This window comes from Mobula hypostoma, chromosome 3, assembly GCF_963921235.1.
Source record: "Mobula hypostoma chromosome 3, sMobHyp1.1, whole genome shotgun sequence".
In the NCBI taxonomy this organism is placed as follows: domain Eukaryota; kingdom Metazoa; phylum Chordata; class Chondrichthyes; order Myliobatiformes; family Myliobatidae; genus Mobula; species Mobula hypostoma.
The window spans coordinates 155,196,678-155,485,035 of NC_086099.1; the positions used below are offsets into that span (position 1 = coordinate 155,196,678).

Genomic DNA, 288,358 nt, shown 5'->3' on the forward strand with positions numbered 1-288,358 from the left:
ACACTATTCCAGTGATTTATATCAGTCTGTTCTTTGCAATGAGAGGCCATCAATGTAAAAAAGGGTCCCTGTGTGGATTTGCTTGCTTATCCTCCTTTACACTCTTTGTCTGGGGTACTGATCCCAGTGCTGGTCTTCTGCTCATTAGTCCTTTGTCCGTACTGCTGGGTGTGGTCTTGTATTGATTCTTGGATTTACTGTGTTTACTGTGTTTCTTGGATTTACCGTGAATGTTTGCAGAATAACACATCTAAGGGCTGTATATGGTGGCAGATATGTACCTTGACAATAAATTTACTTTGAACTCTGCTTGAACAAAATTGATTTTAGCAGTGGAATTAGATTAGAATTTAGACCTAATGTTTTACATCTGTGCATTAAAGATGTGTGTATTTAGGAGCTCAATGACTGCATTCTGCTGTGGCCTTGTTTGTGGAGTTGTGAGGCTTCAACTATAATGACGAATGATGTTAATGTGAAGGCAATGTAAATAGAAATGCATGGGGAGTGGTAAAAGCTTTTCTAAATTCCCCATTTACACACATTTTGTCTGTGGTCTACATATGGTTGGTTTTATTGACTTTTCAATATTTTTATTGTAGATTTGACAGCAGGTGACACAATATTTAGCAGCAGACAGAACTATTAACACAGCTAGCATTCCACATAACATGATCTTGCACAGAATCTTCAAGTGGTGTTGCATAAATCTTCAAGAAATATTAGATCGTTCCCTTTGGTGAAATGGCAAAATAGCTTTGTTGATTTGGTCCTACCTTGAAAGATATAAAGTATTCACTATAACTTAATTGTTCTCCTTCTTAGCTTTAGAGATCTTTTCAAGACCCATGAAACAGCCTACAGACTTGAGGTGGATCATCTGACGGAGTAGTGTAGGGACAACGACCTGGTCCTTAACACTTCTAAAACGAAAGAGATGATCATTGACTTCAGGAGATCAAAGGACAGAGTCCATATACATGGAGAGGTAGTGGAAAGTGTGGAAAACCTGAAGTTCCTTAGAGTTATGTTGTCAAAACTGCTGACGTGGACCACCAACACCTTGCTGCTTATAAAAAAGGCACAACAAAGACTCTTCTTCCTCAGAAAGCTGAAACAGGCCAAACTCCCACAAAAGCTGTTGCTTAACTTCTACAGAAGCACAATTGAAACCACCCTGACCAAGAGCGCCGCAGTGTGGTATGTCATCTGCACAGTCGCTGAGCGACAAGACCTGCATCGCGTGGTGAAGGCGGCCCAGTGAATTGTCAGGATGGAGCTCCCGGGACTGGACACCATCTATTCCAGCAGACACAGGAGGAAAGCAATCAGCATAACCAGAGACACCACACACCCCGGCCACTCCCTGTTTGACCCGCTGTCGTCCAGCAAAAGGTTCAGGACAGTAAAAGCCAGAACAAATAGACTGAGGAACAGCTTCTATCCCAGAGCTGTGGCCTCCATCACACCACTCCCACAGAACAATGACTGAAACGGTGAGCACACACAAGGACTCAAATACTTGCACTAATGGCACTTTGTGCATCACTGTGATATTCTGGTGCTGCTGAAACTTATATTCTGCTACTTATCTATTTAATACTGTTTTTCTATTACTATCTTGTTTTTATCTACCGCTTTATTTAATTGCCTGAGAAGAAGCCAAACAGAGTTTCATTGTACCTATGTATAATGACAATAAAGATCATTCAATTCAATTCAATTCAATCATTCTGGGGAGTTCTCTGAGCATTTAGTTTCCATGGTTTATGTAAGCTTGTCACCAGAAACAAGAAAGTGTTATTCCCTAATTCTATTGGATAGGTTAGTAGACGCTAGTTTTCATTGGTACAGTATACACGAGTTGTCACAGCTGATAAATAACCTTTCTATATGAATAACATATATACCATAGACAATTTGAAAGACTGTTTGATGACTGCGGAGTAAGAGATGGAACAAAAGAATTCTGCAGCAATCTGCTTCCCAAGGATCTTTCACAGTGAGCACACATCCAGTCATATTCTATTCTGGTTATCCTGGAAAAGCAGAGATGTAAGTTCAGTAAGAAGTACTGGTAACACAGCAAATCTTTAAATTAGAATTGTGACTTTCAATAATTAGTTTTCCAGAGCCATACATCTACTTTAGGGTGCAAAGACATGACCGAATAACCAGAGTGGATTGGTATACCTGTTGAGTTTGTCAGGTTCTAGGTCTTTATTACATTCTTTATTTATCCAGCAAATCAAAGAGCGAGCTCTTGAAATAAAAACTTAAACACCTGAAGTCATGACTGAAACAAACTTCTTTCAATGAGAATCAACCATTCTTTTCCCCTGAAAAGTCAGATGCTCAGATCTAGCAGATTGTGACGAGAGGTCGTACAGGAGTGAGATATGCCAGCTAGATGAGTGCTATTGCAATAAAAACCTTGAACTCAACATCAGTAAGACCAAAGAACTGAGTCCGGTCTTCAGAAATAGTAAGATGATGGAACACAAACCAATCCTCACACTGGGATCAGAAGTGGAGTAGGTGAGTATTTTCAGGTTCCTGGGTGTAAATGTATCTGAGGATCTAACCTGGGTCCAGCTATAAAGAAGGCAAGACAGCAGCTATATTTCATCAGTAGTTTAAGGAAATTTGGTTTGTCACCTAAAACACTGGAGCATTCTGAGTTGTAAAATTGGTCAGCTCCATCATGGATGCTATCCTCCATGGTATCCAGGACATCTTTAAGGAGCAGTGCCTCAGAAAAGTAGCTTCCATCATCAAGGGCCCACACCACCCGTAAAAACCCTTTTATCATTGTTACCATCAGGAAGGAGGTACAGGAGCCTGAAGAGACGCACTCAGCGATTCAGAAACGGCTTCTTCCCATCTGACATCCGATTCCTAAATGAACATTCAACACTACCGCACCACTTTTTTTAAAGTTTCAGTTTTTGTACTATTTTTAATGTAACTATTTAATATACATATATATTTACTGTAATTCAGTCTTTTTCGATATCACCATGTATTGCATTGTACTGCTGTCACAAAGTTAACTATTTTCATGACATATGCCGGTGATATTAAACCTGATTCTGATTCTGCTTTATTTGATTCTCACTATGGAAGCCATTATTTTTTGGATGTTCTCAGTGCACCAGCATCACTAAACTGCATGATGTATTAAAGTTCTGACCAATTTAGACTGATAAAAATATCAGAGCAGGAGCACTAAAGAAACAATAGAAAGCAGAATGTACATTCAACAAAATGAAAATTTAAAACAAAAACTACAGATGCTGTAAATCTAAGCTATAAGGAGAGAAAATGGTGGAAAATCTCACCAGTCAAAGAATTCAATCAGGCTCATGAAACATGACATGTCCCTCACAGAAAGCCATCCTGACTCTCCATAATCAGACGTGTTTCTCCAAATGCTCATAAATACTCTAAGATCTTCTCCATAACTTTCCCACGCTGAAGTAAGTCTCACTGATCTATAATTCCCAGAATTTCATCTACATCTACTCCCTTTCTTGAACAAAAGGATAACATTTGACAATCTCCAATCATGGTACTGCTCTCATGGACACAAAAATCATCACCAAAGGCACAGCAATTTCCTCCCCTGCTTCTTGCCATAACCTTGGGTATATACTGTCTGGCCCTGGGAATTCATCTATCCCAATGCCTTTTGAAAGTTCCAGCACATCCTCTTTCTTAGTGGTGACATGTTCCAGCATATCAGTCTGCTTTATGCTGTCCTCACAAATGTCAAGATCCCTCTCACTAGAAAAGTATTCATTTTGGATATCCCCTATCTCCTCCGATTCCAGGCACATGTTTCCACGTATTCCTCTTCAATCCTAACCTCACTCTAGTCATCCTCATGTTCTTCACATATGTGTAGAATGTATTATGGTTTTCCTTGATCCTACTCTCATGCTCCCTTCTAGCTCTCCTAAGTCCATTCTAAGCTCCTTCCTGGCTGTCTCGTAACTCTCTAGAACCCTGTCTGATCCTTGCTTCTTAAATTTTAAGTAAGCTTCTGTCTTCCTCATCCCACCATCCTTCCCCTGCCTCAATGGGACAAATCTGTCCCAAAAATCCATGCAAATGCTCCTTAAATGACCTCCACATTTCCATTATGGATTTCCCTGAGTATGTCTGTTCCCAAATTATGCTCCCATGTTTCTCTCAAATAGCATCATAATTTCCCCTCCCCCTGTTAAATACTTACCCATACAGTCTGCTGTTATTCCTATCCAAAGCTATTGTAAATAAAAGTCAAGGAGTTGTGGCCGTTGTATGCGAAATGCTCATCCACTGAGAGGTATGTCACCTGACCTGGTTCATCATTATGGAAATATATGTGTAACCCTGAAGCCTTTATGAATTTGTAACTTTTGTAAAATGTCATGTGACAAATTAGAACTTATGAAATCCCAGGGTGCTTTGCTGATTTGGATGGGAGGCTTGCAAGTCTGTGTGTGTTATTTTTATGACAGAGGTAAAAAAGACATAGCTTCTAAAGAACAAATGTCAGAACAAGATAACAGAGAAATTTTATGGAATGGAGCATCCTAATTACTATTCTCTGTACAAAGTATAACAGTGCTTTGTTTGAGACAGAAGATCAAAGCTATCCTCCAGACACTCATCTGGACATAGAACTTCCCTTGCAAATAAAATAATAAATGCTCTATAATGTGATCAACTCTAAATTTGTTATAGCTTGTTTCTGAATATTAGAAGATCTGACTGAATGATACATGACATTACTTGGAGGTTCCACAGAGATTCACTTGTCTAGGTCTGACAGCGACACAGAAAATTCTGAGATAGAGCTGTCTAGGGGTAGCGATCACCGAAGGAAAAGTAAGTTTCTTTTGCTGCTGTGGATTTTTTTACCCTTGGCAGTTAGACTTTGATTTTGTTTCACTTTTGCCCTATACACTGCCATCAATGCTATGGTCTTGAGTGGATTATTTTCTCTCGTCATGATTCTGATGCATTCGGCATGACAACAGAAACTTTGAGTAAGAAAAGTGGTGAACACTTTAGGTTGACCTAGTGTCTAGGACATGTGAAAGAGATGTTCACAAATGTATAGGATGGTTTTAGTGTTAGGAACAATTATTTCAGTCCCTAGTATGTGGGACATGTGAAATTTTTCTGAGGTAATATGAGAAAGGAAATTAGTAAACCATCCAATAATGAAGGGGTGTCAGGAACACTGGGCATCGGAACCAAATACTAAAATTTATTAAACCCTACAGGACACTGTAGTGAAAACTGGTGAGCTGATAGAATATTGGTAAATGTAGATAGAACAAAATAACGATAAAGTAAAGGATGGGGCAGAGTGCACCTTGATCCAGAAAGTAAAATCAGCACATGAAAAGAAAAAGTAACACTGGAGATCAAAACAAGTGTTTAAAGCAGATACAAAAGCTGCAGAGCCAACTTGTAGCCCAGAGAGGAATAATATGTGCTTTTAGATATGAAAGAGCGGAAGAGGATGAATATGGAAATATAGATTGGTATGATCTAGCAGATAAGGTGACCAGATATGGCTATGATGAGGAGCCTTCTTCTGAGGATCTCCCTGCCAATGTGCAACCAAAGGGAGCCTGTGTAACAGGCTGCACCATTGTCCCCCCCAGTTACTATCAGAGAGGGAGGAGCTGGGGCAGGAAATCAAAACCAAAATATAATATATGGGGTACAGCAACTGAGAGACATTGCTAGGGATATTGGGACATATCAGTGATGATTCTAGAGAGCTGTTCCAAGTAATTAGTTACCAAAGAGCAATGCACACTCCAGGTGATAAACGAGGAAAAGAGATTGATTATAATGTGCTGGCATTTGAACATACACTCAGTTTTTTTCAGAAGCACAGCAAATTGCTAGGGGAGTAAAGGAATTAAAGAATGTGATACTGATTGCTATGGGTAATAACAATGTGGACTCAATGGATGAGTTACATAAGTGTTACCAGAGGAAAGGAGCACACTCCGCTGCATTGCATCCTGTTTGTATTTGGGGTTCCAAAGGGTGTATGGATCAACATTACATTGAGATAATTTAGAGCCAGAACCCACAAATAGATGGCTAAGAGCATTTATGTCTTATAGTACTGATGAATCTAGAAAGATATTGGAATTGTTCAATCTCACTGACCTTACACATACCGAGTGAGGCATGGGTACTAAGGAAAATGATTAGAGCATGGGAGAAAGAGCTGCAGGAGTTAGATTTTAATTTTAGGAATACTCCAGAGGAAGCTAAAGTGTTTTCCCTTTGAGAAAATTCACAGGTCATCGTGTGGGGATATGCAGGTCAGGGGAGAAGCCAGCAAGAGATTGTAGAAGGGAAGTAACACAGTGTTGGTGTGCACCTTCACCCAGTCAGGGAAGCTGTTGTCGGGAGCAGAGCAAAGCTCAAATCTGCTGCTTCAGCTGTGGTGATGTTCAGAACTGAACAGCAAACAGTTCATATCATTTAAATCCAAACAAATATCAGAGATTGGGGTTCAGAACATGTTGGAATTTTGCTTAATGTGGGGACTTCATGATTTAAACTTGTTGAATGTTGTTTACTTGTGGATAAGAATAACTTCTAACATTTCTTTGTTTTAGAGGCTTAGAGTAACACGTTTCATCAATGTTATCGAATTGCAAGTGAATATTGTGGTAACAGTTTAACCCTTAGGAACAAAAGGTTTTCTCAAAATGATTTACAGTGTGAGTGGTTTGCATGTTTCAAGTGTGGCTACATTGTGAGTTCATTTGGGGGAGTGTGTGTGAGCGTTTGTGAGAGAGAGAGTGCAAAGGCTGTTTTTAAGCAGCTGTGCCTGTAAGAGGTTGCATCAATGTGTTAATAGGTCATTGCCCCCCCGCCCCGCCCCGCCACCGTCCAGCAGCCTTTTCCCTCTCCTTTGGTTTTTTGAAAAATGTGTGAATGCTTTCATGGTGGGAAATAACTGTCTATTTTAAGTTTTCAAATTACTTGCAAGAAAGAACAGTACAAACATGTTTTTTTTTGTCTTGGATACACGGTGTATCGGAAGGATAGGAAGATAGGCAGAGGGGGAGGCGTGGCTTTATTGGTAAGAAATGATATTAAATCATTAGAAAGAGGTGATATAGGATCGGAAGGTGCAGAATCTTTATGGGTTGAGCTAAAGAATAGCAGGGGTAAAAGGACCCTGATGGCAGTTATTTATAGGCCTCCAAACAGCTGCAGGGATGTGGACTACAAATTACAACTGGAAATAGAAAAGGCTTGTCAGAAGGGCAGTGTTATGATAATTGTGGGGGATTTTAACATGCAAGTGGATTGGGAAAATCAGGTCGGGACTGGATCTCAAGAGAGAGAATTTGTAGAATGTCTGCGAGATGGCTTTTTAGAACAGCTTGTTGTTGAGCCCACTAGGGGATCGGCTGTACTGGATTGGGTATTGTGTAATGAACCGGAGGTGATTGGAGAGATTGAGGTGAAGGAACCCTTAGGAGGCAGTGATCATAACATGATTGAGTTCACTGTGAAATTAGAAAAAGAGAAGCCGAAATCTGATGTGTCGGTGTTTCAGTGGAGTAAAGGAAACTACAGTGGCATGAGAGAGGAACTGGCCAAAGTTGACTGGAAAGAGACACTGGCGGGAAAGACGGCAGAGCAGCAGTGGCTGGAGTTTATGCGAGAAATGAGGAATGTGCAAGACAGGTATATTCCAAAAAAGAAGAAATTTTCCAGTGGAAAAAGGATGCAACCGTGATTGACAAGAGAAGTCAAAGCCAAAGTTAAAGCTAAGGAGAGGGCATACAAGGAAGCAAAAATTAGTGGGAAGACAGAGGATTGGGAAGTTATTAAAACCTTACAAATGGAAACCAAGAAGGTCATTAAGAGAGAAAAGATTAACTATGAAAGGAAACTAGCAAATAATATCAAAGAGGATACTAAAAGCTTTTTCAAGTATATAAAGAGTAAAAGACAGGTGAGAGTAGATATAGGACCGATAGAAAATGATACTGGAGAAATTGTAATAGAAGATGAGGAGATGGCAGAGGAACTGAACAATTATTTTGCATCAGTCTTCACTGAGGAAGACAGCAGGATACCGGACACTCAAGGGTGGCAGGGAAGAGAAGTGTGCGCAGTCACAATTACGACAGAGAAAGTACTCAGGAAGCTGAATAGGCTAAAGGTCGATAAATCTCCTGGACCAGATGGAATGCACCCTCGTGTTCTGAAGGAAGTAGCTGTGGAGATTGCAGAGACATTAGCGATGATCTTTCAAAAGTCGATAGATTCTGGCATGGTTCTGGAAGACTGGAAGGTTGCAAATGTCACTCCGCTATTTAAGAAGGGGGCAAGGAAGCAAAAAGGAAATTATAGACCTGTTAGCTTGACGTCGGTGGTTGGGAAGTTGTTGGAGTCGATTGTCAAGGATGAGGTTACAGAGTACCTGGAGGCATATGACAAGATAGGCAGAACTCAGCATGGATTCCTTAAAGGAAAATCCTGCCTGACAAACCTATTACAATTTTTTGAGGAAATTACCAGTAGGCTAGACAAGGGAGATGCAGTGGATGTTGTATATTTGGATTTTTAGAAGGCCTTTGACAAGATGCCACACATGAGGCTGCTTAACAAGATAAGAGCCCATGGAATTACAGGAAAGTTACATACGTGGATAGAGCGTTGGCTGATTGGCAGGAAACAGAGAGTGGGAATAAAGGAATCCTATTCTAGTTGGCTGCCGGTTACCAGTGGTGTTCCACAGGGATCAGTGTTGGGGCCGCTTCTTTTTACATTGTACATCAACGATTTGGATTATGGAATAGATGGCTTTGTGGCTAAGTTTGCTGATTGGAAGAATGGGCAGAGAAGTGGCAAATGAAGTACAATGTTGGAAAGTGTATGGTTATGCACTTAGGCAGAAAAAATAAACGGGCAGACTATTATTTAAATGGGGAAAGAATTCAAAGTTCTGAGATGCAACGGGACTTGGGAGTCCTCGTACAGGATTCTCTTAAAGTTAACCTCCAGGTTGAGTCGGTAGTGAAGAAGGCGAATGCAATGTTGGCATTCATTTCTAGAGGAATAGAGTATAGCAGCAGGGATGTGATGTTGAGGCTCTATAAGGCACTGGTGAGACCTCACTTGGAGTACTGTGGGCAGTTTTAGTCTCCTTATTTAAGAAAGGATGTGCTGACGTTGGAGAGGGTACAGAGAAGATTCACTAGAATGATTCCGGGAATGAGAGGGTTAACATATGAGGAACGTTTGTCCGCTCTTGGACTGTATTCCTTGGAGTTTAGAAGAATGAGGGGAGACCTCATAGAAACATTTCGAATGTTAAAAGGCATGGAAAGAGTGGATGTGGCAAAGTTGTTTCCCATGATGGGGGAGTCTAGCACGAGAGGGCATGACTTCAGGATTGAAGGGCGCCCTTTCAGAACAGAAATGCGAAAAAATTTTTTTAGTCAGAGGGTGGTGAATCTATGGAATTTGTTGCCACGGGCAGCAGTGGAGGCCAAGTCATTGGGTGTATTTAAAGCAGAGATTGATAAGTATCTGAGTAGCCAGTGCATCAAAGGTTACGGTGAGAAGGCGGGGCAGTGGGACTAAATAGGATAAAATGGATCAGCTCATGATAAAATGGTGGAGCAGACTTGATGGGCCGAATGGCCTACTTCTGCTCCTTTGTCTTATGGTCTGTGATTTTTGGTTTGTGTTTCTTTTTCCCATGGAATAGATTTTACAGAAACTCAGATTCCATACAGGTCAGGTGTAATCTGGGTTCGCTGGAAATTTGTGCATCTGTAGTCTGGATATGAGATGCCCTCATTTCTGAGGGAAATGGGCATTTGGGGGAAATTGCTCATTGGTGGATAATTAAATTTGGAATTTGAAATTAACAATTTTTTTAAAGATTCAAATATTTTGGGAGCAACTCTAAAAGCTGTTTTACTAATAAGACTGCTTTATTTCGTATAACATAAAAGATATTGTCCATGACCTTTGAGGAATTTTAGATTATGCACCTATTGTTTGACCCAATGCTGTGCATCTATTTAAGGCAGAAGTTGATCGTATCCTGATCGGTCAGGGGATCAAAGGATATGGTGAGAAGGCAGTTGTATGGTGTTGAGTGGGATCCGGGATCAACCATGATGGAATGGCGGAACAGACTCAATGGGCTGAATGGTCTAATTCTGCTCCTATGTCTTATGGTCTAAAGTATCTCTTCCCAGTCAACCAGATCCATTATACCCCAGATGCATTTGAATGTATAACAGAGACAATGATACTCACCTCAGCTTTGGGCCTCCCAGACTGTAATAAGGAGTTTCACTATTTTTTTTTCAGGTGCCTGCAACAACAACAAATCTGGTAAAACACTACTTCCAGGATCTGCGGGGTGCACCATCTCCCCATTGGCCTTTACTATGGCAATGGAGCTCATTATCAGAGCCTCAAAATAGGTTGCGGAAGGAAAAGGGCTACCGTTTGGTCAATGGTTACCACCGATACGAGCCTATATGGACGATATAACGATACTGACGACAACTGTCCCCTGCACCAAGTGACTTCTGGAAAAGCTTCATCAAAGCATCACATGGGTGAGGATGAAGATCAAGCCCAGCAAGTGCAGAAGCATCTCCATTGTCAAAGGTCAAGTCACGGATAAAAGATTTCAGACTGACGGAACACCTATCCCAGCTGTTTCAGAAATGCCAGTGAAGAGTTCGGGCTGATGGTATGATGCTAAGCTCAAGGACACTGAGCAATTTAAACAACTAAAAAAGGATACCATCATGTACATAACTCGCTTTAACAAGACCTTGCTGCCAGGAAAACTCAAGCTGTGGTGCTTCCAGTTTGGCATACTCCCAAGACTCATGTGGCCTTTAACAGTGTATGAAATGCCCACTGGCAAGGCTGAAAAGCTCGAAAGAATGATCAGCAGACATGTAAAACACTGGCTTGGACTTCCACAATGCTTAAGTCCTGTTGGACTGTACGGGAACGGCAAATTGGAATTATCAATTGCAAGTCTTGTGGAAGAATCCAAATGCACCCTCACTAAATCCGAAGATACTGCTATTCGAACAGTGCCCCCCCCCCGCCGTGTGGCAACGGGGAGGAAGTGGACCCCATATGAAGCCGTTCAGAGTGCTAAGTCTGCTCTTCACTTCGGGGATGTGGTTGGCCAACATGGGAGAGCTAGGCTTGGGCTCATCCCAAAAGCTCCTCAGTGGCACAAGGCAACATCAGTGCAGAAGAGACGGCTCATGGTGGAGGAGTTGAGAAGACAGGAGGAGGCAGAGCGAAAAGCCAGGGCCATCTCAATGGCCAAGCAGGGCCAATGGACTAATTGGGAGAGCCTGGAAAAGAGGAAACTTAGCTGGCGTGACATCTGGGAGATGGAGGGATCTCGGCTAAGTTTTGTCATCAGAGCCACTTATGACCTCCTACCCACACCCCAGAACCTGAACCAGTGGTGGGGAGAAGACCCCGCTTGCTCTCTTTATCAAGCACCTGGATCACTAAGGCACATTTTAACAGGATGCACCACGAGCCTCACCCAGGGGCGGTACACTTGGCGGCATAACCAAGTTCTCAGACAGCTGGCATCGATCTTGGAACAGGGGTGAATCACCACAAATGCTCTCCCACAAACATTGGCAGCAAAAATCCACATCACACGATTTGTACCAGCAGGCCAACCTCCAGAGCACCATATAACATCAAAAGATGTAAGCATTCTGCAGGTTGCTTGGGATTGGAAAATGGACGTGGACTTGGAAAAAAAACTTTTGTTTCCCCCAGACATTGCGGCTACAACACTCCAGCCAGACACGGTCCTGTGGTCAACAACAGCCAAGCTGGCATATGTTGTGGAATTGACAGTACCATGGGAAGATGGTGTCGAAGAAGCTTATGAGAGGAAAAAGACTAAGTACTCTGAACTGGCAACTGAAGCTGCCCAGAATGGCTGGAAGACCAAGATTTTCCCTGTAGAAGTGGGATGCAGGGGATTTGTTGCTACATCTATGACCAGTCTATTGAAGAAGATGGGGGTGAGGGGTCACTCCATCCAACAAGCAATCAAGTCCTTGTCAAATGCAGCAGAAGAAAGCAGCAATTGGATTTGGATTAAAAGGAAAGACAACAACTGGGCTGCAAGATGAAGACAGGAGGGTATGGAACTGAGGGGGGTGTATCTGGGATACCAGGTAGCACCGTTGAGCCCTCTGGAGACATCGTGGGCTTATCAACGAAATGTCAAAGAAGGAGGGTGCCCACCTGATGACCCCGACGACATACCTACCTTCCCTGTCACCACTCCAAGCCCACTGCCAACCTCAAGACTTACCATAGGGATTGAAACATCAAGTCCTAGTAGTTCTACTTATTCACCATGGATAGTTTGTTCAGATCATTTTGACTCAGAACCATGAGGTAAAACAAAGGCCGATTGTTTGTATCAGTGCTGTCTCCAAAGCCTCCCCATTCTTCCTATAATTAGGCTAACCAGAACAGAATGCAATACTCCAGATGCGGCCTAACAAGAGTTTTATAAAGCTGCAACATAACTTCCAGACTCGTGAATGCAATTCCTTAACTAGTAGGCGTTCTTGTCTAATAAAGATAAGCATGCAATATTCCTTCTTTACCACCCAATTAAATTACGTTGCCACTTCCAGGGAGCTATGGGCTTCGGGCCCAAGATCCCTCTGCATATTAGCACTGTTCAAGGCCTTTCCATTAACATTGCATTGTCTCTTTACATTTAACCATGCTTCCCACCTTCTGCCCCATTAAGTGCAACACTTATCATTAGGGCAAGTTAAATTCCATCTGCCATTTCTCTACTCTTACCTGCAAATTTTAGACATATATACACAGCGTTGAAGTGTTGTAGCCAAAAAAAACAGCAGAGGTCCCTGTACCTATCCCTGTGGAACACCACTAATCACAGACTCCTAGCTAGAATAAGTGCTTTCAATCACTAACCACTGTAACCACTGTCTTCTATGGGCAAGCCAACTCTGAATCCAGACAGTAGATTTATCATGGATTCCATGCTTCTTAATCTCCTGGATGAGTCTCCCATGAAGGACATTGTCAAACACTACGGAAATCCATACAGACAACTCCCGGCTCTACCTTCATCAACTATCTTTGTCACCTTCTTGAAAAGTTCAGTCAAGTTAGTAAGACATGGCTTGCCCTGCACAAAGTAATCAGGCTGTCCCTAATTAGGCCACAGTTTTCCAAATGCTTATAACTTCTATCCCTAAGAATATCTTCACTAACTTCACTACCATGAATCTATAATTTCCAGGATTATTCCTATTTCTCTTCTTGCAAATTGGAGCAATTGTTGCCACATGCTGATCCTCCAATAATTTACCTGTGGCGAGAGAGAATATAAGAATACTAATCAAGGCTCTAGCAACCTCATCTGCGACCTCTCTCAATATAATGACATGTGACTCATGAGGCCCTATCCAGCTTCATGTTCCTTAAGAGATCCAGTACTATCTCCTTTATCTCAAAATGTCCTATCATATTCCACATTGATCACTCCACACTGATCTCCTTAACCTCCACATCCTTCTCCTTAGTAAATATTGATGCAAAGTACTTATTTAGGTGTTCACCCACATCACCTGTTTCGAAACACATGTTCCCTCCTTTATCTCTGAGTAGTTCTACCCACCCTTTAGTTATCCTCTTGCTCTTGATATATACATATGTAAACAACGAATTATGTTCTTTAATCATAATTACAAAGAACTTTTCATAGCCCCTCCTGGCTTTCCTAATTCCTTGCTTGACTTCTTTATAATCTTTGTAGTCTTTTTAATCTGCAAGTGCTTTGTTAGATTTTAGCTTCCTAAACAGACTAGATTCACCACGCCTCTTAATATTCAAGGTATCTTTACCTTGACATCCCTATCCTTCCTACTTACTGGAAACACAGCTGTCATGTACTCTGTATAGTTGGTCTTCAGACATGCCAGATGTGTATTTTTGCAAATACAGCTGTTCCAAATGAACTCTCCTTAGTTTCTGCTTAATACTCTCATAATTTTGTCCGGCTCTAATTTAACATTCTCCAGCAAGGTTCATACTTATCTTCATCTAAAACTATTTTACAACTTAAGAAGTTCTGATCACTGTTCCCTAACTGTTCTCCCATTGATAGGTCAATCACTTGGCCAGGCTCATTACCCAGCATCAGATCCAATATGGTCCCTCCTCTTGTTGGATTATCTACATATTGATTTAAGAAACACTGAAAGCACCTAGGAAATCCTGCCCTATCTAAACATTTTGCACTAAGTATGTCCCAGCCTACTTTAGGGAAGTTGAAGTAATTCACTACAACAACCCCATTGTTTTGATACTTTTTTCTAATCTGCCTGCATATCTGTTCAGTGTCTCAGTGGTTAGTGGATGCCCTGTAATATAACACCATCTTTCTTAATTTTGAATTCTACCCATGCTCAGTGGATGAGCTCTCTACACATCCCCTCTGAGTGCAACTTTGATATGATTAATAGCACAATTTGCCCCACCACCCAACTTTACCTTCTCTCTATCATCTATTCCTGTCCCTCTCCCAACCAAGTCTCTCTTATGGCCACAACATCATAGCCCCATGTGCTGATCTATGCTCTTTGTTCATCACCCTTGCGCATACTACATATACCATCAAAATTCAGACATTTCACCCTGGTATGATCACTTGAATTGTGATCCACGACTGTTTACATAATACTCTGCCTTACGGACCCCACTGAAGTGAGTATCTGAACTAGTGCAGGACTGCAGTGAGCCTTATGATTTTGCAACCCCTTAAACACTCAGCTTCTCAGAAATCTTTTCATATACCATTTGCACCATCTCCTGCTGCAGGCTTGATGGCATAAGGAAGAAGCAGTAAAATTTAATCCTGGCATGATGAGAATGATCCAAATCCTAATTATGAAAATGGTAAAGACAAGGCAATATGAGTATCACCTAATTTCCCCTTCCTTTTCCCAATCCTCAAACACTGTTGAACCACATCTCCACAGGCTGTAGGAGCTCGGAATTCAAACTAAAGAAAATAAAATCAGTACACGATGAGAAAGGTCATCCAGTTCTTCTTAATTCATCCACTCAGTTTCTGCATAATAAATTGACAGCATGTTTCTAAGCAAGTATGGAGATTAACATGAATTAATATTTAGATCTCTGCTCTCCATTTTGGAAAACATCATTAAGTGGGTATAACACTTCTTTTTGATATTTAACGCTATTATCATCACAAAGTCCTTATCAACATCCTGGAAGACACTGTTAACCTGAGACAAAACTGTGTTGACCACATAAATAATAGTCTCTTTGTTAAGCAGAAGAATGCAGGCTTAGAAAAAAAGGGGGAATATCTGTAATGACAATAAAAGCAGATTGGGGAAATTAAATAGTTTTGAAATAAAGCATATACATTAGATAATTTCTTAAAATGTAGTTAGTGATTAACAATGTGCAAAGTAGCCCATTTTAATGAGTAATGATCACATTCATTTTATAAAAGTAAATTTCAACCCATTCATCCTGTAACTATGTATTCCATACATGGAATTCAACCACTGTGCAATTCATTTTAATTATTTTTATTGCATCAAATGTTCTTTTTTCTGGATCAAAGGTTTACAAGTCACTGTTTGTAAAGTTACATATACGAACCAAAGATGGATGATAGGCAATCAGAAATGGCTTAGTTACAGTGGAAACAGTAACAGCATTCCACGCAAGCATTATACCCAGTGCAGCCTCTACAACAGTGTCTTGCAACACAGATTGGGGACCTCTTTGATGAGCACCTTTGATCTCACCACCAAAAAAGGCAGGGTCACCCGATGCCTACCCATTTCAATTTGACTTCTCATTCCCATTGTGACATATCTGTCCGTGGCCTCCACAATTGCCATGATGAGGCTAAACTCACCTGCAAGAGTAATGTCTGGGTAGCCTTCAACCTGATGGCATGAACACTGACTTCTCTAACTTCTTATAATTTTTCCCCTCCCTCCTTCTCTCTTTTACTTCATTCTGGTTATCCCTTCTCTTCTCCTCACCTGTCTATCACCTCCCTTTGGTTCCCCTTCTCCTTCCCCTTCTTCCATGGTCTAATCGCATCTTCTACTAGATTTCTTCTTCAGCCCTTTACCTCTTCCACCTATCATCTTCCAACTTCTTATTTCAACCTCTACTCTCCCGGACCCACTTTTCCCCTTACCTGATCTAACCTATCACGTCAACTTGTACACCTTCCCTTCCCTCATCTTCTTACTCTGGCTTCTGCGTGCTTCTTTTCAAGTCCTGATGAAGGGCCTCAGCCTGAAACATCGACTGTCTATTCACCACCATAGATGCTGCCTGACTTGCTGAGTACCCCCCGGCATTTTGTGTGTGCTGCTGTTGTGAGAATATGACAAGCCTTGGGAATGTGATTTATATTTTTCCTTCTCAGATGTACAGTAAATGTGAAATGGATGGGCAACATCTCAGGCAGACTTCCACAGAAAACAAAAACTGACACAAGTGATATTTTTCAAGCTCTTTAAGTTTTATTTTCACATTTTAATTCATTTTCCTTCCTGCAACTGAATTTTTGACTATAGCTGCCTTCAGTTAACTAGGTCAAGTAGTGATTCCTCATGTAGGAGTTTATTAAGATGTTGTGAATTCCACCTGGAGGCTTCAAAGCCACTTCCAATTTATGTCCACAGATTTCCCGGCTGAGATTACAATTGAGCAACCTGGAGTGGGAATCTTTGATGATTTTTCACTCTTGACAATCATTTTATGGGTCTCCACAGTTAACTCTTTATATTCTCTACACTTTCCTTTCACATCCAATCTTACTTATTTCAATTAATCATATAATGTTTCTGGATTTTTTCCCACTAGGTTTATATTTCCTATTTTTATAATGTGCAGTAGGACTGCGAAAAAGTGCAGATTGATCAAAACCTTCAGACTCTTGGTGATTTTCATTAGGAAGATTACACAACTATCGCAAAGCATTCAGAAACACCTGATGAGATAATTTTATTGTATATCTGTGCTGATCAGCAGTAATAACACCAAAAACAAACCATTACAAGTTAATTGCAGTCACAGCTGAAACAATATGCCGTGTTTACAGGGAATTTGTGGCACCAGAAAAAACAAGCAAGACAAGTTTGCAAAAACAGCAGATAGCATTGTGAAAGGGAATGCTTTGAGAAGGGTTTTCAAGAATGAAGGGAGGCAGAATATTGGAAGTCTGAAATCCCAGTCGCTATAAAGTTGAGATGAGAGAGAATAATTGATCAAGCCAAAAATGTGATGGTGCATGCCAGGACTGGAAAATAATTATTGACAAAGGAAGTTAAGCACATGCAGAGACATGAAAAAAATGTTAAAGAATTAATGTTAATGGGTTAGGTAACGAGGATCTAAAGTCCTGGTTAATAGCCCAATCGCCAACAAATCCTCTCTCCAGCCCCCACCCATCGAATACCATCGAACCACTGAGTTCCTCCAGCAGTTTGTTTGTTACTAGGGATCCAAAGTAGGTAGCTGATCAATAAGCAGTTTTGTCTCATAATGGGGACAAGTTCAAATTCTTCTCATGCAGCAGACAGAGGACTTTTCATTTCATTAGTACAGCTGAGTTCAGGTACCAAATATGAGAAGAAAGCTTACTCACTTTATTGCTATGCAGTGCTCATATACAACAATACTTTTAGTTTGCTTGCAGTCTTATGGCTGCCAATGAATAATTAAACAATGTTTCATTCAAAGCTTTGAATAATTAAAGTGGGCTCTTACATAATTAACCAAATCTTCTCACCGTAAATATGGAAATCTTCAATTTATCTTTTATATATAAGACTGTCCATTTTTCATGGGAATTTTCATCAAAATTGATTGCCCAAGGAAGACAAGTCTTATTCATTTTCTTTGTACTGTATGTTAAGAACCTTTCTCATTCGGAGCACACATTGGGGAAGTGGCCATACAGTACACAGAATTGCTAAACTCAGAAGTACATGTTACCAGACTTCCTGCATTTTACCATATTTAACAAAATTCCTGAGAATGCAAAGACATTTTAGCAACAACTCTACTAATTATTTTGAGAAATTAATTTTGAATAATTCTCCCTATTAAATAAAATGGATGCAAATATTACAGCTTTAGATAGGACATGGCACAGCACAGAAACAGGCCCTTCAGCTCACCATGTCTGCGCCAACCATGAGGCTAATCTAAACCACACCCATCAGCTTGCATGTGATCCATATCCTTTATTCCCTGCCTGTTCATGTGGCTGTTTAAATGCCTCTTATATGTTGCCATTGTACCTGCTTCCAGTCTCCACTTGCAATGCACTCCAAGCACCTGCCATTCTCTACCAAGGTAAAACACTTACCTTACAAATCTTTAAAATTTCACCCTGCCACCATAAAGCAATGACATGAATTATTTGACATTTTCACCCCTGGGAATATAGGAATTTACAAAACCCAATATCTTTCTGAGTAATCAATACTTAATTATAACATATCTTCTTTGAAGCTTACTTTTTGCCATGAGACAAATTGTTTCCTTCATTTATCTATCACTGGCTTTTAACTGGTGTAACGGGTCCTGACTTACCCCTATGAAGTGTGCTTTTGAAAAGAGAAAGAGAGATATTTAACACTGACATCTTGTTTTTAAGAGAGAGGTAGGCGAAGACTGCTCACAGTGTGTTTACGTTTCTACAAGGTCGCTGCCTGCTTGCAAGTTCTTACAGACAGAGAAGGGAGGAGCTGGTTGAGTGATAGTTGGTATTCAGCATGGGGAGATAAATAGAAGGTTAGATGATAGACCTCAGACACATGGTTTTGGACACTGAATGAGCTTTGTAGCACCCACAGAAAAAGTAGGTTTTGGAGGATCGATCAGGCGGATCAATCAGTGGCTCTCACAGTGTGAAAAGTGCGTGACCGGTGGGGAGTTATTTTTGTATCCAACCCTCACCTGGGTTGATAGCTCCACCACAGAAGGACAGTCCCCTTTTGTTGTGGTCACAGTCGGTGGCTTCTAAAGGATTTTGGAGGACAATGGGAAGATCGACTGCATCAGCTCACCTGAAGACTCAAATCTCTCCCTCTCTCTCTCTCCATCACTACTCAACTCAATACTACGAACTGAACTGAACTTTACTCATCATTGTAAGACTGTATCTATTTATCCCTAGACTTGAAGAAGCTTGGTTTTCATATATTTCCACACTTACTTATATATAATCATAGCTAACCTGTTTGATTTATCTGCATTTATATTACTGTATTCCATAGTTACTAATAAATACCACTAGTTAATAGCAGTACTGGACTCCAAAGTGTTTTCCATTTCTGCTGGTGCTTTAACTCGTCAAGGGGTACATGACACTGGAGCCAGCCCTTTCTGATTACCCACTGCATTCATGTCCATGGCTTCAGTCTTACAACTTCAGTCCTTCCAATTCTGCACAGCAAATCCTTTAAATCAGATGTTTCTCCCACATAACTCCTCTCCTGCATCTTTACTACTCTTTCATTCTCACTTTTGCTTTCCTGAAAAATTAAAATGTTTGGTTTTCTGTTCCCAAATAGTTCTGTCTTCAAAAACAATGCACTTCAAACAAACATTCCTGTGGTTTATCTTTTCTGAATTCAATGTTATTATAATTAAGATCATCACTTTGTACAACAGCCCATCTCTCTACTCCAAGAATAAATCAGTACAAAAATGTTATGTTAAAACATTGTCAATTTGAGGGTAGTATGAAAGGTAGCATTTTTGAGAGGCCTTTCACTTCTGCTAGTTACTGAAGAGAAGGCTTTATATTATGTATTCCATCTTAAGACATTAGGCAGTCTAGACCATTAAGTACTTTGGAGATTTGCATGATTTTGTTATCTATAGTTATTAGCCTATTATTTAAATGAAGTCATAGAAGGCCACTACCATATGCACAATCCATAATTCACAATTATTGAGTGATTTAAGCAAAAACAACAAGCGATCACATCAGAACAAAGATATGTAAATTTATTTTTCAAATTACATTGAATTTTTCCACATCTTAATTACAGATTTGTAAATCAAATTATATTGTCCTGCCTTTTTTAGTTATTGGGGATTGATATGAGCACTCAACAAATGTAATTATTTTGAATATATACTTCAGTAAATATTGTAATTACATTAGTGTAAGAAAAGCTTAATCAAAGCTCCTTAATCTTTGATGACAAGAGAGCATTTATTAATATGAGTTGTTCAAATTTATTAACTCTGATGAACTCATGAGTAATTTATGATCTATATGATCAGAAAGTTTTTGTTTACAAATGCAAAAGTAAGCAGTCGTCTGAGAATGTTTTGAATATAAGATGGTGCATGGAATAAAATTTGTTGAGGCCGAAATATTTTGTGAAGGTACGGAAGAAGGAATGAGAGGTTAGACTGCCCCTAGAAATGAATGCTAAGACAGCAATATATGTATATCTGTGCCAAATAATTGCATTCCAGACAACATGCAACTGGTCAAAAAGGGAGGTGCACTGAGATTGAGCAGCTCCTGCCTTGCTTCCTATAGTATCCTGGGCTAGATCTCATCCAGCCTTGGAGACTTACCAAATATTGTACTCTTCATGATATCTAACATCATCTCCTAAATACAGACATGCTTCAGACTACAACATACACGTACTGAACTCATTAATTTCCGCGACATTCTCCTTGGTGAATTGAGATGAGAACTGCTTACTTCGGACCATTCCCATGTCCCTGGCTCCACACATTGAGGTTGGGGCAGAGGTACTGGGTGGGTGGATGCTGCAAGTGTGGGGCTGGGTAGTTTGATGCTCGAGGAGAGATACTGGGACAGCGTGACAGTGGCACGCTCCATAATTTGGGAACCTGTAACAAAACTGAGCATCCAGATAAACGATCTAGACCCAAAATATAAAATGTCATTTCAGATAAAGGATCTCAACCTGAAACATAAACTGTCCATTTCCCACTATAAACAATGCCTGACCTGCTAAGTTGCTCCAGTGTTTTATATGTTGCTAAGTTCTCTCTCTTTATTATTCTGTGACAAGACAGAATGAAATGTTGTTAACTTTCTTTGAACAGAGGACTGCAGCAGCCAAGAGTGATCAGCAGAATGAGAGATTTGTCAGATACCTTGAAGCTCTAGTCTGTAATGAGCTTGGATGGCTAGAATCTTCGTTGCCATGGTAACCTTGCTAAAACAATTCTTGTGTTTATTAAAAGCTGCAGTTGTTACTGCGGCAGGGAGCAAATTTTAGTGAGGACTTCTTTCCGAGAGGAAATTACAGGACCTTTAAAGGTCTTTGTATCCTCTTTAGCTACAGATGAGGTCCCAAAGGACTAGAGAACAGCCAGTGTTGTTCCTCTGTTTAAGAAGGGAAATAGAGGTAAACCAGGAAATTATAGGCTAAATCAGCCTTTCATCAGTAATAGGGAACTTATTGGAGAGGATTGTTACGGATAGGATCCACATGTATCAGGGAAATTGTAGACTTAGTCAGCATGATTTTGTGCAGGGAAGTTCATGATTTACAACATTTGAGAAAGCACACAGATGATTTGTGAGATTAGGGCAAAGGCTGTTGTTTGCATGGATATCTGTCATGGTAGGGTAGTCCAGAAGATTAAGGCACATGGGATAAATGCAAATTTGGTTGATTGAATTCAAAATTGGCTTTATAAGGTCATCACCATCACAAACCTAAACAGCAAATGTGTAGAGGACTATGTACTGAAGACATAGTAATATGTATAATCCAGTTTAGTGATTAGTTTTGAGAGGATGATAGAATTGAATGCAGAGCTTTAGTCAATGAAAAGCATCATCATGTATATATCTTCACTGTCCAGATCTTTCAGATGCTACTGTTCTGATTCCTGAGAAAAATAAATTAACATGCCTTAATGACTGTCATCTAGTGGCTCTGACATTCACCATCATGAAGAGCTTTGAGAGGCTGGTAATGGCACTCACCAACACCAGCCTTCCAGGTAATCTTGACCCACAGCAATCTGCCTACAGCCAAATCAGTTCCTCAGTGGATGTTATCTCCTTGAACATCTCGATAACAAAGACACCTACATCAGACTGCTATTTATGACTACATCTTCGCCCTCAGTATCATTAATCTGAGCAAACATATCTCCAAACTCCTTGTGACTCAAAGACTCCCTTGTCAATTGCATCCTTGACTTCCTGACCAACAGACTGCAATCAGTAAGAATAAGCAGCAACAAATCTGTTGTAATTATTCTCAAACTGATGCTCCACAAGACTATGTTGTCAGCATCTATTCTACTCCTAAGCACTCAGAACTGCATGGCCATTGTTCTTTTCAGGTTCAGCCCATTATAGTGCTGCCAGTTTTCAATTGATACCACTTTAATGGGCTGAACCTCAAGATAACAATGAGTCAGAGTACAGAATGGAGGTAGAGATCTTAGTGGCATAGTGTAGTGACAACAACCATTCCCTCAATTCCATCTAAACAGAAGAAATGATCACTAGCTTCAGGAAGCAGGGTGGTGCACACACTGCAGTATACATCTATGGTGCCGAGGAGGAGATGGTCAAGAACTTCAAGCTCCTCGGTGCAAATGTCACCGCTGGTAATAAAATAACTAAAATAACCAGGTCTAGAACATATGCACTCTTACAACTTACTTGTACACAAGGAGAACAGCATGGCCCCCGTCACTAACTGTTCTGAAGCCAGGACAGAAAACTGCTATTCTTATACAGAATTAGCTTATCAGTTACAGATATTGACCATATTGCAAATTGTATATATTGTATGTTTGAGCTCCTTACTTGCAAGATCAATCACCATACACAATAGAAGTGTTAAAAGTCAATCAAAACTTTAAGCTGACAACCGATGATATTTTGATGTTAGTAAAGCAATTGTCCCTTATTTGTTGGGTTTGTTTCACGTCCCTTTTTTAAAAGTACTCACCTCAGTACATATGACAATTAAAAAATCAATTAACAATTAACAAGACAGAGGGTAGTGGTAGAGAATAATAACCATTGGTACTCAGAAGGATCAGTGTTGGGACCTCTGGCGTTTTTGATATTTATAAATTATGTATATGGAAATATAGCTGAACTGATTAGTATGTTTGAAAATTGCAACAAGTGGTGAGTAGGGGAGATGGCTGTCAAAGGAAATATGGGCAGAAAAAAATTCAGAGATTGAGTTAAATCCAGACAAGTGTAAGATTTGGAGGTCAGTTTTAAAGCAAAAATAAATGGCAGGACCCTTGGGAGCATTGATGTACAGAAGAAGATTGGAGTGCAAGATCCATAGCACAAGTAGATAGGGTGGTAAGGAAGGCAAATGCTTACTTGCTTTTATCAGGGCTTTGTTGTAGTTGTCTAAAATTTTGATCAGGCCATATTTGGAGAATTGTATGCAACTCTGGTCAATGCATTACTAGAAGCATGTGGAGGCTTTGGAGAGGGTGCAGAAAAGGTGCACCAGGATATTTCCTGGATAGGAGAGAGTCGGCTGTAAGGAGAGATTGGACAATCCTTGCTGCATCTGGAGAATCAGAGGTTGAGGAGTGACTTGCCGGTAGCTTAGAAGATCATGAGAAGCATTGACAGGGTGTACAAGAAGGCATATGCTTAAGCTGAGAGGGGGAAAGTTTAAAGGAGATTTATGTAGCAAGTTCTTTTACACACAGAGAGTGATATAGGTCTGGAACACATTGCCAGTGGAGGTGGTGGGAACAGTTACAAAGTATTGCATGTTGACTGACTCTGTAATCTTCTTCTGCATACTGCTGAGGAATGTCTACCTTGGGTCCATGTTTCATGACGTCTTCTAGCTAATTGAAAACTTTTTATGTGCAACTGTTGTTAAAGCATTCAAAGTTGTCAAGGGAGTATTGTAGATGGAAAAGACCTTTGACGTATGGATGAGCTTTTAGACTCTATTGAACCAGCTCCAAAATATTTTTAAATTTCTAACATGCTAGTGTGCACATTGCATTTACTTAGTAAAGAGAAGCACTATACTGGTGACAGAGTTGTACCTTGGAAAGAATGAACGACCAATGTGTTAGTGTTCCCTATATTATACACAGTATGTATATCAGAAGATTTAAATGCTAAGCAAAATCATTAACTTTACATTCTCCAACTAATAACCAAGCTTCCAGGCTTGTAAAATTCAACAGATTATTGTTAACACTTGACAATTCCTTACAAGAATGGATTCAATTACTGATAATTCAGCACATCTTCATTTTGTAATTTATGGTTTATAAACACAAGAGATTCTGACTTCTGGTAATTTCTCCCCTCCCCCTCCCTTTTTGTAAAGGTTCCACATTCTTGCTTCTCTTTTACCCCTTTTCTTCTCCTCAACAGCCCATTACCTCTCTCTGGTACCTCTCCATAAGACCATAAAACATAGGAACAGAATTAGGCCTCTCGGCCAATTGAGTCTCCTGCCTTCTCCCATAACTGGTAATACTCTGATTAAAAAGGAACCTATCAACCTCCATCTTAACTGGAACCAATCTGAGTGAGATTTGCAAATAAAACAAGAATTCTGTGTAAGACCACATGACATTGTGGCAGAATTAAGGCATTCGGCCCATCAAGTCTGCTCAGCCTGTTCATCGTGGCTGATCCATTTCCTTCCCAACCTGATTTTCTTGCCTTCTCTCCATGACCTTTCCTGCCCTGAATTATCAAAATTCTATCAACCTCCACCTTAAATATACGCAATGACCTGGCCTCCACAGTCACCTGTGGCAAAGAATTCCCCAGATTCACCACCCTCTGGCAAAAGAAATCCTCTTTCATCTCCATTCTAAATGGACGTCCCTCTATTCTGAGGTTCTGCCCTCTGGTCCTAGTTGCCACCCCACCCCCCCCCACTATAGGAAGCATCCTCTCCACATTCACTCTATCTAGGTCTTTCAACATTCAATAGGTTTCAATGTGATCCCCCCTTATTCATCTAAATTCCAGTGAATACAGGCCAAGAACCATCAAAAACTCCTCATATGATAAGCCTTTCAATCCCGGAGTCATTTTTGTGAACCTCCTTTGAATCCTCTCAAATGTCAGCACATCCTTCCTTAGATAAGTGGCCAAAATCTACTCTCAGTACTCCAATTGAGGCCTCACCAGTGCCTTATAAAGCCTCAGCTTTACACCCTGGCTTTTACATTTTAGTCCTCTCTAAATGAATGTCAACATTGCATTTGCCTCCTCACCACCAAATCAACTTGTAAGTTAACCTTTACAGGGAATCCTGCATGAGAACTCCCAAGTCCCTTTGCACCTCAGATTTTTGAGTTTTCTCCCCATCCAAAAAAATATTCTGTGTTTTTATTTCTTCTATCAAAGTGCATGACGCCATATTCCAACTGCCACTTCTTCGGCCATTCTCCCTATTGGTCTAAGTCCTTCTGCAGCCTACCAGCTGCCTCATCACTACCTCCCCCTCCAACTATCTTCATATCATCTGTAAACTTAGCCACAAAGCCATCAACTCTGTCATCCAAATCATTGACATACAACATAAAAAGAAGCGGTCTCAATACTGACCCCTGCTAAACACCACTAGTCACTGGCAGCCAATCAGATAAGGCCCCTTTTATTACCATTCATTCCCACCTGACAATCAGCCAATGTTCATCTATGCTAATATCTTTTCTGTAGTACCATTCGCTCTTATCTTGCTAAACAGCCTTATGTGTGGCACCTTGTTAATGGCTTTCTGGAAATCCAAGTACACAACATCCACAGATTCTCTTTTGTCTATCCTGCTTATTATTTCCTCAAAGAATTCTAACAGATTTGTCAGGCAAGATTTCCCCTTAAGGAAACTGTGTTGACTTTGGCCTATTTTACCCTGTGCCTCCAAGTATGCTGAAATACCTCATCCTTAACAATCAACTCCAACTATAATTTACTTCCTACTGCCTGCCTCCCTCCCTTCTTGAAGAGTGGAGTGACATTTGCAATTTCCCTCTTCTCCTGAACCATTCCAGAATATATTGACTCTTGATAACACCTCCGTAATCTTTTCAGCTACCTCTTTCAAAATTCTTAGGTGACTTAACAACCTTCAGAACTTTCAGCTTCCCAAGCACCTTCCCTCTATTAATAGCAACTGCACTCAGTTCTGCCCCCTGACACTCTTAAGTATCTGGCATACTGCTAATGTCTTCCACAGTGAAGACTCATGCAAAATATTTATTCAGTTTGTCTGCTATTTCCTTGTCCCATATTACTACCACTCCCGCAGTTCAATATCTACTCTTGCCTCTCTCTTACTCTTTATATATCTGAAAAATCTTTTAGTATCCTTTTTGATATTATTGGCTAGCTTACCTTCATATTTCATCTTTTCACTCCTTATGACTTTTTAGTTGCCTTCAGTTGGTTTTTAAAAGGATTCCAATCCCTGAACTTCCAACTATTTTTTGCCCTTTTACATGCCCTCTTTCGCCTTTATGTTAGCTTTGACTTCCCTTATGAGCCACAGTTGTGTCATCCTGCCTTTAGAATATTTCATCTTTGGGTTGTATCTGTCCTGTGCTTTCGGAATTGCTCCCAGAAACTCCAGCTATTGCTGTTCTGCCCTCTTTCCTGCTTTGTGTCCCCTTCCAACCAACTTTGGCCAGCCCCTATCTCCTGCCTCTGGAATTCCTTTTACACCTCTGTAATACTGATATATAAGATTTTAGCTTTTCCTTCTATTATAATCACTGCCTCCTAAGGGTTCATTTACCTTAACCTCATTTCTCAAATCTGGATCATGTAACACCCAATCCAGGATTGCCATTCCCATAGTGGGCTGAACAACAAATTGCTCAAAAAAGTTATCTCATAAGCATTTGACAAATTCTCTCTCTTAGGATCCAATATCAGTATCAACCTAATTTTCCCAATCTACCTGTATATAGAAGTCCCCCATGACTATCATAACATTTCCCTTTTGACATGCATTTTCCATCACCCATTGTAATTTGCAGCCCATATCCTGGCTACTGGTCGGAGGCCTGTGTACAACTCCAATCAGGACCTTTTTACCCTTGCATGTTCTTAACTCTACCCACAATGATTTTACATCTTCTGGTCCCATGTCACCTCTTTCTAACAATTTGATTTCATTTTATACCAAAAGGGCCACACCACTCCCTCTGCCTACCTGCCTGACCTTTCTACACAATATGTAGCTTTGGATATTAAGCTCCCAACAAAGATCATTTATCAGCCACCACTCAGTGACACCCACAACATCATACATGCCAATCTCTAACTGCACTACAAGATCATCTACCTTATTTCATATATTGCATGCACTCAAATACAGTATAACACTTCCAGTACTTCATTTGTCACCTTTCTTGATTTTGTCCCTGTTACACTGCAACTGATTCCACTCACTGCAATTTTGTCCTTCCTCACAGCCTCACTACACACTGCATCTAGTTGACTAACAACTGCCTTGCTCCCATCTCCCTGCCAAATTAGTTTAAACCCTCCACAACAGTTCTAGCAAACCTGCCTGCAAGAATATTAACCCCCCTTGCGTTCAGGTGTAAACTGTACCTTTTGTGCAGGTCATACCTCCCCCTGAAGAGATCCCAATGATCCAAAAATCTGAAACCCTGCCACCTGCACCAGTTCCTCAGCCACACATTCACCCGCCAAATCAACCTTCACTGGCACGTAGCACAGGCAGTAGTCCAGAGATTGCTACCCTGACAGTCACCCAGGTACCTGCCTCCTGCAACTTAGGGGTGACCGCCTCCCGCTAGCTCCTATATATCATCTCGTCAGTTTTCCATATCAACAGAAGGTCATCGAGCTGCAGCTCCAGTTCCTTAACATGTTCTCTGAGGAGCTGCAGCTCAGTGCAACTAATGCAGGTGTGGTTATCTGGGAGGCTGCAGATCTCCCAGAATTCCCACATCTCACACAAAAAACACAACACAGCCCCTGGAGCCATCTTCACTGCATTAACTTTTCTCCCATAGCCCACTCCCCTAACAGATTCCTTCTTCTTCAGCCCTTTACCTCTTCCACCCATCACTTCCCAGCTTCTTACTTCATTCCTCTCTGACCTTCCCCTTCACCTGGTTTCACCTATCACCTGCCAGTTTGTTCTCCTGCCACTTCTCCCACATCCTTGTTCAAGCTTCTTCCCCTTTCCTTTCCAATCCCGATGAAAGATCGCAGCCCGAAATGTCAACTGTTTATTCCTCTGCGTAGAAGCTGTTGAATTCCTCCAGCATTGTATGTTGTGGTTTGTTGTCTATGCAAATGTTACTCCGCTATCTAAGGAGGGTGGGAGGCTGCAGAAAGGAACTATAGACCTGTTAGCCTGACATCAGTGGTTAGGAAGTTGTTGGAATCGATTGTTAGGGATGAAATTACGGAGTACCTGGAGGGACATGACAAGAAAGGACAAAGCCAGCATGGTTTCCTGAAAGGAAAATCCTACCTGAATAATCTACTGCAATTTTCTGAGGATATTAAAAGCAAGATAGACAAAGGGGATGCAGTAGATGTGCTGTACTTGGATTTTCAGAAGGCCTTTAACAAGGTGCCACACATGAGGGTGCTTAGCAAGATAAAAGCCCACGGAATTATAGGGAAGTTACTAGCATGGGTGGAGCATTGGCTGATCGGCAGAAAGCCAAGAGTGGGAATAAAGGGATCCTCTTCTGGCTAGCTAGCTGGAGTTCCACAGGGGTTGGTGTTGGAACTGCTGCTTTTTATGATATACATCAATGATTTGGACTATGATATTAATGGACTTGTGGTTAAATTTGCTGATGATACAAAGATAGGTGGAGGAGCAGATAGTTTTGAGGAAACAGAGAGCCTGCAGAAAGACTTACATAGTTCAGAAGAATGGACAAATAAGTGGCAAATGAAATACAATGTTGGAAAGTGTATGGTCATGCACTTTGATGGAAGAAATAAACAGGCAGGCTATTATTTAGATGGGGAGAGAATTCAAAATGTAGAGATACAAAGGGACTTGGGAGTCCTTGTGCAAAATACCCTAAAGGTTAACCTCCAGGTTGAGTCGGTGGTGAAGAAGGTGAATGCAATGTTGGCATTTATTTCCAGAGGTATAGAATAAAAGAGCAGGGATGTGATGTTGAGGCTCTATAAGGCGCTCGTGAGACCACACTTGGAGCATTGTGTGCAATTTTGGGCTCCTTATTTTGAAGGGATATACTGACATAGGAGAGGGTTCAGAGAAGATTAAGGTATGAAAGGGTTACTGTATGAGGAACATCTGGCAGCTCTTGGGCTGTATTCTCTGCACTTCAGGAGAATGAGGGAGGATCTCATAGAAACATTCTGAATGTTAAAAGGGCTTAACAGATTGAATATGGCAAAGTTATTTCCCATGGTAGGGGACTTTAGGACAAGAGGGCACAACTTCAGGATTGAAGGACATCCATTTAGAACAGAGATGAAGAGAAATTGTCTTAGTCTGAGGGTGATAAATCTATGAAATTTGTTGACACGAGCGGCTGGGAAGGCCAAGTCATTGGGTGCATTTAAGGCAGAGATAGATAGGTTCTTGATTAGCCAGAGCATCAAAGGGTATGGGGTGAAAGCAGGGGATTGGGGATGACTGGAGGAATTAAATCAGCCCATGATTGAATGGCAGGTCAGACTCAATGGGCTGAATAGCCTATTTCTGCTCCTATATCTTATGGTCTTATGGTCTTTTTTTTATAAAATGTAATTGGCACTTTAATAATTTTGGCCATACTTAGAAATGAATCAATCCTTATTAACTGCAGTATTTTAAGTATCATAAAGGATACAAAAAGTATAAAGATAATAGTATTGTAAATGACAAAATTTTAAAATTTAGAATAAAATACAATTTATCGTGAATTATATAAATCCTACTCGACTGCAATCTTTTTCAATATTGATGAGTTAAGCAAACTTTGAACATGAAAGGTAAAGTAAATATATGAATTGGAAGATAGCTAAAAATTAACAGTACAGTATTGTGAAGAAGATTTGCAATTAGTCATGCCTGGCTTGTTAACTGCGCAGGTAGATTAGCACATCAGTAATGCAACATATTGCTAAAAAAGACAGGATAAGATACTCTAGATAAGAGAAATACCTACATCACTTACTTAAAACTGCTATTGAGAAGTTGAGAATTGGGATAAGTCTAGTCTTCCAAGATGGTGTTCACAGACTGGACAGATAGACTTATGGGTGCTTCACCATTCTACCATTGTTACAATGGGGCGTAGGGAGCAGGACATGGGCACGGAGAGCGGGTTAGGATTCTTGAGCGGACTTGAACGTTGACTTGGACTTGGAGCCAGGACTTGTACTTGACTAGGACTCGGAGCCTGGACTTGGACTTGACTGGAACACGCAGCCTGGACTTGGACTTGACTGGAACACGAAGCCTGGACTGGACTTGGACTCGAGCCTGGACTTGGACACAGAGCAACAAAACCAAACAACAACAGACAATTATTCGTATCGCGGCTCAGAGCAGCGGCAAATAGCCTGCAATACTCAGCCGGACACAAGACGACAAAAACGAACAACGACAGATAATTCATATCTTGACTCCGGTTAGCACATGAAGTGGCAAACGACTAGCAAAACTCAGCTGGACAGCAGGCTCTCAACTCGACCCAGGAACTGCGGATGGCAGGCTCTCGACTCAATCCAGGAACAATGGATGACAGGCTCTCGACTCGACCCAGGAACTGCTGAGGTGATGAACCAGCAGAGAGTAGACGTAAGCCGGGTTTTTATGCTGCCGGTTCGAATGAGGATAGGGTGCCCTAATCAAGGAGCCCAGTGGAGCACGGGGAAAAGGAAATTAACTGAAATGAGGAGTCAACGGACCGGACCGTGACAACCATATTGGTGAGAGTTGATATCTATCATGTCAGACAAGATATGTAAATATAAGGAAACTCCAGCTACTACTCAGGCTGGAGATTTATCACTGTTCCTTTATCATCAGGGAAAATAATCTTCCGCAATGATCAATCTAACAACATTATGGAAATATTACAATGACTGCAATGGTTCAAGAAAGCACTTCATCAGCACCATAAGGACCATTAAGAATGACAATAAGTGCAAGTGATGGTGTTTAAGTTTCTAAAGAAGCTTCATGATTAAGTTTTGTTTTATTCAGCTTCCATGGATTTGTTGCCTTTTTTAGAATAGTAGATCAATACTTAGCATGTTTGCTGTATGTTGGTTGCTTAATCTGCTGTCTATTCTGTAATATAGACCAGAAAATCCTAATTTCATTGTCCATTCATGGAAAAAGTATGGGGTGAATGATTTAGGAAGAATCAGCTGGTGATCCTCACAAAGAGAAGCACAGTGTTACCTATTTATGTTGCTTTTATAAGGGAATAATTTATGAAATGGAATTTGATTCCTTTGAAGCAGAGTGAGAGTGAAAATGCTTGGGTGGTTGATTTTCAGGTCTTTGTAGGCAATCCATTATTACTATATTATTATTATTGGTCCCAAAGCTTTGATATCATTCTCATAATCATGTTTTCTTCTGAATTATTTTCTCAATGCACCAAGCAATGATTTCTAGTAGAAAAATTTCAGGACGGGAGGTGACAATAATTTTCTCATGGGTTTGGAGTGAAATAAGAATGATTTACCATAAAATAAATGACACAAAGAGACTCCTAAAGCTATTCTTTTAACACTCTCATATCACTGACATGTTTGCTATTAAATATTCCTTTCCCAAATAATAATAATAATTGTTTAAATATATACAGCATTAAATTTGGTAGGGTTGTTAGTGCCCCCAAATAAACAAAAATTCTCAGCAGATGTGTATTTATAATTTGATATATTAAATCAATTGTAATACTTAATACTTTATTTGAAAAAGAAAAAGTTCTGTTGAATATTAGATGATCTTCTCTGACAATTTCATTATGGTACCCTTCAGATTCTTCAGCAGTAGTATCCAATGCTTGGTGGTCTACGTAGACTGATGAGTTTACCTTCCCTCTTGCATGGGGAGTTATTTAGTTAACGCACAGATGTGCTCTGCAGTTTTATGGATACAAGTTAGCGATTTTTGTAAATATCTTTATGAAAATGCGTAAACTAAAATAGAGTGTTCATGAGAAAGATGTTAAGATGTTGAATACCATGACATTTGCAAAACTTCTTTCAAAGCAACATACACACAGAAGCAAATACTTATTGTAGACTGATTTATTTCAAATCTGATATGTTATGGCAATTTCCACTACTTTAGAATGAAGTGGTAAAGAGACAAAGCAGGGAATGAGTCTGTTGCAGAGGATCTACAATGAATTAAATTGTGAAGCAATGCAAAGGACTCAATGGTCATCTCTTGCTCCAGTTATATTTTATTAACCCTGTCAGTAGTCAGAAACAAGCAGTTGTCACTTCTGTCTCTGTTTCAGAATCAGATTTATTATCACCGGCATGTGTTGTGAAATTCTACTCTCAATGAAGATATTTGTCAATCAAAAACAGAAAAAGCAGAAAATACGGGACAAAATCATAAGACGATAAGACATAGGAGCAGAATGAGGTCATTTGGCCCAATAAGACTGCTCAGCCATTCTACCTTGGTTGATTTATTATCTCCCTCAGTCCCATGCTCCTACCTTCTCCCCATAATCTTTGACACCCTTGCTAATCAAGAACCTATCAACCTTGCTTTAAATATACCCAATGACTTTGCATCTACAGCTGTTTATGGCAAAGAATTCTACAGATTCATCACTCTCCGGCTAAAGAAATTCCTCCTCTGTTCTGTTCTAAAGGGACACCCTTCTATTCTGAGTCTGTGCCCCCTGGACCAAGACTCCCCTATTATAGGAAACATCTGCTCCTCGTCCACTCTTGGACTTTCAATATTCAATAGGTTTAAATGAGATTTCCCTCCTCATTCTTCTGAACTCCAGCAAGTACAATTCCAGAGCCACCAAACACTCATTATATGTTAACCCTTTCATCCTCGGGATCACTCTCATGAACTTCCTCTGGACCCTTTCAAATGCCAGTGGCAAGTCTAAAACTACTCATCCAAGTGCAGTCTGAAGCTTCAGCATTTTTTTCATTTTTGCTCTTCTATTCTAATCCTCTCAAGATGAATGCTGACGTCGCATTCTGACTGCAGACTCACCCTGCAAGTTAATCTTCAGGGAAGCCTGCACTATGGCCTCCAAGTCCCTTTGCACCTCTGATTTCTGAATTTGCACCACATTTAGAAAATTGTCCATGCCTTTATTTAAGCTGTATCAGTGGATGAGCAAAGAACAGGTCGATGAGCCTTCATCAGAATTTTTGTCTTATTGAGAATTATTGTCATTACTTTGAGAACAAATATTTGAACCATCTTCAATAAATATTTGACCGGGACAGTAAAAATTACATTACAGTACTCTTCTACACTACCTTCTCACAGGTTCCGAGGGAAAACGTTTCAATTTGCACTCACTAATACCACTGTGGTATCTGAAGCCGGCATTGAGCTTCTGGATTGGGGTGAAGGGAACAGGGAAGTTCACAGCTACCTTAAAATAAACGCCAAATCCTTTGCGATCGCCCACTGACCCCAGTTCCTGAACATTACATCAAATTCTTAATTACAGGCTTTGTGCAAGAACCGAAACAAGACTGCTTTGCTTTTATAGCGAAGATTGTTTCCCGTCGTTTCATTTTATATTTCTTTTCATGAATTTCTAAATAAATACAAGTCCCATGAAATGAAGCTGTAATACTGTACTATGTTTATAATCTGTAAACTGAAACCTCACTCTACCGTTGCTGCAAAAATAGCGCTGATTTTTACGGCATACATTACACTGTGTACGTATGCCTCTGACAACGATGAACAGTAGTTGAAATTTCGTTAAGACCCAGTTCGTTACCACTGACCGCTGGTACTTTACATTCAGGCGTAATCTAATAAACTCCGTGGGAAATTGAGTGGATTTGGACGATTTCAATCTGAGGTTCGGTTTCCCGCGCGGTGGGGGATTCCCTACCACGTGTTGAAATGGTTTTCCGAGGAGCTCACCTTTCGCTGCCGTCCACTGGTTGCCTGTTATTTCTGAGTAGCCAAACGAGGTAGCAAAACAAATACATATTTATGGCTGGGACGACTCGGTACTGCTGCCGCTTCCGATCAGTGTCCGGGATGGTGCGGCCTCAGTAACCGAAGTTCGGCTACAGACCGGGCATGTAAAACAACCAATTACAACCCTCGCTTTCTCACTGTCCAGCCTCGCTCTTCCGCCTGTTTTGCTTCCTTCGCGTTCCGATCATTTTCGTTCGTTGCCCTTTCACTGGTGCTGTAATGTATTTACAGTGGCCTGAATGTTTTTAATAGAGTTTATGTACCTGCGCCTTCTCCGGGGCAGTTCCGGGTACCTCAGTGGCAAGCGACCCCGATGGTCATTCAGCCCACACCTCCCCGTGCTGAACACCGCACCGTGATTTCCTGTCATCGGCGCCTGTCCATCCTCTGGGGTTAATCATTTGTTTTGAAGTTGTTCGGAAACATAGCGGGAGGGAAGTTGCCGGGTGTATGGGGAGGAGGAGGTCGCTGCTGTTGGCCGATAGGAACAGCCCAGTTGCGTTTCCCCGTCAGGGCTGGAGTGTGGCGGCGGTGACGGGGATCGCAGTGTGGCGAGTCTCCAGGTCCCGCACCGGTCATGGAGTAAGCGGAGGTACCGGATCCCCTCCGCGCTTGCTTCGCTCCCCGGGACCGTGCCTCCCTGCGCGGCTTGGACTTCCATTATTTCAGGTCAGTGGTGTTTTTGCTCTTAATGCGAGCCTCCCCGCTGCCACGTCCCGAGCGGAATCGGCCGGGCAGCGCGGTTTCATGGTGCTGATTCGGAGCGGTGACCATCAGACTCACTTCAAATAGCGACAGCTCCAGGTACCGGGAGCAAAGTAGGGTCGCCTTCAGTTGCAGGGACACGTCCGCCAAACAGGACGGATAATGACCACAATTAAACGGGTAACTCAGTCTGACTTTAATCTTGTTGCCCAAGGGGCCTTCAAAGCATTATTGATGCGTTATTGTGGGCGACTGTTTTAAAGTTTGCGCTTGCTGTGTAATTTGTCTCTGCGCGTGTGTATGAAAAATCCATTTTGTCTTCGTAGTGGCGATTTTATATTTCGCAGTCCAGGCCATGTCAAATAAAAACAATAATTAAACGTCAGGATGCGGTGGCCAGTGTTGCTATTGGTAAGTTGTCCGGTTGGTTGACAGCTGCCGCCGCTGGCGTCTGAGGCTGGCGGGCGTCGAGCGCTCTCCACGCCTGCCTTTGGGCACTGTGTTTTCCCGCTGGAATACCTTATCTGACCAGCTCACACAGATCCCCAGCACTGCGTTAGGCAGACTTAGAGGACCTTGTTGTTATTAGGGCATGGCATATCGCCTGATATCGCCTGATATTTTCTGCTTAGCTTGATGCTGAACGTGCATGGTAGCCTAAAATATTTTAGCTGCGTCGCACGTCTTGCTTTGGTTTTGAAAAGCATTAGTCACAGCCGGTGAACAGGTTGGATTTTTCATTTATCGGTAATACAGTGAGGCACTGACCTGCCGCTGCCATCTTGTTAAGTTTAAGGTGTAATGTGAGTGTTTTTTGAGGGGGCAAGTTGACACTTTATCATAGAAAATGCAAAAAAAAGAAAACGCAATTTCCTTTTTCCTTGAGGAGCTAAGATGCATTCAGAATTTATTTTTCCCAAGTTCAACTTTACGTTGAAATAACATCTACAAAAGTTTTCTTCAAAAATATCACAAATGCTCCAATTGTGAAAGAAGCACTGTTACTTTATGGGTAATCTTTCTTGGAATCAGGAGAATCGGATTCTTGCCTGTCCTGCTATTTCAAGTTGTTTAAAGTCAGAGGCAATTTTAGTTTTGTTATGGCAGAAACAGCATTTATTTACTTGGCTAGCTTAATTTTATTGATTTAGTAACATCAAAATAAATGGGCAAAATGAGATTTATGATGCCTTTGTGAGCAAAATTATTTTTCAAAGCTGTTTTCAGTCTGAGTTGACAGGTCTGTGACTGTGCTCTTCTTGTTCCAGTTGAAGATGCTGCAGCTGTGAGGAATGTCCTTAACAGATCCCTGTCATGGCCCCTGGGATCATCTCCTCGCCACTCACCACCTGCTGCCTACTTTTTATCACCCTTTGCTGCCTCTGTTCTGTGTCTCAGTCCCAGGAAGATGTTACAGGTGGACCTGAGTCATTGCCTATGGTCACTGGCATCTCTGCCACCTCTGAATATTCATACCCAGATTACCGGGGCAAAGGCTGTGTGGATGAAAATGGATTTGTGTATGAAATTGGAGAGGAGTTCACTCCCGGACCAGCTGCATGCCCATGTTTGTGTACTGATGATGGGCCACTGTGTGTCAAACCTGAGTGTCCTAGCCTACATCCTCGTTGTATCCGTGTGGACACCTCCCGCTGTTGCCCTGAATGCAAGGAAATAAAGAATTACTGTGAATTTCGGGAAAAGAAATATAAACAACTGGAGGAATTCAAGGTAAGAAAACTCTTGTTTTCATCTGCCATCTTTTTAAACTTCAGTCTTCATACTTTCTTTTCCCTTGCTCTTTCATCTGAAATATGTTTATAATTTAACTAAGTACCTCTTTGGAAACCCACCTGGCAGAAGGCAATGGCAAACGACCGCTGTAACTTGCCTCGTACGCGGTTCCCCACTACGTCAGAGAGGCGTGGAGGGAAATCGTCCGCCAACCGGAGAAACTCCGGATATGACGTACCTTTCCTATTTCAACAGCTGTTTTCTCTATTTCTTTCCAGTGGGTGCTGTCTCAAGGGCAGCACGGTAGAATAGTGGTTAGCACAACGCATCACAGCACTAGCGACCTGGGTTCAATTCCCACTGCTGCCTGTAAGGAGCTTGTATGTTTTCCCTGTTACCACATAGGTTTTCTCTAGGAGCACCAGTTTCCTGCCACATCCCAAAGATCTACTACCGGTTGGTCGGTTAAATTGTCCCCTGACTAGGCCAGGATTAAATCGGGGGATTGCTGGACGGCGCGGCTCATAAGGCTGGAAGGGCCTACACTGTGCTTTATGCCAAAAAATAAATAAACTAAAATTTAGCCGGGGCCAGTCTGCGGTAAAATGTATTTGCATCCATTATTCATATGACCATAACTTGGTAGCCTAGTGGATTGTAGCTGAGCACAATCTCTCTTCAGTCAGCATCTCACCGAGTTGTTTCTAGGGAAAGTCATGTGATATAGTGAACTGTGTGAAGCACCAACAGAAGCAGGAGTGTCAATTGCAATATCTTTTTCATTGCTAAAGTGTTTTTCTACAGCAATTAGTGCAAAGTAATGCTATGGAAACAAGTTAATCAATACTAAACCCACAAAATTAACTGGGATCAAATAAAATCACCAGGATTAATTGGCAATGTGAACTGATCACCTGCTTGCTAAATCCACTCTTCTTACCTTGGCAGAACATTCAATGAAAAGGTCTTCAATTTAACGATCACTGACCTAACTGGTGAATATGCATGTCGTTCTGGGTCTAAAACCCACAGAAATGTTTTGGTGTTTGGTTAGACCAGGCCCCTGGTTTTACCAGACGTCAAAACTGTCAGTGAGGCAACAGATTCTGCAGATGCTGCTAATCTTAAGCAACACACACAAGATGCTGGATGAACTCAGCAGGTCGGTTCAAGACACTGAACTTGAAGAATTGTGTTTCCCTGAATTGAAAATCTGGACCATTGTGTAGAATGAACAAAGGCTTTAAGTCATTGTGAGTGCAGTCAAATTCTGTGCTTTTTGAATTAATTGGGACAGAGGTTGTAGCACTAATTGGGCCTATGATCACCTGTTGTCTCACAGTTCTGTTGAGCTCAGTAGCCTAGTCATTGCTGAAGCAATAATGTGCAGGCGTTGAAGCTCCCACCAACACCAAACCACCTCAGTTTCTGGTGCATTTTGTTATCATTCAGCGGAACAATGTTGACCCAACAGGCTTGTTAGACAGTAACTTGAATTAAAGGATCCTCTGATAACATTACAAGAAGTTTAAAAAAAAAGCATCTGAAATGTTAACTCAGTTTTACTTTCTACTGATGATGCCTGACTGACTGAGTGATTGTATTTCAATTTTCCATAGTCTGCAGCATTTTGACTTGTACATTTTTAAAATGTTGTACATATAATAAATAAAAACTGGAGTGTGTGCATTTGATTAAGGTGGATATAATACAATGTTAACATTTTTTAATTTAAAATTTCTTAATTTGTAATATTTATTGGAAGCATTATATGAACCAGAGTGATTGGTAAATACTTATTCTAGCTTAGTGTTAGACAATGTAGTTAGATATGACTAACGGTGTATTTTTTTTCGTTAGACAGATTCCCAAAGAGTTTAAATTCATATCAGTTCAATTGTTTTTATCTTGATTACAGAGGAGAAAGCTGAAAACAGCAAAGCCTTAACTGATAGGTAAACTGAAAGGTTAGTTAGGAAGGTTCAATCGTTAGGTATTAATATTGAGGTAGTAAAACGGATTCAGCAGTGGCTGGATGGGAGAGTAGTGGTGGATAACTGTTTGTCAGATTGGAGGCCGGTGACTAGTGTTGTGCCTCAGGGATCTGTACTGGGTCCACTGTTATTTGTCATATACATTAATGATCTGGATGATGGGGTGTTAAATTGGATTAGTAAGTATATAGATGCTACTAAGATAGGTGGAGCTGTGGATAATGAAGTAGGTTTTCAAAGCTTGCAGAGAGATTTAGGCCAGTTAGAAGTGTGGGCTGAAAGATGGCAGATGGAGTTTAATGCTGATAAATGTGAGGTGCTACATTTTGGAGGAATAATCAAAATTGGACATACATGGTAAATGTTAGGGTATTGAAGAATGCAGTAGAACAGAGGGACCTAAGAATAATGGTGCATAGTTCCCTGAAGGTGGAATCTCATGTGGATATGATGGTGAAGAAAGCTTTAGGTATGCTGGCCTTTATAAATCAGAGCATTGAGTATAGGAGTTGGGATGTAATGTTGAAATTGTACAAGGCATTGGTGAGGCCAAATTTGGAGTATTGTGTACAGTTCTGGTCACCGAATTATAGGAAAGATGTCAACAAAATAGAGAGAGTACAGAGAAGATTTACTAGAATGTTACCTGGGTTTTATCACCTAAGTTACAGAGAAAGGTTGAACAAGTTGGATCTTTAATCTTTGGAGTGTAGAAGGTTGAGGGGGGACTTGATAGAGGTATTTTAAATTATGAGGGGGATAGATAGAGTTGACGTGGACAGGCTTTTTCCATTGAGAGTAGGGGAGATTCAAACAAGAGGACATGAGTTGAGAGTTAAAGAGCAAAAGTTTAGGGGTAACATGAGGGGGAACTTCATTACTCAGAGAGTGGTAGCTGTGTGGACCGAGCTTCCAGCAGAAATGGTTGAGGCAGGTTCAATGTTGTAATTTAAAGTTAAATCGGATAGCTATATGGACCGGAAAGGAATGGAGGGTTATGGGCTGAGTGCAGGTCGGTGGGACTAGGTGAGAGTAAGCGTTCGGCACGGACTAGAAGGGCCGAGATGGCCTGTTTCTGTGCTATAATTGTTATACGGTTATATGATTATATGATTCATTGACAGTAAAATTCAGTACTTCTGCATTAAGCTGGACATGGGAAGAAACCTTGATGTTGCTAGCAACACACATAATATGCTGGTGAAACGCAGCAGGCCAGGCAGCATCTATAGGAAGAGGTACAGTCGACGTTTTGGGCCAAGCCCCTTGTCAGGACTAACTGAAAGAAGAGGTAGTAACAGATTTGAAAGTGGGAGGGGGAGGGGTAATCTGAAATGATTGTGGAAGATAGGAGGGGAGGGATGGAGCTAAGAGCTGGAAAGTTGATTGGCAAAAGGAATACAAGGCTGGAAAAGGGAGAGGATCATGGGACGGGAGGCCTAGGGAGAGAGAAAGGGGGAGGGGAGCACCAGAGGAAAATATAGTGAGAGGGACAGAGGGAGAAAAAAGAGAGAGAAAGAAAGGGGAAAAATAAATAAATAAATAAGGGATGGGGTAAGAAGGGGAGGAGGGTCATTAACGGGGGTTAGAGAGGTCAATGTTCATGCCATCAGGTTGGAGGCGACCCGGATGGAATATAAGGTGTTGTTCCTCCAACCTGAGTGTGGCTTCATCTTAATTCATCCTGATTTTGTTGATAGTTTCAAAGGGTAGCTATATAAGATTGTAAAGATCTCTAGGATGACCAACAATATTTTGTTCATTTAGTGTGAGGCATGAACATCTACTCAACAAAACTTGTTTCATTAATGCACCTTAAACCTTGTTGAAATCATTATTTATTTTTAATAGCAATAATTTTATATAGTTATCTAAATGTTAACAGAAACATTGTTATCAGTTCCCTCTTTATGTTAAAATTAATGCTGCAAGTAAGATTTCCAGTTTAAGACAGAAACAGCTAATATCACATTAAAATCACAACAGGATTTGAAAGAAAGAACAAGGTTGAATTTTCAGGTGCCTTTTGCACAATATCTCCTAACTAATCTGCAGTGAACCATCATGGCTAAGCTGGGGTATGAGGCTTGGTATTTTTCTTTGTCCTTTCTGGGATAGTGCACTCATTTTTTGAATGCTACCTTCACATAGAATTTCTACCTGCAGAGAGACTCAAAAATAGGATATACGGTCAGAATACACTATCATTTTTCCTGTTGCATTGTTCGTCAAAACATAATCTTATACCACTGGCTGTTTACTTCCTTCATCAAGAGAGTGAATGTTAGTTGTTCTGACTGAGATTTTGGTCTTTGATGGGATGAGAAATATGAATATTCCTACATGATAGCATAAGACCATAAGATAAGGGAGCAGAAGTAGGCCATTCAGCCCATCGAGTCTGCTTTGCCATTCAGTCATGGGCTGATTCAATTCTTCCAGTCATCCCCACTCCCCTGCCTGCTCCCCATACCCTTTGATGCTCTGGCTAATCAAGAACCTATCTATCTCTGTCTTAAGTGCACCCAATGACTTGGGCTCCACAGCCACTCACGGCAACAAATTCCACTGATTTACCACCCTCTGACTAAAGTAATTTCTTCGCATCTCTGCTCTGAATGGACATCCTTCAATACTAAAGTTGTGTCGTCTTGTCCTAGACTCCCCTACCATGGAAAATAACTTTGCCGTATGTAATCTGTTCAGGCCTTTTAACATACAGAATATTTCTACGAGATCTCCTCTTACTCTCCTGAACTCCAGGGAATACAGCCCAAGAGCTGCCAGACGTTCCTCATATGGTAACCCAATGCTCCACCGGCATGTAAGAATAGTTTTTGCAACTGCTAGAAATCTTGAGCAACACACACAAATGCTGGTGGAACTCAGCAAGTCACGCAGCATCTATGGAGGGAATAAACCAGTTTGAACCGAGACCCTTCATTGTGATTGAAAAGGAGGGGAGCAGAGGCCAGTTCCAGTCAAACCAACCTCGAATGGTTGATGGATTTTGTTCTATGAGTAATCATGCCAAGATGCCCACTGATCTCAAGAAGCATGCAACCCATAACAATCTATATGTAGGATTGACAGGAATTAAATTGTCAATGCTTTCTTTTAACCACTGTGACCAAAACAAGAAACAAATTTAAGCTGGAGTTAGTAAATGCTTATCCATCAATGAAAATCTTGACAAGTTATCTGCCATTCTTTCAAAAGCCAGTTTAAAATCTATCTTTTTAATGTTGCTGCAACCATCATCTCTAATCCATCTACCTCAATTTAAGTGCAATTTGTTGTTGAAAAGGGATCAGTGGTAAATCTGTGAAGATACTGTTGAGATTTAGAGAGAGAGAGAGAGATATTGGTTGCTGTAGCAGGGATCAATCCAAATTCAAGTTGAAAAGTGAAGCTCTCTATGCATTTATAGACTACTGAAACAGTTTGTTACGAGGAAGTTGATTTCTTTGTTTATTTAGCTAGTGGGATGGTGAGAGCGTGATTTATATTTATTTTAGTAACCACCATAATACACAATTGCCTGGTATTAAAACTTTGCCCCTTTTTGATGCACCAAACTCAAACTGCGCATAGCGTAAAAAATTGCGAAATCAGCAAAAGATACATGAGAAAAAGTGCAATGGTGGTTCAGCTGAATTTGCATGGTATCTGATGGAATAGTGCCCTACTTCAAATACTTTGCAGCAACACATTGAGAAAGGTGTAAGGCTTTAGAGGCACGTAATCAATGTTCTCCCTTTTGGGTCTACTGACAGATGTTATTGATGCTGTGGTGTTGGGGTCTCCTTCGTAACTCCCATTGTTCCTCATCCCACTCCTCCAGGTCTTCCTCTGGCACTGGTGACTGTTCTCGAAATGCAGTACAGTCTGCGGGCATGTTTGGACTACAGATTGATGCCAGAAGCCAGGGAAGTGATGAAAGCCACAAAAACTTGGAACTTGCAAAAGCATTTTAGAGGTCCACGTAGGACTCTGTGGGTGTGGGCTCTTCACAGATGGGCATGCCTTTGCTACCAGACTCAAGGTCACTAACCTTCCCACATGGCTAGGCATTGAGTGAGTTCCTGAACAACAAAATGCCAGAGAAAACTTCCCAGTTAGTTTAAGTATACTCTGCAACTTTGAATTTAAGCAGTCTGCAGCCCATTCAAGTCTTTCAGTGCCAGTAATGTTTTCCTTTAAGTAGACACAGATGCCACAAAGTAGTATGATGTGCTCCAACTAATATCGCAAGTGATCATCAAAGTTCAAAAGTGGCTCTAAAAGTTGCAAGTTAACCTTGACTAGTGATGCTATTAGGACCAGGTCTAATACAAGAACAAAGAACCATATAACATGGAAACAGGCTCGCAACCCAACTATTCAATGTCTATCTAATCTCGTCCCACTTTCCTGCATTTAGCCAATATTCTTCAGCCACAGCTATCCAAAGTGAGTTTTACACGAAGTGTTGAATATGGGTGTGATTTCATCTGGATATGGTCACTAGCATGATTCAACCTAAATAAAACTGTTCTTGTGTGATTTTTGGCTAAGAGACTGGTGCTAATGAATTGCATCCTCACCATTTGTGCCTGATCAGTTTCCATCAAAGTTTGGAGTTCTTAGTCAAAGTCCAAGCTTATTGTAAAAAGGGAACATTAGCACCAGATAAATATTGTTGTCTGCATCAGAGAAGAACTTGCCTAGTGGTCCATTACCCAAAAAGTGAACTCAGCACTGTTGATGAGTACATTGGCAACAACTGTGAAATTGTTGTTGTGTATTCAAGAACCGTTGCCTAATTGTATTATATTTTCCAGAGGCAAGTAATTGTTATTGAAGTACTGTACCTCTAGCTTGTGGGATCCGTGGTTTCTGCCTGCAACTTATTATTCCGTAATCAATATAGTGGTGAGAATATAGTCAGATACTAACTAGGGAATTGGCTTCCCACCTCAAGTAGTCTTGACATCAAATATTTAATTAGCATGATTCGAGAGAAGGGTTTCACAGTTGCCTCCTGATTAATTATGACAATGAGTTTAAGTGCAGCTCCAGTGCTATATTTAAGTTTGCTCATGACACCACTGTTGTTGGCTGAATCAAAGGTGGTGACGAATCAGCATATAGGAGGGAGATTGAAAATCTGGTTGAGTGGTGCCACAACAACAACCTCTCACTCAATGTCAGCGAGTCCAAAGACTTGATTATGGACTATAAGAGGAGGAAACCAGAGGTCTGTGAGCCAGTTCTCATCAGGAATTCAGAATCAGAATCAGAATAAGGTTTAATATCACTGGCATATATGATGAAATAATGATTTGTGGCAGCAGTACATTGCAGTACATAATTTAAAAAACTATAATTTTCAATTAGAAATATACAGTGGTTTCTGGTTAATTGGGCCATCGGTTAATTGGATCAGCCATTTATTTTGAACAACTCTTAAAGAACAAAAACTATTGGAGAAAAGAGATGAGGTTCTATTTGTTTACTTGGGACACTGTGCTGCTTTGTTAGGGCAGGAAACTGTTGCTGAACAGTTTCTAACTAGCATCAGCCACGTGTACTTGCGTAGACACTACACCGTGCTTAGAGCAAACATTATTAATATAGCATCAGTTGCGTGTACTTTCAGAAAGCAGTGAACTTGTCACTGAGAGTAAGCAAGAAATATGCCAACAACAGGAATTCTGCAGATGCTGGAAATTCAAGCAACATACATCAAAGTTGCTGGTGAACGCAGCAGGCCAAGCAGCATCTATAGGAAGAGGCGCAGTCGACGTTTCAGGCCGAGACCCTTCGTCAGGACGAAGGGTCTCGGCCTGAAACGTCGACTGCGCCTCTTCCTATAGATGCTGCTTGGCCTGCTGTGTTCACCAGCAACTTTGATGTATGTTGCAAGAAATATGCCAGAAGACAATTCAGAACTGTTTTCAAGCATTCAGACTTGGAGATGCCAGAAACGGCCGGAGGTGAAAATGAAATGATTTCTCTACTTCAACAAGTTAGGATCTAGGAAGAATTTGAAGTTATCAGCAATCATCCTGAATGTTACATGAAACTAAAGACTTGGAGGATGCAATCATCATAAGCACTACATGAAAGCAGTGCACTATCTGCTCCAGGCTGAGTGAGAGCCAGTAAAGTTCAACACCACCAGGTTCTGGAATAGTTACTACCATTAGGCTCCTGAACCAGTGTGGATAACTGCATTCACCCAAACACTGATCTGATTCCACAACCTATGAACTCACTTCAAGGACTCACAACTCATGTTCTCAGTATTATTCATTCATTTATTTGTTGTTGTTGTTATTATTTTGTTTATTTTTTATATTTGTAGAATTTGTTGTCTTTTGCACATTGGTTGTTTGTCTTTGTGTGCAGTTTTTCATTGATTCTATCATGTTTCTTTATAGTTACTGTGAATGCTCACAACAAAATGAATCTCAGGTTAATATATGGTGACATATATGTACTCTGGTAATAAAGTTACTTTACACTTTGCACTTAATTTTGTGAATATCTTCCTCTGTGGTTCCAATCTTGCTAGTGTTGTAGTGAGCCCTTTTGATGGAATACCTCTTCAAATCTGTGCTCGTATGAGGGGTAGTCATGACAAAAAAGCAGCAGTAGCCTTATCATTGACTTACACTGGTGAATAGTAGTCCTAGTTATTGTTTGTATTTGACCATGGCATTTTATTAATCACATTATGACCATTGTCTCTGTACATCTTCACATCTTCTAACTTTTTATGACTTGAAGTACACTGTCTGATCATCTCAAGACCCAAAGTGGTTGAATTACTCTTGCCTCTCTTAGATATTTTTGTTCAATTTATTGATATCTCTTTGTAATGTAATGGCTTCATTTCATGTACTTAAAATGCAAGACTTCAAGATTCTACCAATTTGCTGACAATATATGTTAGGTGGAATTTTTTAAAACATTTTTGCCATTTATTTATTTTCATTAGTAATTTCACTATTGTCAATTTTAAAGAATACATATCACTCCTAACCAACTTTTTACCTTGTGTCAGAGCAAAAACGTTTCAATTAATTTCATGATCTTTTCTATTATTTTATTTATATTTCCCATTCTGTTGCTCATCGAATCACTGCTATCCACCAGGACTTTTGCAATTTTCTCTTATTTTTCTCCATTTTTTTTTATTTCTTAATTATGCAGCATGTTTTATTTTGACAAGCAGATCTCTTTCCTTAGGACCCTAAGCTGCTTCTGCAGCAGGTAACACTCCTAATGTGTGACTTTAGTTGGGAATCAATTTCCCATCCCAGTCACACAGGACAGTGACTTGGAAATGTATGTCACTAGTAGTTCATTATGCTGCTTTGAATTCCTGGAACTTCCAACCTACCAACATTGTGGAAGCATCTTCACCAGAGATGGGCAATAAAAACTGGACTTGCATGACATGAACTTTAAAAAATCTAGACTGACGATCTCATTCTACTGAAGTAGCCTTACCTGTCCGAAATTTTACTTGCTGTTTCGCGTTTAAACATTCACATTAAATGAACTCTACCTCATTATCCAAAATGCTGAAAACACTCAGCAAGTCAGGCATTATGATAAGGGGCTGGAGGAATGTCTGAGGTTTGGCCAAATAAGCCGAAGTATAGGAGCCCTACTGGTCTCAGTCTGGTGCAACCACTGTATGTTATGGTGACTAATGAGCCAAAAGTAAAATTTTGAACGATCTAGTTTGAATGAAATGGCACAAAGTTTCTCCCTCTTCCCCCCACAGAGATAAACACAGAAAGGAGTGGAGTTTGGGAGCAGAGAAGAGGAAAAACGAGATAGGTAGATTTAGCTCAGTGATTAAGACAGTGTGATTAATTAAGCATATGATGTGGCAAGATTCATATAAAGTTATACAGCTCAGAAACAGTCCATTCAATCCAGCTTTCCAGGCTGACCAAGGTGTCCATCTACTCTAATCCTATTTGCCTGCTTTTGACCAATATCTCACTAAACCTTTCCTATCCATGTACCCATTCAAGTGTCTTTTAGGAGTTGTTATTGTATTTGCTTCTACCACCTCCTCTGGCGGCTCCTTCTACATATCCACTACCTACTGTGTGAAAAGCTTGCCTCTTAGATTCTTTGCAATCAGTTCCACTTTCACTGTAAACCTATCTCTTCTAATTTTAGACTCCCCTATCTTCAAAGGTTGAAAGGTTCATTTTATTATCAAAGTATGTATGCAGAATACAACTCTGAGATTTGTCTTCTCCAGATAGCCATAAAATACAGATGGGGTATCCAGGGAGGGGTAGCACTTCTGGTTGTGGGCCTGTCATGCTCCACCCAGGGGCAGCTCATCCACCTCCCCCCCGCCCCCACCACCTGCAGGTCAGTTTAACTGTTTGCATGTGACAGAGGCCACACCCTGGAACACCGCTTCCACAGGCGGGCTAAAACCAGGTCAGGGTAGCCAGGAGCCTCTAACCCTGGTGAGACAGGGATATGCCTACCCCAGCATGTGAAGCCGGTTCTGGTGGACTGGATGGATGAGGTCAACTACAACAGGGGTCCCCAACATTTTTTGCAGCGTGGACCGGTTTAATATTGACAATATTCTTGCGGACTGGCCAACCCAGCGGGGGGAGGGGGGGGGACGGGGCGGGGTGGGTGGGTGTTAATCACTACTGGAATATAGGTGATGTCACTTATAAGTGGCTAATACACTCAATTTCGTTTCTAAGGGGCTTATCTAATGAATTTAGTATTAAACACACAGCGCATATTTTCCTCACATGAGTATAGTGATAAGTCAACTAGAACAGTGGTCCCCAAACTCCAAGCTGTGAAGAATGCAGTGGTATAGTGGTGGCCAGAATGCACAACACATCTTTAAGAAAAAAGCCGAAATAAACAAGCTAATTGATTAGGTGCCGCTCGGCATGTAAATGTCGGCCCAGATCAGAGGCGATGATTATTTTGGCTTTTTTCTTAGGATGTGCTGGGTACGTTCCGGCCACCGCTGTACCACTGCATGCTTTGCAGCCCGGAGGTTGGGACCACAGAATTATAAGTCACTTATAAGTCAATAGCATCATAACATTTTAAGTAACGTTTGGATATTAAACACACAGCGCATATTTTCCCGGTATGGACATATAAAATCATTGCAACACACCAATATCGCTGAATCAGTGGGAGCCCTGGGCTTGTTTTCCTGCAACAAGACGGTGCCATCGAGGGGTGATGGGAGACAGTGTTACTCGAAGGGGGTTCCTTATGTCCAGTCTATTCCGCGATTTAGTTTTCGTTGCATTCATTGCAGAAAACTCCGCTTCGCAGCAATATGATGTTGGAAATGGAAGCAACGTTTTCAGTGCTTTCATGGCTATCTCAGGATATTCAGCCTTGACTTTGATCCAGAATGCCAGCAGAGATGTTATGTCAAACATACTTTTCAGCCCACTGCCATTTGCAAACTCGGGGAGTTGATCTTTTTCCTGCGTTTGCATGGAAGATTCACCGGAAACATTCACAAATGGGTCACGGACCCATTCCTTTGCATGTCTTGGGTCACTTGCGTCTTAGGTCACTGATGACCTCACATGTGTTAAAGTTCAACAGTGGGCATGACAGGGAATGAGGAAAGGTGCAGCTGACTCATATCGTTTCATATTGCTAAATCATATCCTTTCCTCGCGGCCTAGTAGCACATGCTTTGTGGCCCGGTACCGGTCCACAGCCTGGTGGTTGGGGACCGCTGAGCTACAAGTCCAGCGGTCAAGAGGGAATGCCGCAACACTTTATGGAGAGCGAAGGGCAAGGCACAGAAGGCGTCATGGCCAAGGAAGTCTCCAATCCTGACAATTTTTCATACCATTGGACCAAGATTTTTGAGGCTGAGAGTGGAACTGTCCTAGTGCAACAGCTTTTTCACTTTAACATTCTTCCCGCACAGGTTTTCAGTCATTGTTCGAAATGATGAACAACCATCACACAGAAAAGCGTAGTAGTAGTAGAAAGAAGGACATCATCCCTGGCCCCCCCATGCATGAAAAGAAAAAGAAACAAAAACTCTCAAACCCCCAACACCCCACCCCCTCCCTCACACAAAAACTAACAATCACCCACATGGAGAAACAGCAACAAGAACATCGAACCCCAAGCCCCCAGCTCCAGCCTGCCAGTCAGGGCGAGAACACAAAATAAACATAGAACTGAAAAAGGACAATATGAACTAGTTTGAACTACAGTCCATCCATAAATCTCAGAATTTGGGGAACAAGACTGTGACGATCTACCCTATCTACCTTTCTCATAATTTTATAAACCCCCATAAAAGGTCATCCTATAGCCTTCATCCTTTGTTTCAAGGAAAACAATCCCAGCCTGTCCAATTTCTCTTTGTAATTCAAGCCCTTGACTCCAGACTACATTCCTGTAAGTCCTTTCAGCATCCTGCCAGTTGTTTGGCAACCAGAGTTACACACAACATTCAAAGCAACATTAAGAAGCAGGGAGTTTTGTAAATATGGCTCATGGGTGGGGGGCTTTACCTGTGATGGACAGTCTAAGGAAAGCCTTCCCCACCACTGAGCACATCTACGTGGAGTGCTGTCGCAGGAAAGCATCATCCAGCATCAAGGACACCATCATCCAGCAATGCTTTCTTCTTGCTGCTGCTTTTGGAAGGAGGTACAGGAACCTCAAGTACCACACCGCCAAGTTCAGGCAGAACTATTACACCTCAACTATAAGGCACTTGAACTGGAGAGGATATCTTTACTCACTTCAACAGTGGACTGATTCCACAATCTATGGGCTCATTCTTAAGAATTCTACAACTTGTGTTCTTGATATTTATAGCTTATTTATTATTTTTATTGTTTCTCTGCTCAAGCTGGTAAAACCTGAGGCACGGGCATAGCCAAACATACTCATTTCTTAATTACTTGGAACTTTAGGACTATTCAAGTCAATTCAATTCAAGTTTAATGTCATTTAACTATATACATGTATACCATCAAACAAGACAATGTTTCTCCAGACCAGGGTGTAAAGCACAGTAGCACACATAACACTTAATAACTTGGGAAAGTAAGAATAAAATCTACAAATTAATTACACATAAATAAACAAAGTAAAGTGCATCTTGTGGTGTTTAGTATTGTGGCTTTCTGGAAATTTGCATAAATATTGCTGTGAAGGATTAATTGTTTACTGCTATTGTGTAGTGACTTTGGGATGACACAAGCTGTAGGCATTATCATTGGGATAATGTATACCATTTTTATGTTCCAATGTCTTTCAATTTCCTCTTAATTCAGCATATTTCTAGTGTTTTCATTTATTGATTTCTGTCTGTTATGTGTCTAGAATAGCTATATCTAACAATTAAGTCGTTGTTGCTTGTTTATCCTGTAATATTATATCCAGATGTTTATTGTGAATTGTTTTACCTGTAATAATGGATCAGATATAATATAATTTGTAGGACTCTGACTCTAAAGCTGGATCAGGCTTGTATTTATAGTAAGGTTTAGTGTCTTTCATGGGTTTGTATTTTAAAGCAAGATATTGGTGAATGATGTTTGCCGCTTGATTGTGCCTGTGTAAGTAATCAGATTGAGTTAAACTGCTGCAGGATCCTGAAATGTGTTGGATTGTTTCTGGTTTCTCAGCTTTTCTGCATTTATTGTTCTGAATTTGTTGATCTTTTATTAAGCATTTTTGATTTTTTTTCTGTTAACCACCTGATCCTGTATTGCCACAAGGAGCTCTTCTGTTTCTAGGAAGAGGTCTCCAACTCCTGAGCCAGGCGTTCAGTGCAACTTGTGGCCTTCCACTAGTTAACTTTTTCTTCTTTAGCAGTATCATTTCTTCATTTTTGTCGGTTGTGCATTCATTTAAGTTTAGTGGTGTATACTTCTTACAGAATTGTATATGCTCACATGGAGCACTGAATCCTGTTTTTGTTGATGAAAGTATATTCCTAGAAGTTTTATCTGACTGGCGTAATTTTTATGACTGCTATTCCTCTTCCTCCTTCTGGCCCAGGTAATGTTAACTTAAATGCCTTTGAGTGTACATAGTGTTTTCTAAAATTTTTCATTTTATTCTTCTTTGTAAATTTTCCAGATCAGTTTCAGAGCAAGATTCATATTATTATTTTAGGATTTTTATTTTTTTCTCAGCTCAGTCTGGTAAAACCCGAGCTACAGGCGTAGACAAGCACACTCATTTCTCAATTGCTAGGAACTTTAGGACTATCCCAGTGGTGTTTAGTATTGTGGCTTTCTGGAGGTTTACATAAATAATGCGTGGTGTGCCTAATTGTTTAATGCTATCGTATAGTGACTTAGGGACAATACCATATTATTATTATTCTTTTCTTTTTGTATTTGTACAGTTTATGTTTTTCAGACTGGTTGTTTGCCACGTGCTGTTTTTCATTGTGTTCCTTTGTATCTAATGTGAAGTAAATGGGTCTCAAGGTAGAATATGCTAATGTACACAGAATGTACTTTGATAATGAATATGCTTTCAACTTCAAGTAGTTACTATTAAGAGGGCATGAGAAGATAGCAAAAACAGAGGGCAGAGAGCACAATGAGGTATTGAGGTATTGTTGGAAACCTCTAGGATGAGCAATTGAACAATGAGCTAGAAAAGGAAGGACGTTGTCTGGTTAAATACCTATTCACTACCAGGTTGAGAGCTAAAGACTAGATCCTTTAAATGACAGATCTGAGATTTTGAAAACCATATGTGTAATTCAGATTACTCTCACAGTACCATGAGCTTGCCACCAGGGGGCCTATATAACTCTTCCAAAAGTCCTAAGTAAAGATAGTAACTGTTGGAAATTCTCTGTAGTTCAGCCAGCACCTTTACAGAGAGAAAAAAAACATCAGATAAATGATTTTTGATCTGACCTGAGAATTGTTGGAGGTAAAACGAGTGTTAGAAAGCAGAGAAAATGAAGGGGAGGAGATACCAGTTTTCCAGCATCTGCAATACTTTACTTTTATATGACAGTTTGAATGTCTTTTTGTTTTTCTTAATTCTATCGTCATGTCTGTACTGTCAGCTTACCTCACATTATATCAATGCTGGTTAGAAAACTAATTGCATTCTCAATCACTAATGTTACTCTATTCACATCAAATAGATTTCCTACTCTTTTCAGTTTGATATTTACAGCTCTAATCGCAATCGCTTTGCAACATTAACCTAGTTGCATGGTTGAATTTGATCTCGCAGTTCAGTGGTTTTTGCCTTAATCAATTCATATGCTCTAATTTTTATTTTCACATTTCTTACCTATGTCAGAGATTGCAAAGACTATTAGGGGACTTTGGATGTCTCTGTAGTGATCTGATCAACTCAGCCCAAACAGTGCGGTGTCCAGGAAATGTGGTAATAACCATACAAGCCAAACAAAGTAACTTAAGTCTTAATTTGTTATCACAAAACGGAAAGCACAAATAAACCACACTAAATACAATGTTGCAAGTTACAAAGATTTCAGGGCTCATAATTCTTGGTCTCCACTTGATTGTCACTTGTCAGGGGAACTCCAAATTCCGACTCGTGAAACCATCCTAGGCACCTGTCGATCGATGGATTCTTCAGTCTAGGAGAAGTTCGGAGGGAAGGGTGCCTCATTAAGTAGGGGTTCCATCCACAAGCATTGAGACACAGAGACAGACAGACTCTTTGGTCTTTTGTTTCCATGTTATTAAATAACCATGGTTTCTTTCATTCAAACAACTCGTGCTCATCGACAGGCATCCTCATGTCACATGTACTTTGAGGCCAGGGAAGTCACTAGGCGCTATCATTAAATATTAGACACTACCGTGATACCTTTCATGCTGTGAGTTCACAAAGAGTTACAGTCTCAGTTAAAAGAGAATGAGTAAGATTTGCGAACACCATATAGTGATCAGGAATGCAAGAGTCAGATTACAATCAATTTGGCACTTTATTTGTTTCATAGGGTAAAAGTTGTATAAAGCCCGTCACTCTAGGTTTACAACATTCTCTCACGTCCATAGGTCCCCAATCAGCACAATTAGCACATACCACATAATGTACATTTTTTCACGAAACAATATCATTTTGACAAATCACAGGGTAATCAGCGGGGCTTGTCGGGTCTCAGCAGAAGCCTGACATCCAACGAAACACAAGACTAACATTTAAACAGAACAAAGCAACATTCCAGCAGGAACCTCTAAAAACAAAAACAGAGAGATTGTTAGAAGTGTTTTCATTCTTTCTAGGTTAATTTACGCTTATCCACACACACACACAGGATGGGTCTGTTCTCGTACCATCACGCAGTATGTACTCCCAATGCCCATCGGCAGTAATCTCACACTCACTGTGCGTTGGAAGGCAGGTATGTTTACAAACAACTTACTCCCCCTTCCCTTGCAGAACTGCATTGGCGCTCTATCAGCCTGTTTAGTTGTGCCATCAGGAGCAAAAGGAATAGATTTTTCTGTCATTAGCAAAAAGGGAGAGCCTCCTTTCAGAGGGCAGTTGTTCAAATAACACAAAGCATTTGGAATGACAGGTAACCATCCAGCTAAGGTGTGGGCAGGAGAGAGTAAACAAATTTGTTGTTTTAATAGGCCACTCATTCATTCAGACCACTGGCCTGTGGAAGGCCCACTGTACACTATTAAAGACAGCCCACTCTTGTACCCTGGAACCTGTAAAGTGTGAACCATTATCGGATTGAATTTCAAAGGGATCGCCATATGCAGGAGCAAGATGTTCCAATCCCCAAAGGGTATCATTCTGATCAGTTTGAACAGTAGGGATTGCCATTGAAAGACTGGCTACTGTAGTGAGGAGGGGCTGGGATCATTTCTGTAAAGGAAAGGGACAGACATAATCTATTTGCCAAACCTGAGCAGGGTCATGCCCATGGTGAATAGTAGCTAAGGGTTGCTTTGCAAGCTGTCTGTCCTTATTTCTAAATGTAACCTACTGCTGTGCGAGCTGAAATACTTCAGTTGGAGGGAATAATCCCTGCTGCCGAGACCACTCCACTGTACCCTGTACCCCAAATGACCAGAAGATTCATGGGCTGACCGTGCTGCTGCTGACCAGGAGTCCAAAGATCAAAGGAACACCCCACACAACAGGTGAAACTTCAGGTGGGGGTGACATAGCCTGAGAGGACTCAGCAACCAGTTCATGTATTTCACTAATTTTATCCTATCGCCTTGATGCTCGATAAGAAATATACCACTTCCAGTTGACAATTGTACTCTGTTGTGCACACCGTACCTTATGGGTAAGTGTGCCAAAGAATACCCATCCCATTATAGGAAGGTCGGGGGTGGAGAGGTTAGACCATATCCCTGTGTACAGATGTGGATTTCCATGTAATAAGACCAAATCCCTGAATACACACCAGTTCCCCTGTACAGGTATCCCCTGCTTTTCGAACGTTCACTTTATGAAACCTCGCTGTTACGAAAGACCTACATGAGTTACCTGTTTTCGCTAACAGAAGGTGTTTTCACTGTTACGACAAAAGGCAGTGTGCGCCCTGAGCAGCCAAGCTCCTCCCCCGGAACTCCATTCTAGCCGGCATTGCTTAAACACGTGCCTGTGAGCAGCCACTAGCAAGATGAGTTCTAAGGTATCGGAAAAACCTAGAAGAGCTCATAAGGGTGTTACACTTGGCGTAAAACTAAACATAGTTACGTGTTTTGATAGTGGTGAACTAAGTAAGGACAAAGTGAGTTTGGCTTGTGAAAGTTGATGAAGATGATGTTGAAGAGGTTTTGGCATCCTATGACCAAGAACCAAGAACTGATAGATGAAGAGCTGATGCAATTGGAAGAGGAAAGGATAACAATTGAAACCAAATGCAGTCGCGAACGAACCAAAAGTGAAGTCGTCCAGCAACTGAACGTGAAACAACTGCGTGAGATAGAAAAATGCATGAGGATAGCAGTCAAGCATACTGTCATTTTTCAAGCCTTCCACATCAGCCGATGAAAACCTTCAACATCGAGACAGGCAGACATAGAAGATGACTTGTCTGCCCTGATGGAAACAGACAACGATGAGATGACACCCCAGTGTCCCACCACCCCAACCCCCGGGCTGCAGACCGATACATTGCCGCGGAGAATGCAGTGGTAGCCGGGACGCACCCAACACATTTTTAAGAAAAAAGCCGAAATAAACAAGCTAATTAATTAGGTGCCGCCCGGCACATAAATGTCGGCCCATTTCAGAGGTGATTGCCGATTGCGTCGCCTCTGATCTGAGCCGACATTTATATTCCGGGTGGCACCTAATTAATTAGCTTGTTTATTTCGGCTTTTTTCTTAAAGGCGTGCTGGGTGCGTTCTGGCTACCACTGGACTGCTGCATGCTTCGCGGATCGGTATCAGTTCACTGCCCGGAGGGTGGGGACCACTGCTCCACCCGAACCTCCGACGGCTCAGCCTAACACACCATCATCAGTGTGCTCAGCGCTGTCTTCCCAATTCCGGTAAGTGATACTACACTGTACATATATTATTTCTACTTTATATAGGCTGTATTTTTATGCGTTATTTGGTATGATTTGGCAGCTTCATAGCTTAAAGGTTACAGGAGAGAGTGTTTCTGCCGAAAGTGCTTGCGTGAGATTTTCACTACGGAGAACAGTACGGCAATGATTGTAGAGAAGTATTTCTACTTTATATAGGCTGTGTATTTATCATATTATTCCTGCTTTTACTATATGTTACTGTTATTTTAGGTTTTATGTGTTATTTGGTATGATTTGGTAGGTTATTTTTTGGGTCTGTGAACGCTCACAAATTTTTCCCATATAAATATATGGTAATTGCTTCTTCAGTTTACGACATTCTGGCTTACGAACCGTTTCATAGGAACGCTCTACCTTCGGATTGCGGGGGAAACCTGTACACGGATGTGGATTCCCATGTAATAAGACCAAATCCCTGAATACACACCAGTTCCCCTCTGTACGGATGTGGATTCCCATGTAATAAGTGCAACTCACGCTGCAGTCATGAAATTGCCTCAGACAGCTCAGCTTTCTTGGTATTTAACTGTCACAATGCAGTCATAGAAATCCACCCTACTTAAGGCAGAGAATCCCTCTTAAGAGGAAAAAGTATATGCTTAAGACATTGTGATATTGCACATGGAAGCTTAATATTAGACAATTCACTAAATGTCTTCTCCTAACGTTGGGGAGGACCCCATTTATACAGAGCATTAGCCAGCGATCCAAAACCCTCCGAGTTTTCCATCCATCCGGGGACCTTGTGTCTTGGCTATGGTATCACTCATCTTGCTTAAAGAGAGTGAACACTCACAAGGCAGGAGGTCCTGATAGAGTACCTGGTAAGGCCCTGAAAACCTGTGCCAACCAACTAGTGGGAGTATTCAAGGACATTTTTAATCTCTCACTGCTACAGGTGGAAGTTCCCACTTGCTTCAAAAAGGCAACAATTATACCAGTGCCTAAGAAGAATAATGTGAGCTTGTCATAATGAGGGCGCTGGGAGCAGGACCCAAATGCAAGACACAGTCACTGAAGCACTAGGAACAGGACTAGGCGTGACAAGGAAGCAAGGAAAGAGAGGAAGAAATGACGCTGGACATTGACACAGACCCTGGGCGAGACAAGGATTCAGGGCCTGGGCTAGGACTTGACTAGGATAGCAGAACCGGGACATGGAACTGGGAATGAGGAGCCTGGGCTTGGACTCCGAGCCAGAGACTGGACAAGGACCCGAAACCTGGGTCTTGATTCGGGCTCGGACCCTGGATCCAGGTGAAGGCATGACGAGGCTTGGGTTCTTCGAGGCTTGGGATATGGACTCCGAGCCAGAGACTGGGCAAGGACCCAGAACCTGGGACTTGACTCGGGCTCGGATTCCAGAACTAGGATGAGGAGAGGCAACAGGACTGGACGTGAGACTCCTTGACAGGGCAAAGGAACCCCAGCACAGGACGAGAGAACCCCAGCACCGGGCTGGGCAAAGTACTCCTGGGCTGGGCAAGACACATGGACAAGATGGGAACACAAAGCCGTGGCTTGAACAGGGCAAGGTTCTTGGACATGGCTAGGTCTGGACGAGACCCTGAAGTCTTGAATAGGTCGAGGGAGAGACAGGAACACAGAGCCTTGGTCAAGGGAGAGACAGGAACATGGAACACAGAGCCGGGACCCCTCCTTGGAGACAGGACATAGGGCCAGGACTCATACACAGAACACAGAGCCAGGACTCCTCCTTGGGTACAGGACGTAGGGCCAGGACTCATTACACAGAATGCAGAATACAACAAGACATTTCCCAACACAGGGCAGCAGCAGACGGCTGGACCTACCTAGAGAAGGCATGGACACAGACGGTTCCCAATACTAGGTAGCAGCAAACAGCCAGACCTCCCCAGCAAAGGCATGGATACAGACGGTTCCCAACACTAAGTAGCGGCAAACGGCTGGACCCACCTAGCAAAGGCATGGACACAGAGACAGTTCAAAACAACGATGACAATTCCTTATCTTACTCCAGCAATTGAATTTGACAGTGGTGCAGGTCAGGGTTATAGGCGAGGCAAGACTTCAGGCGAGGCGAGACGAGGCTTCAGACACTGGATGCAGGCCAAGGCTAGCAAAGGCATGGACACAGAGACAGTTCAAAACAAGGATAGACAGTTCCTTATCTTGCTCTGGCAATTGAACTTGACAGCAGTGCAGGCGAGGGTTACAGGCAAGGCAAGGCTTCAGACAAGGGAACAGAAGGGATTCAGACAGGGGGTATGGACAGGAACAATCCGGCAGCCAGAGGCTGAATTCTGAAGCTATTTATGAAGCCAGCCCAAACGACAATCAGCTGCCTCAACAGAAACTGGGGAAAACCGGAAAACCTGGAATAAGGAACTGGACCGGACTGTGAACCGGAATGCGGATATCACAGACCAGACCATGACAGAACTGCCTTAATGACTATCACCTGGTAGCACTCATATCGACAGTGATGAAATGCTTTGAGAGGCTGGTCATGACTATACTGAACTCCTGCCTCAGTGAGGACCTGGACCCGTAGTAATTTGCCTATCGCCACAATAGGTCAACGGCAGATGCAATCTAATGGCTCTCCACACGACTTTAGACCACCTGGACACCACAAACACCTACATCAGGATGCTGTTCATCAACTATAGCTCCAGCATTTAATACTATCATTCTCACAATCCTGATTGAGAAGTTGCAGAACCTGGGCCTTGGTACCTCCCTCTGCAATTGGATCCTCAACTTCCTAACCAGAAGACCATAGTCTGTGAGGATTGGTGATAACATATCCTCCTCGTTGAGGACTAACACTGGTGCACCTCAGGTGTGTGTGCTTAGCCCACTGCTCTACTCTCTATAGGAGCATGACTGTGTGGCTAGGCATAGCTCAAATACCATCTATAAATTTGCTGATGATACAACCATTGTTAGTAGAATCTCAGATGGTGACGAGAGGGCATACAGGAGTGAGATATTCCAACTAGTGGAATGGTGCTGCAGCAACAACCTGGTACTCAGTGTTAGTAAGACGAAGAGCTGATTGTGGATTCCGGGAAGGGTAAGACGAAGGAACACATACCAATCCTCATAGAGAGATCAGAAGTGGAGAGAGTGAGCAGTCTCAAGTTCCTGGGTGCCAAGATCTCTGAGGACCTAACTTGGTCCCAATGTCAACAAATACACTCAAAAACTTCTATAGTTGTACTATGGAGAGCATCCTGACAGGCTGCATCACTGTCTGGTATGGAGGGGCTACTGCACAGGACTGAAAGAAGCTGCAGAAGGTGGTAAACCTAGTTAGCTCCATCTTGGATACTAGCCTACAAAACACCCAGGACATCTTCAGCGAGTTGTGTCTCAGAAAGGCAGTGTCCATTATTAAGGACCTCCAGCACCCAGGGCATGCCCTTTTCTCACTGTTACCATCAGGTAGGAGGTACTGAAGCCTGAAGGCACACAGTCAGTGCTTCAGGAACAGCTTCTTCCCCTCTGCCATCTGATTCCTAAATGGATAATGAATCTTTGGACACTACCTCACTTTTTTTTAATATACAGTATTTCTGTTTCGCACATTTTTAAAAATTTATTCAATATATGTAATTGATTTACTTGTTTTTTATTTTTTTTTCTCTGTTAGATTATGTGTTGCATTGAACTGCTGCTGCTAAGTTAACAAATTTCACTTCACATGCCGGTGATAATAAACCTGATTCTAATTGCTTGTCCACCACCACATTTTCCTGGACCCTGCTTGCAGCACTAAATTGTTATGGGCTGGGTTGATCAGACCCAAAAGACCCAAGCAATTCGAGTGTCCAGAAAATGTGGTAATAAGTGTACAAACACAACAAGATAACGTAAGCTTAATTTATTATCATTAAGCTGAAAGCACAAATAAATCATACTAAATGCTATGCTGTAAATTACAAAGATTTCAGGACTCACAGTTCGTAGTCTCCCACTTGATTGTTGCTGTCATTGGGGAAACTCTGAATTCCCAGTTGTGAGACCCTGTGTGTGCCGTAGGAACCTATCGATCATGATTCTTCAGTCTAGGTGAAGTCCCAAGAACCGAGTCAATAAATAGGGTTCAATCCACAAGCATTGAGGGAGACACAGAGACTGATAAACTCTTTGATCTTTTGTTCTCATGCACTAACTCAACATGGCTTATTTCATTGAAAGAAGTCATGTTCATCAACAGACATCCTCACACTACTTGTGCCTTGAGGCCAGGAAAGACACCAGCTGCTATCAGCAAACATTAGACATTAACAATCCTACCATGGTAGCTTACATGCTGAGAGCTCACAAAGTGTATCACTGGGAACTGTTCGGATTTTCATCTCATATTTTACATATTTTTAATACACCACAGCACAGTCCCCCAATAGACTTCAGCAATCTCAGAGACAGCATTGTTTACCTTCAGAACTCACTGAAGTTCCTCTTCCTTAGACCTGTTGTATTGCAAGTCCCTCTAACCTTATTTTGTAGGTGCGGACAAAACTGTGCAGATATTTTCCAGTTCCTTTCTGTGACAGTTCATTGACTTTGATCTGTGGAGATGTCAAGCAGAGGCTTCACTATGGAATTGTTTGTTCAGTACATTTTGTTTGTCCAGAAACACCTGCCACACAACCAAGTACATGCTTTGCCTTATCTCAGTGTACACTGATAGAAATTATTTGCTTTAGATTATTTTTAGCTTTTATGGTTGACTAGCAACCCAGATGTCAACCACAAAAAAATCAAACCTAGAAAACACTAATAAACACCGGAGAGCTTTCTTATAAAATAAAGGAGATCTTCACCTATCGCAGACCTCTCTCCCGTGGCACCTCCTTTTGAACTGTCCTTTCGACTGCTGGCCCCAACCGCTGAAAGGGACCAGCTCACTTGTATTCACTCTCCGTTCAGGATGAGGACTGCCCCCAGATGCCATGTGCGATCTTTCTCAGTCTGCCATGCCATTGATGTTTTGGAACTTGCTGTTTCTGCTTTAACTTAAATCCCTTCTCATTTATTTTCCTCAATATCCTTTCTATTCTATGCAATTCAACTTGTCATCTACCTTCAGCATCCAGCCTTCATTACAGAGTACTATTACCATCACACTTTAGCATGCTATTCATGGGTTTCTGTCACACTCTCGGTGTCTTCTGCCTTCGTGTTGTTGTGGGTGTGTTTCCATCAACTGTGGTCAGGTCTGGTGTGGCCGGCTGGTGTTCATCTCTTAAGTTCTCTGTAAATACACTGTTACTGGCTACACTTGATCCCCCATTCTGTCTGGGAGCAACAAGAAGGTGAGTCTTATGGTTTAACCTGAGTCCAGTGTTTCCACTGGCTGCCTCGCCAAGTCTGGGCACAGACACATATCACCTGTTAAAAGTATCATGTGTGCTCCTATTCATCTGGGAGCAAACCCTGCCCTTCCAGGCAGCACCCTCACCATGTCTTGCTCACCCAGCTGTGGGAGGACTATCTCCTTTCCCTCCAGCTCTCTCTGATCAGCAATGTGCTGCTGTTGTTTTGCTTGGGTCTTCAACACTTTTAAGTTGGTTACAAGGGTCTTAAAGCTGCTGCGGAGGTTGACTTTATGGTTAAGAAGCATACGGTGCATTGGCCTTCATCAATCATGGGACTGAGTTTAGGAGCCGAGAGGTAATGTTGCAGTTATATGGGACCCTGGTCAGACCCCACTCAGAGTACTGTGCTGAATTCTGGTCGCCTCACTACAGGAAGGATGTAGAAACCGTAGAAAGGGTGCAGAGGAGATTTACAAGGATGTTGCCTGGATTGGGGAGCATGCCTTATGAGAATAGGTTCAGTGAACTTGCCTTTTTTCCTTGGAGCGACCGAGGGTGAGAGGTGACCTGATAGAGGTGTATAAGATGATGAGAGGCAGTGATTGTGTGGATAGTCAGAGGCTTTTTCCCAGGGCTGAAATGGCTAACATGAGAGGGCACAGTTTTAGGGTGCTTGAAAGTAGGTACAGAGGAGATGTCAGGGGTAAGTTTTTTACGCAGAGGCTGGTGAGCGCATGGAATGGGCTGCTGGTGGTGGAGGCGGATACGATAGGGTCTTTTAAGCGACCCCTGGACAGGTACATGGAGCTCAGAAGAATAGAGGGCTATGGGTAACCCTAGGTAATTTCTCAGGTAAGGATATGTTCGGCAGAGTTTTGTGGGCCGAAGGGCCTGTATTGTGCTGTATGTTTTCTGTGTTTCTATGTCTTTTATATACTGTGTCATTCTGTCCCCGTAATTACCCCATAAGGGAGTCGTGTTGCTTGCCCCATTAATAATTTGTAGCGGGCTGAGACCCAGCATGCAGTTTAGGGCTGCTCACAATCTCATCAGGATTCTTGGTAATACATCAACCCTTGTCTTTCCTGATCCAGCTATAGCTTTGGCTAAGACAATCTTGATTGTTTGGTTTATCCTTTCTACCAGAATCAGAATCAGAATCAGGTTTATTATCATCAGCATGTGTTGTGAAATTTGTTAACTTAGTAGCAGCAGTTTAATGCAATACATAATATAGAAGAAGAAGAAAAAAAAAATAAGTAAATCAATTACTGTTTACGTATATTGAATAGATTAAAATGGTGCATAAAACAGAAATAATATACAAACGTTTGTATATTAAAAAGTGAGGTAGTGTTTACGGGTTCAATGTCCATATAGGAATCGGATGGCAGAGGGGTAGAAGCTGTTCCTGAATCACTGAGTGTGTGCCTTCAAGCTTCTGTACCACCTACCTGATGGTAACAGTGAGAAAAGGGCATGCCCTGGGTGCTGGAGGTCCTTAATAATGGAAGCTGCCTTTCTGAGACACTGCTTCTTGAAGATATTCTGGGTACTTTGTAGGCTAGTTCCCAAAATAGAGCTCTGAGTGTGGTAGGGTATGTGGGACCTTACCTGAACTCTGAGGGTGGTAGAGTATGTGGAACCGTTGTCAGATCCCTAGTGGCACATTTTCTTCACCACTTTCCCTGTGAAATGTGCTCTCTGATTCAAGTCCACCTGGACTGGGATTCCCCACTTTGGGAGGATTTCCTGAACTAGAATCCATGCAATGGTGCTGGTGGAGCAGTCCCTTGTTGGGAAAGCCTCTACTCACTGTGTGAAATGACCCATAGCTACTGGACGGTAGTTTTCCCCTGCGTTTTGGCAGGTGTGACGGGGTCCAGAATTACCCCTATGTACTGTGCTTTTGAAAAGAGAGAGAGTTATTTAACCCCGACATCTTGTTTTTAAGAGAGAGAGAGAGAGAGAGGGGTGAAGACTGCTCACAGCATGTTTATACTTTCTCCAAGGACGCTGTCTGCTTGGAAATTCTTAGAGAGAGAGATAGGAGGAGCTGTTTGAGTGACAGTTGGTATTCAGCACGGTCAGATGCTAGACCTCAGACACATGGTTTTGGGCACTGAATGAGCTTTGTTGTGCCCACAGAAGAAGTGGGTTTTGGAGGATTGATTAGGCGGATCGATCAGTGGCTCTTGCAGTGTGAGAAGGGTGTGACCGGTGGGGAGTTGTTTGTGTGGTCAACCCTCGCCTGGGTTGATAGCTCCATCACAGAAGAACAGTCCCCTTTGCTGTGGTCACAGTCGGTGAACTTTTAAAGGATTTCGGAGGACAACGGGAAGATCGACGGCGTCAGCTCACCTGAAAACTCAAATCTCTCCCTCTCTTTCCATCACTACTCAACTCAATACCACGAACTGAACTGAACTTTATTCATCATCGTAAGACTGTCTATTTACCCCTAGACTTGAAGAAGCTTGGTTTTCATATATTTCCACACTTACTTACATATAATCATAGCTAACCTGTTTGATTTATCTGCATTTATATTACTGTTTTGCATAGTTACTAATAAATAACATTAGCTAATAGCAATACTGGACTCCAAAGTGTTTTCCATTTCTGCTGGTTCTTTAACCCATCACAGGGTACGTGACACAGGAGCCTTGTGAAGTTTATTTGGATGATTTCCCAGGGTCCTCTCAGTCTGCCGGCAGTAGCTTCATGCCCTGACCAGGGTTATGCTGGGCACGAATGATACAACAGCGGCAGAATTTCTCAACATTCTCGTCCATCCCTGGCCACCGCCAGTCCTGCTGGATGGTCACCTGATGCATCACCTCATGTTATAACTTCAGTAGTATCTGCCTAATACATGGTGGGGCCACCGCGACTCCTTCCTCCCCATGGGTCCAGCTCCAGTATGATCCCTCCTTTGCTCCATTTCTCCTTCTCTTCTGCCTCCACCTCTTCATCTAGTTTTACTAAACTGGCTTCGGTCGTTTCTTCCTGTACACTTGCAATTTCAATTGCCTCTTGTTCCTCTGCTGCCTTCTTCGCAGTGATGTCTGCCCACTCATTTCTTTTCAGCTCCTTACTGTCCCCTTTCTGGTGAGCTCTTACTTTGATTATTGCCACGTGTGTTGGCAGACTCGCTGCTTCCTGCAGTTGTTGTATTAGGTGCCCAGGCTGAATATCTGCACTTGTTGAGGGTACTGATCCTCATTGCGCCCATGTCATCAGATAACCAAAGGCATACCGGCTGTCTGTATATATATTTACTTGTCTGCCTTTACTGTTGTGCAGTGCTTCTATCAGGGCTACCAGTTCCTCCATCTGAGCTGAACAATCCCCTGGCAGTGCTCTCGAAGTCAATTCTTTACCTGTTTCCTTTACCATGGCCCACCCAGTCCTGGGCTTCCCCTTTATGTACCTCTGAGACCCATCTATAAAAACTTCCTGCTTCCCCTTCCAGAGGTGTTTACTTCACTTCGATATCTTCTTCCTGCTCTATTTCCATTTGGCACTCGTGTGCCTTCCCCTCTGTTAGGATGGTGTATGTGGAATTCATCCCAGTGTCCCTAACTATTGTTACTGACTTGTCTTGGGGATGAGAAGTGCCTCGCAAGCTGACCTCCTGCTGTCAGTGACTGCTGTTAGCCTCCCCGTCTTTATGAGCTCTGCACTGTATGGAGTGTGTGTAGCATGAGTTGTCCCATCATTACAACTAGTTCGCTTATCGCAATGCCCGTGTGGCGCAGTCTAAAGCTGCTACACAGCGGGGAAGTCCTACTGCAATGGGTGTCGGTTTCATTGAATAGTATGCCACTGGCCTTCTTGTGTCCCCATGCTCTTGCACCACCACTATGTTGTAATCCCCTCCTTTAATCAAGGCATGTATTGGGGCTGTTAGTGTTGGGAACCCTGGTATGAAATTACTGCAGTAATTGAATAGACCCATTACCTTCCTCACTCCCCTCATGTTTACTGGGCAGGGCATGAAGCTGACTGCCAAACGCTGCCATCTGACATCTCCTTCCTCTGCTGGATACTGTGCGGTTTGCTTTCTTATCTGAGCCTTGTGTGGACTGATTTTAAACCCCTTGTTTCACCGTATCTCTAAAACGCTGGCAATCGCCGCTAAATGACCTGCTTCATCTTCCAAAGCAATGAGTAGAACATCTTTATATTGGAAGATGGTCGACTAGTAGGGTGCTAGATTGAGCTTTTCCAAAGTCAGTGCCATGACCTTATGAAAAGTGGCCAGGCTAGTGTGGAATATCCTGGGGAAGTCTGATCTATGTATACTGCTGCCCACCAAGGGTGACGGCAAATCTATCATGGGGCTCAGGTGCTAAGGAGAGCCCCAAAATCCATAAGCGATATCCAGCACTGAAAAATTTGTTGTGGAGACAAGCCGTTCAGGACTGTTGCAGGGCCCATCACAATGGGATGCAATCTCGGTGTGGTCTTGTTATGGGCAGTATAGTCTATTGTTAACCGATATGATTCATGGGACTTCTTTACTGGCCATATAGATGATTTAGTAGTTGACATAGGAGCAGAATTAGGCCATTCAGTCCATCAAGTCTGCTCTGCCATTCTATCATGGCTGACCCTGGATCCCACTCAACCCCATACACCTGCCTTCTCTCCATATCCTTTGCCCTGACCAATCAGGAAATGATCAACTTCCACCTTAAATATACCCACAATCTTGGCCTCCACTGCAGTTTGTGACAGAGCAGTAGTTGACACAGTCTCTTTGGTACCCCCTGGCATCTTAGTTTCTTCACCTTACCCTGAACAGCTGTCAGTGTGACTACACTGGCTATGTTGTGTTCTGTGTTGGTTTTACATTTTCGCTGCCCCTGGCTTGTCCATATTATTTCTCACTTTCCTGAATCTATAACGGCCTCTATTTCCCTTGGGAGGTGTAGTCCAAAAATGGTGCTCCCATTATTTGGACAGAGCCAGAAACACACTGGACCCCGTCGATTTCGAGTATCTGCAACTCACTACTTTCTGCTTTTAATCTTTGTCCTCCTATGATTAACTTGTCCGGTTGTTGGCTCAGGCCTTCCTTCAACATTTTCAGGAAGACTGGATCGTCCCTCCCAGGATTATCCAATCCTGAATACTCCTCATATGCTCGATATTTACGTTCTGCATAATCCATGGCTATCTCATCAGCTCTTTGAATCACTGCCATTATCATTCCCCAGTTACTCTCACCTCTCACTAGTCACAGCCTCACTTCCCCTTTAAAAGAGCGATATCTTTCTTCATTGCTGGCACTCCTAGAAGTTACCCATGTACCATCCCACACCCCTGGGCCATCCTGTCCCAAATATTCCTCAGGTACCTCGCCTTTACTAAAACGTGAATATCTTTGGGGTGCATCTGGGGAAGTTCAACCATTTCCTCAAGCTTGCGACAGAATTCTGAATTCCCTCATGTGACTTTAGGTGAGGGCAACTCGGACAGAGTGCTCTGTTTCTCCCTAGGCATGAAGGGCTTATGAATGGCTGTAATCAGAGGCAAGCGCTGGCTCAATATCAGGGATCTTGACCTAATGTTGCCTGACCTCAGTAGGTACCATCCTAACAGAGATATCTGGGTAAAACCTCTCCCTGAAATATCTCCACACTAATTCCCACACTACGCAAAATATAAATGACTGGTACGAGTTAAGCAACATATACTTAAAACTGTAGAGTATGTACTCCACAATCTGCCATTTTTGAGTGCCTGAACTTATGATGCCTGCTGTATTCCGTTGAATCTATGTAACTGTTACACCAAGGTGCGCGCGCGCACACACACACACACACACACACACACACACACACACTCCGGAACGAGTACACACACCCCCACTGGTGTCTCAAACCTTTAACAGTGCTTCACAACTGATGGCTCTGTCTCACTAAATTAATGCACAAAGTTCCGTCTCTTACATAAACACACATGCACGCACACACTCTACTTTTAAATCTACTGTGTGGGCTGTCCGTGTTCATTATGCCTTGTGTTTCCATGTACCACTGACCCTGAACAGATCCAAGTGTCAGTGCTAACTTTAAAGTACTCACCCACTTGGACTGCTAAGATTGCTGGTCACACGATGGGTTACATGAAGCTATCCCACTCCTGACACCAAATGTTGCATGAATGATGTCACTGGAGAACAGTATTGGAGAAAAATATGAAGGAGTCCCTTTATTCGACAAAACAAAATACAGCAGGCACCATAGGGAGACACTTTCAGTGGAAAGGTCTGCCTACGTTCAGCACTACACACATTTTATGTGCTGAAGATCAAAGAATATTCAGGAGAATTCAAACAAATCCATATTTACAATCTTCCCACCATCACATCCAAAACAAGTGTTAGTCATTGTCATATCCATGCAATGGAATGTTGATTGGACTTGTGCATAATCAGTGAAGTGCCTGTTTTCTGGTTGGCCTCACCTGAGAACCTATTGTTCAGAGCTGCATTAAAATCAAATCTACAATCCATATTCAGATTTGAAGACTGGTGGACGAGGTTAATCTGCTTAATGTGCTAAACCCAAAAATTACTCTAACATCAACCACAAACAAAAAAAATCAAACACAAGAAACTCAAGTAAACACTGCAGAGCATTCTTATAAAATAATGGAAAACTTCACCTATGATTCCTTGTGCAAAATGAGACAAAGACTGCTAAATGCAATGATAAGTTTTTGCATGGGTAATCCAATATAGGTACTAAACTGTGAAAATATATGCTGTCCATGTCATAAGGAGCTGGCTGGGAACGGACCAAAGTGCAAGACACAGACACTGAAGTACTAGGGACAGGACTAGGATACAGGGCGATGGCAAGGACATGGACAGGAAAGCCAGGAACCTGGAACAGGACTGAACAAGAGAGCTAGGAGCCCGGGCTTGGACTCCGAGCCAGAGACTGGACAAGGACCCAGTACCTGGGTCTTGCCTCTGGCTTGGACCCCAGAACGAGGCAAGGATGAGGCTTGGCAGGCAGGCAGGACGAGGCTGGAGTCTTCAGGCTTGGGCTAGAGATTAGAGGCAAGGATTGGCAGGAGGCAGGAGGCTGGAGTCTTCAGGCTTGAGGCTAGGCAGGAGGCTGGAGTCTTCAGGCTTGAGGCTAAAGATTAGAGGCAAGGATAGGCAGGAAACTGGGAGTCTTCAGGCTTGAAGCTAGAGGCTAGAAACTTGGCTTGGCTTGGCTAGAGGCTGGAGTCTTCAGGCTTGAAGCTAGAGGCTAGAGACTTGGCTTGGCTTAGCTAGAGGCTAGAGGCTGGAGTCTTCAGGCTTGAAGCTAGAGGCTAGAGACTTAGCTTGGCTTGGCAAGAGGCTAGAGGCTGGAGTCTTCAGGCTTGAAGCTAGAGGCTAGAGACTTGGCTTGGCTTGGCTAGAGGCTAGAGGCTGGAGTCTTCAGGCTTGAAGCCAGAGGCTAGAGACTTGGCTTGGCTTGGCAAGAGGCTAGAGGCTGGAGTCTTCAGGCTCGAGGCTAGGCAAGAGACGAGGTGAGGCTTGGCAGGAGGCTGGAGACTTGAGACTTGAGGCGAGGCTGGAGGCCGGTGGCTGGAGACTTGAGGCGAGGCTGGAGGCCAGAGGCAGGAGACTTGAGGCTTGAGGCTTGAGGCTAGGCAGGCTCCTCCGGGGCAGGGTGCGGTCATCTGGGCAGGGCGCGGTACTCCTGGGCAGGGCGCGGTTCACCACTCGACGGAGGCATGGGACAGGAAGGGACAGAACCAACCGCAGGTAACGGCGAGATGGCCTGGCTTACCCGACAGAGGCAAGGGACAGGAAGGGAGCTAGGTACAGGGTGGCTCCAGGACAAGACTGCAGGCGAGACGAAACGAGAGTTACCAGCAAGACAAGGCAAGGTTTCAGGCAAGGCAAAGCGAGACGAGAGCTTCAGAAGAGGCGAGAGATACCAGCAAAATAAGGCAGAGCTTCAGGTGAGGAAACAGAAGGCAGAGGAAGGCAAACAAGGAGTAAGGACAAGAACAAACCAGCAGCCACGCCTGGGTCTCTGAAGGTATTTATGCAGCCAGCCCCAACGAGCACCAGCTGCATCAATTAGCTCAACAAGAACAGAAACAGGGTAGGTAGGAAAACCTGGAGCAAGGGTCATGGACCGGACTGTGAACTGGAATACGGACTTCACGGACCAGACTATGACACTCCATCCCAAAGCAATGTTTTTGATCCATGTTAGAAGAGCTGTAGATGCCTGGTCTGAACATAATATATCCATAAAAAACTTCCTATTGTTTCCTGTGGAAACCACAGTCGGTGTAGATTGGAAATAACATCTTCACCTCACTGAGAAGCAACAGTAGCACATCACAAGGATGGCTCTTAGCCCACTGCCCTACTCGCTCTACTCATGACTTTGTGACTAGGCATATTTCAAACACCATCGATAAATCTGTCAAAAACACAATTATTGTTAGAATTTCAGATTGTAACAAGGAGACGTATGGGAGTGAGATAGATCAGCTGGCTGAGTAGTGTCACAACAACAACCTTGTAGTCAATATTTGTTATACCAAGGACTTCAGGAAGGGGAAGTTGAACATATACTAGTCCTCATCAAGGCATTACTAGTGGAAAGGGTGAGCAGTTTCAAGTTCTTGGGTGTCAGCATCTCGAAGATCTGTCCTGGGCCCAACATATTGATGCAATTACAAAGAAGGCATGACAGTGGCTATATTTCATTAGGAGTTTGAGGGGACTTGGTGTGTCACCAAAACTTGTTACAGCTTTCTGCAGCTGTACTGTGGAGAGCATTCTAACTGGTTGCATCACCATCTGGTGTGGAGGGGCCACTGCACAGGACCGGAAAAAGCTGCAGAAATTTGTAAACTCAGCCAGCTCCATCATCGGCACTAGCCTCCACAGCATCGAGGACACCTTCAAAGGGTGATGGCTCAAAAAAGGCGACATTCATCATTAAGGACCCCTATCACCCAGGACATGTCTTCTTCTCATTGATACCATCGAGGAGAAGGTACAGGATCCGGAAGACACACATTCAACATTTCAGGAGCAGCTTCTTCCCATCGGTCATCAAACACCCATGAACACTGCCTCAGTCTGTTTTTCCCTCTGTTTTTGCACTACTTATTTAATTTTCTTTCTTAATGCAGTATGTACCTGTTACTGTAATTTATAGTTTATTATTATTGCTGTGTAATGCAATGGAGTACTGCTGTACAACAGCTTACTCCACGACATATGCAGGTGATAGTAGACTAATTCTGATTCAAGGTGAGTCTACGGTTTACAGTTGTTGCATTAGGTTTACTGCCATTATTTGGAACATAACCTTTGATTTATTTAAAATGGTAAGAATCTGGAAATAACCAATCTGGAAAGCGAAGAGCACATCAGGTCTACATTCATTCAACACAACGTCCAGTTTGGACTTAGGGATGCATAATAAAATTGGATGTGCCTTCTAGATGCTGCTTCAAACATGACCTAAATGAAAATGATGCATCGTTCATGCAATTCTCAAGTATTTTCAAGAATTTCAAGCTATTAACAGTTGTTTTAAAAATTCATTGAGAGGTGTATCTGCCTTGTTGTTTACTGACATGGCAATGATATTTCAAATATAATTCATAGCTTGTGCAGTATTTTATGATTTTCAGCTGCAGGTATTTTTCATTGGTTATTTTATAATAATAATTTCAGAAATGCTTTTAAGATAGCACCCACAAGATTTTGCAGCTACTATTCAAAAATTATTGAGCAATTTTCTTAACTTGTTTTTGTGTGATTATTTTGATCAATGTATAAGAATAAAATTAATTAAGTAGAGAACAGGGACATCAGAGAGCACGAAATATAGAGGATGGATCAGACAGTCCATCAATTACATTCATTGATAGACAAAGTACAAATATTATTTAAGCAACAGATATCATTTACTTAAAACCCAGGGGTTTCTTTAATGTGAATATACTAAGGGTTCCAAGTGTACAGTAAATAAAGAAGAAATACAGAATATTCATCCATTTCTGAAATATTTGAATGTTAAAAGTCTTTTTTAACACAAAAAGCTGTGGTGAGTTGTTACAGCAGATCTTGTGAAAAATACACAATTCATCTGACACCCTCAGTATTCATCTCCTCAATTATTGATACAGTATTTGGTGGTCACATTATAATGAGACTGATTCCTGAAATGTTTCTACAACCCCTATGCTAAAGTCGAGCAAATGTAATGAAATCTCAATTTACTTCACTCGTCGTGCTGATTATTTTGATAAGTGTACAGCATTTAAAAGATAAAGTCAATTCAACAGAATATGGACATAACAGAACCTGGAACAATCAGCCCATCAATCATGTTTCTTTGCATTGTAGCAAGCATCTGTCAAAACTATGATCTCTACCACATGGGAGGACGAGGGTGGTTGTGTCCAATTAAACTAATTATAATTAACAATTCCCAATTTAATGTCTACTGTATATGCCCTTGAAAGGAGTGTTGAAATCATCCCACATATTGCTTTCAAGGATTTATCGCAGTAAATGAATAATCCTACTCATGCCATTCTTACTTGGATCACAGGAAATGGTGGCACTTGACAGCAGATGAACGAGGCCATTGCCTTGCATTCTTACTGTGGCACTGTTATACTTGTTCATGAGGTCAGCATTAGGAGGTACTGAGTACCTGCAGCCAGAGCACATCCTTGGGCAAGGGGTGGGATGTGTTCGGAGTTGTTTCTGATTCCCTATTTGAATAAAATGTAGTTTTCCTCTTGTTGAGCCAGGGTTGTGTAAAATGTAATGTTAAAAAAAACACCTGAAAGAAAGATTAATAAATGATTTCTAAGTAATTTAAGTTGTATCTTATTTTGTGCTATTAAATAATTGTGGAAATTTTAGCTAAGCTTCTGCTGCATCATGTCTACCTTGGATCTTTTCAATATTTTCAGCAAAGTACTTCAGTTTAATCAAATTATTAGAACATGACAACTCATTAAAAAGAAAATCTTTATTCACAAGGCATTTGTGTGTGACCTTAGGATTTGAAGTGACAGTGATTTATAATGGCTGTAATTTAGATCATTGGTTTTCTTGCTTATCTCTGGTCAGGAGTGACATCAGCAATAACACTGAATTATTTTCATCTTATCGTTTCTTTACTTTTCAAAGTTTTGAATATGTTCAGATAATAATCAAAACAGAACTAGATCCGGCTCTGGAGCAGAAATTGGGTTTTTAGCATTTAGCAAAGCAGCAAACTTGGACCATCTCAGCAGTGTAAGGCCAAACCAATTACTTGGAGAGTAATTTTAATTACTCCTCCTGAGGGGGAAATAGGGAGTGTTAACTGTTTTAAGATATATGGTTTTACCTTTCATTAAAGTAACTCACTGCATAGTTTTTCAAATGGAGGGACTAAGGCCAATCAATGGGCAGAGATGGAATGTGGGTGGATAGCAAGTCATAGGATGGAGTTTTCCAGAAGGTATTCTTGGATAGAGTGTGTTGTAATGTGAGCATTATTAAAAGTAAGTTTATACTAATTAGGATAATGGGGGGGTTCTACTTCCGGTGGCCTTTGTATATAGTGTTCCTGCCATGCCGTATGGGTTGTGAAAGCCTCTGTATATACCTATTGGTTTTGAAGTTTGAGATAAAGTTGTTTCTTTGGCATGAAGTTGTCAAGCGTGCCTTTTTCAAAGTAGAAGTTGCTACATATTTTTGGCAACAAGGTGAACTGGTTTTGTGGACGTGTCGGCACATTTTTCGAACAGGAGTTTCGCGTTTCAGATGGCTATGTTTGGAACTATCGGGGAATTTCTGGAAGGAAACGAGGACTGGCCAGAGTATGAGGAAAGGTTGGGACACTGATTGAAACGTATAAGATCCTAAAGGGATTGGACAGGCTAGATGCAGGAAGATTGTTCCCGATGTTGGGGAAGTCCAGAACGAGGGGTCACAGTTTGAGGATAGAGGGGAAGCCTTTTAGGACCGAGATTAGGAAAAACTTCTTCACACAGAGAGTGGTGAATCTGTGAAATTCTCTGCCACAGCAAACAGTTGAGGCCAGTTCATTGGCTATGTTTAAGAGGGAGTTAGATATGGCCCTTGTGGCTACAGGGGTCAAGGGGTATGGAGGGAAGGCTGGGGCGGGGTTCTGAGTTGGATGATCAGCCATGATCATAATAAATGGCGGTGCAGGCTCGAAGGGCCGAATGGCCTACTCCTGCACCTATTTTCTACGTTTCTATGTTTCTATGTTTCTTCTGTGCTAATGGAATTGCTGAGGAGGCTAAGAAGCGTTCTATTCTCCTGAGTGTGTGTGGGGCAAAGACTTACAAGCTAATAAGGAATTTAGCCACACCGCGGAAACCGGGGGACATTCCATATGATGAACTGGTCGAGCTCGTGGGGAACCACTACAATCTGAAACCTTCTGTGATAGTCCAACGGTGTAAGTTTCACAGCCGTTTCAGGAAGCCAGGTCAGTCTGTGGCAAACTTCGTGGCCGAGCTTCGGCAGCTGTCGGAGCATTGTGATTTTGGAGTGGTGTTGGATGGCATGCTCCATGATCGATTGGTATGCGGCATTAATAATGACGGCATACAGCGCCGCCTGTTAGGGGAAACCCCACCATTGACTTTCAAGAAAGCCTTAGAGATTGCCCAAGGCATGGAGATGGCTGCTATGATGTCAAGGATATCCAGAAAGGACGGGGGGTGGGGGGGTGGGGTTCGCAGTCAGCAGCAGTGCACCAAGTCAGGAGGGAGACTGGTAAATAGGCAAAGCGGGTGGAATGTTACCGGTGTGGAGGGACGCACCATGCAAATGATTGCAAATTCAAAGACACTGTCTGCCTTGCTTGTAGCAAAAAGGGACATTTAGCTAAAAAGTGCAGAAGTTCAAAGTGTTAAGATTAAGCCTGGGCAGGGGAAAGCTCAACAGGCTGGGCATTATCGAGCCTGTCCAGTTTTCAAGGTGGGCAGCTCCCATTGTTCCAGCTTTGAAGGCAGACAAAACGGTGAGGATATGTGGGGATTATAAGCTTGTGGTGCATTAGGTCTCTAGGCTGGAGGAGTACCCATTGCCACAGGTGGATGACCTGTTTGCGACCTTGTCAGGGGGTAAGCTGTTCACAAAGCTGGACACGAGCCACACCTACCATCAGCTGCTGCTCGACAAGGAATCAAAGGAGTATGTCACAATTAATACGCCCAAGGGATTATTCAAGTACAGTCGCCTGGTGTTTGGAGTGGCGTCCAGCCCTGCCATTTTCCAAAGGACAATGGACACTTTGCTGCAGGTGATTCCGCACATAGCAGTGTACCTGGATGATATTTTGATCACGGAGGCTACGGAGGTGGTGCATCTGGCTAACTTAGAATGGGAGCTGAAGAGGCTCTCAGACGCAGGGCTGCGGTTAAAACGTGGAAAATGTGTGTCCCTGACATCAAGTGTGACTTACCTGGAACAGAAGATCACAGCTGAGGGGCTTTTTCCTATGGAGGACAAAGTGAGAGCTATTAAGGAGGTCCCAAGCCCTAAGTCCGTCACGGAACTCAGATCATTTTTGGGCATGGTGAATTATTATGGCAAGTTTCTTTCTGACCTCTCGAGGGTTTTGACCCCACTGTATAAGCTGCTTCACAATAACGCTAAGTGGCAGTGGGGTGAAGAGCAGAAGAAAGCTTTCAAGGAAGTGAAAGAACTCCTCCACTCTGCGAAACTGCTTGTTCACTATGACCCAGGCAAGGAGATCACCCTTGCATCTGATGTCTCACCCTATGGAGTCGGGGCAGTTCTCTCCCATGTAATGGAGGACCGTTCAGAGAGGCCTATTGGTTTTGCTTCATGTACCTTGACAGCTGCTGAGAAGTGTTATTCACAGCTAGACAAAGAAGGTCTGGCCATTGTTTTGCAGTCAAACACTTTCATCAGTACCTTTATGGGCGCGTATTTACAATTTACGGAGCATAAACCACTGGTGAGCCTGTTCAGTGAGACCAGATGCATCCCACCGCTAGCTTCAGCCAGGGTACAGCATTGGGCTCTTACATTGTCAGCCTACCAGTATGCTATAGTGTACAGAGCGGGTGGGAATAATGCAAAAGCTGATGTACTGAGTCGACTACCTTTACCTGAGACACCTGTTACTATATATGTGCCTCTAGAGACTGTGTTTTCATTGGAGAGGTTGTCAGAGACACCTGTAAAGGTGACCCAGATCAGGCAGTGGACAGAGAGGGACCCAGTTCTGTCCCAAGTCAAGACTTTTCTTTTACAAGATTGGCCCAGAGTCGTGGAAGGAGAGGAACTGAGGCCTTATGCCAAACGCAAGGCAGAACTGAGTCTGCAGGATGGCTGCATTTCCTGGAGGGTGAGGGTCATCGTGCCTCCCCCTGGCCGTTCACAGATTGTGGAGGAAATTCATGAGACTCACCCAGGAGTGTGTCGAATGAAAAGTCTTGCAAGATCCTACGTTTGGTGGCCAGGAATGAATCAGGATCTGGGGAACAATGTAAAATCATGCACACACTATCAGACTAATCAGAATATGCCACCACCTGCTCCTTTGCATCCATGGGAGTGGCCAGACCACCCCTGGTCTAGGCTACATTTGGACTTTGCTGGCCCTTTTATGGGGCAGATGTTTCTTGTAATGGTAGATGCGCATCCTAAATGGATTGAAGCTCACATCATCAGCAACATCACAATCCCCTCGACCATAGACAAACTCAGGCAAGTGTTTGCAGTCCACGGGTTGCCTGACACCCTGGTCACTGATAATGGCCCAACGTTCAGCGAGCTGTTCAGTGAGTTCATGCAGTAGAATGGCATTCACCACATTTGGATGGTCCCTTTCCACCCAGCCTCCAATGGTTTGGCTGAGCGGGTTGTTCAGACAGTGAAGGAAGGCCTGAAGCGGATGACAGGGGATTCTCTTAGCATGCGGCTTTTACGTTTCCTGTTTAAATACCGCCTCACGCCGCAGAATACGACTGACCACCTGAAGCACCTTCAATAACTCTAAAAGACTGAAGTTGGGTAAAATACTGAAAGGCTTTTATTCGCTGTACAATACGACCTCCATGCTGAGTGTCTGCCCCCTGGACTGAGGGGGAGGGGCAAGGCGAACTCACCTTTATACAGGAATCTGTGGGAGGAGCCATGGGCAGTCAGCAGAGGGGTGTGTCCAGACAGTTAATCCAGTTACAACATATATATATGGTTTACCACATTCACCCCCCTTTTTTTAAAAAGAGTCCCACGGGGAAAAGTGACTGACAATATTTAAAACAAGTATATTTACAGGTCAAGTCTATCAGGCGGTCGAGTCCGTCGCTGTGATCTATGTAGCACCGGTGGTGATTACACCGGCGACGGCGGTTGTGCTGGCTCCGGCCTGGCTTGAGGTGCCAGCACGTTAGGTAATCCCTCGTGCATGTGCGTCACGCCCGGTATGGGAGTGTCGTGTGGTGTTTGTGTAGGGTTTGGAGTGCGCCGTGTCTAGTGGGTATATATATCGGTGGATACGGGGTCAATAGTCACCACGGAGTGTTCAGGTTAGGGGCCTGGTGCTCCTGCGGGCAGCAGGTCGTGGATGGAGACCGTGTCCTCCCACCCATCAGGTAAAACTTCATGGGCACGTTGGGGGTTCGCATGAAGTAAGTGAACCCTCTCGACCATCGGGGAGTATTTATTGCTCCTCGCATGTTTCCGGAGCAGCACTGGCCCCGGGGACGTCAGCCAAGGTGGTAGGGTGGTTCCAGTGGTCGATTTTCTGGGAAAAGAAAAGAGTCCCTCATGAGGGGTGGCATTGGTGGACGTGCATAACAGGGAGCGGATGGAGTGGAGTGCCTCGAGAAGGACCTCCTGCCAGCGGGAGACCGGCAGTCCCTTTGACCTGAGGGCTAAGAGTGTGGCTTTCCACACTGTGCCATTCTCCTTCTCCACCTGTCCATTCCCCCGGGGATTATAGCTTGTGGTCCTACGAGTTGCAATTCCCCGAGCCAGTAGGTATTGGCACAGCTCGTCACTCGTAAACAAGGACCCTCTGTCACTGTGGATATAGCATGGGTATCCGAACAGAGTGAAGAGCTTGCGCAGGGCTTTTATAACTGACGTGGTAGTGGTGTCCGGGCAGGGGATGGTGAAGGGGAACCGCGAGTACTCGTCGATAACGTTAATAAAGTACACATTGTGATCGGTGGAGGGAAGGGGGCCCTTAAAGTCAACACTCAGTCGCTCAAAGGAGCGGGTGGCCTTGATGAGTTGTGCCTTTTCGGGTCAGTAGAAGTGCGGTTTGCACTCTGCGCAGACTTGGCAGTCCCTGGTCATCGTCCTGATCTCCTCAAAGGAGTAAGGCAGGTTCCGGACTTTCATAAAGTGGAAAAGCCAGGTAACCCCCGGGTGGCAAAGGTCTACATGTAGGGCATATAGCCGGTCGATCTGCGTGCTGGCACATGTTCCCTGGGATAAGGCATCAGAGGGCTCGTTGAGCTTCCCACGCCTGTACATGATGTCATAGTTGTAGGTGGAGAGTTCGATTCTCCACCTCAGAATTTTATCATTTTTGATTTTGCCCCACTGTTGGTTATTAAACATCAATGCGACTGAGCGCTGGTCAGTTAGCAGGGTGAACCTTTTGCTGGCAAGATAGTGCCTCCAGTGCCTAATAGCTTCCACTATGGCCTGGGCCTCTTTCTCCACCGCGGAGTGCTGCCTTGAAGTGTACAGGAGAAGAACGCCACTGGTCTTCCCGCCTGGTTGAGGGTAGCAGCCAGTGCAAAGTCGGCGGCGTCACTCTCTACTTGGAAGGGAATGGCCTCATCCACCGCATGCATTGCTGCTTTGGCAATGTACCCTTTTATGTGGCTGAAGGCTGCGCAGGCCTCAGCTAAGAGGGCTAATGTGGTGGACTTGACTGGGGGTGGGCCTTGTCTGCGTAGTTAGAGATCCATTGGGCGTAATATGAAAAGAAGCCCGGGCACCTTTTGAGGGCTCTGAGGATGTTGGGAAGAGGGAGTCCAACAGGGGGCACATACGGTCAGGGTCAGGGCCAATGACTCCATTCTCCAAGACACACCCAAGGATAGCAAGTCGGGTGGTCCTGAATACACACTTGTCCGTGTTATAGGTGAGATTGAAAGCTTTGGCAGCTTGGAGAAAATTCTGGAGGTTGCTGTCATGATTCTGCCGGTCGTGACCGCAGATGGTGACGTTATCCAGATATGGGAACGTGGCCTTCAGTTGGCACTGGTCCACCATCCGGTCCATTGCCCTCTGGAAGACAGATACACCATTCGTGACACCGAAGGGGACACGCAGGAATTGATAAAGCCTGCCGTCCGCCTCGAAGGCAGTGTAAGGGTGGTCCTCCTGGCGGATGGGAAGCTGATGGTAAGCGTATTTTAGGTCTATGGTCGAGTACACCTTGTACTGTGCTATCTGATTGACCATATCCGCGATGCGGGGTAGAGGGTACGCGTCGAGCTGCGTGAACCTATTGATGGTCTGGCTATAGTCCACGACCATCTTATTCTTCTCCCCGTTCCGAACAACGACCACCTGCGCCCTCCAAGGACTTGTGCTTGCCTCAATGACCCCCTCCCTGAGTAGCCGCTGCACCTCCGACTTAATGAAGGCTCTGTCCCCCGGGCTGTACCTCCTGCTTTTAGTTGCCACAGGTTTACAGTCGGGGGTCAGGTTGGCGAACAGCAGTGGGGGAGGGATCTTGAGGGTGGAGAGACCACAAGTGGCGTCGGTAGTACGGCAGTTGGCATGGTGTTTGGTGGGATGTGCGTGTCGGTGTGTGTGTGTGGTCAGTAGCGGGTATGTGACGTATTCCTACAAAACTGGGGATTAACGACAGTAATTGGTGGGAGGGGCCCATCATACTCCATTGTCACGCTTTTCAGGTGGCTCTGGAAGTCGAGCCCCAATAGCACAGGGGCACACAGTTGAGGCATGACCAGTAACGTAAAGTCTCGATATTCTGTGCCCTGCACCACTAGCGTTGCTGCACAACCCCCCCAGATGTCTGTTGTGCGCGACCTGGAAGCCATGGTGACCCTCTGACTTACCAGCCGTATCACGAATCCACAATGCTGCACCGTGTCCGGGTGGATAAAATTCTCCGTGCTTCCTGTGTCAAACAGGCAGCTTGTCCTGCGCCCCTCCACCGGGATGTCCATCATTGACCTTGCGTGCTGGTGAGGAGCGCTTTGGTCGAGGGTCACAGAGGCCAGGGTTGAGTCGCTGTCTTGGTCCAGCGCAGTGGGGTGCCCCATGATCACCCGTTGGTCGTAGGCGGTGGGAGGGGGCGCTGACCAAGATGGCCGCCCCCATGTCTCTCACGTGGTGGCAGCATGCAGGGAAGATGGCGACCCCCACGTCTCGCACACGGTGCGCTGCTCGATCCCGCTCGCGATTTGGACTTACAGACCTTGGCAAAGTGGCCCTTCTTTCCACAGCTGGAGCAAGTAGCTTGTCGAGCCGGGCAGCGTTTCCGGGGGTCCTTCTCGAGTCCGCAGAAGTAGCACTTCGCGGACTCGCGACTGGCGACAGCCGAGGTCGATTTGCCGGCGGGTTGCAAGGTCTGCGGCCGGAGAGCCTCAGAGTTGTGCAGAGCGGCCTCCAGCGTGTCGGCCAGCTCGATTGCCGAACTTAAGGTAAGATCGGCATTTTCCAACAGCCGCTGGCGCACATACACTGACCTGGTCCCCGTGACGAAGGTGTCTCTCACTAGGAGTTCTGCATGCTGCGCCGCCGTCAGCTCCTGGCAATTGCAGGCTCGCAAGAGTGTCCGTAGGGCCTGGACGAACTCAGCACTTGATTCCCCGGGCCATTGATGCCATGTCGCTAAGCGATGCCGAGCATAGATGCTGTTTATCGGCCGCAGGTATTGTCCTTTGAGGGCGCTGATCGCGCCATTGTAGCTCGGCTGGTCTCTGATCAGCAAATAGACTCGTGGACTGACCCTGGAGAGTAGAATTCTGCGCTTCGCTATGGGGTCGGTCGCTTTAATCTCCTCTAGGTACGCTTCAAAGCAGGCCAGCCAGAGTTCGAAAGCGTTTCCAGCTTCAGTCATTTGTGGATCGAGGTCTAACTTGTTGGGTCTCAGAGAATGTTCCATTCTTTAAAATGTACAGCGAATAAAATTGAAGCACCTTCAATAACTCCAAAAGACTGAAGTTGGGTAAAATACTGAAAGGCTTTTATTCGCTGTACAATGCAACCTCCATGCTGAGTGTCTGTCCCTGGACTGAGGGGGAGGGGCAAGGCGAAACCACCTATATTCAGTATTCTGTGGGAGGAGCCACAGGGGCAGTCAGCAGAGGGGTGTGTCCAGACAGTTAACCCAGTTACAACATATATATGGTTTACCACACCGCCCTCCAGCAGAGACGCTGATGGGGCGTAGGCCCAAGTCAAGATTGGACCTGCTACGCCTGGACATGAAGGCAAAGGTGAAGAGAAAGCAGGAAAAGCAGAAGGAGGGACACGATCAACATGCGTGAGAGAGACAGTTAAAACCAGATGACAATGTCTATGTGAGAAACAATCAGCAATTGCTACCTGGGGTTATTCTTAAGCAGAGTGGTCCCATCTCCTATGTTGTTAAGCTGACTGATGGGCCTGTTTTCCGCAGACATCAGGACCATGTGTGTCTACGTCATGATACCAGCTCAGAGGCAAACAGTTCCACGGAGTTTCCATTTGTGAGATAGACTACGGTGGAAGCATGTCCATCAGTGACTTTGCCAGAGGGCGAGACGCTGGCAGAGGGGTCGGGATCCCCTGAGGAGGACGGACATTCTCACATAGACACACAGACCCCTCTCATCCCCCCAACACCAGACCCACCCAAAACACCATCACCAGCGGTGCCTGCTGGGTCACCGGGGGTAATGTGCAGATCACAGCGCACTTGTAAACCTCCTGACAGACTGAATCTTTGACGGGAGAGTTCTTTTTTTATTGTTGTTAGATTGAATGTTGAATCTGTCACATTTTCCAGATGTTTTGTATTGATAAGCTGTTGCTGAGATACTAGTATAAGTTTTCAGGGGTACGCAAGATAATAATACCACTGTTTTTATATCCTAGTTTTTACGTTTGGGGGATGTTGGATTTTAAAGGGGGAGAAGTGTTGTAATGTGAGCATTATTAAAAGTAAGTTAAGACTAATTAGGATAATGGGGGGGGGGGTTCTACTTCCATACTTTTTTACTTCTGGTGGGCTTTGTATATAGTGTTCCTGCCATGCTGTACGGGTTGTGAAAGCTTCTGTATATACCTATCAGTTTTGAAGTTGGAGATAAAGTTGTTTCTTTGGCATGAAGTTGTCAAGTGTGCCTTTTTCAAAGTGGAAGTCACTACAGAGTGGTGCAACACTCACCAGGCATTTTTCTTGTGATCAGAGAGCTGGAATCGCCATGGGCTATAGTGTTTTACAGCAAATTAGTGGAGTTACAAGCAGAACTGAACTCTCGACTCAGTGATCCTTAACCACAATCCCCATCATTCCTGTCACCAGTACCCTCCCAATTCCATTATAAAAGCCAAATGGTCTGATGCTTCTAATTTGTATAAACTGCCCTGTGGCAGGCACTGCCAATCAAAACTACTGGGGAAATGCTGGTGAAATTCAAGATTTTGGTTTCTGTGCAGATGGATCTCCTTGAAACTTTACAAAACAAAATTTTGCTGGCCATCTCATACAAATGAAACCACGTGTTTGCCCCTTTAAGAGAAAAGATGAAGTGAACTTGAGTATTTCTCATCATCCGAGAACAACCTTGTGTGGCACTTTTGTCACTGTTTCTTTTAGGGATGGTGGATGCAAACACTCTGGACTCTTTTAAAAGTCAGTTCAAATTCTTTTTGGATCACATATTTTCATGAAAATGCTTGTGGCTCGTGTAATGCTTCATGCCTTTGTGATTATCAATAGCAGGACAGAAATTCCACATTTGCAAGGTGGCTCACTCTAGGATCAGTGTGTCTTACTGAAACTGTTGTGTGGAAAGGTATCTGTTGCAGTGGGAAAAAAAGATCAACCCCATCCTTCTAGTTTATACCCAATCCAAAACATGAGCAGTCCTATAAAAACTTCGTTTTGGGTCAGTTACCCTTTCATTTTGTGTCAGCTTTAATCCCAGCAGAGGTAATTGGCATCTACAGTAATTACCCTTTACACATGTCATCTAAATGACTGTGCATTCTCTGAATCCTCTTGCATGTTTGAACCCCTTGCACAGCCAAAGTTATGTATCAATTAGAAGCATACTAACATACAAAATCATTATATCACAACAACTTTATAGCGGTCATATTATTCTGTTAAAACATATTAAAATCAGCTCCTGAAATAGTTGATGTTTCATACCAGAATGATCCTGCACAAGGAATATAATTGTATGAAGAACATTATTTGTAATTAAAGATGACAAGAGCTGCGACTCTTAAGTATACTGTAGGTAACCAGGTATCAATATAAACTTTAATCAATATATTGGAGAAAAAGAAATTGCTGTCATTAATGTTAATTTCTAATCTTGTATCTATTGGATGCCATGCTAGCTCATCAGTTAGTGCGAGGCTATTACAGGTTGGGATGTCAGAGTTTAGAGTTCAATCCCAATGTCCTATGCCAGGTGTCTGTACGTCCATCTTGTGGAATGCGTGTATTTTCAATGGGTGCTCCAGTTTCTTCCCCACAGTCCAAGGATGTATGAGTTGGTGGGTTAAGTGGTCATTGTAAATTGTCCCTTGGTGGGTTAGTGTAAAATTGGGGCTTGTTGGGGATTGCAGGGCCTATTCCATGCTGTACCTCTAAATCAATAAATAAATAAATCCACAAACACGAGGAAATCTGCAGATGTTGGAAATTCAAGCATCACACATAAAATGCTGGTGGAACGCAGCAGGCCAGGTAGCATCTATAGGAAGAGGTACATTCGACGTTTCGGGCCGAGACCCTTCGTCAGGACTAACTGAAAGAAGAGATAGTAAGAGATTTGAAAGCAGGAAGGGGAGGGGGAGATCTGAAATGATAGGAGAAGACAGGAGGGGGAGGGATGGAGCCAAGAGCTGGAAAGTTGATTGGCAAAAGGGATACAAGGTTGGAGAAGGGAGAAGATCATGGGACGGGAGGCCTCCCCCTCCTGTCTTCTCCTATCATTTCAGATTTCCCTCTCCCCCTTCCACTTTCAAATCTTTTACTATCTCTTCTTTCAGTTAGTCCTGATGAAGAGTCTCGGCCTGAAATGTAGATGCTGCCTGGCCTGCTGTGTTCCACCAGCATTTTGTGCGTGTTGAATAAACAAATCCGGTTCATTTCAAATAAAAATGAATTGTGTCTATGATGTGCTGATTTTAAGGATTATGATAGTTGTTTTATATTCCTCACAACATGAGAAAAGACTTGAATTTATTTCTTCAGCTACTCAGCAATAACAGTTCAGGTTTTGTTTTATGCAATACCAATTCAATAAAAAGTATTCTGAAAATAAAAATGTTAAATATTTAATGCAACAGAATTGATTAGTATGTAATATTCCTTCTAGAGAATATTATTGTTTACTTATTTAAACCATCAATGAATTAAAACATGTGCATAGTGTATTCCACCATAGCCTGCTGCTCAGCAAGATAGATAAGTAAAATAAATTGCGCTATGTTAGAGTCTGCCATTGCCATCTAGCATGCAGGACGTGTACAGGCAATGAGGAAAGTTAAAGGATGAATTCTGCAAGTGTTCACATAATCTCTTCCTGGCAACACATAACTATATAATTCTTACAAATAGCAGAATTAAATGAACCAAACTCTAGCCTTTGAGGTAGCATATTCTACTTTAAAAGTTTTTGTGTTTCTTTCGAAGTCCTTGTTAGTTTTTCAGATTGCTGTCTGTATTTATAAAATAAAATTGTAGCAGGAATATTATAATCATTCATGATAGCTGAAAGCAAAAATTTATGATCTAAGATTACTGTAGAGTACCATTTTAAAATTAATTTTCTTTCTTAGTCAGAGATTCACAGACAACACAGAGCCACCTGACACCGCACTGAAGATTACTATGCTTTAATATTACTGCAACATCAATCATTTAAAAATATATCTGGTTCCATTTTCATAATTATTGTGCCACTTTTACCCCCGTAGCAGGCTGTAAAGATGTTATTGCTACAACCTCTCACCTTTAGTAAGATAATCTACTGTATCATATAATTAATAGGCAAATCCATGTGAATTTAGCGATTATAGTGATATACATTTAAAAATATTTAACTATCATTTGCTTTGTTACTTCTGATGATATAGAACATTATTATTAAACTGAAAATAGTTTGTACCGTAATTAATTTAGGGTAACATTTATGGAAGGGGGTAGGTCATTTTTATTGTGTGCTGACGGAAGCGATTGCCAGTCATGCAATCTTCTCAGTTCTCCTGGGAAGTGTAAATTTGGAGATCAGATGAAAATAGGACAAGCTCCAAGTGTGGTGGCTACTGTTGGGGGTTGGGGGGGGGGGGGAAGAAGATGCCCTCTGACTTCAAAGGGCACAAAAATAAATGGGCAGTTCAGCAGAATTCTAGAGAGCTTTGACCATCTATAGAAGATATACTGTAGATCTTCAGGTATAAAAGTGAGGGTAAAGAAAAACTTAAATAAAACTTAAATTTGAACAGATGGCATTCAGTTGAATGAACCTCTTTGCCTCCAAGGCAAGGATTACCTTTTTGCATTCAGTGATGCCATAGGTTGTGACTGTGGGGAATTGAAAAAAGGGCAACAGAATGAGTTACATTACATCAGCCATTTTGCTAAAATTGATGCAATTTTGTATTTACGTAAAATAAGCTGTGAATTTTACATTTACTCAATTACTTGATATAATTATGAAACCTTAAAAGGTATGGTAATTTATTAATATGTGCAAAGGAAAATAATCATTTGAAATAGGTTACCATAGGAAACAATTAAAATAACAATTCAGATCACTACCAGCAACTATGTAACATTGATAATTGAGAGATTGAAATGTATTGAAATTCATAGTCTGCATGATGTGTCCAAAAAGGTAATGAAATTTTGTTGTATTTATGGACTCAGAAAGGAACATTAAAGACAGATGTTTAGCTTGCAGATGTGGAAGGGAACTTGAATCTGATATGAAATGTGGTTCTCAGTCTTACTGTAGTTGATGAGGAGACATACAGGAGTATAATAAATCAGCTGGTTGAGAGGTGCTGCAGCAATGACCTCACACCCAACAGCAGCAAGACCAAGGAATTGATTGCAGACTACAGGAAAGGGAAATCAGGAGAACACACACCAGTTGTCATTGTGGTTCAGCAGTGGAATGGGTGAGAAGCTTCAAGTTCCTGGGCATCAACATTTGGAAGGATCTATCTTAAGCCTAACACATTGATATAATAACAAAGTCTCTGTTTGGAGTCTGAGAAGATTTGTTATATCAACAAAGACTCTTGTTCATTTCTACAGATGTACAGTGGAGAACAATTTGACTAGTTGCATCACCACCTTTTATGGAGACTCAAATGTGCAGGATTGAAAGAGGCTGCAGAGAGTTATAGCCACAGCTAGCTCCATGAGGGCACAACCTTCTGCATCATTGAGAATATGTTCAAGAGGTGATGCCTTAAGAAGGTGGTATCTATCATTAAAGACCCTCATATCTGGGACATGCCTTGTTCTCATTGGCAGTATTGAGGTGGAGGTTGTTGAGAACTTTTTTGTATGTCTTGCAACAAACAGCACTTAACAGAGTGAGATCAATCATAAGCGCATTTATTTTACTTGCAATAAGGGAAGACTAGCATTGCACAAGAGTTGCTGATAGCTTTATTAAAACAGACAGCATAGTCGTCCTTCACACATAAATTCAAGGACAGGGTGCATTCTGTCTATATAATTGGTGCATTTGATATTCTTACAGTAAGGCATCCGTGGATCTGTAATTTGCCAAAGACTCAGGTTTCATTGGTATAATGTTGCACGAACATTATCAGCAAAGCACTCTGGTACAATGCAGTTTCCATTTTGTTACAGACAAAAATGCCATTTCCACAAGGGTACAGGAGCCTGAAGAGCCATATTCAATGTTTTAGGAACAGCTTCTTCCCCTCTGCTGTTAGATTTCTGAAGGGTCCATGAATTCATGAACTCTACTCCATTATTCTTGAATTGTACTATTTATTTTTGTAACCTAGAGTAATTTTTATATCTTGCACCATAATACTGCCACAAAAAATCTAATTTCAGAACATACATCTGTGATAACAGACCTGATTCTGTTTCTAATACAATTATAAGGCAATAAATAATATTTTCCCTCTGATGCAATGTAATATTTAACAAACTTTTCATTCTTTTGTATCTTTACAATTGGACCAGATTGTGCTTGCTTTGGATCACTTCTCATAGAGTCATACATCAGAGAAGTACGCTCCTCACTGCTGACCAAGATTCCCATCTAAGCTTGTCCCATTTGCCTATGTTTGGCCCATGTCCCCGTAAAACTTTTCTATCCGAGTACCTTTCTAACTCCACAATGGGGAGGGTTTGGAACATGGACTGTTCCACATAGCCAATGAAAAGGCAGGCGTAGCTGGGGCCCATGCAGGTGCCCATGGTTACTCCTTGAGTTTGGAACATGTGGAAGCAGCCGACGGAGAAATTGTTGAGGGTGAGGATCAGTTCTGTGAGACAGAGGAGAGAGATGGTGGGAGGGAACTGGTTGGGTATTTTGTCGGAAAGGAGGTGGAAAATGTTAAGGCCTTCTTGATGGCAGATAGAAGTGTATAGGGACTGGACATCCATGGTTAAAGTGAGATGGTCAGGGTCAGGGAATTGAAAGCTGTTGAAGAGATCGAGAGTATGTGAAGTGTCGCGGATGAAGGGGGGAAGTGATTGAGCCAAAGGGGATAGAATGGAGTTGAGATATGCAGACATGAGTTCAGTTTGGCAAGAGTAGGCAGAGACAATGTGCCTACTTGAACAGTCAGATTTGTCGATCTAGGGTAGGAGGCAGAAACAAGCAGGGTGAGTTAAAGAAACTATGAGTTTAGTGTCAGTGGAGGAGGAGAGAGGAGTGCTGAAGTTGAGCCAGTTGATGTCTCGTCGGCAATTTGAGAAGAAAAGATCCAGAGCAGGCAGAGAACCAGAGCGTGGTGTCCAATAGTAGTAGGAAGATAAAGAAGTGGGCTTGGAGATAGAGGCGACGGGAAAAGAACTCAGTGTCGTGATGGATGCAGAGGGGGACAAACATAGGATTGTTGCAGAAAGAATGGCTGGGATCGGGGAGGGGGCGGGAAAGGAGAGCTGGTGGTGTCAGTGGAGGGGAGAGGGTTGGGGTGCTCAGGGAGTGTGGGTGGGGGACGGATATGGAGGCTCACTGGACCCGAGTAGTGGGGGATTTTATACTTTATACTTTATTGTCGCCAAACAATTTGTACTAGAATGTACAATCATCACAGCGATACTTGATTCTGCGCTTCATACTCCCTGGATTACAAATATTAAATAGTAAAGATATTAAAAATAGTTAAAATTAGTAAATATTAAAAATTTAAATTATGAATCATAAATAGAAAATAGAAAAATGGGAAGTAAAGTAGTGCAAAAACAACGAGAGGCAGTTCCAGATATGGATCAGGATCCGTTCAGCAGTCTTATCACAGGTGGAAAGAAGCTGTTCCCAAATCTGGCCATATGAGTCTTCAAGCTTCTGAACCTTCTCCCAGAGGGAAGAGGGACGAAAAGTGTGTTGCCTGGGTGGGTCGTGTTCTTGATTATCCTGGCAGTACTGCTCTGACAGCGTGAGGGGAGTTTGAGAGACCCAGGATGGGAGAGTGGTGGTGGGGGGGGATGGGAGCCCAGCACCCAGCAGAAACAAGGAAGGTCTCGGTCTGGTGGTGGTGGTGGCTGAGGTTGGGACTGGAGCCGGAGCCAGAGGCCATGTAATCTGCAGTCTGAAGGTGCCCAGGGTTGTTGGAACCAGTGTTAGCATAAAGTTCCCCAATGCTTCCTATGCTACATTGATAAGTGCATTGGTGCTACTTTATGCACCCATGCTGAGCTCATCAATTTCATCAACTTTGGTTCCACCTTCCACCCCACCCTTAAATTCACTTGGTCTATTTCTGACACTCCTCCCCCCCCACCCATTTCCTGATATCTCTGTCTTCATCTCTGGAGGCAAACTATCTGCTGACATATTTTATAAACCTATCAATTCCCACCACCATCTTGTCTGTACCTCTTCCCACCCTGTCTCCTGTAAAAATGCTAATCCTTTTTGTCAGTTCATTCAGTAACTGAGAGAGAGTTCCCCTTGACCTTACTTACCATTCTACGATTGTCTGCATGCAAAACATTGTTCTTCACAACTTCCACTATCTTCAATGCGACCCTACCACCAAACACATCTTTACTTTCTCCCCTCTCGCCCCCCTACCCCACTCTCCGCTCTCCACAGGAATCACTCCTTCCTTGATTCACTAGTCCATTCGTCCCTTCACACCAGTCTCTCTCTTGGCACATATCCCTGCAGATGAGAGAAATGCTACACCTGCTCTTTCACCTCCTCCCTCACCTCCATTCAGGGGCTCAAACAGTCCTTCCAGGTGAGGCAGTACTTAACCTTTGAACCTGTTGGGGTCATCTACTGTATTCAGTGTTCACAATGCAGCCCTCTCTATATTGGTGAGACCCAATATAAATTGAAGGACCGCTCCATCTGCCAGAAGCGGAGTTTGCTGGTGGCCTATCATTTTAATTCCTATCCCCATTCCAGTTCCGATATGTCAGTCCATGGCCTCCTTTTTGGAAACAATGAGGACACTCACAGAGTGATGGAGCAACATCTCATATTCCGTTTAGGCAGCTTCCAAACTGATGGCATGAACATCGATTTCTCTTTCTGGTGATATTTTCTTCCTCTTTGTTTTGTCTTTTCCCCACCCCCTTCCTGCTTCTTCCATTCTGCTCTCTGGTCTCTGACCTAATCTCCTCACCTGCCATTCACCTCCCCCTGGTGCCCCTCCTTCCCTTTCTTAAATGGTCGTCTCTCCTGTCCTATCAGATTTCTTTTTCTCCAGCCCCTCCTATCCACCTGGCCTCACTTACCACTTTCTTGCTTGCCTTTCTTCTCCTCACCCCTGCTTTTTATTCTGGAGCTATCCCCTTTCTTTTCCAGCCCTGATGAAGGCTTTCGATCTGAAACTGACTGTTCATTCATTTTTATACATGCTGACTGACCTGCTGAGTTCCTCTGGCATTTTGTGTGTGTTACCTGTCCAATAGTCTTCTAAAAGTTCTTTCTGCTTGCCTCAACCACTTTCTCCGCAGCTCATTGCAGATCAGACATTTGCTGGGTGAAAAAAATGCCCCTCAGTTTCCTATTAAATCTTTCTCCCTGACCTTAAACCTACGCCCTTAAGTTCTTGGTTCCCCAACAATGGGGAAAAAGATTGCATATCTACCCTATCTGTACCCTTCTTAAACTTATACACCTTGAAGGTCACCCGTCATTCTCCTATGCTCCAATAAAAAAAATCCCAATCTGCGCAACCTCTCTCCATATAACTCAGTCCCATTGGTCCTGGTAACATCCTCATAAATCTCTACTGCATTCATTGTAGCTTTATGGCTGGGTGACTAAAACTGAACACAATATTTCAAATGTGGCTCCAACAATGTCTTGCACAACTGCAAAATAACTTCCAACTTCTATACTCAGTGTCTTGTCTGATGAAGTCCAGTGACCTTAAATCCTTCTTCAGCATCCTGTCTGCCTATGACACCACTTCCAGACAAACATGTATAGTGCTCCTCAATCCCTCTGTTCTGCAATACTCCCCAGGGTTCTACCATTCACTGAATTTCTTACCCTCATTTCACTTACCAAATTGCAACCCCTCACACTTATCCAAATTAAACTCCATTTCCCATTCCTCAGCCCATTTACCCAGCTGATCAAGATCTCTCTGTAAATTCACAAAACAATCTTCATTGTTAATGACACCACCTGGTTTAGTGTCATCTATGAAACTACTAAGCATACAATCTCATCCATATCATTGATATAGATGACAAATAGCAAAGTACTAGCACCAACCCAGGGGGACACCACTGGTTACAGGCTTCCAGTCCAAAAAATAATCTCCCACTATCACCCTCTGCTTTCAAAATCCAAGGCAATTCTGTATCGAATTAGCTTGCTCTCCCTGGATTCCAGCCAATCTAACTTTCTACAGCAGCCTACCATGTGGAACCTCATCAAAGGCCTTACTGGTCCAGGTAGACCACACCTAGCAGCCTACCCTCATCAACCTTCTTGGTTAATTCTTTAAAAGAATGCTCCATCGAATTTGTGAGATATGATCTCCCATGCACAATTCCAACATTCACCATTGCTCAGAGCAGGATTTTTTTCTGCACAACCTAAAAACTGTGGTACTTTAACTGCTTTTATGTAATATACATACTATGAATATTTAGAATGAAACTTGAAAAATCACGTACTTTTTTTTATTCATTGAAGGGTATAATGAAATACAGTTCAACAAAGAAAATCCTCCACGGTTTGTAAACCTTTTCTCATCTGCCTTTATTATAAATCCATTGTCTATAAACACTGTCCAGATTAATATCACATCCAGCTAAAAGATTTGTCTTAATCCTCATTAGATCATCCAAACGTTCCACTTCTCATCTGTTTCTGGATTTACATTTGATTAAATTCATAACACTGAAATCACGTTCACAGTCAGCACTAGAAGCTTGAAATGTTCCAAAGATATCAACAAGAATTGACAGTTCTTCAGATTCTCTATTCTAAGTGTGTAGTTCAACATATCAGTGAATGTCTTAATTGAACCAGTCTTAACTTTCTCAGAAACGACATATTTGAAATCACAGTATTGCTGCAATATTTTTGAGGCAATGCTTTTGTCGTTGTTTGTAATAGTAGCTGAGTATTTTTTGTCAGTCGTACAATATCCTTTTTCCCAAATTCAAAAATTGGTTCCATTTGTAATAGCAACAGATTTGCCATTCTCTTAGCCAGGGCCGGATTTAGTGGGGCCGGGGCCCCTGGGCTGGAGGCCCTGTTGGGCCCCTGCCGACAAAGTAAAATGCTGCTGTACCAAGCAAAAAAAGGCAAGAACAAGGGAAAAGGTCGTACTGGTCTAAATATCAAAGCTGTGGACCAAGACATTGGTTTAGTACAATACGTAGGCTATAAACTTACAGGCCTTAAGAGGGAGGACAGAAAGTAATGCAGATTCTTAGTTTGAAGGACAGCATCTAAACCACCCAAAAGTTGACCTAGGCTTAGTAAAGTTATGAGGGAAACAAAGTATGATGTACCCAATCTTAAATCTTTATTTAGCTATTGCTGCGCATACCATAGGCCTTATTTCTCAAACTATGCCAAAGAATTTTTATCTAGGTATTTTTCTCAACCGTGTGTTCTGAGAAAGTAAAATGGAAATGAGAGACAAGAAGGCCAAGAGAGAAGGCACTATGGCAAACTAGGAAACTTGACAATACAACAATCTTTTTGAAAAATGAGATCTAGCACATACTAACCTATTACTGTACTGTGTGGCTTGCAGAGTAAAGACCACTTATTGCTTACTAAGTTTGTAAACAGTCAACTATTAGCCTATTGCCACAAAAACAGGAACAGCACTGACACACAAGCCTAGATATTTACAAAGTCAGATGCTTGTTTTTCAAAATTAAAGCTTGGTTCTCTGGATTTCTTCGTGGCAAAGTCCTTGATCAGGTCACTAAAATCCAGTTTCCGAACAAGATCACTTTCAAGTGACATCAGAGTAAGATGACTCAGCCTGTCCTGTCCCATTGAGGATCTGAGCCTACGTAGTTGCCGTTATCAGGCCTGCCAAATATGTCACTGGAGCCTCAGATAGCCAGTAGCCTCTTGACCAAAAACTTCACAACCATCAACACTCTTCTCAATACGTCAATCCAGTAAACACAATCTGACTTGAACCGTTTTTGCAGTTCTGTATCTATTCTTTCGTTATCAGATGCTAGTGTAACATAGGTCAGTATTGTTTTCCTGTGGTGTTCGCTATTTTCATGCTCTCCTATGTGCTCAGTTGCATGTTTCCAGTCGCTAAAGCCAGTTTCGAAGATGGACTGACAGATACCATCACTGAAGATGCGGCATGCAAAACAAAACTCACAGCCGGTGGAAGGGGAATATAAGAGCCATTGCCTTGATATTGTACTCACCATTTACGAGCTTGCGTTTGAAGTGAAATTTGGAGAAAAAATGTCTCTGCTGTTTGTATACTTGTTCCAAAGCTTTGATATCCACATCCTTATTCTGGCAGGACTCCGACCGTTTCAAAGCCCAGTACGCTCGGACTGAATCAGCTAACATTTCCTTTCCCCAGCAAGCAGGATCAGTGCTGTAAGGATCCTCAGTAGTGGTAACGCTAACATTAATGGCAGCCCAACTTGGTTGTTCGGAGGCTTCTGTGGTTGGGAATCCCAAAGTCATGCTCTCTGCCTCTTCAACGTTAGCTGCTGACTGTGGCAAGGATGGTGGTCCTGAGCTAATGCTGGTGCTAGCACTAGCTGTTGAACAAGTCTCCATTTGTCCACCAGTCTCAGACTGTGACAAGAGCGATGGTTTTGCTGCATCATCGAGAACAGGTTTAAAAATTCTGTCAATTTCAATGTTTTTTAATGCTTCTTTTTCACGGTCCTCTTTTTCTTGTTTCTTTTCTCTTTTCTGTGCTCCACTCTCATTTTTTTTTGTCCGCCATGATGGTAGTTACCTATTTTGGGCCCCTCTACAGCTCGGGCCCCTGGGCTGCAGCCCAGCCCCCTGCCTAAAGTCCAGCCCTGCTCTTAACTCATTGTCAGGAAATCTATTAACTAAGTGATTACACAGAATGAATTAATCAAATAATAGGTGCGGTATTGACGTCAGAACATATAGATGTAAGCAGATCTTTCACTTTGTCACCCCGGTAATGGTATATCGCCAAGCCCTGCCAACTTCCATTCTGTGTTTATCATAGCGGTGTTGTAACTTGAAACACTGACAATATAAATACATTGAACCTCTAAAATGTTTCAAAGTAAAGGTTGTGGTAAAAATTTATGGATTACATTCATTAACACACAATTAATTACAGGGTCTTTCACAATTGTATTAACATAGATTTCAAAATTATATTACCATAGTTTTCAAAATTATATTAGCATAAATACAAAATTATATTAGCATTATATAAAAGAAAATTCCAGATATGTGGCAACAAAAGTTATGTGTGTGGGAACATTTCAGTTACAGCATGGTGCGCACCTGCACAATTTAGAGGGAACAGTGCCCAAAGCTGTGCTGACTATCCCTAATCAATCCCTGATTTCCAAACACTTATAAATCTCACGCCTCAGAATCTCTTCTGGTAACTTCCCTATCACAGACTTTAGATTTACTAGTTTATAGATCCCAGGTTTTTCTTTGCAGCCCTTAAAGAAATGCACACCATTTGCCAAGCTACAGTCTTCTGGAATTGCAACAGGCACTATCGGTGATGAAAATATGCCCAACAGGGCTCCCGCAATTTCTTGTCTATCTTCCCTCAGTGTTCTTGGACTAAGCCGTGCAGATGTATCTCCTTCATGCATTTTAAAACATTCAATACCTCCTCTGCAGTAGTGCAAATTCTCCCCAAAACATCTCATTATCTATTATCATTATCAGGAATCCTGATGAAGGGTCTCGACCCAATGTATCAACTCATTCCTCACCGTATATGCTGCCTGAGCTGCTGAGATTCTCCAGCATTTTGTGTGTGTTGCCCATTAGCCATTTCAAGCTCCAAAGTCTACCAGGTAAAAATAGAGGAAAAATATTTAAGAAAGGACCTCACTCACCTACATCTCCACAGAAGGATGTCCACTTTGGTATTTCTGGGACCCTAGTCTCTCATGAGTTACTTTTTTCTCGAGAGTGAGTGGATGTTGTTTTACTGGGATTTTCAGAAGGCCTTTGACAAGGTGTCGCCCATTTGGCTGCCAAACAAGATAAGAGCCCATTGTATTACAGGAAAGATACGAACTATCATAGATAGAAGATTGGATGACTGGTAGGAGGCAAAGAATGAATGATTCAGTTAGTCCTGATGAAGGGTCTTGGCCCGAAACGTCGACTGTACCTCTTCCCAGAGATGCTGCCTGGCCTGCTGCGTTCACCAGCAACTTTGATGTGTGTTGCTTGAATTTCCAGTATCTGCAGATTTCCTCGTGTTTGCGAATGAATAAGGGGGGTCTTTTCTAGTTGGCTGTTGGTGTGTGTTCAATAGATATCAGTATTGGGTCCGTTACTTCTCATGTTACATGTTAACAATGTGGATGACAGTATTGATAGCTCTGTGGCTAGGATACAAAATTACGTGAAGGGGCAGGTAGTGTTGAGGAAGCAGGGAGTCTGCAGAAGAACTTCGACGGATTTGAAGAATGCGCAACTAAATGGCAACTGGAATACAGTGTAGGGAAGTGTTTGGCCATGTACTTGGGTAGAAGGAATAAAGGCATGGACTATTTTCTAAATGGGGAACAAATTCAGAAAGCAGAGATACTAAAGATTTCCTAAAGATTAACTTGTAGGTTGAGTCAGTTGTCAGAAAGGCAAAGGTAATATTAGTATTCATTTTAAGAAGGCTAGCATATAAAAAACAAGGATGTAACATTGAAGTTTTATGAGACATTTGGATTATTGTGAGCAGAAAGGACATGTTGGCATTCGAGAGGGTCCAGAAGAGGTTTACAAAAATAATCCTGGGAACGAAAAAGCTCACATCTGAGGAGCATTTGATGGTTCTGAGTCTGTACTTGCTGGAGTTCAGAAGAATTAGGAAGGATCTTATTGAAACATGCTGAACATTGAAAGGCCTAGATAACGTGGACATGGAGAGGAGTTTATGAATCTAGGAATAGAGAGCGCATCTTCAGAATGGAAGATCATATAATTAACCATCTTAGCTCTTTGTCTATTCCCTTTTCTAAAAAAAAATTATCGGCCATTTCATTACGTAATTCATGGACAAAGAGACGCCAGTCAGCAGAAAACAAACTGCACACATCGTAACAGTATACAATGACATTAAACTGTGAAACATTCTATCTAGTATTGAACTAATTCAGCCACTTTCTGAGTTCTATAAGTCAACTGTCAGGCACAGGCAGGCACCTCTGAGTCTCTACCCAGCTTACAGGAGCCTTCGCATTCTAAACACTCTGCGGGGCTCAGGTCTTCACCAAACTGGGTCTATGAAGCGTGTCTGCACCCACCGGGGAGATGTGTGGAAGTTGCCGTTTATAACACCTACTGGCCATTCCAATAGTCCAACCATTTTCCAAGCCTTCAGTAACAAAATCATCCGAGATGTGCTACACGGGTATGGGTTCATCTTCTTCAAAGACGTCCTCATCTTCTCCAAAGACCCCAAGACTACATCTGTCATGTCTGTTCAGTCATTCAGACTCTCCTTAAAACCAACTGTACTGCAAGTTAGAAAAATGCCAGTTCTGAATCCCAGTCGTTTCCTTCCTGGGTTACGTCCTTTCACTCCAAGGCATAACTATGGACCCAGAAACTGTGCACATTTGTTGAATGGCCCCAACCACGCTCCCTCAAACAGCTGCAGTGCTTCTTGGACTTATTCAACTTCTGCCACTGTTTCATCTGAAACTACAGCCAAATCGCCACTCCCTGCACTCCCTCACCAAGTTACCTCTCTCACAGATAACCTGGTCTGCTGCTGAGGAGCACTTTCAAGGACCTCAAGAGCTGCTTCGCCACCACTCCCATTCTCCACCATAAAAACCTTCCACAAAGGTTGTGGTAGAGGACGTATCTGATGTGGGTGCCAAGGCCACCCTATCTCAGTGAGGACCGAAGAGAAGGAGATCCTTATACCTTCTTCTTGTGCAAGTTTTATTTTACACAGCACCATTATAGAGTAGGAGACAGGAAGCTACATGCATTAAATGGTTCTTGGAGGAATGGAGACATTTGCTGATGGGAAACACCATCCTCCCAGATCACAAACAAGGGATAGTCTGCAGATGCTGGAAATCTGAGCAATACACACAAACTGCTGGAGGAACTCAGCAGGCCAGGCAGCATCTAGGAAAAGAGTACAGTCGATGTTTTGGGCCGAAACCCTTTGGCAGGACTCCCAGATCCTTGTTCTAATCATCTGGGACCTTGAGAACCAGAACCGCCAGGACCTACAGAACGAGCCTGCTCTGGTATCCTTGACAACCGCATGTATGTGCCAGTGGCCTCATGCTCTGAGGCATCCCACTCAGCCCACTTTCTACCCGTCTCTGACCATACAGCATACAACAGACTCTGGATCTTCTGCAGTGCCAGTTCTGGTGGCCCACCATGATCACAGATGTACAGTTCATCACTGCCTGCCCTCAATGTGCTCAGTCCTATTCCACCAACCAACAGTCCCTTGATGTCTGTGGTCCCACGTTACCATGGATTGCAACACAGGGTTACCAAGTTCCAGTCGGGCCATAGTGATCATGACAGTGGTGAACTAATTCTCCAAGGTGGTCCACTTCATTGCCTTTCCCAAATATCTGTCAGCAGCTGAGACGGTGAACCTCCTTGTAGTTTGCCTCCATGGTTTCCCTCAGGTTATTGTGACGGACTGGGATGCGCAATTTGACTCCTGCTTCTGTTGAGCCTTCTGTTCCTTCCTCAGCACCTCAATGAGTTTGTCTTCTGGCTGTCATCCATTGACCAATGGGAAGTCAGAGAGAGCCAATCAGCAAATGGAGAAGTTTCTGTGTTGCTTCACTGCCTCCAACCCTTCCACATGGAAGGAGTATCTACTCTGGGCTGAGCTGTCCCACAATTTACACACCTCTCCTACATGTATGTCATCGTTTGAAGTGTTTCATAGTTACCAGCCCCTGTTGTTCCCCGTGGAGGAGCTAACGGTCGACGTCCCATCTACCATGGTGCTGGTTTGCTGCTGCTTGGAAGAGGCTACAGAGGGTCATCCTAGGTGCCAGCCATGCCTACTGCCGCCAGGCCAACCGCTGTCAGTGCCCAACCAGACTATTCCGGCCTGGAGACGGTGTCTGGCTGTCCACTTGAGATCTACTACTGTGCGCTGACTCAGGGAATCTCTTGCTCCAGTTCACTGATTCCATCAAGACTACCCATCAGGCCAATCCAGTCACTTACCATCTCCAGCTGCCACTGTCCCTCGGGATCGCACCTATCTTCCATGTTCCTGCCTCAAGCCCAATATCCATGGACCACTCGACCCAACTGAGCCTGCACCTCATGAACCTAGGATGGTGGAAGGTGATCCAGTGTACTTGGTCCACTGGTTGATGGATTCTTATTGTCATGAATGGAGTGTGTAGTACCTGGTTGACTGGGAAGGGTAAGGCCCAGACAAGAGGTCCTTGGTGCCATCCTGTTCCATCTTGGATCCATCACTCATTGAGGAGCTCCACCATTCCCTTCAATATCACCCTGGACCATCAGGTGCCAGTCGGAGTTGGGGGTGGGGTAGTGATGCGTCCTACCAGGCCTGCTCAAGCAGGCACCTCCCAATCTCCATCCAGCTAACAGGAATCGACTGCCACTCACTTCCAGCTCATCACCTACAGCTTTCTTAAACCTACAGGAATGTGAAAAAGTCTTAGGCACATATTTATAACTAGGATGCCTAAGGCATTTGCCCAGTACTACATATTATGTCTTTCCAGTTACCAAATAATATTTAATACTACTGAGCTAATACTTTTATTTCTGTTTCCCATCCATCTTCCTATTTTAGCCAAAGAACAGCGCTGTGCAAAGGTCTTAAACAACCTAGCTATATCTATGTGCTCAAGACTTTTGTACAGTACTGTAACTCTCATCCACAGCTCTTGTTCACTCATTGAATTAGTCAGCCTCAGTCAGTTGCTCTTAGCCTTCATTTACTTTGTTGCTTGTTTGTTTAGTATCTGCTCTCTCTTCTTTTCTGGCCCCTCGTGGCTTGTTCTTTGCAGTTTATTATTAAAATTGTTGTTCACTTCGTCTCCGTTGCACTGTGTTTGTGTCAAGCCTCCTCTACATTTACTGTCATCATCAACTACACGTCGTTGACATGTTTAAAAAAAAGGCAAAAATGGGTATTATGCAAGGTTGGGTAGATGGCTGTCACTAATATTGATTTAAGAGAAAAGGTTATGGTGGAAAAGAGTAGAGGATCTTTTGCAGTGCTTGAAAGGGAATCCCAATGCCCAGAGAGTGATGGAGCCAATAGAGACTGTATCACTTGGAAGATCTCACATTCTATTTTTTATCAGAGCAAAAAATAAAGAATCAAAAAGTACACAGAAGAAGATCATTAGGCCCATGGTCCAATTCTTTGGGGTAGAAATGCCTCTTCAGATTGTGCTACTTCTCCACACTCATTTGATTTCCTTACAGGTTACTTTGAGTGTCATCCTGATGCTTGCTGGATTTTCTCATGTATTGTTTTGTTTTCAGCACCCTTTCACACAGTGAAACCTGAAACATACTTTTCAATCAGTGAAAGAAAGCCTAAATACTCCTCTGACGCTCCTGCCCATACCTCAAATTTGTGTTGCTTAGTTATAAACCACTGTGGAAAAGAGGTCACGTTTATCCTGCATAGGCCTCTTAATTATATGACTTGCAGTTAATTCTCTGACATTTTGCCAACTTTCTATTATTGTAGTAGCAAACTGAACACGGTGCAAGCTGTGTTTTTATACAATTCTAGCATGGCAGCTTCAATTTTCCAACCAATAAGAGCATAACCATAACCAACTTAGCTGCTATTCCAATTCATTCATGGATCTGTAGATACATCCCTCTGTTCCTCTACACTGTTCAGTATCACTTACCACTTTAGGCATTACTTCATTCTTCCAATTCCCATGTTTTCTTTGCCCAGTTGGGCAGTTCATTGACTTTTTCCTAAAGTTTATAATTCTTTTCTTATCATTATCACTCCTGCTGATTTTGGTCTCCTTTACAGTTGGGTTATGCATAGGCCCCACATTAAAGTCCAGAACATTGATGTGTACCTTAAAAAGCATGTGACTCATCAAGGAGCCCCATGGAACACTGGTATATTCTACCTTCTGGTCACTAAAACTTACAACCACCTTTGCTCTCTGGCAGAGAACTCATCTTAGATCCAATCTTCTACTTTACCTTTGATTTAGTGGGCCTTACTCTTCTGCCACATAGACTGTGACAAACACATCACTAACATCTATGGGGTTCTTTCCTTTTGTTTTTTGGGGATGGGAATATTATCACTAGTAAGAGGCATGGAGAGCTCTTGTACATCCTGATTTGATGGAGGCACATGTGAGAAGCACGGAGGAACATCTGGTGAAACTTCTGAAATGTCTGTTTTGCTGCTGCTGCTACTGTGCGATCCAGAATCTCCAAAGGGGAAGGCCCCGAGTCCTTGGCTTTGCTTGTTGCTCGGCGGCCAGGGCGGGGTCGAAGTGCTCGCCAGAGATGGTTCTCAGTGTCGGAGGGCTGGTCGGAGGCTCGAAGTTTTCAGACGGACTCAGAGTCGGACTGTGGTCGGGTGCTTCCAGGTTGCTGCATCGGCAAGTTTGCGGCGCTGGAGGTTCATGGCAGGGAGAGTTTCTCCCTTCTACCATCTGCGTGAGATGATGGGGCTATCGGGACTTTGAGACTTTTTTTTACTGTGCCTATGGTCTGCTCTTTATCAAATTACGGTATTGCTTTGCACTGTTGTAACTATATGTTATATTTATGTGGTTTTTGTCAGTTTTAGTAATGGTCTGTCTTGTGTTTCTGTGATATCATACTGGAGGAACATTATATCATTTCTTAATGCAAGCATTTCTAAATGACAATAAATGAGGACTGAGTGTCCTCATAATCTAATAATCTAATCTGTTTCCGGGATTGAAGTTCCAGTTGGGTAGGAGGCATGAGGGCTGGTGATCTCCTTGGTATGTCAATCAGCGAGACCGGAGTTCTAGACCTGGTGTTCAGGGCCCCGTCATCAGCGTGCCTGGAGTTTGAGGCCCAGAGTTCGGGGTCTTCATTTGCTGTCACTGGCGAGCTGGTCGATCGGAAGTTTGTGGAAGCCTGGGTCTTGAGATCTCTGTGAGTCCACTGGGGTAATTGAAGCCCAATGTCTGTGAATCCCTGAGTCTGCTGGAGGCTGAAGGCGACCTGTCCTGTACGTGCATTGGTGAGTGGGTGAGTAAGAGGGAGGAATGGAGCTTGTTTTGTTGCTTGTTACGTTCAGTGTTCTGCCAAGCACCGTGGGCATGTTGGTGCCAGAATGTGTGGCGACACTTGCAGGTTGCCCCCAGCACACCGTTAGGTTGTGTTGGCTGTTGACACAAATGTTGCATGGCACTGTATGTTTCAACATACCTTTGATAAACAAATGCATCTGAATCCTGATCCACCCTCCCCATGTACAGGGTGTATCACGTGCGAACACTTGCTTAGTGATTTCAAAATTGGATGGCACTGGCTGTTGCATCAACTGAGTTTTTTTCTCAAGTCCTGGGATTATTTGTTTGGGACTCAGAAACAGTGGCAGGAGTTTTGAACCTTTTGAAGAAAAATGCCTGCTTTGTGATGGTATGCTATGATCATGGGTTGTTTTAAGGATTTCAATCAAATAGTTGCTTTCTTGTCTATGAGGTTATCATGTTTCTCAAGAGCTGCTTTTCAGGGCATAGATTTAAATTTCATTTATTTTTCAACATTTACTTTCTTGTTTTCCTTGGCATTGTCTCACTAACAAAGGTCTTGGTCTCTGGACGATGGTGAAAGGTGGTGGAAGATGGGTAAGCTGCACCAAACAGGTGATACCAGCTTTAGATGTGGTGTTACCGTATTAACATAAAAATAATCAGATTATTATTCTGATGAATTTCTCACAGCACGAAGATTGCTGATGATTTTCTTTGTAATTTGAATAATTTTCTCTCTGTTGCCAGTGGCCAGTGATTTCAGATTTAGGTTAAGATTCAGATTTATTTATCACATGAATGTCGAAACATGCAGTGAAATGTGTTGTCTGTGCTAACAACTAACACAACCGAAGGATGTGCTGGGGCAGCCCTCAAGTGCCACCAGACACTCTGTCACCAGCACAGTACGCCTGGCGTGTTCAGCAGAACAGCACAAGCAACAATAACAACAACACAACAAGCCCCTTTCCCACCCACCCACCCACACAGACAGGGCCCCAACTCCACGACAGGCTGCCTCCGGGTCTCTGACCACCAGTCCTTGGCCTTGGACTCACAAGTCCGGACTTGCAGATGTCCAACCTGTGGACACGCCAACCCAGAGGCTTCACTCTTTGGGCCTTAACCTCGAAAACTCGTCAGATTCTGTCTTCAACCTCTGGACTCACTGATCCCTGGACTTCAACTTCCAGGCTTCGCCAACCACTTGGTACTGACCCCAGGACTCACTGATCACGAGACTTTGACCTTTGGGTCTCAACCTCTAGACTCGTATAGACCTTGATCCTGGGACTCACTGGCCTCGGTTGGAAGGGGTGTTGCTGCCCATCAAGCCTCCTGCCCACATGGACATCCAACCCTGGGATTTGCTGATATGGGATGTCACTAGCCTTTAATCCCGGGGCCCATCAACTTCAGTCATTGACTTCGGTTCCAAACTTACTGAAGTCTTAACTCTTGAATGGTGGTCTGTTGTCTATCTTTACTCTTCACAGAATGCCAATTAGTGCTAAAATGAAGTTAAGCTTTGGGATATTGGCTTTCCCAGACGTACGATTTTCAATCTCTACAACTGGGAATCCAACATAATTATTGGCATTTAGAAGCAAATAATTGTCAGAGTGTAGATTATTACTGAGAAACCAATCCTAATATTAACTCATAGGCCATTGGTATCTCTGATATTTGTATCAGTTCTTGGAGGTTTGGCATCATGGTAGCTTACCATTTTAGACAAATGTTGATTCATTGTTTAACAAGGTTATCTATTCCTAGAAACCAAACCTTTTCTTGGCACCAGACCTTGCTTAGCTTTCACAATCCTTTATTTATGTGGACAATGTGTATTACTTAGTTAGTGACTGCAAATTGACAGTGAAACTTCAAAAAGGTGGTTTAGAAATTATGCTTTTAAGAGAACACAATTCCATCTAAGTGAAGTAAAAGAAAACCAAGGTAAAAAATTGAGAAGTTTTTAGGCCAAAGAACTGCATGGTGGCATTTCTCCATGGTGATGTATAAACAAGGTTAGGTGTTAAGAGCTTGTCACTTTCTGCTTTCAGCCATGTAACCCACCAAGATATCTTGTGTTACCTAGCTACAAAGGAGGAGAAAATTAAAAAACGAGTCAGGAAAAATTGCAGGAACTCCTGTAATGTATTGACAATGGTCTGCATTCAGGCCCTCTGATTACCATTAAGCTCCAGAAAGGATGAAATCATAATAATTTACAGAAGGAAATCTACATAAACATTGCTAATACAAATCTAATAAAACTTGATTTTAAGGATGAATTCTTATGAATGTAGAACTTAAGTGCAGGTAGGCCACACATCCAATCAAGCAGAGTCTGCCATCGTAGATGATCTGATTGTCAGCTTATTTCCACTTTCCTGTCTATTGCCAGAAACTTTCACCCTTACTTATTAAGAATCTATCTAACTCTGCCTTAAAAATACTCAAAGCCTCTGCTTCCACCATCCATTGAAAATTCATGATATATAAAAGAGAAAAGAACACTCCATCTTTGTATGAAATTGGTGATCTGTTAGTTTTAAACTCTTAACATCCATTGGAAGAAAATCCACTTCAAATTAACACTGTCAAGATACTTAGGAATCTTTTCTGTTTAATCCAGTTGCATCTTAGTCTTCTAAACTTAAGCAGACAAGATACCCACATACAATGATACATTTTTCCCCTCTTCCCAACCTACATTTTTAAAAATTTCAGTAATGTGCTAGGACTGAAAAGAAATTGATAATCGGCACACCTGGCGTGTTCTTCCCCGCTTCCCTGATGAGTAGTTTCTGGAGTAGATTACTTCTGATTGTAAATGTCTTGTGAATGTAGACAGCTAAAATCATTGTGAAAGATGATGAGGTTAGCAGTAATGACAGCTGATAAATTTAGTCAATTATGAAAAAGCTGCAGAGTCACCAAGGTGGACGAAGTTAGAAAGATCAAAATACAGTGAGAAAATAAAAGCTATGAAATGGTGGGATAAGCAACAAAGTGAAATAACAGTATTTCACTGGGTTTTATATCAGAAAGATAATTTGCAAACTTGCAAACTTGGTGTAGATCGTTCTCCTTCACTCTAATCTGGATCGCCATTGCTTGTCACATCTGCACAATGCTGGAAAGGGAAGGCAGCACCATTTCCCTCCTACTCCTTTTCCTTACCATAACACACCAGTGATGGCTAGAAGTAGAGAACACGTTCATTTACCATGGTCTCTCCTACTTGTCGAACACCAAATCTTTGCCACTGCCTTCAATAAAATGTTTTCTTCTGCACTTAATTGCCATCCCAGTGCAACTGGTTGAATTTTTATAATGCATTTTGTTGAACTTTCACTTGCTGGGAGCCCACCCTGCATGAACTGTAAGCAGCAATGTAACGCTGATAGTTTGCACTGAGGCATACTGCACCCCCTCCCTGCTCACCTCTGACTCCATCCACACTAATTAACAGCCCTTAACTACAAATCAACAGGACCAATTGACTTAGAGGAGGGGAATATGGCCCATGTCTCTTGTGTTGATTGAATCACTGAAATACTGCAGGACTACTCCCTTTCTGAGCCTGCACAACATTTTTGGAACAGTTTGCCAGGTGTACTATTTTAAGTTCCAGTGACTGCAGTGGATTATGGTTTTGTTATTTGCATACAATCATTTCTATTAACAGCATTTAGCATTGTGCAGAATTTAAAGGATTCTCTGTTCGTGGATTTGGTAGATCCAATTTTGGTGGTTTAATTTCATTGGTCTTATGTTGTCTATCTATTTTATTTCACATATATCACAAAATTGTAGAGGGTAGGACAAGTGTCGTATCTCAATGGGAGGTTGAATTCTTAAGTCTAATCTCCTTTAACAGCTTTGGTGGGTTTGTTCTGTACATGGTACATGTGAGGGAGCAAGATCATGACAATGAAGTCATTACTGGGTAAATCATTTTTCTACCTTTGGAGGTTCTATTAAATATAGAGTATGCACTGCTGTTGAAACTGGAATAATGAGTACCCCTGTAAATCGTACTTTATTCGGACCAAAGAGTGTTACTGAAATTTGGCCTTAGAAGAATACCATTATTATTCAATGAAAGTTTTTTTTTGCTACTTGAGTTTCTTTGGTGAGATGGATGAAATGAATCTTCTGTTGAATTTTAATTAGCTTTTCATAGTTAGCCAGCTCTTGCAAGTTTACCTAATCCTTCCAAGTAAGAAGACTTAGATGTTTTAAATTCAGACGGCATTAAAACCAACAGAAGAATGCTGGAACAAACAGTGATACAGAATCAGAATCAGAATTGGTTTAATGTCATCGACATATGGCATGAAATTTCTTGTTTTTGTGGTAGCATAATAATAGAGGAAAAACTATGAATTACAGTAAATATATATATATATAAAGTAGTTAAATTTTTAAAAAGTAGTGCAAAACTTTAAAAAGAAGTAGTGAAGTAGTGTTCGTGGGTTCATTATCCACTCAGAAATTGGATGGCAGAGGGGAAGAAGCTGTTCCTGAATAGTTGAGTGTATGTCTTCAGGCTCCTGTACCTCTTTCCTGATGGTAGCAATGAGAACAGGACATAGGTGATGTGGTTCTTAATGATGGATGCCACCTCTGTGAGGCATCGTTCCCCGAAGATGTTCTGGAAACTACGGAGGCTAGTTCCCATGATGGAGCTGACTGAGTTTACAACTCTCTGCAGCTTATTTCGATTCTGTGCACCCAACACCCACCACGCCCTCCCCATACTAGACAGTGATGCAGCCTGTCAAAATGCTTTCCAAGGTACATCTGTAGAAATTTGTGAGTGTCTTGGGCGACAAACCAAATCTTTTCAAACCTTTAATGAAATAGAGCTGCTGGTGTGCCTTTTCTGTAGTTGCACCAATACATTGGGCCCAGGATAGATCCTCAGAGATGATGACACCCAGGAACTTGAAATTGCTCACTTTTTCTACTTCTGATCCCTTTATAATTGGCTGGTGTGTGTTCCCTTGTCTTACCCTTTCTGAAGTCCACAATCTGCTCTTTGGTCTTACTGACGTTGAATGCAAGGTTGTTGCTGTAACACCACTCAACTAGCTGATATATCTCACTTCTATGGATCCTCTCGTCACTATCTGAAATACTGTCAACATTAGTTGTGTCATCAGCAAATTTATAGATGGTATTTGAGCTGTGCCTAGCCACACAGTCATAGGTGTAGAGAGAGTAGAGCAGTGGGCTAAGCACACACCCCTGAGGTGTGCCAGTGTTGATTGTCAGGGTTTTATTACCAAGCTTCATAGGTTGTGGTCTTCCTGATTAGGAAGTTGGGGATCCAGTTGCAGAGGGAGGTACAGAGGCCCAGGTTCTGGAGCTTTTCGATCAGCACTGTAGGAGTGATTGTGTTAAATGCTGATCTGTAGTCAATAAACAGTATCCTGACATAAGTATTTGTATTGTCCAGGTGATTCAAGGCCGCGTGGAAAACCAATGAGATCATGACTGCTGTAGACCTATTTTGCCGATAGGCAAATTGCAGTGGGTCCAGGTCTTTGCTGAGACAGAAGTTAATTCTAGCCATAATCAAGTTCTCAAAGCACTTCATCACCGTATATCTGAGTGCTACTGGATGATAGTCATCGAAGCACGAGGATGATTCCAGGAATGAAGGGGTTAATATTGGAGAAGTGTTTGGCAGCTTTTTGCCTGTACTCACTGGAAGTTAGAAGAATATGTGGGGATCTCATTGAAACCTACCACATGCTAAAAGGACTAGATAAGGTGGATGTGGAGAGGGTGTTTCCACTGGTGGGGGTATCCAGAACTAGAGGGCACAGCCTCAAAATTGAGGGGTGACTTTTTAAAACAGAAGTAAGGAGGAATGATTTTGACTGGAGTGGTGAATCTGTGGAATGCTGTACCACAGACTATGGAGGCCAAGTCCATGGGTATGTTCAAAGCGGAAGTTAATAGATTCCTGATTAGTCGAGGCATCAAAGAATATGGTGAGAGGGCAGGTGTATGGGGTTGAATGGGATTCGGGATCAGCCATGGTGAAATGGCAGAGCAGACTCGATGGGCTGAATGGCCTAATTCTGCTCTAATGTCTTATGGTCTAAGGCAGCCCACCCTACACTTCTTGGGCACTGGTATGATGGTTGCCCTTTTGAAGCAGGTGGAAACTTCCAGCTGTAGCAATGAGAGTTTGATAATGTGTTTGAACATACCCGCCAATCGATTGGCACAGGTTTTCAGAGCACTACTAGGTACTGTATTGGGGCCTGTCACCTTGCGAGTGTTCACCATCTTAAAAGACAGTGTGACGTTAGCCTCTGAGACAGAGATTACAAGGTCACCGGATGCTGTAGGGAACCTCATAGCTGTAGTTTTATTCTCCATTTCAAAGCGAACAAAAAAGGTGTTGAGTTTATCTGGGAGTGAAGCATAATAGCCATTCATAATATTGGGTTTTGCTTTGTAGGAAGTAACAGCTTGCAAACCCTGCCAGGGTTGACGTGCATCCGATTCTGCCTCCAACCTCATTCAGAATTGTTTCTTTGCTCTTGAGATAGCCCTCTGTAATTTGTACCTGATTTTCTTCTATACTCCTTGGTCGCCAGACTTAAATGGCATAAATCTAGCCCTCAGCAGATCATGAACCTCCTAGTTCACTTACGGCTTTTGATTTGGGTATGTACGGTATGTTCTCACAGGCACACACTCATCTGCGCAAGTTTTAATGAAGTCAGTGACAGGTGTAGCATACCCATTCAGAATCGAAGATGAATCTCTGAATACAGTCCAGTCTGTTGTGTTCTTTATATTCATGCATACCATGGGTTACTAATAAAGAACCATCTTCTGGAAGAAATAGAACTTTTATTTAACAACAACCACAATGTGTTTACAATACCATGTTTCTCGATCTTTCTATTGTCCCTGCGCATGCTCAGAACTCTCTCCAATCATGTTCTTACACGTCATATCACCACATCTTCCCTTCCTTAAAAAGAAAAAAAATTAGCAACATTGACTCCAGAGCAAATGCCTAATTTAACATGTCTCCATCCACCTCTCTGGGGGTTTATGAACACTAGTAGACCTTCTAAGTGGTTCACACAGTTCCTGTATTTTGTTGTTATTTTGTATGTTTTGTCTGGTCTGCATCAGTTAACTGAAACTCTGAAGTTGGCTCTTTCGTGAGGTCTTTGCGATTTCTTCTTAACACTGCTCCATCTGTTTGGACCATGTATGATCTGGGTTGTACTTCTTCAAGTACTGTAGCTTTCTGTGTCCAGGTGCTCATTTTGTTTTGTATACTTACTTCATCTCCTTGGTGCAGTTCAGGTAATGGACGAGAACATCTGTCAAAGTATATTTTCTGCTTTGCTTTGTGTTCATCTTTCCATCTTTTCACTTGTTCACCTCCCTGTTCTCAGAAGGCTCTCATCTATTGGCAGATTGGATCTCAAACGGCATCCCATCAAGAGCTGAGCAGGCGAAAACCCACATTCAAGTGGAGTACTGCGATAGGCTAACAAAGCTTTATAAAAATCACCTCCACTATCTTTTGCTTTGTGCATCAGTTTCTTGATAATTCCTGCCAACTTCTCAACTAATCCATTGGACTGAGGGAAAAATGGACTAGATGCTGTATGAACAAAGCCCTGTTCATGAGCAAAATGTCTCATGCATTCACCATTGAATTGTGGACCATTGTCTGTGAAAACTTCATCAGGTACAACATGTCTGGAAAAAACTGATTTCATGCATGTAATTGCATTCTCTGCTGTTCTTCTGCTCAGACCACACACTTCAGAATACAACGAGTAGTGATCTGTTATTAATAGATAATCTTTGTTGTCAGTTACAAAAAGAACAACGTCTACCTTCTGATAAGGTCTCTGAGGACTAGGATGTGGATGCAGTGGCTCCTTAAGGTTACTAGGTTGATATTTAAGGCATATTTGTCAAGAAGACACCAATTCTGCAATTCCTTGATTCATCCTGGGCCAAAACAATAATTCCTGTGCCCTTCTCTTACATTTTTCAATACCTAGGTGGCCTTCATGAATTTTCCCAAGCATTTCTTTTTGGAGACTTTTAGGAATCACAATTCTGCTACCTTTGTATAATATCCCATCCACAACAGAAAGTTCTGATCTGTGGTTCCAATATTCTTGTACTTCCGAGGTACAGTCATGCTTATTATCTGACCATCCATCCATCACCACTTGTATTACCTGACTGAGAATTTTGTCCTTCTCTGTCTCAAGAGGCAGCAGTTCCAACTTTTCAGGAGCAACAGGTATAGTCTCTATGATCATATCCACAAATGCCTGAACATCAGCAGTGTCCCTGTGACTGTCTTTTGTTGTTGGATCCACAGCTCTGGGAAGTGTGTCAGCCGTATACATGAATTTTCCAGGTGTGTATGACACATTCAATGCATATCTTTGCAATTTGATCATCATTCACTGAATTCGCAAAGGGCAGTCACTTATTTGTGCAACAATGCAGTCAGAGGTTTATGATCAGTTTCAACATCAATAGATTACCCTGACACAAACTGATGAAATCTCTCGCAAGCAAACATAATGCTGAGCATTTTTTTTTTCCAATTTGGGCATACCTTGTTTCTGGATCGGATAATGAATGAGTTTCATACGCCACTGGTAGCCATTCCTGATCATGTTTCTGGAGTAATACTGCCCCTAAGCCTGCTTCAGCTGCATCACATGAGATTTTGATGGGTCTCTCAGCATCATAGAATTTCGACACAGGTTCTTTAGTAAGCACCTTCTTGAGATTTTGCCATGCCTTCTCCTGTTCATGATTCCAGCTCCATTCGTTTTTCTTTTCTGTTAGCTGACTCAATGGAGCAAACTGTTCCGAAAGATTGGGTATGAATTTTCCCATGTGCTTGACCATTCCCATGAACCTTTGAACATCCTTTTTACATTGCGGTCTTGGCATGTTCTCAATAGCAGAAACCTTCAATGGATCAGGACGCACACCCTCATTGCTGATGATATCACCCACAGAGGTAAGTTCAATCACTCCCAGCTGACATTTGTCTTTATTCAACTTCACGTTTGCCTTGCGTGTTGCCTCAAAGACTTGTCTGAGTCTAGTGTCATGCTCTTGTTTAGATGATCAGCAAACAGTAATATCGTCTATGGATGTATCCCCACCCTCAATGTGCTCATATAGCATGTGAATGGTTTTATGGTACATGTCAGGAGCTGATGCAATTCCAAACGGAAGCCAAAGAAAACAGTATCTGGCAAAAGTAGTGTTAAAGGTACACAACTTTGAACTGGGTTCATCTAGTTTAAATTGCCAGAGTCCAGAGGATACATCTAACTTACTAAAGTACTGTGCATTAGCAAACTGTGACATAACTTCTTCACGAGTAGGCAATTTGAAATGCTCTCTTTTAATGGATCAATTCAAGTCTCTTGGATCTAAGCAAATCCTCAGTTTTCCGTTTTTCTTATCAACAATGACAAGCAAATTGACCTATTCAGTCAGTTCATCAATTTTTTTATGACTCCTAGCCGTTCCATTCTGTTAAGTTCTGTTTTCAGTTGATGATGCAGTGCAAAAGGCACTTTTCTACATAGATGTACTATGGGTGGCACTGTGTTGTCAATTTTAATTGTGTGCTCTCCTGGAAGACAACCAAGTCCTTTGAACAAGTCTTCATACTCCTTCATCAATTCACTGTATTCTGACTCTGTGTCACTGTCGAACTCTAAGATTCTTTTCACCAAGTTCAGTCTCTCACAGGCAGGTAAATCCAGTATTGTACATTCTTTGGCACCACCACAGATGAAAGCGTGTGCACAATATTTTTGCGTGATACTTTTGCAACATGTGTTCCTTTAACTGGAATGTCTGCACCTGAATGCCCAGTCACTTTTATATTTGTCTTATGTAACTTTGGTCTTGGCTTTAATGCATTAAACTCAGATTCTGCAAGAACATTTACGTGTGCTCCAGTATCAAGTTTAAACAGAATATTGTTTTGGTTCACTTGCAATGGAATAGTCCAGTCATTCTTACTTTGTTTGTTTTCACAAAGCACATCTATATAAAACTCCTCAAGGTCGTTTTCAAGCACTGAATTTGCTTGTTTTATTTTCTTTCTACTTCCGCAACAACATGAAAAATGAATACTCTTACCATGGTCGTTGCACATTTTCCCATATGCTTGACACTGATTTGCCCGATGCTGCAGCCCACATTGATCACATAGCTTTTTTCTCTCAGATGACGTCTTGCTGTCTGTTGGTTTTGTTGTCGTTTTATTATTTTTTCTAATATGTTCACCCTTCCTCACAGCGTCTACATTGCAGCTCTCAATGAAAAGTTCTTTAGCCCGTGATGTCACGATTTCGGAAGCTTTGCAGAGCATCAAAGCTTTTTCCAAGTCTAAGTCTGGTCCTCTTAACAATCTTTCTCTCAGACCATTATCCAGAATGCTACAAACAATTCTGTCTTCAATGAGAGAGTCTGTCAGTTCTCCAAGCTCGCATGTTTTACTCTGGTGTCTCAATTCAGTAACATATTGATCAATAGTTTCACCAGCTCTCTGCGTACATGTTAAAAATCTATACAGCTCATATGTCACAATACGCTTCGGTATATAAAATGCTTCAAATTTGTCAATTATCGATTTTAACTTTAAATTATCTCCATTTTCAAAAATAAAATAATTATATACCTCAACTGTGTCATCACCTATTACGTGGAGTAGAAGCGCAGCTTTCGTTTTTTTCCGGTTTTCGATCCACATCGATCACCGATAAATACAATTCAAAACGTTGTTTAAATTTTCTCCAGTTCTCAGCTATGTTCCCAGACAATTGAAGTGTTGATGCAGGCTGCAAACCTTCCATTTGTAAAACTGTTAGCAACACCAAAACAGTTCGAACTCTTTTTTTCAGAAAATTATCTTTGATTCTCCCATGATGGGAAATGTATTATTCTTCCAGACCAACTTCTGACACCATGTTGTTTTCTTTATATTCATACATACTGTAGTTTACTCATAAAGAACTATCTTCTGGAAGAAATAGAGCTTTTATTTAACGACAACCACAATGTGTTTACAATACCTTGTTTCTTGATCTTTCTATCATCCCTGCGCATGCTCAGAACTCTCTCCAATCACGTTCTTACATGTCATATCACCACACAGTCCACCAACTCAAAGCAGTCCTGTAAGTGATCCTGTGCCTCCTTTGTCCATACCTTCTTGATCCTCACTATGGGTGCTGCAGTCTTCGGTCTCTGCCTATACTCAGGGAGTAGAAATACAGTTAGGTGATCAGACTTTCCAAAGTGTAGGTGAGGGATAGCACGGTAAGCACTCTTGATGATGGTGTAACAGTTGTCCTGTGTATTAGTTCCTCTGGTTGTACAAGTGATTTGTTGATAATAATTATTTAGATTCAACCCACGAGGAATACCAAAATTGACAAGCACCAGCATAAATCTTTCTTTACTCAGAACAAGAAGTATTACTGAAACTTGACCTTAAAAGAGTACCATCATTTTTTCTGACAATGCTTCATTAATGCACTTGAATTTCTTTAGTGAGATTCATTTCAGAGTTTTTATCACTTCTGCAACAGTGATAGGATGGTTCTAGAGTTTGTAAACCACATTGGCAAGGTATAAAACTGTTCTATAAATTTCAGTAATATGTAGCCTGCTTCAGGGTAAAAAGTCATGATGGAAGCATTTATCCACTGGTTGGTAACACAAAAGCATCAATTTCAATAGAGTTGAATTTCAGAAACAGATTCAACACACAAATGATAATAAATTGGCTCCATAATGCTACCAAACCGTGAAAATTAGAGTAGGAATTGCTGGAATTGCAAGTAAGTCATAACATCTGCTGAGAAAAATAACTGGAAAATGTTCTTTCTGACTCTTCCATTTATATAGTGCATTTATCATCATCAAATGTCATAAGACACTTTGCGGGAGTGCTGGTAGATAAGGCACTAATAGCGAACCACGTATAGAGAAGAGTGAAGAAGCGCTTGAAAACAGCACAAGGAGGTAAATTTGAAGGAGAGTTTGAAGTAGAGTGGAAGACAGACTAGGGAACAGAAGTCCAGAGCTTCAGAGATGGACACTGAGTTATTTGAGCCTCTTAGACTGATTAATAAATTCATAGTTCAAAGGAGATTTATCAGGGTGTTTCCCGGGATGGCAACATTCAGCTATGAGAGAAAATATATTGGCTGGATTCATTTATTTGGGGAGAAGAAGGTACCTGACAGAGGTACATGAAATTTTGAGGGACATCAGTAGGTTAGTTAAGAGGAATGGATAGGTTCAGTGCAAGCCGTCTTTTTCCCCTGATGTTGGAAGAGACTAGAACTAGAAGTCATGGTTAAGGGTGAAAGGTGAAATGTTTAAGGGGAAAATGAGAGGCAATTTCTTCCCTTACAGGGTGGTGAGAGTGCGGAACAAGCTACCAGCAGAAGTGGTGAACGTGGGTTCCATTGCAATGTTTAAGAGAAGTTTGGATAAGTACATGGATGGGAGGGATGTAGAGGGCTATTGTCCAGGTGCATATCAGTTGGACTAGGTGGAATAGTTTGGCATGGACTAGATGGGTCAAAGGCCCTGTTTCTGTGCTGTAGCGCTCTATGACTCTAATTTTGGAAGATCATAAATTTGACCATTTAGCTCCTGTTTGAACTGTTAAAGTGGTCCAGTCATGACCAAATACCTGGTCTGTCCTGTATGTAAATCTTGTTTGTGTACATGGTGAAGTCTTCACACTCTTTGAAGTGGTATACTTAGTCAACAAATGACACAATTTTATAAACAGGAGAAAGACAACATGACATTGTTTGCAATTAGGGATAGATCCTTGACTTACTAACCGGAAGACCACAATCTGTGTGGATTGGTAATAACATCTCTTCCTCGCTGACAATCAACAGGGACCTGTGCTTAGCCCACTGCTCTACGCTCTCTGTAACCATAGCTCAAACAGCAGTTGTTGATGATACATCCATTGTTGGCAGAATCTCAGATGGAGATTGGAGGGCATACAGGAACAAGGTGTACCTGCTTGTTGAGTGGTGTCACAGCAACAACCTTGCACTTAATGGCAGTAAGACCAAAGAGCTGATAGTGGACTTGAGAAAGGCTAAGATGAGAGAACATGAACCAATCCTCACAGAGGGATCAGAAGTCGAGAGAGTGAGCAATTTCAAGTTCCTGGGTGTCAATACCTTTGAGGATCTATCCTGGTCCCAACATATTGATGTAGCTATAAAGAAGGCAAGACAGCAGCTATATTTCATTAGGAGTTTCAAGAGATTTGGTTTGTAACCTAATACACTGAAAAACTTCTACAGATGTACTATGGAGAGTATTCTGACAGGCTGCTAGACCATCTGGCATGGGGTGACTACTGCACAGGATCGAAAGAAGCTACAGAAAGTTGTAAAATTAGTCAGCTCAATCATGGGTACTAGCTTCCTTGGTATCCAAGATATCTTCAAGGCTCAGAAAGGCGACACCCAGTATTTAGGACTCCCATCATCCAGGACATGCCCTTTTCTCATGGTTGTTATCAAGAAGGAGGTACAGAAGCATGAAGGCACACACTTAGGAACATGTTCTTCTCTACCATCCAATTTCGAAATGGACATTGAACCCGTGAACACTACCTCACTTTTATTATTTCTGTTTTTACAATATTTTTAATTTAACTATTTAATATGCGTATACAGACTTACTCTAATTTATTTATTTTTAATATATATTTACCATGTATTGCAATGTACCGGTGCCGCTAAGTTAACAAATTTCACAGCATATGCCTATATTATTAAACCTCATTCTGATTCTGATTCTGATATAATGTGGCCCTGCCAATGGTGCTTATCTTGTCAGGACCAAGTGAAAATATATTACCAGTTTGTAAAATGCAACATAATTTATTTAATCTAAAATTGTGATATCCAAGTCCAACTTTTTGTTTGTTGATGTTCAGCACTGAATCTAATAATGACTTACTTGGAAAATTTCATTTACAATTCAATATATAGAGCAGCACTGTTTTTTGTGTTAGTGCTAATAATCAAATAATACTTGTAGTGATTTGGTTATTTTACTAATGATGTAATTTATTTGTTAAAACATTCTTCACCTTTCTTTAATATGTTAATAAGCATACAAATTAGCCAGAGAAAGTGGCTCACCTGAGGACTGGAAGAAATTCAGAGTTCAGCAGAGGAGGACAAAGGGCTTAATTAGGAAGGGGAAAAAAGATTACGAGAGAAAACTGGCAGGGAACATAAAAACTGACTGTAAAAGCTTTTATAGATATGTAAAAAGGAAAAGACTGGTAAAGACAAATGTAGGTCCCCTACAGACAGAAACAGGTGAATTGATTATGAAGCAAGGACATGGCAGACCAATTGAATAATTACTTTGGTTCTGTCTTCACTAAGGAGGATATAAATAATCTTCCAGAAATAGTAGGGGACAGAGGGTTCAGTGAGATGGAGGAACTGAGCGAAATACTTGTTAGTAGGGAAGTGGTGTTAGGTAAATTGAAGGGATTGAAGGCAGATAAATCCCCAGGGCCAGATGGTCTGCATCCCAGAGTGCTTAAGGAAGTAGCCCAAGAAATAGTGGATGCATTAGTGATAATTTTTCAAAACTCGTTAGATTCTGGACTAGTTCCTGAGGATTGGAGGGTGGCTAATGTAACCCCACTTTTTAAAAAAGGAGGGAGAGAGAAACCGGGGAATTATAGACCGGTTAGCCTAACGTCAGTGGTGGGGAAACTGCTGGAGTCAGTTATCAAAGATGTGATAACAGCACATTTGGAAAGCGGTGAAATGATCGGACAAAGTCAGCATGGATTTGTGAAAGGAAAATCATGTCTGACAAATCTCATAGAATTTTTTGAGGATGTAACCAGTAGAGTGGATAGGGGAGAACCAGTGGATGTGGTATATTTGGATTTTCAAAAGGCTTTTGACAAGGTCCCACACAGGAGATTAGTGTGCAAACTTAAAGCACACGGTATTGGGGGTAAGGTATTGATGTGGATAGAGAATTGGTTAGCAGACAGGAAGCAAAGAGTGGGAATAAACGGGACCTTTTCAGAATGGCAGGCGGTGACTAGTGGGGTACCTCAAGGCTCAGTGCTGGGACCCCAGTTGTTTACAATATATATTAATGACTTGGATGAGGGAATTAAATGCAGCATCTCCAAGTTTGCGGATGACACGAAGCTGGGTGGCAGTGTTAGCTGTGAGGAGGATGCTAAGAGGATGCAGAGTGACTTGGATAGGTTGGGTGAGTGGGCATATTCATGGCAGATGCAATTTAATGTGGATAAATGTGAAGTTATCCACTTTGGTGGCAAAAATAGGAAAACAGATTATTATCTGAATGGTGGCCGATTAGGAAAAGGGGAGGTGCAACGAGACCTGGGTGTTATTATACACCAGTCATTGAAAGTGGGCAAGCAGGTACAGCAGGCGGTGAAAAAGGCGAATGGTATGCTGGCATTTATAGCGAGAGGATTCGAGTACAGGAGCAGGAAGGTACTACTGCAGTTGTACAAGGCCTTGGTGAGACCAGACCTGGAGTATTGTGTGCAGTTTTGGTCCCCTAATCTGAGGAAAGACATCCTTGCGATAGAGGGAGTACAAAGAAGGTTCACCAGATTGATTCCTGGGATGGCAGGACTTTCATATGAAGAAAGACTGGATGAACTGGGCTTGTACTCGTTGGAATTTAGAAGATTGAGGGGGGATCTTATTGAAACGTATAAAATCCTAAAGGGATTGGACAGGCTAGATGCAGGAAGATTGTTCCCGATGTTGGGGAAGTCCAGAACAAGGGGTCACAGTTTGAGGATAAAGGGAAAGCCTTTTTGGACCGAGATTAGGAAAAACTTCTTCACACAGAGAGTGGTGAATCTGTGGAATTCTCTGCCACAGGAAACAGTTGAGGCCAGTTCATTGGCTATATTTAAGAGGGAGTTAGATATGGCCCTTGTGGCTAGGGGGATCAGGGGGTATGGAGGGAAGGCTGGGGCGGGGTTCTGAGTTGGATGATCAGCCATGATCATAATAAATGGCGGTGCAGGCTCAAAGGGCCGAATGGCCTACTCCTGCACTTATTTTCTATGTTTCTATGTTTCTATGTTTTACCTACAATGACGAGGATGTCTATAGGCAGGTTTTATTGAAAGAATTTAGTTTACACACTTTAATATTCAAACAACGATACTGGAATATTGAAGAGAGATCTTGATGTTGGCCTAGAGTAGTTAACCAATGTGCCTCACACTGGGTTAGTAGATAGTTCTGCTGTCTCCCAGCTCAAATGACCCAGGTACCATTTGCCCAGAGCTTGAACTACCTCTCAGTGGAAATTTGGGTTTCTCCTGGGAGTTCCAGTTTCAATCCACATCGTAACGATGCACAGCAGTTGGCAGGCTAACCATAGTGTAGGTGGGTAGCAGAAAACCCAGGCTGATGAGCATGTGAGAAAGGTGTCCAAGATACTAAGAGAATGGGACTAAAGCCATTGCTCTGAAAACTGGTGAGACTAAATGGACTGAATGGCTCCTTCTATGTCAGAAGAAGGTATGAAACAATATAATAGGGAACTGTTACAGTGTGGACCGCCTGTTGAAGTAAATCGTACAATTTTAAACCAATGTTGTTCTTTCCATAGTTCTTCCTCTCTCAGTGATACAACAGAGTGCACAGTGTGATACAATAGACTCTGTGTTGCAAAACAAACCCCACTGTTGCTCATCAATATGTTGTTTCCTGTGTCCATAAGTGCAAGTACAATGAAGTGAGCCTTGTCCTTTCACTGCTGAAATGGTGTTTCCATTTTAGGTTTCTCCCTGCGAGAAATGTCGCTGTGAACCCAATGGCGAGGTGCATTGTTCCGTAGCAGAATGTGCCCAGGTTGAATGTGTGGATCCAGTATATGAGCCAGATCAGTGCTGCCCTGTCTGCAAAGATGGTATGTGCTTTCTCAAAATAACTCCTTCTGTTTGCTTCAGTTTTAAGTGTTCATGAAGTGTCATTAGTACAACAACTAATTTTTAAGGAAATTGTTTATTAATTGGTGATGTTTTATCATACATACATACAACTGATGACATATTCAATATGATTTGGACATTTCAAAATACAATCAGAAGTCAACTTTTTGAGGAATGTCCACATTCCCATGATCCAAATTTAATGTCATGCAAAAAGTTGAATGGTCAGTTATGAATTAACCATGTCATTTTTATCAGCTTATTTTGGCTGAAGTTTTAGGTAAGCTGCCTCATTGGCATGCGTGCTCTTTGAAAGGTAGAGACATCAGTCTGTCAGATCGTATAATTCAGGTCAAATTGCCAGATGGATTTATTGCAAGTAGCAAAATATAAATGTAGTAGAACAAGGCTGTTTTGCCAGACAACTGATTTTGTGAAGAAGGAAGACCACTTAGACCATTAAAATAGCTTTTAAGAAGCTTTAATCTAATTTCTTGATGAAGGCCAAGCCTTTTTTTTACCAAATGTCGAAAACGTGGTTGAACTTTTTAATTTGTTAGGGGTTTGAGTATTCCTGGTGATGCCAATATTAATTACCAAAGCTTAATGGCTGCTGAAAGGTTGTTGATAAGCTATGTTCGTGATCCAATTTCTTGAACAGCTGCCACCACTGTGGTGGAGGTACTCCCACAATGCTGATAATTATGATATTGCAGGGTTTTGAATCAGAGGAAATAAAGGAAAGGTGATGTATCTCCAAATCGGAATGGTTAATTGCTGAAGGAATACTTCCTGTTCTCATAATTTTATATGGATTTGGAGAATCCTTGGAGATTTATTGCATTGCATTCCTGTAGTTGTGGTGCGTGGAACAAATGAAATTTTAATGTAATGAGTGACGTGAATAACAGTGGGCTAGGATACTCTGGCTCGTGTCAAGCTTCAGTGTTGTTGGAGCTGTGCTCATTCAAGGAAATGCTGAATATTCCGTCTCACTCCTGATTTGCACATTGTAGATGATGAAAAAGATTTTGAAGAGTCAGGTAGTGTATTAACCACCAATGATGGTCAGCTCTTTCCACCTAGATTTTGGTGAGGAATGAAACTGTGTATCTGAGGGACAAAGAGCTCTTGGATTCAACTATAATGTCCCAAACAACCCTGATCAAAGTAGTCATTTTTCCCCATTTGGCAGGTTTTTGCGTGATCCTTTTGCAGTAATTAAGTAATCAGTATTAATAACCTTTTTATTCAGAAGTGGATCGACAGCTAATTTTTGTTCCCACGAAATAATTAAATCTGTCTTTTCACAAAGCCATTTGAAATATCTTAGTGAAACGGTGTCGTTGTTATGGTGGTACTTATAGACATTTAGCTCCAGTCTGTGTGCAAATGCAAAGTCTTTAATCAGACATCTTCAGTTGGTAGCAATAACGTGAAGGATGCTATTAATTATTTAATTGAACTATTAAAACTATAGGTGTAATTGAAGATAATAATCAACCAGATTTTACTGACACAGCTGTTAATAATACCTTATTTTCTGTAGAATCTCATCACATAAATCATTACTGTCCTGTACATTGCTATAATTAAAAAGATTTTTAACTTTATTTCAAATCTGTGCTTTGAGAGTAATATAGTTGAATAGAAGTATTCTGAAATTATTAGGACTCCATGATGAAAATCCTGAATAAGTCTGGCATGATTTATATCCGCATTCATGGGCTGTTATAAAGTTCTCTTCTGTTCACTTCAGATAAACATTATCCACTAGACAAAAAGAACTTGACTAGAAATGGAATTATTGTCTAGAAAGGCATGCTAATCGACTGGTGAGCAAAAGGCAAGCCATCAAATCCCATAGAACATATGGCCAAAGGCATTCTATACTATTGTATAGACCCGGAATGATCAAAAGACTTTTGTTCTCCTGTAAACCTGGGTTGCAGCTGCCGGGGAATGGACAGCAGATTGGTGATTCAGAGTTTGATGAAGACATCTGGGAGAACTCACAAGCTCTTTGAAATAATGCCTCATAGTTACTTGCAACTACCCAAGAGGGCAGATGAGCCTTCAGTTTATCTTTTATCCGCAACTTCAACAAAATGCTATTAATACATTACTTCACAAGAGTTTCAGCACAGATTTTGTGTTCAAGTCTCTAGGGTGGCACTTGAATGCACAACCTTCTGGTGCAAAGACGAGATTGGTTTTATTGTGTAAATCCCAGGTTTTAGCTGGCTTTCTCAATTCTCTGAACAATATTTCAAAGACAGTTCCTTAAATACAAATATGTATCATCAAGTTCAAAATGAGATGTTAATGAAAATTGTTTCACATTTAATCTCATGCCAGAGTTAAGTATAGAAATAGAAACATGAAAAGGTATAGCACAGGCTTTTCAGCCCACTGACCATGATATCAAATTATACTAATCCGATTTGCCCCCACATTGTCCACATCCCTGTGTTCCCAACCCGTTCCTGTGACTCTCTCACTGCCATTTAAACAATGCCATTGAATCTGCTTCCATCATATTCCCTGGCAGTATGCTCCAGGCCTCTCTGTGTAAAAATCCTGCCTTGCACATTATCTTTAGACATTTTAGTTGCAGCTGTGAATTTCCTATTTATAAATCTAAGTGCAGCACAAAACCCAATGTTTCAATTTTCACAAAATTCAAGCGCATTTCCTACCTACCCTGACAGCCACCTATCTGTTTGAATTACCCCCTTCGCACAGGTATGAGGGCAGAGCTTTATTGTGCAATCTTCACAATGTCTATGGATCTCCACAGCTTATTGCTAAATTATTGACTTCTTCAAAAACCGCTCCTGCCCTATCCTACTCAATCAAGTGATTGCATTGATTTGTCAGACATTAGTCTGCATTTTCCTTATTGTGACAGCTGCCCAGACATTACTCATGGCCGGTCTCTTGCGTCAGAGTTATTACTTAAGGCAGGATTTCTGTAAACAAGAAAGCACCTATCAATGACCCAGAGGGTGCACAAGCAGTTGTTGAAATAGATTTGCTGCTGCATTACTTAAGAGGCAAAAGGCATAAAAGGATCAAAAGAGCATTAGACAGAAAGCTGATTGAACTGTCAGTCAAGATTAAGGCCTTCTGCAAGCGGATGTCTAGAAAGGTTTTCCACGTGTAGCTTTGTGAATTGTTTTCACAGTTACAGTGGATCTACTAGTTTGATCATCCCAAGAAGGCAGAGATGGGGAGAGGGGGAATTCACATATAGTATTGGGGCATGGGGATTGGGAAGAGGACAATGACTATCCTAAATGAGAACCATAGGGTGTGAGGGAGTATTGATGAACAGAGGAAAAGAGTAAAGGAGGTCACCAGGATGTTGTCTGGGATGGTTCATTCCAGTTATGGGGAGAGACTGGAGAGGTTTATATCTGTTTTCCCTGGGATGGGTGAGGTTAAGCCAGGATATGATAGAGATACTTAAAACTGTGAGGCGTACAGAAAGAGTAGAACATGGGAAGATTTTTAACCATGTCAGAGGTAGATAAAACTAGAGTACATAGATTTAGGGTAAAGAATCTGAGGGGGAGTTTAATTTTCACCCAGGGAGCTGTGCGTATCTGGCATATACTGTCGGAGAGAGTGGTGGACGCAGAGTCTCTCAATCTGGAATATACTGTCGGAGAGGGTTGTGGAAGCAAAGTCTCTCAATCTGGAATATACTGTGGGAGAGGGTTGTGGAAGCAGAGTCTCTCAATCTGGAATATACTGTCGGAGAGAGTTGTGGAAGCAGAGTCTCTCAATCTGGAATATACTGTTGGAGAGAGTTGTGGAAGCAGAGTTTCTCACAGCATTTCAGAGTTTCATGTTATTCATTTAGAGATATGGTGCAGAACAGGCTCCCCTGGCCCACTGAGCCACACCAGCCAGCAACCCACCTATATAACCCCAGCCTAACTGCAGGACAATTTACCATGACCAATTAACCTACTAACCAGTATGTCTTTGGAATGTGGGAGGAAATCTGAGCATCTGGAGGAAACCCACGCCCTCATGTACAAACTCCTTATGGGCGGCATCATAATTGAGCTCTGAACTCCGACACCCCAGGCTGTGAGGGCATCGTGCTGCCCATAACACTACAATGGTAGTAGGTGTCAAGATGAGCACTTGAATAGCCTTGGCATGGGGTGCTGGAGAAAGGGATTTGAAAGCGTATTCAGTGGTCAGCATGAACATAGTGGGCTGAATGGCCTGTTTCCATGTGTGTGAGTACACTTACAGCCACCCAAATTCAGCCAGAGCTTTTTCCAGGGAGAGGGCAAGAAAATTTAAGTCAACCCAAACAAAATGCTTGAGGAACTCAGCAGGTCAGACAGCATCTATGGAAATGAACAAACAGTTGACATTTCAGGCTGAGTCCCTTCTTTAGGACTGGAAAAAAAAGGGAGAGGGGAAGGACGATAGCTAGAATGTGATAAGTGATGCCAGGTGGTTGGAGAGTAAGGAATCTGATTGGAGAAGAGAGTGGACCATGGGAGAAAGAGAAGAAGGAGGGGAACCTGGGGGAGTTGATAGGCAGTTGAGAAGAAGAGGTAAGAGACCAGAGTGGAGAATAGAAGAAGAGGGAAGGGGGAAGAAGCAAAATCATTTACCAGAAAAAAAAATCAATGTTCATGCCATCAGGTTGGAGGCTACCCCGATGGAATATGAATTGTTGCTCCTCTAAACTGGGAAGTCTGAAAATGGTGCAAAGAGATTGTGGCAAAACAAGTTCCCAGGAAGGATACATGGCTGTGGTAGCAAGTCTGAGTGAATACATGGCTGAAGAGTAGGAGGGCAGCTGAGATCACAGAGGGGGAGCAGTGGAAGAGGGTCTCTTCGAACTCCCCTCAAAGAGATGATTGAAATTTCTTCAGGGTAACATCCCTCGAAGAGCCTTCGCAGAGGATCAGCAAATCATAAACATGAGAAATTCTGCAGATGCTGGAACTGCAAAGCAACACACACAAAATGCTGGAGGAACTCAGCAGCATCTATGGAAATAGAAAAGCAGTCAATATTTCAGACTTAGACCCTTCGTTAGGACTGGAAAGGAATGGGGAAGAATAAAAAGGTGGGGGTGGGGAAGGAGTACTACCTGGCAGGTGATAGGTGAAACCAGATGCGGGGGGAAGTGGCTGAGTTGGGAGGGGTGGGATGAAATGTTTGGAAGATGGTGTTTAAGTGGTTTGTGGTACAACCCAAGATATTGCAAAAATTGCATTAGCATGGTCCTCAATTGTTTACATGTCCTGCCCACGTTACAGCAGGGTTCCATTCCAGTGAATTGTTCATATCCCAGACAGTTCACAAGTGAGAAATACAGCTTTGAACCAAGTTCACAGATGTCAGAAGGTGCCTTTAGTCTGCAGGAGCTGATAAATCCATCCCACTGGTCTGCCAAATGCTCATTCATATGCATAGGCTGCACCTACAATCAGCAGTCACTTAGGTACCACTTCTCGCCCATCCACTTCAAGGTTCCCCATGTTGTACATTCAGAGGTGCATTTCCGCAGACCACTGTTGTCGCCTTCCTGTCAACTTGAACCAGTATGACATTCGCCTCTAACCTCTCTCATTAACACCCACAAAGCTACTGCTCACTGGATATTTTTGTTTTTCACACCATTCTCTGTAGAGACTGTTGTGTGTGAAAAATCCCAGGGGGTCAGCAACTTCTGTGATACTCAAACGGAGCCCCCCCCCCCCACTCCCGGTCTGGTACCAACAAACATTCTGCGGTCAAAATTACTGAGATCACATTTCTTCCCCATTCTGATGCTTGGTCAAAACAACTACTAAACCTCTTGACCATGTCTACATGTTTTTATGCACTGAGTTGCTGCCACATGATTGTATGATTAGACATATGTATTAATCTGCAGGTGTACAGGTGTACCTAATAAAATGGCTGAGTGTCAGTCAGACATGGGTAACTTGGAGGGGTCCTGTGCGTGTAAAAAGTATTCACCCCCCTTGAAAGTTTTCATGTTTTGTTGCTGTACAACATTGAATTAAAGTGAATTTATTTTGGCTTTTTTGATGCTGATCAGCAGAAAAAGACTCTTTCATGTCAAAGTGAAAACAGATCTCTACAAAGTGATTTAAATTAATTACAAGTATAAAACACAAAATAATTGATTGCAAAATATTCACCCCTTTCAAGTCAGTATTTAGTAGATGCACCTTTGGCAGCAATTACAGCCTTGAATCTATAAGGGTAGGTCTCTGTCAGCTTTGCACATCTGGACACTGCTATTATTCCCCATTCTTCTTTACAAACCTGCTCAAGCTCTGTCAGATTGCATGGGGAACATTCCTTTTCAAGTTCAGCCACAAGTTCTCAATTGGATTGAGGTCTGGACTCTGACATGGCCACTCCAGGACTTTGCTGTTTTTAAGCCATTCTTGTGCAGCTTTGGCTTTATGCTTGTGCTCATTGCCTTGCTGGAAAACAAATCTCCCAAGTTGCAGTTCTCTTGCATACTGCATCAGGTTTTCCTCCAGGATTTTCCTGTATTTTGTTGCATTTATTTTATCCTCTATCTTCACAAGCAGTCCAGGGCCTGCTGCAGTCTATAAAACTATAATTGAGCTTTTTGGCCATCAGACTAAATGCTTTTTTATATAGGCATCCGTTACTCTCATGAGACTATGGATTTGCACCTTGGAAGGTTTCCAAGGGCAAGGTTGTATGAAAGACCGGCAGTTGCCCATGCTGCAAGTCTCCCCTCTCCACGCCACTGATGTTGTCCAAGGGAAGGGCACAAGGGCCGGTACAGCTTGGCACCGGTGTCATCGCAGAGCAATGTGTGATTAAGTGCCTTGCTCTAGGACACAACACGCTGCCTCAGCTGAAGCTTGAACTAGCAACCTTCAGATCACTAGACCATCGCCTTAACCACTTGGCCACGCGCCAACACACAGGAAACATACCGTATGTTTAGAATAGTATTTTTCAGATAATATGCAAAAGCCAATTATAACATTTAGTCTGACGGCCAAAAAGCTCAATTTTAGTTTTATCAGACCATAGGTCCTTCTTCCAGCTAGGTTTAGAATCCCTCACATACCTTCTGGCAAACTCTAGCTGAGATTTCATGTGAGACTTTTCAACACTAGCTTTCTCTTTGCCACTCTTCCACAAAGTTGTGTCTGGTGAAGCACCCGGGCAACAGTTGTTGTATGCACATTCTCTCCCATCTCAGCCACTGAAGCTTGTAACTCCTCCAGAGTTGCTATAGGTCTCTTGGTGGCCTCCCTCACTAGTCCCCTCTTTGCACGGTCACTCAGTTTTTGAGGACAGACTGCTCTAGGCAGACTTACTGCTGTGCCACATCTTTTCCATTTCTTGATGATTGACTTAAACTGTACTCCAAGGGATATTCACGAACTTGGAAATTTTCTTGTATCCATCTCCTGACTTGTGCTTTTCAAAATCTTTTTGCGGAGTTGCTTAGAGTATTCTTTTGTCTTCATGGTGTAGTTTTTGCCAGGTGGACATTCCAGACATAGGTGTAGTTTCACTACTATCAATTAAAACGCCTCAACTACACACAGGTCTCCCAAAAACAGATCTCTATTTATTTAATTATGTGACTACTAAAACCAATTGGCTGCTCCGTTGATGATTTAGTGTGTCATTATTAAAGGGGGCGAATACTTATGTAATCAATTATTTTATGTTTTATATTTGTAATTAATTTAGATCACTTTGTAGATCGGTGGGAAGGGATGGGGATCCCACAACTAAGCACATCTTTCCCTCCCCCCCATTTCTGCTTTCCGCAGGGATCGCTCCCTACGCGACTCCCCTGTCCATTTGTCCTCCCCAACCCTTCCCACTGATCTCCCTCCCTGCACTTATCCTTGTAAGCTGAGCAAATGCTACGCACGTCTTTACACTTCCTCCCTCACCACCATTCAGCGCTCCAGACAGTCCTTCCAGGTGAGGCAACACTTCACCGGTGAGTCAGCTGGGGTGATATACTGCGTCCGGTGCTCCCGATGTGGCCTTCTATATATTGGTGAGACCCGGTGCAGACTGGGAGACCACCTATGCTCTGTCCGCCAGAGAAAGCAGGATCTCCCAGTGGCCACACATTTTAATTCCACATCCCATTCCCATTCTGATATGTCTATCCACGGCCTCCTCTACTGTAAAGATGAAGCCACACTCAGGTTGGTGGAACAACACCTTATATTCCGTCTGGGTAGCCTCCAACCTGATGGCATGAACATTGACTTCTCTAACTTCCGTTAATGCCCCTCCTCCCCTTCATACCCCATCCCTTTTTTTTATTTTATATATTTTTTATTTTTCCCCCTTTTTTCCCCTCTCTTTTTTCTCCCTCTGTCCCTCTCACTGTAACTCTTTGCCTGGTCCTCCCTCCGGGCTCCCCTCCCCCCTTCTCTTTCTCCCCAGGCTTCCCGTCCCATGATCCTCTCCCTTCTCCAGCTCTTAGATCCACCCTCCCCTCCTGTCTTCTCCTATCATTTCGGATCTCCCCCTCCCCCTCCCACTTTCAAATCTCTTACTAGCTCGTCTTTCAGTTAGTCCTGATGAAGGGTCCCGGCCCGAAACGTCGACTGTACCTCTTCGTAGAGATGCTGCCTGGCCTGCTGCATTCATCAACATTTTTTTGTGTGTGTTGCTTGAATTTCCAGCATCTGCAGATTTCCTCGTTCTGCGTTTTTAATATCCCATCCCTTTCCTCAGTCTCTCAACCATGACCAAAGAACTACATTTGTTGTTGCAGTTGGCTAGTCATCAGGATACAACCAGCAACATTCGCACTCCTTCTTATTTGCCTTAGTCCTTAAGCTGGCAAAGATCAGGATCTACAACTATTGGTACTGTCCATTTGAGACATGAGTTCAACAGTAGCAGCCAATTGGGAACAACGTGATTGCAGGTTCTCTTGCTTATCAAACACTATCCTGACATGGAAATGTTTTGCTGTCCTCAATGATTGGATACAAGTCCTGGACTCCCAATGTAGCCGTGCTATGGGAGTACTGTACCTTCACTACAAGGTCATTAAGAAAGTGGCCCAGCAACGATTTTTCAGCACTTAATGGTAATAAATGATGACTTTATCTGTGATCAGAAATCCATTGGACGGAAGTCCCAGTGGATAGTTAAAGTACCAGTTTAACTAGTAATCAGCAGTAATCAGAAATCCATTGAACTGAAGGCCCAGTGGATAGTTAAAGTACCAGTTTGGTATAGTTCAAACAAAGGAAATGATCAAACTTGGTATAAAACTGCAAAATATCGCTCCTTCTCTCAAAGTGATGGTGCATAGAAGCAGTGAAAATGTAGAGAAACTAGCAGAAAGGTAAAAATTCCCCAGGACAAAGCTGTAGTGGTCTTGAAAAAGGGCACCTACTTCTAGAGAAAGCAGATTGCATAAGGAGGTTCAGGCTTAGCAGGGAGATAATTGCAAAAGATCCTCACATTGGTGGCTCTGCGTTTGGATAGATTTCCAGTAACTTGAATGGTCAGAAGATACCGATGCTTTAGCATTGCTTTTCCTTCCAGCTGGTGATGTTATTTAGTTTTAAAATTCCAGGTTGCACCAATAAGATTCAAGGAACTGTACTTTCCTCAAAACACAAGAATATATGAGCAGGAGCAGGCCACCAATCCCTTCGAGCCTGTCCCACCATTCAATATGATCATGGCTGATTGATGCTTTCTCAAAACCTCTTCTGAGCTATTTCCCTGCTGTGTTAACCAGCATTTTTTGTTTGTATTGATGGGAGATTAAACAGTGTTGACAAATTCACAGTGAATAAGATCATTGGAATGATACTTAAAATATTGATAAAAGATTTTTGTTTACAATTGTTTTGTATTTTAATTTTAATAATGTTGGAATAGAAAGGACTTCATTATATTATGGAGGGTCACTTATCAAACCTACTAACATATTATAGTGGTCATACGGTGGGTGGCTGGGAACGGACCCAAGTGCAAGACACAGACACTGAAGTACTAGGGACAGGACTAGGATGCAGGGCGATGGCAAGGACAAGGACAGGAAAACTAGGAACCTGGAACAGGACTGGACAAGAGAGCTAGAAGCCCGGGCTTGGATTCTGAGCCAGACACTGGACAAGGGTCCAGTACCTGGGTCTTGCCTCTGGCTCGGACCCCAGAACTAGGCAAGGACGAGGCTTGGCAGGCAGGCAGGACGAGGCTGGAATCTTCAGGCTTGAGGCTAGAGACTAGAGACTAGAGGCAAGGCTTGGCAGGAGGCAGGAGGCTGGAGTCTTCAGGCTTGAGGCTAGGCAGGAGGCTGGAGTCTTCAGGCTTGAGGCTAGGCAGGAGGCTGGAGTCTTCAGGCTTGAGGCTAGGCAGGCTCCTCCTGGGCAGGGCGAGGTTCACCTGGGCAGTGCGCGGATCATCACCCGACAGAGGCAAGGGACAGGAAGGGACAGAACCACCCACAGGTAACGGCAAGACGGCCTGCCTTACCTGGGCGGAGGCAAGGGACAGGATGGGAGCTAGGTACAGGGTGGCTCCAGGACAAGACTGCAGGCGAGACGAGGCAAGAGTTACCAGCAAGACAAGGCAAGGCTTCAGGCAATGCAAGGCGAGATGAGAACTTCAGGTGAGGCGAGAGTTGCCAGCAAGACAAGGCAAGGCTTCTGGCAAAGCAAGGTGAGACAAGAACTTCAGGCGAGGCGAGAGTTACCAGCAAGACAAGGCAGGGCTTCAGGCGAGGAAACAGAAGGCAGAGCAAGGGATACAAGGAGTAAGGACAAGAACAATCCAGCAGCCACACCCTGGTCTCTGAAGGTATTCATGCAGCCAGCCCCTACGAGCATCAGCTGACCCAATTAGAGCTAAACAAGCCAGAAACAGGGTAGTCAGGAAAACCTGGAGCAAGGGTTGATGGACCGGACCGTGAACCGGAATACGGACTTCACGGACCAGACCATGACAATAATCTGTAACTTTTTTTTCACTTATGATATTGAATCTGAATCTCCTCAGAGGAGATAGAATTATCTCTGGCTTCATTACCTTTGAGATCATAGCTATCCAAGGTGAAGGAAATGATCAGATGCTGAAATGCATCTACTGAGGTGACAGACAGTCTCTGGTGTACATTTTAACAATTCAGGCTAAGTACAGAGTGCTGGAACATTGTTTAACCACAAGACTATTGGAGTCAAAGCAGTCCTTATTCTCATTCAGCATTAGATGTTATAAGAAAGCAACTGGGAGGAAAAGATGTGTTGAATTTCTTTGCCCCTTAAAAGATAATACCTGGGGAATTTTTACCCAATTCCCTGGTGGTGCCTGAAATCAGCACAATGGGACTAGAAATCATACCCGTTATTCATTGATACAAAAACGTGAAAAAATATGACAGCTAAATACAAAGGGAGAACGTGCTTGAATTACTGATATATAATACGGACTCAGTTCTTAATCTACCATGATGGACACGTCATTAGAAGATCTCAATGTGAATAAGGTTGTGAATAAATCAACAAACTGACTCCTTGCATCTTCTCCTCATCCCCTATTGCTCCATAGGAGAAACTCCAAAGTCTCGCATTCCAACTGTCTATGCACTCAGTGTTAGATCTTCATTCCAATGCTCGACAAAATCCCAACAGGTGTAGTATTCTCATCAGTCTCCTTCTCGAGGATGTGCCATCAAAGTCTTCATGTAATCATCTGTAGTAGCAGTAGCAAAGAATAAATTCAGCCTCTGTGTACCTGACAGCTGAGTTATCTTTTCCCTTCGCCTGACTGCACACTACTTAAGCACAGTGATGCTGTCTCTCAAGTGATCTCTACTCTTTGTGAAGTGTCAATATCCAAGCTGGTGGCTGCGAATGTAAGACTGAGTAAGAGCATACTCTCCACATTTCCCAGGCTGCTCTTATTTCCTTGTCTGACCAAAAGGAAATTATTGTCTAATTATAAAGGGGTAGCTATAGGAAGATTCTAATTGGAAAAGAATGTGTGAAATGTGAGAAATGCATTCTTACTGTAACTACAGTTTAAAATTAGATGGGATGGTGAGATGTGAGGAGGATTAGATTTGATCATACCATCACCTTCAATTTTTGCATATCTCTAGCTATTATCTCTGGCTGGCACATGATATCAAGTGATTGAGGTGTTAGATCTGTGCTAATCCCCTGAGGAATGGTCTCTGCCTGAAACGTCAACTATCTCTTCATTTCCATAGATGCTGCCTAACCTACTGAGTTCCTCCAGCACTTTGTGTGTGTTGCTTCGTATTTCCAACATCTGCAGGCTTTCTTGTGTTTATCATCCCCACAAAAGGATATTTAAATCATCCTTAGTGACAGGTGAGATACCAGAGGATTGGAGGATAGCCAATGTTGTTCTGCTGTTTAAAAAAGGCTCTAAACAGAAATCAAGAAATAATAGGCTGGTGAGTCTGACATCAGTTGCGGGAAAGTTATTGGAAAGTATTCTAAGGGACCAGATATATAAGTATTTAGACTGACGTGGACTTGCATCATAGACTGGGGTGTTCTCTTCAGTTACCTGATGAGGTAACGGTAGCCTTTGGACAGGAGCAGATGTCATCAGGTGGTCCCCAACCTTCAGAGTACTTCAGTCCTTAACCACTACATTCTCCAGCTGCCGGGTCAGCGGTGGTGGCCAAATCACTGCCCATCTGCTCCCGACTTCCAGTCAACTCCTCTCACCTGCTCCATATCCAACAAGAGGCTCTGTCTGCTTCCTCCCCCATCCCACGAGCTGCTTGGTTCTTGCTCTTTTCATCAAGGTCCAGTGCAGACAGCAACCTCCATGCTGACCTTGCCGGGAACCCTCTGCGGCTGATCTCCACAGGGAATAGCCACGTCTGCCACCCTTCGTCCCTGCACTCCTGGACTAAGGACTGGTACTTCAGGGCCTTCTTCTCGTGAGCCTCCTCGCATCCTTCCTCCCATGGTACTGTGAGCTCCACCAGGATGATTTTCTTGTCTTCTGCGGATCACAGTATGATGTCTGGTCGAAGTGTGGGTTTGCTCCACCTCTGGGAAATGCAGTTTCATCCCCACTTCGACCCTCATCTCTCACGATTTGGCAGTTTGCAGCAGACTGGACTTAGGCCTCTTTGATATGACTGGAGTGACCCTCTCCTTGATGGAAATGACTGCCCTGCTTGCCTCTGCCAGCTGGTCTCTTTTTACACCTCTCCCGCTCCACTGTGTCAGTAAGGGACAGCAGGACTTTGTTGTGGCACCACCTATACCGTCCTTGTGTTAAAGCTGTTTTGCATCCTGGGAGTCTGTATGCCAGTGAACCCTGCAGACCACAAAGCTTGCTGTTAGGATCCTCTCTCAGCCCTTTTGTGTGCAACTGTGATGGTGTAAGAAGAGTGTCATACATGGACTGCAGGAGGAAAGAAATGCGGAAGGGCTCCGGTCTCCAGAGCTCTGCTCAAGTGATCTTGGGCTTGGGAAGATCCCATTTTATCCGGGTCCCCTTCGACCCCCAATTCCACCTCCTCCGATACCCACCTTTCATCCTCACGGTCTCGTTTCTCTGAACGGACCTTTTCACGCTTATCTCTTGCACTTGCAGCCCCCCACCATTGAAAGTGTGCAGAGCCGAGACCTTGCTGCCCCAGGCATGGGTTGCCAATGATGTGTCTCAATTGCAGGGAACTCAGTGCTTAGTCTGTGGTCGAGTTGGTGGCCCACTTTTGTCGCGATCTTGTTGTGACTCCTGCTTGATTTATTAGCTTGTCCTCGGAGCCTCTCAGTGTTAACACAACTCTACACTTTGCCATCTTGAACTCCTCCACTACTGATGACAATGGAAGCTGTAGCTGACCTGATCTTATGTAGAGCCCCACTGAAGAAAAACTTGGGGGGAATCCCCAGCCACCTCCACAGGTGCTTGTTGACTTTCCTCTCGATGCTTTCTACAGTGGTCTTGGGTAACTCCATACACCATGAAAGGCCAGAGCAGCCTTGGTAGAAGACCCTGTTGGTACAGCCATGTTTTAAATTTACCAGGCAGTCCAGTTTTGTTGATCTTCTTCTGCTACTCTTCAGTGTGCTTTACAGCGTCAGTGATGTTGGCATTGTCCATCATTGATGCTTGAAATCACTTTCCAAGACACTTTACTGGGTTGTCCTCTATGGATGGAATGACTTCTCCCTGTACTTGAAGACTGAACTTGCTAGTAACCTTGCCTTTTTTGTTCACCATGCATCTGGACTTCCTGGCCTTGAAGGTCATCCTAGCCCAGGTAGCTATATTGTCCATGGTTTCCAATATCCATCTTGCTTAGACATGGGTTACAGTGGTTACAGGGGTGTCTTCCATGAACCACTGTACTGCAGGTTGTCAGACGGTCCTGCTTTTCAGCTTTCTACCTAGCTCCCTAAAATCTTCCTTTAGGACTTTCTCGCCTTTCTCTACCTACGTCATTGATGCCAATGTGCACCAAGACTTTTGGCTGCTCCCTCTCCCCCTATAGAAAGCCTGAGTCTCCTGTACAAGCCGAATGTCATTGAGTGGCAGCTCCAGTTCCTTAACACGTTCTCGGAGGAGCTGCAGCTCGGTGCACCTGGTGCAGATGTGGTTGGCTGGCAAGCTGTAGGTCTCCCAGAATTCCCACATCATGCAACAAAGGATACAACACTGCCCCTGGAGTCATTCTCACTGCTCTAACTATGCCCTAACCAACAAGGAATGAAGAATAAAGAAGAAGAAGAAGCAGAAATTTAACAGATACTTACTTCAGCCAAGCCTGATGAGCCAAAGCCAAAGCTTCCCACTCTAACACTGGCCCACTCACACAATGACCTCTCTGCTTGCGCCTGCTTTATTTTTATTCACCCTTGCTAATGAATCTTGTTCACTGATTGGCTGCAGTTTAAACTCCAGAAACTTCTGTGAAGTGCTGTTTTTTAATTCTTCAATCATTGTCCCGTGTGAAGTCACCTCTTTTTCACTGATTAACTGCAGGGGAAACATGATTGCCTCATTGTCATATCTCATCTCTAATGTATGCAGTTGCTCTAGTTTGGTATCACATTATTCTGGAATCATTCTTGGAATCCGTCTAAAGCTACCTTGATTAACATTCTTGAGCTTACCCCAGTGTTTTTGTTAATATATTGTATTTTCAGGCTTGTCCAGATAATCTCCTGCAGTAATGTCCAGGAGCTGAGTTGGCTGATATCCAGTAACCTGTGTAAGGAATGACTCCAAGCATGGAGCAGTTTTCCTTGATGTTCATTAAATTCATTTTTACCAGGGCTCCTAGATGCCATACTCTGTCAGATAGTCAAAGGCAGTCCTTCTCTTCACCTCTGGGATGCGGGATTGTGGCTGTGAGGAGATCTGAGCTTTTAGGAAAACAGCAAGGCATGGAAATTTATGTTGACTCTCCCTTTCCTGCCACAAGCAATGTTGTTCCAGTTCTCTGGCTTCAGGATGTAGTGCATTCACTCCGATATCTTCTTGGAAAGGCATTGCTCCTCATCGAGGTGCATATTGGAGAAACATTCTTAAACAATTTTAGACAGGGACTTCTGCTGATGAAGTAATTTCTGGTTTAAGTAATTTCTACTTATGATGTATTGTATTGCTGCATATCCCAGGAAGAAGTGCATCGTGGAGTGTGAAATTGATCATTACTGGCATCCTGAAAGTGTAATAGTAAGTCTGCAGCATATTTCTCATAACTCCAAAATTCCCCCAATATCCCCACTGACTGTAGCAGTTGATGTAAAATAGACTCGCTATTTCATCGTGCATCCTTCTCCAATTTCACCTTCCCTCTACACTTGATAATACATTTTGCTAAGAAGCCATTGAAAACTGACTGCAAAAGGATTTTACTAAGAATTCCCTGCAGGAAAAATTATCCCTGAGACTTAGGAAAGAGGCTTTGAGTGTTCTAGGATCTAAACCTGCCTGAAAAACACAGTGCCCTTCAAAAGATTCCATGTATTTGATGATTGTTTTTATTTTCTATTTGTGATAGCGCATTAATGTTTTAAAAATGTTTACCTTGCTCTAAGCAAAAGCTGTTGCCAGGACTATGGGTTCTTTGCATTTTCAACATACTATCTCATCAATTTCCTTTGTAATTTTAAATGCTTGACCTCTATGTTCAGCTGCACAGTCATAGAGAATAGCTGAGCTCTAAGTTTCTATTCAAAGCTCTATCACTTGCACTAACAATCATCTTAAACTACTGACCTTGCACTCTAACACACTAAGTAGACGCAACACACAAAAGGATGAAAATCTCAAGGTTCTAGTAGTTCTCTTGTACAGGGAGCAGGAATCTGAATCTAATAACTTATGTTCCCCCTAATGCAGGAAGTAGATAATAAAGCAGATGCCAGTATCCAGGTTAAAGAGCCTACAATCGTCTGAAACAACAAATCATTTTCAAGAGCTTCATGGGTCTATCATTGATAGGCCTATAAACTTGAAGTAGTCAATCACATTCAATGATCAGCCCTGTGTTCCTCCTTTCCTATTTCTCTGCAGGGTCACTTATGGTCTGTCAATATCATTTCTTTGCTTTCAGTAGAGGCACAAAACCCCAGTGCCCTGTCAGTTCCTCAAGCTCGTAACCAATTAGAGACCACTTATAACAATGACTGGTTAGAACCGCTTAAGTAATAAATTATTTTGTTATTAATGTTATGTCTTTAATATACTGAAACACGTAGTACATCTGGTGATGCTCATGAAAATTCATAATCAAGCCAGTGGTATGGACATCAGGCATGGTCAAGAAAATTATTACATTGCTCTACTTACTTCCATACCAAGGAATTCACTCACAGAACCAGCTTCGCTCCATCAGTCCAATGGGTCATCTTCATTTCAGGCAGACTGTGATCGTCAAGATGTAAAACCACCATGAGCCCATATTGCATGCTGGGAAGCACAGGAGGATTTTGCTGACTGTGTGCACCATAGAACCATAGAAACTACAGCACTGAAACAGGCCCTTTGGCCCTTCTTGGCTGTGCTGAACCATTTTCTGCCTGGTCCCACTGACCTGCACACGGACCATATCCCTCCATACACCTCCCATCCATGTATCTGTCCAATTTATTCTTAAATGTTAAAAAAGAACCCGCATTTACCACCTCGTCTGGCAGCTCATTCCATACTCCCACCACTCTCTGTGTGAAGAAGCCCCCGCTAATGTTCCCTTTAAACTTTTCCCCCCTCACCCTTAACCCATGTCCTCTGGTTTTTTTCTCCCCTTGCCTCAGTGGAAAAAGCCTGCTTGCATTCACTCTATCTATACCCATCATAATTTTATATACCTCTATCAAATCTCCCCTCATTCTTCTACGCTCCAGGGAATAAAGTCCTAACCTATTCAACCTTTCTCTGTAACTGAGTTTCTCAAGTCCTGGCAACATCCTTGTAAACCTTCTCTGCACTCTTTCAACCTTATTTATATCCTTCCTGTAATTTGGTGACCAAAACTGAACACAATACTCCAGATTCGGCCTCACCAATGCCTTATACAACCTCATCATAACATTCCAGCTCTTATACTCAATACTTCGATTAATAAAGGCCAATGTACCAAAAGCTCTCTTTACGACCCTATCTACCTGTGACGACACTTTTAGGGAATTTTGTATCTGTATTCCCAGATCCCTCTGTTCCACTGCACTCCTCAGTGCCTTACCATTAACCCTGTATGTTCTACGTTGGTTTGTCCTTCCAACGTGCAATACCTCACACTTGTCAGTATTAAACTCCATCTGCCATTTTTCAGCCCATTTTTCCAGCTGGTCCAAGTCCCTCTGCAGGCTCTGAAAACCTTCCTCACTATCTACTACACCTCCAATCTTTGTATCATCAGCAAACTTGCTGATCCAATTTACCACATTATCATCCAGATCATTGATATAGATGACAAATAACAATGGACCCAGCACTGATCCCTGTGGCACACCACTAGTCACAGGCCTCCACTCAGAGAAGCAATTTTCTACCACCACTCTCTGGCTTTCTCCATCAAGCCAATGTCCAATCCAATTTACCACCTCTCCATGTATACCTAGCGACTGAATTTTCCTAACTAACCTCCCATGCGGGACCTTGTCAAAGGCCTTACTGAAGTCCATGTAGACAATATCCACTGCCTTCCCTTCATCCACTTTCCTGGTAACCTCCTCGAAAAACTCCAACAGATTGGTCAAACATGACCTACCACGCACAAAGCCATGTTGACTCTCCCTAATAGGCCCCTGTCCATCCAAATGCTTGTAGGTTCTGTCTCTTAGTACTCCCTCCAATAACTTACCTACTACTGACGTTAAACTCACCGGCCTATAATTTCCTGGATTACTTTTCGATCCTTTTTTAAACAACGAAACAACATGAGCCACTCTCCAATCCTCCGGCACTTCATCCGTAGACAGCGACATTTTAAATATTTCTGCCAGGGGCCCGCAATTTCAACACTAGTCTCCTTCAAGGTCCGAGGGAACACCCTGTCAGGTCCCGGGGATTTATCCACTTTAATTTTCCTCAAGACAGCAAGCACCTCCTCCTTTTCAATCTGTACAGTTGCCATGGTCTCACTACTTGATTCCCTCAATTCCATAGATTTCATGCCAGCTTCCTTAGTAAATACAGACGCTCTTAATATACTTGTAAAAACTCTTTGGATTATCCTTCACTTTGACTGCCAAGGCAACCTCATGTCTTCTTTTTGCCCTCCTGATTTCTTTCTTAAGTATTTTCTTGCACTTCTTATACTCCTCAAGCACCTGATTTACCCCCTGTTTCCTATACATTTCATACAACTCCCTCTTCTTCTTTATCAGAGTTGCAATATCCCTTGAGAACCAAGGTTCCTTATTCCTATTCAATTTGCCTTTAATCCTGACAGGAACATACAAACTCTGCACTCTCAAAATTTCCCCTTTGAAGGCTTCCCACCTACCAATCACATCTTTGCCAGGGAACAACCTGTCCCAATCCACGCTTTTTAGATCCTTTCTCATTTCTTCAAATTTGGCCTTCTTCCAGTTCAGAACCTCAACCCTAGGACCAGATCTATCCTTGTTCATGATCAAATTGAAACTAATGGCGTTATGATCACTGGAACCAAAGTGCTCCCCTACACAGACTTCCGTCACTTGCCCTAATTTGTTTCCTAACAGGAGATCCAATATTGCATCCCCTCTAGTTGGTCCCTCTATATACTGATTTAGAAAACTTTACTGAACACATTTTACAAACTCTAAACCATCTAGACCCCTAACAGTATGGGAGTCCCAATCAATGTATGGAAAATTAAAATCCCCTACCACCACAACTTTACGTTTCCTGAAGTTGTCTGCTATCTCTCTGCAGATTTGCTCTTCCAAGTCTCGTTGACTATTGGGTGGTCTGTAATACAATCCCACTAATGTGGCCATACCTTTCCTGTTTCTCAGCTCTACCCATAAGGACTCAGTAGACAAGCCCTCTAATCTGTCCTGCCTGAGCACTGCTGTAATATTTTCCCTAACAAGCAATGCTACTCCCCCACCTTTCATTCCTCTGCCTCGATCACATCTGAAACATCGGAACCCTGGAATATTAAGCTGCCAGTCCCGCCCCTCCTGTTGCCAAGTTTCACTAATTGCTACAACATCATAATTCCACGTGTCAATCCATGCCCTCAACTCATCCGCCTTCCCCGCAATACTCCTAGCATTGAAATATATACACCTCAGAAGATTTTTACCACCACTCACAACCTTTCTATCAGCGGATTTGCTTAAACTTTCAATATCATTTATTTTCACCCCGGCCACACTGTCAGCTCTGGCACTCTGGTTCCCATCCCCCTGCAAATCTAGTTTAAAGCCTCCCCAATAGCACTAACAAACCTCCCTGAAAGGATATTGGTCCCCCTGTGGTTCAAGTGTAACCCGTCTCTCTTGTACAAGTCCCACCTGCCCCAGAAGAGGTCCCAATGATCCTGAAATCTGAAACCCTGCCCCCTACACCAGTTCCTCAGCCGCTTGTTCCTCCTCCAGAGCATCCTATTCCTACCCTCACTGGCACCTAGCACAGGTAGCAATCCTGAGATTACCACCCTTGAGGTCCTGCTTTTCAACTTCCTACCAAGCTCTCTATACTCACTGTCCAGGACCTCTTCACTCTTCCTTGCTATGTCATTGGTGCCGATGTGCACCACGACATCTGGCTGGTCACCCTCCCACTTCAGAATGTCATGCAATCGATCAGAGACATCCTTGACCCTGGCACCCAGGAGGCAACAAACCATCCTGGATTCTCTGTCACGACCACAGAACCTCCTATCTGCACCTCTAACTATCGAGTCCCCTATCACTACCGCTCTCCTCTTTTCCCCCCTCCCTTCTGCACTGCAGAGCCAGACTCAGTGCCAGAGATCCGGCTACTGCAGCTAGTCCCAGGTAAGTCATCCCCCCCAACAGTATCCAATGCGGTATACTTGTTGCTGAGGGGAATGGCCACAGGGGAACCCTGCTTTGCTTGCCCTTTCCTCTTCCCTCGCCTGACAGTGACCCAATTTCCTGCCCTCTGCTCCTTTGGTGTAACTACCTCCCTGTAGCTACTACCTATAATCTCCTCATTCTCCCGAATGATCCGCAGGTCATCCAGCTCCTGCTCCAGTTCCTTAACGCAGTTTTTTAGGAGCTGCAGCTGGATGCATTTCTTGCAGGTGTCGTTGTCAGGGACACCGGAGGGCTCCCTAACTTCCCACATCCTGCAAGAGGAGCATTCCAACATCCTGCCTGGCATTCTCTCTACGCTAGACAATCTGAACAAAAAACTTACCAGAACCTACTCTGGCCTCTGCCTGTTCTCGCTGAAGCCTGTTTGAGCCAAAGCCGTCCAACTCTGACACAGTCCACTCCGACGATGGCCGCTGTATATGGTGGTCTGCTTTTTAAACCTTGGCGCGCTACGTCACGCGCCTGCGCAGTGCAGACCCTTCTCCCCGAGCAGTTCCCTTCCTTATCCCTTCCTCTTAGTCCTGTGAAATGTGATAAACTTCTTTTCAAATTTATAGAGCAAGATTCTACCATATTTTCAATCATGGAATGTAGATCATGAGCAAACTCAATGGGCCAAATGGCCTAATCCTGCTCCCCTGTCTGTTGGTTTTATAACGGTTTCACAAGTTAACTTCAGCTTCTCTCGATTACAAATAGCTTACTGGTCGCTATGCTGTCTGATCTTTATGGCGCCTTGGTATGCACAGATTGCTGTGTTTCCCTTTGTAAACAATGTCTACCGTGTTAAATGGAGGAATTATCGTGAATATCTTTATTATGGAACATCCTGAAAACAAAAGGAAGGCTTTCAATTGTATAACACCCACTTTAATAGATATGCTTTAAAACTAATGCCTTTATTGTAATAAGAGTAGACGCAATTCACAGCTAGATCCTACAAATAGGATCCTACTAAATAATCTATCCTAATGTTGTGGTATAACAGATTAATATCAGTCTTCTCCATTGTTTGTACAGAGCTAAGGTTAAGTCCCCATGATTATGGACACCCTCCCCATATAATCAAGTGCCGATAACATTATGGTATTCAAAAGTACAACATATACAGTATGTACTACATATGCCATTTCCTATAAACAACAGAACTCATGTTTTCTCTCTCTTCACTTTCAATAATTGTTCTTTGATATCAATCTTAGATACTTTTGATGCCAGTTGTTACAGTACTATAGAGGTATGTGGATCGTATCGAGTGATTTTTGTGTCTATCCAACTTATGGACAAAACTGACTTACGGACGCCTGTAAAGGTGGAACCTGGTTGTATTTGGGGGAAGTCTTTTTGTGTAAGTGTATCTATAATATCTGCGTGTATCACGTTATTTGATACACTGCTGTGCTAGACACAACTGTTAGTGAGAGTTTATTGCTTTGAATCAAAAGCAGAATCAGGGTTATTATCACTGATATTCGATGTAGTGGAGTCGAGGCGAGGTGAGGAGAGAACCGAGGTTTCTGGCGGCAATACAGAGCAAGTACCATAAGCTACCATAACAAATATAAATATAACTAACTGACTAAATAAATAAATAACACAGAAGAGGAATAGCGAGGTAGTGTTCATTAGTTTATGGACCATTCAGAAATCTGATGGCAGAGGAGAAGCTGTTGTTAAAATATTGAGTGTGGATCCTCAGACTCCTGTACCTCTTTTCCTGATGGTAGTAATGAAAAGAAGGCATGTCCTGGGTGTGAGGGTCCTTAATGATGGATGCCATCTTCTTGATGCACTGTATTTGAAGATGAACAGTAAGGGCATACGTATTATTAAAACAGCAAGTACTATTCTCTTGTGTTTTTTTTTCTCTCTGCACTTTGGATGTTTGATATTTTTTCTTTTTTTACATATGGGTTCTTTTTTATGGGCATGATGGGTTTTATTCTCTCTGCACATTGGGTGTTTGACAGTCTTTTTTTATATGGGTTCTTTTGGGTTTCTTTGTTTCGTGGTTGAACGTTGGGAAACGAATCTTAAGGTTGTATAATGTATACATAACTTGATAATAAATGTACTTTGATAAAGGGTTTCGGACTGAAATGTCGACTGTTTATTCTTCTCGATAGATGCTGCCTGACCTGCTGAGTTACTTCAGCAATTTGTGTGTGTTGCTCTGGATTTCCAGCATCTGCAGAATTTCTTGTGCCTATTAAAACTTAGACTTCTGTTATTTACCTCAGTAAGTAATAGTAACAAATATCACACAGTCACTATATTGACATCAGCTTTTGGATCTTGGGGTTTAAGGGAGTGATTCAGTTCAGTCCAGTAATAGAGACAGGATCTCCAAGATCAGCAGTGATGATGGCAGGCAGTGGATATGTTTCATATACTGGTGAAATCTGAATAGAAAACAGATTTGCCTCAATCACTTGCTCCATATATGCATCAGGTTAAACAATATTCTTGAGGACTTGGAGAAGAACACATTACACAACCATTAGCAATAAGAAGAAGTTAAGACCATTGCAGGTGTTAGGGCTGGAGGCAGATGAGATGTCGGTGAGCACCATGAACCCTGAACAAGATTTTATGCAACCAACTGAGAAAACCCTAAAGAAACATTTTAATCTGGCACCCTCAGAGATTTTTGAGAGGTGCAGGTTCTAATCATGCAAATAGGGACCAGAGGGAATAGATTATAGGTAGTGGCCTGGATGAAAACATTGGCAAAACAGTCTAATGTCCAAATGTGGTGGGATCACTTGGTGTGTGGACTGACAAGGGATAGAATTCATTTGAAAGCCTCTGGTGCACTGCACAGGAGCATGAGAGTATGGGATCAGTATGGAGATGATATACAAAAATATTAATTTTGACATGATTCTGAGAAGCAAGCGGGGATTGAGCCCAGGAAATGTCCTCTTCTTCACTACTGAACTTTCTGGCGACCTTAAGTGGATTTTATGGGAATACCAAGATGGCTGCAGGTCATGTAGCAGATATGGATATTACTGGTGTCAGTGGCCTCAGAATAACTTTTTAAATTGGGCTGCTACCTCAATTGTCACATGGTAGGCAATACTGCATGAGGTGGCAAGTCCCTGAATGAAATGCCTACAGTGAAGTTAGTTTAATCATAAGGGAGTGAAGGTATAGAACCGTCTTCAGAATCAGAATCAGGTTTATTGTTAACTTAGTAGCAGCAGTTCAATGCAATACATAATCCAGCAGAGAAAAATAATAATAAATAAAATATAAAGTAATAATAAATAAGTCAATTACAGTATACATATATTGAATAGATTTTTGAAAAGTGAAAAAACAGAAATTTTGTATATTAAAAAAAAGTGAGATAGTGTCCAAAAATTCAATGTCCATTCATGAATCGGATGGCAGAGGCGGGGAAGCTGTTCCTGAATAGCTGAGTGTGTGCCTTCAGGCTTCTATACCTCCTACCTGATGGTAACAGTGAGAAAAGGCCATGCCCTGGGTGCTGGAGGTCCTTAATAATGGAAGCTGCCTTTCTGAGACACCACTCCCTGAAGATGTCCTGGGTTCTTTGTAGGCTAGTACCCAAGATGGCACTGACTAGATTTACAACCTTCTGCAGCTTCTTTCAGTCCTGTGCAGTAGCCCCTCTATACCAGACAGTGATGCAGTCTGTCAGAATACTATCCTCGGTACAACTATAGAAGTTCTGGAGTGTATTTGTTGATATGCCAAATCTCTTCAAACTCCTAATAAAGTATAGCCACTGTCTTGCCTTCTTTATAACTACATCAATATGTTGGAACCATGTTAGATCCTCAGAGATCTTGACACCCAGGAACTTGAAGCTGCTTACTCTCTCCATTTCTGATCCCTCTATGAGGATTGGTATGTGTTCCTTCGTCTTACCCTTCCTGAAGTCCAGAATCAGCCCTTTTGTCTTACTGACGTTGAGTGCCAGGTTGTTGCTGCGACACCTCTCCACTAAGAGATATGCCTAGCCGTACAGTCATGTGCATGTAGAGAGTAGAGCAGTGGGCTAAGCACACACCCCTGAGGGTGATCATCAGTGAGGAGGATATGTTATCACCAATCCACACAGATTGTGGTCTTCCAGTTAGGAAGTCGAGAATCCAATTGCAGAGGGAGGTACAGCGACCCAGGTTCTGCAACTTCTCAATCAGGATCGTGGGAATGATGGTATTAAATACTAAGCTATAGTTGATGAACAGCATCCTGATGTAGGTGTTTGTGTTGTCCAGGTGGTCTAAAGCCATGTGGAGAGCCATTGAGATTGCATCTGCCGCTGACCTATTGTGGCGATAGGCAAATTGCAATGGGTCCAGGTCCTTGGTGAGGTAGGAGTTCAGTCTTGTCATGACCAACCTCTCAAAGCATTTTATCACTCTCGATATGAGTGCTACCGGACAATAGTCATCAAGGCAACTCACATTATTCTTCTTAGCCACTGGTACAATTGTTGCCATTTTGAAGCAAGTGGGACCTTCTGTCCGTAGTAGTGAGAGGTTGTTAAGATGGTTGATAGGGTGAAAAGAATGTTTCCATCATTCACTCATGGAGGATGATGTGGATAGTACAAAAAATGTACAAACCCCATTTCCAGAAAAGTTGGGATATTTTCCAAAATGCAATAAAAACAAAAATCTGTGATATGTTAATTCACGTGAACCTTTATTTAACTGACAAAAGTATAAAGAAAAGATTTTCAATAGTTTTACTGACCAACTTAATTGTATTTTGTAAACATACAGAAATTTAGAATTTGATGGCTGCAACACACTCAACAAAAGTTGGGACAGAGGCATGTTTACCATTGTGTTACATCACCTTTCCTTTTAATAACACTTTTTAATCGTTTTGGAACTGAGGATACTAATTGTAGTGGATTTGCAATTGGAAATTTTGTCCATTTTTGCTTGATATAAGACTTCAGCTGCTCAACAGTTCGTGGTCTCCGTTGTCTGATTCTCCTCTTCATGATGCGCCATACATTTTCAATAGGAGATAGATCTGGACTGGCAGCAGGCCAGTCAAGCACACGCACTCTGTGTCTACAAGCCACGCTGTTGTAGCCCCGTGCAGAATGTGGTCTGGCATTGTCTTGCTGAAATAAGCATGGACGTCCCGGGAAGAGACGTCGCCTTGATGGCAACATATGTCTCTCTAATATCCTAATATACACCTCAGAGTCAATGGTACCTTCACATACATGCAACTCACCCATGCTGTGGGCACTGATGCACCCCCATACCATCACAGATGCTGGCTTTTGCACCTTTCGCTGATAACAATCTGGATGGTCGTTTTCATCTTTGGCACGGAGAGCTCGACGCCCGTTTTTTCCGAAAACTAGCTGAAATGTGGACTCATCTGACCACAGCACACGGTTCCACAGTCTTTCGGTCCATTGGAGATGAGCTCGGGCCCAGAGAACTCGCTGGCATTTCTGCACAGAGTTGATGTATGGCTTCCTCCTTGCGTAATACAGTTTCAAGTTGCATTTCTGGATGCAGCGACAGACTGTGTTGAGTGACAATGGTTTTCTGAAGTACTCCCGAGCCCAGGAGGCTATAATTGTCACAGTATCATGACGGTTTCTTTGGCAGTGCCGCCTGAGGGCTCGAAGATCACGTGCATTCAACAGTGGTTTCCGACCTTGCCCTTTACGCACTGAGATGTCTCTGAATTCTCTGAATCTTTTCACAATATTATGTAATGTAGATGTTGAAAGACCTAAATTCTCTGCAACCTTGCGTTGAGAAATGTTCCTTTTGAACTGACTAACAATTCTCTCACGAATTTTGGCACAACGGGGTGAGCCACGACCCATCCTTGCTTGCAAAGACTGAGCCTTTGATGGACACTACTTTTATACCCAGTCATGATACCTCACCTGCTATCAGTTAGCCTGCTTAATGTGGAGTCTTCCAAACCGGTGTTACTTGAATATTTTGTGCACCTTTCAATCTTACTTTAACTCTGTCCCAACTTTTGTTGAGTGTGTTGCAGCCATCAAATTCTAAATTTGTGTATATTTACAAAATACAATTAAGTTGGTCAGTAAAACTATTGAAAATCTTTTCTTTGTACTTTTGTCAGTTAAATAAAGGTTCACATGAATTAACATATCACAGATTTTTGTGTTTATTGCACTTTGGAAAATATCCCAAGTTTTCTGGAAATGGGGTTTGTATTTGATTGATTGAGGAAGTAATGCTAAGTACATGCACTGATAGTGTGACAGATCAGCCAGCTATAACCAGGAAGTGTGTCTGAAATACCTTAACCCCCTATTGTTGAGATGATGCAAAATGTTGTCAGGCACCTATACATGAGAGACCCTCCTAGACATGGGAAGGTGAACTAGTGAAGACAGGTAGGTCTGGTCTCCTACCACAGGTAAGGACCAAGAACATGCAGTACTGCTCATTGGCACGCGTTGGATTGAGTTACTTGCAATGAGGAACTGAAAAAATGACCGCTTTGCTAATGAAGAGATCGAGCAGCCTTTTACTTTGGAATGCACGATAGACCACCAGTCAGATGTGCTTGAGAGACATCAGGCAGTCGCTAGCTCACAGACACTACAAGCCAGCAGTACAGATATGGCTCCAACAACATAGCTAAAGAAAGCAATAATTTGATGGCTGCAGTAGAACTATCTGGGACAGTGAAAGGAAGTATAACATAGCATAAAGTGCAGTAATTACAAGCAACATATCCATGATTGGGAGGTAGATTTTGAAAAGCTGCAAAAACAAGGTTGTTTTCACAGGTGACTTTATCTTCCCTAATATTGATTAGCACCTCCTCAGTGCAAAGGTTTGTATTGGACAGAATTTGGTAGGTGTGTCCGTAAAGGATTTCTGACAGAATATGTGCATAGATCAACAGGAGGAGAGGCCATACCAGATCTACTAATAGGCAATGAACCAGCTCAGATGACACAAGTGACCACACTTCCTGACATTCACCAAAGCCTTTGACAGGGATAGAAATGGATAATGTGGAAATGTATTTAATTGGGGGAGGGCAACATATGATGCTATTAGGCAGGAGCTTGGGAGATTAAACTGGGAACAGGTGCTCTCAAAGGGGTGCACAATGGGAATATGAAAGTTGCTGAGGGAGCATTTGCAAGGAGTTCTGGATAGGTTTGTCTCATTAAGACAGTGAAAGGATGAAACCAAGGTTGACAAGAGAAGTTGAGTAAAGTCAAGATGTAGAAGGAAGCCTAATTAAGATTTATGAAGCAAGGATCAAACAGAACGAGTTATAAGATAACCAAGAAGGGGCTTAAGAGGGGCTTAGGAGAGCTGGAAGGTGACATGAGAAGGCCTTGGTGAATAGGGTTAAGAAAAACTCCAAGGCATTCTACAGGTACAGTACATGAAAAACAAGAGAATGACCAGAATGAGGGTAGGACTGATCAGGAATAAACGAGGAACCACATGCCTGGAGTCAGAGGGGGTAGGGGGTGATCCTTAATAAATACTTTGCTTCGCTATTCTCCAGTGAAAGAGACATTAATGAATGTAAGGACAGCTTACAACTGTTGTACAGCATAAAACATGCTGGGACATGTTGTCATTAATGAAACCCCTTGGTTTCCTTGGCTCCATAAGTCTAGGGAGGACAACCTCTGGCCCCGCCAAACTCGTGAGATTGAGACGCTCTCCCACCCCAAACACCTGTTTGTGTGGATGCTGTATAATTTGCCGCCCTGTTACAGATTAGTGCCACGAAATAATGGACAGTTCACTGCAGACAATTATAAGATTATTTTTAAGAATCTAAAAGGTTAGTAAAGAAAAGAACAAAGAAGAAGAAGAGGACCCACTTCAATGAACAGTCAAATGTGCACAAGTTGGAGCTCAAAAGTTTCTCCATAGTCACCAATCCTCAATCATCTCGACCCTGGCTTTGTTGAATCACAGTCTTGCTCCGAGTCGAATCCAGTGTCTTCCCTCTTCATCTCCGCTCGAAATAAAAACCCCAAGCACAACCTTAGTGTCCCTCACCAGAGAGACTTCCCCTTAATTTGCTAATTGGAGGGCACACATTTTTCCTCATTTCTTATCTCCAACAATAACTCAATGGGTTTGGCAATAATCTTTGACCTTCACTGGACACAAGGATAGTACCAAACGATTGGAGAGTGTCAAATGTTATTCCTTTGTTCAAAAAAGCCAATAAGAATAATTGTGGGAATTGGAGACCAGTGAATCTTGCGTCAGTGGTGGGAAACTATTGGAGAGGATTCTTAGAGACAGGATTATTTGGAGAAGCATAGCGTGATTAAGATTAGTCAGTGTGGCTTTTTGAGGGGCAGGTCATGCTTCACAACTGTGAAATAATTCTTCAAGGAAGTGACAAAACGAATTGATGAAGGTAGAGTAGTCGATGTGGTGTATATGGATTTTAGTAAGGTGTTTGACAAGGTTCCCCATGATAGGCTTATTCAAAAAGTTAGGAGGCATGTGAACAAGGGAAATTTGGATGCTTGGATTCAGAATTGGCTTCTCCATAGAGGACAGAAATGGTAATAGATGGAACATATTCTGCCTGGAGAGTGAACAGTGGTGTCCACAGGGATCTGTTCTGGGACCCTTGCTCTTTATTATTATTATATAATATTATTATATTATTATTATGAGGAAGTGGAAGGGTGGATTAGTAAGTTTACAGATGACACAAAGGTTGGTGGTGTAGGCTACAGTGGGACATTGAGAGGATGCAGAGCTGGCTAAGAAGTCGCATATGGAGTTCCATCTAGAAAAGTGTGAAGTGATACGTTTTGGAAGTTCATCAAGATTAATGGCAGGATTCTTAGTGTGGAGGAACAAAGGGATCTTGGGAAAATTGCTGCATAGGTTGATAGGGTGGTTAAGAATGTTCACAGTATGTTGGCTGTCATTAGTCAGGGCTATTAAGTTCAAGAGCCATGAGATAATGTTGCAGCTCTATAAAACTCTGGTTAGACTGCACTTGGAGTATTATGCTTAGTTCTGATCGCCTCATTATAGGAAGGATGTGGAAGCGTTAGAAAGGATGCAGAGGCAATTTACCAGAATACTGCCTGGATTTAGAGAGTATCTTTACAATGAAAGTTTGAGCAAGCTAGGGCTTTTCTCTTTCGAGTGATGAAATACCGAATTGACTTAATAGAGTGGACAGCCAGGGCGGAAATGGGTAATACGAGAGTTTATTTTTACACAGAGGGTGGTGGGTGCACAGAACATGCTGCCAGGGGTGGTGGTAGAGGCAGAGACATTCGGGACATTTAGGAGACTCTTAGATAGGCACATGGATGAAAGAAAAATGGAGGGTTATGTGAGAGGGAAGGGTTAGATTGACCCTGGAATAGGTTAGAAGTTCAACACAACATTATATGCTGAAGGGCCTGTACTGTTCTATATTCTATGAAGGCAGCCAAGCTGATCAAGATGGCAGTTGTTGGGGGGAGAGGGGGTGCTAGTGAGATGAGTGCAGTATAGACATGCTTTTTTCGAGCTCCTCATGGCACACCAAACTTTACAAGTTAAAACTGCCTTTTTGAAAACTTGACTCTCAATTTTTGTTGCAAGAACTCTGTTGTTTGTTTCTCTTTTACGCCACCAAAAAGTGTAACATGAACATGTCCAGTAAAACAGCACGAGGCGGAAAGGGAGCTGCTCGCCCGCTAGCCGATGCTGCAGCTAACATTAGCCGGGACCAAGCTAGCAAGAACCCTCCAGACATATCGTCAGCTGAAGAGGAAGACGAGCTTGCTCTTATTTGGCAGAAAATGTCAAACAAGCTCTTGCAGTCCTTCAAGGAGTGGTTTGACAAGTTTGAGCACAGTTTCCAGAGTCTGTTGTCCGTCCAGCAAGCACTCACTGAGAGACTGTTGAGCACCGAAAATCAGATCGCCAACCATGAGCAGCGAATCCACGCCATGGAAACTTCAGTCGCTGAGCTGCAGCAAGAAAATAAAAGTCTGTGGGCCAAGCTTTCAGATCTGGAAGGGAGATCCAGACGCAATAACATAAAGATTGTTGGAGTCCCAGAAGGCGAGGAGAAAGGGAGGCGGACTGAATTTGTGGCTAACCTGATCCCCAAGCTGTTGAGGGATGACAACTTCTCCAAGCCGGTCATTATCGATAGAGCGCACCGCACACAACACCCCAAACCACCGGAAGGCTCAAGGCCCCACACGATAATTGCATGGGTGCATTTCGCACAGGAGAAAGAAAAGATTCTGCGGCTCGGGAGGCAACTCTCGATGGATTACGGAGGTCATCGAATCTTGTTTTTCCCCGATTACACTGCGGAGGTTATAGAGCAACGGCAGAGTTTCTGTGAGGTGCTGCAACTGCTGAGCGAGAAGGAGGTCCGGCATTCGCTACGTTTCCCGGCCAGGGTCGATGTTCATCACCAAAGGCAAGTTAAAGTATTCAGCAACCCAGTTGAAGCCAAGACTTTTGTAGACCAAAAACTTTGAAAGCCTATTTTTCGCAACATAAATGAAGAGAGTCTAAACATGCTCTAAGCAGATTTCAATCATGGCAGTTCTTTTTTCTAACCTCAATTTGTTCTTTATTATCTGTGCTAATGAGGGGTTGTTAGTTGGAGGTGTTTTTCTCCGCTTTTGTCTGGTGGTCCCAGATTAGGATGAGGGCAACTCTGCTTTGTTCGGGGAAGCAATGGGTGGGGGTTTTGTTCACATATTTGTTAACTGTTCATGTTATTTTTTGTTGGTTTTTGTTGGCTGCCAGACTGAATGTTAAGTTTGTGTTTCATTACAATGCAAAAGGTACCACAAATGAATAATACTCTTGACTCCATATCCTTGGTCTCTTGGAATGTGCGCGGTTTAGGTCACCCAATAAAGTGAGGTAAAGTTTTCGCACATTTGAAGTCATTGAAATCTGACATTATATTCTTACAAGAAACTCACGTTAAAGCCACTCAGCATAAGAAACTCAGGGCTTATTGGATTTCACAGGTCTATCAGGCACCTTTCACATCCAAAGCCAGAGGCGTTGCTGCTCTCTTCCGTAAGACTCTGCCTTTTCGTTTTCATTCATCAACAATTGATCCAAATGGCAGGTTTATAATTTTAACTGGGCATATCAATTTATTTCCCATTACATTGGTAAATGTTTACGGGCCGAACTCGGACGATCCAGGTTTTTTCCGTAAAGTGTTTGACTTGATCCCAGATAACAATTCAAGCCACATATTGATCGGAGGGTGACTTTAGTTGCTACTTGGACTCGTATTTAGATAGGCTCTCCTCTGCCCCCCCCCACCCAATATTCTTGCTGTGTAAACTCTTAACAATTTGATGATGTCGAAGAAGGTGGTGGATATTTGGAGACTACAACACCCATCTGACCATGATTATTCTTTTTATTCCCATGTACACAGATCATATACACGGATCCATTATTTTTTAGTCGACTCCAGATTAACCTCTAATATTGACCACACCAAATATAACAGCATAATAATATCTGACCATAGTCCTGTCAATCTCAATCTTCAACTGTCCCTCCCTAAGCAAGCCTATAACTGGCGCTTTAATCACTTTTTGCTCAAGGATCAGGCATTTAAAGAATACATTACAATGCACATCTTGCAGTTCCTTGAGTCCAACGACAATGGTGAGGTGAATGACTCAACACTGTGGGAAACACTTAAAGTGTATATCAGAGGACAAATTATTTCTTATGAAGCAACACTGAAAAGGGCTAAGCGAGGTCGATTGGAAGTGATTGAGAAAGAATTACTAGCGGCTGAACAGGCTTACAAAAACTCTTGGCTCCAATCAGATTATAATAACATTCTCAAATTAAAATACGAATACAACTCTATTCTAGGAGTACTACTTAAACTTAAATAGCGACACTTTGAGTTTGGTGACAAATCACAGAAGTTATTGGCAAGGCAGTTAAAAGGAGAACAAACAAAATGAGCCATTTACAAAATAAAATCCAAATCTGGCCTGATGCTTACAGACTTAAAGGATATTAACAAATGATTTAGTGAGTTCTATTCAGAAATTTACACCTCCAAATGAACAGCTACACAGGAAGATTTTGATAAGTTTTTTGATCTGCTTCACTTCCCACAATTAGATGCAGCTTTCCGGGAGAATTTGGATTCAGATTTTTCGCTATCTGAGTTACAGGATGCCATCAAAGCATTTCCCACCGGTAAGGCGGCTGGACCAGATGGGTTCGGGCCAGAGTTTTACAAAGCCTTCCGAGATGTCCTTACACCGACTTTGCTGAGAATGGTTCGGGATACCTTTAAAAACAAGAGGCTCCCACCCTCTGTCAGTGAAGCAACTATCTGCGTTTTATTTAAAAAAGATAAAGATGAAATGGATCCTGGAAGCTATAGGCACATTGCACAACTAAATTATGATCTGAAAATAATTACAAAAGTGTTAGCAAATCAGTTCGGTAAGCATATAGCAAATATCACTCACCTGGACCAAACGGGATTTATCCCGGGCAGGTACTCCTTCTGTAATGTCCATAAAATTCTCAATATTTTGTATGCCGATTATGGGAAAGATGATAGAGCTGCTATGCTGTCTCTAGATGCCCACACGGCATTCGATATGGTAGAGTGGCCCTATCTAATTGCAACACTCAAGAAGTTTGGATTCGGCGACACTTTTATAGAATGGGTCAAAATATTATATACTAATCCAAAATCCTTCATTCTCACAAATGGGGATAAATCCAATCCGTTCTCTCTGCAATGTGGTGTTCACCAAGGGGACCCATTGTCCCCCCCTGCTGTTTAACATAGCGCTGGAGCCCCTGGCAATTGGCATTAGGGGCCACACACACGTTAAAGGTATTAAGTTGGGCAATACTGAGACCCATGTGACTCTGTACGCGGACGACTTCCTTGTCTGTCTATCAGACCCAGCGGTCTCTATTCCTGTCCTACTAGAATATATAAATTCCTTCTGGCTATACCATAAATTGGGGAAAGAGCGAATTCATGCCCTTAGTGGATCAATTTACTGAAGACTTCCTGAAAAAGTTGCCTTTTAGAGTAGAGAAAGACTGTTTCACCTACTTGGGGATTAAACTGACTAAGAACCCAAAGCATTTTTTCACATTTAACGTTATAGAATCATTAGAAAAACTCAGAACAAATATTGAGTCCTGGAGGATACTGCCCTTATCCATGATAGGACGGGTAAATGCGATTAAAATGGTGAGCCTACCCAGGTTTCTATATCTTTTTCAAAACCTGCCTATATACTTAAATGCATCCCTTTTTAAGAAACTTGACTCTATCATATTGCCCTTTGTGTGGGGCTACAAATCACACAGGATACCTAAGGCTCACCCACACAAACCTCTTAAGAAGGGCGGTCTTGGTCTGCCAATTTTCAAACATTACTACTGGGCAGCTAACTCGAGGGCTCTTACATACTGGAAATGTGGAGGTGCTGAGACCCAAGAAAAACCTTCATGGCTACAGGTGGAAGCCTCTGTTGTTAAATATTTTTCACTTCCTGCTCTTCTGCTTTCCACATATGCCTCAACAGACAAGCTAATCCAACAAAACTTTACCTTAAAGAATTCTTTACAAATACTAAATCAGATAAAAGTGGCTCACCAAACTCCCAATGTTTCCATATACGTTCCCATTTGTCAAAATCACTCATTCAAGCCTGGACAATTAGACAGGGTGTTTGCAGTCTGGACAGAGAGGGGTATCAAAACTTTCTTAGATCTGTACATCGACAGCCAATTTGCATCATTCACACAATTAAGCACTAAGTTCAACCTTCCAAATTCACATTTTTTTCGCTATCTCCAAGTCGGGCACTACGTTAAGGAAAGGTGCCCACACTTCAAGTCTACTTCCACCACCCATACCTTTCTTGAAAACCTCTTGCTCCCTCCAGACTCCAAACAGTTAATAACAAAATTTGTGAATTGCTTTACTCCTCTGGTTTCTACAGATTTTATTAGGGAAGCCTGGGCCAGGGACTTGAACTCAGAGATATCAGCAGAACTTTGGGAGGAGGCAATGTCTCGGGTTCACTGTTGTTCTATTAATTCATGCTACAGATTACAGTACAAGGTGATGCGTAGATTGCATTATTCAAAAACAAAACTGAATCGCATCTTCCCATCTGTGTCTCCTGAATGCGATAGTGCCACTCTGCTGAGGGCTCACTAGCACATCTTTTCTGGTTTCGGCCTACATTATACAACTTTTGGACTGCAATTTTTGAGTGGCTCTCAAAAGTCTATTCTAGAGACATTCAGCCCAATCACAACCTCGCCACCTTTGGATGCTCTGCAGAGACTCTTGAGTTGCCGCACGACATGCAGATTGCCCTGCATCTCAAAATGGTGGTGGCTAAGAAACTTATTCTTCTGACCTGGAAGTCTACTACTACACCCACCTTCGCACACTGGCTCAAGGAGATGTTGTCTATTATACAAATGGCAAGACTGCGTCTGCACAAACCCAATACACAGAATATATTTGAGAGAACATGGGGATCCTTATTGGCTCAGTGTCACATTACCTCACATACATAGTGACCTTGACCTGTCTAGTCTCATGAGTGGGTGTGGTGCCTAACCGGATTCCTTTATTCATTTTACTTTACATTGCTTCTGTGATATCACTATTGTGTCAACTCTTTTTCTGAAAGTTTATTTATGTAATCTTGTAAATTGTCTGGCAGCCTTTTTGTTTTTGATTTTGATTTGTTTTGTCTGTGCTCCACCTGGAGCTGTATTTCCTTTGTATTGTTTTGTACGTCTTCAATATATTTTGTCTTCGCAAACCTGAAAATTGTAAATAAAGTATTAAAAAAAAGATGGCAGTTGTACTCCACTGGAATCACATAAGGAATAAGGGTAAGGAATAATTCCTTTACATAAGGAATTCAGACACTGTCCATCTGCCAAATGATCTGAAGCACAAGGTGGAAAGGGAAAGAACCAGCTAAATGCAAGACCTTCATGGGGAAAGCTATGTCAGCAATTTGGCTGAAGCGTTCAGACGTTGCAAACTAAGGAAATTGAAGGAATGTCATTGAGTATTGGGCCAAGGGCTGTGATGAAGCTGTGTGGTGACAAATGAGTACTCCAGAGGTGAATTTGCAATGAGAGTGTATAATATCAAGAAATGCACCTTCAGATGTAAAGAGAATACTAAGGGCATTCTTCAAGAGTCATATAATTCACAGTATTAATTGGTTGAAATTCTCACAGTAAATGCTGTAGATGGATCTATTTTAGTGCAAGTCATAATTGATACTGGTATTGTATTACGATGGAGGTGAAATACTAAAAACAAAGGTATTCACTATAGAGATCTCTGCTGAGGCCAGTCCAAGGCTCCAGAACAGACCTGTAAAACAAAGTAACAAACAGGCTAGAGAATCAGATCCAAGTGAGGTCTCTGAAAAGACATACATGGCTAGTGGAAGATCTTCTGCTATTAGTAACTGAATTAAAGGCATCACTTGGACAGTTACCTAATATGTTCAGTACTCAGGGACTGCACACTATTTTGTAGACTGAATAATGTGAGAGAGCTGTTCAAAGAAGTTTCAGGAAAACTTGAGTCTATAAACAAGCATAGTCAGTTCAGATGGAGAGATGTGGCTCTGGGAGTTCGAAAGAAGACTTCTCCTTGCAGAATTGCTGAGTTGCAGAGCCCTAGAGACAAGCCTCTGCCAAAAAGAAAAACATGTTCAACGTTGTACATTTGCTTACTAAAGCATCAGATTTTCTGTACCCAGTCTCTGGAGTGTAAGTTGAACTTTGAAGCTTCTGACTGAGACATAGCCAATAAAAGAAAAGTCAAATACATTTAAAGCTAATGATGCATATTTCTCTGACTTTACTAATTACCTTTTATTTTGAATTGGTATTTAATTTTCACCTCTCATACTTCATTTTACATCTCATTGGTGTTCTGCATTTTAATATCCATGAATAAATATTCTACCAATTTTTTTTCCAAAATTTTTCCAAATATTAAAACCAGTTCAAAAAGAGTTAATAAAAAAAAACAAAGAAAAGACAAAAGCCAATGCAAAAAATAACATCATTATGTAGTCTGTATATTTTCACATTTTCCTTTACCCACAACCTGGCAAATGACCACCAGCGGTGACTCCAGGCTGTCTTCTATAACATGGGCTCCAAATCACAGAAGAGCAGCATAAACCATCCTACTCCAATACAGCCATCTTGCCCAAGTCACATGACTGGAATAGCTATCATATTAGTCTGTCTCTCGTAACAGATTGAGAATCTTAATAGTATTTTAATGATTTTCCACAATTACCTATTAATAAAGGTCCTAATATATACATTATAATTGTGTTTCCTAGATAACTTAATTATTTAGATGTACACTCACTTTTGCACATCTTTCAGTGTTATGGATTGCAGATTTTCAGGCCTAGTGATTTAGCCCATTAATCCTTCCCTTTTGGTGCTTGTGAGTTTCTTTTATTAGTTAATTGTTTCCACCAATGCCAGTTGGGTGCTCAAGGAATATTACGCCAAACAAGGATAGTTCTAAATTAAGATCTGCGGCAATTTTCAATGTAAAGCATTCCTTTCCTATATGTAGCATTGTATTTTAGATATAGCCTTTTCATTATAACATAAGCCATGATAGACAAAAATACTTTGGCCTTCCAAGGTAATATCTTTGATAGGTGTCAGCTAAGTCAAAGGTTCAAAGGATCATTTATTACAAAGTTTGCTGTAAATACAGCATACAACTATGAGAGTCTTCTTTTCCAAATAGCTACGAAACAAAGAAAAACCATGTAAGTCAGTTCAGAGAGAAACGGCAAACCCTCCACCACCTGCACTAAAAAAGAACAACAACACAATCTGCAACCCCCCCAAATGCCCTCTTCTGCACTAACACAACAAGAACATCGGCCCCCACATCCCCCTCCTTACTCTGGTGACCCTGGTAAGTCAGTGATTCTATTCTTCTTGCACAGGAATAAGGCATCAAGCAGTACAAAATAATTTTACTTGTGCTTTCAGTGTCGATCCAAATGCATCTTACTGAAAATGTAAGCAAAAACATCCAAAAATCCTGATGCTGGGAATCTGAAATAGAAAGAGAAAATAATGGAAGCGATTAGCAGGTGTGGGGCAGTAACATAATTAACATTCCAAATTAATAACCCTTTGTCAGTCCTGATAATAATTACCCATCTGAAATGTTACCTCTGTTCCTTTTGCTACAGATGCAACCCACCTTGTTGAAAATCCAGGTTCTGGTTATAGCTTTGTCAACTGTGAAAGCAGACAGTGATGTTTCTGGGTGAGGTATCCCCTGTGCATCGCTTGTCCAGACCTCTGCAAGTTGTAACAGGCCATTGAGACAGAATCTTGTGTCTGGCCCAAGTCTGTGTTGGCAATGGCAGAGATGATCAGTGATTCTAATCCAGTGTGCTTCAGGCAGTGTAGGGAATGCAAATAAATTTAACATTGTAGATAAAATATACTCTCTGCTATTTCAGAATGCATGGAAAACTAACTTTACCAGTTATTGTTATGAGGGAGTGGTGGGCATCCTCACTGTGAAAGACTTCTTAGGCTATCAACCTCTTTTATTAACTGCACCCAGATCATCAGGTATTTTGCACAGTAGCTGCTTATTGTACCGCCTCCTCTTACGCATATAAATAGTTGATCATCATCTGGATGAAGACTCTTCCACTTGAAACATTAACCATTTCTCTTTCTACATATACTGCATGACCAGCTGGGTTATAACAGTGTTGTTTTGCTTTCATTTCAGATTTCTAGATCTGACTGTTCATTTATTGTCACCATATATTGATCACCACTGAGCTGTGGTGAAGATACATAAGAAGGCCAGTAATGAGGAATTTCATTCTGAATTACTAGCACAAAACAGTTGAAGTTATGATACACAATGCTATCATTACAGTGGCATTGTTTGAGAACATTTTATAATTCCAATTAAATTTTTCCAAGTACAATTAAACATTTCTTTAAATGGTTTTTGCAGGTTCTTTAAAAACTGCAATGGGCCAGTAAATCAGGCCCACTATCAAGTGGGCTCTTCATAGGATAAGCAAACTTGTAATCCAATCTGGGAGATGCATGGCTCATTGCACATTGTTTCCCTCCAAAGTGGCCAGCCTTGGAAAAACCAACAAAAATTCTACTTTCACATTTTAGAGTCCATTCTTCAGAGGCACAGAGAAAGATGTTTGCAATACCTCTCACGTTCTTTATTCCTCCCATGTCTGCTTTTGGCCATCTCCTTTTAATATAAGTCTTCCTTAACCCTTTTTTTTCCATATCAACTTTCTTAATTTGTCTTTCACCCTTCCAATTTGATATATCAGCTGGCTTTCCTTAATATGACAGGTCAGAATTTTATTGTGCAGTGAACTCTAAACTTGCATACGATGAGAATGAAATATCAGAATTTTGATCAGACATGGACGCCTCTGGTTCACAGTCAATATGATTATATTTATTTGGTCTTGTTGCAATATTATGTATTTTACCATAATTTTTTCTTAAGATCATTTCCATTGGTGAACTGGTACTTGTCTTCCCAGCTGTTCACAGGTAATTTAGCGTTTAATATTCTGTTAGTCAGTTAACATTTGTTTGCTTCCCACCTAAGACATGTTATAATTCAATTTTCCTTTTTCTAATTTGCGTATTAACTTAATTATGTTCCGCCCACTGGATCCCAAACTTCCCATGATCCCCTGTTTATTTCCACCCTATCTCCCTCCGATGCACTTGTTATTTATCCTTACTTTATTAATCAGAAGTTATCAGAGCAAAATATAAACAATTTAAATGATGTAATATCTATTCCCGTTCCTTTCATGAAAAAGAATCAGGGAAAGAAAAATATAAATTTATCAGATCTGTAACCCTTCAATTTTTCCAGGAAGATCTTTATGGCTCCCGGACTGAAAAGCACAGCTTTTAAGTGCAGGTTTTATATATCCGTATATAGCAGGTAGAAAGGCTTTTTCACTTCTTTTTTCCAGATAATATTGTCCTTGCCAGCAAAATACAGCTTTATAAAGCAGGTGAGAGTTTGTGCTTTGTGCCAATAGACAAGTGTTCAGGATCAAGGTGAATAGAAGATTTTCCCATAGTGCCAGACATACACTGTAAAATGCCAATTCTTCAATACTCTTATACATTAACAGATAGAAAACTGTGTAGGGAAGTGTATGGTCATGTACTTTGGCAGAAGAAATAGATGCACAGACTATTTTCCAAATAGGGAGTGAATTTAGAAATCAGAGGTTCAAAGTACATACTGTATATTTCACAATATACAACCCTGACATTCATTTTCTTGCAGGGAATCACAGCATATAGAAAAAACACAACAGAATCAATGAAAGACCACAACAGAATTGACAACTAATGTACAAAAGAGAACAAATTATGCAAATACAAAAATAATGAAAAAAGAAATATTATTATTAATAATAATAATAAATAAGCAATAAATATCAAGAAAGTGAGATGAGGAGTCCATAGGTTGTGGAACAGTTCAGTCATGGGTGAGTGAAGTTAAGTGAAGTTATCCCCTCTGGTTCAAAAGCCTGATCATTGAGGGGTAATAACTGTTGCTGAACCTGGTGGCATAGGTCCTGTGGCTCCTGTACATTCTTCCTGATAGCAGCAGCAAGAGGAGAGCATGGCCTGGGTGGTGCAGGTCTTTGAGAATGGATGCTGCTTTCCTGTGACAACGCTCCATGTAGATGTGCTCAGTGGTGGAGAGGACTTTACCCCTGATGGACTGACTGTTATTTTTTTGTAGGCTTTTTCGTTCAAGAGCATTAGTGTTTCCATAACAGGCCATGATACAACTAGTCAATACACATCTGTAGAAGTTTGTCAAAGCTTTAGAAGACATGCCAAGTGTTCACAACTTTCAAGAGAGTAGAGGCTCTGCAATGCTTTCTTCGTAATGGTAATTTCATGTTGGACCCAGGACAGATCCTCTCAAATGATAACACCAAGGAATTCAAAGTTGCTGATCCACCCTCTCCGTTTCTGATCCATGAGGACTGGCTCATGAACCTTCGGTTTCCTTCTCCTGAAGTCAATAATCAGCTGCTTGGTCTTGCTGACATTGAGTCATGGTGTCATTGAAAAGTACAGGTCAGAGGCAGGCCGTTCAGCCCATTTAGTCAATGACAATCCATTTAAACTGTTCATTCCCATCAAACAGCACTGGGAGCATAGCCCTCCATACCCCTACCATCTATGTGCCTATCCAAACATTTCTTAAACATTGAAATCAGGCTTGCATGACTAACAACTTGTTCCACACGCGCATGACCCACTCAGCGAAGAAGTTTCCCCTCATGTTCCCCTGAAACATTTCACCTTTTATCCTTAATCTCTGACCTATGGTTGCAGTCCCACCCAATCTCAGTGGACAAAGCCTTCTTGCACTTACCCTATCCACACCGCTCATAATTTTGTATCACTCTATCAAGTCCCCTCTCACTCTTCTATGTTCCCAGGAATTAAGTCCTAACCAATTCAATCTTTCCTTATAACTCAGGTTTTCCAGATATGGATTATCATTCTAATCTTCCAGAGGAACAATTTTGTCTTTTGCAATCCTTTTGCTTTTAACATATCTGTAAGATCCCTTAGGATTCTCCTTCACCTTGTCTACTAGGGCAACCTCATGCCTTATTTTAGCCCCCCCCCCACCCCACCCCCTACTTTTTTCTTAAGTGTTCTCTTGTATTTCTTTTATTCCATAAGCATCTCATTTGTACCTACCTGCCTATAACTGCTCTGCACCTTTTTTTTTCTTAACCAGGGCCTGGGTATGTTTTGAAAACCAAGGTTCCCTACAGCTGTTATCGCTATCTTTTATTCTGACAGGCACATTCAAGCTTTGTACTCTCAAAATTTCACTTTTGAAGGCTTCCCACTTAACAAGTACACTTCTGCGAGAAAGCAACCTGTCTCAATCCAAACTTGCTAGATTCTTTCTAGTACCATCAAAAATTGGTCTCTCTCCAATTTAGAATCTCAGCCCAAGGACCAGACCTATTTTTTTAGCATATTTACCATGAAACTAATGGTATCGTGATCACTAGGTATAAAGTATTCCCCTTCACAAACTTCTGTCGCCTGCCTTCATTCCCTAATAGCAGATCAAGTATTGCACTCTCTTTCATTTGTATTTCTACATACTGACTAAGGAAACTTTAAGGGTTGACAAACCCTATCCTATCTACTCCTTTTACAGTATGGGACTCCCAGTCAATATGTGGAAAGTTAAAATGACCACCTTCTGTATATCTTGCAACAGTCTGCGATCACTGTAACTTTGTTCCTCTAAATCCCTTGGACTGTTGGGTGATGTTTAATAAAGCCGCATAAACATGGTCATAGCTTTTTTGTTTCTCAATTCCACCCATAACACCTGCTAGACAAGTTCTCCAACCTGGCCTGAGTGAGCACTGCCATGACAAGATGTTATCCCACTGCCTTAAATCCCTCCCACTCTATCATGTCTAAAACAGCGAAATACCAAAATATTAAGCTGTCAGCCCTGCTTCTCCTGCAACTAAGTCTCACTAATGGCTACAATATCATAACCACAGGTGTTGATCCATGCCTTAAGCTCATCTGCCTTTCCTATGATATTTCTTGTATTCATATATACCCCACTCAGGACAACCTTTTGGTTCCTGACTTTGTCTGAGGTCTTAACAACCTCTCCACTAACTCCACTAACTGTCCAGGCACCCTGGTCTTCTCCCACTGCATCTCTAGTTTAAACCCCACCATGCAGCACTAGTAAACTTGAGTGGGAGGTTGTTGTTGTGGCACCATTCAGCCAGATTTTCAATCTCCTTCCGATATGCTGATTCATCACCACCTTTGATTCGGCCAGTGATGATGGTGTCATCAGCAAACTTAAATATTGCCCTGCAGTTGTGCTTAGCGAGTAGAGCAGGAGGCTAAGCACACAGCCATATAGTGTACATGTGCTGATGTTATAGGGGAGATTGTTGCCAGTCCAAATTGACTTGGGTCTGCAAGTGAAGAAATCAAAGATCCTGTTGCACAAGGAGGTCTTGATGCTTATTGATTAGTTCCGAGGGAATGAAAGTATTGAAAGTTGAGCTGTAGTCAATGAAGAGCATCCTGACGTATGCATCTTTGCTGGCTGGATGTTCCAGGGTTGAGTTGAGAGCTAATGAAATGCCATCTGCTGTTGACCTGTAGGCAAATTGGAGCAGATCCAAGTCCGTTCTTAGTTAGGAATTGGTATGTTTCATTACCATCCTCTCAAATCACTTCATCACAGTGGGTGTAATTGCTACTGGACGATAGTCATTGAGGCACATTTTTTTCCCTTACTAATCAAGTCTGAATGCAGAATTCCCTGAAGTTTAACTTGCAAGTTGATTCTGTAATAAGGAAGGTAAATGCAATGTTCCCTTTCATTTCCAGAAGACTAGAATATAATAGCAAGCATGTAATGCTGAGGTTTTGTAAGGGATTGGTCAGACCAGATTTGGGGTATTGTGAGCCGCTTTGGGCCTCTTATCTAAGAAAGGATGTGCTAGTATTGGAGAGGGTCCAGAAAATGTTTACAACCATGATGCCTGGAATGAGGAGCGTTTGATGGCCCAGGCCTGTGCTCAACGGAGCTTAGAAGACTGAGAGGCACTCATATTGAAATCTACTGAACATTGAAAGGCCTAGATGGAGTGGATGTGCACAAGATGTTTCCAATACTGGAAGAGTGTAGGACCAGAAAGCACAGCCTCAGAATAGAAAAAAATCGCTTAGAACAGAGATGAGGAGGGATTTCTTTAGCCAGAGGCTGGTGAATCTGTGGAATTCATTGTCAGAAATGGCTGTAGAGGCCAAGTCATTGGGTATATTTAAAGCAGAAGTTGAAATAGGTTCTTGATTAGCAAGGACATTGGCAAAGGTTACAGGGAGAAGGCAGAAGAATGGAGTTGAGAGGGATAATAATTCAGCCATGATGGAATGGTCGAGCAGATGAACTGAATGATCTAATTCTGCTCCCATGTCTTATAACCTTTTTCTATGACTCCATTTCGAAGAGATTGCTGGCTGATACAGAATTTCCATTAGTGAGAACTTCATTGAAGCCACAGAATCTTCTCAGAAAGTCATTAATATCCATTCTTTTGAAATCCTAAAGCTAAGTGTGGCCTCCAATACTGCCACCATGAGGCCACTCTCAGGTTGGAGGAGCAACACCTCATATTCTGTCGGGGTAGCCTCCAACCTCACAGAATGAACACTGATTTCTCCTACTTCCAGGAGTTTCTCCCCCCTTCCCCTTCTCTCCCGTTCCCCATTATGGCTCCCCATTTACTCTTTCTCTTCTCATCTACCTATCATCTCCCTCGGGTACCTTTCCTCCTTTCCTTTCTTCTGTGGTCCACTCTCTTCTCTGAACAGATTCTTTCTTTTTTAGACCTTTACCTTTTCCACCTATCACCTTCCAACTTCTCACTTCATCCCCTTTTCCCATCTATCTTCCCCCTCACCTGGCTTAACCTAACACCTATCAGCTCGTACTCCTCCTCCACCGACCATCTTATTCTGGCTTCTTCCCCTTCCTCTCCCGTCCCAATCTCAGCCCAAAATGGCAACTCTTTACCCCTATCCATAGTTGGGCCCTGACCTGCTGAGTTCCTCCATTAGTTGTGTGTGTGTTACTGTACAAAAATTTCTTGCAAGGGCTCTAGCAAATTCTTCCCTTGCTGTCCACACTATCACAGAATATACTTTTCAGAGTCTGGAGATTTATCCACCTTTATGCACTCCAGCATACTCAATACCTCCTTTCATAATGTCAATATGATTGAGGCCATCACTGCTCTCTTCCTTGAATGCACTAATTTACATGACTTTCTCTACTGTAAGTATGGAAGTACTATCTCAAGACTTTGCTGATCTTACTTTGCTCCACACATAGAAGATTACCCTGATCATTAAGGGAATCTGTTCTGTGCCTAGTTACCAGTTTGCTTTTTATATGCTTAAGAATTTTACAGGGATCTCTTTGTAGTGTTCTTATAGGGGAATCTTATAGAATCTCAGCCTGGAAAGAGTCCCGACTGTGTGGAAAACATCATGTGTGGTCCCAGCATCTAAGAAGGGCCAACCAGAAGTCTTGAATGACTACCATCCAGTGGCCCTGGCCTCACACATCATGAAGACCCTAAAGAAGCTGGTCCTGGCTCATCTCCGACCCCTGACCAGATTTGCCCTCGATTCCCTGCAGTTTGCCTATCAAAAGTGCATTGGAGTCGATGATGCTGTTATCTACCCACTGAATAGAACCTACTACTATTTGGATAAGCAGGGCAGCACTGTGAAGATCTTTTTTTTGATTTCTCAAGTGCCTTTAATACCATACATCCCTTATTGCTGGGGGAGAAGCTCCATTCAGTGCAGGTTGGCACTTCCATTGTATCCTGGACAATGGACTGCCTGACTGGCAGACCACGGTTTGTGTGGCTTCAGACTGGAAGGTGACTGTGTTGGCTCCCTTCCTGTTTACCCTGTATAACTTGGACCTTAGATACAACACAGTCATGTCCTCTGCAGAAACTCTCTGATGACTCAGCAATAGTTGGGTGTATAAAGGGAGGACAGGAAGATGGATACAGGGCCCAGATGGAAGACTTTATCAAGTGGTGCAAGCTGAACTATCTGCAGCTCAATATCAATAAGACAAAGGAGAAGATAGTGGACTTTAGGAAGACTAAGCCTGCACTGCTCCCTGTTACTATTGATGGTGATGATTGATGGGGGTGCAGCTGGATGACAGGCTTGAGTGGAGCACCAACACAGAGGCTGTGTACAAGAAGGGCCAGAGTCGCCTCTACTTCCTGAAGAGACTGAGGTCCTTTGGAGCATGCAGACCTCTTCTTCATATTCTACCAGTCTGTTGTCGCCAGTACAATGTCCTATGAGGTGGTGTGCTGGGGCAATGGCATCAACATGGGTGATGCTGACAGGTTCAATAAACTAATTGGAAAGTCTGGCTCTGTTATGGGAGTCAAAATGGACACACTGGAGACTGTGGTAGAAAAAAAGACCCTACTGAAAATCCCTGCAATTCTGGACAATGTTTCTCACACTCTGCATGCCAACTTGGCTGAACAGAGGAGCACTTTTAGTAATAGTATAGGACAATTGTGCTGCTCCAAAAAGCGCTAAATGAGGTCATTCTTACCCTCAGCCATTAGGCTCTATAATGAGTCAACCCATAGCCAGGAAGTGATGATCCCCTCCTGTTAGACTCTTTGAGGTAACTTTTTTTTTTCTTTCTTATTTCTCTTCTAATATTTGTGTGTCTGTGCATTTGTAATGCTACTGTGATGCTGTAATTTTCTTTGGGATCAATAAAGTTTCCATCTATCTACTGTCTACTTTATCTGCTAAGGATATCCCATGTCCCTTTTTTCCCTTGTAATTTTCTTCTTAGGTGTATTCCTACATCACTAATACTCAAAAGATTTACTTGATCCCTGCTGCTGATAAATGCCTCCTTATTTTTCCTAATCAGCCGTATCCTACACACTAACAGGAACATGTTAGTCCTGAACACTCCCTGTCTCACTTTTAGAAGCCTCCCACTTGCAGATATCCCTTTACTTGTAAACATCCTCTCCCAATCAATTCTTGCCAGGTCCTGTCTAATTCCATCAAAATTATGGTCACTTGTCTCAAAATACACCCCCACTGTGGCACATCATCCACTTGCCCAGCCTCATTTCCTAAAGTTGACTGTAGCCTCTTCTCATGTAGAGTAATCTGCATATTACTTGACAAAACTTTCTTGGATGCACTTAACCAATTTTGCACCATCTGATCCGAGTCAATATTAGGGAGACTAAAATCATCTGCTTTTATATTCATTCATTACCAATTCAAATATTGTATTTCAGTGCTATTGGCTACAGGTCATCTGACTGACCTTTAACACCTTCTTATTGGCTCTGATCCAAGCCAGCATCCATTCATTGCCTTTCTTCTGCAAGTGACAACTGGTAATTTATGGTTCTTTGTTCTCTTCAGTAACCAGCTCAAATCATTCAGGCAGACACAGGCCGCAACATTCACAAACCTGCATGTTATATCTAATGAAAGAACTGCTCACAAACAACTTCTTATTTGGAAAGTATCTCTAGTCTAGCAGATTACCTGGGGCTTCATTGTGTCTACTTTAAAACGCTGATCAAGCTAAGCAACTTTAGTGGACGCAGAGCAGCTTCACAAAGTGACAGCCTCCATCTCTTTTAAGCACATGGTGAGAACAGACAATTGGATTGCCTGCTTCTACTGTTCTTGTGACCTGAGAAATGTGCTCATGACTCGCTCCTTTCAGGGTGCCAACTGCGACACGGATCACTCTCTGGTTTACTCCGAGATCAGACTTCGGCGAAGAAGATGCACTGCACCAAGCCTCCAGGCAAGCAGCGCATCGATGCCAGTAAGACACAACACCCAGATAAAGCTGCAGAGTTCATTAAGTCACTGGAAGATGCTCTCCTCGCAGACGCACCAGACGGAGATGCTCAGCAGAGATCGGACTCTCTTAGGGACATTATCCACAGCACTGTACTCAAGGCCTTCGGGAAGAAACGAGGCAAGACACAGGACTGGTTTGAAGCGAGCTCAAGTAAGCTCACCACTGTCATCGAGGTGAAGCGTGTTACACTACTAGAACACAAATGCCACCCCACCCAGGCAACACTGCAAGCACTAAGGACAGCAAGAAGCAAGGCCCAGGAAACAGCCAGACGCTGTGCAAATGATTACTGGCTACAACTATGCGAAAGCATTCAGTCATCATTTGACACAGGCAACATCCGTGGAGTGTTCGAGGGGATCAAGAAAGCCATCGGGCCAACCCAGAGCAAGACAGCACCATTGAAAACCATAACAGGCGAAACCATCAATGACAAAGGTAAGCAGATGGAGAGATGGTGGAGCATTACTCTGACCTCTTCTCCAGAGAAAACAGCATCTCGGACAGCGCGCTAGATGCCATGGAATGCCTGGAACTTGATGCATTGCCGACTGCCGAAGAGCTGAGTAAAGCCATCGACAGCCTGCCCACTGGGAAGGCACCAGGATTGGATGGCATTCCACCAGAGGCCATCAAATGTGCCAAGGGCGTGCTGCTAAACCACCTGCACGAACTACTGTGCCGGTGCTGGATAGAGGGAGCAGTGCCACAAGACATGAGAGACTGCAACATTGTCATCTTATATAAGAACAAAAAGGACAGAAGCGACTGTAACAGCTACAGGGGAATCTCCTTGCTGAGCATCGTTGGGAAGGTCTTCGCCCGCGTGGTCCTGAACAGACTGCAGAAAATAGCTGAAAGGGTATATCCCGAGTCTCAGTGCGGTTTCAGGTCAGAACCCTCCACAATCGACATGATCTTCTCCCTTCGACAGCTACAAGAGAAATGCAGAGAGCAAAGACAACCACTCTACGTCGCTTTCATTGACCTCACGAAGACCTTCAACCTTGTGAGCAGAGACGGTCTGTTCAAAATCTTTGCCAGGATTGGTTGTCCCCCAAGGCTCCTCAGGATAGTTCAGTCATTCCACACAGACGTGAAGGGCATCGTTCAGTTCAACAGCTCTTCTTCGGAGGCCTTCAGCATCCGCAGTTGTGTGAAGCAGGGCTGTGTACTTGCCCCCACCCTGTTTGGCATCTTCTTCGCAGACATGCTGAAGCACGCCTTTGGAACATCAACTGATGGTGTCTACCTCCACACCAGATTGGACGGGAGGCTGTTCAGTCTGTCCCGGCTGAGGGCAAAAACCAAGGTTCGTGAAGTACTCATCAGGGACATGTTGTTTGCAGATGATGCGGCACTGGCAACACACTCTGAAGAGCAACTGCAACGCCTCATGGTCAGCTTCTCAAGAGCTTGACCATCAGCCTGAAGAAAACCAACGTGTTGGGCCCAGGCGTTGAGCATCCCCCTGCCATTACCATCAACAACTACGAGCTGGAGATAGTTCACGAGTTTACATACCTTGGCTCTACCATCACGGACAGCCTCTCCCTTCACCCTGAGATCAACAGACGGAACGGACGAACAGCCTCAACATTCGCCAGGCTGACAAGGAGAGTCTGGGAGAACAGAACGCTGAGGACGCACACCAAAGTTGCAGTCTACAGGGCCTGCGTCCTCAGCACACTGCTTTACGGCAGCGAGACCTGGAGCCTCTACTACAGACAAGAGCAGCGTCTCAACACCTTCCACCTTCACAGCCTGAGACGCATTCTGGACATCACGTGGACTGACCGAGTCACCAACAATGAGGTCCTGGCCCGCGCCCAGATACCCAGCCTCTTCACCCTGCTCCAACAACGCCATCTCTGCTGGCTGGGCCACGTACACCACATGTCAGATGGGAGGATCCTGAAAGACCTGCTGTACGGGGAACTGGCGTCCGGCAAGAGAGCACAAGGGTGGCCCCATCTTCGTTTCAAAGATGTTTGCAAGAGAGACATGAAGTCAATGAAAATGAACGTCGAGAGATGGGAGGACATCGCAAGCAATCACTCTCACTGGAGGATGGAACTACGCAGAGGTCTAAAAAGAGGAGAAGAGAAGCTGAGGTTTACTGCTGAAGAAAAGTGCACTCGTCAGAAAAGCAGCACCAAGACAACACTGGAGGACAGCACCTTCAAGTGCAGTCGCTGCAGCCGAGACTGTCACTCTCGTGTGGGTCTCTACAGCCACAACAGGTGCTGCTGTAACACAACTGAAGCAAGGCCCTCCAGACGCAGGTCCATGGTCTCACGAGACTAACGGATGCCACTAAACCACCAAACTGTTCTTGATTCATTCAAACTCACTGATTTGTAGACTGTAGTTCTTTCTGGCCAACAAAGGTAAGAGGCGAAAGGTTTAAAAAGGATCTTGAAGATATTTTTCACACAGATTACATGTGGAACATATAATCCACATGATGAGTATATGCAATGAGCTGCCAGAGGAAGTGGTAGAGGTAGAAACAGTGCAGGTGGAAACACTTTAGAACGGGTTCATGGACAGTAGATTCATCCAGTAAACATTGGCTGAAAATCATCACAAGGGGCTAGAAATATCGGACAGTGTAAAGATGACATGCTCCCTCCGTTTTATTACTGAAAAGCCACGCACAGGTTGGATCCATCAATTTAGGCCCTGATGAATCAGTTTATAGAGCTATAGCACCTTATAAATATTGTTATGGTAAACATCGGATAACAATCTGATATTTTGCTACGGTCTGCAAGGGCATTAGAATGTTTTTATGTCAGTACTGAGTTTCACAACTGAAGCTTTTTTTACATCAGTTCTTCCACTAAAAGCATTATTTTACCCTTGGAAGCAAAAATGTTGGTAGAATTTGCAAAAGTAAACAGCAGAGTCTCAACCTGAAACAGTGAAAATTTAGGGGTTAATCTGGCCCAGTTCCAACTTTCCTTATGACTAACACAAAATTTGAGTTTTTATTTTGGCAGATGTGTCATATACTAATTACAGTTCTCTTAATTACATTCTTGGTTTGTCCATGGAAAAGCATCTAAAAGCAATAGCAAGATAAAATAAAGGTCATAATGCCAAGTAAAATAATGGTAATTGGACCCAAATATCTTGATGCTTTGAAAAGGAAATACAAATTGACAAGTTTCCAGTTCATTAGATTATTTTATACCAAGCATGTTAATTAATTCTAGTTATGTGAGATAATCATTTGTTTGTTATCTTATGCTGAGTAAATCAGACTTAATAATTAACAAAGTAAGGAATATAAAAGATGAAATTGACAGTGAGAGCTTTGACAGATGTGTATATAAGAATAATGACTGGATGAAAAGTAGCTCTAAATGCTGCCATTTTTATATTTATAACATTTCTCTCTGCACAAATATTATTGAAGGTTTATATTCAAATATATATTCAATTGATTTTTAATGAGCTTTTGCCCGTGGAGAAAGCTACCATGGACTTAGCTTTAATGTGACAAACAATTTTCACACTACAACTGCTCCCTGGACTCTTCAGATCTGTCTGCAACCCATTTTATAAATTCCATAAACTGCTTTATATAATTTATCATATATGGTCGAAATTGCACCATTTGTTCTCCATTTGATAGCCTTGCTGATACTACGTGCTAGGCATTACATTACGCTGCCTCTCCACGCAATAGTCTATCACTAATGGCTACTTGTCTGAATTAAATGAACTTTGTGACCTTAGAATGACATAGGACTGTCGCAACACCATTATTTATAGCTAGAATAGAGATGATGAAGTCGTTTCCTACATCAGTCATATCTTGATACCAACCTGCTACGTGTGACTAGGATTGATTTGTTTGTAATTGTACTTCTCCACTCACAGCGTTTTACTGGGGAAAGAAAGATGTGCTGATGTTATCAAGAAATGTGGCTGCATTTTTTGTAACTCTCTTTAAATATGCTCTGTACACTATTTGTTGTAGTACACTTGAGTAATAGACCATTAGTTGGAAATTGGATTACACTTTCTTGGTGGACTGAAGCATCATTGAATGTAGTGACTGCGCCAGATTAGGTTCAAAGTTCAAAGTACATCTATTATCAAAGTGTGTATACGTTATCCAACCTTGAGGTTTGTCTCCCAACAGGCAGCCGTGCCACACAGAAACCCAAAAGAACCATTAGAAAAAGACTGTCAAACACCCAATGTTCAGAGAGAAAAAAAACACATCATGCCTAGAAAAAAGAACCCATAAAAAGAAATCCGTTGAATAGCCATCATACAAAGAGTAACCACAAGCAAATAGTGTTCTGAACCTAAGTCCGCAAAGAGTGTTCCATAGTTTAGCGCAAAGCTGAGTAAACCTTGTGGAGCAGAGATCTGAGTCGGCCCGTTCCTCACCTTGGGCCCCAGCACCCTGATCTTTTCAATCTCACCCAATGTCTAAATCTCCGTCCAAGTGTCGGGTTCAATGGCTCTGGGGCCAGAACCCCACCACCGCAATTGGGCCTGTTCCTGACCTTTTCCACTTCAGCCCCACATTTAAATCTCTGCCCTGATCCGCTCTGGGGCCAGGACTCCACTGCCACCTCGATTTGGCCTGTACCCAACCTCTCCGATGCGGTCCGGCACTTAAATTGATCGAACCTTGGGTCTGCCTTACTCGCAGTGACAGGCGCACCACCTCACCTTGCCTCACTTCTGCCACACTGAATTGCCTTCAGTGGAAGTTAGAGGCTATTAATTGTGATGATCATTGTCCAGAAGAAGTGCGATTAACAAAGTATTTAGTTGTTTTTTTGTTTAGTTAGCTAGCAGCCAGAAGTCACTGAGGTTCACTAGCGCCATACTAAACCAGAAGTGAAACCTTCTTAAATGGAGATGAAGTGCCTCAACCTCAAAAACATTGCAATATTGGTTGAAATCAAGTGTGTAATAGCAATAGCATGAATCCTGGCTCAACAGGTTTGAATTGTGACCAATTCCAGCAAGAGCAAAATCATTGTAATATATTTCCCTTGATCAATCCTTAAAGGCACAATCCCTTTGGCAACCAGGCACAAGGGAGAAGGATACTGCAGTGGAAATGGTCTTTAAAATTGTGCATTTTTTGTGCCTTCACTTCAAGGTCAGTTGCATCGTTTTGCTTCAGATTTGAATGACATAAATGAAAAAATTATTAATGTGACAAACACAGCACAAAACTAACTCTAAATGTTGACATTCTTATATGTAGTTGCTTGGCAATCCAAGCAGTTGGTTTGTGCTTCCAGTAGGATGACAATTCAGCAAAATGCAGCGTTGTTTGTTCATTTATCACATCCTCCAAAGAGCATTTGTTGTTAATTTGTGCATAAGCTGGACACCAATATGCACATGGTCAGGCTCCAAAGAATATGGGTACTGCTTCGCAAAGTGGCCTTTTAAGTCTTGAATAGAGCTGAAGTGTAGTGCTACATGCCTCTAATTCCTTGACGGTCTCTGCCTGGATTGCTTTCTGGAATTGGTGTTGACTGAAACCTACATTGTTCAGCAATAGCTGCATTTGACACAGGGTAAACACCAAGTATAATTAATGTGGATTGCGTCTGTAAATACTTGGTCCAATTTTGTCTGATTTGGCCCAGAAATAACGATTAGTTTTGGTTAAATTAAATTTTGAATCATGGGGCATGAAAAATAAATACCTTTTCATTTCTGTGCTTTGAGTCTTCTGTAGGCCCCTTCCCAATTCCAGATTATTGGCTTACTCGGTGCAAATTATTGGCTGTCATCATGGTGTGAATAGAACTCCAAAGAATGACTAATCACAAATAGGGTCATTATGTAGACTTTTTGATGCTCTGAGTATGAAATAGCATAATAAATCACTCTCTGTACACTAATGTAGCTAAGAGAGCTTGTGGTAATGATTTGATGCCACTGGGACAAGGACCTCCATTAAACTAACACCATTTGCTATAGTACTCCTGAGTAATAGACCACACTGTGTGAAGCACAGACAGAAAGAAGAAACCACCTTAACCACACACTCTCCCCAATTACCCATTCCAACACAGCTACCAGTCTCCCACCCTGGCCCCCGCCAGACCAAACCTGATCTATTTAAACAAGTTTTCACATACTAGCAGAATAGCAGTATGGTACATTCTGACTGGGAATTTACATAGAACATATGATAGCCAAGGTAGAGGAGCCTGAAGACATGCACTCTACTAATTAGAAACACCCTCTTCCCGTCCACCATCAAATTTCTGAATGATTCCTGACCTCATGAACACTACTCCATTATTCCTTATTTTGCACTATGTAGTTATTTTGCAATTTGTTGCCTTTGCATGGTATTGCTGCAAAAAAAAACAAATTTCACAAAACATAAGCCAGTGATAATAAACCCAATTCTGATTCTAATTTTGAAAGGAGCCCTTTCTGTGCAAGAACTGGGACCCCTGATGGTCATACACTAGGCAGTATTGATGGGGAAGTGTGAAGTAGAGAAAAGGCTGTCTGGACAGAAAGACCAGAACAAGTGGCGGTAGGTAATCCACTGAGTACCTCCTGTATCTAATAACATGGCAACTAAGTGTATGTCATGGTCTTCTGCCTCTGTAGCCCATCCACTTCAAGGTTTGTCATGTTGTGCATTTAGAGAAGCTCTTTTGTACATCACTGTTGTAAATCGTGGTTATTTGAGTTACTGTCACCTTCCTGTCAGTTTGAACCAGTCTGGCCATCCTCCTCTGACTTCTCTCATTAACAAGGTGTTTTTACTCACAGAACTTCTGCTCACTTGCTGTTTTTTTGTTTCTCACACCATTCTCTGTAAACTCTAGAGACTGTCGTGCGTGAAAATCCCAGGAGATGAGCAGTTTCTGAGATACTCAAGCCACCTCATCTAGCACCAACAAAGTTTTCATGGTTAACGTCACTTAGATCATATTTTGGGGCCATTTTGATGTTTGGTCTGAACAACAACTGAACTTCTTGAGCATGTCTACACACTTTTATGCATTGAGTTGCTGCCAAATGATTGACTGATGAGATATTTGCATTAACAGGCATGTGTACCAAAAAACGTGATCACTGAGTGTACATGTGTGAGCTGGAGGTGCACTATATCCTGTTTTCCAAAATTCTCACTGCTTTTGCAGTCAGAGCTGCAGATGGAGAGCTGTACTCGTATTCCTCTTCCTGAGGCAAGGAAGGTCACAGGGCTGTCAGTGTCATCACCCATGAATCATTCCAGGAGCACATACAAACATCAACTGCATTGGCAAATTTTGCAATGCACCACTGGATAACGCTCCTTAAGGAAAGGAAAATTAATTTGCTTATGTAGTGAGTTACAGGTAGCTCAGATGCATGTTTTTCCAAATTTAATGGGTCTTCTCCAATGCAGGAGGTATTAGAAAGCTCATGCATTGTGGAATTCTGCATCAAATCCCAACCTGTACTGGAAGGACATGGGTTTTACTAAATACTGGTAGCTATGATGGGAAAAGCTCTGTAATTAGAGAACAGAAATACTCTTTCTCTCTGAAGCATTTTTCTGTGTTTGTTGCTTCCGCTCCTCAAATCTGGTCCAAAGCGTGGTGTTTGAAGGATAAGGATCCTTGGCTTTTGATTACAGACATGGCTCAGCACCAGGGCCCTGAGCTATTCCAGTAAAAGCACTGAGACAATTATAACCTGGTATCATTGCTGCTCCCCCAGGATATAAGCTCAGCAGAAAAAAAAACAAAATTAAAAATAACAAAAATAGATGTTAGAAATCTGAAATAAAAGCAACAAGTTAGGCATCATCTGGGGAGAGAGAAACAGAGTTAATGAACCTTCTGATGAAAACTCTGTTCTTTCTCCACAATCTGCTGCCTGACCTGCTAAATGCTTCTGGCAGTCTGTGTCCTTGCCTCCCGACACTGTTGAAGGAAGATTTCCAGGAGATCTGTGACTCCTTCAATGTCTACATGAAGATTCTTTTCCAGAGACATGAGAGCAGCAATCTGAGCTGGTACGCCAGAAGTCTGACCTTCCACTGCAGTATTCATAAGTTGTGTGGCTAATACCTGCGCTGCACTGAAAATTAAATCCTTTTTCTGGTTTATCAGGTGCTTCATGATCTGATATAGAACAAGAATGTAAAACACTGCAGAAAGTGTGGACTCACCCCTGTACAACCCTCCCCAGTCTCGGTAGTATCTACATGAGGTGCTACCTCAAGAAGGCAGTATCAATCTTCAAAGATTCCCACTATCCAGGCCAAGCCATCATGCAGGAGGTACAGAAGCCTGAAGTCCCACACAACCATGTTCAAGAACATTTTCTTCCCTTAAAACATTCAGCTTTTGAACTAACTTGTAGAATCATAATCAGTATAACAACATTATGTCCTCTTTGATCATTTGCATTACTGTAGGATTTGCTGAGTTTCTCCACCATTTTGTTACAATGGACATTATTTCTTTTGTTCTAATTGTGTTCTCTCTTATTAAAAGTGTGTTAATGTTTTTCTTGTGAATGTTAGTTATCTGCTGCTGTGGGCCTTGATGCTGCTGTAAGTTTTTTCATCGCACCTGTACATACACATACTAGTGCATTTGATCATAAACTTGACTTTGACTTTTGATGCTACATCTCAGACCTACTGTAGATGCATCCCTGTATCTCTGAGTACAAATGACTTCTCCAACCTCATCCATACAACTGTCCAGAAATATAGCTGTAAATTGAGGCACCCACTTTGTTCTCACCTATCTTCGTTTCCAGTGGACTTCCAAAGGCTTTGGAAGAGTTGTCAGTACTGGTCGGAGGCTATTAGTACCTCACTTTTAAATAGTAAGGACTCAGCTTCAAAGTTCCCAAACAACTTTCACGGGTGCATCCCACACTTGAAGCTGCAACCCATAGATAAATGAAAGTGCAATAGTTTTGTGTCAATCTAAACTCTTAATCTGTGTTCTCAGTTTCTTCACTTGGTTAGATAGAATGGTGTTTAGAAATCTCCCAGGAACAGGACATCTTCTCTACCATCTAACTCTGATTTGCCCAGCTACCTAAAACTGAAATTTCAGGCAGTCAACTTTTGTACAAGGTGGAATAAAGATGCCTTTGTTCATTGTGCAAATCTGCTTTTACTAACCAATCTTGTAACTTCATTCCTTAACCGTTTTAGAGGGAAATAAATCTGTGTTCAAGGATTTTAACAACCCTTAAAAGATACATGATATGAGCTACCATGGTAAATGTGAAATGAACAACAATGATAGGCCAACTCAACAACCTTTTGTGACTCAAATATTGATATATTTTATTGCATTTACAGAATTCAGATCTGCTGTATCAATGTTAAATTTCAAGTTTACTCAAGGTAAAATAATTTCAAATCAAGCAAAAATTCACATCACCCTGTGAATTACCACAATATTACTTCTAAGTTTTCATCAGGCTAATTAAAATATGTCCTACATAAGATAAATTACCTTCTTCCATTAAGGAGTTAATTAAGAAGCATTTAGAAGAGTTCACATTTAAATCAAAGTCTCTGATGATATTGTACAGCAGGTTGAAATGAACAGGGTAGTAATTTGACAAGTTTTGGTCCAAAGTATACCGATAACCTAATTAGCTGTACACTAATTAAAATTTCCCAGAGAGATGCTTGTATATACTTGGTATTCTTTTTCTCTTTTGTCTCTGCTGTTTATTTTGTTTAAGCTTTTCTCCTAAAATCTGCTTCAGCCTGATCTTGTGTTTTTGCTGGTTGCCTTTCCTCCAGCTAGTCACTTCACGTTTTGCTGCTCCTATCTTGTGCTGTTGTACGCCTGTGGCACTAAGTACTCCTGGCTACATAGAAGAAAGGGAAAGAAACAGTGAACAGCAGTAACAGTACTTCATGTTCTGTGGATTACCTGGTTGCTTTTCTTTATTGTTAGCATGATTTGTTTTCTTTTTCTGCACATTGGATGTATGACTGTCTTTGAGGTGTGGGTATTTTTCATGAGTTCTATTGTGTTTCTTTGTTTTGTGGCTGCCTGCACGAAGATGAATCTCAAGGTTGTATATGGTATACATACTTTGATAATAATTGTACTTTGAACTTTGGTCAAAGATACTGTGTGAATTTTAACTCCCAATGTAGTGTAAATGGTTTGGGTCATAGTGGAGGTCCTATCAATGGTAGGAAAATATCCTACAGTGCAGTTGTGAGATTTAAAGCTATTTTATGAATTACTTTTTAGTATGGGATACTTTAGAGGTTCAAACAGGTAAAAATGCCTGGCATTTCGATTCAGTTTAGATTCTGCTGTTTTAAAGCAAATTCCGAACTGGCTGCCCCACAGGAAATGAACTGGAACACAAGTCCTTGCCAGGTCTCGCCCTCAATGTCACCCTGTGATTTGGTTGCATCACGCTGTATGTCACAGAATGAGTTGAAGGGTTTGCAGAGCACCATTTTCCATGCCAGAAGGAGAAAGGCACCTGCCATGATCATGGCACAATGCGAGAGGAATTTGTTGCATAGGGGAGCAGATGCATGGTTATCTTTGTTCCGGGTTCAACATTACATGTGCTTTAATAACCATATCAGATGGAGGTGGCTGTGCACCGTGGCACATTTCCCCCATCTCCTGATGTGTGTATTACTCCAGCCAGTTCTGCTGGCCCTCTCTGGTTTTCTCCTGTTACGTACTTCAGTTCATGACACAAAGCAGCTTGCCTTGCAATGTGAAAACCAGTCTGGCTCCACACACCTCGATATATCCAGTCGTCATTGCCATCTGACCTATTCTTTGTACCCAGTTGTGTCTCTGCTTCAGGGTTACTAGTAGTAGTAGTAGAGGAGGCCATACAAAAGACCGCGTTATCGAACACCTTCACTCCATACGCCACAACAGGCGAGATTTCTCGGTGGCCATCCATTTTAATTCCATTTCCCATTCTGATTCCATCAAATCAGTCCATCGTCTCCTCTACTGCCACAATAAGGCCACTTTCAGGTTGGAGAAGTAACACCTCATATATTGTCTTGTTAGCCTCCAACCTGATGGCATGAACATCTATTTTCCGAACTTCTTGCCTCTTCCTATTCTCTCATTTTCTATTCCCCATTCTGGCTACCCTCTTGCCCCTTTTCTTCTCACCTGCCCATCACCTCTCTCTGGTCCCCCTCCTCCTTCCCTTTCTCCCATGATCACTCTCCTTTCCCACCAGTTAGCTTCTTCTTTAGCCCTTTACCGTTTCCACCTATCACTTCCCACCTTTTCACTTCATCCACCCTCCTTCCCCCTCACCTGGTTTCACCCATCTCCTGCCAGCATGTATTCCTTCCCCTCCCTACACCTTCTTATTCTGGCTTTCACATTAGACCATAAGACACAGAAGCAGAATTAGGCCATTCAGCCCATTAAGTCTGCTCCACCATTCCATCATGGCTGACTCTGGATCCCACTCAACCCTATACCCCTTCCTTCTCACCATATCCTTTGATGCCCTGACCGATTAGGAAACTATCAATTTCTGCTTTAAATATCCCCATGGACTTGGCCTCCACTACAGTCTGTGGCAAAGCATTCCACAGATTTGCTACCTCTGGATAAAAAAATTCTTCTTTCATTCTCTTCTAAAAGGCTTCTTCCCCCTTCCTTTCCAGTCCTGATGAAGGTCTCAGCCAGGAATGTTGATCATTTATTCCTCTTCATGAAAGCCTGACCTGCTGAATACCTCCAGCATTTTATGTGTGTTACTCTGGATTTCCAGCATTTGCAGAACCTCTTTTGAGTTTATACCTTTTCTAGTATGTGTTCTTTGACTGTGACTTCAGCCCAATTAAAACTCATTGCCCAAATTCTGGTCATCTTATAAAGAAGCATTTTAGTTTGCTTGATGTTCCCCATTAATCTCCTCTCCTCCTGCACAAGCAAATGTGAAATGATCATCTTCTGAGTCTAGTAAAGATATTTGTATAAGTTTTCACCCCCCCCTTAATATTCGTCAACTATTATTCTGAAGATTCTAGCTACTCCTTTAATCAATGTATCGCCATTAGACTATTTCCATATTTCTGTTACAAATAGAAAATTGTACAGCATATGTTGTAAATTTTTAATAAGTCACATATCAGAGAAAAAAAGTTAATGATTTTAGGCTAATGATCTTTCATCAGAACTCTGACAGTCTTGACCTCTGATGGGATAACCACGTTTTTTTGTAGACATGCCACCTTATGCAACAAATAGATGTTCCAATCATTTCTGGCTTTTTTCATTTAAGCAATCCTTTAGAGGTGACCATTTTCCAAATATCGTAGCAGAAATTGTACACCCACAGATATACAAATCAAGCCCACTGACTAATTGCATCTTATCTATTTGAGAAACAAATTTTCGCTGTAAAGAGACTAACATTAAAATTTTAATAACTGGGACGGACTCATTGTTTTAGTAATAAGAAATGCACCATGATTATTACGTGAGTTTTAAGAAGGCAGTTCAGGGATCTTTTGCTCCTGTGTGGTTTTTGTCCTAAGGTTGTTTTACTTTGATTCAAAGCCATTATTGAGCGTCCACCATGTAATTGCCCTCAGAGATGCTTTTGTTTACAGCCCACCCTGTCTGTCAAGCAAAGGACATTGTAAGGTTGATTTTAATACCTGAGGCGAGGGTTGTTTATATATCTATTTTAATAACAGTGCACTCAAATACATTTTATGATATGATCTTAAACAAAAAAATTGCTGCTGGAAATCATCATGATAAAATAACTCAATGCTTCTTCTGAAGATAAATTCTGAGCGTTCTGACACATACAAAATATTGACTGGTACAATTATTTACCTTTATTTTACTTTCCTGTTGATTCTATTTATTGCTGATTGTTTCCTTGGATCTTCAGAGGGCCTTCGACAAGGTGCCACTCATGAGGCTTCTAAGTAAGATAGGAGCCTATGATATTACAGAAAAGATACTAGAATAGACAGAATATAGGCTGACTAGCAGTAGTCAAAGACTGGGAATAAATAGGTGCTCTTCTGGTTGGATGTTGGTGAGCAGTGGGGCTCTGCAGGGTCAGTGTTTTTCACAGTATACGTTAATGATGCGGTTGACAGAACTGATGAACAAGTTTGTGAATGATACAAAGACAGGTGGAGAGCCAGGTAATGTTGAGGAAGCAGGGAGCCTTCAGAAGAAGTGGAAAGATTAGGAAATGGGCAATTTAGGGAAGTGTATAGTCGTGCTCTTTGGTAGAAGGAATAAAAGTGTTGTCTATTTTTGTAAATGGGGAGGAATTTCAGAAATCAGAGGTACAAAGGGTCTTGGGAGTCCTCATGCAGGATTCCCTAAAGGTTAACTTGTTGGTTGAATTGATAGTAAGGAAGGCAAATGGAATGTTTTTTAATCATTTTCAGAGAACTAGCATATAAAAGCAAAAATGTAAGGCTGAGGATTTTTAAGGCATTGGTCAAATGCACTTGGAGCATAGGGAGCAGTTTTTGGCCCTTTATCTAAGAAAGGATGTGCTAGCATTGGGGAGGGTCGAGAGCAGTTCACAAGCATGATCTTGAGAATGAAAGGGTCAACATATGAAGAAAATTCGATAATTCTTGGCTTGTAAACACTGGAGTTTAGAAGAATGGTGGGGAGAGGGGTTGTAGATCTCCTTGAAATCTACCAAATATTGAAAGGCCTAGATAGAGTTCAAGTTTATTGTCATTCAACCATACACCTGTATACAGCTAAATGAAAGAATGTTCCTTTGGGACCAAGGTGCAAAGCACATTACAGATATCATACAAAATGATATTAACACATTCATATTAACAGACAATAAAATAATTATGTATGTGTATATATATATATGTTGATATAAAGTGCACATACGACATCTAGTTAAATATACAACAGTATAATGCTACTGGTGTCATCGTAAAGCTGTCATGGTCCGGATCGGGGTCCCTTTAAATTTACCTAGTTTATGTTACGATCCGGACCGTTGATTCCCTGTTTTCCTGTGTCCCTCGACTTTGGTGATTAGAGGCAATTAACGCTCGGCTGAACCGGTAGTTTATAGTCTCCAGCTTTCAGCCGTTTGGCGCAGGAGCGTCTGCAAAGTCACCAAGGTACGGCGTGCCAATGTCATCTGGCCGGAGCAAGCCTAATCTCCGCCCGAAGCGAGCGCCGGTAATTCGCCCTTCCTCACCGGAGCAACCCTGTCTAGTTACCCGGCTAAAGCGAGCCTGCAAAGTTTCCTCACTGAGGTGGGTCCGTCAGTTAATCTGCCGGAAGGAATCAAGAACCGCTGTCTACTGTTCCTGGGCCGAGTCAAGAGCTCACCACTACCCAGAAGCACCAAGTCAAGTCCTGGCCCTGGCGGCATTCTAGCACCAAGTCAAGTCCTGGCCCTGGCGGCATTCTAGCACCAAGTCAAGTCCTGGCTCTGGAGGTCTGTGATCCCTGTCCTACCCCCTTGTCTGAATCCCTTCTCTGCCCCTCTCGCCTCTAGCCCTCGTCTGCAGCCCCCGCCTGCACTTCGGTCTAGTTCCATCACCAGAGCTAGATAGGTACTGTCTGGTGTTCATTCATGTTGGTCTTGTCTTGTCTTGTCCTCGCCTCCGTGGAGTAAGTCTGGCCATCTTGCCGTTGCCCCACGGGGAGTCATGTCTTGTCCTGTCCTTGCCTCCGTGGGGTAAGTCAGGCTGTCTTGCTGTTGCCCCGCTGGGAGTCATGTCTTGTCTTGTCCTTGCCTCCGTGGGATAAGTCAGGCCGTCTTGCCGTTGCCCTGCGGGGGGTCATGTCTTGTCATGTCTTGTCCTCGCCTCCGTGGGGTAAGTCAGGCCATCTTGCCGTTGCCCCGCGGAGGGTCATGAGTCCCGGCCCTATGTCCTGTACCCAAGGAGGGGTCCCGGCTCTCTGTTCTGTGTGTGAGTCCCGGCCCTATGTCCTGTACCCAAGGAGGGGTCCCGGCTCTCTGTTCTGTGTATGTGTCCATGGTTCCAGGTACCTGCTTTCCTGAGACCGAGGCTCTGTTTTCCATGATCCTCCTCTCTCTAGCCCGTGTCATGTCCATGCCTGGTTCTGGGGTCCGAACCCGAGGCAAGACCCAGGTACTGGGTCCTTGCCCAGTCTCAGGCTCGGAGTCCATACCCTAGCCTCTTCATGTCTCCTCTAGTTCTGGGAGCCGATTCCGAGTCCAAGCCCAGACCCTTGGTCCCAGCCTAGTCATAGTCCTGAGTCCTTATCCTGTTCGCTATTCCTGCTTCTGTCTTGCTCTCCTGGTATCGTACAATAAACTAAACCTAAGTAACCTCACAAGATGTGTCTTGCATTTGGGTCCACCCTTGCTCCAAAAGCCCCCGCCACTGTGACAAAAATAATGTGTGCTGGGTGGTAGCAGAGTGTTCAGAAGGCTCACAGCCAGAAGAAAGAAGCTGTTACACAGCATAACAGTCTTTGTTTATATACAGTGGTACCTTCTGCCCGACAGAAGGAGGTCAAAGACATTGTGGGACAGATTGGAGGGGTCCTTGACAATGCAAATGCAGCAATTCTGGTAAATGTGCTGGGTGGGGTGGGGAAAAAGACCCCACTGACTCTCTCAGCAATCCTTACACTCCGTTGCAGGGTCTTGCAGTCAGATGCCTTGCAAATCCCAGACCAGAGTGTGAAACGGATGGTCAGGACATTCTTCATGCTGCTCCAGTAGAATGTAGTTAAAACGACGCTGGGAACCTCATGCACCTCAATCTCCGCGGGAAGTGGAGGTGCTGCCGCAATTTAGTGACTAAAGAGGAGGAGTTGAGGGACCAGGTGAGATAATCTGTGATGTTTACCCCAAGAAGCTTGGTGCCCCTTAGTGGGCAGGGAAATCATTTATCCAATAGTGGGGGAGTCTATGACCAGAGGGCACAACCTCAGATCCGGACATCCCTTTGGAACATAAATGAGGAAGAATTTCTTTATCCAGACAATGGTGAAACTATGGAATTTATTGCCACAGACAATAGTGGAGATAAGGTGATTGGGTATATTTAAAGCAGATGTTGATAGGTTCTTGATTAGTAAGGGCATCATATGTCACAGGGAGAAGGCAGACGAATGGGGTTGAGAGGGAAAATAAATCAGCCATGATCAAATGGTGGAGCAGACTCAACGATCTGAATGGCCTATGTTTGCACCTATGTCTTATGGTCTTATTGTCTCTAGCCTAACCTTATCTCTCATCAGGAAAGTTACAAGGTAACTGTATAAATGTAGATGGGAAAGGCAATTCAGCTCATCAAACAAATAGTGGAAGGAAAGAGAAATCTGATGGAACTGTCAAAGGAGCTCCGTTTTCCTCAGTGGTGTGTACAATGTATGGTTAAACAAGGCACCAACAATTTGACTTGAAAAATATCTTGTGACTACATAGAGTGCCCATAAAAAGGATTCACCCCCTCCCCTCCCCCTTGGAAGCTTACATGATTAATGGTCTTACAATATTGAAGCACAGTCGATTTAATTTGGCTTTTTTTGACATGGTCAACAGAAAAAGACACTTCCATTTCAAAGTGCTAACAGATCTCTACAAATGATCTAAATTAATTACAAGTATAAAACACAAGATAATTGATTGTATAAGTATTCACCCCCTTTAAGCCAGTATTTAGTAGATGCAATTTTGGCATCAATTACAACCTCATGTCTGTGGATAGGTCTCTATCAGCTTTGCACATCTGGACACTGCAATTTTTCCCCATTCTTCTTTACAGAACTGCTCAAGCTCTGTCAGATTGCATGGGGATCGTGAGTTAACAGCCCTTTTCAAGTCCAGCCACAGATTCTCAATTGGATTGAGGTCTGGACTCTGACATGGCCACTCCAGGACATTAACTTTGTTGTTTTTAAGCCATTCCTATGTAGCTTTGGCTTTATGCTTGGGGTCGTTGTCCTGCTGGAAGACAAATCTCCCAAATTGCAGTTCTCCTGCAGAATGCATCAGGTTTTCCTCCAGAGTTTCCCTGTAATTTGCTGCATCCATTTTATCCTCTACCTTCACAAGCCTTCTAGGGCTTGTTGTAGTCAAACGTTCCCACAGCCACCACCAAGCTTCAAGAAAGGGATGTGTGTTTTTAATAGTGTGCGGTGTTTGGCTTATGTCAAATAAAGTGTTTAGTCTGATGGCCAAATAGCTCAATTTTGGTTTCATCAGACTATAGAACCTTCCTCCAGCTGACTTCAGAGTCTCCCACATGCCTTCTGGCAAACTCTAGCCTAGATTTCATGTGAGTTTTTTTTCAACAGTGGCTTTCTCTTTACCACTCCCCCATAAAGCTGCGACTGGTGAAGCACCTGGGCAACAGTTGTTGTATGCGCAGTCTCTCCCATCCCAGCCGCTGAAGCCTGCAACTCCTCCAGAGTTGTCCTCCAATGGTGGACTCGCTCACTAGTCCCTTTCTTGTACGGTCACTCAGTTTTTGAGGATGGCCTGCTCTAGGCAGATTTACAGCTGTGCCATATTCTTTCCATTTCTTGATGATTGACTTAATCATACTCCAGGGGATAGTCAGTGACTTGGAAATGTTCTTGTATCTATATCCTGACTCGTGCTTTTCAATAACATTTTCACGGAGTTGCTTGCAGTGTTCTTTTGTCTTCATAGTGTAGTTTTTTGCTAGGATACTGTCTCACCAGCAGTTTGACCTTCCAGTGCATTTTTACTACCATCAATTCAAACACCTTGACTACACATGGGTCTCCATAAAAAGATCTCCATTTAACTAATTATGTGACTTCTAAAACGAATTGGCTGCACCAGTGATGATCTCCTGTGTCATTTTTAAGGGGTGGTTGATACTTAAGCAATTAATTATTTTGTGTTTTATATTTGTAATTAATTTAGATCACTTTGTAGAGATCTATTTTCACTTTGACTCGAAAGAGTGTTTTCCTGTTGATCTGTGTCAAAAAAGCCAAATTAAATCACTATGGTTCAACATTGTAAAACACTAAAACATGAAAGCTTCCAAGGGGGGAGAATACATTTTATAGACGCTGTATAACTAGATTAATATTTATATTTAGCTAGATTATAATGCCTAAGAGATTCAAAAGTTAAGCATGTTATAAAATAATATGTAATACTGAAATAATTGTCATAATATTTCACTAAATTTCATTAAATGGCTTTAAGTTTAATGTTGTTTGTTTACTTTTAGTCATCCAATGAAATATTATGTGAGGACCAGGTTTTATTATCAAGCTGTTGAATGCCATGTTTAAATCATGAATGGAGCGGTTTGAAGCCAAGGGGGTGTTCCTGTTGAGCATTTACTGCTAAACTGCTGACACAAGCAGTTACAGTCTGTTGTTTAACTTATTATCTGTAATGAATTGTCATTTAGTCACAAGACATTAGACTTAATGAGCAGAAGAAACTCATGAGTGCTCCGGTCTTTCAGTTGCAATACTGACAGCAGAGCGAAGTAAATACTGTTAAAGCTCAGAAGCCCAGGTTTACTGAAAGGCTGGGTGGATCCTGTGATGATCGGAGAGAACTAGAGTCAGAATCAGGCATGAAATTTCTTAACTTAGTAGCAGCAGCGGTTCAATGCAATACATGATATAGAAGAGAGAAAAAATAACAAATAAGTCAATTACAGTATATGTATATATGACTAGATTGAAAAGCGTGCAGAAACAGAGATAACATATATTTAAAAAGTGAGGTAGTGTTCATAGGTTCAATGTTCATTTAGGAATCGGATGGCAGAGGGGAAGAAGCTTTTCCTGAATCACTGAGTGTGTACCTTCAGGCTTCTGTACCTCCTATCTGATGGTAACAGTGAGAAAAGGGCATGCCCTGGGTGCTGGGGGTCCTTAATAATGGACGCTGCCTTTCTGAGACACGCTCCTTGAAGATGTCCAGGATACTGCCCAGAAGTGGCAGTGAGCAGCATTATCTCTCAGTCTCCACAATCTTTTGAATCCAACAGAACTTCACACAGAGAAGGGTTGCCGAATAGCAGATTGGAAACTAAAGCATGTATGAAGGAGAGAAGTGGAGTGGGGCAGTAAATCAAAATGTTTCAGTGATATTGGAAAACGGCCGAGAAGAGAAGAAACCTGCGTGAAGTGATAGCTCAGTTGTTTAATTGGAATATTTCAATTAGAACAATGGATTCTGATAACTGGGGCACATCGGCACCAGTACCTTTTAGCCCAATTAAGCAGCTGCCCCAATTAGCCGAAGTATCATGGAAATGGTGAAAAACGTACAAAACGAAAACTACTGTTTAACTGAGTATCAAAATTATGTAACTATGTATTTAACTAAAATACAGAACTCTAACAATACTACTACAGTACTATAAAACTGTAATTCCTCATACAGTAGTTATAGACGGAGGAATCCACCACTGCCATGTTCTGTAAATAAACAAAATCAGTGCAGACATCTAGTGCAGATGATAATTGCCGTCACATCCTCCAAGTCTTCATTTTCATTCTAATATTCAAGATGATTGTCAGTTCCTGCAAATTCAAAGTTCCAAGTAGACGTTATTATCAATGTACATGTATGTCACCGTATACTACCCTGAGATTCATTTTCCTGTGGGTATACTCAGCAAATCTATAGAATAGTAACTACAACAGGATCAATGAAAGATCAGCCAAAGTGCAGAAGGCAACAAACTGTGCTGATGCAAATATAAATAAATAGCAATAAATAACGAGAACATGAAATGAAGAGTTTAAAGTGAGGTCATTGGTTGTGGGAACATCTCAATGAATGGGCAAGTAGGTGCAGTTATCCCTTTCTATTCAAGAGCCTGATTGTTGAGGGGTAGTAACTGTTTTTAAACCTGGCAGTGCGAGTCCTGAGGCTCTTGTACCTTCTTCCAGATGGCAACAGCGAGAAAACAGCCTGGTCTGGGTGGTGGCAATCTCTGATGATGGATGCTGCTTTCCTACAACAGTGTTTCATGTAGATTTGCTCAGTGATTGGGAGGACTTTGCCTGTGATGTGCTGGGCCAAATCCATTCTCTTTTGTAGGATTTTCCATTCAAAAGTACTGGTGTTTCCATGCCATGCTGTGATGCAGCCAGACAACACACTCTCCACTGGACATCCATGGAAGTTTGTCAAAGTTTTAGATTTCATGCCAAATCTCTGCTTCCTTTGCAATTGCACTTATGTCCTGGGTCCAGGACAGATCCTTTGGAATAGTAACGCCTAGGAATTTAAAGTTGGTAACCCTCACCTCCCCTGATCCTTCGATGAGGACTGGCTCATGGACCTCTGATTTCCTTCTCCTCAAGTCTACAATCAGTTCTTTGTTCTTGCTGACATTGAGTGAGAGGTGGTTGTTGTGGCACCACTCAGCCAGATTTTCATTCTTCCTCCTGCATACTGATTCATCGCCACCTTTGATCTCACCCACAACAATGGTGTCATCAGCAAAGGTGAATATGCTATTAGAGCTGTACTTAACCACACACTTATAGGTGTAAAGTGAGTAGAGTAGGGACTAAGCACACAGCCTTTTGGTGCACTTGTGCTGATGTAGATCATGTAGGCGATATTGCTGCCAGTCTGAATTGACTGGGTCTACAAGTAGGGAATTTGCACAAGGAGGTATTGAGATCAACGTCTTAGAGCGTATTAATTAGTCTTGATTGGATAATGGTACTGAATACTGAGCTGTAATCGATAAAGAGCATCATGGTGTATGCATCTTTGCTGTCCAGATGTTCCAGGGTTGTGTGAAGAGCCAATGAGATGGCATTGGCTGTGAACCTGTTGCGCCGGTAGGTAAATTGGAGCAGAAGCAAGTTACGTCTCAGGCAGGAGCTGATCTGCTTCATCACCAGCCTCTCAAAACACTTCATCACTGTGGATGTAAGTGCAAGTGGGTAATAGTCATTGAGACAGGTCACCACGCTCTTCTTGGGCACCTTTATAATTGAAGCCTGCTTGAAGCAGGTGGGTGCCACACACTGCTGAAGCGAGAGGTTAAAGGTATCAGTGAACACACCAGCCAGTTGGTCAGCACAGGTCTTTAGTACATGGCCAAGTGCTTCATCTATTCCGGATGCTTTCCTTGGATTCACCCTCTTTAAAGCAGCCCACACGTCCGTTTCAGATGTGATATCAAAGGATCATCGGGAGATGTGGAGCTTTGCGAAGATCTCTCCATGTTCTAATCATCAAATTTTTTCATAGTTTCTACCTTGCTGAAGTAGTGAAATCATTTTATTTTCATTCCCAGCTGTTTCTGGCAACTCCACATCTGAATGCCTGAAACCGCAGTGAGCAAAATAATTCCAAATTGTCTTACTGGTTATATCTCGCAAACTATTAGTGACATCAATCACTGCTTTTTGAACACAAACACACACAGCTGACACTATTTAAAAACTGTCGACTCCAAGCACAGTGTGGTGTTTAACAGCCACACCAGTGCACGTGACTGATGCTAGTTATAAACTTTGGCAACCGTCTCCTATCCCAATCAAGTGGCACGATGTCCCAAATTAACAAAGGGAATCCCGGCTATTTTCTTGATTAGTTTTTGTTCCTTAAGAATTGTTGTAAATAAGCTGCTGCCCCAATTAACCAGAGTCACTTTATTGGTAAACTGAATATTGGTAACCTTTTCAGTCATTTAACAGCCAATGAATTCAACACCATGCCTATTTATTCTCCATTTGATGTAGAAACTGGGCAGTTAGGAAATTAACGCAAACGCTGATTTACATGGTTCCTAAATTTACTCACCATTAAAGTTAACATCAAATATTAATAGGCAGCCCATTTCTTGACAAGAATATTAGTGCCCTTTCTCTACCAGCAACCATTTGTAAGACACCTGCAACACTTTTTTGGACTTCCTCCACTCATGGTTTAATTGTTTTGATTTCCTAGACTTCATATTTTAGAGCCCTTCCAGCCAATGTCTCCCAAGTAAATCATAGAATGGTACAGCAGAGGAGCAGGCCTTTGGCCCACGATGTGGTGCTGAACCAATTAAATTAGTAATCAATGCACGAGTTTCATCTTGGTGCTACTGTTTCCTCCCACACTCCAAAAACGTACAGGTTAGGGTAAATTTCAACGGTTCTTGTTTCAGTCGAAACAAGCAGCTAAAGAAGGGAGTGAAAAAATTGGGTAGAAAAAGTCGTTTTTTTTTAAAACACTGCTCAGGGAGAAGGGTCTGCACTGCGCAGGTGCGTGACGTAGCACGCCAAGGTTTAAAAGCAGACCACCATATACAGCGGCCATCGTCGGAGTGGACTGAGTCAGAGTGGAACGGCTTTGGCTCAACAGGCTTCGGTGAGAACAGGCAGAGGCCAGGGTAGGTTCCAGTAAGTTTTTTTGTTCAGATTGTTTAGAGTAGAGAGAACGCCAGGCAGGATGTTGGAATGCTCCTCTTGCAGGATGTGGGAAGTTAGGGAGCCCTCCGGTGTCCCTGACAACGACACCTGCAAGAAGTGCATCCAGCTGCAGCTCCTAAAAAACTGCGTTAAGGAACTGGAGCAGGAGCTGGATGACCTGCGGATCATTCGGGAGAATGAGGAGATTATAGATAGTAGCTACAGGGAGGTAGTTACACCAAAGGAGCAGAGGGCAGGAAATTGGGTCACTGTCAGGCGAGGGAAGAGGAAAGGGCAAGCAAAGCAGGGTTCCCCTGTGGCCATTCCCCTCAACAACAAGTATACCATATTGGATACTGTTGGGGGGGATGACATACCTGGGACAAGCTGCAGTAGCCAGATCTCTGGCACTGAGTCTGGCTCTGCAGTGCAGAAGGGAGGGTGGAAAAAGAGGAGAGCGGTAGTGATAGGGGACTCGATAGTTAGAGGTGCAGATAGGAGTGACAGAGAATCCAGGATGGTTTGTTGCCTCCCGGGTGCCAGGGTCAAGGATGTCTCTGACTGCTTGCATGACATTCTGAAGTGGGAGGGTGATCAGCCAGATGTCGTGGTGCACATCGGTACCAATGACATAGCAAGGAAGAGTGAGGAGGTCCTGGAGAGTGAGTATAAAGAGCTTGGTAGGAAGTTGAAAAGCAGGACCTCAAGGGTGGTAATCCCAGGATTGCTACCTGTGCTACGTGCCAGTGAGGGTAGGAATAGGATGCTCTGGAGGATGAACGAGTGGCTGAGGAACTGGTGTAGGGGGCAGGGTTTCAGATTTCAGGATCATTGGGAGGTGTATGGAGGGATATGGTCCGTGTGCAGGTCAGTGGGATTAGGCAGAAAATGGTTCAGCACAACCAAGACGGGCCAAAAGGCCTGTTTCTGTGCTGTAGTTTCTATGGTTTCTATGGTTAAGTTGTAGGCATGTGAGGTTGCAGTCGGAAACGTGGTAACACTCGCAGGCTGCCCCCAGCACATCCTCAGACTGTGCTGGCTGTCGACGCAGGCAACACATTTCACTGTATGTTTTGATGTACGTATGAGAAATAAAACTTACAGAAAATAAAGACTTCCTCAAACAAGTTCTCCAGTTTAGATATAACCTTCTGAATTAGATTCACAATCAGGTGTGTGACAGTGCTACAGGTGGAAGTCATAAATATTACTATAGGTTACAAAAATAAATTGTGTGAAAGGTAAATAATGAAGTCATGTTCAGAAATCTGATAATGGAGGGGGAGGAAGCAGTTCCTAAAACATTGAAAATGGGTCTTCAGGCTCCCTGCACCTCCTCCCCAAAGTAATAATGCAAAGACGGTACATACTGGATGGTGAAGGTCTTTAATGATGGATGCTGCTTTCTTGAGACACCACTTCCTGAAATGTCCTTTCTGGCAGGAGGGTTGGGCCCATGGTGGAGTTGGCTGAGTCTACAACCGTCTGCAGGCTCTTGTGATCCTGTGCATTGGAGCCTCCAACCCAGGTCGTTGTGCAGCCTTGGAGTCACAGAGCAAAACATCATGGATTCAGGCACCAGGTCGATAATGGTGCCCAGCCAACCAGTCCAAGTTCCTCTTTTGATACACATCCCACCAAGCCCTGCCCCTCCAAGTACCTATCCAAGTGTTCCTTATTTGTCTATTGAACCTGCCTCAACTGCTTCATCTGGCAGCTATTCCATATATTTACTACCCTCTGGGTGAAGATATTGCCCCTCCAGTCTCTTTTAAATTTTCCCCTCTCACCCTGAACCTATGTCCTTGTTTTAGAGTCCCCTTTCCCGTGGACCCTATCTATGTCCTTCCCCACCAATCACTTCTCCCCTCACATGGTTTCACCCCTCTCATACCAGATTGTGCTCCTTCCCCTGCCCCTGCCTTCTTACTCTGGTTTCTTCCCTCTTACTTTCCAGTCTTGATTAAGGGTCTTGGCTTGAAATGTTGACTGTTTATTCCTCTCCATAAAATGCTGTCTAAGCTGATACGTTCCTCCAGCATTTTGTATGTGAATGCAAAGCAAAATCAGCTATGCAAGAATAAACAAAAAATGCAATTTAACTTCTCCTTCAATTTAGAATAATTTATCTGAAAATATGGAAGACAATTAGTGTAGGCAATACCTGCTTCTTCCTACAGATTCACTGTTACAAACTATCTTCTCATTTACTTTTAACTTCCCAGGATAACACTTAAGCATATTATCAACCCACTTAATGTTTCAGTAAATTCCTTCTCTTATTCATCTAACAACTCTTTTGAACTTTTTAACACTTTTCCCTCTATCTGTTAATGTTCTATTAATCTACTGAACTTCCTTTTGAACGACATGAGTGTCTCGACTTCAATAGCTATTTGTTAATTTGTCCTACTATATTCAACAATATTTTTTTCACAAGGGGAATCTTCTTACTTCCTCCTTGAAACTTCAATGACTGATCTTACATTCATGTACCTTGTTACTTCTATAAAAATTCTTGTACCATTCAAATTTTAACAAGATATTTAAATATGATTTCACTTGTTTTTATATGCCATAGACAACATGGCCAGTTTCAAATCTTCTCAATATATATAACATATAAATGCAAGAAATTCCTACACAGCTCTTGGCGTGACCAGTAATGATAGATGGCACTTGAAGCTATTAATAAAAAAGGAAATGATGTGCTATAAGTCTTTCTATTCCTTTTTACAAGGTCAGGGGGCGCTCATCAATTAAAACTGAGGTACAGAAGAGCTCTTCTCATCAAGTATGGTGAATGTGCTCCCAGTGCAGCCTTCTATATATTGGCGAGACCCAACGCACGCCAGGAGACTGTTTCGCTAAACACCTACACTCTGTCTGCCAGAGAAAGCAAGAACTCCCAGTTGCCACACATTTTAATTCCACATCCCAGTCCCATTCTAATATGTCTATCCACGGCCTCCTCTACTGTCAAGATGAAGTCACACTCAGGTTGGAGGAACAACACCTTATATTCCGTCTGGGTAGCCTCCAACCTGATGGCATGAATATTGACTTCTCTAACTTCTGTAAATGCCCCTCCTCCCCTTCACACCCCATCCCTTATTTATTTATTTAATATATATTTTCCCTCTTTTTTTCTCCCTCTGTCCCTCTCACTATAACTCCTTGCCTGCTCTCCACCCTCCGGGCTCCCCTCCCCCCCCCCTCTCGCTCTCCAGGCTTCCCGTCCCATGATCCTCTCCCTTCTCCAGTCTGGTATTCCTTTTGCCAATCAACTTTCCGGCTCTTAGATCCACTCTTCCCTCTCCTGTCTTCTCCTATCATTTCGGATCTCCCCCTCCCCCTCTTACTTTCAAATCTCCTACTATCTCTTCTTTCAGTTAGTCCTGATGAAGGGTCTCGGCCGGAAACATTGACTGTACCTCTTCTTTTAGATGCTGTCTGGCCTGCTGCGTCCCACCAGCATCTTTTAAGTATGGTGAATCTTTGGATCTGGCCCCAGATGGTTGTGTAGGCAAGATCATTAAGGGCATTTTAAAAGAAAGTAATTAAATTTTTGAAAGATCAGGGAATTGAGATCTGTGAGGAACTGGCAAAGAAGAAAAAAAAATGCCTCGGGCCGGTGAACCATGAACATATTGAATGGCAAGCAGATCTGAGGAGCCAAGCTGCATCTTATTAAGTTCTCATACTCCACATACATTAATTTTTCTCCTTGGAGTACACTCTTTGTTTATTTCTCATACTGTTTATTATCTCACATTCTCAAGTGAAGGAGGGAATTTTATTTTTTTCTGTTGGAAATGAGGGGTTTACCAGTTGTCACATGTCCCAATTTCTTTCCAGCACATTAAAAAAAGCAGAATTGATATATTGGATTGAAGTCGTAATGGTAAAGGCTGTGGAATGGGGTATTCTTCCTCTCCTTTCCACATTCAAGTTTTGCAGCAGCACTTACTGGGCAGAATTGCACATCTATGGCATCTAAGAAGGTGGAGGAAAGAATATTGACATGGATATGGACATGTTCAAATAAACTGCAAGAACATGTACGAAAAGATGATGCCAAAACTTTACTGACAGGGAGATAGGAAAGAAACTGAGGCATAATGTAACCAGGCATGAGAAAGATGATGCAAGAATATCTGTGTGATGAAGAGGGTGCAGAGACAGAATGAGCAATGGTCACCTTGTTTATTTGGGACAAGGCAAAAGAGCTTATTAACATTTTGCATTTTTGTTCTGATCAAGCAGAGTGTTAGGTAACCACATGCACACATCATTTTTAGTGTGCAGAGAGGCTTTGGAAATATGTAATAACCTGAACAGTAAAATCCTGGGACCAGCAAAGATGTGTGCAAAATGCTGGCTGGAGTGTGATCCCCTGCTGTGTGATTTGGCACTAAAAATAGTTTAGTGGCCTCATCAGGTGAGGAAAGCCAAAAAGAGCATTGAGCACATTCACCTCCCTCCTTTAACCTACATCTAAACCCCATCACTTTGTCCTCCTAACTTCACTCCAGTACATCAGTTGTCCATCCCTCAGGAAGATCAAAGCTCCTCCTCCTCTGTCCATCAGTTCAATCATCATATTCCTTCAGGCTCATCATTGTGGAATATTGTACCCTTCTTTCAAAGTCACCATCAGAAAGTGCTTACCATCCATCTCTCCATACAGCATAAAACCTCACTCATGGGTCCTTTCTCTGCTTAACGAAGCAAAGGATCCAACTAGGTAGAGTGAGAGAACTCGGCGGGAGGAGAGAGAGCAGCACGCCACGCGTGCGCAGCCCTCCGATGAAAAATGATATCGTATCCGTTAAATAGGGGCCATGGACAATTCTGATTTAATGGAGACAGACATGAAAGCTCAGAGGAACATATGGAGAAATTTCTGAAATGCTCATTCGCTGCTGTCATTACTGCGCTGTCGGGAATCTTCCAGAGGGAAGGCCTCAAAATCCCCGGCTTTGCCTGCTGTTGGCGACTGAGATTGAGGTCGAATCGTTCGGACAGAGATGGCACTCAGTACTTGGTGTCGGAAAGCTGATTCGGAGGCTCGAAGTTTTCGGATGACTTAGAGACGGATTGTGGTCGGGCATGGCAGGGAGAGTTTTTCTTCCTTCTCCTGTGTGAGATGTGGGACATTTGAGAGACTTTGAACTTTTTACTGTGCTCATGGACTTCTTCATCAAGTTATGGTATTGTTGCAATGTTGTAACTATGTTATAATTATGTGGTTTTGTCAGTTTTTTCAGTCTTGGTCTGTCCTCTGTTTTGTGATATCACACCGGAGGAAATATTGTATCATTTCTTAATGCATGCATTACTAAATGACAATAAGAGGACTGCGTGTCTTCATAATCTAAAAAAAAGTCCTCCAAAAATCAGAGGAGTTGGCTCTGAATAAAACTGATTTATTACAGTGTGCCACCATTAAGGATAGTATGATGGGAGTCTTACAACTATCTGGTTCATTCTTATCCAGACAATATATATGCAGGATTCACCTTGGACTGGATGCTAGCAGTTAATGAAGGTGGTTCATGTGCAGAACCAAAGCTCTATAGACCTTTTTTGACTTTGTCCAATTCGTGAAGTCCATCTCCTACTGGTTCTTCACACACCCCAGAAGATGGAGCGCAGGAGGATGGCAATTATACCTGCTGAGTGGAGGTTAGATTTAGAGTACCACTTGACTAACCCATTGTCCATTTGTGGAGATATTCGGACCCCAGCCACATTTTCGGAGATTTCAGGAGTCACACTAAAGACAAGATGTTGCAAGCCTTACATCTTTAGGACATTGAACAATACTGAACAGAAACAGGCCCTTGAGCTCACTATGTCTTTACCAACCATAATAACAATTTAAACTGCATAGCTGCCTACATATGATCAATATCCCTCTATCCCTGCCTATTAACGTGCCTGTCTAAATGCCTCTTAAATGTTGCTATCATTTTAACTTCAACTCATTCCGAATACCGCTGCTACACTTTTAACAAGTACCAGGATGACAGTACATATCAGTCCCATCCTAGCTCCTCCGCATTGGCTGCTTCTATCTTTTATATTGATATCAAAGTTCTCTTACTTGTTTTTAAAGCTCTCAATGGTCTGGGACAAGAGTTCACCACAAACCATAAGACTTAAGAGCAGAAGTAATCCATTTGGCCCATCGAGGTTGCTCTGTTCCATCATGGCTGATTTATTATACCTCTCAAGCACGTTCTCCGCCCTTCTCCCTGTAACCTTCAATGCACTGATGAATCAACCACTGCATTAAATATACACAGTGAAATTAGCCTGCACAGCCTTCTTTGGCAATGGATTCCACAGATTCACCAGTGCTTGGCTAAATAATTTATCCTATCTCTGTTCAAAATGGATATCCTCTACTCTGAGGCTCTGCCCTTTTGTCCTAGACTCCCCACTGTAGGAAACATTCTGTCCATGTCCCCTTTACTAAGTTTCAATATTTGAAAGATTTCAATGGAATCCCCATTCTCATTCTTCTAAACTACACTGAGTGGAGACCCAGAGCCATCAAACACTCCTCATACATTAACCCTTTCATTTCTGGGGTCATTCTCATGAACCTTCTGTGGACCCTCTCCAATGCCATCACATCTTAGAAAAGGGGCCCAAAACTGCACACAATACTCCAAGTGCAGTCTGACCAATGCCTTATAAAGCCTCAGCACTGTATCCTGGCTTTTGTGTTCTAGTCCTCTCAAAATGAATGCTAAGGTTGCATTGCCTTCCTTACTATCAACTCAACCTGCAAGTTAACTTTTAGGAAATTGTGCATGAGGACACTCAAGTCCCTCTGCACCTCTGATTTCTGATTACCTCCCCATTTAGAAAATAGTACACGCCTTCTACCTTTTACCAAAGTGCATAGCAAGCACTTCCCTACACTATATTCCACCTGCAATTCTTTGCCTAATCTTCCAATCTGTTTAAGTCCTTCTGCAGGCTCCCTGCTTCCTCAACACTTTCTCAAATCATCCACAAACTTGGCCACAAAGCCATCAAGCCCTTCATCAAAATCATTGATAAGAAAAGAAGCAGTTCTCACCTAATGTCACTCTGCTTTGCATCTCTCCACTGTCAAACTGGGGGAGTTCAGGAAATCTACAAATTCAACAGTTCAATTTCAAATGTGCAGTTAGAATTAATTTTTCATGAGTAATTAACACGTTTAAATGAAACCCACGTCCCCCACAGGAAGTTGCTGATGCTACAAAACATTCACCGAATAGGTCTGCTGCTGTAGCATAGCGATTAGTGCAATTGCTATCTAATATTGGGGTTCGATTCCTGCCACTGTCTGCAAGGGGTTCTCCCCATTGCTGCATGGGTTTACACCATGCGCTCCTGTTTCCTCCCACACTCCAAAGACGTCAGGTTAAGGTTAATGAGTTGTGGCCATGCTAAATTGGATTCATAAGTGTGGCAACAATTCTCGGCTACTCAGCACAGACCTCACTAACACGAGACGGTCTGCGGATGCTGGAAATCCAAAGCAGCCCACACAAAATGCTGGGGGAGCTCAGCAGATCAGGTGATCTCTATGGAAATGAATAAACAGTTGACGTTTTGGGCTGAGACCCTTCTTCAGGACTGAGAAGGAAGGAGAAAAATGCCAGAATAAAAAGGTGGGGGGCGGGGAAGGAGGCTAGCTAGAAGGTGATAGGTGAAGCCGGGCGTGTGAGAAAAGTCAGGGGCTGGAGAAGAAGGAATCTGATAGGAGAGGAGCGAGTGGACCATAGGAGAAAGGGAAGAAGGATGGGACCAAGGGGGAAGTAACAGGCAGGTGAGAAGGTCAGATGGAGAATGGGGTAGGGGAGGGTGAAATTTGTTTACCATTAGGAGAAATTGGTATTTATGCCATCAGATCGGAGACTACCCAGACAGAGTACAAGGTGTTTCTCCTCCACCTGGAGGGCATCCTCATCTTGGCACAAAAGGAATCCATGGATCAACACCTTGGAATGGGAATGGGAATCAGAATTAAAATGTTTGGCCTTTTGTCGCAGATGCTGTAGAGGTGCTTGACAAAGCAGTCCCCCAATTTATGACGGGTCCCACCAATGTAGAGGAGACCGCAATGGGAGCACCGATACATTTCACTGTATGTTACAATGTACATGCGACAAATAAGGTCCAACTTCAGTAGGTTTGCTGTGGGTTTTCCACTACTGACTGTGTTTGCCCATTTTAACCTGCATCCCCTGTAAAGCTTGCTCAGTTTGCCAGGTACCAAGTGCTTGACCTTTTCATTAACCACGTTAGTAAGAAACCAGATCAAAGCATTTGACTTTGCAGCAGTATACCTAACCTACTCATCAAGAACACCTCATCCCAGAGGCTGAGCCTGAGGCTGCACAAACGCAATTATGTTTGTCAAACCTTGTGCTTTGGCAATTTTTAAGATTGTAGTCCCTAAATCCAAATCCAGTATTCACTGAGTCTGAAGAAACACTGGGCTCTGTACTCACCCTATCATTATGCACATGCACAGCCCCCATTCATTCTCACTCTTTGTTTCTTTTATCATTTGATCGGTGCTCTGACAATTCCTTCCAGTTTATGTGCTTTAATTTTCCTTTCAAGCCTTTTGAAAGACACCTTTTCAAACACTTTTTGTCTTTGTTAGGTACTTAAAAGGTAAACAAGCTCATTTGGAATTTCTTGCCTAAGTATTAAAACTGGTACTGTAGCAGCGTGGTGGCTGTGTAATCATTGTGATTAAATGGTAACGCTAATGTTTCAATCATTCTGTGAACTCTTTTCAGTAGGTTCACATTTTTATTGTACAGCAAGGGAATAAGTTTGTCAGTGACCACTGAACACATTTGTTCTATTTTGTCAAACAAATTGAAGAGCTGCTGAAGGGTCTCAGCCCAAAACGTTGACTGTTTACTCTTTTCCATTGCTGCTGCCTGACCTGCTTAATTTCTCCATCATTTTGAGTGTATTACTTTAAATTGAAGATTTTGTTCTTAAATGAAGAAGCACTGACTTTTTAAAAAACTAATAACAGTTTTAATGGTATAGTCAAATTTGACCATCAAGTTTCCCTTATAATGAACAGCATTTGAGATATGACTGTATCACGTTTTGAGACTATAATTAAATGGTTCTGTTAGTACTGTTGCATGTAATTCAGTTTATTCTAAAGACACTGCTCATTAAAATAACACTTAAATATGTCAAGCAACATACATCAAAGTTGCTGGTGAACGCAGCAGGCCAGGCAGCATCTATAGGAAGAAGCGCAGTCGACGTTTCAGGCCGAGACCCTTCGTCAGGACTAACTGAAGGAAGAGTGAGTAAGGGATTTGAAAGCTGGAGGGGGAGGGGGAGATGCAAAATGATAGGAGAAGACCGGAGGGGGAGGGATGGAGCCGAGAGCTGGACAGGTGATAGGCAGAAGGGGATACGAGAGGATCATGGGACAGGAGGTCCGGGAAGAAAGACGGGGGGGGGTGACCCAGAGGATGGGCAAGAGGTATATTCAGAGGGACAGAGGGAGAAAAAGGAGAGTGAGAGAAAGAATGTGTGCATTAAAAAGAGTAACAGATGGGGTACGAGGGGGAGGTGGGGCCTAGCGGAAGTTAGAGAAGTCAATGTTCATGCCATCAGGTTGGAGGCTACCCATACGGAATATAAGGTGTTGTTCCTCCAACCTGAGTGTGGCTTCATCTTTACAGTAGAGGAGGCCGTGGATAGACATGTCAGAATGGGAATGGGATGTGGAATTAAAATGTGTGGCCACTGGGAGATCCTGCTTTCTCTGGCGGACAGAGCGTAGATGTTCAGCAAAGTGGTCTCCCAGTCTGCGTCGGGTCTCACCAATATATAAAAGGCCACATCGGGAGCACCGGACGCAGTATATCACCCCAGTCGACTCACAGGTGAAGTGATGCCTCACCTGGAAGGACTGTTTGGGGCCCTGAATGGTGGTAAGGGAGGAAGTGTAAGGGCATGTGTAGCACTTGTTCCGCTTACACGGATAAGTGCCAGGAGGGAGATCAGTGGGGAGGGATGGGGGGGACGAATGGACAAGGGAGTTGTGTAGGGAGCGATCCCTGCGAAATGCAGAGAGAGGGGGGGAGGGAAAGATATGCTTAGTGGTGGGATCCCGTTGGAGGTGGCGGAAGTTATGGAGAATAATATGTTGGACCCGGAGGCTGGTGGGGTGGTAGGTGAGGACCAGGGGAACCCTATTCCTAGTGGGGTGGTGGGAGGATGGAGTGAGAGCAGATGTACGTGAAATGGGGGAGATGCGTTTAAGAGCAGAGTTGATAGTGGAGGAAGGGAAGCCCCTTTCTTTAAAAAATGAAGACATCTCCCTCGTCCTAAAATGAAAAGCCTCATCCTGAGAGCAGATGCGGCGGAGTCGGAGGAATTTGTTGTTTGCACTTAAATATGTCAAGCTCATTTTAGCGTGTCTCCCAGGACATGCCCCCTTCACACTGTTACTGTCAGGGAGGGAGGTACAGGAGCCCGAAAGCACACACTTGGCGATTCAAGAACAGCATCTCCCCCTCCACCATCCAATTCCTAAACGGACATTAAACCCATGAACACTACCTCACTACTTCATTATTTCTGTTATTTTGCACTATTCATTTTAACTTAACTATTTAGTAGACATATATATACTTAAAGTAACTCAGATTTTCCCTCTATATTTATTTATCATGTCCTCATAGTACAGTGCCATAAAGTTAACAAATTTCACGACATATGCCGGTGATATTAAACCTGATTCTAATTCTGATGCAATGACAATCCTGAGCATCCTTTATTATCATCTGCTTGATGTAATCAAGGAACCTATGATATTCTGTGACACTAGAATTGACAGCTATGAGCTATCCAGCTTCTTCTACTGCCCATTTTCCCTGCTAAAACGCATCCTTTATCACTCTGCCTTTTTCTTAGCTTCAAAGCTCTGTGATTCTCCTACCCATGAGCTCTGCTCATTTTATCAGACTTTTGGTCATTCTCTTTCTGACCACTTGCTTGTTAATAATGTAAATAGTTTGCTTATCTCAGGTCATTGAAAAGCAAAGCAATAACTGCAGATGTTGTTAATCTGCAATAAGAACAGAAATTGCTAGAAATAGCTGTTCAGGCAGCATGTGTGGGGAGAGGGAGATGGAGAAGGAGTGTGAGAACGAGAAAGAAAGAAGATGTAAACTTTTCTGGAAGAAGGCTATTGACCTGAAACATGAACTCTTCCTCTTCCCACAAATGATGCATTAATTGTGGAGTATTTCCAGCATTTTCATTTATTGTTTACTTTCAAAACTGTTACCGTCACATCAACCTCAAATCCATCCTGCCTCCCACATCCACCTCCCTTCACTTTCCCCTTGAAACACTGTCTGTGTTTTGTATCGCCACAGATCTGTGTCCATTGTTCTGTTCAATCAAGTGTGCACTGCAGCACAAGAACAGGCAATCAGAAACAATAATCAGTATTGTACCTCATGAATTTGAACACACTAAATATTTTAGGATATCTCTCGAAGCAATCAATAAAAATGCATTGAATGTGAAAATAATATTCTGTGTGTTTACAACAATTTATATTCTTTCACTCATAAAGAGGAATAAGGTTTCCCTCATTAATTTATGACAAGCAAATTTAAATTAAAAAGTTGCATCAAAGTGAGCAATTTTTGACAGTATTATTTCATTTTTTTCACTAGTTATTCAACATCATTCACTGAACGATTTAGTAAGTTTCATATGACGCCATTACAATATTTCATGATATAATTATCTCTCAACTGCTCTAGAGCCAATCAATTTAATTTATTTCCTATGAACTGAAATTTCTTGCTTTAAAATCAACCTTCTTGCATTCCAGCAATGTGACAAATCTATTTATCAGATTGTCCATCCATGGCTCAATTTCTTACGACTGATGCCAAATCATAGACAATTGTGGGGTCTTTCACCCTGAAAATTGGATTAAAATGAGCCCAGCTATTTCAGACTTTTATAGCTGTCAGGACTTGCAATCTGGATTTGAAGATGGAGCTGTCTTCACATATAATGTACTAAAGAGACACAACCCATTCTGGTGTGAAGTGAATGTTTGATTCAAATGAAAGAGAAGAATTGGCAGAATTATGAGGATAAGATCATTATCCAGAATTACTAGAGCATGCCCGCACTTAACTGACCCATACGTGGAAAATGCATCTTTCTTTTACTTCACAGTCTTGAGTCAGGCACTAAGGTTCAAACAAAGAATTTAGGAACAGGCTCTTCACCTACCATGTCTGCACCAATCATGTTACCAATCTAACTAATCCCATCTGCCTCAATTGGTCTGTATCCCTCTTTCCCCGGGCTACTCATGTATCTCTCTAAATATCTCTTAAAAGTTGCTGTCATATCTGCTTCCATCACCTCCCCAGCAGCGCTCTCCTGCCCCCCCACCGGTCTCAGTGGAAAACAAAGTGCCTCACAAATCTATTTTAATGTTTTTCCTCCTACCTTAAAACTTTTCCCTCTGGTATTTGACATTTCCACCTGTGAAAAAGAGTCTGACTATCAACCCTATCTATGCTTCTTATAATTTTATATGCTTCTATCAGGTGGACTCTCAGATCCTCAAAACGCCATCCTCCCTTTATGGTTACACTCTAGTCCAGGCAACATCCTGGTAAATCTCTTCTGCATCCTCTCTATAATCTCCACATCCTACTCTTGCATTGTGGAGACCAGAACTGTATACAATACTCCAACATTTTATGCAGCTGTAACTTGACTTCCTGCCTTTCATACTCAGTGTCCCAACAGATGAAATCAAGGATACTGTATGCCTTCCTCATTACCCCATCCGCTTATTGCCACTTCCGAGGAGCTATGGACTTGCACCTGAAGAACTCTCCAAATATCTATACTCCTAACAGTCCTGTCACTTACTGCACGCTTTCCTCTGGTATTTGACCCCCCAAAATGGAACACCTCACACTTGTCCAGATTAATCTCCATCTGCTATTTCTCCAACCAAATTTCCTGCTAGATCCTTTGACAACTTTCCATATTATCCATGGCTTTTGGAATTGGTTTATCATTATTACGTGTACCAAGTAGCAGTAAAAAACTTGTCACATACTGTTTATACAGATCATATCATTATCTGGTACAGTGAGGTAGAACAAGATAAAACAGTAATAATGCAGAATAAAGTAGAAAGATACAGAGAAGGTGCTGGTAAACAATAAGGTGCAAATTCTCAACAAGGTAGATTGTGAGGTCAGGAGTCTATCTTACCAACTCCACCAATTTCATGTCAACTGCAAACTTCCTAACAAGCCCATCTACATTTGCATTCAGTTAATTTATATATACAGTATCATGAACAACAGAGGTCTTAGCACTAATCAATGCCAAACACCACTTATCACTGAACGCCAGGAAGAGAACCATGCCTCACTATTATCAAGCTTACCAAATGACCGTGTACCCCATGTCACTGCACCTTCTGGATCAGCCGACCTTGTCAAATGCATATCAAGTTCTATGACTAATCAAGCAGCAGGCGGTGTAAATCAGAGCCAGCTCCTCCCCTCAGCGCCCAAGTCTCACTGATAAATTTAAGGGTAAGGTGAAGTTACTGGTTGGAGGATGGTCAGTGGTCAAAGGCAGATACATTTACAATTTAAATAAACTATAAAAGCTAAAGTCTTCATAAATTCTAGAAATAAAATTGATTAGGAACACAAAACCACACAAATAGAAAAGCAAGAGTAGGATATCTGACCCCCTCTATTTAATATGGTTGATCTGTACCAGACTTTAACCCATCTTCTATGCCAGCTCACATGGAACCTTCAAAAGTTAATCTCCCTTCTTTTTAACCGTCTCCAGCGATCAGGCCTCCTCAGCCTCTGGGATAGAGAATTCCAGAGAATTATCACCTTAAAATATAAAAACGTCTCAAATAATTAAAAACATTGATCATGCATAAAATATTTTTACAAGGGAATATGAGGTGTATGTTTTGTATTTTTACACAGAGAGTGGTTGATATCTGGGACACACTGCCAGAAGAAGCTGGTGGGATTAGATACAATTATGATGTTCAAGAGGTATTTAGACAGACACTTGAATAGACAAGGTGTGGAAGGATACTGTCCTAATGCAGGCAAATGGGATTAGCGTGGATGAGCAAAATGCTCAGCAGGTAAAAGGTGGGCTGAAGGGAATGATTCTGGGCTGTACAATTCTGATTAACTCTGTAAAATTACTCTATTAAATGTATTATTTAATTTGCATGTCTCGAATTCTCACTGGAATCAGTGAGTTTCAGACATTGTGTTAGGCGTGATGAGAAAGAACCTGAGAAGCAATTCCTCAGTGTAATAGCAGGCAGTGCCAGTGATCCCAGGCTCGTGTTGGAACTCCAGTGATGAAACATGGAGACAGATGAGGGCTCTGAATCTGTTAGTAAGTAATGGAATCACAAAGGCTTGTGTGTAAATCATACTTTAGCTCAAAGACATGACTGCCTGTGGTTTCCTTTGGAACCAATATTTTTAATGGTTAAGATTTGGCCCTTTTATGAATTTCTAACAGCAACATGCTTCATTTTTACATGCAATATTTATAAAAATGATAGACCAGTGAGCCTTACTTCAGTGGTTGGTAAGTTGATGGAGAAGATCCTGAGAGGCAAGGTTTATGAACATTTGGAGAGGCATGATATGATTAGGAATAGTCAGCATGGCTTTGTCAAAGGCAGGTCGTGCCTGATGAGCCTGATTGAATTTTTTGAGGATGTGACTAAACACATTGATGAAGGTAGAGCCGTAGATGTAGTGCATATGGATTTTAGCAAGGCATTTGATAAGGTACCCCATGCAAGGCTTATTGAGAAAGTAAGGAGGCATGGGATCCAAGGGGACATTGCTTTGTAAATCCAGAACTGGCTCACCCACAGAAGGCAAAGAGTGGTTGCCTGCATGGAGGTCAGTGACCAGTGGTGTGTCTCAGGGATCTGTTCTGGGACCCTTACTCTTCATGATTTTTATAAATGACTGGATGAGGAAGTGGAGGGATGGGTTAGTAAATTTGCTGATGACACAAAAGTTGAGGGTGTTGTGGATAGTGTGGAGGGCTGTCAGAGGTTACAGCGGGATATTGATAAGATGCAAAACTGGGCTGAGAAGTGACAGATGGAGTTCAACCCAGATAAGTGTGAGGTAGTTCGTTTTGGTAGGTCAAACATGATGTCAGAAAATAGTATTAATGGTGAGACTCTTGGCAGTGTGGAGGATCAGAGGGAATTTGGGATCCGAGTCCACAGGACACTAAAAGCTGCTGCGCAGGTTGACTCTGTGGTTAAGAAGGCATACGGTGCATTGGCCTTCATCAATTGTGGGATTGAGTTTAAGAGCTGAGAGGTAATGTTGCAGCTATATAGGACCCTAGTCAGACCCCACTTGGAGTACTGTGCTCAGTTCTGGTCGCTTCACTACAGTAAGGATGTCGAAACCATAGAAAGGGTGCAGAGGAAATTTACAGGGATGTTGCCTGGATTGGCAAGTATCCCTTATGAGAATAGGTTGAGTGAACTTGGCCTTTTCTCCTTGGAGTGACGGAGGATGAGAGGTGACCTGATAGAGGTGTACAAGAGGATGAGAGTCATTGATCGTGTGGATAGTCAGGGGCTTTATCCCAGGGCTGAAATGGCTAACATGAGAAAGCACAGTTTTAAGGTGCTTGGAAGTAGGTACAGAAGACACGTCAGGGGTAAGTTTTTTTTATGCAGAGGGTGGTGAGATCGTGGAATGGGCTGCCGGTGATGGTGGTGGAGGCAGAAATGATAGGGTCTTTTAAGATACTCCTGGATAGGTACATGGAGCTTCAAAAAATAGAGGGCTATGGGTAACCCTTGGTAATTTCTAAGGTAAGGACATGTTCAACACAGCTTTGTGGACTGAAGGGCCTGTATTGTGCTATAGGCTTTTTATGTTTCTAATATTTCTTTATTTTTAAACACCACAATTCATTCCATTCTGTATTGTTGTCAGTTTAGGATTGTATTAGGGCATATTGTGAATTGACGGTGCATAGCAAAATATTAAATTCAGCAACTAATTATGAGACTTGAAAATGGACTGCAGATTAAATTTAAAATGCAGCTCTGGACAATAGGTTCCTAGAGTGCTGATTAACATTCATTTTGGGTGTCAGTAGTGTGGGTGTGAAAAAGGAGATATGATAGTTTTAAGACCATAAGATACAGGAGCAGAATTACACCATTTGGCCCATCGTCTGCTCCACCATTTCATCATGGCTGATCCATTATTCCTCTTAGCCCCAGTTTTCTGCCTTCTCCCTGTATCCCTTCATGCCTTGACCAATCAATAATTTATCAATCTCTGCCTTAAATATTCGTAAAGGCTAGACCTCCACAGCTTCCTGTGGCAATAAATTCCACAGATTCACAACTACTCTCTGGTGAAAGAAATTGCTGTTCATCTCCATTCTGAAAGGACGCCCGTCTATTCTGTGGTTGTGTCCTCTGGTCCTAGACTCTCCGACCATAGGAAACATCCTCTCCACATCCACTCTATCAAGACCATTCACCATTCGATAGGTTTCAATAAGGTCACCCTACATTCTTCTGAATTCTCATGAATGCAGACCCAGTGCCATCAAAATCTCTTCATATGACAAGCAGTTCAATCCTAGAATAATTTTCATAAGCCTCCTTTGAACCCTCTCCAGTGTCAACACATCCTTTCAAAGATAAGGGGCACAAAATTGCCCCTAATACTCCAAGTAAAGCCTCACCAGTGCTTTATAAAGTCTCAACATTACATCCTTGCTTTTATATTCCAGTCCTCTTGAAATAAATGCTAACATTACATTGGCCTTCCTCACCAGAGAGTAAACCTGAAAATTACCCTTTAGGGAATCCTGCACAAGGACTCCCAGGACCCTTTGCACTTCTGTTGTTTGTATTTTCTCTCCATTTAGAAAATAGTTAATCCTTTCATGACCATGCACTTCCTGACACTGTATTCCATCTGCCACTTCTTTACCCATTCTCGTAATCTAAGTCCTTCTATTCCTCAAAGCTGTCTTCCCCTCCACCTGTCTTCATATCATTCACAAACTTTGCAACAAAACTATCAGTTTCAACATCCAAGTCATTGACATATAATGTAAAAAGAAGTGGTCCCAGCGTAGACTCCTGTGAACCACTAGTCATTGGCAACCAACCAGAAAAGGCTCCCCTTATTCCTATTTCTTGCCTCCTACCAATCAGCCACTGCATCATCCATACTAGTATCTTTCCTGTAGTACCGTGTGCTCTTAACTTGTTAAGCAGCCTCATGTGTGCACCTTGTCTTAGGCCTTCTGAAAGTCCAAGTACACAACATCAACTGATTCTCCTTTGTCAATACTGCTTGCTATTTCTTCAAAGAATTCCAACAGATTTCTCAGGCAAGATTTTCCCTTGAGGAAACCATGCTGACTATGGCCTATTTTATCATGTGCCTCCAAGTACCCTGAAAACGCTTCCCTAACAATCGATTCCAACATCATCCCAACCACTGAGGTCAGACTAACTAGCCAATAATTTCTTTTCTTCTGCCTCTCTCCCTTCTTGAAGAGTGAAGTGACATTTGCGATTTTCCAGAACCATTTCAGAATCTAGCTATTCTTGAAAGATGATAATCTAATGCCACCACAATCTTTTCAGCCACCTCTTTCAGAACCTGAGGTGTACACCATCTGGTCCAGGTGATCTATCTACCTTCAGACCTTTCTGTTTCCCAAGAACATTCTCCCTAGTAATGGTAACTTTACACAGTTCTGATCTCTGACACTCTGGAACTTCCACCATACTGCCATACATTTAGTCTGCCATTTTCTTGTCCCTCCATTGCTACCTCGCCAGCATTGTTTTCCAAAGGTCAGATATCCACTCTTGCCTCTCTTTTATACTTTATGTATCTGAAGAAACTTTTCATATCCTCTTTAATATTATTGGCTAGCTTACGTACATTTTACATCTTTTCCTTCTTAATGACTTTTTTAGTTGCTTTCTGTTGGTTTTTAAAAGCTCCCCAATCCACTAACTTCCCACTAATTTTTACTCTATTATACACCCTCTCTTTGGCTCTTCTGTAGGCTTTGACGTCTCTTGTTAGCCACGGTTGGTTGATCTTGCCATTAGAATACTTTTTCCTGTTTGGGCTGTATATATCCTGTGCCTTCCAAATTGCTTCCAGAAATTTCAGCCATTGTTGCTTTGCTGTCATCCCTGCCAGTGTTCTTTTACAATCAAACTTTGGCCAACATCTCTCTCACGCCTCTGTAATTCCCTTTAGTCCACTATAATGCTGATGCATCTGACTTTAGCTTCTCCTCAAATTTCAAGGTGAATTCAATCATATTATGATCTCTTTCCCCTAAGGATTCTTTTACCTTAATCCAGAATAGATGGTCCCCTTGTGGGCTGAACCAGGAGCTGCTCTAAAAAGCCATCTCATTTGCATTTTAGAAAGTCCCTCTCTTCATATCCAGAACCAAACAGATTTTCCCAATCTACCTGCATATTGAAAACTCCTATGACTATTGTAACATTGCCTTTTTGGCATGCATTTTCTATCTCCCTTTGTAATTGTAGACCACACTCTTACTACCGCATGGGGTTATATATAACTCCCGTCATAGTCTTTTTACCCTTGCAATTCCTTAGCTCTATCTACCCACAACAATTCAACACTTATGTCACCTCTTTCAAATGATTTAATTTCATTTTTTACCACAGAGCCACTCCACACCCTCTGCCTTCCTGCCTATACTTTCGACACAACTTGTATCCTTGGGCATTAAGCTCCCAGCTCTAATTTTCATTCAGCCACGACTCAGTGATGCTTATGACATCATACATGCCAATCTGTACCTGCGCTACAAGTTTATCTACCTTATTCTGTATACTGCACGCAATCAAATAGAACGCCTTCAGTCCAGCATTCACCCTTTTTGATTTTGTCCACCTATTAAATTGCAAATCATCCTGTTGACTGCAACTTTGCCCTATCATCGCTGTCTTCTTGCTAGGAGTCTCATTACAGATTTCTTTTTGTTCGTAAACCATCTACCGCATCCTCAGCACTATCACTCTGGTTCCCAGCCCCCTGCAAAATTAGTTTAAACCCTACCAAAAAATCCTAGCAAATCTGCCAGTAAGGATATTGGACCCCCTCGGGTTTAGGTGTGTAATGCCCTGGTTCACATCTTTATTGTTTTGCTGTAGGTGTTCCATTTAGCAGTTCTGTAAGAGCAGTCTGTTATGTTTTCAGCCTGTTTGGGTTATTGTTGAAGATAAGGGATGGCAAGGAACGCGTGCCATCCAATTAGGATGCCGGAACTGGAGGATGGTTTTTCTGGTGAGGGACACTGAGGTTGGTCTTGGGGATTTTGTTCGGTGGGAGATGAAGAGAGAAGACGCTGGAGAGAACCGGTTATAGGATGCGACCCAGCGGGAGACCTGTTTGTTCGAGATGGATTGCGAGCGACGTTCGGAAGGTGGTGTGTGCTTTCACACAGACCGAGGGCCCAGCGCGTGAGTGACCGAGAAGTTCAAGATGAGCTCCAACTTGTGCATATTTGACGGTTTAACTAAAATGGGCCCTTTTCTTTTTGTTTTCTTTACTAACCCTTAAGTTAAGGTTCATAGATATAATGCATTTAATCGTATGCAGTGTACTGTTTGTTATTTTGTGGCACTGAGTTGTAACAGGGTAACAAATTACACAGCATCCACACAAACCGGGGCTTGGGTTGGGAGAGCTAGTTCAATCTCATGAGTTTGGCAGGACCGGAGACTGCCTTCCCTAGACTTACACAGCCAAGGAAACCAGGGGGTTTCAGGTGTAAACTGTCCTTTTTTGTGCAGGTCGTACCTTCCTCGGACGAGATTCCAATGAATTCAGAAATCTGAACCCCTTCCTCCTGCACCAGTTCCTCAGCCACACATTCACCTGCCATATCATCCTCTTTTTTACCCTCACTGGTATGTGGAACAGGCAGCAATCCAGAGATTACCACGCTGGAGGTCCTGTTTTTCAGCATTCTACCTAGCTCCCTAACATCTCTCTTCAGAACCTGCTCACCTTGTCTGTCTGTGTCATTGGTGCCAGTAGGCTCACCTTCACCCCTGAGAGTACCATGTAGGTCAACGGAGGCATTGTAGATACATTGTAAATATAGAATTTTCGTTCAATCTTCAGCCTATCAAATGTCATGCAATATTGGGTTGAAAAATCCCAAAGACTTCTCAATCTGTTGAATAAAAGACTACTTTATATCTACCAGCTGTGCCTCTTCAGTGACTTTGTTCACATTTCAATATTTGGGGGCTCATCCAGGATACCTTCCTGTGACCCATCGTGTGGCCAGCAATCTCAGCAGTTTAAGTGGGTGAGTGTTTTTAAAATCAGTGCTCACACTTGGACCTGTTTGGGTCGGTGGCTATAGGATCGTGAGGTATCGTGATCATGGCAGAGAGCTGAACAAGTGGATACAAAAGTGGTGTGCATGCATGTGTGTATATGTAAAACCAAGCCTTTGTATGGTAATTTGGTGAGACGGGGCCACCATTTGCAAAGGGTTGTTATTTGAGGCTCTGGATGCCAGTGGTGGCGGGGTGGGGGAGGGTGTATACTCATTCCAGGAACTGTATTTTGGCAGACACATTTGCGGGTGTGTGTAACCTTGTGTAATGGTTAGATGAAAAGGAATACAACAGGCATTAGGAGTTCTGACGCACATAAGTGGCAGATTGCAGAGTACCTACTCAGCAGATTTATGTGTGCACTGTTTAATTTTTATCCTTCATGTATATCTTGTGTTTCTACTGACAGGAGAAGGGGCAAAGGCAGGTTACTGGCGCCTTAAAACCAGTCATTTCGGGCAGATGGGGCTCATCAGCTGTGGTTGGCAGCTCATCTAGGAGAAGGAAAACTCTGACCTCAAACTTCCACTCCCTTGCGGCTGTACCGACTCATGGGGAAGGCTTTGGGAGTAAACCCCGAGGGAAAAAACTGGAGCTGGAGTCCCTAAGCCAGTTTTCCATTGAGTTCAATGGTGACTGGTAACTCCCGCAATACTGCTGGTACCAAACTGTACCGGCCTCTGACGTTCCTTTGGGTTCATCAGTTGCATGAAGGGAGGATCTTGCTACATGGGCAACAGCTTTCTCTCCACAGTTATAGACTTAGGGTGTAGCAAAATATTAACTTCAGCAACCAGTCTTTAGATCTGAACATGGATTGTAGATTAAATTCAAAATGCAGCTTTGGACAATAGGTTCCTAGAGCTGTGAACAGCAGTTAATTGAAAAACCAGACAATGCTGATTAACATTCATTTTCGGTGTCTGGAGTGTGGGTGTGAAAAAGGAGGTGTGAAAGTTAAATGTAATTCCAAAGAAGCATTGTAGATACATTGTAAATATAGAGTCGTTTTATTGATCTTTAGTATATAAAATATCATGCAATATTGGGTTGAACAGGCCTGTTCCTTAAGAGAGTGTCTTATCTTATCAAATAAAAGACTGCATTATATCTACCACAAAGACAAGAAAATCTGCAGATGCCAGAAATCCAAAAGAACACACACAAAATGCTGGGGTAACTCAGCAGGTCAGGCAGCATCAATGGAAAAGAGTAAACCCCCAATCCTGATGAAGGGTCTCAGCCTGAAATGCCGACTGTTTACTTGTTTCTCTAGATGCTGCCTGACCTGCTGAGTTCCTCCAGAATTTTGTGTGTGTTGCATTTTCTACACACCAGCTGTGTCTCTCCAGTGACTTTGTTCACATTACAACAGATTCTACAATATTTCTTCTGCAGCTTTGTAATTTAGTGGAGGAATTACTGATCTTGGATCACATTAATAAATTACCTAGACTCATGAGAGGGAAAAGACCATTGGTGATCTTGAATATACATCAGGAAAGGTTGAGGACAATTGCTAATTTCTTTGTATATTTCAGAATCAGAAATAACACGACAAAGCACTTTTCTTTGAGTTGTTTCCCAGACTAACATATTTTGAACACAGTACTGATAGAAACACACATAGAAGAACTTCAAAATATATTGTTGTGACTATAAAAAACTGTTTCTATATGTGTTCTGAGGAACTAGTTGTGCTTCTAAGGTTTGTTTCATGTTATTTCTTATTTCCTCAATACAACATAGTGGTTCTTTATTTAAAGATTTTTGAGCAGTAAGATTTAGATTTTTTCATATTATTTATTACTTCACCATGCATATTTTCACAGTTTTCAAAGTTTCTAGAAGTGGTTTATTTCTATTTACAGTATTTAAAGAGGCAATCCTGCTTTCCTAGGTCCAAGCAGTTAATGAAAGTATTTCTAGATCGTTGATACTAACCCATCATGCTGGAGCCTGCCGCAAATTAGCATTGTATCAAACAGTGCTGGTTAATGCTGTTTTAATTTTCTACCTTAGCTTCTTTAAAACTAAATTATAAATGCTTACATTTTCATTGCCTTAAACAATTATACCATTTCCATAATCCTGCATTTGTATAACTTCTCATATGTACAAAAATATTTCAGTTAGCCTTTTTTATTGTGATTAAAATAGAACATTGAAAATTACGTTCACATCAAGAGAAACATAGAAACACAGAAAATAGGTGCAGGAGTAGGCCATTCGGCCCTTCGAGCCTGCACCGCCATTTATTATGATCATGGCTGATCATCCAACTCAGAACCCCGCCCCAGCCTTCTCTCCATACCCCCTGACCCCTGTAGCCACAAGGGCCATATCTAACTCCCTCTTAAACATAGCCAATGAACTGGCCTCAACAGTTTGCTGTGGCAGAGAATTCCACAGATTCACCACTCTCTGTGTGAAGAAGTTTTTCCTAATCTCGGTCCTAAAAGGCTTCCCCTCTATCCTCAAACTGTGACCCCTCGTTCTGGACTTCCCCAACATCGGGAACAATCTTCCTGCATCTAGCCTGTCCAATCCCTTTAGGATCTTATACGTTTCAATCAGATCCCCCCTCAATCTTCTAAATTCCAACGAGTACAAGCCCAGTTCATCCAGTCTTTCTTCATATGAAAGTCCTGCCATCCCAGGAATCAATCTGGTGAACCTTCTTTGTACTCCCTCTATGGCAAAGATGTCTTTCCTCAGATTAGGGGACCAAAACTGCACACAATACTCCAGGTGTGGTCTCACCAAGGCCTTGTACAACTGCAGTAGTACCTCCCTGCTCCTGTACTCGAATCCTCTCGCTATAAATGCCAGCATACCATTCGCCTTTTTCACCACCTGCTGTACCTGCATGCCCACTTTCAATGACCGGTGTATAATGACACCCAGGTTTCGTTGCACCTCCCCTTTTCCTAATCGGCCACCATTCAGATAATAATCTGTTTTCCTATTTTTGCCACCAAAGTGGATAACTTCACATTTATCCACATTAAATTGCATCTGCCATGAGTTTGCCTACTCACCCAACCTATCCAAGTCACCCTGCATCCTCTTAGCATCCTCCTCACTGCTAACACTGCCACCCAGCTTCGTGTCATCCGCAAACTTGGAGATGCTGCATTTAATTCCCTCATCCAAGTCATTAATATATATTGTAAACAACTGGGGTCCCAGCACTGAGCCTTGCGGTACCCCACTAGTCACCGCCTGCCATTCTGAAAAGGTCCCGTTTATTCCCACTCTTTGCTTCCTGTCTGCTAACCAGTTCTCCATCCACACCAATACCTTACCCCCAATACCGTGTGCTTTAAGTTTGCACACTAATCTCCTGTGTGGGACCTTGTCAAAAGCCTTTTGAAAATCCAAATATACCACATCCACTGGTTCTCCCCTATCCACTCTACTAGTTACATCCTCAAAAAATTCTATGAGATTCGTCAGACATGATTTTCCTTTCACAAATCCATGCTGACTTTGTCCGATCATTTCACCGCTTTCCAAATGTGCTGTTATCACATCTTTGATAACTGACTCCAGCAGTTTCCCCACCACCGACGTTAGGCTAACCGGTCTATAATTCCCCGGTTTCTCTCTCCCTCCTTTTTTAAAAAGTGGGGTTACATTAGCCACCCTCCAATCCTCAGGAACTAGTCCAGAATCTAACGAGTTTTGAAAAATTATCACTAATGCATCCACTATTTCTTGGGCTACTTCCTTAAGCACTCTAGGATGCAGACCATCTGGCCCTGGGGATTTATCTGCCTTCAATCCCTTCAATTTACCTAACACCACTTCCCTACTAACATGTATTTCGCTCAGTTCCTCCATCTCACTGGACCCTCTGTCCCTTACTATTTCTGGAAGATTATTTATGTCCTCCTTAGTGAAGACAGAACCAAAGTAATTATTCAATTGGTCTGCCATGTCCTTGCTCCCCATAATCAATTCACCTGTTTCTGTCTGCAGGGGACCTACATTTGTCTTTACCAGTCTTTTCCTTTTCACATATCTATAAAAGCTTTTACAGTCCATTTTTATGTTCCCCGCCAGTTTTCTCTCATAATCTTTTTTCCCCTTCCTAATTAAGCCCTTTGTCCTCCTCTGCTGAACTCTGAATTTCTCCCAGTCCTCAGGTGAGCCACTTTCTCTGGCTAATTTGTATGCTACTTCTTTGGAATTGATACTATCCCTAATTTCTCTTGTCAGCCACGGGTGCACTACCTTCCTTGATTTATTCTTTTGCCAAACTGGGATGAACAATTGTTGTAGTTCATCCATGCAACCTTTAAATGCTTGCCATTGCATATCCACCGTCAATCCTTTAAGTGTCATTTGCCAGTCTATCTTAGCTAATTCACGTCTCATACCTTCAAAGTTACCCCTCTTTAAGTTCAGAACCTTTGTTTCTGAATTAACTATGTCACTCTCCATATTAATGAAGAATTCCACCATATTATGGTCACTCTTACCCAAGGGGCCTCTCACGACAAGATCGCTAATTAACCCTTCCTCATTGCTCAAAACCCAGTCCAGAATAGCCTGTTCTCTAGTTGGTTCCTCGACATGTTGGTTCAAAAAACCATCCCGCATACATTCCAAGAAATCCTCTTCCTCAGCACCTTTACCAATTTGGTTCACCCAATCTACATGTAGATTGAAGTCACCCATTATAACTGCTGTTCCTTTATTGCACACATTTCTAATTTCCTGTTTAATACCATCTCCGACCTCACTACTACTGTTAGGTGGCCTGTACACAACTCCCACCAGCGTCTTCTGCCCCTTAGTGTTACGCAGCTCTACCCATATCGATTCCACATCTTCCCGGCTTATGTGCTTCCTTTCTATTGCGTTAATCTCTTCTTTAACCAGTAACGCCACCCCACCTCCCCTTCCTTCATGTCTATCCCTCCTGAATATTGAATATCCCTGAACGTTGAGCTCCCATCCCTGGTCACCCTGGAGCCATGTCTCTGTGATCCCAACTATATCATAATCATTAATAACAATCTGCACTTTCAATTCATCCACCTTATTACGAATGCTCCTTGCATTGACACATAAAGCCTTCAGGCGCTCTTTTACAACTCTCTTAGCCCTTGCACAATTATGTTGAAAAGTGGCCCTTTTTAATGCTTGCCCTGGACTTGTCGGCCTGCCACTTTTACTTTTCTCCTTTGTACTTTTTGCTTCTACGCTCACTTTACACCCCTCTGTCTCTCTGCACTGGTTCCCATCCCTCTGTTGTGAACTAACCTCCTCACGCCTAGCCTCTTTAATTTGATTCCCACCCCCCCAACCATTCTAGTTTAAAGTCACCTCAGTAGCCCCCGCTAATCTCCCTGCCAGGATATTGGTCCCCCTAGGATTCAAGTGTAACCCGTCCTTTTTGTACAGGTCACGCCTGCGCCAAAAGAGGTCCCAATGATCCAAAAACTTGAATCCCTGCCCCCTGCTCCAATCCCTCAGCCACACATTTATCCTCCACCTCATCGCATTCCTACTCTCACTGTCGCGTGGCACAGGCAGTAATCCCGAGATTACTACCTTTGCGGTCCTTTTTCTCAACTCCCTTCCTAGCTCCCTATATTCTCCTTTCAGGACCTCATCCCTTTTCCTACCTATGTCATTGGTACCTATATGTACCACGACCTCTGGCTCCTCACCCTCCCACTTCAGGATATCTTGGACACGATCAGAAATATCCCGGACCCTGGCACCAGGGAGGCAAACTACCATCCGGGTCTCTGGACTGCGTCCACAGAATCGCCTATCTGACCCCCTTACTATCGAGTCCCCTGTCACAACTGCCCTCCTCTTCCTTGCCCTACCCTTCTGAGCTACAGGGCCAGACTCTGTGCCGGAGGCACGGCCACTGTCGCTTCCCCTGGGTAAGCTGTCCCCCCCAACAGTACTCAAACAGGAGTACCTGTTGTTAAGGGGCACAGCCACCGGGGTACTCCCCATCACCTGACTTTTCCCCTTCCCCCTCCTAACCGTGACCCACTTGTCTTCCTCCCGTGGCCCCGGCGTGACCACCTGCCTTCCACTCCTCTCTATCACCTCCTTGCTCTCCCTGACCAGACGAAGGTCATCGAGCTGCAGCTCCAGTTCCGTAACGTGGTCCCTTAGGAGCTGCATCTCGATGCACTTAGCGCAGATGTAGACGTCCGGGAGGCTTGGAGACTCCAGGGCCTCCCACATCCGACACCGAGAACAGCAAACTGCCCTCACAGTCATAATGCCCCTCTCCTCAAATAGCAACATTATTATAATATTATAATAATTGAATTAGATGAATGCTTTTTATATACAGCTTCATGATCTTTACGTTAAATACACCATTTAAAAGAGGAAGGAATGGTGGACATATGTTGATTTATTTGAATTGTTGAGAACAAATAATTAACGTGGACAAATTAAATGGTTGATTATCAATTTGCACATTGCACAAGATTTTGCAAACATTTATTTGTGTCATAACTTGAGCATCTTGATATACACAGACAGGATGTAATGACAACAATTTAATTTTGTTTTAGGTCCCAACTGTTTTGCAGGAGTTTCCATTATCCCAGCCGGACGAGAGGTGAAGATTGATGAATGCACAACCTGCCACTGCTCCTATGAAGATGGCACCTGGACAGTTGGCCATCAAGCAACCTGTATCAAAAATGACTGTCAAGAAACTTAGACAAGAGATTGTACAGTAAAAGACAAAGAAGTCTGTTATAAAATGAAATTGAAGAATGCTGTTTTTGTATATATTGTATTGCATACCATACTTATATTTAATTAGTTACATTATTTGTACAAAATCCAAGCAATAAAAAGTGACTCGTATATTTCAAGCATCACAATTTGGCACTTTTAATTTTGAATAATGTGAGTTTAGAATACTCTGTCACTGTCTCATCAGCACTATAGTCCCTAGTATCCTCGCAGATGCTCTTCCACACGTAGCTTTGACAGGGAATAATAGCAAAGACTAAAGGGTGAGAAACATGCAAATAATGATATATGTTGTGCAACAGCTGTAAGTATTTTGCATTATAGTAAATAACAAGCAAACATAAAATGCAAACATTTGCATTTAGGGATATTACAGCTGCTTTGTAGGTTTAAAGGATAGAATGGTTTTGTGGTGGTTGGATACATCTGGAATCTAAATAGCTTTGCTTCTACTAAACCCACAGCAATTTTATGTGGTATTCACCATTTCTTTTTAACATTTTAAAAACACCATTTATCATATTTTTTCCACAGCTTTTACTGTTCCCGGCCAAGACTACCATGCCAGCATTGCTTTTCTACAGAAGTATCAACAACTTTTGAAGGCAGGACCAGTGCCCCAATATTCCCTTAGCTTCTTGAGATGGCATAGCATACAGCACTTTTTTTATGCCTTATGGACAAAACAGCACGAACTCACATCCTGCTCGTCTAAAATCTTCAGGCATGACTTTGTCACGACGTGAAGAGATAATGGAACTAAATAAATAATTTAAATTCAATGGATTCAGTCAGGGTGACCATTGATGGGTGACCACAGAGCAAATGTAAAAAAAAACCAGGCACTTTTGGGATGTGGGTTGCATGGGGTGGTCTGAGGAGATTCTCCAGAAACATTCAGCATAATAAGCCTGTAGGCAGGCTACTCACCCAGCCTCACTGAGACATACAGCAGAGTAGGTTCCTTGGAGTAACTGCTGTGGAGAAAGGCAGGGAACTGGATGCATTTGGGAGCCTTCAATATTTGGTTAATCTGTCTATCAGTTAAAAATAGGGATTGTTCTGCAAAGGGCTAAATATAATTCATTAATTAAAGTTATTTTATAACAGAGGTGAGAATTGTTCATTATTATAGCATCGTCATAACCAAACATAAACCCTTCCTCCTTGGGATTTGGTATTCAAAGTTAAGTATGCTGAAACCCACCTTCCCATTTCCATGAACATTGTGTCTGTACATTCTTAATCTACTGATCACTATTTCATTGAAACCTATCAAATATTGAAAGGCCCAGATAGAATGGACATAGGAGAGTCTAGAACCAGAGGGCATGGCCTCAGAATACAAGGACATCCCTTTTGAACTGAGATGAGGAGGAATTTCTTTAGCCAGAGGGTGGTGAATTGGTGGAATTCATTGCCACAGATTGTTGTGGAGGCCAAGTCATTGGGTATATCTAATGCGGCTGTTGATAATTTCTTAATAAGGGTGTCAAAGAGGAGACAGCACGAGAATGGGTTTGAGAGGGATAATGAATCAGGCGTGATGGAAGGGCAGAGCAGGTTCAATGGGCCGAATGTCCTAGTTCTACTTATATTTATTTCTTTAGAGATACAGCACAGGATAAGCCCTTCGGTCTTTCAAGCCACGCTGCACCAGATGTTATTGTCTGGCCTTCACTCCAGATGAGCTATCTGAGTACTGTCATTAAGAAGCTGAAATGCCAATACTGCATTCAATTTGCTCTGTTAATTGCCATTCCCTACACTATAGTCCCAGTGTGCAGGCAGATAACTATGGCAATTGCATTGATTTCCTGCAGTGTGCCAATATCCGATGGTTCTTATAAGCCATGAAATTTATGAGCCCTTAACTAGATCTATGCTCAAGAGTTGTTACTGAGGAAGTTGCAAAAGTGGTGGCATGAAGTGCTGGACAGCCAGGCGTTGCTTCTCTGCGCTGGTTTCCCTTAAACATGCCCTCTTCAGAACCTAACGTTCCCCTCTCCCTGCCTGGCAATTGCTTCTGAGAGCTCAGTGTTCGAGAGCATGACAAGAGCAGCAAAAGCCTGGGACCATCTATTACCATGTTTAGCAGAAGCAGAGGTGGCAGCCATTTTTGCAATGAATTGTGCATAACCAATCAGCTCTGCAAACTCCATCTGGCCTGTGCAGCGGTTGTGACCCAGGAATGGTGGCTTGGGTCATGTTGAAATGTAAATAAACATACACCCAATCACACACACCACGCTACACTGTTTATTATACACGATGTCTCATGAAGCACTGGCCATCCTCAGGGAATTGATCACAAATGTGAACCATGGGAACCAATGACATCCTCTCAATCCCAATATTATCCAGGTACCCGATCAATCTGATACATCGAGGTTTATGCTAAGCAGTGCTTCTTCTCTCCCAGCATTCGACGTTCTGGATAATGTCCTGGATTTTGCTGTAGGAATTATGTTAAGGCCACAAATGTCATAATATTAAGCTAGACAGTGATATCTCACATAAACAGAGTTGGAAAGGAGGCCAGGAAGCAGGTGCATAAATTACTGTTATCCTTTATGGGCTTCACATTATTGATTCCTCGCCGACACACTTGGCATTGAAATGAATAGAGAGTCATAAAATTTCAGAAGCTGCCCAATAATCATCCAGAATATTTCTAGCTCAGTGAGCTTGTAGGAAAGAATGACTTTCATTCGATATTTCTCTGAACCCTCCCAAAATGAGGAATAAATATTGGCAAGGGATGTTAACAATAAATTCACCCAAATGTATTGAAAATGTTGTGGGGTCTTTCAATTTCAGAGGGCAAGCAGAGATTCAGCAGTGATGTTAACATAGCACTTCCTCAAAACAGTACTGGAATATCAAACCAAAATTTGGCCCCCCAAGTCTACAAAAAACTTGAGCTAATGGCATTCTGAAAATGAACAATGATTTTAATTAATGCCAATAATCTGACATTTCTCTTACACATGAAGTCTCATTCCTTCAGATTTCATGAAGATATTTTGAAAAAAAAAACCATTATTATTTATTTTAAATTTTTCTTGATCTTTTTAAGCTCTCTAGTTATCTTCTTTTGCCACCTTATTTTGTTTTCTGGACAGGATTTTATATTGAATATGTTACCGCTTATGCTTCAAAGTTCAGGCTCTGCACTGCTGATTAATGGCCTTTCAGTCTAATTGGCTGAGGAGATATTTCACTTCTTGTACTGATCACACAGTTGCCAGAATCCAGGTTGGGTTCCTTCACTGCTTTGGATTTATAATCACAGCATGTAGCTGAGCAATAACTTCCTGCAAGTCTGATGACATTCTGTTATATTTTGTAACACCAAAACATATAACTAATAGACAGAAAAACACAAAAATCTGGGATGCGTGTGCTTAGTCTCTCTTTACTGGGTGCGCAGATATGAAGTGGTGGCGTGACGACGTATGCCATTCATGTACTTTTACATATAGCCCGTAAAAGCAAACAAAGAATGCTTAATAAAACAATATAAAACAACAGTATTACTCAAATATTATTGAAATATTAAATACACAACACTCTTCTTAGTTATAAACTCCAGCTTAATATAAAATGCATCTCAACTTATATACATATGTGTGCAAAAGTCTTAGGCAGCTTAGATTTTTTTAAGTTTCGGTATGGTCTGCATAGAGCCCTGATCTCAACATCATAGAGTCATAGAAAAATAAATCACAAAAACAGGCCTTTGGATCCATCTTGTTCATGCCAAACCATTTAAACTGCCTACTCCCACCATCATGCTCCTGGAACATAGCTTTCCATACCCTGACCATCAATGTACCTATCCAAACTTCTCTTAAATGTTGAAATCAAGCCCACATGCACCACTTGTGCCGACAGCTAATTCCACACTCTCACAACCCTCTCGGTGAAGAAGCTTCCCCTCATGTTACCCTTAAACTTTTCAGCTTTCACCTTAATCCATGACCTCTAATTGTAGTCCCAACCAATCTCGGTGGAAAAAGCCTGTTTGTATTTACCCTACCTATACCCCTATTAATTTTGTATACCTCTATCAAATCTCCTCTCAGTCTTCTACATTCCATGGAATAAAGTCCTAACCTATTCAATCTGTCTTTCTAACTCAGTCCTCCAGACCTAGCAACATGCTTCTAAATTTTCCCTGTGCTGCTTCAACATTATTTACATCTTTGCTGTAGGTAGATAACCAAAACTACACACAGTTTAAGAATTAGGGGTAGGCCATTTAGAATGGAGTTGAGGAAAAACTTTTTCACCCAGAGAGTGGTGGATATATGGAATGCTCTGCCCCAGAAGGCTGTGGAGGCCAAGTCTCTGGATGCTTTAAAAAAAAAAGATGGATAGAGCTCTTAAAGATAGCGGAATCAAAGGTTATGGGGATAAGGCAGGAACTGGATACTGATAGTGGATGATCAGCCATGATCACAGTGAATGGCGGTGCTGGCTCGAAGGGCTGAATGGCCTACTCCTGCACCTATTGTCTATTGTTTATAGGAGTTAACTCCGGGCCTGCAGGATGTGGTTCTGACAGCTCTGGACACCTTTCTTCTGGATGTGTTGGCATCCCAAATAGTGCTTAGTAGACTACTTGAGCTGCTGATCTATCCCAGGCCATCAGACAAGGCTTCAAGCCAATGCTTTCATTTCAACCACACGTAGATAAGACCATAAGATACAGGTGCAGAATTAGGCCATTGGGCCTATCGAGTCTGCTATGCTATTCTATCATGGCTAATCTACTTTTCCTCTCAGCCCTAATCTCCTCCCTTACCCCTGTAATCCTTCATGCCCTGACCAATCAAGAATCTATTAACCTCTGCCTTAAATATACACAAAGCCTTGGCCTCTACAACTGCCCGTGTCGATGAATTCCACAGATCCACCACTCTCTGGCTAAAGAAATTCCTCCTCATCACCGCTCTAAATGGACACCCTTCAATTTTGAGGCTGAGCCCTCTGGTCTTAGATTCTCCCACTATAGAAAACATCCTCTCCACATCTACTCTATCAAAGCCTTTCACCATTTGATAGGTTTCAATGAGGTCACCCTTCATTCTTCTGAATTCCAGTGAATACGGGCCCAGAGCCATCAAACACTCTTCATATGACAAGCTGAAATCATTTTCGTGAACCTCCTCTGAACCCTTTCCAGTTTCGGCACATCCTTTTGACAATAAAAGGCTCAAAACTTTTCACAATACTCCAAGTGAGGCCTCACCAATGCTTTATAAAGTCTCTACACTACAGCCTTACTTTTATACTCTAGTCCTTTTGAAATAAATGCTAACATTGTATTTGACTTCCTCACCAGAGACTCAACCTGTAAGGTAACCTTTAAAGAATCCAGAGGACTCCCAAATCCCTTTGCGCCTCAGATTTATGTGTTTTCTCTCCATATAGAAAACAGGTAACCCTTTCTTGTACCAAAGTGTATAACCATATACTTCCTGACACTGAATTCCATCTGCCACTACTTTGCCCATTCTCCTAATCTGTTTAAATCCTTCTCTAATCTCCCAATTTCCTCAAAACAACCCACCCTCCACCTATCTTCATACCATCTGCAAAGTTTGCAACAAAGCCATCAATACCATCATCCAAATCATTGACATATAATGTAAAGATAATCGGTTCCAACATAGACCTCTGAGGAATATCAGCAGCCAACAGAAGAGGTTCCCTTTATTCGCTCACTTTGCCTCCTGCCAGTCAGCCACTGTTTTATCAATGCTGAAATCTTTCCTGTACTACCATGGGCTGATAGCTTGTTAAGCGGCCTCATGTGTGGCACTATTTTACCCATGATATGATTGAGTTTCCCAGTACCATCTTTGAACACTGCTGTCCAGTACCTTTTTTTAACTTTCAGTTGACTCTATTACTAGGGATTTGGCATACAGGTAGTGGATGGGTCTCCAATACCATTGTAGTTGTCTCAGCCAATCAGTGCTCCACAATGAGGATCTCCCAGTGGCCACACATTTTAATTCCACATCCCATTCCCATTCCGATATGTCTATCCACGGCCTCCTCTACTGTAAAGATGAAGCCACACTCAAGTTGGAGGAACAACACCTTATATTCCATCTGGGTAGCCTCCAACCTGATGGCATGAACATGGACTTCTCAAACTTCTGCAAATGCCCCACCTCCCCCTCATACCCCATCCGTTATTTATTTATATACACATATTCTTCTTCTCTCTCTCCTTTTTCGTCCTCTGTCCCTCTCACCATACCCCTTGCCCATCCTCTGGGTTTCCCCCCCTCCCTGTTTTCTTTCTCCTTAAGCCTCCTGTCCCATGATCCTCTGATGTCCCTTTTGCCAATCAACTGTCCAGCTCTTAACTCCGTCCCTCCCTCTCTCGTCTTCTCCTATCATTTTGAATCTCCCGCTCCCCCTCCCACTTTCAAATCTCTTACTAGCTCTTCTTAAAGTTAGTCCTGACGAAGGGTCTCGGCCTGAAACGTCGACTGTACCTCTTCCTATAGATGCTGCCTGGCCTGCTGCGCTCACCAGCAACTTTGACGTGTATTGCTCCACAATGCTGGCCATCCTATTTTTAACTCATTCAAGTCAAATGTAGCTTATGGGTTGTTGTATTTCATGGTTACAAATATCATTCCCATGGGAATTATCTTTTCTCCAGTATAATTTCTTAGTTGGATATCCACAGGCTTCAGTTCAATATCTTTGAAATGCAGTTCAAACTCATTTTGTGGAATGACTGAAATGGCTGAGCTAGTGTCCAGTTCCATTTTGATTAATTGGCCATTTACTTCTGGTGTAAGCTATACTTCTATTAGTTTTCACATTGTAAATCTCAAGACTACCAAGTCCTGTGTCACTCTCATCATTATCAGATTTTTGATCAACAGCATGCAGATTAGTGTTCTTTTTGAAACTGCAACTAGACTTGTTAGCTTTTTCTCTTCCCTGTACAGTCCTTTTATTTTTGTCTTCCCAACATGCTCTTTGTATGTGTCCTGCTTTGTGGCATTTTCTGCAAGTTTCGCCTTTAAACCTGCATTGGTCTGGTGTATATGAGCCCCTGCCATAATGCTAACACAATTTGTTCAATATAGCAGCATTCGGTTTAGATGCTGCAATTTTGTTCATGCTCACTTATATTCCTGACAGCAACTCAATCGCATTTCTGGCTGTCTTTTCCATTCATACAGTGATTTCAACTGCTCTCTTAAATGTGAGTTGTGCTTCAGGTAGGAGCCAACCAAAATGATCACTCAGTGTATCATTAAGCCCATCACTGAATTGGCAATGCTCAGACAATTTCTTCAATTTAGCCACATGTGCTGAAATGGATTCCTCTTATGAAACCTAAAGCATTCTGCGATCAACTAAGGTTTTGGCTCTAAATGTTCCTGCATTACTTTCACGATATCAGCCATGCTCACTTCAGCTAGTTTGGTTGGAGCAGTCAAACTTCAATGCAAACTGTATGTATATCCACCTATTACATTTAGCAAAACTGGCACTCGCTTTTCATTGGTTATTTCCTTTGCTTCACAATACTGCTCCATTTGTTCAGCATACAATATCCAGTTATCTGTTGCGCAATCCAATGCATCCATCTCCAATTGCTGCTTTTTAAAAAACAATTTATCACCCGATACTCACTGTTTTATAGGCATCCGTTAGTCTTATGAAACCATGGATTTGCACTTTGGAAGGCTTCTAGGGCACAGGCCTGGGCAAGGTTGTATGGAAGACTGGCAGTTGTCCATGCTGCAAGTCTCCCCCCTCCACGCCACCGATGTTGTCCAAGGGAAGGGCACTAGGGCCAATACAGCTTGGCACTGGTGTCATCACAGACCAATGTGTGGTTAAGTGCCTTGCTCAAGGACGCAACACGCTGCCTCAGCTGAGGCTCAAACTAACGACCTTCAAGTCACTAGACCGACGCCTTAACCATTTGGCCACGCACCCATAAGTTTTGCTCCATTTTCTGCCTTTTTTTTAACTCAACCATCTCTCTCTCCTCCACTTCTGAAAAAAAGAAAATGTGCTGCACATTTTTTTTTAACTTGAATGTCTCAGTGCACTTCAACAGGTAGGCAGTTGACACTGATTCATTTTAAAACAACTTCATCATCACTGTTACGTTCTGCAACTCCAAAACAAAAAAAATTGAAAGTAAACATGAGAGTCCAGGATGTGTGTGCTTAATTTCTGTTTCAGTTTAGTAAAGCATGCACATGTGACTCAGTGGTGTGATGACCTATGCCATTCACATACTTTTACATATAATCTGTAAGGAATTATGTAAACAAACAAAGAATACTAAATCAAACAATATATTTACAACGTTACTCAAATATTCAGAATTATTAAATACAAAACACATTTGTCCTCTGGTCACCACATAATCTAGGCATTATGAAGAAAAGTTATCCCCTGTATCTTCATCAGAAGAGCTACAAATAAATGGTTCAGACAGTGGTTACCCCATTTTTCCTAATTCTTCTGTAAATGCTATGTCAAATATGGAGGAAAATCCCTGGGGAAATTCACTGCCTTTGCATGAGAACTTCCACTGGTGCTTCAGTGCCTGGACTCCATGAAAATCAACCGCTTACTTGCTAATGTTCCTTCAAATTGTATGTTCATACAAGCTCAGCAGTTACAGTATTGTACTTCGTGGTGGTACTGCAGTTCAGGACTTTAAAACATATCTTCCTTAAAGGAAGGCGTAGATAAAGGAAAGTTGAGCAATGTCGACTTTCAGAAGAAACATCACGTATCCAGACATATTAATGGATCTGAAGATTAACAGCTGAAAGGAAGTGGTTGCAGTATTGAGATGGAGTGTTGGTAGGGAGTGGCAAGTAGATAGTCAATGCTTTCCTGCTGCTTCTGGATCGTATGCTCGTGACAATGGAAGACTTCCTTTGGGTGTCATACTCTGCTGAATTAATCGATGGTTCGCTCATGCTGTCAGCGGATATACAGGCAGCTTGACCCAAACAGGGCAGCGAAGATGATTTAGCTGTAGGCAAAGACACAGAAAGCATTTGGACTGGACAGGGTACCTGGACACCTACTAAAGACCTGTGCTGACCAACTGGCTGGGGTGTTCAATGAGATCTTTAACCTACTGCTTTGGCAATCTGAGATACCCACCTGCTTCAAGTAGGCTTCAATTATACCAGTACCTAAGCAGAACATAGTAACCTGTCTCAATGACCATCCTCCAGTAGCACACTTGTCCACAGTGATTAAGTGATTTGAGAGGTCAGTAATGAAACATATCAACTTCTGCCTGAGAAGCGACTTGGTTCAACTCCAGCTTGTCTAACAGCACAACTGTTCCATAGCAGATACCATCTTATTGGCTCTTCGCTCAACCCTGGAACATCTGAATAGCAAATATGAATAGATCAAGATGCTCTTTATTGACTACAGCTCTGCTTTGAACATTATCATCTCCTCAAAACTAATCAATAAGTTTCAAGACCTTGGCCTCAATATCTCCTTTTGCAATTGGATCCTTAATTTCTTCACTTGCAAACCCCAGTCAGTTCAGATTGGCAACAAAATCTCTTCCACAATCTCCATCAGCACAGGTGCACCACAAGACTACGTGCTTAACCCCCACCCCCCTCCCGTTTTACACTTATGACTGTGCGGCTAAGCACAACTCCAAAGCCATATTTAAGTTTGCTGATGACACCACTGTTGTAGGCCGAATCAAAGGTGGTGATGGAGGAGAAGGGAGATTGAAAATCTGGCTGAGCGGTGTCACAACAACAACCTCTCACTCAATGTCAGCGAGACCAAGGAGCTGATTATTGACTTCAGGAGAAGGACACCAGAGGTCCATGAGCCAGTACTCATTGTGGGATCAGAGGGGAAAGGTTCGGCAACTTTGAATTCATCATTTCATAGAATATTGAACATTGGAAATCTACAGTACATTACAGGCCCTTTGGCCCCCAGTGTTGTGCCGACTATGTAACCTAGAATTTCCCTAGTGCATAGCCCTCTATTTTTCTAAGCTCCATGTACCTATCCAAGAAGCTCTTAAAAGACCCTATTCCACCACCACTGCCAGCAATGCATTCCACACATCCACCATTCTTTGTGTGAAAATTTCAGAAGACCTATTCTGAGCCCAGCAAGTAAATGCAACTACAAAAGAAGAACTACAGTGTTTGTAGAGTTTGTGGCACATTTGTGTGACATCTAAAACTCTGCAAAACTTCTATAGGTATGCAGTGGAGAGTATATTGACTGGCTGCATCATAGCCTGGTATGGAAACACCAATGCCCTTGAATGGAAAATCCTGCAAAATGTAATGAATATAGGCCAATCAATCATGAGTAAGGTCCTCCCCACCATTGAGCATGTCTACACAGAGTGCTGTTGCAGGAAAGCAGCATCCATCATCAGGGTCCCCACCACTGAGGACCTGCTCTCTTCTCACCGCTGCTATCAGGAAGATGGCACAGGAGGCTCAGGATTCACACCACCAGGTCCTGGAACACTCTCTCATGGTCCAGTCCATGAAGTCTGCATTCTGTTTCACGGTCCGGTCCGTGGACTCAGGACTCCGGGTCTTCCAGCTGTCCCTTGTTTCAGTTGGGTTAATCATAGGCACCTGATTCCCATCTTGAGGCTGGGAATATAAGTCGCCTTGGGGTTGAATATGGGGGCTGGTTGGTTTGTCATGATTCCCTAGAAGAAATCTGCTGGTGGAAGGCTAGAGCGGCCACGTGACACCTTTAGGCTGCGTTGGAGAACCATTGCTTCATGGAGCCTTGCTGACGGTAGTTGGAGCTGTCTTTGTGGTATAGATTCGGCCATTTCCCGGGCCAGCTGAGCGGCCGTCAACCACTCTGAGCTAGGTGGGGATCTGGCTGTTTCTGTAGCCAGATGAGGTTGCTGGCCATAACTGCAACTCGGAACAACCCCGATGCAGGGATGGAACTGTCTGTTGTTCTTCAGTGTTTGTCTCTTCTTGTCCTCGCCTCCGTGGGGTAAGTCAGGCCGTTCTGCCATTGCCCTGCGGGGGGATCTGTCTTGTCTTGTCCTCGCCTCTGTGGGATAAGTCAGGTCGTTCTGCTGTTGACCTGCGGGGGTACCTGTCTTGTCTTTGCCTCTGTTGGGTAAGTCCGACCGTTCTGCCGTTACCCGACAGATGGACCTGTCCCACCCTAGTGTGGAGATAACGATGAGTCCCGGCTCTATGTTGATGTTCAGTTCCCAGTCTGTCCCTGAGCTCCAGCCTCTGCATTTCAAGACCGCAGCCCGCAGCCTCAAGCCTCAAGCCCCCCAGCCACATCCTGTCCTTGCCTGGTTCTGGGGTCCGAGCCAGAGGCAAGACCCAGGTTCAGGGTCCTTGTCCAGTCTCTGGCTCGGACTCCAAACAAGGCTCCTAATTCATGGTTCCTAGTCCTGGTCCCGCTTTCCCAAGCCCAGGCTCCTAGTTCATAGTTCCTTGTCCGGGTTCCCTGTCTAGTCCATGTGCTAGCCCAAGTCTGCGTTCCTGTCCCTGCTCCTTGTCTGCATCCTGTCACGTCCCTAATCTAGTCAAGTCCTGTTCCTAGTACTTCAGTGTCTGTGTCTTGCATTTGGGTCCGTTCCCAATGCCCCCCACTGTGACACACTCATCATCCCTCAACCATCAGGCTCTTAAACCAGAAGGGATAACTTCACTTGTCCCATCGCTGAAATGTTCCCACAGCCAATGGCCTCACTTTTAAGGTCTCTTCATCTCATGTTCTTGATATTTATTGCTTATTTATTTATTATTATTATTTTTCTTTGGCCAAGTTGGTAAAACCTGAGGTATGGGCATAGCCAAGCACACTCATTTCTCAATTGCGAAGAACTATCAGACTACTTTAGTGGTGTTCAGTATTGTGGCTTTCTGGAGATTTACATGAATATTGCTGTGTAGGCATAATTGTTTAATGCTATTGCCTAGTGACTTTTGGGATAATACCAGTTGTAGATAACACTATTGGGAAAATGGATACTCTGTTCATGTTCCATAGTCTTCCAATGTCAGCATATTTCTGGTGTTTTTCACTTTTTGATTTCTGTATGCTAGGTATTTGGAATGGTTATATCTATTAAGTGAGTTGCTCTTACTTGCTTATCCTGTAATTTTATAACTGGACAGTTGTGATGGATTGTCCTATCTGTAATAATGGATCAGGGAAATTGAATGTTTTGTTACTTATACAGTTTTATGTTACATTAATCTAAAAGGGGAGGAAGTGTAATGTACGGATCCATTTCTTTTAGCACAATGTCTCCCCTAGCACTACTTATTGACTGATAACTTACCCACACACATTCATTCGCTTTCTCTCTGCACAGTGAACAAACCAAGTAACCTCACCTTGTGTGCGAGCTTTTATTTTAATTAATATGTAGTTGTAAAAGCACAACAGTTGTAATATAATTTGTAGAACTCTGACTCTAAAACTTGATTAGGCTTATATTTAGAGTAATGTATGGTTGCATTAGCTTGCCTATAATTACTGATGACACCCAAAACCTGACAATAGAACCAACTGGATTTCAATATAATCCTCTATTCTGTAAAACTGCCCTGGTTTCAAAACTCAACTCAAGCTCCCATTCCTCAGTATGACTATTTAAGTGGATTACCCCAGAACAATTGAGTCCTTGATTATGACAATGACCAAACAGTGACAGTCAGCCTGGGATTGGTTTCCGCTGGCCACTGAGTGCTGATTGTTTTGACTGTCTGTTGTTCCTGGTGGAGGATCCAATGGCAGAAGTCCCATCTGCCAGGACCCTGGTTCACTGATGCCAGATTGCTTAGAAGAGGGCACAGAAATGCCCTTCTAGATGCTAACTTCATCTGCTGCCATCAGGCCAACTGTCATTAGCGCCCAACAAGACTATATCTGCCTGTCCAACTAAGATGTGCCTTGGCACATCGACTCCGACAAACTCTCACCCTGGTTCATTGGTCCCTTTGAGATTACACCTTGCTTCAATCCAGTCACTTACCATCTCCAGCTGCCACTGTCTCTCAGGATCACATCTACCTTTCACGAGCCCTGCCTCAAGGCTGTTGTCCATCAACCATTCAACCCACCTGAGTGTGCACCTCTGGAGCCAAGGATGGTGGAAGGTGGTCCAATATACTGACATACCATTTGATGGATTTACATCATTGTGGATGGGATGTGAAGTATCTGCTCAACTAGGAGAGGTGCAGCTGGATGGAGAGATATTGGATGCCATTCAGTTACATCTTGGATCCATCACTCATCGAGGAATTCCTCTGGACCCACCTGGGGCTGGCTGTAAGGAGTGGGTTCTGTCAGGTCTACACATGTAGGCTCCTCCCAGTCTCCACCCAGCTAACAGGATTCACCGGCCACTCATTTATAACTCAGCACCTGCAGCCTATTTAAACCCAGCTCTCATTCACAATCTTTGTTCAGTCAATGAACCAGCCAGGATCAACCAGTTGAGCCCAGCCTTCAGTTACCTTGTCTTGTTAAGTACCTGCTCTTGCTTGTTTTTTGTCCAGGGTTCACCAGAGTTCACCTAGCCAAGTAATGGGTAGTGGTAAGATGGCTTTAAGCAGCAGCTGGAATGGCATCCATTTTGATTTATGGATGAAGATTACACTCCAAGCAATAACCTTCTTACTCAGTTCCTTGCAGGAACTCTGTAGCTTGTGGCATAATATCTGACGGGCAATTCATCATGATTTGTTGCCTTACTTCTAGGGAATGCACATTAAGGATACAGGTAACTACAAAGGAGGAATGTTTTAGAAGCTTCATATTCTCAAGGACAGAAGCAAGCTCAGGTCCATGAAGAAAAATAAGTTCACGCTGAAGGATAAGCTCCGTGGAATCAAGAAAAACTTTTAAAAAAGCTAGAAAATAAGATCCAAAAACATTTGTTGTAGAGAAAGTATCAACACTCCTTAGACTGGCAAGAGTAACCAATGGCAGTTGGTACCATCAACAGAAATATCTTTAAAACATGGTTTACATTATCTTTTATTATGGTAGCTACTGAAGGTTTGGTATAAAAATGGAAAGGAAATTCAATCAAATAACAGAGGTAAAACATAATTATGTTGATTTTGTTTTGGAGAAATGGTAAAAAAAGGATCGTGTAACAAGATGGTATGAATGGCTGTGAACCCAATTGCAGAGAAGGTCTTAGTATACACCCAGATAGACTCAAAGTAAATAAGATGACACAAACAAAATCCAAGGGCAAAATTACAAACAGCAGTACTAGAAATGGAACTCCTATGATCAAGCACTGAGTGCTCCGCACAAGTTCAGATTTTCCATGAAGGAATGTGGCAGGTAATAATTGGCTGTCTGAGCCTTAAAGGGACAGGGCAGCTAACCATACTCAGGGGGATGAGAATGCTGAAACTAGGATGTCTGCCCATGTTCAGTCTGGAGCATAACAGAACTATCCCACCACCCCCAATTACACGAGGAAACCTGCAGATGCTGGAATTTCAAGCAACACACAAAAGTTGCTGGTGAACGCAGCAGGCCAGGCAGCATCTATAGGAAGAGGTACAGTTGACGTTTTGGGCTGAGACCCTTCGTCAGGACTAACTGAAAGAGGAGCTAGCAAGAGATTTGAGAGGGGGAGGGGGAGATCCAAAATGATAGGAGAAGACAGGAGGGGGAGGGATAGAGCCAAGAGCTGGACAGTGGATTGGCAAAAGAGATATGACAGGATCATGGGACGGGAGGTCTAGGGAGAAAGAAAGGGGGAGGGGGGAAGCCCAGAAGATGGGCAAGGAGTATAGTGAGAGGGACAGAGGGAGAAAAAGGAGAAAGAGAAAAAGAATATATATATAATAAATAATGGATGGGGTATGAGGGGGAGGTGGGGCATTAATGGTACAAGGGGGTGGTGGGCACCCCCAGCTATAAGCCTACTATAAGCTATGTCTACTATAAGCCTACGGACTCTCACAGATATCTAGACTATTCCTCTTCTCACCTTGTCTCTTGCAAAAATTCCATTCCCTTCTCGCATTTCCACCATCTCTGCTGCATCTGCTCTCAGGATGTCATTCCAGGACAAAGGAGATGTCCTTTTTTAAAGAAAGGGGCTTCCCTTCCTCCACCATCAACTCTGCTCTCAAACACATCTCTCCCATTTCACACACATCCGCTCTCATCCCATCCTCCCGCCACCCCACTAGGAATAGGGTTCCCCTTGTCCTCACCTACCACCCCAACATATAATTTTCCGTAACTTCCGCTACCTCCAACAGGATCCTACCACTAAGTACATCTTTCCCATCTCCCCCTCTGCTTTCCGCAGGGATCGCTCCCTATACGACTCCCATGTCCATTCAACCCCCCGTCTCTCCCCACCGATCTCCCTCCTTTTTCTCCCTCTGTCCCTCTGACTATACTCCTAGCGCATCCTCTGGGCTTCCCCCTTTCTTTCTGCCTAGGCCTCCCATCCCATGATCCTCTCATATCCCTTTTGCCAATCAACTGTCCAGCTCTTGGCTCCATCCCTCCCCCTCCTGTCTTTTCCTATCATTTTGGATTTCCCCCTCCCACTTTCAAATCTCTTGCTAGCTCCTCTTTCAGTTAGTCCTGACGAAGGGTCTCGGCCCGAAACGTCGACTATACCTCTTCCTATAGATGCTGCCTGGTCTGCTGTGTTCACCAGCAACTTATGTGTGTTACCCCCACTTACAGCCAGATCCTGACAACCCAGGGTGATCAGAATGGTACCTCTATCAAGGTAGGGCCCAAGATGTCCCTTGAAGAAATGCAGCTTCTTTTTTCCGGGCCATATTCCTCCCAAACCACGAGGTAATCCCTTTTACCTCAAACAATGCAGGTGTCCAAAAGTCATCAGACTGGTAGGCAGGTTGTCCCTCAACAATTCTAGAGTTTGGGAACTCTAAGGGGCTGCCACTCAAGGACTTGAGGCGGAATACATGGAATGTGGAGTGAATCCGCATGGTGCTCGCGAGTTGGAGAGAATAGGTAGCTGGTTGACACGTTGCAGGATTTTGAATGGGCTGTTGTAACGAGGGGCCAATTTTTTGGATTCAACCTGCAATAGAAGATCTTTAGTTAAGAGCTAGACCCACTGACCATGAAGAATTGTTGGTCGCTGTCTTCTCTGGTAGTTGGCCTGGCCTTGCTGTTGGCCAACAATGTCTCTCTCACCTTAAAACTTCTCTGGTCCACTGATAAAATCACCTCTGCTTCCTGATCCAGGAACAGTGGAGAATGGTACCCAAATTGGCATTTGCAAGGGGTCATCCCAATAAATGAATGCTAAAGTGTGTTGTGCACAAGCTCCACCCAGATCAGGTTGTCACTGTAGGTGGTAGGGTTCCCCAAGTCTAGACATTTGAGTGTTCTCTCTAGATCTTGGTTGACCCTTTCCATTTGCCCATAGGTTTGTGGATGAGACACAGAGTGTCAGAGGCCCCAGTGAGCTCACATAAAGACTTCCAAAACCTCGAGGCAAACCGTGGCCAGGATTGAAGAGGATGTCCTGGGGAAAACAGTGAATTCTGAAGATGTGTTGTAACATGAGTTTGATGGTCTCTGAAGCTGATGGTAGTTTGGGAAGGGGTGCGAAGCAGCAGGACTTAGAGAACTGGTCTACAAACACCGTGATTACTGTATTACTGGAGATGCTGGAAAACCAGTGACAAAGTCCATAGAGATGTGGGACCAAAGGTAAGTAGGAATATGAAGACGCTGAGGCAGACCATAATGCGGTGCTCAGGGTTCTTTATTTTGTGTGCAGACATCACACTCTAAGACATTCCCAGCCATCTTTAGTTATGCCTAACCACTAGTAACATCTCTTGACAAACTCTAGTGTGTGAGCCACCCCTGGATGCCCAACCAGATTCAAAGCAAGTCCCCACTTGAGCTCCTCTGAACAAATAGGTTTGGAAACAAAGATACATCCAGGACAGCCATTACCTGGGTCTGCCCCATTTTGCTCTTGAAGTCTATGTTCCAGCCGATGGGTGCCACCAATCTGGAGCTGCAAATTACAGCTGAAGGGTTCTTTTGCCTATTAGGAGCTTCTAATTGTTGAGAGGGGGCATCTATCTGGTTTTTGAGCTTTTGTTCCTGGGTGTTAAATAATGAGGAGGATGAACCTATTTAAGATGCCTGCCTGGAATTCAGCCTCTTTGCATCCTGGATATAAGGTAGGTTTTTTTGGTTGGTTCATACCACAAATGGATGTTTGGACCCCTCCAAACAGTTGCTCCACTCCTCCAGTGCCAGGTTAATGACCAACAGATCCTGATTCCTGGTGTCATAGTTTGCCTCAGTGGGAGAAAGATGTCTTTGGGTAGAGGCAGGTCATTGGGACAAGATGGCCCTTACTCCCATGTCCGAAGAGTTGACCTCCACCACAAAAAGGTAAGTGTGCATCTGGTAGAACTAGAGTAGGTGCAGACATGTACTTCTGTTTTAACTCTGCAAAAGCCGCCTCAGTCTGAAGGGTCCAACAGAAGGATCCGGTAGATTTCTTGGTGAGGTTGCTGAATGGCACCTCCGCTGAACTGAAATTGCAGATGAACCACCTGTAAAAGTTTGCAAAACGGAGAAAGTGCTGGAGTTGTTTCACAAAGTTGTGGCCAATTCAGTCTTATTGGTGTCCATTTTTAGATTGCTATTAGATATAACAAACCCAAGAAAGGTGACTGTGGATACATGGAGTTTGCTCTTCGAGCTTGATGAATAGTTGATTCTCGAGAAGAAGCTGTAGAACCTGCCGGACGTGCTGGAGGTGCAACGAGACCTGGGTGTCATTATACACCAGTCATTGAAAGTGGGCATGCAGGTACAGCAGGCGGTGAAAAAGGCGAACGGTATGCTGGCATTTATAGCGAGAGGATTCGAGTACAGGAGCAGGGAGGTACTACTGCAGACAGTTTGAGGATAGAGGGGAAGCCTTTTAGGACCGAGGTTAGGAAAAACTTCTTCACACAGAGAGTGGTGAATCTGTGGAATTCTCTGCCACAGCAAACTGTTGAGGCCAGTTCATTAGCTATGTTTAAAAGGAAGTTAGATATGGCCCTTGTGGCTACAGGGGTCAGGGGGTATGGAGGGAAGGCTGGGTTCTGAGTTGGATGATCAGCCATGATCATAATAAATGGCGGTGCAGGCTCGAAGGGCCGAATGGCCTACTCCTGCACCTATTTTCTATGTTTCTATGTTTCTATGAAATGTTCTTGAGTGGACCAGGAGAAAGTGAGTAACTAAATCTAGGTAACCAAAGACAAAGTGGTGTAGCATTTCCCAGAGCACGTCATTGATAAAGGCTTGAAATACCACTTGAGTATAGTGGCAGCTAACCATATTCTGGGGAATAGGAGTGCCGAAACTTGGATGCCTGCCGCTGTTCTGCCAGCACCATGACAGATCGCCATCTAGCTGGCAAATCAGTATATTGACTAGCTCTGATATTGCGCCTTAGAAATACCAGTTACAGGGAGGAATATTGGACTCTTTGGAAAAAGTGCAAACTTCAAATAAGGTCTGCAATCAGCGTTTGGAGTGCTCAAGTTCCTTCCACTTTGTCCCTCCCCACTTGAGCTGTGGGTGCTGGCTATTGATTTTCCAAACTCAACAAATACTTCTCTCAGTAGGTGCATATAGTTTACAGATGCTATCATCTTAATCCATACACAGCATCACACCTGCTGAATATTTCCTAATTACAATACTACATTATACAATTTTTGGGAATATCTGACAGACTTCCAGAGAAATTGCTAACACGGGGAATGATTTGCATATTCATCAGTAATTGGTGCTTAACAAGTCAAGAAAAGGAGTACTGCTTAGTCCACGCATTGCTGTGCATTAATTCAGCTTGATCCCCAGAGGAATTTTGGGAGCATGGATAAAAAAGCATTAATAATAGGCTAATGTTAAATTGCCAAATGACTACACATTAACACATACTTGCCATGTGTGCTAACTCTCAGGTCAAGTAATTTTATTCCCTGTAGGAGCTCCAAACCAAGCTTTATTTGAACATGTTTTCCCTGCAAAATACAGGAATCCCTGCTGGGATGCAGTGTCCATATTAATGTATTAACTTTACAACAGTTGTGAAGTCACCTATTTTAAAAATGTACAAGGATATTTCTTTTTAAAGTGTTCTGTGTCCTAGATATGGTTGCGAAGGCAATTTCTGTGGACTTTCAACCATGAAATGTTCATATTGAAATAGTCACATTCCGAATTACCTGAAAAGATTGTTCCATCTGCTCCTTTCTGGATGAATTGTGGACCTATTAAAACTAACTTTTAGTTGCCTTTCAGCTATGCATTTGCACATACAAATTTACAGATGCTATCATCTTAATCCATACACAGCATCACACCTGCTGAATATTTCCTAATTACAATACTACATTATACAATTTTTGGGAATATCTGACAGACTTCCAGAGAAATTGCTAACACGGGGAATGATGTGATATAAGCAGTTATCAGACCTGTAACGAAGTAATACAGAAACTAGAGTATTTCCATGACAGCTGTGGAATTTAGATTCAGCAATTAAAATAATGGAAACAAAACTAAGCAAAAAATAATCAGTCACAATAATAGTTACAAAACTACCTGATTGTTATAAAATCCATCTTGCTCCTTTCAGGTAAGTAAATCTGACTCAAAGGCCACCATTGCGATTGATTCTTAAATGGCCAGTCAACCTATTCAATCTAAGGGCAACTTGAGCCTGGACAATAAATGCTAACATGGCTAGAGATGGTCAAATCCTAAAATATGAATTAAAATTATAATTGTGGCTAATATAATATTCATTTTGGAATGTTACAGGGAGCTTCTAATTTTATGAATTTTAAAATAGTTGTAAATGTTTTAGGAACAGCTTCTTCCATTCTGCCATCAGATTTCTGAATGGTCCATGATCTCATGAACATTACCTTGGTAGTCCTCCTTTGCATTATTTATTTACTTTTAATTGCAATTTAGAGTAGATTTTTTAATGTCTTGAATTGTACCACGACCACAAGGTAACAAATTTCATGACATAAGTCAGTGATAATAAATCATATTTCTTTTCTTCCTTTTCAAGGTCTTTGGGTTTCTGTTGGAGTCCATGATCTACAGTTTAAATTCTGGTTTGTTGCAAATCATGGGTTTTGGACAAGCTTTGTGGCCTGGCACTTCACCGTTTCCAGGAAAGTCCTAGAAGACATATGCCTTCAGGGAGCAGTCCCATAGATGACCCGGTTCCTTGCCTATTTTGCTGACTAAAGCATCATGGGAGACAAAGGACAGGACAGCAGGCAGTGTGTGTTGCTGTCGGAAGAAGGTCCTTGTACTCAAGCAATCCCTTGCTCTCTCTCTCGATGGTAAATCAGAGCCTGTCGGTACTCGAGTCGGGGGGGGGGTGGAGCTTGAATAAGCGACATGGAAGATCGTAACATCGGAACAGTAAGTTCCACTCTCATTACTGCAGGATCGATCTCTTGGTCTCTCCCTCGATGGGTTGGTGCAGGTGGGGAGGACTGATACTTCTGCTGCTACTTGTATGATAGGAGGGGGAGGGAAGCTTCAGAGATCTGATACTTCTATCATTAATTCTGTGGAGTTTCTTGTTTGACGGATGTCTGTGAAGAGTGAGAATTTCAGTTTGTATACACTCAGACCCCGCTTAGCGCTACCCCACATAGCGCTGATTCATTACAATGTGGTTATTCAATTCTTTGTTGAAATTTTGAAAAATGACAAAATTTCATTCAAAACAACACTTAAAACTTCTCAAGAGCAGCCACCATTACAGTAAACATTCAATCAGCTAAAGAGTGCAATTTACATAAGCTTTGAGCCACTCACAGCCAATCATGTATTAGTTCACCCTCCACCTCCCCTGCGTGTGTAAACATTCTTGCTCCCTCCCCAATTTATTCCATTTTTTCCACCCATAATGTATGGTAAACAGCCTGCAACTTCCAGTGAGGGTGGTACATCTAAGAGAGCTAGGAAAAACGTTAGCATGGATGGAGCCTCTTTGAAATTTGCAATGTTTGTCAGTAATGGCCATGACTGGGAATGAAACAATAAGGCAAAGAGAAGTGTTCTTGACATGATTTCTTGCTACAAAGAATTGCTTCTTGAGAGGAAACTTAAGAAAAGGCCGTCAAATCTTGACGCCGACATGAAGAAGCCAAAGTTAGAGGAGGTCCTACAGCCTGGTCCCTTCTCTAAGGCACAGCCACCACCTGCTCCCTCCGCCACTGCTTTTGTGTGTGGCTGCTCCACTGATGTACAGGATAGGCCTATCTGCGCGATGGTTCCTCCACAAATTACTGTGTATACAGAAAATAATATCATACATCTCAGGTTTGTTATTTTTAAAATCAGGCACACATGTCCATTCACATAATGTTATAATGTCCCCCCCGTCGTGCTCATTTACATAGCGCTCACTTCCGAGGAACACATCCTCAGCCCTAACTGTGTACTGTATACATTCTCTAATATTAAATTGAACCATTTGATTCTTTCAGTCATTGGCAAATCAATCTGAGTCCAAGGACATATGTTACAATTGACATGGATGAATAGCAAACACAGGTAGAATTCACAAAAAACAGTTAATAGTTCAAAGGTTCAAAGGTGCAATTTAACGTCAGAGAAATGTATTCAATATACATCCTGCAAAGCTATTTCTTCGAAAACAGAGGAGTGCCCCCAAAGAATGAATGACAGTTAGATATAAGAACCCTAAAACACCCCCCCCAGCTCCCCTTCTACACGTAAGTGGCAGCAAGCAACAATCCCCCCTCCCCCCACCAGCAAAAAAAAGCATCAGCACCCACCACCAAGCAATCAAGCGTGAGCCAAGCAATAGTAAAGACTCAGACTTGCAGTTAACCCAGAGACTTTGCGTTTCACCCGGCATTCGACATACCACAGGCTCTCTCTCTCTCCCCCCCTAATAAGGGAGAAGGAGGTGTCTCCATTTTTCCCAGCGAGTGGGGAGACATAACTTGCTGGCTTACGATGTTAAAAGTCCATTACGTTGCTTTTTCCGAGCTCTGTTCCCAAAGATCTCAAAGATCCCAGGTCTTTGGGCTCACAGCAGTATATTTTCCGACTCCCCCTATGACACACGGGTCTCCTGCCGTGACCTCGACCCTCGATCTGCCCATCGCCAGAACCCCAAGATTTTAGGCTTCCAAATCCGAGCCGGACTCTCAGGCTGAACCGTTGCTGTGCTGAACAACGACCAGTTCCGAGACCCCGAGAACGGGTCCCATTCCCTCAAGGAACTGAAGTCAGCGTGTAACTCCAGATCAGGATCTTCAAAAGAACGCTGAAAGGGAAAAATAAAGATATTAAAGATTGAAATAGAGCTGTTTCTGAAGATGCAAGCAAAAGAGTCACCGTTTAGTGCCATCTTGACTTCAAAGTAGAAAGTGAATGTGTAAGACATCACTTAATCACCAAATATGAAAGATATTGGATTGTGAACCCACCTCCTGTTGCCTCTACCTGTCCAAGAACTCATTATGTGTTCTATCATCAAGATCTGCACACAATTTTAGGAAGCAAGATATTATTGTACGGATTTATCAGTCTTCGAACAAGCAGGAACTGGGTCCCTTCTCTGCTGGAATATAACCTTATCATCACTACATATGGTGGTACGTAGATGTGCAAACAACACCAACATTTAGGAGCAGAAGGCAAAATGTGCAGAGAGATGGCAAGGCATGGTATCATCGTGATTAGCACAACAGTGTACAGTGTGACCCGGGATCAACCCCCCCCCCCCATGCTGCCTGTAAGGAGTTTGTACGTTCTCCCTGTGACTGCGTCGGTTTCCTCTGGGTGCTCCGCTTTCATCCCACAGTCCAAAGACGTAACGGTTGGTAGGTTAATTGGTCGTTGTAAATTGTCTGGTGATTAGGAATTAGGCTTGGGTTAAATTGGGGGATTGCTGGTCAGTGAAGTGCCTATTCTGCATTGAGTCTCAATAAATAAATAATCTCAATTTTGAAAAAGAAATAGCAAAATCAAACTATGTGGGATTTATGAAGATAATTCCTTACAGTTAGTTCCTGAGAAAGAAACATTTGTATTCATAAGAGGAGGAAGAATTAAAAGTATCCCTCTGAATATACAGTGATACACTCGAGTGGTTCCATGACAGGCAAGGCCAACACTTACTGCATATTGGAGCTTAAGATTTTATAAAAACAACATCAACTTTAGAAAGATTTATTTGATCTGATGGTCAGAGATTCTAATATAGCTTCACTGGTCTAATTCATTCATTTTGATTATGCATCATCAACATTGTACATTTAAACAACAACAACTTGCACCTAGTTTGAAATTTTGTCTGGAGTACAATGAGGATATATCTTTTTCTACCCACAGACTAAACATGGGAGCACATGACTGGGTCAAAAATGGAAGTTCCTTGCTGAAAGGGAATCACCCTTGTCCCATTTGAAAACCTGCAAGAGGTGAATTCTTCCAAGCTCCTTAATAATTCTTTTATCCTGTTACTGCCAATACAGGCAGCCATTTCTGCCACTTGTATTTGCAGTAGCCTTCCCACAGTTATCCTGCACGGCCTGTGGCAATCAGATGTGTGATCTCTCCCTCTGGGACATCAACTTCCCTGTCCCTTCCACGGAACTTCAGCCCACTTGAGTTTGGTTTCCACTGCAATGCCACCAATGTATAGTGGGGCGTGGGTGATGCGAGTTCTCCTGAAGTCAATAACCATCTCCTTTGTCTTGTTGACATTGACGAACAGATCATTCGCCTAGCACTGGACATGAGCTCTTCCACATTTTCTCTGTAGACCATCTCGTTGGTGATGAGACCCACCACTGATGTGTCATTGGCGAACTTGACAATGTGATTAGTTGGGTTTTTAACTGTACAGTAATTTGTGAGTAGAGTGTAGAGCAATGAGGTCTGTGTGACAATAGTGTTGAATGCTGAACTGGAATACAGAAACAGCATTCTGACTTCAGTGTCCTTGTTTTCAAGGTGTGTCAGGCCAGGTGCATGACAGACAGTTGTAGGGTTGTTCTGCCGGGGGAGGGGGGTGGGCGCATGATGTGTATGGTTGTGGGTTTGGGTGTGTTAAATATGGATATCATTGAGAAGGCTGCTGGAATGCTGCTGATGTGGGATAGCTCTCAATGAGTTCAGAGACTGGGAAATGTGAGTCGAACAGTAGTCCGTATTTGAAGGCAGTGTAGCTGAGATACAATTCAAAATGTCAGAACATTAATCCTGAAATAATTCATAAAGTAATGGAATTTCACATGTCTCTCTGCCAGGAATGGGATTCAATTAGCAAGGAATCATCACGTCCACCAGCTATTGTACAGCTTTTATTACAGCTCTGCTCAGAGGGACATCTAGCAGTCTTGGCACAGAACACAAGTCTCCTATATTCTCTTTCAGACACCAGGATGATGTTTGGGTCCAGAGAGTGGGAAATGAAGATCCCTGACCTGCAGCATTTGGATTAATGCAGCAGCATACACCTCTGTCAGTGCTGTGGCTTAATAGAAGGTGCTCTTTAAGAGCTGGAATTTACTGGGTGACACTGAAGCATAAATCATTGTGTCTTGTAGATTACAGCATAAGAGCAGCATTCTTCACACAAACCATGCTTAGGCATTTTCACTAGGTGCCTGATCAAACATCCCATTCAACCTGCAATAGTAAACAGGCTAACCGAGTTGTGCAGCATTGATACCCACATTTGGGTCTGAGTGTTAGTGTAAGATCTTCTTGGATCCAACATAATTCAGTTCATGTGGGTTAGAATACCTGCCTGGAATTTCTTCTTCTGTTCCACTTGATTTGAATTCTGTTGAATTACTGTATGATGAACTGCCAGCAGATTCAAGCCCAAAAACGTTATCAAAATTAAAACAGAAACTTTTTGAAATGTTCAGCAATCCAGGACATATCTGTGGGAAGAGGGACAGAGGTAACACTTCAGGCCAAAGACCTTTTGACTCTAAGTGTTTCACTCTTCTCTCTTCAATCCCCTACTCTGGCTCTTCTCTTATCCTCACGTACCTATCACCTCACCTGGTGCCCCCTCCCCCACCATTCCTTTTCTCCCATGGTCCACTCTCCTCTCCTATCAGATTCCTCCTTTTACAGCCATTTACCTTTTCCACCTATCACCTCCAGCTTCTTACTTCATTCCCTCCTCCACCCAGCCTGGCTTCATCTATCACCTTCTAGCTTGTAGTCCTTCCCCTCCCCACACTTCCTTATTTTGGCTCATTGTCCTTTCCCTTCAGTCCTGATGAAGGGACCCAGCCTGAAACATTGACCGTTTATTCATTTCCCTAGACGCTGCCTGACCTACTGAGTTCCTCCAGCATTTTATGTGTGTTGCTCTAGAGATGATTAGGTAGTTCACTTGTCAATCAAACTTGGTGAGCCCACTATACAAGTAATGAAATTTATTTAATGCACAGAATTTTTTTAACAACTTGCAGTCATGGCAATTATTTTGCACTTTCAAGGATATTTTTTGTCTGTGGTTTCTCTTTCCTCTTTGCTTTAACAGTTGATATTGTCTAATGAAATGAATGTTTCTGGTGTACAATAGACAGTTGTGATTATGATGCTGTACCTCATTGCCAACTCATTTGCTGACCTGTTGTCAATAAATGCTCATTTCTGACATATTCACATCTTCCTTCCACCTATTTTTCGGGGGATCTGCTTGCACCAATCATCCACCTACTCAGTTTCACAACTATAGTATAAGATAGGCAGCCATCTGACATGATCTGTTTCTGCATCCATTTTCTTTAGTTTATGCTTATGTCAGAAAACAGTCATTATCAATGATAACAATTGTTCCTAACATCTTTGGGATTGGTCTTACATTTTTAGCAAAAAAATTGAAGGTTTTTATTATTTACCAAGCTTGCTTACTCTACATTTTGAAAACATTACAGTTAATAATTGCATGTAGCAATTTAGCTTATGCCTTTATTTAAAACAGAACCAAGAACTCTTAAATGCAGAAACTAAAGCAAATTGTGCGGTGAGATTCTGCAAAGATAGGTACATTCACAAAGAAAGGGAGTTTGGCAGGTTTGAGCATTCGATTGCTACAGTAATTGTATTACCAACCACGAGGAGTGTTTGCTTAGAGAATTGACAAATTATTTCAAGAGCTATTTTTCCATGAAATTACTCATTTGTTATTTGTAGGAAGCATTAAGCATAAGGTTAAAAAAAACACAATTCTGAAGAGTAATTTGTACATGATTGACCAACTAAATTTGAAATGAAACATTTTACCTATAAAATTGAAACATTTTTTTTTAAACTTTCATTTTCAAAGAGAAAATCAGTCAAGGGTAGCTTTCCATCCTGTCCAGTAAGTGGGTTCATGGCCTTCCTTTAGATTAGCATGGCAAGTATGACTGCAGCCAATCTGCAAATTAAGCCTAACACTGCCACTGACAGTCAACACCTAGTCATCCCTTAACTTTAATTCTGGCAGGCATCCTGCAAAGTCATTGCTGAGTGAATATATTTAAAAGTACCAGGATAGAAATAGTTCTTATAGTGATTGTTGTGGCTGATCAAAGTCACTGAAGGTTCACTGAAGCTAGTGGGTATCCTTATGTCTTTATTCAGGAAACTAAGCAGCAGACATCATATTCAAGACACTCCTGGAAGAAGAGGACTGCCTGACCCAATGTTACATGATATTTTTATGTGCTAAAGATAAAAGGTTACAGTGGCAATTCTATAGTTACTATCTATCTACAATGCTTCCTTTGAATTGCATGTAATTTTCAAACATGGAAACACAGAAACATAGAAAATAGGTGCAGGAGCCTGCACCGCCATTCAGTATGATCATGGCTGATCATCCAACTGAGAACCCTGTACCAGCCTTGCCCCCATACCCCCTGATCCCTTTAGCCACAAGGGCCATATCTAACACCTCCATCTTCACACCCGCACTCCAGGCACCCAAAATGAACGTTAATTCCTGTCGACTCCTGGCTGCATTCATACGTATGCAGGCATTTGAGGTCAAATGGCATGTTTCTTTGTTTGCAATCAACCACAAAATGCAGCTCTCTGAAGACTATTGTTCAGAGCTGCATTTAAAATTCAATCTACAATCCATGTTCAGGCCTGAAGACTGGCTACTATTGAAATTAGTATTTTCTATATACCATAACTCCAGAATACACCCTACCTGTCCCTCCTCTTGGCCCTCCTGACAAAAATAATTGATCCAGGAAAGTCCAAACCTTAAAGAGGGAATCTAATCAAGTAGGACTTCAAAAACCACCCTGTACTTCGGACCCCTTCTCCTTCTGGGCTGTCTATTTGACTGCTGGCCCAACCACTGAAAGGTCCCAACTCATTTGTATTAACTTCCCATTCAGTTCAGACGCCGTGTGTAATTTCTTCTCTTTCCCAGACTGCCATGCCATTGAAGTTATGGAACCTAATGTTTCTGTTGCAACTCGGATCCCTTCCCATCTATTCTCCCCAATATTTTTCTGTTCTGAGCTATAAAACTAACCATCTACGTTCAGCAACTAGCCTTCATTACAGAGTACAGTTACTGTTATCCCTGAACATGTTATTCACCAATTGCTATCGCGCCCTCTCAGTGTCCTCTGCCTTCATATTTGCTGTGGGTCTGCTTTCATCAAGTGTGATCAGAACTGATGTTCAACACTTAGATTCTCTGCAGTGAAACTTTTGCAGGGGACATTTAATCTCTTGCTGTCTGTGAGGGCGACAAGAAGGTGGGTCATACGGTTTAAATTGAGTCCAGTGTTTCCTTTGGCTGCCTTGTCAGGACTGTACGCCAACATTGGAGTCATTCGTCTGAGCACCAGCTGTGGTTCTATCCACCTGGGGGTAGACCTTTCTTTTCAACCAGCTCCTTTACCAGGACTTAGTCCTCCCACAGCCAAGTGATCATCTCCTCCCCCCGGCTCCCTCTGATCCACAAAATACTGCTGCTGCCTTGCTTGACCCCTCCATGTGTTTCCCTGGTTACAGTGGGCCTTCACATTTCCATGTAATCTATTTAAGCTGGCATTTGTAGTTTTTTTTTGTCATTGTAATTTCTTTTCCTTCCTGTTCTTCTGCTGCTCTTCTCACACTGATGTCTGCCCACTCATTCCATGAACCACTGTTACTCCTGAGGTAGCTGCACTGCTTCTAACAGCTCCTGACCAGGCTTGCTCCTCCCCTTGGGACCTCCTGACATGATTCCTACACTATGCACTGTCTCTCCTCCCTATCTGGGGCTGTTGTCTCTGTGGGCCATGTTAGCTACTCTGTGGGTCACACATGTTCACTGTTCCTGTCTGGTCTATCTTATTTCTCCATCTCCCAAGTCTTTGATTGTGCCTGCCTTAGTCTATGCGTCGGTCCCCAGAATACAGTAGTACCTTCATTGTTTAGGCACACCCAGAAATCTACAGGAAGCTGAAATCCGTCAACCTCAAGAACATTGGGCTGACTTCTCCCCACCCTCAATGTTTCACCTCCTGCACTGGTAATATAAATTGCTTCTCCAGTTGTGGGCAAGGGTAGATCAGTTATCAATACTGGTGACCCTGTGTTTACACTATCATTTCACTTTGCCGGCCCCCGAATAAACATCTTGTGTACATCCATGGTTGACTACCACTGGCAACAGAAGCAGCCATCTGCTATTTGTCTGACATCACCTGCTCTATAATCTGGTCAGCAGTCAAGTCAGAAAAGGAAGGTGCTGTTGTGGATTCTGCCAACTTCAGTGAGTGATTCTCACACCTTCCTCTCTTCAAGACATTGCCTCCAACCACCGTCCTGAGAGGCCACAGCTGCAACAAATCATCCCTTTACCCTCCCATGTCTATCCCAGCAGTTCCTTGCTAAGTGTCCTGGTTGCTGGCACTCAAAGCAAGTCCTTTGTGATGTCACAGCAACTACATTCAATGCAGCCACTTTACGAATTCTCATCCTCCTCCTCTGGTCATGAATCAGAATCAGGTTTAAAATCATTGGCATGTGTCATGAACTTTATTAACTCTGTGGCAGCAGTACAATGCAATACATGACAATAGAGAAAAAATAAAACTGAACTTGTTTCTTTTAACTCCTCGAGGCTTTGGTGAAGAGAGGCTTCAGTCAGAGAAAGCAGAAATGAAAAGCTCCAGATAGCTTTTTTTTCCACCTGCCCTTCTTTATATCTGCATTTGGGACAGTAGAGATGCCAGGCAGGATAGTGGAACGTTACGCTTGTGGGATGAGGGAAGGCAGGGAGACCTCCAGTGGCTCTGATGACTCCAATTGCAAGAAGTGCATCTGCCTGCAGCTTCTAACAAACTGCATTAAGGACTCCAGATAGAGTCCTCAGCATTGCTAAATGGGAGGGTGAACAGCCAGAGGTTGTGATCCATGTAGGTACCAATGACATGGGTAGGATGAGTGATGAGGTTCTGCATAGGGAGTTCAGGGGGTTAAGTGCCAAGTTAAAGGACAGAACCTCTAGGGTTGTGATCTCAGAATTGTTACCTATGCCATATGCTAGTGAGGCTAGAACTAGGAAGATTATACAGTTTAGTATGTGGCTAAGGGATTGGTGTAGGAAGGAGGGAATAAGATTTTTGGATCATTGGGCTCTCTTCCAGGGAAGGAGGAATCTGTACAGCAGGGATGGTTTGTACCTGAAATGGAGAGGTCTAATATCTTAGCAGTTTGTTAATACTGCAGAGAGTTGCAGGGGGATGGGAACCAGAGTGCCAGAACAGTTAATGGAGAGGTTTTGGAGGCAGATGTTGGTAAGACCTCAGACAAAGTTAGGAATCAAAAGTTGAGCATGGTGCAAAGAGTGCCCAGAGCTGTGTATATTTCAATGCAAGAATTATAGGAATGGCAGATGTTAGTACTGAAGATGAGGTAGCTGGTTTACAAAAAGAGGCAATGTGTAGTAAGGATGAAATGTGAAAGGCAGACCAAATTGAAAAGGGTAAATACAGGACTGAAGGTATTATATTTGAACGCACACAGTATACGAAATAAGATAGATGAGCTTGTAGCAGAGTTACAGATTGGCAGGTATGATGTAGCATTGATGAATCATGGCTGGGAGCATAATGTCCAAGGATACACATTGTATCGAAAAGACAGGCAGGAAGGCAGAAGGGTCAGCATTACTCTGCTGATAAAGAATGAAATCAAAGCATTAGAGTCAGAATGTGTTGAATCATTGTGAATGGAACTAAGGAACTGCGAGGGTAAACAGATCCTGATTGGAGTTGTATACAGATCCCCAAAAAGTAGTAAGGACTTGGTTTATAAATTACAATGGGATAGAAAATACATGCCAAAAGAGCAATTTTACAACAGTCGTGGGGGATTTCAATATCCAGGTAGAATTGGAATCTAGCACAACCTGATTTTTCCAAAGGGGGAATTTCTAAAATACCTACAAGATGGCATTTTAAGAGCAGTTTGTGGCTGAGCCCACTAGGGGATCAGCTATTCTGGATTGGGTGTTGTGCAAGGAACCAGAATTGATTAGAGAGCTTCAGGTTAAAAAAAAACCCTTGGGGGCAAGTGAACATAATATGATCAATTTCCCCTTGAAATTTGAGAAGGGAAGCTAAAGTCAAATGTATCAGTATTACTGTGGAGTAAAGGGAATTACAGAGGCATGAGAGAGGAGTTGGCCAGAATTGATTGGAAAAGAACACTGAAAAGGAAGACAGCAGAGCAGAAATGACTGGAATTTCTGGAAGCAATTCGGAAGGCACAGGATATATACATCCCTGTAATGTTGAATCAGGGTTGCAGGTCTGGCAAGTAAGACAGAAAATACTGACTGCAAATAGGTATATTAATCATTTAGTTACAAACAGTAAACATTCAAGCAAACATTCATGTTCCCCAAGTTACAGAAACTACAAAGCTGAATATTCATCAAACATACATTCAAACATACTTAGCATATGCAGAGCATACAGTGACATGCAAAAGTTTGGGCATCCCTTGTCAAAATTTCTGTTACTGTGAATACCTAAGCGAGTAAAAGATGACCTGATTTCCAAAAGGCATAAAGTTAAAGATGACACATTTCTTTAATATTTTAAGATTACTTTATTATTTCCATCTTCTACCGTTTCAAAATAACATGAAAAGGAAAAGGGCCTGAAGCAAAAGTTTGGGCACCCTGCATGGTCAGTACTTAGTAACACCCCCTCTGGCAAGTATCACAGTTTATAAACGTTTTCTGTAGCCAGCTAAGAGTCTTTCAAATCTTGTTTGGGGGATTTTCACCCATTCTTCCTTGCAGAAGGCTTCTAGTTCTGTGAGATTCTTGGGCCGTCTTGCATGCATTGCTCTTTTGAGGTCTATCCCACAGATTTTTAATGATGTTTAGGTCAGGGGACTGTGAGGGCCATGGCGAAACCTTCAGCTTGTGCCTCTTAAGGTAGTCCATTGTGGATTTTGAGGTGTGTTTAGGATCATTGTCCTGTTGTAGAAGCCATCCTCTTTTCATCTTCAGCTATTTTTTTTAAATAAACAGACGGTGTGATGTTTGCTTCCAGAATTTGCTGGAATTTAATTGAATTCATTCTTCTCTCTACCAGTAAATGTTCCCTGTGCCACTGGCTACAACACAAGCCCGACGCATGATCGATCCACCCCTGGGGGAGGGGGAGAGGGAGGGGGACCTTCCGTGATGTGGTAAGGTGTTCTCATACAAGTTCAGCATCTAACCTGTTGCTCCAGTGTGCAAATTCATATGCTATCCCCAGGAATATCACAGAATTTCCCACTACTTGTCAACATCCACCACTTTGCCATTCTGTAATGGAGAGAAATACCAATGCATTTGCTCCTGGTTAGTCATTGGATATTTGGAAAACACAAAAACAGAACTACTAGAATTGCTCCCCAAATAGTTAATTCCCTCCAAAATGCGGGCATCTCGTGTCCACAATAAAGTTGCCCAAATTCCTACCCCGTCAACTCAAATTTCATATGGCTAGTATGAATTGAGTCATCCCTAAAACTAATTGCATGGGGAAAACAAGTAATAAATTCATAGATTAAGACACAATAAACATGTAACAGATTTAATAAAAACAATAAACAAGGTAACAGAATAGAAGATAAAACACAAAACCCAGGCTTTTAACTCTTCCTTAAAACTTACTATGGAACTGCAAAAACTTAAAACAGACAGATAATTTCTCACAGAAATAGCACATCAAGAGAACAACTGAAGGAAAAGGCAACTGGGCGGAGACACACACATCTTCACATTCAAATAATTCACACTCTATTTACAGGGAACAGGAATGCAGGTCAAAGGACACCCTCCCTACAACAACGAGGTGCGAGTGTGCTAGACACTGCCCCCACCCCCACAGTTGATTCCCAGTGCTGCTAAACGTTAGCTGATATCCTTTGCAGGGAAGCCTGACTGGAATGAAAGGAATCTGACAGAGGACAAAAGGATCCCTTATCAGGAGAGGACTTGAAGATCCGCCCTCCTCAATAGTTTCCCGCTCTTGCTTCTCCAGACAGTACTTCCTCCACATTGCATAGAATGTGGGGGGTGGGAACTCCATTTACCTGCTCTACCGGGACCCCAGCTTTGAGCAATATTTCTTTACAGGATTTGCGGGATCCCCTACTTCTCATCTGCTTATCTGACTTCCATACCTAGCTACAGGCACCCTTTTCTAAATGCTCTAGACCTTGTAATAATTGAATCACTGTACTTATAGGATAACTGGTGCTATTAAAGACAGCTCGAGCCTTTTTTTGGAAAAACCACCTCTGTAACCATGTGTCCTACCATTCCAGAAGTTAATTCAATATCCTCTGGCAGGCTACCACTATTGCGTACAATTCTGGCATAGAACTGTAGTACCCACCTCTACTGTGCTCCATTCCACTTGGGGTTTTAAATCCTATTCAGTAAGAGTGGGATACCCAAGTTTAACTGCAGCCGTTCTCAAACCCATATTGATGCATTATGCAGGCCGCGTTCCCAGAGTGCTATTGATCACGTGTTGGGCTGATAGGCCCCCTAGAGCACTGTTGGGTAGGATAAATCTGGTATCCCCCTCATCCCATATCAATAACCATGTGGCCAAAGACTCGCCAGGCTTTGACTGTACCTATCCCCAACTTGTTAATTCCTTGGCTAAGAATTCTGAGCTCTGTTGTCTCAAAGGTATCCATTGTGCTATCCCCCACATACAGTATTCCTGATCCTCCTCTCCCTCCCTCTCCTGAGGAGGAAGCTGTGGGCTGATGCCCCCCATTGGTGGGTGTGGGAACATGTGATCACTGGCCTGGCCCATACTGTTTTGAACACGCAAGGGAGAGGCGATCATTTTGAGGATTAAACCAAGGGGACCACACTACACGCTCCCTCATTTTTATCATCCAACCAGATATCCCCATCCCCCTGCCCCACAGTAGGATCATTGCTCTGTTTCATCATGGCTAGAAACTTAACGGTCAGGTTGCCAACCAGCTCAGTGTGCTGTAGCGTCGTTAGCTGACAAGCTATCTCCATATTTGTATCCTCTGATTTTTTAGCCCTACTCCAAGCCATCAATAGCTTCAAAGTTTCTAAGGTACATTTAATGGTAGAGAAATGTATACAATATACATCCTGAAATGCTTTTTCTTCACAACCATCCACAAAAACAGAGGAGTGCCCCAAAGTACGAACAGCAGTTGAATGTTAGAACCCCAAAGTGATTCTTACAATAGCTGCAAACAGCCAGAAATCATCCTACCAGCTATCCTTTCTCCTGAGAAAACCTAACAATTTAAGTATGGACACAATGTGGTGTCCCATTTCAACCCTGGAGAAATCGAACTGATCTGACCAATTTACCAGCATACCATAACCCATCAGTCAGTTAGCGAGACGTCCAAAGCATGCACTATGAGAGAGCGAGCGAGACATGGCTTTGTTGCAAATTTTGCAGATGATATGAAGATAGATAGAGGGGCAGGTAGTTTTGAGGAAGTAGAGAGACTACAGAAGAACTTAGACAGATTAGGAGAATGGACAAAGTGGCAGATGGAATACAGTGTCAGGAAATATATGGCCATGCACCTTGGTAGAAGAAATAAAAGGGTTGACTATTTTCCAAATGGAGAGAAAATACACAAAATTGAGGCTCAATGGGACTTGGGAGTCCTTGTGTAGGATTCCCTAAAGGTTAATTTGTGGTTAGGTTAGGTTGGTCTGTGGTGAGGATGGCAAATACAATGTTCGCATTCATTTCAAGAGGACTAGAATATAAAAGGAAGGATGTAAAGCTGAGACTTTAGAAAGTACTGGTAAGACTTGTGTGCAGTTTTGGGCCCCTTATCTTAGAAAAGATGTGCTGAAGCTGGAGAGAGGTTCAAGAAAATGATTCCAGGATTGAATGGCTTGTCATATGAAGAGTGTTTAATGGTTCTAGTCCTGAATTCACTAGAATTAAGAAGAATGAGGGCTGACCTAATCGAGACCTATTGAATGGTGTAAGACCTTGACAAAGTGGATGTGGAGAAGATGTTTACTATGATGGGAGAGTCTAAGACCACGGGACATAGCCTCAGAATAGAACAAAGATGAGTTGTAATTTCTTTAGCCAGAGAGTGGTGAATCTGTGGAATTCTTTGCCAAAGCCAGCTGTGGAGGCCATGTCTTTATGTATATTTATGGCAGAGGTTGATAGATTCTTGTCTGGTCAGGGCATAAAGGAATATTAGAATCAGGTTAATTATTACCGGCATGTGACGTGAAATTTGTTAACCTAGCAGCTGCAGTTCAATGCAATACGTAATATAGAAGAGAAAAAAATTATAAATAAAAGTAGTAATATATAAATAAATCAATTATAGTAAACGTATATTGAATAGGTTAAAAAATGTGCAAAAAACAGAAATACTGTATATTAAAAAAAGTGAGGTAGTCCAAGGATTCAATGTCCATTTAGGAATCGGATGTCAGAGGAGAAGCTATTCCTGAATCTGAGCGTGTGCCTTCAGGCTTCTGTATCTCCTACCTGATGGTAACATGACAAAAGGGGCATGCCCTGCGTGCTGGGGGTCCTTAATAATGATCGCTGCCTTTCTGAGACACCGCTCCCTGAAGATATCCTGGGTACTTTGTAGGCTAGTACCCAAGATGGAGCGGACTAGATATACAACCTTCTGCAGCTTCTTTCGGTGATGCAGCCTGTCAGAATGCTCTCCATGGTACATCTAGAGAAGTTTTTGAGTGTATTTGTTGACATGCCAAATCTCTTCAAACTCCTAATAAAGTATAGCTGCTGTCTTGTCTTCTTTATAACTACATCGATATGTTGGGACCAGGTTAGATCCTCAGAGATCTTGGGGAGAAGGCAGGAGACAGGAGATTTGGGTTGAGAAAAAAAATTGGATCAGCCATGATGAAATAGCAGAGTAGACTCAATGGGCCGAATAGCCTAATTCTGCACCTGTATCTTATTTGTTTTTGAATTATAGTAAGTATACATATTAAATATTTAAATTAAATAAGTAGCGCAAAAAATAGTAAATAAAGTAGTAGAGAAATAGTGTTCATGGATTCAAAGTCCGTTCAGAAATCCAATGGCAGAGGAAAAGTTCTGAATTGTTTGAGTGTGTGTACTCAGGTTTCTGTACCTCCTGAGAACATAGAACATAGAAAACCTACAGCACAATACAGGCCCTTCGGCCCTCAAAGCTGTGCCGAACGTGTCCCTACCTTAGAAATTACCCAGGGTTACCCCAACCCTCTATTTTCCTGAGCTCCATGTACCTGTCAAGGAGACTCTTAAAAGACCCTATCGTATCCACCTCCACCACCATCGCTGGTAGCCCATTCCACGCACTCACCACTCTGCATAAAACAAAACTTACCCCTGACATTTCCTCTGTACCTACTTCCAAGCACCTTAAAACTATGTCCTCTCGTGCTAGCCATTTCAACCCCGGGAAAAAGCCTCTGACTATCTCCACGATCAATGCCTCTCATCATCTTACACACCTCTCATCCTCCTTCGCTCCAAGGAAAAAAGGCCGAGTTCATTCAACCTATTCTCATAAGATATGTTCCCCAATCCAGGCAACATCCTTGTAAATCTCCTCTGCACCCTTTCTATGGTTTCCACGTCCTTCCTATAGTGAGGCAATGTTCTATCTGAAGGATACAAATCTCTATGTTCTATGAATGAAGGATACAAATTTCTATGTTCTATGAATGAAGGATACAAACTAAGCAGGACATAATTAAAACCGCAGAGTATCTACTCTGCAATCTGACACTTACATGTGTCTGAACTCAATGCCTGTTGTATTCCTTTGTATTTACAACTGTTACACCAAGCTTACAAATTATTCTTAAAACGAGTCTGCTACTATACAGTTCCTTGAACAAGTATACACACACCCAATGGTGTCCCGACTGTTCAGTAAGCTTCCTTCACAACTCATGGCCCTGTCTCACCAAGTTAACACAAAGATGCCTCGCCTCTTACATAAACAAACACCACACTACTTTTATATCTACCAGTTCAGCTGTCGGCTGTGTTCATGATACTTCGTGAACTGGTATTCACTGACCGGAACAGCTCAAGTGTGCATAAAGAAAACTCAGCCACTACTGAGATCACTGGCCACGTAAAGGGATAGCAATGTATCCTGGATGATCCCCAAAAGTAGTGACTGTGAACAAAGTAACTGGAGGGACCACTGAAGCTAGTGGATACAGAAGTCTTTGTTCAGCGAAACAGCCGTTGGCATCATATTCAAGACACTCTTAGAAGGTGAGGCTGGCCTTACCCAATATTATATGATATTTTTATATGCTAAAGACCAAAGGGCAATTTTATAGTTACCATGTATCTACCATTCTTCCTTTGAATTACATATAATTTTCAAACGCCTCCATCTAGACATCCAAAGTGAATGCCAATTCCCACTGACTCTGGGCTGCTTTCTTGCATAAGTTGGCATCTGCAGTCAAATGGAGTGTTCTTTGTTTGCAATCAACTCCAAAATGCAGCTCCAGAAAGACACTTGTTCAGAGCTGTATTTTAAATTCAATCTACAAACCATGTTCAGGGACTGAAGACTGACAGCTGTTGAAGTTATTATTTGCTATATACCATAATTCCAGAACACGCCCCAACATTGATCACATACAGCAACAGCTGCATTTCATCATTCATGGCAGTGCAGCTTTTTAACCACCTGTTTAATTGCTGAAAGATCAAAGCAATTTGCATATTGGATGTTTTTTTTAAACCACATGCTTGGTTGCTCTTCTTGATATTAGTTTCCTTGGTTTTGTTAACAATGCAGCTACAATGCTGGTTGAAGTTCTTTAGGGCTCAGTTATACAATGTCATTATTCCAAAATAATAAATGTTATTTCAAAACGATATACATCTCCTCCAATTTTCAAATCAAGAGTATAAATGCTCCAGGCAAGTGTTCCTGAGAGTCAATATATTGAAAAGGGTACTTACTTTGTTTATTGTCTCCAGGGTCCCCAATACTTTTTAAAAATCTTGTCCAATCCACTTTGAAGTCTGCACTTGATTTCTAATCCCTTGTAATTAATTTCTCCTGAGTAAAATGACTTCTAAATTATGAATTATTATGTAAAACACACTCTAAGAGAAATGACCCTATCAGGAATCAAACTCAGGTCACTAGGTTGAACATCCAGCACTCTACCAGTGAGGATTGTGAGTGAACCTAACTGCAGAAACCACGATGCAGACAGGAGTTGATGTGCAGATTCAAAGGCAAGTTTAATTTGCTTTTAACCAAGATAGGTTTGGGCAAAAACAAACAACCAGTCCAACTCAGAAATGCGGTAAACCAAGCTCAGAAATCCAAGAACTTGATGCACAAATAAAATCCAGAAATGGCAGACTGTAAACAGATATCACAACAAACACACAGAAAAGACAATATAAAAAGTACCAGAGGCTCTTGCTACTCACAAGATCACACTTTAAGATGGAGAAAAGTGAGATAGAGGAAGCAGGGTTTAAATACACAAATGTTGACTGGGAACATGTGCAGTGAATAATCAATAACAAGAGAGCCCATTCAGTTCTGAAAAAAACCCTTAGGGAACCAATTCTGCCCTGCTGACCGACCCTGGAATCCTAACAGGACCCCTCTCCCAGGAACGGCTCCTGACCTTCCCCCAGCGATGATCAGATGGCAGAAATGGAACTCTTGAATGAGATCAGGATCCAATATATCCCATGTCAGAACCCAAGAGTTCCTTGGTTTTGTTAATAATGCAGATACAATGCTGGTTGAAGTTCTTCAGAGCTCAAGCTTAAAACCTTCCCAGTCTATTAAATACTGGATGTGCCGACGGACCCAGTGTGCGTCCAGCTGTTAGCGGACCGAGTATGCAGGTTGACCTTCAATGAACCATGGATGGTGGTGGGGGTTTTTCTGCAGAAGCCAGGGTACGGGCGACCACAGGCCTGAGATGGGAAACTTGAAAGGTGGGGTTAATCCACATCAATCAGGGGAGCACAAGTCAATAGGATGCAGAACTAACCCTCCTCAACACCTTGCAAGGACTAGTAAACCGGGGAGGCAAGCTTGCGAGATTCTACCTGCAGGGAAGGTCCCAGGCAGAGAGCCAAACCTTTAACCCAGGGCATTAAGATGGTGTTGCCCTGCGCCAGCAGTTGATCTGGAGCAGTTGATGCTAAGAAGCCTGCTGCAGAGCCAAGCTGACCTTTCTCCGAGCTGGCTGGCAGCATCGAGTGAACGTGGGCTGAAGGCTTCTCGGTCCAGGAACAGTGGAAGCTGGTACCCAAACTGGCTCTCAGATGAAGACGTTCCTGTGGAGCAGCAGCTCAGGATGTTGTGAGCATACTTTACCCAAAGGATGTAGCTGCTCCAGGAGGTGGCATTGGTGGAAGCAAAGCATCACAGAGTTGTCTCAAGGTCCTGGTTAATAACTGTATTACCTTGTGAGAATGGGAGTCCTGTAACACAGTCAATGAGTATGTGGGACTAGGGTTGTTTGGGGACAGGTAGTGGGTGAAGCAGGCCCTGAGGATATTGTGGGGTGTTCTTACTCTGCACACAAGTAGAGCAGGCAGCAACTAAAGCATGAACGCCTGCCTCCGTGCTGGGCCAGCAAAAACATCGCAAGGAAATCTGGTGTCCGGGGGGAGGATGCTGGGGGCCAGTGAGATGAGACCAAAGCCCCCATTGCAGCACCTGGCATCAGAGTGCAAACAGAACAAGAAGTCAACTGGAGGGGCCACTACTTGGGTTTAGATCCCCCCGTTGTGCCAGCTGGACCACTATCTATTCCCCAGCACGATCCTGGAGCTGAAAACAATGGGCTGCAGGTCCCTTTCTGAAACAGTCTGGAAAGGGCCTCTGGTTTTAGATTCTTCACTCCAGGGCAAAGTAATTCAGGACAAAATTGAACTTGTAGATAAACAGTGTGACTGGGCCTGACTGGGGTTTAGTCTTTTGGCTTGCTAGATGTACTCCAGGTTTTTGTGGTCAGTCCAAACAATTAAGGGATGCTGAACCCTCCAGCCTGGGTCTCCACTCTTCCAAAGCCTGTTTGGTAGCCAATAGTTCCCTGTTACCCACATCATAGTTTCTTTCTGTAGGTGTATGACAAAGAGAGTAGATGGCACATGGATGGAGTTTATGTCAGATGTTCAATGAGACGACACCGCTCCTACTCTCACAGTGACGCATCCACTTCAGCTATGAAGGGGAGACTAGGATCAGGGAGGACCAGGGCATGGTCTAATGAAACACATCTTGAATTCTAAGAAGGCTTTCTCTGCTTCAGAGGTCCAGGTGAACTGGGTGGTGGACTTCTTGGTCAGGGCAGGGAGATGGGCTGCTACAGAGCTGAAGTTAGATGAATTATCAGTAAAAGTTGACAAAACCAAGGAAGCATTACACCTGTTTGACAGAAGAGGGTTATGGCTAGTCCCTGACTGCTTTGGTCATCCTAGGATACTACCTTTGGGGATGATGAACCCCAAGAAGGAGATTTCAGATGGTTTCACATAAAGGTAACTCTTGAGGAGGCACTGTATGAATAGTCGAACGTGATGAACGTGCTCATGGAGTGACTTGGAGAACAGCAGAATATCGTCAAAGTGGTTTAACATGGCACACAGGACATCATTGATGAGGACTTGGAACACAGCTGGAGCATTAGCATGTCCAAAGGATATAAACAGGTACTTAGTGACTGGTAGGGGTGCGAAATGTCATCTTCCACTGATCTCCTTCTCGGATGTGGGGCAGGTGATAGGCATTCTGGAAATCCAACCTGGTGAAAACTGTGGCTCCCTGGAGTAGCTCAAATGCCAACGATGTCAATGAGCGTGGTTAACAATTCTTAACAGTGACTTTGTTCAGTCCACAATAGTCAATACAGGGGTGAGGGCCACCATCCTTCTTCCCCACAAAGATCTTCAACCACCTGAGGTGAAAGAGACGCTGTTGTGCTTGCTGGGAAAGTAGGTACTCAGATGATACCAGCAGCAAGGGCCTCCTTAATGTACTTCTCCATCGTTACTGTCTCGGGACCAGAAAGAGAATATTACACCCAGAGGACGGTAGGCACCAGAGAGTCGGTCAATGGAGCAGTCATATGGGTGATGAAGTAGAAGAACTGTGGCTCCTCCTTCAGGTCATGGTACTCAGGAGGGACTCGGGACAACTCAGGAGGATCAGAAGACTTGGGAGAGGTAGAAGAAGGTGTGGAGAAGAGGCAAGTAGCATGACATGTAGGGCCCCACTCAGTTACAGTTCTGGTAGACCAGTCAATGCATGGGATGTGGCAAGTTAACCATGGGAATCCTAGGACAACAGGAAATTCTGGGGAGTGGTATTTCTGCATGATTAATAAACTCTTCTTGGGCTTCCAGCAGTACAGGTATTGATTATAACCGATGTTTCAATGACAAACTCTACCACCTTTTAAGAGACTCCTGGACAGGTATATGGAGCTCAGAAAAATAGAGGGCTATGTGTCACCCTAGGTAATTTCTCAGGTAAGCATATGTTCAGCACAGCTTTGGGGGCTGAAGGGCCTGTATTGTGCTGTAGGTTTTTTGTGTTTCTATTTTCATCAGGGATGATGCCTGGGCAAGTCTAGTCCTGTGGTATTTTTACCCCCATCGTCCGTCATTCCTATTTGTCTACACACTGTCCTTACACATCTGGAGAAGAGTGGTGCTTATGTGAGAATGCTGCTCTTAGACTACAATTCAGCACTCAACACCATAGTTCCATCCAGGCTCGACAAGAAGCTCAGAGACCTCGACCTTCACCCTGCCTTGTGCAGCTGGATCCTGGACTTCCCATCAGATCGCCGGCAGATGCTAAGAGTGGGCTCCCTCACTTCTGCCTTTCTGACTTTCAACACAGGTGCCCCTCAGAGCTGTGTCCTAAGCTCCTTCCTTTACTCTCTGTAAACCCATGACTGTGTTGCCACCCACAGCTCCAATATGCTAATTAAATTTTCTGACTGGCCTAATCTCAAATAATAGTGAGGTAGCCTACAGAGAAGAAGTTATCACCCTGACACAGTGGTGTCAAGAAAACAACCTCTCCCTCAATGTTACAAAAACAAAGGAGCTGGTTGTAGATTACAGGAGGAATGGAGATGGGCTAGCCCCTATTGATACCAATGGATCTGGGATTGAGAGGGTTAACAGCTTTAAATTCCTCGGCTTAAACATCACGGAGGATCTCACATAGTCGGTACACATCGGCTGTGGGTGAAAAAGGCACAACAGCGTCTTTTTCACCTCAGGCAGTTGAAGATGTTTGGTGTGGGCCCCCAAATCATAATAATTTTCTGTAAGGGCACAATTGAGAGCATCCTGACTGGCTGCATCACTGCCTGGTATGGGAACTGTATTTCTCTCAATCGCAGGTCTCTGCAGAGAGTGGTGCGGACAGCCCAGCGCATCTGTAGATGTGAACTTCCCACTATTCAGGACGTTTACAAAGACAGGTGTGTAAAAAGGGCCTAAAGGATCATTGGGGACCTGAGTTACCCCAACCACAAACTATTCCAGCTGCTACCATCCGTGAAACAGTATGGTAGACTATCCTGTTGTACATACTATTTATTATGTTGTTGTTGTTCGTCCTTCGTAGTCGAAGATGACCATGGCTTCAAAGTCAAATGGGAGATTGGTGGCTGTGGGTCCGGAGGTGACTGATGAGGCCAATCCGGGCCCTAAAGGCTCGCCCACATGTGGGACACAAGTGGGTGGGTGGGTGCTGTCGTGGCAGTGGATGCTGCTCGGGCCTTGCGCACAGCACGCTTTCGTTGCGCCTCGATGATGCGCCTGACTTCAGCTGCACGGGCTTCTATGGTGATCTTGCTGCGCCAAGCTGGACAGTCGAGGGCAAGCGTCTCCCACATGTTGATGTCGACACCCAGACCTTTAAGGGACGCTTTGAGGCAGTCTTTGTAACGTTTCTTCTGCCCCCCCACTGAGCGCTTGCCCTGACACAGTTCTCCGTACAGCAGCTGCTTAGGCAATCGGCTGTCTGGCATTCTGACCACACGTCCAGCCCACCTGGCTTGGGCTTTCAGCAGGAGGGTGTAGACGCTGCTGTAGACAGTCCAGGTCTCGCTGGCGTAAAGGAGGGGGGTAAGGACCACTGCACAGTAGACCAGCTTGGTGGTAAGGCTGAGTCCTCTCCACTCCCAGACGTTCTCACGGAGTCTCCCAAAGGCGGCGCTGGCTTTTTATTTATTATAAATTTATTTATAAAACTATTTATTATAAATTACTATAAATTGCACATTGCACGTTTAGGTGGAGACGTAATGTAAAGCTTTTTACTCATGTATATGAAGGATGGAAGTAATAAAGTCATTTCAATTCATATATTCTGGGATCATAGACCTGTTTTCTTCATGATTCTTAATGGATAGGCACAAGTTCCTTGGCATAAACATCACTGAGGATCTCAAGTGGTCTGTACATATCGGCTCTGTGGTGAAAAAGGCACAACAGTGTCTCTTTCACCTCAGACGGTTGAAGACGGTTCATCACTTCTGAGGTGATTCCCAGATGTCTTCCATCCAGTAGGGACTACTCTGGTGAGAGGGATGAGAAGATTCTTTGCAAGGGAAATATCCATGAAACTACCTGCTGCACCAGAGTCCACCATGGCCTGGAGGGCATGCAGTTGGTCCTCCCAGGATCTGGAAATAGAAAGTAGGACATCAGTGACTGAGGTATAACCAGAAATGCTGAGGCTGCGCAGATGAAATTGGAGGCGTCGTTTGGCTACTACAGGACCGTTGACCAGCTGATTGAAAATCCTCTGCATCTCATCCATGAAGGATCAATAACTGAAGCAGAGAGGTCGCAGCTGTTCCTGGACGGCAGTAGTCCAAGTTAGTACTTTCCCAGTAAGCAAGGTGGCAGCATAGGCCACCTTAGAACAGTCTATAAGGAAAGTAGTTGGTTGGAACTCAAATGCTGGAGCATTGAGTGAGGAACTCTTGACAGTCCCCTGGGTTCCCATCATGCCTCTGGTGAGCTGGCAGGCATGGGTCAGTTCCAGAAGCTATTGGATGAGAAGGAGCTAAAGGACCTTGAGCTGCTGGCAATCCAGGTGATGGACTGGGTTGCTGGAAGGTCTGTAAAGAGTGTAGAACTTGGGTGAGAAATTGTTCATGCCTAGTAACTGCAGTTTCCTGTCTAGCCAGAGATTCCACACCCCTCCCTATTGTAGGTTCTTGATGAACCGTAGCAGCAAGGAGATGGTCAAAGTCGAAAGGACCAGGATGACGTGAGGTTGTCTTCACTAGGTCCATGAAGAAGATCAGTCTTGCTTTAAGGAACCAAACTCAGGTCACTGGGTTGAAAGTCTAGCACTCTACCACTGAGGATTGTGAGGGAACCCAATTGGAGAAACCACGATGTGGACAGGAGTTGATGTGCAGATTCAAATGCAAGTTTAATTTGCTTTTGCCCAACATGGGCGCACACAGACAACCAGTCCAACTCAAAAATGCAGTAATCCAAGATCTTGATGCACAAATAAAATCTAGAAATAGCAGGCTGTAAATAGACATCAAAACAGAAACACAGGGAAATAGGCTTTTGCTATTTACAAGATCACACTTTAAGACCGGGCAAAGTAAGGAGCAGGAAGCAGGGTTTAAATACACAGATGATAATTGGGAATCTGTGCAGTCAATGATGAATAACAAGAGAGACCAAATAGTTCTGATAAAACCCTTAGGGAACTATATCTACGTCTGCTGGCCAACCCCAGAATAGAGTGGAGTCTTAACACACTTCTAGAAGTTCTGAAATAAGAGACTATGGCACAAAATTAAAGCAGATAAGATTGACATTAGTTGAACTCCCATGAACTGAGAAATGATTGACAGGCTCGAAAGAGAGAGTGGGAATAAACAGTTCTATTTTCCCTGGATGGCAGGCAGTCAGTTGTGGAGGCTTGCAGATCACTGCTGGAATCCCAGCTATTCACAAAACACATCAATGACATGCATGATGGAATCCATATCATTAACACCAGAATTTCTGCAGATACTTGAAATCTAAAGCAACACACAGAACATGCTGGAGGAATTCAGCAAGTCAAGCAGCACCATGGAAATGAATAAACGGCTCATGTTACAGACAAAGACCATTCTTTAGGAGTGTAAAGGAAGGGGGAAGATGTCATCAGCATTTTGTGTGTGTTGCTTCTTATTCATATCATTGATGGATTTTGTGAATTTTGTAACACCTCTTACTTTGAAGACAGTGCAAGTGATTGGGAGTGTGAGGAGGAGGAGGCAGAGAGAGAGGTGTGTGTGTGAATGTGAGCAGAGACTGTAACTGCACCAGTCCAATGAAATAATGCCCACGCAACATACAGATGTCCTTCTTATTTCTCTCTCTCTTTCTTCAGTAGACACCATGAAAACTACAAGAAAATAAAGGACATAAAGTTTGAAACATACATCCCTCAGTATTTTAAAGTCTCTCAAGCAGGTGTCCGCCGATAAACAGGCCCAAACATATTAGCACATCAGAAGTGTGCTGAAATCAAACAAATCACTAAAACATATCACACTGTTCATATAAAGACACCTCAACAATATTATATAAAACAAATTACAAAGAACAATTACCATGTGCACCCCTTGGACCACATGCAGAATGAGGTCATTTTAGGGCCATGTGTCTTTCTCTGCTTCCATGTTGGTTCTGACCCATAATACCACAGTCGTGCTTTTATCAAACTCTGGTCATGTGACCTGTTAACTCCGGTCATGTGACCCATTAAACTCTGCATTAAATAAACCTTACATAAAATATTTTAAGGTGATAAATTAATCATGAATTTATGACAAAACCATATAAACATTTCAATGAAACTTGTCCCTGAGACAGTTACAGAGACAGAGAGAGACAGAGAGAGGTGTAAGTGTGTGTGAGTGTGTGGGGAGGCCCCCACCACCTAAGACATGCTCCCTTCTCGCTGCTGCCTTCTAGAAGAAGCAACAGTCATTATGCCTTGCAACACACATCAAAGTTGCTGGTGAACGCAGCAGGCCAGGCAGCATCTCTAGGAAGAGGTACAGTCAACGTTTCAGGCCGAGACCTTTTGTTAGTCCTGACGAAGGGTCTTGGCCTGAAACATCGACTATACCTCTTCCTAGAGATGCTGCCTGGCCTGCTGCGTTCACCAGCAACTTTGATGTGTGTGTTTGAATTTTCAGCATCTGCAGAATTCCTGTTGTTGGAGTCATTATGCCTTAACCATCAGGCTCTTGAACCTAAGGAGATAATTTCACTCAACTTCACTTGCCCCAGCATTAAAATGTTTCCATAACCAATGGACTCACTTTCAAGGACTTTTCATCTCATGTTGTCAATATTTATTGCTTATTTAGTTATTATTATTATTATTTCTTCCTTGCATTTACAAAGTTGTTGTCTTCTGCACTCTGAACTCCCTAGGTGGGAGTTTTTTCATTGATTCTGTTTTAGTTATTACTGAAGAGATTTATTCAGTATGTCCACAGGAAAATGAATCTCAGGGTTGTATGTGGTGACATATATGCACTTTCATAATAATATTTACTTGGAACTTTGAGGTACTGGTTTATAGCACTTTTTAGAAGTTAACACAATTGTTTAGGCAGTACTTTTCTGAATTATCCTGGCTATTTTTTTAAAGCTTATTAGTTTATAAACACACTCAGGTCTGCTTTTAAAAATAGTTCCAAAATTTTCCATGGTAAATAGATGTGCTTCCTATCTACCATACAAAAGTATGGTTGGTACAAAATACCCTCATGGTGGGCAGGCTGCAGAATGGGGCACAAGCTGATATTTGGCTCCAGTTCGCTGATTAAATTTTCAATTGTTCACCATTTAAAGCGACAAGGGTGATTGAGTGTGGAGGATGAGCACTGGCTGCCTGTCTTTAGATCGCTTTGCTACACTACCAAAGAGGGGAGAGCCTGCTGCTGTGGAGAGTGTGCCCAGGTTTTTCTGTGTTTTGGACTATAACATCTTTTTTAGAGCATTATAGTTTTTAATATTCTGTTTATAATCACCTGATCTTCTCGGTTATATTTTGTGCGGGGAGGAGGATTTGGGGGTCAATCTGCCTGATCCATTTTGTTTGTTCTTTTTGTGCGGGAGGATGAATTTGGGGGTTGATGTGTCTGATCCATTTTTGCTTGTTTGTTTTTGCAGGGAGGTGGGATTATGACTATGCTGCCTTTCTTTTCTCTCTTAGTTTCATGGCTACCTGGAGAATTGAAGAATTTCAGATACTTTGATAATAAAATGTATCTTGGAACCTTTGAAAAGGTCTCTCTAAATGATTACAACACACACAAAGTGCTGGAGAAACTCAACTAGTCAGGCAGCGTCCATGGAGGGGGAATAAACAATGATTCAGGCTGAGATGCTTCATCAAGAATGCTCAAGATCTCAGGCATTTGCAGAAGTTTATTTCCCTCTGTAGGTGCAGCCTGACTTGCTGAGTTCTTCCAGTATTTTAACTGTTGTGCAAGATTTCCAGCATCTGCAGAAACTCTTATATTATGTTCTAATTGCTTGGCAGTGTCACAGAAACCTTTTCAGTTTCTTCCTGCACTCTGGGATATCTGCCTTTGCCAGTTTGGTTTTGGTATTTTTAACCTGCATAGGAATTCCATCTCATTTATATCAAAGCCATTCATTTTACTTTGATTACCTCTGGAGAGGGAATGCTGTTTATTCCTTCCCTTGAGAATGTTGAAGAAACTATTTATTCAGAATATGAACTGTCCTATCCCCACCCTCAATTTCAGCTCCATTTTTATCTCTCGTGCTTTCCACTGCTGCTCTTCTACTGTGAAATACTGATAGAAAGTTTTGCTATAATTTAAATCATTTTGCATCAGCTCCTGTCGTTTTAAAGCAGCTGATTATAATAATAAATGTCCCTTGAGTTTATCAACAATTATAATCACAATGAGGTGCAATATTCATTAACTGAAATAAAAGGATTCTTAAAATCCTTTGTATTTTTCACAAACCCTTCAAGTTATATGTATATTTCTGTATTTGTGCTTCATTTGGTTCTTTTGAATGGAATCAAATTGAATATTAACATTAAGGAATACTTAAAAAAAGATTTTTCAAACAGCACACTTTAATTCCATACCCCATGCAGAACTCATCAACCTGTGAGTACCATTTAAGCATATTATTGGTATTTTAAATAGTCTTGGAAATAAAATCACATATTGCTATACCCTTCACAACTATATTTTATTCCATATTTTGAACCTGATATTAGTCCAATCAAATAAGTATTTATTGAATAAACTACTTTCCAATGATCTTTCGCATTAAAAAATTTTGGAATTTTTCCTACATGGAGAACCAAAATAAAAATGCTTAAGCAACACACATCAAAGTTGCTGGTGAATGCAGCAGGCCAAGCAGTATCTATAGGAAGAGGCGCAGTCGACGTTTCAGGCCGAGACCCTTCCTTGTATTTCCTATGTCCAAGAATAACTTGCATTGAAGTAGCAACTTTGATGCACTTCAAACAGGCATTGATATCAAGTTACTAAACAATATCTGAATTTACACAGCCTAGGATAATGCTAGCATGGATGATCAAAGCTTGGTCAAAAAGATTGACTTTAGTCATAGTCATACTTTATTGATCCCGGGGGAAGCTGGTTTTTGTTACAGTTGCACCATAAAGAATGAAAAGTGCACCATTAAGAAGAGAAACAACAAATTGTAGAAGGGCCACGAAACACCAGACTTTAAGCCCTTGGAGTTATATTCACACCCAGGTATAGGAGTATTTGGTAAAGATCTAGAGGCTGGAGACACAGTTACATACTCTACAAACATAGGAAATAGGAGCAGGAGTAGGCAATTCAGCCCACTGACCCTGTTGCACCATTCAACATGATCCTCCCTGATCATCCGTTTCATTACGCTATCCCTGACTTCCCCCCATGTCCTTTAATCCTTTTAGTATTAGCAAGTATAGCTGCTAGCTTCTTAAATACATTTCATGACATGCACTGACTTCTTTGTTGGTGATTTCCACAGGTTCACCTCCCTTTGGCTGAAGAATTTTACCTGGTCTCGGTTCTAAATAATAATTCCTGTTCCCTGAATACCCTGGTTCCAAGTCTTCATCCATTTGTTGGTATAATCCTATTACAATTTTATAAGTTTCCCCTTTCATTCTTATAAACTCCAGTAAATGCCAGCTTAACCAAATAAAATCTCTCCTTACATGTGAATCCTGCTGTCGCTGGAATCAGTCTTGTAAACTTTTTTTGAACTCAGAATGGCAAGAACATCTTTCCCCATTTAAGGAGATTCAAACTCCAGAAGGTGTCTCCCCAAGGCTGTGCTCTTGTGCTCAAACATGCTTCAAATGAAGATCATCAGATCATTTGCTTTCCCACCTGAATGTTGTTTGGTGTACAAGACCTCTGGAGTTAAGTTTCAGCTTTCCTTTTCCCAATCACACAATTCAGACAATTATTTGTTTCTTCTGTTTTGGAATCGAAGTGATAACCTCACATTTAAATTTCATTTGCTCACTCACTCAACTTGTTCAGATCATATTGGAGCCTCTTTGGATTCTCTCACAGCTCACACTCCCACACACTTACACCTCTCTCTCTGCCTCCCCTCACACTCACACAGACTTACACCTCTCTTTCTGCCTCCCCTCACACTCACACACACTTACACCTCTCTCTCACCAACAAGGTGGAGCGGGGAGACATGTAGATGAGATCAATGGTTGGGTGGGCTTTACACATCTTGGTCTGAGCCGTATCCACTACTTGTTCTCGGATTTTCCATTCAAGGGAATTTATGTTTCCATACCAGGCTGTAATGCAGCTACTCTCCACCACACATCTACAGAATTTTGTTAAAGTTTTAGATGTCATGCTGAATCTTCACAAACTCCTAAGGAATTAGAGGTGTTGCCATGGTTTCTTTGTAATTGTGCTTGCGTACTGGACCCAGGACAGGTCCTGTGAAATAATAACACATAGAAATTTAAAGTTACTAACCCTCTCTACCTCTGATCTTCCGATGAGGACTGGCGCATGGACCTCTGGTTTCCTTTTCCTGAAGTCTATAATCAGCTCCTTGGTCGTGCTGATATTAAGTAAGAGGTTGTTGTTATGGCATTGCTCAGCCAGATTTTCAATCTCCCTTCTATATGCTGATTCATCACCACCTTTAATTTGGCCTATGACAATGGTGTATACAGAAAACTTGAATATGGCACTGGAGCTGTTTAGCCACAGTGAGGAAATCCAGGATTCAATTGCACAAGGAGGTATTGAAGCCAAGTTCTTGGAGCTTATTGAGTAGTTTGAGGAGATGACGGTATTGAATGCTGAGCTGTAGTCGATAAAGACATCCTGATTTATCATTCTGAGTTCCAGGGCTGAGTGAGGTAGCATCTGCTGTGAAACTGTTGCTCCATTTGGCAAATTGGAGCATATCTAAGTCACCTCTCAGGCGGGGGAGATATGTTTCATCACCAACCTCTCAAAACTCTTCCTTACTGTGGATGAGAGTGCTGCTGGGTGACAGTCATTGAGGCTGGTCACCATGCTCTCCTTGGGCACCAGTATAATTGAAGCCTGCCTGAAGCAGATGTGTAGCACACACTACCAAAGTGAGATGCTAAAGCTCTCAGTGAACACACCAGCCAGTTGATCAGCACAGGTCATTAGTACATGGTCACGTACCCCTTCCGGGCCAGATCCTCTTCATCGGTTCATCCTCCTGAAGGCAGCTCGCTTGTTGGTTTCACAGACAGAAATCATAAGATTGCCTGTGGGAAGTTGTAATGGTTCCTCCATGTTTTGATGGTCAGAGTGAGCACAGAAGGCATTGAGCTCATCTGGAAATGAAGCCCTGCTGTCTCCCATGACATTTGATTTTACTTTATAACAGATGATAGTATTCAAGACCTGCCACAACTGTCGAGCATCTTTTGTTCATCCACTTCACCCATGAGATGACTTTCCAGAGATCGTAACGTGGAACTCTTGCAACTTTCTTGGTCACGAGATTTGAATGCCTCTGATCTGACTGTCAGCTGATTTCAGATCTCATGATTCGTCCAGGGCTTCTGGCTGGAGAAGAATGGATGACTTTGTGGGTACACCCTTATCTACAGATGTTTTAATAAAGTCTGTTAGGACCATGATGTACTCAGTCAAATCCCTAGATTAGTCCTTGAACATGGCTCAGTCCACTGACTCGAAGCAATCCCATAGCTGCTCTCTGCCTCCTGTGGCCACCTCTTTGTTGTCCTAATCTCTAGAGCCTTCTCTCCTTTAGCCTCTGCCTGTATGCAAGTAGGAGAAGATCAGCCAAGTTATCAGATTCCTGAAATGCAGTCTGGGCATTCTTTATCTTAGAATAAATGCCTCTACAATATTCCTATCATTTCTGCTTCTATATTCTCCCTTGGCTGTAATTCCAAGCACCTACTATTTTCTGTGTGAAAAAGAATCCTTCTTAAATCTCATTTAAACTTTTCTCCTCTCCCTGTAAACCTATGTCCTCCAGTATCTGATATTTCTACCCTGGGAAAGATCTAGCTTCTTGATTAATGCTTTCATAATTACATACACTTCAATGAGGTCAGCCCTTAGTCTCCAGAGCTCCAGACAAAACAATTCATTTGCTTTCTTATTATAGAAGACAAGTTTTATTAAGTTAATAGTCTCCAATCCAGGCAACAGCCTGGTGAGCCTCTTCCATGATCTCTACAATGCCTCTTCATCCTTCCTGCTGTGACCAAAACTGAACAAAGCACACCAAATATGCCCTGACTAATTTCTAATACAGATGTAATACGACTTTTGATTTTTACCCTGAGCAATGAAGACAAGCATGCCGGATGCCTTCCTTCCCACCCTATCTACTTGTGTTGCCACCTTTAGGTAACTATAGATTTTCACCCCAAGGCCATTCTGTATAGAAATGCATCCATGGGTCTTGCATTAACTGTACACTTTCCTCTGTCACTTGTCCTTTTAAAACCTCATACTTATCCTGATTAAACTCCATCTGCCATTTCTTCACCCACATTTCTAACTGATCTGTATCTTGCTCTATCCTTTGACAACCTTCCTCACTATCCACAGCTCCATCAATTTTTGTAGTATTAAATAAATACTTCATTTATATTCACCAAGGATCAGAGCATCATAGTTGGAGGGGGATGGTGTGAGATTCCATATCAAATTACCATTAAAGAAAATTATTAAGTGCCCTAGCCGGCTGTAAGAACCTGTTGAGATGTATCCCATACTGCTGTCAGAAGCAAGGGAACAGATTGATGGGTCGGGGTATCTAACAGAAATTATCAATTCTCTTCTTATGACAGAAGAGATGTCATTGAGTACAGGACAGCGAATATGATACCTTTATTCAGCAGTGGAATGTTTCAGGAACAAATACTATGTGAGTATTTACTTTATATATTAAAGTAAATTACACAGTAAAAATGGTTTGAGATGCTATATGTCCTCTTTAAGCCAGAAGCTTAAAATCGTTACTGGTAGTGCTGGATTTTTGTGCAATTGCATAAGGAGGATGGTCTTGACACACAAAATGTGACTGTAGCTAAAACATAGTGATTGAAACTGTAATCATACAGACAAACTACCTCTGGTCTTACTGCACTTAAAGCCACTACTCAACAAATGGATAAGTTTATTTGAACAATTATTCTGCAACAGGATGAGCATCGATTAAGGATATGGGCTAGCAGGCAGCAGATTAGTCTCACTTGGTTTCATAAGATAACAATGATCGTTTCAGAAGCAGAGTTGAAAGGAAGTTGATTTTTGTATCATGTGGACTTGGTACCTCTGGTGAAGGATGTGTGACCACAATAATTTATTGCAAAAATATGTTCATTTCTCATGGGAGATTAATTCACAGCTTCAATTTACAGGCTTGTTATTGTATTTATTTACTAGGATTATTAAATAAAACATTCCTGTTAAGCAATTAAAAACCATTTAGGCCAGAAAATTTCTCATTATTTATGAAGCAAACAATAAACTGCTGGAGGAATCTTGCAGGTCAAGTTGTATCTGTGGAGCAAAGGAATGGTGGACATTTGAGGTCAAGCCCCTGCTGATTCCAGCATCTGCAATCCCTTGTGTTATTATTTAAGTAGATCTATTGTACTTTGCAATCTCTCCATGGTGGAATATAAGAATGTGCTTTAATATGGAGTGACATTTAAAGGGACGCCAAAATTTTTCAATTGCCAGGCTGTTGTTCAGCATCACAGCATGAGTCCCAGAGTTGTGACATGGTATGAAACCAAAATTTGGTTAGGTCAGCCTGTTTGAATATTCACCAGATCACGATGATCACTGCCTGTAGATCCTTGTGTTGGGATCAACTAAAATCGACACCACTAAATTGTTAGAGAACAAAATCAAAAAGCTAAAGTAATTCTCAGAGATTAAGACATATTCTACAGCTTTTTAGAGTCCTGACAGGTCATCCCTGGAGAACTGTGAACAACTCTGAGCCCCACACTTTGGAGAGAACATATTTGAAGGGAGAATAATACTTGGATTCCAAAAAATGCATTATAATACAAAAATTACACAACCAAGGTGCTAATCCTGTACAATTGTCGTTTTTATTTGTTTCTGTGGTGTAATGGGTAAAGTAGAGGAACTATTTACATTAATTGGGAGGTGAGGACTTCTAAAGGATCGTCACCTTTATGATTCTGGTCTATTCTCCCATCACCAGCAGACACCACCTTCTTTTGGCACTTTCCCAAGCAGGTGCAGGAATTAGTCTTTTACCTTTTCTTTTCCCGCTATCCAGGGAGCAAATCAGTCCTTCCAGATGAAACAGCAAGTTACTTGTACCTCTTCTAATATACTGTTCTACTTTCAGTACTCATATTGTGGCCTCTTCTGCACTGTAGAAAATAAAAACAAATTGTACATGCAATTATGGAACAGCTTCATTCAGTTGCCTGTCACTTTCATTCTCCATTCCACTCTAACCTGAAGTGTCCTTTTTGCATGACTTGAGTGAGGTCCAATGAATCTTTGAGGAACCGCAACTTATCTTCCATCTGGGCATATTATGTTCTACGAGTCTGTGGTGGCCAGTGCTATCATGTTTGCTGTTGTGTGCTGGGGCAGCAGGCTGAGGGTAGCAGACACCAACAGAATCAACACACTCATTCGTAAGGCCAGTGATGTTGTGGGGATGGAACTGGACTCTCTGACGGTGGTGTCCGAAAAGAGGATGCTGTCCAAGTTGCATGCCATCTTGGATAATGTCTCCCATCCACTACATAATGTACTGGTTGGGAACAGGAGTACATTCAGCCAGAGACTCATTCCTCCGAGCTGCAGCACAGAGCGTCATAGGAAGTCATTCCTGCCTGTGGCAATCAAACTTTACAACTACTCCCTTGGAGGGTCAGACACCCTGAGCCAATAGGCTGGTCCTGGACTTATTTCCTGGCATAATTTACATATTACTATTTAATTATTTATGGTTTTATTACTATTTAATTATTTATGGTGCATGTAACGGAAAGCAATTTCCCCCGGAATCAATAAAGTATGACTATGACTATTACAGTTCTCTGCTTTTGTATTGGTGAATTCTGCTGAATGATTGTTCATTTGTAATATTGTCAGCTTTCCTCACTTCCCATGGACATTTCCTGTCACATTGGACACTCCTAGCATTCTTCTTATGGTTTCCATTTCAGCACCATTATAGACTTTCATTTTGCTGTTTTAACATCTGTTTCCTTTCTCTCTCCTCTTCCTCTTTCCCTCTTTCTTGACAATTCAAGAACACTGGAATTACCTTACACAGATTAAGAGACATTATTCACACAAAGGGTGGAAGAAATGTCAAACTTTGTTCTACAGATACTGATTGATACCCATTCAATTTTTAGTTTTTAACTCTGAGACTGATAGATTTTCATCAATGAAAGCTTTTGAGACTTTGGGCAGGAAGAATACATTAGAGTGGTCATTGACCCACCATCTATCTGAGTGGCAGAATGAGGGGCTAAATAGTCGGCCCCTGCTTCAGTGTTCCAGTATTGTATGCTCACGACAATATTTCACTCCAGTGGGCTTTTCCACTCCAGAAGGAAGGCAGGTGGGAGACTATCTTAAAAAGATAGATAAAATAATTAGTAGTATTGAAACGTTAACTTTGGGGTATTAATTTTAGCTATCATGGAAGCAAGACCCGGGGCTATGTAGTTAAACTAGTATTAAAAATTAAGGACTGATTTCATTTGTTTCTCACAGTCGACTGATTCAGCGTAGGTTTCAAAGCTCCATAAATTAGAATTTAAAAACTCCAGATACTGTAGACTCACTAACTCTTCCTTTCTGCCTTGATTAATTGATTTACATAGTCATTGTGCTTCATCACTCCCTGTGAGCTGACCTGGAGGCCATTGTTGTCACAAACCAGGAACACCATATGTTCCATTGTACAGAACAAAATATTTGGCAATTCTATGCTGATATTACCTGCTGCCAATACCATTTTATTATGTATGTTTGTTTATGCAGTTGACTAATGACTCAACCCCTGACTAAATGGACAACACAATTCTACTCCTGCATTCTTCAAAGAGCTTTCTTATCTGGAGTTACAGTGAAAATAGAGCTCCATTCTTCCCAAGATCATCCCTGTGGAACATATATTCTTCCTCTGGTTTCTGGGGTAGTCATAACTATTTGGATCCTATTTGGTCACTTCCATTAGCCAGGTATCTCATTAGCTGCCACTAAAGTGCAAGTGGCCTCAGTAGTTGAAGCTCTTTAAGTGTTGGTGCAATTTGCATGGCTTGTGTATGTCCACAAAGCATAGGATGCATAATTCTGATGTACAAAACCCTTACACAGTGTTCACATTAGAACATAATTCCCCTTTATTTTAACCATAGCATGCTTTTACTCACTGAAATATTTGCATCTACCTTGTCACTGATTCTGATTGCAGCTAAGATTAGAGTGAAAATAACAGTGTAATGAAACCAAAACTGCAGCCATTGAAGTCAGGAAACAAATCAGGCATTATTTGTGGAAAGAGAAACACCATTAATGGTTCAGATCAAAGACCATTTCACAAAGAAAAGAGAATTTTTCTCTAAGAACAAAATAACTCTGCTTTTCATTCCACAGAAGCTGCCTAAATTGCATTGTGTTTCCACCAGACAGATGAAAAGCTGTCTCCAAACAGCTACTAACTCTTTGGGGAAGTGATTGTCAGATTTTTGTTTGAGTTATTTCTTCTTCTGCATCAAGGAAGATCAGTTTTCACTATATGGCACATATTCACCAAGCCAAGCCTAACACTAACACACTTAACCATTTTACCTACTCTTGTAAATTTGTATTTCAACGTACACTAAGTCTGTGAGACTTCGGTTGTATATATTGCTTAGTGTTTTGCTTTTAAATTGCAGAGAACAGTGCCAATTATTGTGTGGTTAAAAAAAAGGTAAGCTTGTGAATTGGATGTAGCTGCTAAGATTACACATTGAGAACTCTCAAGACAGGCTAGGATGATTCATTTGCCAGTAGCAATGGATTTAAATGAATTCAAAGAAGATAAAGGGTCTAAACATAACCAACTTCAAAATTATTGAGCATGCTTCTAAATTCATTGTTTGATAGAGTTAACATAGTGTGTGTTTTAACATAGTGTGTGAACCCCTGAAATGCATCATCCCAGAAAGGGTACCTGGCCAAGTACTAAAGACCTGGGATAATTAACTGGCTGGAGTGTTCACTGAGATCTTTAACCTCCCACTTCGGCAGTCTGAGGTACCCATCTGCTTCAAGTAGCCTTCACTTATACCAGTACTTAATATGAACCTGGCAACCTTCCTCAGTGACTCAATCATCCTGTAGCACATACATCCACAGTGATGAAGTGGTTTCAGAGATGGTGATAAGACATATCAACTCCTGCCTGGAAAGTGATTTAGATCCACTCCACTTTGCCTACTGGAGCAACAGGTCCACAGCAGATGCCGTGTCATTGTTTCTTCATACAACCCTGGAATAACTGGATAGTAAAGATGCATATATCAGGATGCTCTTTATCGACTACAACTCAGCATTCAATAGCATCATCCCCTCAAAACTAGTCAATAAGCTTCAAGACCTTGACCTCAATACTTCCTGTGCAAGTGGATCCTCAATTTCCTCATTTGTAAACCTGAGTTATGTTAGATAGGCAACAACATCTCCTGCTCGTTTTCCATCAGCACAGGTGCACCACAAGGCTATATGCTTAGCCCCCTCACTTCACACTTTTGACTGTGTGGCTAAGCACAGATCCAATGCTGTATCCAAGTTTGCTGATGACACCACTATCGTAGGCTGAATCAAAAGTGGTGATGAATCAGCATATAGGAGGGAGATTGAAAATCTGGCTGAGTGATGCCACAACAACAACCTCTCACTCAACGTCAGCAAGACCAAGGAGCTGATTATTGACTTCAGGAGGAGGAAACTAGAGAACCACGAGCCTGTCCTCATCAGAGGATCAGAGGTGGAGAGGGTCAGCAACTTTAAATTCAGTGTTATCATTTCAGAGGACATGTCGTGGGCCCAGCATGTAAGTGCCTCTACCTTCTTAGGATTTGTGAAGCTGGGTGGAGCTAAGGAGACAATGGCGCCTGACAGTGACTCCTTTCCTTGCAACTTCAGAAACAGGTCCATTTTAATCTTTAATATCTCTATTTTTCCATTTCAGGGTTCTTTTGAAGACCGTGACCTGGAGTTACATGTTGACTTCGGTTCTTTGTGGGAATAGGACCTGCTCTTGGGATCTCATGCCTGGCTGTTATTCGATATACCAAGGACGCGGCCTAGAAGACTAGCTCACCTTTGGAGTTTCGGGATTTCGTGGCTCTGGAGGTGGGCAGACTTGAGGTCGGTGCCTCTGCAGGAAATCGGTGTGTCATGGGAGATAGCAGATTGGAAGCAGCAAGCTGGCTGCTAGCTGTGTGCCCAGAGACCTGAATTCTTTGGGCACAGAGCTTGGAAAAACTGATGCAATGGATTTTTAACATCGTAAATCAGTAAGTTGTTTGTTATGTCTCCCCTCTCGCTATGAAATGGAGACACCTCTTTTTCCCTTATTAGGGAGAGAGAGAGCCTGCGGTATGTCGAATTACCAAGTGAATGAGTAGTCTTTGGGGTATTGCAAGTCCTTGTCTTTATTGATGCTCTGCTGCGCACTTGAGTGCTCGGTGCTGGGTGCTGATGCTTTTTTTTGCTAGTGGGGGAGGGGATATTGTTGCTTTGCTGGCACTTAGGCGTGGGAGAGGGAGCTGGGGGATGCTTTGGAATTCTAACGTTTAACTGTTATTCTTTCTTTGGGGCACTCCTCTGTTTTCGTGGATGGCTGCAAAGAAAAAGCATTTCAGGATGTATATTGTATGCATTTCTCTGACATTAAATTGTACCTTTGAAACCTTTGACATCCAAAACTTTGACAAGTTCTATAGGTGTGTGGTGGAGAGTAATTGGATGGCTACATCACAGCTTGGTATGAAAACACCAATACCCTTGAATGGAAAATCCTACTAAAGTAGTGGACACAGCCCAGTCTGTCATGGGTAACGTCCTCCCTACCATTGAGCGCATCTATACAAAGTATTATACCAGGAAAGCAGCATCCATCATCAGGGATTCCCCCACACACAGCTCGTGTTCCCCTCCCACTGCTGCTATCAGGAAGGAGGTACAGGAGCCTCAGAGCTCATACCTCCAGGTTCAGGAACAGTCATTAAGCTCAACCATCAGGCTCTTGAAGCAAACGGCATAACTCCATTCAGCTTTCCTTGCCCCATCATTGAAATGTTCTCACAACCTATGGACTCACTTTCAAGGGACTCTTCATCTCATGCTATTGATATCTATTGCCTATTTATTTATTATTATTATTTCTTTCTTTTTGTATTTGCAGAGTTTGTTGTCTTTTGCCCACTGGTTGAACACCCAGGTATGTGCGGTCTTTCATTGATTCTATCATGGTTATTATTCTATTATAAATTTATTGAGTATGCCCACAAGAAAATGAATCTCGGAGTTGTATATGGTGACTTTAATAATAATTTTCTTTGAACTTTGAACAGATCTCAGTGCAACACAGTGAAATGTATTCTGCTTAAATGATATTATTCTAATTTATTATTCAAATTATGGAATATACTTTGCATTATATCTTTCATTTACTTTTTTGAATTAATGTTGAAATTATCAAGGGATCGTTAAAGTGAATATTGTGTTTTTCATTGCATTCTAATGGGTTATGAAGTGATCTCATATGCTACTTCTAGTATATAAAGCTCATTTGTACAATGGACTACCAATTGTTGAATAATTAATTGTGAGTTGTTTCTAGGCCACACACAAACAGCACTGACAAATGCTCTTGTAGCTCTAGGAGTAGGCAGTGAATAAATGTACAGGCAATACTTTATTATGTAAATACTTTTATTAAAGTAAGATTAAAGTCATTTCAACTGCCTTGTGTGAAATTTAGCATAGAATGGAGGAAGCAACTATTTAAAAACACTTATATCCCTTGTACATTTACAAAGGCCTTCAGGAGACCCCATTATCAAAATTCTCAGAAAATTTGATTTCAGTTGAGTATCCAGGAGGTTGTTGTATGTGGCTTCAAACAAATTATCTATCAATATTCAAGAAGAAAAAATATCAAAGCACTTGAAGTACCGAAAGCATCAATAATAAAAATGTTATGGAAATAGCAGAGATGATGTATTTTGGAATGGATTAAGAAAGGAAAATAGACAATATGAGCAGGGAGAATTTAGTGCGTGCATGTACATTTCTGTGATGCTCTAGCATTTTGTATCATTTTGCTCTTAAAAATGAACATTGCAGGCTTGTCAATTGTGACTTCCATTTCATAAATCCACATTGATTCTGTCCAGTACAAATATTTTTCTAAGTGCTTTTCTACCTAGTTTTTGTAATAGTTTCTTGTACTCTCACTTCTACAAATTCTTGTATTGCCAGTTCAGTACAGTGCACACACACATACACTGGACAATGACTTTGCCTAACAACCATACTGCTCTATATACTTCTATGATACTTGATATCGCTCTCGCTGCTACTTCAGCATAACTGTTTTCTTTGTTTCAGTTCTTAAAGAGTGGGGACAAAATTGATATCTTCTAACCTGTGGGGACTACTCAGGAATCTGTGTATCACTGTAAGTGACAGCATCCCATGAGTTTTGAAATCATGGGATGCAAGATCTGGGCATTTATCAGCCTACAGCCCCATTAATTACTATTTTCTTACTAATTCCAGTTTCATTCAGCTCCCAGGAATTTCTATCATTTCCTCAGACTGCAGTGAAACAGTGACATCTAATCGATGAACACACAGATGGCCCCATTAAAAATAATGCTTATCAAATTCAGTGAACACAGCTGTGCTGCCAAATTTCAGCAAAGCAAAATGCTTTTCTTAAACTGGTCCACTTAATATGATATGCTTTTTTAAATCTATACCCATAATTTACATCTATTTTTATTTCTGGTGGATTGGACTGCAAAATTAATATAAGAATAAAACTCTTATCAAATGCTCAACTGACCATTTGTTCTGAAAATAGGTTTTGGGGAGGTTGAGGTGAGATGGCTTTGATGCTGAAATTATCACTGTGAGGGCTAGTCAAGTTACTTCTGCTGCATGCCAATGAACACGATGTCATGCACCATGGGGTCAGCATTGTCAACTCACTGGAAATCACACATGCTCATTAAATAATGCAGATCGTGGCTTACCAGTAACACCATCCAATCGCCGGTATGTTTTACAGAGTTGTGCATTGTTTGGCCTACATTTGTAATGCCAATCAGAATAACCTAGCAAAATGGAAGAATAATTGTGTTAAATGGAATGCAGCAAAATTTAAACATTTAGATATACAGTACATTTTATGCTTGCTGGAAGGAACTGAATTAAAACAGACCCTTGGCAGAGAATGGTCCAAAAGTATGAGTCCTGTCATGTAACAGTGCTATTGCGATCAACATTCCTCTTTCATCAAAATATTCCATGTGATTATTTTATAAATTCACATAAAAATAACCAGGCAAATCTCAAATGGATTGTGAAATAAAATTAACTGGTTCTTTCCCACTAAGCATCTTGCCACAGAATAAAACAATTTTCTCTACTTTTTGGATCATATTGATTGCTTTCTGTAAATATAACTTCAAAAAAACTTCATTGATAACAATCTCTGCTTTTATGCTGGGTTTAAACTGATAAGTTCTCATAAACTTTGTGTAATGTGCATCAGCAGTTCATGTCTCCAGCACTTTCTGTGATAATGGAAAAAATAAACTATCTGTACAGCCTTTCTCAGGGCGTCAGAATGTCAAATTTGTCAGAATATTTTCAGATATATAAACAGTAAAAGAGAGGCAACAGCGGATATCAGACTGCTGAAAAGGGACAAAGAAATGGCGGGTGAACTTAATGAGTATTTTGTGTCAGTATTCACCGTGGAAGAGGTTCACAAGGATGATTCTGGGAATGAAGGGATAAATATATGAGGAGCATTTGGCAGCTTTGGGCCTGTATTCACTGGATTTAGAAGAATGCAGGAGGATCTAATTGAAAGCTATGGAATGTTGAAAGGATTAGGTCGGGTGGACGTGGAGAGGATGCTTCCTATGGTGGGGGTATCCAGAACTAGAGGGCACAGCCTCAAATTTTTGAAGGGCAACCTTTTAGAACAGGGGTAAGGAGGAATTTTTTTTAGTCAGAGAGTGGTGAATCTGTGGAATGTTCTGCCACAGACTGTGGTGGAGGCCAAGTTCATGGGCAGAAGTTGATAGTTTCCTGATCGGTCAGGGCATCAAAGGATATGGTGAGAAAGCAGGTGTATGGGGTTGAATGGGATCCTGGATCAGTCACGATAGAATGGCGAAGCAGACTTAATAGGTTGAATAGCCCAATTCTGCTCCTTTGTCTTATGGTCTTATAGTCTGAGACACCAGCAATATCCCAGAAATTTAAGAGTGTCAGGAGCAGAAGCGAGTGTAGTTGCTATTACTAAGGTAAAGGTGCTTGTGAAGTTAAAAGGTCTGAAGGCATATAATTCACCTCGACCAAATGGGCTACACACCAATCTTCTGATAGAGGTAGCTGAAGAAATTGTGAAGGCATTAGTAGTGATCTTTCAAGAATTACGAGATTCTGGACTGGTTCTTCCAGAGGACTGGAAAATTGCAAATATCACTCCACTCTTTAAGAAGTGAGGGAGGTGAAAAGCAGGAAATTATAGGCCAGTTAGCCTGATTTTTGCGGCTGGAAAGATATTGCCATCCATTATTTAGGATGAGGCTTTGGGGTACTTGCTGGCACATGATAAACTAGGAAAAAGTCAACATGGTTTCCTTAAGGGGAAATCTTGCATGATGAATCTGTTGATATGTTTTTGAGGAAATAACAGACAGGATAGACAAAGGAGAGTTAGTAGATATTGTTAACTGGTATTTTCAGAAAGCCTTTGATATGCTGCCACACATTTGGATCCTAAAGACAATGAGAGCCCATGGTATTACAGAAAAGATACTAGCATGGATAGAAAATTGGTGGACTGGTAAGAGGCAAAGAGTGGTGAAAAAGGGGACCTTTTCTGGTTGGCTGCTGGTGTCTAGTGGTCCACAGAGGTCAGTGTTGGGAACGTTTCTTTGCAATCTAGACGCCAATGATGAAATCGATGGCTTTGTGGCCATGTTTGTGGATGACACAATGATAGATTGTGTCGTACTATCATGAAAATCATTCAGAGACTTCCCCAATCAGAAGCCCTGGCTGAACCACAAGATCTGCAACCTGCTGAGAACCGGATCAGAATGCTTTCAAGTCTGCTGACCATGAAAGTTACAAGAAATCCAGGTACAGTCTCCAGAAAGCCATCTCACAGGTGAAGCGGAAATTCTGGACCAAACTTGGATCAACAAAAGATGCTCAACAGTTATGGCAGGACTTGAATACTATCATCTCTTATAAAGTTAGATCAAGTGACATAGGAGACAGCAGGGCTTCACTTCCTAATCAGCTCAATTCCTTTTATGCTTGCTTTGACCGCCAAAACATGGAGGAACCATCACAGTCTCCCAAAGGTGATCCTATGATTTCAGTCTCTGAAGCCCACATGCAAGCTGCCTTCAGGAGGATGAACCCATGGAAAGTATCTGGCCTAGAAGGGATACCTGGCCAAGCTCTAAAGACGTGTGCTGATCAATTGGCTGGAGTGTTTACTGAGATCTTTAACCTCTCACTTCAGTAGTCTCAGGTACCCACTTACTTCATAGAAATATAGAAACATAGAAAATAGGTGCAGGAGTAGGCCATTCGGCCCTTCGAGCCTGCACCGCCATTTATTATGATCATGGCTGATCCTCCAACTCAGAACCCCGCCCCAGCCTTCCCTCCATACCCCCTGACCCCCGTAGCCACAAGGGCCATATCTAACTCCCTCTTAAATATAGCCAATTAACTGGCCTCAACTGTTTCCTGTGGCAGAGAATTCCACAGATTCACCACTCTCTGTGTGAAGAAGTTTTTCCTAATCTCGGTCCTAAAAGGCTTCCCCTCTATCCTCAAACTGTGGCCCCTCGTTCTGGACTTCCCCAACATCGGGAACAATCTTCCTGCATCTAGCCTGTCCAATCCCTTTAGGATCTTATACGTTTCAATCAGATCCCCCCTCAATCTTCTAAATTCCAACGAATACAAGCCCAGTTCATCCAGTCTTTCTTCATATGAAAGTCCTGCCATCCCAGGAATCAATCTGGTGAACCTTCTTTGTACTCCCTCTATGGCAAGGATGTCTTTCCTCAGATTAGGGGACCAAAACTGCATACAATTCTCCAGGTGTGGTCTCACCAAGGCCTTGTACAACTGCAGTAGTACCTCCCTGCTCCTGTACCCGAATCCTCTCGCTATAAATGCCAGCATACCATTCGCCTTTTTCACCGCCTGCTGTACCTGCATGCCCACTTTCAATGACTGGTGTATAATGACACCCAAGTCTTGTTGCACCTCCCCTTTTCCTAATCGGCCACCATTCAGATAATAATCTGTTTTCCTATTTTTGCCACCTTTTGCTGCATTTAATTCTGCATTTAATTCCCTCATCCAAGTCATTAATATATATTGTAAACAACTGGGGTCCCAGCACTGAGCCTTGCGGTACCCCACTAGTCACCGCCTGCCATTCTGAAAAGGTCCCGTTTATTCCCACTCTTTGCTTCCTGTCTGCTAACCAATTCTCCACCCACACCAATACCTTACCCCCAATACCCTGTGCTTTAAGTTTGCACACTAATCTCCTGTGTGGGACCTTGTCAAAAGCCTTTTGAAAATCCAAATATACCACATCCACTGGTTCTCCCCTATCCACTCTACTAGTTACATCCTCAAAAAATTCTATGAGATTCATCAGACATGATTTTCCTTTCACAAATCCATGCTGACTTTGTCCGATCATTTCACCACTTTCCAAATGTGCTGTTATCACATCCTTGATAACTGACTCCAGCAGTTTCCCCACCACCGACGTTAGGCTAACCGGTCTATAATTCCCCGGTTTCTCTCTCCCTCCCTTTTTAAAAAGTGGAGTTACATTAGCCACCCTCCAATCCTCAGGAACTAGTCCAGAATCTAACGAGTTTTGAAAAATTATCACTAATCCATCCACTATTTCTTGGGCTACTTCCTTCAGCACTCTAGGATGCAGACCATCTGGCCCTGGGGATTTATCTGCCTTCAATCCCTTCAATTTACCTAACACCACTTCCCTACTAACATGTATTTCGCTTAGTTCCTCCATCTCACTGGACCCTCTGTCCCCTACTTTTTCTGGAAGATTATTTATGTCCTCCTTAGTGAAGACAGAACCAAAGTAATTATTCAATTGGTCTGCCATGTCCTTGCTCCCCATAATCAATTCACCTGTTTCTGTCTGCAGGGGACCTACATTTGTCTTTACCAGTCTTTTCCTTTTTACATATCTATAGAAGCTTTTACAGTCCGTTTTTATGTTCCCTGCCAGTTTTCTCTCATAATCTTTTTTCCCCTTCCTAATTAAGCCCTTTGTCCTCCTCTGCTGAACTCTGAATTTCTCCCAGTTCTCAGGTGAGCCACTTTCTCTGGCTAATTTGTATGCTTCTTCTTTGGAATTGATACTATCCCTAATTTCTCTTGTCAGCCACGGGTGCACTACCTTCCTTGATTTATTCTTTTGCCAAACTGGGATGAACAATTGTTGTAGTTCATCAGGTTCATGCAGGTTTCAATTATAACAGTGACTATGAAAGACTTAGTGACCTGCCTCAATGACTATCATCCAGTAGCAGTGACAAACTGTTTTGAGAGGCTGGTGATGAAACATACCAACTCCTGCCTGATAAGCAACTTAGATCTGCTCAAATGTGCCTTCTGGACCAATAGATCCACTTTACTCAACCCTGAAACACCTGAACAGCAAAGATGTATACATCAGAATGATTGTATTGACAACAGCTCAGTATTCAATGCCATCATCCCCCCAAAACTAATCAATAAGCTCCAAGACCTCGGCCTCAATACTTCCTCATGCAATTGGATCCTCAATTTTCTCACTTGCAGACCCCAATCAGTTCAGATTGACAACAACATCTACTCCATGATTTCCATCAGCACAATTGCACCTCAAGGCTGTGTGCTTAGCTCCACTATCTATACACTTATGAGTGTGTGGCTAAACAGCGCCAATGCCATATTTAAGTTTTCTGAATACACCATTGCCGGAGGCCAAATCAAAGATGGTGATGAATCAGCATCTAGAAGGGAGATTGAAAATCTGGCTGAGTGGTGCCACAACAACCTCTCACTCAATGTTAGAAAGACCAAGGAGCGGATTATTGAGGTCAGGAGAAAGAAACCTGAGGTCCATGATCCAGTCCTCATTGGAGGATCAGAGATGGAGATGGTCAGCAACTTGAAATTCATTGCTATTATCATTTTGCAGGGACTGTCCTGGGCCCAGCATGTAAGTGCAATCACAGAGAAAGCACAGCAGCACCTCTAATTGCTTAGGAATTTGCAAACATATGGCATGACATCTAAAACTTTGGCAAGTTCTATAGATGTCTAGTGGAGAGTTTATTGCCTGGATGCATCACAGCCTGATATGGAACCGTCAATTTCCTTGACCTGAAAATCCTACAAAAAGTAGTGGATATGGCCCAGTGCATCATGGGTAAAGCTCTTGCAACTATTAAGCACATCTGCAGGAATCATTGTCGCAGGAAAGCAGCATCCATCATCAGGGACCCCCACCACCCAGGACGTGCTCTGTTCTTGTTTCTGCCATCTGGGAGAAGGGACAGAAGCCTTAGGATTCACACCAGCCTGTTCAGGAAGTTATTACCTTTGAACCAAAGGGGATAACTTCACTCGACTTCATTTGCCACATTGAAATGCTTCCACAACCAGTGGACTCACTTTCAAGGAGTCTTCATCTCATGTTCTCAATATTTATTGCTCACTCATTTATCATTACTTTTTCTTTCTTTGTGTTTTGAACAGTTTGTTGTCTTTTGCACACTGGTTGAATGCCCAAGTTGATGAGTCTTTCATTGATTCTATTATGATTATCAGTCTATTATGGATTTATTGAGTCTACCCACAAGAAAATGAATCTCACGGTTGTATACGGTGACATACATGTACTTCGATTATAAATTTATTTTGAACGTTGAACTTTGAAGTGGAGGGGCAGGTAGGGCTGACGAAGTAAGGGATCTGCAGAAGGACTGAGATGGATTAGGAAAATGGGCAAAAATTCCATTCTTCACCCAGATGGAATATAGTGTAGGGAAGTGTATGGTCCTGCAATTTGATCGAAGGAATAAAGACTTGGTCTACTTTCTAAAAGGGGAGAAAATTCAGAAATCAGAGGTGCAATGGAACTTGGGAGTCTTCGTGCAGGAATCCCAAAAGGTTAACTTGCAGACTGAGTCATTGGAAAAGGAAGGTAAATGCATTGTTTGCATTCATTTTGAGTGGACTATAATATAAAAGCAAGGATGTAATGCTGAGGCTTTATAAAGCATTGATCAGACCACATCTGTTGTATTATGAGCAGTTTTGGACCCTTATCTGAGAAGGGATGTGCTGTCATTGCAGAGGGTCCAGAGAATGTTCACAAGAATGATCACAGGAATGAAAAAGTTAATGTCTAGGAACTTTTCATGGCTCTGAGCCTGTGCTCACTTAAGTTTAGAAGAATGAGGGGGGTATTTCTTTGAAAATTATTGAATATTGAAAGACCTTGATGAAGTTGTTGAGGAGGTGATGGTTCCTACAGCAGAGGAGTCTAGGACTAGAGGGCATAGCCTCAGAATGGAAGGACGTCCATTTATAACAGAGATAAGGAAAATGGCTTTAGACAGAGAGTGGTGTGTCTGTGGCATTCATTGCCACATACAGCTGTGGAGGCCACGTCATTGGGTACATTTAGAGTGGAGATTGATAGGTTCTTGATTAGTAAGGGCATCAAAGATTACAGATAGAAACCAGGCAAACAGGTTTGAGAGGGATAATAAAACAGCCATGAAGAACGGTGGAGCAGACTCAATGACCTAATTCTGCTCCTGTGTTGTATGGCTTTATGGTCTTATGGTCCACCACTATCTGTGCTCCAATGGTTCTATCTGCACACTTAAGTTGTTCACTCCTACTACTGCTGTGGTGATCTGGATGGTTTGAGAATTTTCTCCTGTACTTGTTAAGTTCGAGGTCCGAACGAAGGTCAGATGGAAATTTGATAGGCAGACATCTGTTTCTGTGCATCTGTGTACTTTTGGAGTTCTGACAGCAGCTATGATTTTTTAAAACTGTGACTATGGCCTTTCCACCACATCTCTGAATCCCTCCTTCGTGGCTGCTGTTAAATGGGTCTGTAACACATCAAAGATGGCCCCTAATTTGGTTTGTGAGTTTCAAAGCCATAGCTTCATTAGCTAGAACACTCTTGAGAGAAAATCCACCTGCACTTGCCATCTGTGTACTTGAAAAATATGCCACTGTTGCCGGAGGCTGCTGACGGCAGTCTGGAGAGTACAGAATCCTCACTTTGCAACACAGTTCAATTGAATGATTGAATTTAGAATTCTACACAGAGTACTTGCCTCCTGTTTATTCAATGACGTAACTGGCTTGTCAGTAGTTTATGATGATGCTCCTTTTCCATTCAAAACACTAAGAGGTTCACTGAGCCCTTCTTTATCCTGAACATTTGCTCCCTCCTTATTTATTCTTTGACATTACTCTGTCCTTGTTCCAAAATTCATTATGAATTTCTAAATGTTGTTGACTTCTCCTCTACATAGTATGTGTGATTAACAAAATTAATATTTGCAATATAATTTCACTAACATAACTTGCTTTTTTATTTATAAGTGCGGGATGGGCGTCACAGGCAAGGTCTTTCTCAGTTGGAAGCACAGTCATAGGGCTGCTGCCTCTTAGCTTCAGTGAGCAACAAGTGATCCTGATCTCCACTACTGTCTATGTGGACTTTGTGTGTTCTCTATGTGATGGTTTGGGTTTCCTCCTGGTGCCCCAGATCCTTCCCAAATCCTAAGAAATGCAGGCTAGTGGGATGTTGTGCACTGAGAATTGTTCCCAGTGTGTAGGTAAGTGATAGATTCTGGGGATCAATATATTCATCGTGTGGAGGTGGTGGTATTCTCATGCACTTGAGACTTCATCTTTCCAGGTAGAAACGTTTGGCAAGTGTTGTTGATGAGTAGCTACAATTCTGTTTTAATAGATGGTACGCAGTGCAGCCAAGGTGAATTGTTGGTTCAGAAAGTGAATGTAGGGAATTGTGGAAGGCTTGTCATTCCCAGATGGTATTGAGCTTCTTGAGTGTTGTTGGAGTTGCAATCATCCAGGCAAGCAGAGAGTATTCCATCACACTTTTGGCTGTGAAGGCTTTAGGATTTTATTGAGTAAGTCACTTACTGTAGTATATACATTTTCTGAGCTGCTCTTTTACCATATTATTCATTTTGCTAATCTAATTTGTTTTCTGGTCAGCAAAAACCCCCAGGATGTTGATGGTGGAAAACTCAACAATGGTAATGAATTGAATATCAATGGAATCTTTCTTGTTGGAAATGGTGATTGCATATCACTTTTGCAATACAGCATTACTTGCCACATTAGCTCATGTCTGAATGTCATCTACATCTTATTGTATAAGACATGGACTGCTTCATTAACTAAAGAATAAAGTCCATTTCCACTTTGATTCAAAAATAACACGTGAGTACATTCAGCTGATGCAGTCACACAAGATGATTGTTTCTCAGGTCTTCCTGGCCCAGAAATATTCCACGCAGCCTACTTCCCAACCCATTACAATATTGGCAGATAAGATAAAGGAGAATCCTAAAAGATTATGTAAGTATAATAAGAACACAAGGGTAATAAGTGAGAGAGTAAGTCCCTTTAAGGATCAATGTGGTTGTCCATATGTAGAGCTGCATGTGGATAGGCAAAGTCTTAAATGAATATTTCTCATTTGTACCCAGCAGAAGGATACTGAAGCTACCAAGTTCAGGGATGAGAACAGTGATATCTTTTAACATCTTAACATTATGAAAGGTTTGGTGTTGGCAGTCTTGAAATGCATAAAGGGGAATTAATCTTGGCACGATGTCTCTAAGGTTTCCAACATATCCAGTTTCCTAGGATATTGTAAAAAAATAAGGGAAGAAATTGCTAGGATCCTAGCAGAGAATTTTTTTTAATCACTTTTGGCCAAGGGTAAGCTACTGGAAATCTGGAGGATGGCTGATAACGTGTCTTTATTTAAGAAGTGCTGCAAGGAGAAGGCAGGCTAACAGGTGATTGGGTAACAGTGATCAGGTGAGCCTAACACCAATAATGCATAATTTACTGCGGGGGAAATTAAGAGACAAGATCTATCTGAATTTTGAAATGCAAGGTTGTCAGATTAGGGATAATCAGCATGGCTTTTTGTGTGGGTAAACATGTTTCATAAACTTGATAGATCTTTTTGAAGAGGTGACCGAGATTAAACTTGGCACGTTCAGGCATGATGGCAGATCAGCAGGCACTGTCTGAACTGAGTTTTACAAGGCTTTCAATGAGGTCTCACATATATCCAATTGACTAGCTCAACTGGTGGAGGGTTGTTCATAAGACTGGAGTTCTGTGAGCAGTGGTGTACCACAGGGATTGGTGCAGGGTCCACTGTTGTTACATGATTTCCCTCTTCCAAATCAGAATCAGGTTTAATATCAATGGGATATCCTGTGAAATTTGTGTCTTTGTGGCAGCAATAAAATGCAATACATAATAACAGAGAAAACAAAATGGTATTTATTGTAAATGCTGTAAGAAAAACTGTGAATACAATACTATTATATATATATAGTTAATTAAGTAGTGAAACAATAGAAGTAAAAAAAAGTAGTGAGATAGTGTTCAGGGGTTCAATGCCATTCAGAAATCAATGGCAGAGAGAAGGAGCTGTTCCTGAATCACTGAGTGTGAGCTTTAAGGCTCCTGTACCTCCTCCCTGATGGTAGCAGTGAGAAGAGGCCATGTCCCTGGGTAACCAGAGTCCTTAATGATGGACGCTGCCTTTTTGAGACATCACTTGTCGAAGATGTCCTGGATATTACAAGTACTAGTGCCCACGATTACAAGTCTAAGTTTGTCACATATATTAATGATCTGGATGATACTATAGGTGTTGGACTATGAAGGAGGTAATATAAGGTTACAATAGAACCTTGATCAACTGGGAAAGTGACCAAAGGAATGGCAGATGGATCTAACTCAACAAGTGCAAAGTGAAGCATTTTTGGAAGTTAAATCAGGCCAGGAAATACAAAGTGAAATGTGGGACCTGGTGGATGTTGTGTAGCAGAGAGGCCTAAAGGCATAAGTATGCATTGTAGCTCACTACAAATGACAACACAGGTAGAGAGGATTGTAAAAGAAGAATACGGATATCTTGCCTTCTTTGGGCATGGCATTTTGCATGGGAATTGGGATGTTATGTCTAAATTGTTCGTTAGGCCACACTTGAAGTATTGTGTTCAGTTCTGTTTGTCATAGGAAGGATGTGATTAGGCTAAAGAGGGTATAGAAAAGACTTTCATTTCTCCATTCAACTCCCCGAGGGTTCTAGCTGCTCCTAAAGCCTTCACGAATTTAGAACCTAACCCCTGCATTTCCTTCTCCCACGCTCAGATCATTCTATGCAATACTTACGTCTCATTGTAAGTTTCAACAGTAGGGTCAAAATTAGCACGTGCCCATTTGGACTTTTCAGTGAATACAAGAATAAACTATAAATCCAGCACTGTTTTTTTTAATTGGAGATTTTCAGATACAAGGAGAGATTGGATAGGCTGGAATTTTTTGCCTCAGAGCAAAGGAGGCTAGGGGCGACCTTATTAAGGGTGGTAGGGTATATGGAAGAAGCTGCTGGAAGAGATGGTACAGGTAGGTACAATTACAAATACAAAAAAATAACACAGGGCCAGTGGAGGAAAGGTTTGGAGGGCTATGGGGAAAACACAGGGAAATTAGATTATCTCATGAATGGCATAGGTAAATTGGGCTGAAGGCCTGTTTCTTTGCTGTATAACTCCCTGATAATTTATTCCCATGACTGCCAAACTCTCTGTAATGATAAGTCTCGATTCTGTCACATTGTGAGAAATTCATCTTTCTCTCTAACCATCCATATTGATTTATGCTGGCTCATTCTCTAAGACAAACCTTTCAGGATTGTCTTATCATGAGTGTTCAGATTTGGAGTGTTCAGATTGACTAATGGATTTTTTCTGTGAAATTTATTTATAGGATTTAGGTGTGTATTAAGATGATTAACAGATAACTGAAAACATTATTGTTCCTAAGATGTGCATTAGGTGCAGCACAACCTCAAATAAATGTCACTAAATAAGACTGAGCATGTGTTCAGTGTATCAAAAGAGAGAGAAAGGTGATTAACATAATCCAATGAATGAAAAGCATATTAATTCTCTATTGTTTCTCTACTATAAGCATCACTTTGCAGTTTTTTTATGACTTGCTTGTGCTCAAAAAGACAATGCATATTAATGCTATCCAATGGAAGTTATTATCTATTGTCTATTTATTAAGAAAGTAAAGTGTTCCAAAGCATTGAATTTAATTTTCAGTATGTCATTTTCCTCTGCTGAGCAATTCATAAATTTCATTACAGTTTGTTTGACAGATCTAATTCCAATTAGAGTGTCTGACAGTTCTAATCACACACAGGAATACTTGAGGCAGAACTATATACAGACAGCGTAATTATAATAAACCCAGTTATCATAAACCCTCTATAATAACAATATTTTCTTGATCTGAACTGAATTTTCATTATAATCAGCAGAAGAATTTAAGAAGAAATTAGGCAAACCTATCAAATGGAACTACTTCATCACTCCACAACGACTTGAAATATTGAAATAAGGTTGTAAATTAAAGTACAGTTAAAGGTGAAAACGACCAATTTAAATTCATAAATAATTAATGAAATTACAGAAGTATAAGTCTTAGAAAATGCAGCTTCTGAGAACAAACATTTATTAGCACTGATAAAAAGCAGTCAGTCATGACATATCTGTAAATAGGTACCTTTAATGCTCCTTAAGCAGCCACTTACATGTGTTAAAAGGTTCATTACTCCATCTGTGGAGTTTGCAACTGTAATAGTTGGAGAACATTATCAAGGGAAAAAACTCTCATTTAGATGGATGCTAAAGATATATTTTCTTATGGAACAAGGTTTAACAATAATTGGGCACAATCAAGTTTGCAGACATTGTAGAAGCACTAATTGTGCAGAGTTGTGCAACATTAAAGATACACACAAATACTTACAGTATATGTTTTCAATATTATAATGAAATTGTAAAGCAAGACAATTTAATTAAAGGAATGGAGAAATTATATGACAACAGATACAACAGGCCAGATGGTACCTTGTTCTGTAAACTCCAATGATGTTGTCTATACCACTTGAAGGAGAGAAACAAAAACTGTGTTATTGCTCTACAAATGTGCATGTCTCTGGATCTGTCTGAAGGTCTCTGTTTACTAGAAACCTTTAAACGCTTCGCCCGCAATACTTCCAGACTATGTTGCTGCTTTCACTAAAAGTGTTTATCACTGGTTCTGAAATAGGTTTTAAAACATAATAAAAAATAGGAATAGGAATAACCTACAAGGCCCCTAGAGACTGTGCAACTTTTCTTTAAAATATATAGTGCTTCTGCTTTCTCAAACTCCAAAGAACCTTAGAATCATTGAAGTTCAGAAGGAGGCCACACAGCCCATCTAGTCTATGCCACTTCAGGGTAGATGAATACCTTCATTCTCCTTCTCCTGTTCTTTCCCCATATTGCTAAATTATTCTACATTCCAAATCACTTTTGAATACTCTTAAAAGTACTTGATACCACTATGATAATCATACCAAATCATAATCACTGTCCTCATAAAAATGATTCTACTCGGGTTTCTCTTACCCAAAGCTTCAGATGTTTCTCCTGGTCCTTGAGCTATTTACCGAAGCTTTCCTCTATTAACCCTGTCTCAACCAGTCAAGGTATTGTAAATCAATATGAAGTGTCCTTCTGCCCTTCTTTGAACCCAGGAAAATAGCAGTCCCTCATTCTTCTGCAACTTTTCTTGGACATTTACATTCTCCTGAAAGAGGGGTGATTTTTCTAACCAATAATGTTTAAGGAACTTGACTCTGCAGTATTTTCTTATTCATTTATTTGATTATACTGTATTTGTTTTTTCTGAATCTTACTGAGGCTATGATATGAAATTATTTCTAATAATTGTCCACCTTGGAACTACATTATTTGTGCAAATTATTCAACGATCTACACCAACAGATTTATGTTCCAATGACATGAAAATTATATAGAATAAAGGGTCTAGGAATGAATAATGTATTTTGAACAGATCACAAAAGGTTATTTCCTTGGCATAACTATTTTGGTGTACAGTTAACAAATTTAGTACAAAAACTACTTTCAGGAATGTTGGAAGTTACATTAATTCATTTTTTTTCTATTATTTTATTTAATCCTTGAAATACCTAGAGTATTGTGTGCAGTTTTGGTCCCCTAATCTGAGGAAAGACATTCTTGCCATAGAGGGAGTACAAAGAAGGTTCACCAGATTGATTCCTGGGATGGCAGAACTTTCATATCATGAAAGAGTGGATCAGCTAGGCTTATACTCTCTGGAACTTAGAAGATTGAGGAGGGATCTTATTGAAATGTATAAAATTCTAAAGGGATTGAACAGCTTAGATGTAGGAGGATTGTTCCCGATGTTGGGGAAGTCCAGAACGAGGGGTCACAGTTTGAGGATAAAGGGGAAGCCTTTTAGGACCGAGATGAGGAAAAACTTCTTCACACAGACAGTGGTGAATCTGTGGAATTATCTGCTACAGGAAATAGTTGAGGCCAGTTCATCGTCTATATTTAAGCGGGAGTTAGATATGGCCCTTGTGGCTAAAGGGATCAGGGGGTATGGAGAGAAGGCAGGTACAGAGTTCTGAGTTGGATGATCAGCCATGATCGTACTGAATGGCTGTGCAGACTCGAAGGGCCAAATGACCTACTCCTGCACCTATTTTCTATGTTTCTATGTTTCTATACTTGGCTAAAGCAA

The 288,358-nt window shown here is 42.3% G+C and overlaps 1 protein-coding gene across 6 annotated transcripts; it reads left to right on the plus strand.

The window, feature by feature from the left end:
- Positions 1–34,105: 34,105 nt before the first annotated feature.
- vwc2 (von Willebrand factor C domain containing 2) lies at positions 34,106–213,932 on the plus strand. Of its 6 annotated transcripts, none has more exons than XM_063042340.1 (4): positions 34,106–34,282; positions 36,266–36,728; positions 116,883–117,012; positions 213,630–213,932. In XM_063042340.1, the coding sequence occupies exons 2-4, from the start codon at positions 36,312–36,314 to the stop codon at positions 213,779–213,781; spliced, it is 699 nt and encodes a 232-aa protein (XP_062898410.1). In that variant the 5' UTR covers positions 34,106–34,282; positions 36,266–36,311; the 3' UTR covers positions 213,782–213,932. The 6 variants fall into 6 exon arrangements, with proteins under 6 accessions (XP_062898410.1, XP_062898409.1, XP_062898411.1 ...); XM_063042339.1 differs by lacking the exon at positions 34,106–34,282 and adding an exon at positions 34,306–34,961; XM_063042341.1 differs by lacking the exon at positions 34,106–34,282 and adding an exon at positions 35,143–35,177.
- Positions 213,933–288,358: the final 74,426 nt, after the last annotated feature.

Excerpts from the sequence above, each read along its gene's own strand:
- vwc2 (XM_063042340.1), top strand. The coding sequence starts at position 36,312 with ATGGCCCCTGGGATCATCTCCTCGCCACTCACCACCTGCTGCCTACTT. Across the intron at positions 36,729-116,882 it reads AACAACTGGAGGAATTCAAG|GTTTCTCCCTGCGAGAAATG; the intron begins GTAAGAAAACTC and ends TTTCCATTTTAG. Across the intron at positions 117,013-213,629 it reads CTGCCCTGTCTGCAAAGATG|GTCCCAACTGTTTTGCAGGA; the intron begins GTATGTGCTTTC and ends ATTTTGTTTTAG.